The 288358-nt window shown below is 40.6% G+C and overlaps 2 protein-coding genes and 1 non-coding gene across 11 annotated transcripts; 2 read left to right on the forward strand and 1 right to left on the reverse strand.

Annotated features, from left to right (window-relative positions):
- The first annotated feature begins 19986 nt into the window (after positions 1-19986).
- MRTFB (myocardin related transcription factor B) lies at positions 19987-217252 on the forward strand. 9 transcript variants are annotated; one of them, XM_061209928.1, is made up of 18 exons: positions 19987-20008; positions 28069-28133; positions 71037-71080; positions 88767-88983; positions 162477-162542; positions 164639-164694; positions 165829-165904; positions 169890-170051; positions 171392-171570; positions 187701-187835; positions 191289-191539; positions 195995-196127; positions 196912-197895; positions 199312-199449; positions 202076-202234; positions 202498-202635; positions 209140-209200; positions 211672-217252. In XM_061209928.1, the coding sequence occupies exons 4-18, from the start codon at positions 88830-88832 to the stop codon at positions 212205-212207; spliced, it is 3228 nt and encodes a 1075-aa protein (XP_061065911.1). In that variant the 5' UTR covers positions 19987-20008; positions 28069-28133; positions 71037-71080; positions 88767-88829; the 3' UTR covers positions 212208-217252. The 9 variants fall into 9 exon arrangements, with proteins under 9 accessions (XP_061065911.1, XP_061065909.1, XP_061065907.1 ...); XM_061209924.1 differs by lacking the exon at positions 71037-71080 and adding an exon at positions 42688-42722 and having other exon boundaries at positions 19993-20064; XM_061209927.1 differs by having other exon boundaries at positions 19993-20064.
- A 32073-nt stretch (positions 217253-249325) lies between these two features.
- TRNAT-CGU (transfer RNA threonine (anticodon CGU)) lies at positions 249326-249397 on the forward strand. The gene has a single exon. It is a non-coding gene; the product is annotated as a tRNA-Thr (tRNA).
- Positions 249398-280461: 31064 nt separating this feature from the next.
- LOC133103975 (cytochrome c oxidase subunit 7C, mitochondrial-like) lies at positions 280462-280731 on the reverse strand. Its single transcript, XM_061209596.1, has one exon. It carries the CDS (start codon positions 280669-280671, stop codon positions 280480-280482), a length of 192 nt encoding a protein of 63 aa, XP_061065579.1. The 5' UTR covers positions 280672-280731; the 3' UTR covers positions 280462-280479.
- Between the last annotated feature and the right edge of the window lie 7627 nt (positions 280732-288358).

Consider the following 288358-nt stretch of genomic DNA (forward strand, 5'->3'; position numbering starts at 1 on the left):
GGATATATACCCATAAGTGGTACTGCTGGATCTCAGGGTAATTTTATTTTTAATTTTTTGAGGAACCTCCATTCTGTTCTCCATAGTGGGCTACACTATGTTACACTCCCATCAACAGTGCACAAGGGTTCCAATTTATCTACATCTTCACCAACACATGTTATTTTGTTTTTTTTTGATAATGACCAGTCAACATTTTCATTTTACACCTTCCTAAGTTGAGAGAGGTTGGATATTTTACATAATCCCACTTGAGCAATGGAGACATTATGGTTCTGGGAGATTAAGTCACTTGCCCTAAAGCACAGAGCTAGTCAGTGGTGAAGCCAAACCAGAACCCAGGGTTATGAGGTCCATACCCCCATGTTCTTTCCAGTACCTGACCCTGCCTTTAAACTTTCAGTGCTTCTTTAAGAAAAGAAAGGAGATGGGGAGAGCAGCTCCTTGTTTCTGAATTCCTGCCTGATATACCTCTGACGAGTGGGGAGTCTACAGAGCAGTATTGTTCTTGGATCCGCAGGCCAAGTGGCGTTACCTCCACCTAGGAGGAAGTGGTGTCTAAGCTAATACCCTGGACGGGAAATGTGTGCCCAGAAGATTAGCTCCATTGTGTGGGGCTGGACGCTTTCCACCAACTTTGTTTATGGGACAGATTGTTTTTGTGAAGTTGTTTGCTCCGGTGAGTCTCCAAGTGCTTGAGGCCTGCTGGCCATGAAGAAGGCCAGATTTACGGGTAGCCCAGAGTGCAGCCAGGAAAGGCCCACAAAGGCACAGATCCCCTGGGGGACTTCTGGAGTCTGTCTGGGGCTTCCTCGAAAAGCAAAATTGTGGCTCTGTTTTATTTTATTTTATTTTACCTTATTTTATTTTACTTTACTTTTATTTTATTTTAATTTCATTTTACTTTAGCTTTATTTTATTTTAATTTACCTTTATTTTACCTTACTTACTTTATTTTACTTTACCTTACTTTATTCTTTTTAATTTTACTTTACCTTCATTTTATTTTATTTTACTTTACCTTTATTTTTATTTTACTTTATTTTATTTTAAAAATTGGCTGTGTCATGTACCCCAATGTTCATTGCAGCACTATTTACAATAGCCAGGACATGGAAACAACCTAAATGTCCAATGACAGATGAATAGATAAAGAAGATGTGGTACATATATACAATGGAATATTACTCAGCCATAAAAAGGAACGAAGTTGGGTCATTTGTAGAGACGTGGATGGACCTAGAGTCTGTCATACAGAGTGAAGTAAGCCAGAAAGAGAAAAACAAACATCGTATATTAACGCAAATGTGTGGAATCTAGAAAAATGGTACAGATGAACCTATTTCCAGGGCAGGAATAGAGACGCAGATGTAGAGAACGGACATGTGGACACAAGGGTCGAAGGCGAGGGTGGGACAGATTGGGAGATTAGGTTTGACATAAATACACTACCATGTGTAAAATAGATAGCTAGTGGGAACCTGCTGTATAGCACAGGGAGCTCAGCTCGGTGCTCTGTGACGACCTAGATAGGTGGGATGGAGGGGGTGGGAGGGAGGTCCAAGAGGGAGGGGATATATGTATACATATAGCTGATTCACTTCATTGTACAGCAGAAACTAACACAACATTGTAAAGCAATTATACTCCGATTAAAAAAAAAAATTGGCTGTGTAACAGGATGGTGGACTTTTCTTCCCTCTTGGCTCTTGGTTCTGACATTTTCGTGTCACTGCCTACCTTCCATGTCAGCTCACCTCTGCACACTTCCATATGTGTTGGGATTTTGAGGTTGTTGTTTTTTTCCCTAATTATTTCTGCCAGAAGCATCATGCATCTAACAGCACACGTTCCCTTGCACCCATTTGTTCCAAATCAGTGAGCAGATGGCGCTTGTAGGGCACGTGTCTCACACTCCTCGCCGAGGCCACTGGGCAGCTCTCCTCGGGTGGTCTGGGAGGATGCCTGGTGTCTGGCAGGTGGTGCAGATGCCAATTGCTAACATGTGTTCCCTCTTCCTACTCACCCAACCAGCCACCCACCCGGACAGACCGCCCCATCACCCTGAGCTTCCATTCTGTTCCCAGACCTCAAGAATCTAGGCCACGCACTCTGGCAGAGAAGCATGCAGAAATAAAGAAGAGAGAGAAAGCTTCTTAGCTTCTCTGAGCCTCAGCTTTCTTAACCGTACAATGGCATGATAAGGCCATCCGGGCTCCCGAGGTTATTGAGAGTCAAGGACATTGGCAACTAAAGCACGTTAGTGCTTTGTACTAGGAAAGCACTCAATAAATGGTTCCTGTTATTTCCCCAGTGCCCTCCTTGGGTCAGACTCTGTTTTAGGGACACAGGAAGATGAAATGAGCCAGAACCTTGTCTCTAAGAACTCACCTTCAATTGAGAGAAACACAGTGAACAGACCAGTATATATAGTGCAATGAGAGGCAGGAGCACAGAGGAGGCACCTAAACCAGGGTGGGGGTATCAGGGAAGCCTTCCTGGAGGAGGCAACATCTGAACTGAGACTGAAAAGTGACTCCCTCTGCTATTTAGGTGATCCTGCCAAAAGCATGCCAGAGCCTCATATGACATCAGTGGCAATATCCAGTGGAAGTCCTTTCCTATCTGCTCCAGCCCTGGCTGACCTCCTTTCTTGAACCCCCTCAGTTCTGTGCTGGAAAAAGAAATTTACACTTAACTATTTCTTCTCTCCTATAATATGTTTTCAATGCATATGAATGTCTCTAAAGACACCATCTTAAATGTTCCATGACTCCCATATTCTCCAGCAAAGACCTTAATCGTTCATTCACTCATTCATTCACTCAGTTAATCAATCTACTAAGTCTCAGTCAACACCGATTGGTGACAAGATGAGGAAATCAGGTCCAGGTTCATTAAAGTGAAGTCTGTCTGAGGAATGTTTAAAGAAGATGTGGTACATATATACAATGGAATATTACTCAACCATAAGAAGGAATGAAATTGGGTCATTTGTAAAGACGTGGATGGACCTGGAGAGTGTCATACAGAGTGAAGTAAGTCAGAAAAAGAAAAGCAAATATATTATAGCATATATGTGGAATCTAGAAAAATGGTACAGATGAACCAGTTTGCAAGGCAGAAATAGAGACACAGTCGTAGAGAACAAATGTATGGATACCAAGGGGGAAAGGGGTGGGGTGGGAGGAATTGGGAGACTGGGATTGATACATATACATTATTGATACTATGTATAAAATGGACAGCTGATGGGAACATGCTGTATAGCACAGGGAACTCACCTAGTGCACTGTGGTAACCTAAATGGGAAGGAAGTCCAAAAGGGAGGGGATACCTGTATGTGTATGGCTGATTCATTTTGTTGTTCAGTGGAGGCTAACACAACATTGTAAAGCAACCATACTCCAGTAAAAATTAATTTAAAAATAAAATAAAAATAAATAAAAATTTGCATATTAAAAAAAAGAAAAAAAAAGTGAAGTCTGTTCCTTTCCTGTTGCTGAGCTGCCATCTGGGTCCCAGTGGCTCCAGGCATCACTAATGGCAGCATCCATGGCAAGACAGCAGGATAGAAGGGTGGCTGAGTCTTGAACTCCCATGTCTAGTGTGTAACCTTTGTCATGCTCCTTCCTGGCTCTGACCCTCATTTTACGCTCATAATCCTGGGAGGTGGCATCTTTTATTCCCATTTTGCTGGTCACCGTCCCAGCAGGTCATGGTTGGGACAATTGGTGGTCAGCTCAGTCCACTCAAGGCGCCCGGCTGGCCCTACCTCAGCCCTTTCTGGTGCTGAATTTCCCTCTGGGGTCTGGCTGCCATACCCATTTGCCCCTGGTCATCTCTAGTCACTTTGTAACTCTATATCTCAGAGCTACTTTACCCCTCCCATGGCAACTCCTATTAATCTCACCCACAAGAACTGTCAGCTGTTTTCTGTATCCCTCTACAGGGCACATGGAACCTTCTGGATACAAAATTCAAGCCCTCCCTCTGTCTAACCATAGTGTGTACTGATTTTATTGTAATGTGGTCTCTTCTCAGAGTCCCGTGTGGGAAATGATGTAAAATCTTCTCTGCTTTTGGCTTTTCCCACACTCTATCTAACAATCCTCTCCTAGGAGTCCTGCCTAGATGGACATCCCAACACAGCTGACTGCTTCCCGGCCTCTCTCCCCCTTCTACCCTCTCCACTCCACTGGGCTGGAAGGGGGTTACCCTAAGGAGTAGGGAGGAAGGTGGTTCAAGAAAGGAAGCCAGCTGACTGATTAGGAAATGTATGTCAGCAGATACTTGAAAATCTTACCTGTTACACTACCTGCCAAGGGTCTTGGGAGGGTTAAATGGGACATGTATATGCATGCTATCTGTACACATGGGAATAGATTTTTAAAAAATACAGAGTGGATAGATTCTAGAATCAAATTTCTTGGGTTGACATTCTACCCCCACCAGCTAGAAGCTGGATAACCTTTGGCAAAGCACTTAAACTCTCTGAACCTCAGTTTGCTCAACTGTAAAATGGGGACAATATTAACCCCTACCTCACTGACTTATGAGAAGTAAATAAAAGAACGCCCCGTGTTCATTAGGATGTGTGTTTGGGTGCTAATAGTAAAAATTGGGTGCCAATTTTATTTGAGGATATGTGCTCTTTGGTGTTAACCCTGAATAAAAATGAGTTTTTTTGTTAATAGGGAAGAAGAAAGTGGGTGTTGGTAGGTTTCTAGCAAGTGATCTTTGCCATGGTTAGTAAAGTCATCTCAGCATAGTGCCTAGTACTGAAAAATGCTAGTTAGTAGCAGTGATATTGGTCATGAACTATATCCATGGGACCTGAAATTTGGACTGGCAACTACATGGTTACAAGGCAATTAAGGGAAGAAAGGCTGTGGGGTCCTCTGGATTCACCCAGTTGTCATCATTGCAGACAACTCGGTACTCATCATTTCCTTGCCAGATTCCTCTTTGCATGGCAGAGACTAGGTGCTTAATAAGTATTTTGTTGAGTGAACGAATGAATGAACCCCTTTGGTTTACCCTTCCCAACGCATGTTGAATCTGTCCCCACGATCTCCTACTAACCTCTGAGTGGCTTTGGTTGAGCACCAGTGGCAAAGCCCAGCTCTGTACTTCCCACAGTGCACAACAGCAAAATCGCATATTAGATTTCACTTCCAGCATTTCCTGGCCTGAACTTTGGAATGTGCCAGGCTTTATGCACCCTACCCTTTTGTATGCCAGTGTCTGTCTCCCTCGCTACCCCCTAAAGGTGCTAATCCAGCCACTCACTGTAAATGGTGTGAATTTCTTCCAACTGCCTGGGTCATGTTTCTTAATCAATAGCCCGACTTGTCAGCACCAAGTAAACACAGCTTTGATTTGAAGAGGAGGAAGCCAAAGGACACTGCTGCAAAAGCACACAGAGAAGGAACCCTTTCTTCCGTACATTAATTAGTTAAGTCAACAAATAATAGCAATCTTTGAGCGATGATTACGTGCCAGGCACTGCTCTGATTATTATACACGTGTGGACTCAGTTCATCCTTACAATCTTTCAAGGTATTGTGACTGTCCTATTTTATATGTGAGGGAACAGATAGCTTAATAGTTACTGAAATGTATCATGAGTCAGGCACTGTGCCTAGGAGCCGAAGACGTGGTAGTGAATAGGAACAGACATGAATTTCTGTCTCATGGTGCTTAGACTCTAGGAGAAGGACATGGACAACAAGAAAAGAGCAAGGTCAACACACTCATTTCAAACACTGTTTCAGCTGGGATGCTTTTGGCTGCAAGTACCAGATAACCTAATACAGTGGTATAAACCCTAGGGATTTATTTTTCTCCGTGGAAAAGATGGTAAAAGGGTGCTGGTGCTGGTTCTATGGCTCAAGAATCCAATATTTGCCAGGTCTTTCCCTCATGGTCGTGGAATGGCTGAACAGCTCCAGTCATAGCCCCTGTGATTCAGCAGAAAGGTGGAAGATGGGGGAGGGGCAGTGCCTGCATCTCTCATTGGCCAGATCCGGGTCAGATGGCCACCTCCACCTGGATGGTCACTAAGGAGAAGGATGCTGACAGTGGAAGTCAGGTCAGCCAACCAACAGTGTCTGACACAGAATGTGCTATGGAAGAAACCAAACAGGATCGTGGGAGGGAGGGCTCCTGGTTTGGGGAGGGGACATTTGAACAGAAAGCGGATGACTAGGGGCCAGCCCTGCAAAGGTCTGGGGACATAGCAAAGCAAAGAGCCTTATTCAGAAATGAGCGTGGTGAGGTCTTGGGAGAGAGAGAAGTCCGGAGTGGCTGGAGCATGCGAGTCACGGGGAACAAGACAAATGGAGGGTGTGTAGGAAGACAAGAGTTAGATCATGAGGAGTCTCTTAGGTCCTTTAAGGAGCTTGGATCTTACTCTCTGTGTGATGGGAAGTTACTGGAAGCTTTTAATCAGGGGGGTGAAATGACCTGATTCATGTCTTAAAATGAATTATTGGAGCAGAAGAGCTGTTTGAGGGTCACGAGGCTTAAGGAGACTTAATTCTAGGGGATGGTATTGTTTTTCCCAGCTCCTTCTTCTTGGGTTTACTTTTTCTGCCTTTTGGACCTCTTCCATCCCCCCTTTTTATTTCACAGCAGCTGCTGGAGAGCTGGACTGTGTCATCTCTGTGCCCCCAGTACCTAGGTCAAGGCCAGGAACATGGTAACACTTGGTAAACATCACTTGAGCTGAACAGGATGGAGGCAAGCACTTTACTCCAGGGTTCCCAAACTTCTGCCACTCACACCCCACGTTTGTGGGTTTTGGCTAGATCAGTGGCTCTTAACCAAGGGAGTTTGCCTTCCAGGGGGCATTTGGCAATGTCTGGAGATATTTTTGGTTGTCACAACCAGAAGGAGTGCGGCATTTGCTTCTGGCATCTAGGGGGTAGAGACCCGGCATGCCGCTAACCATCCTACACTGAGCGAGTCAGCCCCCGCACTGCAGAATCATCTGGCCCCGAATGCCAGCAGTGCTGAGGCTGAGGAAACTTGGACTAGATCTACATACCTATTCTATTATTTCCTTAATCTTTCCCTTTACATTAGTTCACTTTTTAATTTTAAAAAACATTTAGAGAAACCATTTATCATTGCACAAGAAAGAAACCAGTGTCTTTCAAATATTGATTACATCCTAGCTGGACATTGTTACTAGTCAAGGCTCTGAGTTTTCTTTTGTTAAAAAGGGAGTCTGGGGACTTCCCTGGCCAGGGAACTAGATCCCACATGCATGCCGCAACTAAGAGTTTGCATGCCACAACTCAGAAGCCTGTGTGCAGCAACTAAGACCCGGCACAACTAAATAAATAAATAAATAAATAAATAAATAAAGGGAGTCTGGGGACTTCGCGCATGTCGAGACGTGGCCAAAAAAAGCGGGGGTAGGGGGGAGTTTGGTCAATGTCTTGAAAGACTGAGGAACTGTTTCAGATTAAATGGGAGTTTAGAGAAGGAACAGATAAAGGCATATAATTCTGGACTGGATCCCGGATCCGAAAATCGAAAACTACTGAAGTGACTTTATTGGGACAATTCACAAACTTTGACTATAGACTACATATTAGATACTGGTATAGCATCAATATTAAATTTCCTGAATTTAGTAGCTCTATGGTGGCTATGCAAGGGAATGTTCTTGTTCTTAGGAGATACATGAAATATTTAGGAATAAAAGATCACAGTATTGGCAACTTATTGTCAAATGCTATTTTTGAAAAGTGTGTATATGTGCATGTTTGTGTATATATGTGTATACACACATATATATGTATGTATATATGTGTGTGTCTATTTTGTGTGTATGTACACATACGTATACATAAACACCCACACAGAGAAAGCAAAAATGCCACAAATGGTGAATCCAGGTGAAAAGTATAAGACAGTCTATTGTATTGTTCTTGCAACTTTTCTGTAGGTTTGGCTTTTTGCAGAATAAAAATTAAAAGCAAGAAAACAAATGAAACATCTCTTGAATGTACCTCTAATATGACAAAGTTCTCGAATTTTTTAAAAGCTCGGGAGGGCTTCAATATTAGTTTCTAATGAGTTGAACACTTTGTAATTTACTCCTAAAATAGTTAACAAAAATTAAGATGTCTACCAAATGGAAAAATACCATGTTCCCTGCCATCATATTTATGTTGATAAGATAGGCAAGTTAACTCAAGAATGGGGCTGGAATTGTTTGGGTGGAGGGGGTGTTCTAATGTCATGACAACACTTGTCTGGAGAGGTTAGTTACATAGAACTTTGAGAGTGTGTTCTAGTCAGTGTGCCTGAGGTTGCGATGCTCTTGGTAAGTGTCGATTGATAAATAAAGGAAAAAATTTTCTTTAAAAAAAGGTTAGCAGGCGTCAGCCAGGTGTTAAAGATAAAGGAGCACCAGCAAGAGACTTTCTCAGCAGAAGGACAGCCAGCCAGTTGAAAGAGGGGTGATTTTCTTGCTCTGTGAGTCAGGATTTTCAGCCCAGGGTCAGCCACCCTGAGGCCTCTGGAGGCTCAGCCAGTGGTATTTCTCTTCAGTCCCATGAAAGTACGAGCTGTGAGACTCAGTTTTCTCAGCTGCAAAATGGAGATAACACACCACAAGCCAGGTGCCAATCTGGAGACGGGTGGTCCTGCGATCTGTGGTCTCTTAGCAGTACTGACTTGACTTGCCACACCCACCCACATTCCAAGTCCCGAGGAAATTCCAGTGTCCTTGCAAAGATGTCATCGGATTCCTGGGGCCTGACACTCTCGCTGTCACCGGGGTGGGCCTCGACTGCCTCCTGTCTCAGCCCACTTTTCGTTCTCCCTCTGGGTCTCATGGCAATCATCTCCACTCTGCAGGCGTTCGGTCCCTTGCTGTGATTTCTGGCATACACACAAAGACAAAGACACACACAAACACACCCAGACACAAACACACACAGACACACAGGGACGTACACAAACTCAGAAACAAAGGCACATGAAAACAGACACGCCCAAGCATAGATAGGCACAGCGATACGCACAGACTGAGACAAAAGCATTCACAGACACACACACAGACACACACAGATGCACATCCAGACACACACACTGATATACACAAAGACGGACACATACAGACACACCAGACCTCAGTGTGTGGTAGACTTTACAAGGGACTGGGGGTCTGGAAAGAGTTTTCAATGCAAACAATTGATAAATGTGTACTTGGTATCTTCCATACAAGTCCCCGGAATATCCTTCCCTTCCTCCCTTCTTTTACCCCCACCCCACCCCCAATATTCTTCTCCACTTTTGTTTCTTAAAGGAACAACTCCTTTCTTCTCAACTTCCTAATTTCAAGCTCTGCTCTGGACATCCCCGCGCATGTCTTTTCTCTCACGAACGTGCTCTGCTAAGGAACAGGCCTTCCGGTCTGGCCTCTTCCTCTCATAGCAGGTTCCATGAAGGAAAAGAGCAGCAGAAAGATTGATTTCCTCACTCATATGAATTATGCCACACGCCCTCACACGACCTTAAAATACCGGCATGGTGTCTTAGTCTGTTCTGGCTGCTATAACAAAAATACCATAAATAGGTGGCTCCAAAACATTTATTGCTCGCAGTTCTGGAGGCTGGAAGTCCAAGATCAAGGTGCCGGCAGATTTGGTGCCTGGTGACGGCCCATTTCCAGGTCCACAGACACTGACTTCTCACTGTGTCCTCATATGGTGGAAGGGGTGAGGGAGCACTGTGGGGTCTCTGTTATAAGGGCACTAATCCCATCCATGGCGCTCCACCCTCATGACCTAATCACCTCCCAAAGGTCCCACCTCCTAACACCATCCCAGTGAGTGTTAGGTTTCAACATACGAATTTGGGGTGGGGGAGACACAAATATTTAGAGCACAGCACACGATTACGCTGTCTGGTATTACATTTAGGGAGGGTTTGGCCTGGTGGTGGTGGTGATGGTTTCATTCATTGCTGCCCGGTAGGGTCGCTGGGAGGACCACGTGAAATGCAGTGGTAGTTGTGGTGGTGGTGGACACTGTGGGGTTAGGATTCTTTTCTACGTCGACTTATGGCCTAGTGTTCCTGGTGGTCGGTGCCTCATCTCCTCAAACACACCAGGCCCTCTCCTGGCTCAGGGTTTTGTACATGTTGTCCCCTCTGCTTGGGGTTCTTCTTCTCCATTTTTGACGTGTTTATCTCCTTCTCATTCCTCAGGTCTCAGCCTTGGTGTCATCACCTTAGAAATGTTTTCCCAGACCTCTTTGTTGATTTCCTTCATGCTATTTGTCACGCAAATAGCACAGTTATTTTCATTTTCTTTTGTACTTTATTTCTGGTCTCATCCCCTAGATGGTAAGCTCTCTGAGGACAAGAACCATGCCTCATGTTCACCATCATATCCCCAGAGCCCAGCACAGGACTTAATATGCATTTGAGGTTGAATGAAACACCCCCTCAAATCCCTCCTCCAAGAAATGGATAGCTCTTACGGGCCTTACTTTTTTTTTTTTTTTTTAACATCTTTATTGGAGTATAATTGCTATACAATGGTGTGTTAGTTTCTGCTGTATAAGGAAATGAATCAGCTATACATATACATATATCCCCATATCTCCTCCCTCTTGCATCTCCCTCCCACCCTCCCTATCCTACCTCTCTAGGTGGTCACAAAGCACCAAGCTGATCTCCCTGTGCTATGCAGCTGCTTCCCACTAGCTATCTATTTTACAAGGGCCTTACTTCTTATACGAGTTTTAGAATGGACTATTTCCAGGTTGCTCCCTATCAGCAATAACTAGGTAAATTCAGCACCTAGTTTTTAAAAACTTTTTCTTTCAGACCTACAGAAAAGTTGCAAAAACAGCAGAATATTCGCATATACTCTTCACCCTGCCTCTCGTAATGTTAGCGTCTTTTACAACTGCAGTACAATTGTTGAAACTAAGAAATAAACACGGGCACAATATTATTAACTAACCTATAGACTTTGTTCAGATTTCACCAGTTTTTCCTTCTGACGTCAGTTTTCTGTCCAGGGTCTCACATTGCATTTAGTCCTTGTGTCTCCTTGGTAACCTCCTATCTGTGACAATTCCTCAGTCTTTCCTAGTCTCATGTGAATTTGATATTAAAAAAAAAAATACTGGTCAGGTATTTTGTAGAATACCTTCTTTTTTTTTTTTTTTTTAACGTTTTCTCCTGATGCGACAGGGGTTTGGGGTTCTGAGGAAGTGTACCACCAAGATGAAGTGCGCTTCTCATCGAATCGTATCAGGGATAACTGAAAACATGACTTACTACTAGTGATGTTAAACTTAATTGCTTGGTTAATGTGGTGTCTGTTGGGTTTCTTCACTGTAAATTTACTACTTTTTCCCATTGTAATTAGTAAATATTTGGGGAGAGATACTTTGAGACTATCCTGTTTCTCCTCACAATTTTGACCGCTTAAATTTTAGTATCCATCTGTGGATTTTACCTGAGGCAATTATTACTGTGGTGTTCTGGAGGTGATTTTTCTACTTCCCTTATTCCTTCTACATTTATTAATTGTAATTCTTCTTTAAGGTAAGACTCCCTTTCTTCTTTCCTTCCTTCCATCAATATGGACTCATGGGTATTTATTTTATTCTATGGCTTATAATCCAATCCTGTCATAATTTTCTTGCTCCAATTGTTCCAGCTTTGACCACTGGGAGCTATTTCAGGCTGGTTCATATACCCTTGCAATAAGCCCCCAACCTTTTTTGAGCAATTCCCTATTTTCTGGCGCTACATGGTGTTCAAGGCTCATCTTGTATTTTCCTTGCCCCAACTTTGGAATCAACCACTTTTCCAAGGAGCCCTGCCTCCTTTCATTGAAGAATGGTGTTTAGAAACCAAGATCTTGGTGGCAAGTGTGCTCATTGCTACTGGGGAATCCTTGCTTCTAGGTCCTCTCAGTGTTCGGAGCTTGGAAACATATTATGTATGCTAATCCATGCATACACGCGTCTATATTTATATCTGTATCTATCTGTCTATCTATCTATCTATCTATTTTTTTAAACTTTAGTTCATACTGATACTACTGATTTCAGTTCATCACCATAGGGTCATTCATGCCTCCCTCCTTATTTGTAACTTTCCTGATTTGTAACTTCATTTGTTTTTTAATTGAAGAGATTAATAAATTGTGAAAAATGTTCCCTTCTCATGCCTACCCTCTTCTTTTCTCCCCCGGAAATGATTGACATGAGAATAGGACGTTGAGTGCTAGAGGTTGCTGTCAGAAGCTAGACAAAAGAGAACCCAGTAGATTTCACGGTCCTTCTTAGTGCAAAAAGCACTAATTACACACTTTATACTTTATCAGCAGTGGGGTGCAGGAGGGTCAGCCCAGGCTCTGGAATGTGAGCTCATTGTTCCAGCCAAATGAGTCAGATGGGAATGCAAATTTTATTCGAGCAGTTGTGTATCAGCATGGTTATGGAAAAAAAAATTTGCCTATTTTTTTTCTCTCTGGAGAAAACTCTCACCCAGTGGTCCTCTTACCCTGACCACTGTCCTTGCTCCTGGAAGCACCTTGCCTCTTGCTGCTGCCCTCTTACCTCCTCGTTGATTTCTGCCCTCTGTCCCTCCCAACATGCATGCTGTCCTCTTTCCCTCTGACTTCCCATTTCCATTTTCACAGACTTTGTGAATTTTCACTTAAATGCAGATCCCAGCAGAAACCATTCATGGCTGGGTCTTCAGAACCTTCTCAATCAGAAAAGCCAACTTCATATTTTTAAAAATTTTGTTGTCTGAGGTTTGGTTTTCCTCTTCCGTTCCCTGTTCTTGTAATACTTCGGGTGTGGGGGAATGTTCTGTTTTTCCGTCCTTTCATAACAGCTTGGAGTCGTTCAGCATGAAACCTCAAGGAATTCTTTGCTGAAAACCCATGTTTTGTCCTCCACACTCCGAATATGTGAAAGATAAGTAAGGAAGAGCAAGAGTGGCTCACTCTGATGGCATATGAAGCACTTTTTATTTGAAACTCAAAAGCCTGACTCTTTTAGCTCCCCCACAAAAAATAAAATAAGCCCATTGGAGGTATTATTCCTTTTGGTGTTATCAACAATTCCAGAAGCCCACAGACCTATTTGACTGGTATCCTGTCATTCCCATAGCCAGGGGAGGGGACACCCTCGCAGTGGCCTGGGCTGACCAAAAATGAACCCAGAATGAACCTGGAGGGGGATGATGTAAAGTCAGTGAGAGAGAGCACCTCGGGAGAGCCCATATTTTCTTAGCTGTATCCAGGAAGCCTGGATAGAAAGGTCTTGGCAGCCACAAACTTCCTGAAGAGCCAACTGGGCATCTTCCTAGGGGGTAGCAGGGATGCTAAATCATAGTGGGCACTGAACCATCAATGAGACAATGAAGAACTGCTTTCGAGAATCCCAAGAATACTGTCTATTCTTGGAAGGAATGCTTAGCAAAGTCACTTAGGGCTGGCGGGAAGGGAGGAGGATGTGGTGAGTAATAATATTAACAATGATAGCTATGGGGGCATGCCGAGCCATAGTAATAGTAATAATAAGAAGGAGATGATGACGACAGTGATAACAACGATGAAATCGGCTGGAAATTAATTCAGTTCTGCCTTATGAACTGGGTGGTGTACATAAATTTATTGTACGCATCATATCTCATTGAATTCTCACAACAACTGTGTGAGGCAGGTACTGTCATTAGCCCCATTTTTCATCTAAGAAACTGAGGCTTGCAAGATACTACGTACGGGGCTTGCAGTCCCAAAGCTACAAAGATGGATTAGAATGGATGGCTGGATTAGAATCCTGAACCTGCTTTCTGAAATACTCTGCTGTGTTGTCTTCTTGGGAGGGTCTGTCCTGTAAGCTGTAGGGCCTTGGTTTTGCTGAGCTAGGTATTCGGGTGGTTGTGGCGGATGCATCAGCAGGAGTGCCCACGATGCTAGTCACATGGCCTAGAGAAAGGAAGCGAGGGGCCCTCCCTCCACAGGCTGCAATCTAATGGAGGAGGCATTTGCAGGGCCACATGTAAGACCTACTGTGGGGCATGGTCAACCACGGAGGATGGGTTCATCAAACCATTTATCTAAAGATCTGGCAGCTGTTTGGAGGCAAGGTAGTAGGAAGAGAGGGAAGGCATGCCAGACAGTGGGGCCAGCAGGAGCCAAAGCACAGAGGTGTGAAATGGTAGCGTGGGCGAGAAAGGCAAGCAGTTTGGTGTGGCTAGAAGCTAGGGTTCTAGGTGAAGGGGTAGACAAAGGCTATAGCTGGAGAGACAAGCAGGGGCCTTGTGTGAACCAGCTACACCCAGTATTTCAGAACGTCAGCTCTAGATACAGAAGAACCTGGGTGTGGATTCAAGTTCATCCTTGTACTAGTTGTGTGACCATGGGTGATGTTTTAGAACTTCTCTGAGTTTCAATTTTCATCTTTGGAAAACAGAGAGACAAATAATACCATCTACGTTAGGACGAGGAAATGGAGACCCCAAGTACCCAATCTTGGATCACACCATTGATGAATGGATTTGCCAGGATGCACATCTACTTTCTATTACACATACAACTTTACAGTTCATAAAGCTCCTATATATTCTCACTGAATTTTACAGATTTCAGATCACTAAACTATATTTGCATTGTAATTTTTCTCTCTGTAATTGTCATGCCTAGTCTACGTGGCGCTCAGGGGTAAGCATCCTATCCGACTCTACCATGACATGGTGGGTCAATAGTAATGCAAGGGTCTCAGGTTTGCCAGTGCATCAGAATCACGGGGGAGCCCCAGAAAACTGCAGTGGTCTGGGCCCCATCTCAGCATAACTGCACCAGAACCTTCAGGACTGCTGCTTGAGCTTTCTCTTTTATCCATCTGTGATTTGAACCATAGCAGAAAAGTGTTTCTTGAGTAAGTGAGTAAATGACCGTACTGTATGTATCGATCAGTATAGGCTAGTACATGCTATGACAACCAGCAACCCCAAATAATAAAGGTTTGGTTTTTGCTCACATTATATGTTCATGATGGATTGGCTGGGGGCTCTGCTGCTCAATAGAGCAGCAGCCCAGAAGTGACACATACTCCCTCCATTCATACTCCTTGGCTGGGACTAGTCATGTGACCCCACCCAACTGGCCCAAGAAGTGGGTTCCAGTGTGTGCCCAGAAGGTGGGGAGCCAGAGGTGAGCCACAAGATGACTGCCAGATTCTATGAAGCCAGCTTCATTTTCATTTCAAAATGAGACTTAAGAAGCTTGCTCAAGGCCAGATAGCAAATATGGAGCTGGACTTGAGCTCTTTTTCTGTTTTTCTCCTGGCTCAAGACCATACTTTTTTTTTTTTTTTCAATGGAATGAGGCTGGATGGTGCATGGCATTAAACATAGTGGTTAAAAGCCTGGGATCTGGATTGCCTCCAGACCTTCAGCTCTGCCACTTACCAGATGTGTGAGCTGGGCAAGTGACAGAACCACTTTGTGGCCATCAAAGAGACAGTCAAAGGCTGGGAAGGGCAATGGAAGGATATGTTTTCTGGAATGAAGTGTTTGGGGCCAGGTAGGGCTTACCTGAGTGGGATTGATACTGGGTGGGGATGAAGGAGGTTGGTGTCAAAGGTTCCCAGGACTTGGGGTGGCCCCTGACACACCCAGGAGAGAAGAGTGCCTGTCCCCCATAAGTTGCTTCTTTCCTCCCTGCCCCAGTGGGAATGTCTGGGCTGCAAGGAACAGAGAAGCCAACTCAGGTTGATTTAACCACATGCATTAGCTCAGAGAAGGGGATGTCCAGGGCCTTGTAGGTCTGGGATCAGTCCAGCAGCTTGGTAATATAGTCAAGGACCCAGGATCTTTTGCTTCCTCTGCTCTGCCTTGTAGACTCTACCTTATCCAGCAGTTACGGAAGAAGCCACTGATGGCAACTGAGATTCCATGCCAGGCAGGGAGAGCGAGCTGGCTTCCCGGGGCTCTCTCTTCCAGCAGAGAAATTTCCCTTTGCCACTGCCCCAGCGAGTCTCTCTCCAAGTCTCACTGGCTCCAACCAGCTTCAGCCTATGAGAGGTCAGCGTTCTTGGTGGAAACTCTGGCCGATTTAAGCAGAAAGGGGAATGTAATAAAGGATGTTAGGTAACCCACAGAATCATTGGGAGGGCTGGAGGAAAGAAATTGAGGCTAAGCTTCTAGGAAAAATGCCCCAAACCACACTGCAGGCCCGGCCTGATCAGCTAACCATCACCCTGCCTGAGTTTGCCGTCACTACAACCATCGCTGCCGTCAGCACCCGTGCGGCTTCTCCACTGGGAGCTCGGCCCTGCAACCGCCATCCCCAAAGCTGGTTGCTTTGGCCACTGGTCACATCAACAGAACCGAGGCTCACGACCAGATTCAGCCTCACGTGGTACATCTGGCTGGCAGAGTTTATGTCATATCCCTTGTCCTAGTTGCAAGGGAGGCTGGAGATGTGCAGCCTGATTTCTACTCTAGGGTGGTGGGATGTAAAATGTGAGATCTCCTCAAATACAGATCGGCTGGAGATACAACAGCTGTGTCACGACAGCCTGCCCATCCTTGACAGAGCACTGGTGGGGCAGAGGCGGTAGGAGTCCATAATGAGCTTGGATTGACCAATGGGGAGGGATGGTACGTGGAGACCAATGGCGTTGCCCGGGGCACACATCTGTCTCCAGGTGGGTTCTCTCCTCTCTACTGTCCCCATGTGATCAGGGTGTGTACCTGCCTGAGATGCCTCTTAAGGCCCCAGTCCACCCAGCTCTCCCAGTTACCTACTCTCACCTATTCTTTATGGACCCATCCCTATCTCCGCAATGCTCTCCCCTCTCCTCCTTGCCTAGTTCACGCTAATGCATCCTCCAGAACTCAAGTTCAAGGCAAATTCTTTCCTACCCTTCCATCCAGCCTCTTTTTTTTTCCCTGGTCATTTGCTCTTCTTTTTCATTCTATATATCACATGACATTTCAACATTTATTGGTTCAGTTATTTAATTAACACCTCTCTTCCCTCTAGGCCATCAATATGATGAGAGCATAGGCTGTGTCTTGCTCACAGCTACTAACACAGTAATTGGCACTTAAGTGCTTAAGTTTTTATTGACTGAACTGAGGGTTAAACAAATCCCATTATGGGCATTTATAAAGTTCCTCTTGGATCAAAGACATTTTAATAGCGCTTTTTGGAAACCACAGGTTAAACCCTTAGAGGTATACATATTAGAATCACCCCGATTTTTTTTCTCCATCTATAATGCCCTCCATGGATCCTATTACATCCACCCCTGCCCTGTGAGAATCACTTCCACAGTGAGCCATTGCCATTGATGGGAACATGTGACATGCCTTGTATCAGGGTAGAAACCTAACCTGGGGTACCATGGCCTGAGGGTAGTGGCAGCTTCAGTTCCTATAAAAACTTTCCTCATGATGTCACAGTGATTATATTAACCCCCAACCTCACGAAAATTCTCTTAACAAGTTTCTTTTTGTTTTTGCCAACAACTTAAAAATATTTGGGTGGCTTTTCCTATGTAAGGGGAACCTTTTGTAAAACAGGCTGCCAGTCTCCCAGGAAACTGGGAAGAGAGAGCGCATCAGAGCTTCAGGAGAGCCTGGTCTCTTTCCACCATCAGGAGGAAGGTCGGGGGTAATTCTGTCCACTAAAGAGCAGTAGATTGTTTCCAGTGTGCTAGAAACTAATTTTATTTCCACATCTGAGCATATAAGGTCACACCCTCCAAATTGATTTGGAATTTATATTGGGAGATGGGGAGAGAATAAAATAACTCAGACATGTAATAATAGCTGTAATTTATTGAGTGCTTAATCTGTGCAAGGCACTTTTCTACCTGCTTCACGTACATTAACTGGGTCCTCTTCGCAGCAACCTATTTATATCTTTATTTTAGATCAGCAGTCCTCAACCTTTTTGGCACCAGAGACTGGTTTCATGGAAGACAATTTTTCCACGGACGGGGTTCAGGGGGAGGCGAGTGATGGTTCAGGCGGTGATGCGAGCGATGGGGAGCGATGGGGAGGGGCAGATGAAGCTTCACTCGCTCACCTGCCGCTCACCTCCTGCCGTGTGGCCCGGTTCCTAACAGGCCGCGAATGCAGCCCGGGGGTTGGGGACCCCTGTTTTAGATGAGAATATCAAGGCACAGTCCACCCAGATATGTATGGTATCTTAGATTGGAGTCCTGACCTCAGGGGACTTCTAGCTTTTCAGCTTTATGAAGGCTTTTGGGGTAGGGAGAAACTTGTTGGTCCCTGAGGCCAAAGTTTGCAGGTCTGGGGACAGCCTGACCTGGTGGAACTCCAGCCTTCCCACTTACCACCTGTGTGTATCTTTGGGCTGGGCAACTTCTCTCCCCTCTTAGGCCCTTGGTTTCCTCACCTGCAAAATGGGGACAATAATATCTCCCTCCCGATGGGATTATTGGGAGGACTAAATTAGCTAATGAATGGACAGCACCTGGAGCAGTGCTTGGTACCCTGTAGCTGCCCATCAGATGTGATTTCCCTTCCTCTCTCACTTCCTCCATCAGGTGGGTTGGGTGCTGTTCACACCTGGAGGGCATCTATTACCTCTGGCCTGCAGGAAGTGGCATTATTTCTGGAGGGAGTGAGCAGGCTTGCAGGGTGGGCAGGCCAGAGCTTGCTGAGATGGATGTGAGTGTCAGGTGGCCTGGGCAAGCCCCTGCAGACCCTGATGCAAGGTAAAGGAATAGCTAGAACCTCCAAGGCTTTCGATTTTACAGCAGCTTGTTGGCCCAGACATGCTAGCTCATGGGACTTTAGTGCAAGGCAGTACTGGGTTCTGGATTCAGACCCAGGTTCACACCCTGTCTTACTGTGGAGCCTTAGGCCAATTTCTTCATCTCTCTGAGTCTCCATTTTCCTATGACTTGACTTGGAAGAATATTGGTAGTGACCTTGAAATGACCTCAATAAATGTTAGCCCCTCTTTTTTAGAAACAATTATATGTATAAGGCTAAGATTTTACCCCTAGGAAGAAGTCACACCTTTCTCTGCGCCCCCTGACATCCATGTACATTCTGGTTCTGTGTCCTGTGTCCCATTCTACCGTGCTCTCTACCATCAAAACGCCACCAGTCTAAAGAGGAGACAATCGAATATAGTTTTCAGGGCCCTGTACAGGGTCTGGCACAGGGAGGTTTAGGAAGTTCGTGTAATGGGGGAGAAGCATTTTCCTGACAGCAGCTCCATAAAACCAGAGGGACTGTAGCAACTGCCCTCCTAGGAGCGCCTCCTCTCACCTTGGTGAACCTTGGGAGGGAAGTAAAGAAGGGCTGAGATTTGGCGCCCTCAGCGGAAGGAACAGGGACAGGGTCTGGGGATTGTCACGGAGGCGGGAAAACTGGGCTTTGGCTTGAGCGTCAGACAACCCCGGATGCCCACTCCTAGCTGTGTGACCTAGAGGTAGCAGTTGTTAACCTGGCCAAGCCTCCATTTTATCCTCTCTGGAACGGATAGGATGGTAATACCCACTTCTTGGGGGCTCTTGTGAGGACCCAGGAGGAGTTGTAAAAGTACTCGGCACCCAGGAAGCATTCCAAGACTGGCTGCTGGGATTATTGTTGTCACAGTGGTCAGAGCCTTTGCAAAGTCTCCAAGGTCCGGGGCCCCGGGCGCGCGCATGCGCACGCGCACCCGGTCAACCAGGTGAGAGGGAGGCTGCCGTCCCGCACCTGGCTTTTAACCCTTCACCTTCACGGAGCGGAGGTGGGCGGAACGGATGCAGAGACCGGGACGCGGGGTCGCGAGCCCGGTTAGACCTAACCCCAAGGCGAGGGGTCGGCTCTTTGGGAGCGCGCCTAGCCGGCTACAGGCCGGGGTCCGCGCGCGCCGCGGAGGGGGCGGGGAAGCGCGGAGGGGAGCGAAGTCTCGCGAGATCGCGCGGCGGCTGTAGCGGCGGCGGCGGCGGCGGCGGCGGCGGCGGCCCGGGAGGTGAGCTGCGGACGGCGGCAGCGGCTGCGGCGGCTGCCGTTGGGGCTGAGGAGCGGGTGAGAGCGGCGGAGACCGAGGGCCGGACGGGGGAGCCGGCCGGGCGGGCGGCCCGCGTCCTGGGCGGCCTCCCCAGCCGGCCCTGCGGCTGCAGCGGAGCCGCCGGGTCCGCGCCGTCCCGGGACCCGCGCGGGCGGGGCGGGGCTGCCGGGCCAGGGCCGCGGGACCGCAGGGCCAGTCCCCTCGCAGCCAGTCCCCGCGCGCGGGTGCGACCGCGAGGCGCGCCTCAAGTTTCCCCCGGCGGCGGGTTGGCGCCGTGGACGCGGCGCTGCTGCCCGCGGCAACACCATTTATTGAGCCTTAACCGTCTGCCCGCGCTTACGCGGTTCCACTGCTGGGCTGCACGGAGAGGTGAAGCGCCCTGCCCAGGGTCACGCTGCTGGGACACGGTGGAATCGGGGTTTAAGCCCAGGCACAGCGAGTCCAGCGCCCCGCCCCGTACTTGCCTCCCATCCTTCTCCCCACCCCCACTCGCTGGGTTTTAGGGCTCGAGTTCTACTCCTCCGGTCCCGATTGGGCTGCAGAGGGTGTGTCTGGGGACCCCCTTCCCCCTACTTGAATGCAGCATGGCATATGAGTTTATTGGGTGAGAGTCCTTGGCTTTTGTCGATTTCCCAAAAGGGTCCCTGTTCCCGAAATGGTCAATAACTTTTGTTTGGCCCTGTGTGAGGGTAGAAGTGGGCTTAAAAGCAGCGGTGTGTGCCGGGGGTAGGGCGTCAGATCGAATGGAAGTGCAATATTGGAGCCCAGGGCTTGCTTTAAGCAAAGGAAACTTTTCAAGTTTGTTTTTGGTTAAGCACGTGATTCCACTCTTTGGAGCAGTGGTGCTCAACTTTGTCAGACCAAGGCTCCTCCCCTTTGCAGCAAAAGTTTGTAAAGCCCCCATTACAGCTCTCAAATGAACTTCGTCAGTAATGTAACCTACCTACATACATAATTGAAAATCAGTGTGATGCTCCGATTTAAATGTAAGGGAGAAGTAAAATGAGAACAATATATGACATGCATTGCCATATCACATCCTGCACATACTGCTGTGCTGTACCTGCTTCTAGTGAATAAGCTTGGCTTGAAGAGAGGTAAAAATATCAGGAGCTATCTCATACAAGAAAAGGAAAGATCAGAGAGATAGACACAGGGGTAGGGGACGCCTAAGTGTTGGGATAAACTTTTTATGATAAGAGAGAAACAAGTCCAGGTTGAATTAGGAATAACATGCCAAGATAAAGTACAGACTCTCTCAATCAACATGCAAATACTATTAATATAACCCCTCCATGCACGCCACATTTTCAAACGATATTGTAGGGCAGCTTTTGTGCCCCAAGCTTGGAGGTACTGCTGCTTCGAGGCACCATGCTGGATTCCTGCCGCTTATCACTGATAATAATGAATAAAATATTAGCTAGATTGAAAGGTGTTGTTTGTTTGTTTGTTTTGCTTTGTTTTTGATTCGGTGCCAGTACGTTACTTAGTGTAGGTATGCTCAGTATTGTGACACTCCAATTATATGTTGAGTAATGCATATGGTGTGAGGAAATGGTCACTAATTTTCAGACACTAGTTATTCTTCAATCTCAACTTCTCTCACGTTAGCTACCTTCCCCTGAATTACTGGGGTTTTTCCGTAGTTTCTTGTAAAAACTGTTTAGTATTGTGTTCTAAAGTAACGCCAGTTATGGTGATAAATCTGGCTGGTCCTTGAAAAGATGCTCAGGACCAGGATAAATCTTCATTATGTAGATCTGTCCCATGCATTGTGAGAAGTTCAAGCATCCTGGCTTCCAGACACTAAATGCCAGTGGTGTGCCCCAGTCACTTGATAACTAAACGCGTCTCTTAGAGGACCGTACTAGCTCCCTTGAGATCCACTCTATAGTCGTCGTTGTCTAGTCAGTTATAACAGGGAGGGGGGCAGAATTTAACCAACACTCAAACAGTTTTTATTGGGAACAGTTTTTCCCTGTTCTTTCTTTCTACTTACTAATATCCATATTAGAGAATTTGGTCAATGCATATTGTACAAGGGTGAAAACTAAAATGACCTATAATCACATTGTCCTCAGTCCTCCTAATATGATTCATTAGAAATTCTTTTCATTTGAAACTCTATTAGTCTTGCTGCTATGGGGAAAATGCAAATTGAGTTAAGAAAGTTAATCTCCGACTATTATATAGCTACAGTGTAACATGATGAATTTCTTCAACTTTTGTTAAATCTACAAAGGAAGTTTATTTTTCCTTTTCCTTGGATAGATAAATTGCTTCTTTGCTATAAGATGTTTGTTTATTGTTCATTGCTTGTTACTTTTGAAAGGTGCTGTGGAAACAAGCATGTAAGTAAAGGCTTTTGTCAGAAAAGAAGGATATGTTTTGTACCTGCTTTTTGTATTTGGAGAGAGTATGACTGTTGAACTTGAAACATTTTATCCGGGGGTCTTGGTAGTTTCTGGTGGGATTAATCGGGTGAGAGGGAAGAAGGGAGTTAGGGGGCTCCTTCCTTTCAGAACATGAAGTTTCTCCCACTGCCTCCTCTCCAGAGGTCTCCCAGGTGCCAGACCTAAAGGTTTTTCCTACAGTGATCCTCTGATTATTTTTACTTCCCCTTGACCCATATGTTTTAACAGGACTTTAACAAACTGCACTTATTAAGAAATGTGTTTGCCCTGTTTTGTTTTGTTTTTGTTTTTGTTTTTGTTTTTGTTTTGTTTCAATAAATGACATGGCACCTCCTAGCAGGAAGGAAGCAGGGTTTCAACCCTGAAGTGTTACTGCAGTTGGCCTTTAATTGGGGTGGGGGCCTTTTCAGGTGGACATTATTTACTCACTCATTAAACACTTATTGGGGGGGGAAATAAATAAATAGCCTAGAGATAGCTACATTGAATACTCTTAGATTGGAAAATTATCCAAATTGAGTGATTAATTTGTATTACTTTGTGCAAGCAGTGTCATGTTCCAGGGTAAAAAGAGGTCACTCTTTTTTAATCACTACCTTTTAAAAATATACTCATATGTACAAAAATGAACCAAATAGTATTGCGTGGAAGTTGAAACCGTTCCAGTGTTTAGGCGTGGGACAAATTGTTGTATGGACAAAAATCCATGCCTCTGTGGATGAAAATGCATAATTTATTATATGCATATCTCTGAGATTTATAATTAAGCTATTTCATTGATTTTTTTTAAGATGCATACCTGAGATGGACTAGTATCTTAAAATTGACAAGTCATGGTTTAATTGGCAACTTTTGTTCTTTCTTAGTGGTACATAAAATAATAGTGTGTCTGGAAATGATGGCATCTTATCGATAGATGCAGTAAGATAGGGATATGTAGAAATTTCAGCACATTGATTAATATTTAACACCAAAAACTTTATACAAAGGATGACTTGCAAAATAAAGATACATAACAGTTCCAGGTCCTTTCATCTCAACTAGAATTCTTTACTTGGAAGATGCCTTTAAAGATTTTCCCCCCATGTAAAACAAATGGAGAATCAGTGTTTGTAAATATAAGAACCATTTTCAAAATGTTTAGAAGGAAACAAACTGGTGATTTTTCATGGAGAGCAGATGGTATGGTTAATGTGTTTGAAACAAAGTTAATCAGACAGTATCACCAGGCAGATGTATGAATATGCCTTCTTGGGTTTTATTCCCCCATTCTGGAAGGTTCATAGGTCCACTTATAAATGAAAGTTGTCTCAAACGAGACATCCTTAAATTGAATTTCAACAATTCACTGTTATTTTAATAAGACATATGCTTGAAAATGTATTTATTCCGTGTTAAAGACAGAATTTATATGGGAGGCTACATGATGTCTCCCAGCCTGGAAACCTGTGTATGGGCTCTGCTACTGAGGGCAAATTTCATAGGAAACTCAGCCACGTGAAGACTGTTTGCATACCTTCTTCCCCAGGTGGATTTGAGCTTTTCTTCTCAAGTGCACTCCCCAAACCTGCAGCACATCAGCAGCTTCCTGGAGCTTGTTTGAAATGCTGACTCAGGGACTCACCCCAGACTTACTGAACCAGAATCTGCTTTTTAACAATATCCTCCTCCAGGTGATGCATGAGGATGTGTAAAAAGCATTGGACCAGATCACTGGCTCTCAACCTTGAGTGTGTATTACCAGAATTGCTCCCTACCACTCCCAGAGTTTCTGGTTCAGTAGGTCTGGGCTGGGGCTTGAGAGTTTGCATTTAACAGGTTCTCAGGTAATGCCGATGCTGCTGGTCCAGGGACCATACTTTGAGAACCATTAGGCTAAAGCGTCCTCGTTGCACTTTCCTATTCTCTCTTCTGATTCCTTGCCCCCCAAATAGCGCTTTTATAGATTATTATCATCATGTGCTTTAGCTTGATTAAAGAAAAAAAATCAGGTTGTCTTGTATGATTTTGTGATGGCCACACTAATCTTGCTTGTTAATATCTAATTTCAGAGAAAAATGCTTTTATTTTTATTTATTTACTATTACTTTTTTAGTTGAAGTATAGTTGGTTTACAATGTTGTGTTACTTTCAGGTGCGCAGCAAAGTGATTCAGTTATACATACATACATATATACACACATATATGTATTCTTTTTAGGATTCTTTTCCATTATAGGTTATACAAGGTATTGAATATGGTTCCCTGTGCTATACAGTAGGTCCTTGTTGTTTATCTTTTTTATATATAGTATTGTGTATCTGTTAATGCCAAACTCCTATTTAGGAAAAAATTCTCTTTTAATGCATGTTGGATTTTGACTCTAGGTGATAAGTAGTTCTCTTTCTCTTCGTCCTGTGAGTTATACTTTTAACACTTTAAAATTCTTTTTGTGTATATAAAATGTTCCTGTGGTTCAAAAACTAAAATGGCGTATTTTGAGTAGTCTAATTTCCAACTCTCTCTTGGTCTAATATGCTCTCTTCGGCCACAGATAATTTTTTCTATTTGTTTCCTATAGATGTCTACTGTTTCTTTGTGTAGATACAAGCAGATACCAGTATACTCTATATATCCCCTCCTTTTTATATAAAATGTAAATTATTCTGACCCTGGTTTTTTTTTTTTCGGTTAGTATACCTTTAGTATCTTTCTACATTAGTATATAGAAAACATTTATTTAACAGATGCAGAATATACCATTGTGTGGCCTGTGCCAGAGTTTATTGAAGTAGCCCTCATTGATGGATACTTGAGTGTTTTCCAGTCTCTTGCAGTCATAGCCTGTGGTGAATAACCTTGTGCACATATCATTTCGTATATGTGAGGTGTATCTGTGGGATATCTTTCCAGAAGTGGGATTGCTGGGTCAGTGAGCAGTGCATTTATAATTTTGATAAATGCTGCCCTCTTTCAGGGTTGTACGATTTTGAACTCCTGCAAGTAATGCTTTAGAGTACCTGTCTCCATAGCCTCTCCCAATAGAGTGTTTACCAACCTTTGGATTTGTATCAGTCTGATAGGTGAAAAGTTACTCGTGGTTTTAATGTGCATTACTTTGATTATGAATGAGGCTGAGCATCTTTTCATATGCTTAAAGGCTGTTTCTGTTTCTTTTTCTGTGAACTATCTGTTCATGCCCTTTGCGTGTTTTTCTTTTGGATCGCTTCTTATCAGTTTCTAGGAATTTATAAATTAGAGAGATTAGCCCTTTGTGATGCGAGTTGCAATTTCCTCAAGCTTGTCATTTTAAAAAAATTTACTGTCATGTATTTTGGTATAGAGAAGGCTTTAAAGTTTTTTCTTTAAATTTTAAGTAGTTAATATTTTATGGTGTCTGGATTTTGAGTCACGGAAAGGCCTCCAAGAATTTGGATTTGGCCCATTTTTTTTCTTTCAGTGTTTTTTTCTTTTATGGTTTCATTTTTACACGTAAACTTTTGATCCATTTAGAATTTATTCTGGTGTTCGGGAGTGATATATAGATTCAACTTTTTCCATATGGCTACCAGTTATCTTTACCCATTTGTTTCAGAATACAATACACCTTCATTATATTCTGAACTTCCAGATGTATTGGGGTGCATCTCTGGACTTTCTGTTCTATTCCATTAAGTCTTTCTATTCTTGCACAAGTACACATTATTGGTTTTATAAAATGTCTTAATGCCTTGTAAAACTAGTTTCGCCTGTTGCCCTTCGTTTTCCTGGCAATTCTTGCTTGTTTATTTTTCCATGTGAACTTTAGAATCATTTGTCAGTTCCAGAAAAAAAAAAGCAAATTGAGATCGTGTTAAATTTATAAACTAACATAGGGAGAATTGATATCTTTCGGATATTGAATTTTCCTATCCAAGAACATTGTGTATTTTTTCATTTGTTTGGTTTTACTCCCGAATCCTTCTGGAGCATTTTCAAGTTTTTCTCATATAGGTTTTGCCCATTTCTTTTAAATTTATTGTGTGTGTGTGTGTATATATACATATACATGTGTGTATATATATATATATTGTTTTTGTGAGATCTTCTCTTCCTTTATCTTTTCTAAGTGGTTTTGATTGTTTGTATGAAGGCTGTTTATTTCTGTGTAAGTACAGAAGTTTATATACCCTGAAGTTCTAAAGTAGTTTTTAACAGACGTTAAATTCTGCAGAATCCTTTATACATTTTTGCCTAAGAGAAAAGAAAGCCTTGGGAGTCAGGCTTACAGTTAAATTCTGTGGCTGCATTTATGACATCTGTGGACATCTGGGGATCTATTTGACTACTCTGAGCCTCAGTTTCCTAATCAGTAAAAGGAACATTTCTGGCTTGGTAAGAATGTTGGGAGAATTAAAAAGAGCTTGGGACTCATCACTTAGTGCCACTTCCACCAGCATCACTGCCAGCGGCAACATGGATTGAGGTTGCTGTGCTCTTTTTCTTCTTCCTCTTTCCCCTCTCCCCTTTAAAAGAGAAAAAAAGAAAAGAAGAAAAATAATAAAATGATGCTAGACTTGAAATTAAAAGCAAGTTGTGATTCACTCCGAGCAAGATAATCAGTATACTGAGAAGAGAACCAACTCAGCCCCGTGTTTGAGGCCCCTCCTGCCTGCCTTTCTAGCCTTGCTGCTGCTTGCCCTCTCCGATGCACCCTGACCAGAGGCTGCTTAGCTTTCCCCCAAGGCCCCGTGTTTCCTCTAACGCCATCCCTTCCACCCAGAATGTTCTGCTGCCTAATTCTACCAGTTCAGATATGTGCTGCCCTGCACCCAGTAAAAAACACGATCTGTCTCCATGTGTAGCTTGTCGGTTCTATAGCTGGGCCTTGATAGACTGGAAACTGTGAGGAGGGAAACTATGTCCCTCATGTCCACCAAAATACCTGGCAAAACAGACACTCAGATATTTTAAAATAAGTAAATGAATAATTAACTTTGATCTTTCTTTTGCCTCATATTATGTGTCTGGGTAATTCATCTGTCACCCAGTACATTGTAAACCCCTTGAAGATAAGGCTTATGCCATTTCTCAATAATAATAGTAACAGTAATAATAATGGTGGTGGTGGTGAGAGGCAAATGGATTTATTTTATGTAAGAACATGTAATAATAAAAGTGAAAATTGATGTTCGTTGAACATTTATTATGTTACAGGAACTGTTTTAAAGTCCCCGATGTGGATTATCTCACATAACCCTCAGCAGTCCTGTGAGTTGGATCCTCTTATTATGCACGTGGGGAAACCGAGGCACATGGGTTTATGGACTTGCTCAAGATCAGACAAGCTAGGAAGTGGTAGAGCTGAGACTCAGATGCAGGTGTTCTGAGTCTAGCAACCCAGCTTTTCACCTGCTGCAAGGTTGAATACAGTCATGTGTAGGTCCTCCAACCATTTAGGAAAAGCTATTTACTCCACTTGCACCTGCTCATTTTCCTTCCCAGTCATGCCATTTTAGTAACTTGTATTTTATTCTTTCCGATTCCTCTCAGACTTCATGTTCTCCAGGAGTCTTTCTCTGACCACCCTGCCTGGCATGAGTAGATGTTCAATTAAAAGTAATTTTAACTTTTTTCCCCCCTAGGTTCACAGTAAAGGTGCTAAGAAAGAGAATGTAAGACAGGAAAATAATTAAATATTTTTACTGAGGTAAGTTTTTTATGATTTAATTTTTTTAAAGGAAATGTCTCTTTTTTTTAAAAAAATTCCTCTCCATAGCCTGCTTTCTTAAGATGTAAGAGGGAGATTGTTTTAGGAGTGTTTAAATTCATAGGACCTGAGGTTCTTAAGGTAGATGCCAGGAAATGTGGGCTGTTTGAATAAGGTCATTTGGCTTCCTTACTTCTTTGACTTGAATCTTTAAATTTCCATCATCTCATTGTTTTAAAGCATGGTGCTGAGAAGGAGGTCCCACAGGTGGAAATCCATAAGCTGTTTGGTGATTATATATACTTGCAACATTCAGTGAAAACTTTGATTTTAAAGTAGGGAGTTGAAGGGATTTGAAGCCACTTGGTGAGATTGCAACACTTCATTTTCTTAAACGAAAATGTGTTGTTTATTTTCTTATTATAATAGTGAGAAAAAACCTCCCTCAATGACACCTAATTCCTGCCACCCAGAAATGGCTGCCATTAATATTAATATTTTGGTGAAAATCCTTTTAGAAATTTATCTATGAATATAGAAGTATTTATATACAAATCTTTAAATAAATTGGTTTACACTCTATATGGTGGTCATTTTTAAATGCAACAATATTTTTATATATCTCTACACATGAATTGTAAAAGACATGCATAATCATAAATGATCATTTTACTGACCATGTAATATTCCATTGTTTTAGAGGCACCATACTTTATTGAATCATTCCTTTGATGACCATTTAGATTGTTTCTAGTGGATAATAGTGTGTTGATTAACCCTGTACTTATATCATTGTATACATGTTCATTTATCTTTTTAGAAGTATAACTACCCACACTGAGTTTTGTTCATCTTTTTAATCCTTGCCAGTCCAATAGGAGAAAAAAATGGTATCTTTTTCTTTTTAATTTTATTCCTTTATTTATTTTTGGCTGCATTGGGTCTTCGTTGCTGCGCACGGGCTTTCTCTAGTTGCAGCGATCAGGGGCTACTCTTCATTGCGATGCCCGGGCTTCTCATTGTGGTGGCTTTTCTTGTTGCGGAGCATGGGCTCTGGGCGCGCGGGCTTCAGTAGTTGTGGCACGCGGGCTCAGTACTTGTGGCGCACGGGCTTAGTTGTTCCGTGGCATGTGAGATCTTCCCAGACCAGGGATCGAACCCGTGTCCCCTGCATTGGCAGGCGGATTCTTAACCACTGCATCACCAGGGAAGCCCCAGTATCTTTTTTGAGATAGCAGGGTTTTTGACTGGAGTAAACCTTTTATGTTTTAAAGACCTCTTTCATTTGATAGTCTTGCATAAAGAATTTCCTCATTGAGAACATACCTGTGATTCTCATGTGTAAGTGAGACACTCTCTTGGACTTTAAATGTGATGAAAATGTTAAAATATGTTGAGTTCTTTGTGTTTAGGTCTATTGCCCTGATTAACTCATTATAAATATTTTAAAATTATTGGCAACTAACTAATTGTCTTGGATACTGTAAGTTTTCCTTTATAGAGAGTAATACCTTTGTTTTTTATTCACTTACAGTGGAGCTTAAAGAAGCTTTAAAAACTAACTTCTTAACATCTTTCAAACATGGATACCAATTGTAGAATAGCATACAGAATGTGATTTACAAATTTGCGTGATAACAGAATATTAGTGAGTTATGTGAATATGTATTCACGTGTAAACCTATGAATATTGATGTTGAGTCTCATCTGTCCAAAGGATTTTGCCAGTTTCTGATATGAATGTGAGATCTAATTTTATGTTTGTTTTAGATTTTATTTCAATCAAATAAGGGTTACCTAAGGAAGGTCTCACATGAAACAGATACCAACTTTGTTATTGACCTACTGTTTGTTCTTTGACTTAATAAAAAGCCAGTTAAAATTCATCTCTTTTTCCTTGACATAAAATGCATCTTATAGAATGCCTTTCATGTGGGTGCTTTACTTTTCACTCCAAGTTAACATTGTTGAGGCTGGGACCAAGTGTGTTTTATTCACCATCTTACATCCAGCAACTAATGTGATATCTGGCACGTACATGGCAGACACTCAGATCATTTTTGAAGGAATTAATGATTGGTGAATATCATCATTGTTAAGTTAGAATTAAGATGTAAATGAGAAGTGCCTTAAATTTTAATTAAGAAATTTTATTTCTTGGAGAATAAAACTAGCATCTGTGATTTTTAAATGCATCTGAATCTAGACATGCATAATTGTAGTGACACTTGCTACCGTAAAATTTTGTGATGTTTTGTTTGGACTGTTGATTTGGATTCTGTCCCGTTTCTTTGCAGAATCACATATACTACTGTGTTTTAAATCTGCTTTTTTGTCTGTTTTTTGTTGTTGCTGTTAAGGGCAAAGTAAGTGAAGTAGGTCAGGTACTAGATCTTATTAAAGAACCCATTTGTGTTTCATATTACAGACATGGGAATATCTTTCAGTTATGTTATTTGAAGACAAGGATAAAGTAAATGCCCCCAAATATATTTTAAGTTATAATGGCGAGAAATTGAGTTATATTTTAATTGGGGTTCAGCATTTATTAAAAATAAAAGTAGATAAATAGATTGCTAGCCATTAAGAAGAATGTGTAAATCTTTGTTAAGTATCCTGCCTATTAAGCTTTTCTGACTCATAACCAGTTTTTCACAGCCAAAATAAACAGAGAGAATGGAACAACTATCTAATAGATTAAAGCAATGTTGAGGACTCTTGTTTCATACATTTTGTTTCCACTGGAGTATGGGATTCTAAAGAATGCATGTGCTAGTTTTAATCAGTATTTTAGCAGCAGTTATTGCATGTAAAAAAATTTAACTTATTAAATAATCCCCTAGCAATTTTTATTTGTACTTAAATTTTCTTAGCAACTCCTTCCTTAATAAATAGTCTAAAGTTAAATCTAGGCAGACTTGAAAGGAAATTATTGAGTCTTCATTAGTAGGGTCTAAATTAATTAGATTTCCTGGACTTTACCCTCTGATATCATATTGTGGCTAACGGTTTGATCCAGTATTCGTTTTCTAAAATAACCAAAGTTCTGGGTTCTTATATCTCTTTTCTGCAGTGGTATAGGGATTTGCTTATATTGTAGCTTTCATTTCACTGATGAGTTAATTTCTTTAATTGCATGCTTTAAAACCCCAATTCTAAAAATACTCCTGGAAAGTGAGGCATTACTAGTAGTAGTAAAACTGGAGTCTTAATTAAACTTAAGACTTTATCATTTATTTCTCCTTTTAGCTGCATTTGTAAGAATTTTTATACTGTATTTAAACAGATTTCAAGACATTCTTAAGTATTTAATGGGTTGGATTCTGTGCATTTGCAAGTTTCTTCCTATTTTAGGCATAAAGCTTAAAGTTTAGACTGGCAGTGTAAGTGGTTATTTGATTGGAAAGTTAGAAAGAGGAGAAGTTCTGTCTTCATATACAGGGTTTGTGGTGGTAGAATATTTAGATGAAACTGTTTCATGGTCAGGGTGAGAGTACTGAACTGCAGTAGGAGGGCAAAAAACTTGTTAAGTGCTTATATGCGATATGGATAACCGCTCCCTAGCAAAGCCAGCACTCTGGCCTTACTCTTGTAGTATCTGTAATGAGTTGGTCTCTCACAGAGGTTTTTGTTGTTGTTGTTTGTTTTGGGGTTTTTTTGTTTTGTTTTTTTGTTTTTTTTAAAGGACTGTATTATTTTTCACTTGTGAGATCAATGTTTTATTTTTTATTTATTTTATTTATATTTTATTTTTGGCTGCATTGGGTCTTCATTGCTGGGCGTGGGCTTTCTCTAGTTGCAGCGAGCGGGGGCTGCTCTTCGTGGCGGTGCGCAGGCTTCTCATTGAGGTGGCTTCTCTTGTTGTGGAGCACGGGCTCTAGGCGCACGGGCTTCAGTAGTTATGGCACGTGGGCTCAGTAGTTGTGGCGCACGGGCTTAGTTGCTCTGCGGCATGTGGGATCTTCCCGGACCAGGGCTTGAACCCGCGTCCCCTGCATTGGCAGGTGGATTCTTAACCACTGCGCTACCAGGGAAGCCCCCAGAGAGGTTTTATTAAACTCTGAGTCTTAAGGGGAGAGTTTTGGAAAGAGAGGTAGAGAACAATAGCTTTGGGCCACAAGTTCCGTAATGAACGTGGTGCTTAGTGAAACTCTCCAGGAATAGCTGTCTCCAGCCTCCGAATGTCCCATTGCCCTTGAGACATTTCCCTCCTTGCTAACCCTAGAAACTTTTCCTGGTGTTGTGGTGTGATGGAACATTGTCTGGAGCTGGGCGGAGGGAGTCTGACCGTCTACCACTGCAGAGTCTAGATGCTCTCTTTAAGTAGACTTCCAGCATGGGAGGATGGCATATCCTAGCACTGTGATGACAAATATGGGAAGTCCATACAAGCTTTACCTTCGTTCCAGTTTGTTCAGAGAGGACACCTAGTTCATGGTGAGGGTTATGTTTGTGTCTGCTAAACCCAGTAAGTTTTGTTTTAAGTAGATTTCAGTCTATTCTAATGTAACAAAGTTTTTCAGTCTGAATGTTCTAGCAGCCATCACTCAAACGTTAATTGCTGTCAGTGGGAAGGGATATCCTCCTACATCTTTTCTGGAGCACTTGAAACCATCCCACTTCCTTTTTCTTTTACCTTAAGAACTGATTACTGACACTTGGGAATTATAATCAGATTGCATCAATCTTTATGGAAAGGTTACCAATTATTGCACTGGAAAATAGGCATTTGTCTCTCATAGTAAGTGTTTCTCTTGGTGTGTCTCTCTCAGTTCATTGCTTTTAAATACCTCTTAGGTGAATGAATGCTTTGTGTCGTGCCCTGATTTAATACATTTAAAACAGACTTTATTGATGGCTTTCTTACTTTCAGTTATATGGGAGGGGGAATAATTTATTCAATATGGAATTTTCATAGGATATTTCAGTTGCTTAGATGTCCTTGGGGTAGAAGAGAAAGGTTGATGTCAATTACTTACACTGTGATACAAGCTCCAGAATCAGTATTTGCATTGAAGAGTTGAGAGCAGTGAGGATTTTTATGGTGGGGATGTACACATAGAGCATTGGGCTCTACCGCTTGTGTGTGTTCTCTCATTTTGTTCTCTAATGACTCTCTGAGGCTAGATACAGTCACTCCAGTTTTAGAGAATAGAAGGCCTTGGTTATGAGATTTGTCCTTGGGCACTCAGCTAGTATGCTTAAAACAAAAAACAAAAACAAAGCAATGACTTGAATCCAGATCTCTCTGGCTCTTCTTGTGTACACCAACAGAGAAAAGGGTCTCACAGTTGTTAGAATGTTTCCATTATTGTAGATTAGTGAAATGTTGGGTGGAATGAAGACACAGCTGCTTTATTACCACCATCACCATCATTCTTACCGTCCTTTTTATTTCTAATGTTCTTCAACATTAACTGGTAAAGTTTAGGAGCCTGCCAGGGTATCTGGCTCATTGTGTTCAATACAACATAGGCTTGTTTAATTTAGCAGTGCTCTGAGATGAAAGGTTCATGACGGCCAAGTACAAACAGACCTTCTGTGGGATGTTAATTTTGTTATAGGAGAGAATGCTTGTTTTTCCTTGCTCTGTGCTAATAAAGAAGCTGGCACATTTTCTCATGAGTTAAAAAGGACTTGGACTTGTTTAAATCTGTGTAATCAAAGGGAAGTGAGTGGTTCCGATAAACATTTTTCTTTGTGCAGTCTTTGGTTAATTCCATTTCATACCTGCCAGAGAATTGCAGTGTGCTCTTTCATTCTTTCCTCTTTTTACTTTGGATTTGGTATTATGGTTGGTCATTGTAGGGATTTGGTGGTAGGAAAATAAATCATTTCCTCATTTGAACAGATTGTGTGTTTTTTTGGTTTTTTTTATGACAGGTTATCCTGTAGCAGGCAAAGTGATTCAATCAGACCCCTACACAGAGGTGTCACTATATGATTTTGTGCAGTAATTTTTTTTTTGTAACAGCTCTATTGAGATGTAATTCACATACCATAAAGTTCACCTGTTTAAAGCATAGAATTCGGTGGATTTTAGTATATTCACAGAGTTGTGCACGGATTCCCACTGTCTAATTCCAGAACACTTTCATCACCCCAAAAAGAAACCCAGGCCCAGTAGCAGTCTCTTTCCATTCTTCCCTCTCGTTAGCCCCTGGCAGCCACCATTCTACTTTCTGTGTCTGTGGATTTGCTTATTTAGAGTATGTCATATAAATGGAATCATAAAATATGTGTGACCTTTTGTGTCTGGCTTCTTTCACTTAGCATGTTTTTGAGGTTCATCTGTGTTGTAGCATGTATCAGAACTCATTCTTTTTTGTTGCTAAATAATACTCTATGGCACGAATATATACATTTTGTTTATTCATCCCTTGATGGCCACTTAGGTGGTTTCCATGTTTCGGCTATTATGAATAATGCTGCTGTGAACATTCGTGTACAAGTTTTTTGGGTGGACATCTGCTGTCGTTTCTCATGGATTTATACCTAGGAGTAGGATTGCTGGGTCTCATGGTAATTCTATATTTAACTTTTTGAGGGACTGCCAAACTGTTTTCCAAAGCGGCTGTACTATTTTACGTTCTGATCAGCAATGTTAGAGGATTCCAGTTTCTGCACATCCTTGCCAACACTTGTTGTTTTTTGTTTTGTTTTGTTTTTCATAGTAGCCATTCCGGCGGGTGTGAAGTGGCGTCTCGTAGCTTTGATTTGCGTTTCCCTGATGGCTGATGAGGTCGACATCTTTTCATGTGCTTCTTGTCCAATTGTGTATCTTTTTTAGAGAAATACCTATTCAGATTCTTTTCCCGTTTTTAAAATTGGGTTGTCTTTTTATTGTTGAGTTATAGGATTTCCTTGTATATTCTAGATGCAACCCCCCCCGCATATGTCCTAATCAGATACATGAATTGTAAAAATTTCCTCCCATTCTGTGAATTGTCTTTTCACTTTTTTTTTTCTGTTCTTTGAAGAAGTTTTTAATTTTCATGAACACCAGCTTATCTATTTCTCTTTGGTTGCTTATGTAGTCTTGTCTCTGTTTGAAATTTTCTGTAAGTTAAAAAAATCACACCTTATTTCTGTACATCTCTCGTTTTAAAAACTGGTGCATAATTAAATGGTCAGCTGTTAACTATACCGTGGGTTAGAGGTTTTAAATATCTTTTGTGTTTTTCAAATATTCTCATCTAATTCAAAGTGAGAAGACCAAGTTTCCTAACCTAATACCGAATGTGCCTTTTTCTAAACTAGAAAAATGTCTTTCAGTGTTCTGCCTAGCTCAGAATTCATGCGTCATTCTGTGAACGTTTTTAAGTGTTTTGTATGTACTGAGCACTTGATTGGGCTTGGGGATCCAGAGGTGAGTGAGACATGGCCCTATCCTCATGTGAACAAGAGCTCACATGCCAAGCTAGAAGCATCCACGGAGGACAGTGGAGGTCCACAGAAGGCAGGAAGGAGTAGTCTCCTGTATCTGGGTGAGAATGCCTCACTGAAGAGTGGACACTTACAGCAGCTCTCTTGAGATATAATTCACATACCATGAAGTTCACCCATTTAAAGCATACCACTCAGTGGATTTTAGTATATTCAAAGTGTTGTGCTCAATTCACAAAGGTGGGTAACAATCAGAACTTTTAGTTAGGGTCATTGATTCTCTCCTTCAGTTTCTTGCTACTGTGTATACAATATGTCTGGGACCAGATATCTTATAGTAGCTGTATTTAGCATTCTTAGTGTAATAAAATGTAGGCAAATGTAGGCATAGGTGTGATGACTTTGATGCCTAGAAGTGAGCCTAAAGAAAACCACTTTTCTTTAATTTCTTCAGGTTTTCCACGTTTTCAGAAAGGAAAATATCCTGCTTACCAATCAGTTCAGCATTGATGTGTGTGTGTGTGTGTGTGTGTGTGTGTGTGTGTGTGTGTGTCTAAGCCATAGCCCAAGTATTTCCATATAGTCAGAGCATGAAATGTTGCTTGCCTGGAGAGGAAGATTGATTGTAGAGAGCTGGGTGTGTCCTGTTAAGGAAGTTAGATTTTGCCCGTATTGATGCTGGAGCCACTCTCCAGCAGGGGGAGAGTGATGTGGTCCCTCTGGCTGCTGTATTATGGATGCTAGATGCAAGGGCAGGACTGGGGACAGGAGACCCATTAGGCTGTTGAACTAGTCCAGTAAGAGGTGATGAGGACCGGAACTAAGGTATTCGTGGCAGAGTTGGATAAGACACAGGCTGCAAGTGTTTAGGAGCTATTAGTCAAGAATCCTGGCTACAAGTAACAGAAACCCTCCTCAAACTATCTTAAGTTAAAAGAGGGATTAATTGGAAGGTTCCTGGAGAAGGTTGTAAAAGGTATGAAATGCTGCAGAAACCAGGAAAACCCAGAGACCCTGTGGATTGGAACTGGTCTCATCAACACAGAGATTCTTTCTCCCATCTCTGCTCCCTCGGGCGTCTGCATATGGCAGGGGCCATTGTCATACTCTCCAACCAAGAGGAAGAAAGAGCTCCTTTTTCACAACTTTAGTTTTTAAAATCCCAGGGGCTCTCTTGGCCTTGGGTTTTGTGCCTTCACCTGGCACTGGGATCTTTGGAAGCTGTCTACCACCATCTCATTGGGAGTTCCCAGAAGAAGTGGAAGAAGGTTGTTCTGGGCAGAGCCAACCATGTACGTCTACTCTGGAAATACTGAGATTAAGAAGATCTGAGGAGGAAGGGAGGGCCAAGCATGCCTCCCACATTTGTGACTTTGGTAACCTGTGATGGCACATTTCCATCCGAGAATGAGTTCAGGGAGCAGGCAGACCGGAGTGCAGTGGGTAAACTGAGTTCAGTTTTAGACCAACTTAGACTGGAACATAGAACTAATCACAGTTTGTATGTTACATATTTTTATGATTATTAGACTGGTTTGGCTTTCTTCACAGTTAGAAGCCCCTTGAAGACAGGGACTGTCTTGTTTTCTTCGCTCTGAACCTTCAGAGCCCAGCATACTATACTTGGCACATAATAAGTGTTCAGTAAATATCTTTGTGAATGAATTCAGGAGAACAGGTTCAGCAGGCAGCTGGATGGACGGTCTGGATCTCAGGTGAGGACAGGAAATATGGATTTGGGAGTTATCAGTACAGGGCTACATAGTGGACAAGCTTACCTAGTGGCTAAAGGACTGTTATAAAAGCTCAGATATTGTACAGACCTGTAATTTTCATGTCCAGGTAATGAACTTATGCCTTTTCCTTTTTTTTTTTTTTTCTTTGTCCTGCCGAGTATTTAATGTCAGTAATTATCTACTGACAATTCTGCTAATTATTTTTTAAAATTTTGTGATTAGAATTAGATTTGTGATAGATAGGGAAATGTGATAAAGACAGAGATTCTATTTCCTTTTAAGAATAACTGACTCATAGGATGAAACCTTGGATATGATTTCAGATCACTCCTGTAAACTCTCACAAAAGATGTTTATAAAACACTTGGAACAATACAGATTGTACTAAGAAAATGTGCTTTGATCAACTCTGGAGATACAAAGCAGGGAACTTAATAAATCAAGTCCTATTTGTGAATGGAAAAGACTGGAAGTTCACCTTAAAAGTAAGAACTCAGTTCACGTCAAGACTTACATTTTGTACTCTGAATAGCAGATGTTAATTTAGTTTCATCTTTAATATAAAAATAAAATGAATTGCAGATTTCAGATCTTGGCATCTTGAAATCTGACTCCTGATTCCTATCTCTTAATAGCCATTGGAACTAGTGTAGAAATGGAATTTGACTTTGGTTTTTTACCCTTTAATTTTGAGGTGAGTGTGCTTCCAACTTTGTCTTCCCTCTATATTCAAGAAATCCAAATCACTGGTAGCTTGGATATGGCATAATTTTTATTATTTAAATATTAGAAAAATAGGGCCTTGTTTATCTAAAGTAGTAATATTATGTTGACACTTGGGAACGATGGTTTTTTGGTTTTTGTGCTTTTTGTTTTCATTTTAAGGCGTAAATACAATTGTATTACTTTTGTGGGCTAAACACTCTCGTCCTACTACCTTGCCATATGACAAGATATTCTAGTAAATTGTGTATATTTTAAGTGTCTTTGTTTATTGCCTAGATTCCTTTCTTTCCCCCCTGCAGTAGGGGTGAGCCATATTTATTTATTTATTTAAATTTTCACCAAAGAACTTTCACTAAATTTGCCTGACTCCCAATGCAGGCAAGTGTCTTTTAGCAAGTTAATCTAAAGGAGCATTTCTAAAAACTCAAATTGAGTAGATTATAGCATCCCAGCTTTTTAAATTACTGTAAGGTATATATTTAAAATATAACACAGATAATTTTCTTTTGGTTTATAGATTAATGCTTATTCTTTCAAATGGAGTTTCAACACATATCTAATAGACTAAGACTTCGTGCATTCTGAATTTTACCAAAACTGCTCAAAGACTGGGAAAGAGAATACATTTCAGATTTTAATGATCAAAATTATGGATTTGACTCCTGCATAAATTAGTGAAATAATACACGGAAAAATCTCTGTGCTGAGACCCCAGACCCCAGCAAACTGTATCCCTGTTGAAATCAGTTACAGAGCTGAAATTAAAGAATGTTGATTTTTGGAGGTACCCCTTATCAGCTCCTGGGAAAAAAATAGTTAATATGCCTCAGATAGAGTTTAGCTTATTCTGTATTCTGAAATGATTTTTATTAAGAGGTACTTAGCTTCATTGTTTACTAATTAATTCTTCAGAGGTAGCATCATTCAAACTAGAAAAGTTCACAGCCTAGCTGTCAGAGAAGGAGTCAGCAGCCCTTACAGATGTTGGTGAACAGCGGCCCTGAAGAAAGAGGCCTGAATCCTTTATGCAGCTGGGCTCGGGGTTTGTCAGGGTCACTCTTCTACTGCACCACCTAGAACAACAAGATCGCTTTCACATATGTACTATTTCCTTCCATTAATTTTTGGATTTTTTGATGACTGATAAATACAGTTCAAAAAGGAGCATTAAATTACGGGGGGGTTGGAATCCAAATATTTTATTGCTACTCAGATTTAGTCTAATTAGGGAAAAATTTGTCTGAGTTATGGAAAGTATGTACAATTGAAACGCACCTCTGATTAAGTGTGTGTGGAATTTAGGCTAACGTGTTGCCTAGCAGTTGTAAAGAATCTGGTAAGTGATTCTAAGTAATAAATACGTATTCTGTATGTAAACAGACATTTCTAATGTACTTCAGCTGTGGTTTCTGTAGTTTAAGTAGTGACAGATCTTGATTATGCTCTCACTGAATAGTCTTTCTTACTAGACAGAGAATGCAGAAGGTCTTCAACCAGTTCTTGCTCCTGTGTTCATAACGCTTGGATTTAAGTCAGTTTTATTCTTCGTCTCAGAGATAGCCAAACAGTGTGCAGAAATGCTGTAAGGGTGGAAGCGCGTGGTTTGTAAACTTCTTTACAAGCGTGTTGTCCATGAGACTCTCGTACAGAGAGCAGCTCGTCTTCAGAGGGCAGCGGAAGGCTGGACTGGCGCCCCAAAGGGGCTCCAGGAGCACCACTTGCAACCGCTGTTCAGGCTGTCGTGAATCAAAGGTCAAGCCTGGGGAGGAATGAAGGATAAAGTACTCATTCCTGTATCCTATTTATAACTTTATGCTGTATTATTTACTTATATGAAAAACACGGATACGCTTTTAAATCAGAGTTGTTTTAAATGTTCAGCACCACTTTACACGTGGTCAGAAGTAATAATCACACTTCTAGCTACTCTACCCCATAGCTCTACGGCAGTCTTGTCGTCTTAGAAAAGAGACCTTGCCTGACGACAAGATTACGATAACAAAGCGTGGGAGAGAAATTGTCATATACACGTAGTCCTGTCACGACGTTGTTTCTCTTCCGTGTTAAAACTTACAGTCCGATTAAAGTGAATGAGAGAATAATAACCACACTGAGAAAAAACAAACACCAAGTGCTCACGGTTCCAGCAGTCCACGTTCTCAGACAAGTGTGCTCCCGCTTGAGGCCTGGCTTGGGAGGCTCACTGCCGAGGAGTTCAAGATTTCATCTGTGCTGTTTGTCAAGGGAAATAGCTCTGTGACCTTGGGCAGGTTCTTCAGGTCATTAACACTCTACCAAGCTGTGAGATGCTCCATCACAGAATTGTTGTGTGGGCTCGCGGAAATGCTGCCTCTGAAGTGGTTAGCACAGTGCCTGGCACGTTATAAATTGTCGGTAGATGTTAGGTGACGGAACAATACTTTCCTCCAAAAGGGAATGTTAACAGGGCAGTAATGGACAGTGGAGGTGTTGTGAAGAAACACAGATTTGGTTCTCAGCTTGAGTGGAACTCCAACTGCAACAGGTGTCATTTCACCATTTTAATTAAAGTAAATATTGGAGGAGAGATGGAAAAGTTCCATAATGGGAAGTTTATGTTAACAGCTGTTGAATGTCTCTACTTTTTGGACATATTTCCTACCATTTTACCTAAAACAAAATCATTTTCATTTTTACAAATCTGAAAAACAAAAACCAGAAGTTAAAATGACTGAATACTCTGGTTTGTTTTTCATCTTTTGTTTTAATGGTTATTGCTTCTCTATGGGAATGAAAATATTCACAGACTGTGCTCGCAGAACCTGTGGTCTGGAATGCCGTGGTTACCGAATATTTAGGAGATTAGCAGTGTTTAATGTGGGTATGAATTTGGGTATGATGTGTTTAGAACATGTGACGGAATCATTGTGTCAGTCAAAATTCACTAAAAGCTTATCGTTTGGTAAAATTGTTCCTTTGAGAACAGAAAACATGATAGTTCAAAGGCAGCCTGAAAGATTTAGGAAAGGAGTAACAATGTCTAAGGGAATCTGAAGCACAATGCATCAACAGTTTTCTCTAACAAGGGATAATTATTGATTTTTTTGTCCATTGCATGAGTTCATTGGATTCTTTTATTAAAAAATCCTAAAAGAGAAGTACCACTGGAGGGGAAAAAAGACGGTATAGGTTTTCAAATGGATACCCTTGATAAACTGTAAAATTTTCCTATATATTAGTGGCAAGAGACGTGGACTTACTGAGTTTTATTTATGATGATTAAATAAGCTTATATCTTCCATCAGACGTAATTACCATCCTTGGTCCAAGAGGCATGGAATTCTCTAAACTCTAAACAATAGAGAATGTGCTGTGGTAGAATGTCATCTCTGCTACTAACAGGAAATTTACTTAAAGTTGCCTAGTTGTTATATATAGTTAGTTAGTTAGTTAATTAATTAATTATGGGTCTGTCTACCTGTTTTTCACATCTTTTTATGCTTCCAAGCTGGCAGGAGGTCTTGAAGATGACAAGCTTCACTCTGGCTGTGTATGGAAGTACTTTTTTTAGTATTTGTCCTGAATTCGCTTAGGTTTCAAGATATACCTTTGTTCTGTAATTTTAAGCTGTCAGTGTACAATTCTTTAATCATCTTATCACTGGCATTTATTATTTTAACTTTGACCGTATTAGAAGAATCATCCTATTTCCATTGATATTCTTTAGTTGTGTTATTTAAATGCAATGACTAAAACCTTACAGAATATTCCCAGGCTAGATGCAGAATGGCTTTGTAATTTGGTACTGACCGTGCTGCCTGAAATCTACCATGTACAACAATGCCAGACAGAGTACATGTGCAATAAATGTTTATTTGAATTAATGAATTGCTCTAGGGTGGGTTGTGGTTATAATATTTTCAGAATTAAGTGATCAAGCATTCAGTACCGGTAATTTAGCTAAACATTCAGGCTTTGTTTGAAGCCAATAAACAGACTGCTGTGTAATCCAGGGAGACCAGTCTGTTCACTTTTCCATCCAATAGTAATTTACTTTTACAGTTGTGTTTATATAGAGTAAAGGTCAAAAGAAAAGGTGTTTGAGGCAGTTATCTCAATTGCTTCGCTACAGTGAAAGATTTTCAGTGTGCTAATGAAAAAAGGACAGTTTTAAATGGATATTGTAAAATATAAGCAGTTATTTTCCCCCCAGCTTTATTGAGGCATAATTGACCTGCAATAAATGGCATGTGTTTAAAGTGTACAGTTTAATCTGTTCTGACACACGTATACACCCTTGAAACCATCACCACAGTAAGGGTAATGAAAATATACATCACCTGCAAAAGTTTCTTTGTACCCCTTGGTAATCCTACCCTCACGCCTCTCTGCCCCCACCACCATGCAGCCACTGATCTACTTTCTGTTGCTTAGATTAGTTTGCCTGTTCTGGGGTTTTATATAAGTGGATTCATGTACTCTGTACTCTTTTTTGCCTGGCTTCTTTCACTCAGCATAACTATTTTGAGATTCATCCATGTTGTTGAGTGTATCAATAGTTTTTCCCTTTTTATTCCTGAGAAATATGGGTATTCCACAATTTGTGTATGTATCTGTTCACTGTTGATGGCTATTTGGGTGTTTCCAGTACTGACTATTTTAAATAAAACTGATCTGAAAGTTTATATACAAGTCTTTGTATGGACATATGCTTTCTTTTCTCTTAGGCAGATACCTAGGAGTGGGATGGCTGGATCATATGGTAGGTGTATGTTTAACTTTTTAAAAACTGCCAAATTATTTTTCAAGTTGTTGTGTCCTTTCACATTTCTCACCAGCAGTGCATGAGAGTTCCAGTTGCCCCACAACTCTGTCAGCAGTTGGTATGGTCAGTCTTAATTCTAGCCATTCTAATAAGTGTGTCTTGGTATCATCTCATTGTGCTTTTAATTTGCATTTTCCTAATGACTAATGTGTTGAGCATATTTTCATGTGCTTATTTGCCATTTCTCTGTGAAATATCAGATCTGTTATCCGTGTATTTATTGTATCTTTTGTTTTCTTATTATTGAGTTTTGAGAGTTCTTTATATACTCTGGATATAGATTCTTTATCAGATAAATGATCTGCAAATATTTTCTCCCAAACCGACTTGACTTTTAATTCTCTTAACAGTGTCTTTCAAAGAGCAGAAATTCTTAAGTTTGATGTTCAATTTATCAATTTGTCCTTTTAAGGGTTATGCTTTTGGTATCATATTTAAGAAATCTTTACCTAATCCTAGATCATAGAGATTATCTCCTGTTTTCTTGTAGAAGTTTCACAGTTTGAGGCTTTACATGTAGGCATATGATCCATTCTGACTTGATTTTTGCACATGATACACGGTGTGATCAGAGTTCATATTTTTTGCATATGGATATCTAGTTGTTCCAGCACCGTTTGTTGAAATGACCATTCTCTCTTCACTGAATTGCCTTTGCACCTTAGTCAAAAATCACTTGTGGGTCTAATTTGGAGTCTGTTTTGTTCCATTCATTGTTTGTCTGTCTTTATGCTACTATCACACTGTCTTAATCACTACTGTAGCCTTATATTATACTGAGTCTTAAAATTTGGTAGTGTTAGTCCTCCAACTTTGTTCTTTTTTTTCCAGTTGTTTTGGCTATTCCAGGTCCTTCACATATCCATATGAAGTTTAGAATCAGCTTATCAATTTATACAAAACAGCCTGCTGAGATTTTGTTTGGGATTATATTGAATCTATATGTCAATTTGGAGAGAATTGACTTCTTAAAACAGTGTTGAGTCTTCCAACCCTTGAGCATGTTATTTCTCTCCTTTATTTATGTTTTTAATTTCTCTCAGCAATGTTTTAAAGTACAGATCCTGCACATCTTTTGCCAGATTTAGCCTGTTTCATATTTTTTGGCCTTATTATCAGTGGTATTTTTAAAAATTTCAATAAAAAATTGTTCATTGCAATTCAGAAGTACAATACAATTTATAGAAATACAATTCAGTTTTGTATATAGACCTTATATCCTCCAACTTTGCTAAACTCATTTATTGCAGTAGCTTTTTTGTAGAGTCTGTTGCATTTTCTATGTAAATAATTATGTCATTCCTCATCTTAGAGGGAAATCGTTCAGTCGTTCACCATTAAGTGTGATGTTAGCTGTAGATTTTTTTGTGGATTCCTTTTATCAGATTGAGGAAATTCTCTCCTATATTTAGTTTGCTAAGAGCTTTTTCAGGAATGGATTTTGCTAGATATGTTTTTGCATTTATTGGGATAATTGTATAGTTTTTGTTTGTTTGTTAATATGGTAAAGTACATTGAATATATTTCAAATGGTAAACCAGCCTTGCATTCCTGGGATAAACCCCACTTGGTCATGATATATTATCCTTTTTATATATTGTTGGGTTTGATTTGCTAAAATTTTGTTTGAAATTTTTGCATCTGTGTTCATGAGGGACATAATAGCTTCTTGTAATGTCTGCCTAACTTCAGTGTCTGGTTAATGCTGGCTTCATAGAATAAATTGGGACTTATTTCTTCCTGTTCAATTTTCTGAAAGAATTGGTAGTATTTTTTTCTTTAAATGTTTGTTAGAATTCACTAGCAAGGCCATCTGGATCCAGAGTTTTCTTTGCGGGAGGATTTTTAAACTACAAATTCAATTTTTAAGATAGATGTAGGGCAAAAAAAAAAAAATAGGTCTAGGGCTATTCAGGTTATCTATTTCTTTTTGAGTGGGTTTCAGTATTTTGTATTTTTCTTTTTTTTTAATTAATTCATTTATTTTTGGCTGTGTTGGGTCTTCATTGCTGCACATGGGCTATCTCTGTTGCGGCGAGTGGGGGCTACTCTTCGTTGCGGTGCGCTGGCTTCTCATTGCGGTGGCTTCTCTTGTTGCAGAGTACGGGCTCTAGGGCACGTGGGCTTCAGTAGTTGTGGCTCGTGGGCTCAGTAGTTGCGGCTCGCAGGTTCTAGAGCACAGGCTCAGTAGTTGTGGTGCACAAGCTTAGTTGCTCCGCGGCATGTGGAATCTTCCCGGACCAGGGCTCGAACCCATGTCCCCTGCATTGGCAGGTGGATTCTTAACCACTCTGCCACCAGGGAAGTCCCAGTATTTTGTATTTTTCAAAGATTTTGTCCATTTCATCTAAGTTGTTGAATTTATTGCCATAAAGTTTTTCATTACAGCCCCTTATTATCTTTTTCATATCTGTAGGATGTATAGTGATATCACCTCTGTCATTCCTTATATTGGTTTGTAATTTGTGTCTTTCTTTGTTCCTGATCAGTCCATTTGGAGGTTTATCAAATTTATTTACCTTCTCAAAGAACCAGCTTGTGTTTCCTTTGTTTCTCTTTTTAAAAATTTGGTTTTCTGCTCTGATCCTCATTATTTCCTTTCTTCTCCTTACTCTATGCGTGTGTGTAATTTTAATTATTTTTCTTTTTGCTAAATTTTTCTAATTTTATACAATGTGGTTCTTTAAAGATCTTGATTTAAATTGTTTCCTCCCCAAGGTAAATGAGGGTATTGAGGCTCAGAGCAGTTGAGACAGCAGTTAAAATTCATAGCCTTATGTCCATTTTCTTAGTGTCATAAACGCTATGATAGAGGCAAGTAAAAGTGCAGCGGGACCACATAAGAAGGGGGTGAGACTGTAAAGAGTGCATAACAGGACCTCTTTGGAGAATTGGATGTCTAAGGGATCTTATTTTGTTGAGGTCTAGGATAAATCTATGAGACCAAATCCAGAGTATTAGTTTATTTTACATTGGTTGCAGATCACCCTCTTGGTTGCTGTATTCTGAAAAATGAGTTAGAATATTCCAGGAGTTAACTCTGCATACACCTAATGTTCCCTTGGGTTTAATTGACAGATCTGCTTTTTATTTCTATTAAGACTGTTTGTGGTGGTCGTGGTAACTCTAGCTGTAACAGTGGTGGCAGGTTTTGCTGACAGGAGTATGTTGAATAAGAGGAAAATCTGGGGGTGGAATGTGGGGGGATTGTTATAAAGATTTACATCAGTATCTCACTGCAAACTTAGTCTCACTTAGTAGTGAATATTTCTCTAACAAACTATTCCTTGTTTAACACATTATAACTTTTTTAAAAAGTACTTTTATCATTAAAAAGCCTTAATTCTATAATTATTTTATAAATAGAGTGAAACCAACATGATGTGGTAACATCTCAGGGTCCATGTTACAAGGTTGAGTTCCCCTCCAATCTGAATCAAGGTACTATATTTAGGGATTTTGAATAATACATAACAGATGTTTGCTGGGAGGCACTAGTAGGGCTGGTGGTCAATTGTAGGGAAGAAACAAAAGGGAAAAAAGTAGAGGAGTTACTTTCAAATGGCCATGAGGGCCAAGAATTACGCGTATTATTTTATTTTTTCTTAAAAAAAAAAAAGCAGCAATGTGAACCTGAGCCTTTTTTAAAAAAAATTATGGTTGCGAGAGCAAGCTACTCCTTTAATTGTTTGCTTCTCAAAATTATCAAATTTTCTATCCTTTAAGACTGTAGAGGAGAAAATAAGCAGCGAGTTGTGATGGTGTCAAGACCAGAACCCAGACTCCTGGGTCAGAAAACCTGAGTTCTGACACAACCTCCTTCCTTTGGTCTCTGTGTAACCACGAGTTTAGCTTAATGGTACTTTTCTTCTGGTGTGGTTTAAATGAGAAAATGTGTGAGTTATCACTCAGACGTTTAATACTATTTTGGGTAGGGGACCCATTTTCCTCTTCTCAAGGACTAGAGGAAATAATTAAGAGTAACATGAAGATAAGAAGCTACTTAGAGTTTTTGTTTCCTAAAGTGATTCCACCTCATGCACTCTATCTACTTTTATTTATTTTTTATTAATTTTTTTATCGAAGTATAGTTGATTTAAAATGTGTTAATTTCTGCTGTGCAGCAAAGTGACTCCGTCATACACATAGGTACATTCTTTTTTATCTTCTTTTGCATCATGGTTTATCCCACAATATTGAGTATAGTTCCCAGTAGGACCTTGTTGTTTATCTATTCTATATGTAATAGTTTGCATCTACTAACCTCAGACTCCCAGTCCTTTCCTCCCCCCCCCACCCTCCCCCCCACCCTCCCCCTTGGCAACTACAAGTCTGATCTCTGTGTCCGTGAGTCTGTTTCTGTTACGTAGATAGGTTCATTTGGGCCATATTTTATTTTTTTATAAATTTATTTATTTTTGGCTGAGTTGGGTCTTCGTTGCTGCATGCGGGCTTTCTCTCTCTAGTTGCAGAGAGTGGGGGCTACTCTTTGTTGTGGTGCGCGGGCTTCTCATTGCGGTGGCTTCTCTTGTTGCGGAGCACGGGCTCTAGGCGCGTGGGCTTCAGTAGTTTTGGCTCGTGGGCTCAGTAGTTGTGGCTCGCAGGCTCTAGAGTGCAGGCTTTAGTAGTTGTGGCACACGGGCTTAGTTGTTCCATGGCATGTGGAATCTTCCCGGACCAGGGCTCGAACCCGTGTCCTCTGCATTGGCAGGCGGATTCTTAACCACTGCGCCACCAGGGAAGTCCTGGGCCATATTTTAGATTCCACATATAAGTGATGTCATATGGTATTTGTCTTTCTCTTTCTGACTTTCTTCACTTAGTATGATAATTCTAGTTGCATCCGTGTTGCTGCAAATGGCATTATTTCATTCTTTTTTTAATCTACTTTTAGAATTATAATTTTTTTCTAATTGAACAAACGTAACTGAATGTCCATGCATTGATAATCGCTTTAAAACCATCAAAGGTTAGCTCTTCAGTTTTGTTTGACCTCAAACTTTGTAACGATGTGACCAGCAAACAGTATGTTCTAAAACAAGTGTTGGCGCACGCGCTCTCTCTCTCTCTACAAGTCTTGAAGTTTATATAACATTGTGTGTGGGGGGGCGGGGGGAGGGTGCTCGCCTTTCTCCCTCTCATGATAGGTATTTTGGAATGTGTGTTTTCCTCTAACTGAGGACTTCCCGTTGAGTGGTAAGAAGTCTTGGTGTAGAGAGATCATTTGCAAATCATCTCCCTTTGCGTGGAGTGGCCCTCCTTCCTCACCTTCCTGTCCTTCCCCTGTCTTACTTGTTAGGATTTAGCTCCATTCCTTATTTCCTCTGGGATCCCTTTGCTGATCCTCTTGCCCAGTTGTGTTAAAATGCCTCCCTCCCATGCTCCCATCACACCTCGTCTCATCTAATGTTCTTTACCACACCATGTTGTGATTGTTCTGTTTTCTTGTCTGTCTTCCTAACAAACTTTAAAGTCAGGGAATTGATCATGTCCATATCCCAGCACCCAGCAAAAAGCCTGATTAAAGGTGCTCAGGGAAATTGTGTTTGGAAGGAAGCCTTGAGTTTGGTGCATTACATTCAGAGAATGATAAGAATACACTGTTTATCTAACAAAGGTATTTCTTCTTCCATATTCAAGCCTCATCTCATTTATTTGTTTTTGTTCCTTGTTTTTACTAAGGAAACATTTGAGCTACAAGAATGAGCTCAGGGGTTTTCTTAGTGTCATCAACACCCTTAGTATTACTGACACCCTATTGCTCTGTGCTTTTTAGATCCAGGGACTTTAGTGGAACCCTGGGATACATCCATGAATTCACATTTCCACTTCTTCAGTTAAGAGAACGGAATCTTACAGTAATAGCAAAAAACTATACTTTTGCATTAGGCACATACATAGGCCAGCTGGCTGCAGCTGCAGTCTGCTTATAATACCTTCACAAAGCCAATCCAGCAAAGCTGCAGTGACTTAGGTGCTGAAATTGAAATTGAGATTGAAAGAGTAGCAATTTTAAAGAGGCACTGGTCCCTGCTCCCCTTTTCCATACTATGGAATAGTAAAGAGGATTAAAGTACTGCTGCTGTCAATCAGGTGATACTTAACTTCCCTTGAGAACTTCTGTTCTGTCTAGTTTCTGGATGCTGAGGCATAGAAACCATGATTATTATTGGAAGAAAAAACAATGAAATCACATGATGACGTGACATATGTATTATTTAATTTATAATCTACCTAGTTAATGGATGACAATTTCTTTTCAAAGGGTGTTCTCGAACCAGAATGGGGGAGAAAAACAGAACAGATTACAAATGAATTTTGACATGGTATAGAACAACGAGGTCCTGAACCAAAGTTTAGCCAGAAAGACTAAAGATTGTCTGTTTTTGTTTATTTGGTTGGTGTTTTTGGTCTATTTTTTATTTTATTGAATGAAAGATTCTTTAAATTCTGTAGTGCTTTACAATTTTCAAAAGTTTCACACACATGATGTCATATAATCCCATAATAACCCTTTTTTTAACCCCCTACCACTATGCTGCCCCTCCCCCCTTCCCTCTCCCCACTGGTAACCACTAGTTTGTTCTCTATATCAGTGAGTCTGCTTCTTTTTTGTTTTATTTACCAGTTTGTTGTAGTTTTTAGATTCCACATATAAGTGATATCATATGATACTTGTCTCTCTCTCTGAGTTATTTCACTTAGCATAATGCCCTCCAAGTCCATCCATATTGCTGCAAATGGCAAAATTTCATTCTTTTTTATGGCTGAGTAGAGTCCATTGTGTGTGTGTGTGTGTGTGTGTGTGTGTGTGTGTATACACACCCCCATCTTCTTTATCCATTCATCTGTTGATGGGTACTGAACATTGTCTGTTTATTCAGATCAGGAGGAACCTGTAAAGGCCTAATTTGTTTGAATTATCTGGGCTGAGCATATTTTCTCATTCTTCCCTTTTCACCATTTCTTAGAGATTCTGATAGAGACTTCGCAGAGCTACATGACACAGTCTCCTAACTTATTCCTGAAATTCATGTTCATCAGATGCAGCAGCAACCTGACGAGTGAACATGATGAATGAAGCTCATGGAGTAGACGGATGTCTCTATATTTTTCACTCAGCAGGACAACATAGTGAAGTTCTGTTAGTCTATTCATCTAGCTGAATCTTAGCTCTTAAATGTATCAGTGTTACATGAAGTCTTCATTAACTAAATTGTTGGGCTTTCACCTTACAAACCAAAGAGCATCCCATTTGTCAAAAAGAATCAAAACCAAAAAAATGAAAATTGTTTTTGTTAACACACAATTATTTCCAGTGGTGAAGTTTGAAAAAGACAGGGTTTTAAATGTAAGCTTTGAGAGACTAGTAAATTTCAGATGAGAGCTTTTCCTTTAAGATTTAATTAACTCATGGACTTAGGCACCACAGTCCATTTTCCCTGGGTAGCTGTCCCATTCACTGGACAGCTTTCCTAGTTAGGGTAGGTGATCACTATGTTTTGTGGCTTCCATGCTGCAGAAATTATAGCTGAGTATAGTTGGCCCACCTTTGAGCTGAGGTGTATTTACATTTCTACATTGTTATCCTTTTAAGGACTTAGGGCTGTCAAGGTAGCAGCAGTGCTTTTTGTTGGTCAGATAATTAGGGGTGGAGGTAGTGGCTAGGAGGAAGGAGACCTTGTATTTTTTTTATAAAAGAAAAAATAAGATGTGAATGAATGCCCAGACGTTGAAATTTAATATTATGGAAATCAGCAAACTTTCAGAAAGTAAGCAGCCTAATTAAGAATGAAAAATTGAACCCATTTTTCCTTTCCTTTGAGTTAAAATGACTGAGCTGGTAGAGGCCTTCAGAGGTTGTCTTATTCCACCGCCACCACACCCCATTGCCTCTTTTAGGCCATGTTTTAAATTAGCCCATAGAGGTCTCTCCATAATCTCTTTCTTATATATAGAATTGTCCATGACATATTTTATAAAATGTCCGTTGTCAGAAAGGAGTGGCATTTGTTACTTTAAAAATAAAATGTCACAATTCGTATCTTTTGGTCTGTGGGAGTCTGAAATACAGCTATGGCCTGATTAGGTGTACTGTTCTCGAATAGATATTTTAGATTTATGAAGTAATAAGATTCTGTCCTTTTGTTTATGGAAATTATAGTCTAGTTATGTTTGAAAAATTGTTTTGATTTATTGTTAGTAGTAAAGCTAGAGTGTTCTTAAAGAGAGAGGAAGTTACAGAAAGTTAAATGCTGTCATTCTCTCTCTTCATACTAAGAACAAAAGCAGATGACTATGAAGTATTTCAGTGAGTTGAACCTCAAGTTAGAACTTGCCTTTCCCAGTATTGTAAGAAGTACTTTGCCTAGTTGCTATGGAATCACATTTAAATTATTGAGTTGAAATTTATGATGTAAATCTCTGTACAGATCTGCTGTGAAAGACAGATGTTGCAAACTAAGAATCTTAATGCTACTCATACAACTATTTCAAGAACAAATATTGACCACACACTTGCTGTGTGGAAGGTACTGTGTGGGAGACCCGGGTGCACAGCTGGAAAGACAAGGTTCTCAGCCTTGAGAAGCTCAGATTCTTGTAGGGAAATAGTAAACAGCCACATGGACCAGAGCAGGACCATTGATAGAATGTTGGTGTGTGCAAGGTGCAATGGGAGGGTTGCTGAAGGGAATACCTGAGGTAACTTTAAGGATGTGTGGAATTTCCTGGTAGACAGGGAGGTGGGATGAGGGTTGTGCTCCCACAAAGGAACTGCCTGGATAGGGGCTAAGAGGCGAAGAGTTGTTTGTTTGTTTTTAGTCACTACACGTCTTCTTAGCCATACTGTTAGGAAATATTTGGGGAATCTTAAATTTTTGAATTCATGAGCCAGTTGAATGTAGACTCTGGAGTCAGCCTGCCAGTTGCCCCACTTGACTGTGCAACTCCAAGGTATTTAACCTCTCTAGACCTTGTGAGGATGAAACGAGAGACTGTTTGTGAAGGGCATAGTTCAAAGTCTGACATTTAGTAAGCTCTAGGTAAATGTGAATTGCTGTTTAACAGCATCAACATTATCAATGTTCATTCTAGCCTTCTGGCAGTTTTGAATGCTCTTTGTTACTGAGGGTTCTGTGTCTATGCTTGCTTGTCCGTAGTGTCCCGTTGAGTAGTGACCGAGTGCTCAGCACTGGGCTGGGACTCCATGTGGGGAAGTGTGCATAGCTCCTATCCTCAGGCAGTGTCCAACTAAGCTGAGAATGAAAATGGGAAAATCTGACAAAAAGCGAGTGCACACTGAACTGTACTATATGGCTGTCTGTGCACATGTTCAGTATATTAATTAAAGTACAGGCATCTCTTGTTTTACTGCGCTTCACTTCATTGTACTTTGCAGATATTGCATTTTTTTTTACAAACCGAAGGTTTGTGGCCACCCTGCATCGAGCAAGTCTATTGGTGCAATTTTTCCAACAGCATTTGCTTACTTAGTGTCTGTGTCGCATTTTGGTAATTCTCATAATATTTCACAATTTTTCATTGTTATTATATTTGTTACAGTGGTCTGTGATCAATCATCTTTGATGTTATTATGACTCGCTGAAGGCTGAGATGATGGTTAGCATTTTTTAGCAATAAAATGTTTTTTAATTAAGGTGTGTACTTTTTTTAGACATAATGTTAGTATGTACTTAATAGACTATAGTATAGTATAAACATACGTTTTATATATACTGGGGAACCAAAAGATTCGTGAGGCTTGCTTTCTGGCGATATTCGCTTTACCGTGGTAGTCTGGAACTGAACCTGCAGTATCTCCAAGGTCCGCTTGTGTAGTTGCTTACGTGGCCCAGTTACTCTTCAAGGGGGTATAGGCATAGTTATCAGAGAGCGCACAGAGAGTAGAGATAGTAGTTCGGCAGAACCAAAGTTACCGATGACTCAGAAAAAAAGAAAAAAGGAAAAACTTTTCTGTGTGGTGGACCTGCTGGATGTAAGAGGGAAGCAGTTGCCCCCACGGTGTGATTCCAGAGCTGCCGCCTAGATCCTCTCTCCCATTCACATCTGGGTAATTGAAATTCCCTCATTTTGCAGGGCCACTTAAGAGGTCAACCACATATCTGTCATCTTTCTTTTAGAATGAAATGATTTATTGTATCCTTTGCTGATAGTAGTTTTTGATCAGATATAGGAATGAGTGCTAAGTATAGAATAGGAGGTGGGTGCAGTTGAGGAGGGGGGTGAACATGCCAGAAGTCAGACTTCGTTTTGGTCTGTAACAACTCCCCAACAAAAAGTTCAAGGACAAACTGCCTTGCACCATCTGCTCTGCTAGAAACAAGGGATAAACACAGAGATGAAAAGATGAGAGCTCCTCACCTCAGTGACCTTAGAATCTTACGGGCAGGTGAAAAGACAAAGGTAGACAGGTAAGTGTAGTGCACATGGGGTGCAGTTACTGGAGAGGAAGGTGCAGAAAGGTTAGTGGCGAAGTACACCAAGGAGAGGGCATAGCAGGGGACTTTGGGAACTCTACAAGACACACTTTCCTTTGTTGTCCTCTCCAAGTGTCTGATTCCAGGCAGAGACAGGATGCCCTGAGCTCTCATTCCAAACATCTGCCACCACTGCCTCTCCTCCAGGCACCCCTTTACTTCAGGGGGTCCAGGGCACAGCAGTGAACTGCAGTGCTTCCCGAGTGGGAGCTTACAGTGAGTCCAGCTGCTGTCCACTGGCTTCAGTCTCCTTGACGAGGGCCATATGCTTCTCTGAGCCCTGGATTTGAAATAGCTGCTGACCCTGATGTTGGGTGTTATGAAGGGGTAGGACTGGGGCAGGTTAAAGGATATCCAGGGAACCATAGTATCTATAGCGTCGCATGTCTGTATTGCTCTTTCGTACATAGTCCAAGTGTTTGGAATTCTCTTAACACACTTGAATCTTGAATATTTGAATATGATGAAAGGTTAATATTCAGAAAAGAATACTGTGAGAATGGGAGGTTGAATTTCATTATAAGCTTGAGTTCATTTAACAGCCCTTGATAAAAATTCCTAAATGCATAGTAGTTAACATACTGAATTACGCACAGAGGGAACTTAGAGCTGATGGACTGCGTAAATGGCTTTCTGGCTGTGTACGTTGACTGTTGAAATCCGTGTGAGAGAGATGGCCACGGAAGCAAGGCACCGTGGGTGACTTGGCCACTTCATAGAAGTTTGGGAGACAACATTTAAGGCCTGTACCCTGAAGGGGTTACTTCTGTCTCCCCTGAGATTCAAGATTTTGAATGCATTTATTTTTATTTTTAAAGAGAATACTCAATTATCTCTCATTCAGTTAGAGTCTGAAAAGCTGTGTTTAATAATAAACTTAGTGTGTGTATGTGTGCTTGTGTGTTTCAGTCAAAAGTTTCATAACAACAATAGCAGCAACTACACCAATAAAGAAAAGCTTTGTCCCATCATCTCTACCAAGTACTACGGTAGCTTGATATTTGGGACTTTTAAAGCCAAGAGTCTTAATGTCTGTTATTTACTATAAGAAAATGTGAAGTCCTTATAGTAATCTGAAATATGTATAATCCATTTTAATGGATTATAGAAATATGTACCACATTTCTATTTTATTAGTCTCTTTTTCTGTTCCTGGCTTGATTTAAATATCAAAATTATGGGAAGAAATTGTTTAAAGGATTTGCAGCTTAACTGTCTAAAGGCTTAAATATAATTTCTTCATTGTTTCTTTGCAATTTCTATAAAAATACAATACTATTTTCATACAGGAAGCTGAAAAAGCAGGCTGTTCTAAAGGAAGCTGTTCTGTAGTTCCTTCCTTTCTAAACTTTAAGCTGAGTGCTTTTCCTCACTCCAAGTTCAAGGGCTTAGTTTACGTGCATGAAAATAAACTGAACAGCACCTGCCGCTTAGTCACAAAGGGCATGTCTTGAAGCTGTGAAGCAAACAGATGTACTTAGTTTAAGCTTTTGAGATGCTCAAAGCATGTGGTAAAAAAATAAATTCCAAAATGAATAGTGTGAGGAAATAAAGTCAGAGGAAAGCATAAACAAACCAAGGGGTCAAGTTTGATACCTGAATTGTGTACATTTTAATCCCAATACTGTCATCACTGCAGGGACTAGTACTTTGAAAATCTGTCTTTGAAAACACAGAATTGTCACTATTTTCCCAAAGAAGGATTTGGCGTATTTTATAGTTTTTTAAATTTCTTTTTAAAAATTTTTTCGTTGCACTCTGTGCAATAGCAAGAGGACAAAAATAAACAATACTAAATAATTCTGCTGTAAAATTACTGAGCTTTATCTGTTGACTTCAGTTAGTTCAGGCAGTCCCCTCTGCTTTAGTATGGACAAGTATCTGCTTGCTGAAGTCCGTGGTAGCTTGCTAAAGTTCTTCTTGACACCGATAGAAGAAATGAGATAGCCAACTTGTCTATATTTTTTTAGTAATTGTGCTTGGTTTACATAAAACACTGGAAGCTCTATTCATGTTAACTTCTGTCGAGGCTCAAAGTTCACTAGCAAATTACCTAGAAACTCCTATTTTACTAATTGTCTGGGAAAATATGTAGAAGCCTTGCTAGAAATATTATGGCTACATTTTGTTATCAGCAGAGTTCTATGCACTGACAGTTTGAGGAATAACAAACACAAATTCTGGTCTTTGCCAAAAGGAATCATACAAGATTTCCATCACAGATGAGGCAGACAGCGTCTGAAATTCTGTTACTGAATCAGAATAGGAGGGGAAGAAGGAAACAATAAGGGTCAGTATGGTTTGCCCTTTACTCTGGAAATCATTTTAATGACCCTTAGGGTAGGGCTTGTGTCTTAGTTACTCTGTTGCCCTGAGATTTACTAGAAACTTAAAAACAGTGCCTGAGCTGGGCTCCCCAGGAAAGGACAAGGCAGGCTTATCTTCAGGAAGGTCCTGGATGGAGTCAGTCCAGCAGCTTTGAAGCTCTCGTTGGCTATTTGCAGAGGCCAGAGCCAGGTGGCTAGTTGCATCGTGTAGTTTTTGTCAGTGAAGTGTGGCACCAAGGGTCTCAGTGGGCAGATAGAAAGGTCTGTCGTGGAAGGAGCTCCGAAGGCAGACAGCAGACGGGTCCAGTCCCAACTCTGTCAGCGACTGACTAGTTTTGTGACTTCAGACAAATCACTTCACTTCCTTGGGCCTCTGCTTCCTCATGTGTAAAGTGAGGGAGCTGAATCCCATGATCTCAGAGGTCCTGGCCCCTCCCAGCCTCCAAACCAGCCTCCAAATGCTGTCATTCTAAGAACTTCACCAGTGTAGCACCGTGTCTTCCATCTTGTGATGGTTACACAGCCCCTCTCCTGGAATTTGGGTTGAAATTGTTCCACAGTACGCAGTCAGTCACCAGGTTCTGTTCATTTCTCTTTGAGAAATGTCTTTTTTCTTTTCCTTTCTTCCTTCTCACTACCTCCACATTTGACTAGGCTCTCATCATGCTCGTCAGGATGGTTGCCTCACCCTCTTGCCTTTCGCCCTCCTTTCCTCCAACCCCCATCCTATTTCTGGTCCAAGTGTAAATCCCTCCTTTCCCCTCCCAAACCATCCCAAACCATCCCAAACCATCCCAAACCATCCCAAACCATCCCAACCATCCATCCCATCCCATCCCATCCCATCCCATCCCATCCCATCCCATCCCATCCCATCCCATGCGTGGGTCTTATCTCCCTTAAATCCTACTTTCATCATGAGCATTTTCTTGTTTAGAAATCATCAGCCTGACACTCTGTGGTAAAATACTCTGTAATCTTGTCCCACCCTATCCATCTAACTTTGTTTTCTACCACTTTCCAACACACCCCACTATGTAATAAGACTGGTTTTAGCACTGTTTTCATAAGCATTCCATACTCTTTCCTGCCTGTATAACTTGTTTATTTTGTTTCTTTCATCTGGAATACTTTTTTCTTGTCATAACCTATACATTTAACAAATTCAAGATGCAAGAAAGGTAGGGTAACTGAATAAGGCTCAGTAGCTTGGAGATGGGAGTGGTAGAGAGAGAGGTGGGTTAGCCATAGCACGAAGGAAAGAACATTCAGGAGCCAGGGGGAAGGACAGGTAGAGCTTAAACATGCACAGATTTTCAGTCATAGAGAAAGGAAATTTTAAAGAAGCTCACATACATCAAGTGGCCTTTGCCTTCAGTAAAATAGAAGCCAAGTTCATCTGCTGAGTGATGGGGGCAGGGGTGGGGGGAGTGATGCTAGGGACTTGGAGAAAGTAGAAAACCACCACCTGCCTTGGGCTTTGGGATGGGCCTTACCAGAGGTGAATAAAGTATTTACTGAAAAACATTAAGAATCCAGTTGAAATGAATCATCATGAGTTTGTGATGGACTCATTTCAGTTTTCTGAATTTGTTCAGCAGTGCTTGGTTTTAGGGATCTACATGGGGAAACCCTGACTTGGATATTATAATTGTTGAAGTGGCTCTGTCCCTCTGCTGCCCTCCACCCAGTTCTAGGCTGGATGCAGAGGCAAGTGAGGGCAGAGGGGCTGGTTAACTTAGCAGAGGGAGGAGCTGCAGCCTCAGGGATGTGCCACGTGTGCTCGTTCTCTCACTCTGCTAGTTTCTCCTTTTCTCAGTCCTCTAACACCTCTCTCCTTGCCTCACAATCACTTCATGGCCTCGCTCCCATTCACTGAGAAGCAGCCAGAAGAGAAGGTCCTCAACCTTTTCCTGCCGAACCTGCACCCGTCAGATGTGTGCCCCGCACCCAGCCTTCCCCCACTCACCGTGCGTGCAGTTCTCCACTCACGTCGAAGGCATTCCTTCTGTACAGGATGCCATCCTCTCACCTGCCCAAGGGCGCTGCTCCACTGGCTTTCGGCTTCCCTCCCGCCCATCGCTTTTTCCCTGTTCAGGGGCAAGTGTGGAGTGGGGGTGGCATGGGTTTAAGCAACACTGAGGGTCTGCCGAGCGGGCACAAAGAAGCAGTGGAGCTGAGTGCCCGACCGTGACGTAGAGGAGGGGAGAGACCATCAAGGTACGAGGGGCAGTAAAAAGGTGGTGGGGTCAGTGGCGCGGAGACCCCAGGAGGTGAACGGATTGTTGGATCCAGAATTTGAAAGAAAGTGAGCTGGGAATCTGAGAGGTGGTGGTCAGAGGGTAGGTGCCAGGAATTGTGATGCCAGAGGCTAAGTCCTGGTTTGGCGAATGATCATGGGGATCGGTGGCCCAGGAAAGATGAGTTGTTGGACAGCAGCCACGGTAGTCGCGACAGAGTCTCATGATAGGACATTCAAAGCCGAGAGACTTAGGGAGGAGGGAGAGAATGGTTTGGAAACCACAGGGATGACCAGGGTGATGCCACCTTGCCTCCAGCCCAGTAGCGCCAGGGCTGTGGGAGGGACAACCAGCACCACGTGAAAGAGCCGCGACGAAGCCAGGTGAGAGCCAGGCCCCCTGCTTCTCCTCCCCCTCCCGGGTCTGCTCGCAGCCCAGCAGCCAGAGCTGTGGTTTTACAGGAGAAGCTGGTGTTCTCATCCCCATCTTACTCAGGGCACCCTTTTGTAGCTTGACCCTCACCTCCTTCAGGGCTAGGTCATTCAGCTGTCTCCTTCTTGGGGCATCTCTGACCACCCTGTTTGACACGGTGTCCTCTTGCCAAGCACTCACACCCCCTTCCCTGCCTTTCTGTTTTCCTCTACAGCATTTATCACTACTTGACAGTACATATTATTTACTTATTTGTATATTCCATGATGGCAAAGATTTCTATATGGGTTATTATATTTTAATTTTTAATACTGCTTTTCCCCCTGTACCTAGAACAGAACTTGGCAAAAGGCAGCTATTTAGTGAATAGTAGTTGAATGTAAAATGAATGAATGAATGGATGGATGGATGGATGAAAGGAGGGGTGATGGGACAGGTACAGGAGGCACGAGGAAACAGTGTATTCACAGGAGGTTGTTCCAGAATTCAGGTTCTAAGATGGGTCTAGGATGTGATTGTTCTTGTGGGCGGTTGGAGAGAATGGGAAGGTTCCTGTTGTTGAGGAAATTGAATTACTGGGACAGTGGATAATTAGAGGGAATTCCAACTCCTCTAGCATGATGGCAGAGATTACATAGAAAGAAAAAATACAAATCAGGCCCAGTCACCAAGGAATTTAGGAGTGTCTGGGCGGTCAGTGGATGACCCTAACGGAAATTGGGGAGGAGATGGTTTAAAAAAAAAAGATACCCACAAAGATACTGAGTAACAGTTGTGAGGTATTATTGCCTCCTCTTATATCAAGCTTGATTTTTTTCCCCAAATTCTCCCAGGTGTATTTAGTCAAATGGGAGTGCCTTTGGTTTAGTAAATCTCTTGAATTTTTTTTAGGATAAAAAGTATTACACAGAACGAAAATGTGCTAACACTCGTTTTTATAACTCTGGTACTCGGGCATGGAGTAATGAGTCTGTCAATAAAAATAGCTACTATGGATGGCTAGTTCCTTCGGGTCTTTGGGGTAGAATACAAGCAGTTGCTTTTCAAACTGTCATAGGTTCAAAATATAACATATGACTTATACTGATGTTTTTGTGGTTGGAACCTTTAATGTTGCCAAAGTCTTCTCAATTGACATCTGAATATCTCAATTATGTTTCTGGTAAATTTATTATTTTAAAATACCCTGCCAGACCATAGTGCTTTACAAAGTTGGCAGCATATTGCTGATGACCTAATTTATTATTCAAACTCATTGTAAGTGTTCTAAATGTTTCAATGTACAACTACTCAATTTATCTGTTGGAAGTGCATTTTAGGTGTATTTTATTACATAGAAGGGTTGTTTTCCTTTAGTCTAAATAAGCGTAAAATAAATGTTTAAGTATTTTAAACCCCACTTCCCACATTTATTCTATCTTTAAGTGCAAAGTGCCTTCCAGAACATCAGAAAATGTAGTCCAATTTCCAGTAGGATTTCTTCAGGGTAATAGCTTCTTTCGAGCCTACACTTGAGGCTGCAGTCTCTGAGTTCAGCCATTATTTTCTTCTATTCTCTGGTTTTCTCCAATTTTCTGGTTTGCTTCAGTTCAGTTTCTTACTCTCTTTCTAGTCCCTTTAGATCCCTTTAGATAATTTTAAATTATCCTTTAGGTCTTAGCTTCAATATCACTTGCTCAGAGAGGTCTTTCTAGATTCTTTTCTTCCTACTACATTTGGTCCCTCTGCTGTATATTGTCATCATGCTTTCCCATCATAACTTTTTACACCTGATCGTAATTGTATGCTTCATGTCCGCGTGCCCCTGTAGAATCCATAACCTCTGAGGGGTCTCATGAACGCTGTATCCCCAGCATCTAGAACAAACAGTGCCGGGCACACACAAACCTCTTCACAGACGTGTGTTGAATGAAGGAATGAATGAACGAGAGTGAGTGCCTCCTTGCCCCTGCAGCTGTGGCCTGTGACCACTTGACACAGCTATTCGTATTTGCAGTACTCAGCCCAAGTACAAAGCAGCCAGGTCTCCTTTATCAAGCAAGCGTCAGGCAAGTTACTGATGTGTTTGCGGCTGTGCTAACAGCGATTAGGAAGGCGACCTCAAGTCTCTTTTAACTTCCAACTGGCTTTACTTGGAATTATTCTACTAAAAGGGAGATCTGGTTCTTGCTACTGATTATACCTACTCTTCCTTCTGTGCGGCAATCCCAGGAGGGGGAATTGTGAAGTAAATAAGTTTCTGTGAAATAATTTTTTTAAGTTCTTTCCCCAAATCCCACTACTATGAGTCTGCTAGGATCACATGCCAAATTTCTAGGTTTTTTTAAGGCAAAGTTCCATAAAATGTATGTGTATGTATATATGGGGTATCTGGAAGTTTCATACTGTTTTTAGAAAAATACTTTGAACAAATAATTCAGTAACCTACTTTGCCTAATTTCATGTAGTTTGACAAAAGTTTATTCAGCACCTTGTATAGAGGTCCACAATCCCTTATCTTAAACCCTTGGGTCCAGCTGCATTTTGGAATACAGACTTCTTTGAATTTTAAAAAGTGAATATGCTACCCAGTGAGGTCTGGGGCAGCATCCTGCAGTCAAACATTAATCCTCTGCCTTGAAACATTCACATTAAATAGGATAAATATTCTATAGATAGCTTCAAGTCAGTTCAGGTTCTGGTTTTGCTGCCACATAATTCTGGTTAGGTTGGGCCACAGATGAATTGCAGAAAACTTAGCTTTGGAATTTGAGGGCTCTGGAATGGCTAGTTCAAGAACTGTGATAGGTACACATCACAGCCTGTGTCTGAGCATCCCTGAATGCCTCCCTCCGCCCTCAGAACCACCATGCGGTCAAGCCACGCCTCTGTCACCTGAACCACAGGAGCCCCTCCTACTCAGTTCCCTAGCAATTCATTCTCTGGGGCGATTGTCCTAAAACAAGTTTTGTTCATATCCCTCCTCCGTGTAAATCCTTTCGGTGGCTTCTTATTGCCCTAAAGATAACGTCTGCATTTCTTAACCCGTCACGCAAGCTCAGTATAATCTGCGCCCGTTTATCTCCTCAGCCCTTCCATAGCCACTCCCCATGTTCCCATCAAACGAACATTTTTCTTCTATTCCATAGTCCCTTGCCTACTGGCTGTACCTTCTGTCTGGAAGCTGCTTTATCCTGCTTCTGTCCTTTCATCCCATGCCTAACTCATCTGTTTTTCAGGTTTTGAATTAGACGTCACTTTCAAGGAAATTTTTCTTACCCCTGGTTCTATACTAGATACCACCTCACCTTCGTATGGAACACCTTGTACTCCTGTTGCATTGTGATGTAATAATGCTGCTAATTCTCTGGAGCAGGTTTCTCAACCTCAACACTATTGACATTTTTTAAAAATACGCCTGTCTAACCTCGGCACTATTGACTTCTTTTTTTTTTTTTTTTAACACCTGGTGTTTAATATTCTCCTAGGCCTCTGACACTCGACCTGCTTGGCCTCTGGCCATCGTCCTCTGACATTTGCCCTGCTTTAGCAGTCAACTTATAGACGTGGTTCTAAGTAACCTGTACCAGGTCTCTCTACCTTGGCATTACTGACATTTGGGCCAGATAATTCTTTGTTGTGGAGGGGCTGTCATTGAGCATCATATAGGCTGTTTAGCAGCATCCCTGGACTCTACCCACTGGATTCCAGTAGCACCCCCCTCCCTTCCGCCCCACGTGACCACCAGAAATGTCTCCAGGCATTGTTAAATGTCCCTCGGGGGACACAGTCACCCCCAGTTGATCCACTGGTCTAGAAGGAAAGTTCTTTGAGGCAGAGGCTATGCTTGTGTGGATCTTCATAAACCTAGCTTGGCACACGTAGGTCCACTTAAATGTATTGAATTGAGTAACTAGGGGATGAAGGTACTGGGCAGGGAAGGGGATGGATGGATGGAAGATTGAAGAGAAAGGTTAGCTCTTTCAGGACAGGAAGATGAGAGAATATATGGCAAGTGCTTTTTGAGGAACTGAGCTACCACACAGTGGGCTCAGACTCTGTTCTGCCTCTTTGAACGACTACTTCTTTTGCCTTTTGGGCCATCCCGCAAGGACTTCTTTCTTGCGTTAGAGCTATAGGCACAGAATCTCCTGATTGCTCAGAGGCTTCTTAGAACCAACCAAGAAGCGTTTGTTAAAGCACCATGAGAGTAGTGGGCACAGCTGTGGGTCAGAAGCAACCCCTGCCATCATTGCTTCAGGCTAGTGGGAAAGACACTAGTGGGTTTTGTCTCTGTCTGGAGGCCCTTCCACCCCTCCCTTCCTGGTGTATTGCTATTTCTCCTATCCAATGTAAATTATATTAGGCCTTTCTATTATGTGGTCCCATGGCACCTATTCTTTTCCTTCATAGTATTCCTCACAGTTTTAATTATATATCAGTAGTTTTTTTCTATGTTTAATGTTTCTATTCATTGAGACTATAAACTCTGTGGAGGAAGGAACATCGTATGTTTTGTTCATTTATCTTTCCGTAGCTCCTGGCATGGTATCTGGTGCATTGTAGGCATTCAGTACATAATTTTTGTAAAAATGAGAATGCATGTGATGGGCCCTCCAAGAACCCATATTCCAGAGTAGGAGACAGTGCATACTACAATACCAAGTTCTGTACCAAAAGAGCAAGAAAGTACAGTGTTGGTTTTGGGAGTAAGATGGGAGAATAAATTGGACTAGAAGTATCTGGTTGACTTTATGGGAAGAAAATTAGAAAATACGGAAAACTAAGAAGGAAAGAAGAAAAGTTATGCATAGCCAGAGGCTCAGTATCAGAAGACAACCATTTTGATAAATTTCAGCCTCTGCTTCTTTTTCTCTTTCTTTAAAATACAAGTTACTTCATGCTTTTGAAATATTTCATGAATACAGAACAGTGTAGAGAATAATATAATCTTTAAACAGCTTAGTCAAATTTTAACATTTTGCTACCTTTGCTTTACATTAAAAGCTTAAGATGATATAAAATAAAATATTGCACGTGTATCATATTTGATGCTTCCTGTGTACCCTCCCAGCTGACATTTCCCCATCTTCCTTATGCAGAGAACCATCATCCTGAAATGGGTGTGTGTCATTCCTATGCTTGGCTTTCTACTTACATTACATGCATATGTATTAATAAACAGTGTATGTAGTTTGTGGATCTTGTGTATGTATTTCCGCAACTTGAGTTTTCATTTAACATTATGTATGAGATATATCTGTGTAGAAGTGTGTAGCAGTAATTCTTCCTTTTTGCTCTGTGGTATTCCAGGATTATACTATAGTTTATTCCTTCTCTGTCAGCGCAAGTTTTGGTTACTTTCATGCTTTGCTATTAAACAATGTTACTGTGAACATGTCTTCTTGAGCATATTTAAGACCTTCTCTAGTGTTTGTACCTAGAGGTAGAATTGCTGGTGCATAGGGCATGTGCATCCTTGACTTCACTAGATGTCGCCAGATATTCCCCAGTGTAGCTGTACAAATTTCAGTCCCTAACAGCACTGTCTGAGAGTTCCTGTTGCTCTGTATCCTTGCCAAGCCTTGGTATTGCCAGACTTTCATATTTTTGCTAATTTGAAATAGTGCATTTCCTTGATTTCTGGTGTGTTTGAGCATCATTTCTTATGTTTATTTGGCTGTTTCAGTTGCCTCTTTTGTGACTTTGTGTGTTTCTTTTTTTCTCTTTTGTGACTTGTATATTTTTTTATTGGTTTGCTTTTTTTTCCCCCTTGTATATCTTTAGTACTTTATATATTCTGGCTATTTATCTTAGTTGATATTTTGCGTTTCAAATATGTTCTCCCAGTGGCTTATCTTTCCACTTTCTTTATGGTGTGCTTTGTTGTGTACAAGTTTTACATTTTAATCAAGTCATACTTATTAGTCTGTTCATTTATGGTTGGTACTTTTTATACCATGTTTAATAAATTCCTCTGTACTCTGAGTACTTTGGGGTCATAAAGAGATCCTACCATATTTTCTTCTAAAAGAAGAGTTCTGCTCTTCAGCTTAAGTCTAATCCACATGGAATTTATCTGTGTGTGGGTATGAGATAGGGAACAATTTTCCATGTGAATATAAACTAGTTGCACGGGCCAGCATCTCTGATTGCAGAGCCCGTCTTCTCCCCCACTGGTTTGTTATGCCACTTTGTCTTTTGTATCCAGATTGCTACTATTCACGGGCTCTGCTCCACTGGTCTATAGTGTATCCATGTGTCACTTCTGCACTGTCTTCATTACTGTGGCTTTATATCTTTATATATTATGCATGACCCTGTGGTAAGAACCTTGAATAGATGGTTATGATTGGAATTTAAGGTCTGGTGAGAGACAAGTGGGTGGTTGCATTAGGAAAGTAGGTGGATGTGATCTGTGGAGGGTTTTGAGGAGAACTTTCAGGGCAGAGATTAGATCTGCCGTGGGACCCTGTGGGTTACTGGATGCTGACGGGGATCCCAGCAGGGACTGAGGCTGCGATCTTCCAGCAGCAGTCAGTGGTTTTTCAGAGGGGACTCAGGGTCTCAAAATGGTATTACCTGTGCATTCCCCACAAACTTGTATATGTGCCTTATGTTTTTTTTCTGGAGACCTTTCTATTAACTTTTCTTTAAAATGTTACCTGCTTAAAACCTCACCAGATGCTTCAAACTTCTATTACATGAGAAAGCCCTGAGGAACGAGTTATTATGAACATTCACCACTTGGATGTTACAGCCTTCAGTTGAAAACTGGTTCTTAGCATTGCCATTCTCTTTCTCAGTTAAAGTGGCACTTTTTTTTTTTTTAAGCTTTAGGCTGTGTTTTTTTTTTCTTCTCTACTTTGTACTGAATTGCATCAGAAAAAAAATGAATTCTATTTTTAAGTGCTATTATTCTTTTGAAGAAAACCTTCAATTTAAAATGTTTGTCTAAACTGCAGAGGGTTTCTGTCAACTGTGCTTGCTTCTACTAAGAATGAGTAACATAACCTTTTTTAGATTTTAGAGAACGAGAGCAATGTCACGATGTTCCAAATATATGTCGTTGTCTTCCTTCTTTTGGTGGTATCTGAACTCTTGTTAAGTAGAACTGAATTAGTAAGAATCAAATAACTTGGAGAAAATTGGCAGAATAAAGGTCATTAAGCCCTTATGAAACCTCTGGTGCTTCTGTGGTGTTTGAAAAATAACTATTAAAAGAGATACAGAATGAGGAAAGAAACCCCAAACCTGTTTTTTTTCCCAAAGTGGAAATATCTTTATTTTCTTCGCAGACTAGAAAAGTACAACACACTCACTATAAAAAAATTGACACAACACCAGAGTGTATAGAACAGTGCTACCCAGTAGCGCTTTGTGCAGTGACGGGAACGTTCTGTCTTGTGCTGCCAGTACCGTAGCCATGACTCACGAGTGGCTGCTGAGCACCTGAAATGTGACTGGTGTGACTGCAGAACTGAATTTTTAATTTCATTGAATTTTAATGATTTTAAATTTAAATAGACACATGTGGCTAGTGGCTACTGTATGGGACACTCAGAGCAATAGCCATTTGAGTGTATACTTCCATGTCTGTCCCTGTGCATCACTTGGTCTCTCTTTGCCTCCTGCCCATTTCTTCTCTTTCTTTGTCTCCTGCCCCATCTCTTCTCCTCTCACCTTCTCTGTTTCTTTGGCATTCCGCCTGCCTTACACACACTCTCCCTGCCTGCCCTTGGCTGCAGCCTACATGCCACTCTCCTTACCTGCCCCATTCTTTCTCTTGACTGCTCTGTGTATGTGTTATCTGTACACATAATCCATTCTGTTCAGTAACCACATTTTTCTACTTAATTATATATGTATATCATAGACATTTTCCCTTTTCAGTTCGTATAGCTCTATGTGGTTTTTATTTTCAGTTATAGCATAATTTCAGTGAAATGAATGTACCAATATTTATTTAACCTACTGATGGGCAATAGATTATTTTCAGTTTTTCTCTATAAATATTTTAAAAATAACTACACTTTTCCCCATTTTTTTTTTTCCCCCCTGTGTGTTCTTTGAGTACTTTGCTGGTGTGCATGGGCTTGAGTTGTTCAAAACTGAGAAATCTGCCTTTTGTTTTGTATTTTGGTACTTACTGGAATCCCCTTAGCAGTTCAGATAAAGACCTCTCTAGAATCAGTTACCTGCAGCCTCAAGGACCATTTAAGGTTGACAGTCTTTAACGATGCAGCGTGCTAAGGAGAAAGAGACTGTATGTCGTGCTAACAGGGGTGTCTGCTCACTGCTGTCTACCTCAGATAAGTCGGCGAGGGCAGCTGCCTCTACCTTACCTGGGGGCAGGTGTATGTAACAGCTGTACCTGGCACATCCTCTGCCCGGCCCTTCCAGAAAGGCCATCTTTGCTTCATGGTCAGAATTCCATTGGGGATAAATACTTGGGGTTCCAGGTCTCTCTTGGATTCGAAAGGAAATCTTAATTCCTACCCAAGGTTTAATGGAAATCCTGGCCTGGCGAAGAAAGAATGGTTATGTCAGCCAACAGGGGCAGCTTGGAGGGGGAACCTCAGAGGAGTAGAGGGCAGCAGTAGGGGTGGGTGAGGGTAAGCAGAATCCCTCTCTGGCTAACACCTCAGTTCTCTCCAGATGGCAGGTTTTTTGTTGTTGTTGTTTTGTTTGTTTACCATATCTCCCAGAATTTTCTGAAAATACTCTGTTGCCGCTCATCTGATAAAAACTCTTAAGTCTTTTTCTTCTTAAAATAATTTGATTAATGAAATTCCGTTTAACAGTTGCTTTTCTTATTTGGCAAATGGGTTTTCATGCACTAAATCTGTTTTAGAAGGTTTGTAATGTGCTGAGGTCATTTCCAAGTGATGTTCCAAGTGATGATTAAAGATTTTTAATCTTTATCTGAAAAATATTTTTCTTAAGGACAGTGATATATTTATAGGAAATAATTAAAATAATGCTGCTTGAAAAACAAAGGGCTTGCGGAACACAGAAACCCAAGCTCCTTCCCCTGCATTGGTTTAGTCATTTCCAGTACAAAAATTGTAACCCTAAACAATTACTTTCAAGGACTAAATTCTAAATCCTGAACTTTTCTGGCTACTTTAGGAAACAGCTAAAGAGATAACAGTGTTATAAGGAATAAAAGTACATAGACAGCTTTTATTTTACTGATGGTACTTAAAAAAAAAAAACTCTGGGAAATTCTTGTAATCACCAAGATTAGTTTGGGTACCTAGTTTTGTTTTGTTTTTTCTTTCAGAAAAAAATTGGTGTATATATATATATAGCCATGTTATATTGCCAAGTATCTAGAAATCCAAAGCCTGGTAAATCTCAAATGTTAGAGAAAACAATACAAAATATGAATATTGATTTCAACCTCTGTTACTTTTAGAGCTAGCCTGTATTACGCCTGTGTTAGGGAAATCTAAAAACCCTATTATCATTTATTCATCAGAATGTTTGTGTGTGTATGTGTGTCAGAACAGTTGGTAGGAATAAACTTTTTTTATTTGGAAGTTTGAAGTATAATTAGAAAGTCAAGAGAAGCTAGAAATGAGATTTAGCATGAAGTTTTTATGAAATTCAGATAATAATTGCAATACTTCTTACGTTATTTCACATAGTAGGGAACCAGGAATGTGGTAGACAAAATAATAGTACCAATTGCTAATATTTATTGACTACTTACTATGTGCTCAAAGCTCTGCTCTGCACCTCAACTCCATTCAATTCTCCCTTTAATCCTGTGAAATAAGTACCGTTGCCACCCCCATTTTAAACTAAAGATCCTGTGGCTTTGGAAGTTTAAGTGGTTTGCCCACCAGCTAGAAAATTTCAGAGCTGGAATTTGAACCCAGGCAGCCCAGCAAACAGAAGAAAGCTTCCACCACCACAGGTCTTGTATGACAAGGTCTCTCATGAAATATGGGCTGAATGCTGTGATGGTTAGATGAATGCATCAGCCAGGAAGCAACCATAACTAAAAACGAAGGCAGTGAGCAATTATTGAATGCCTGCTCAGTGCCAAGCACGATTCCAAGCACTTGACATATATTGCCCCATTTAATTTGCACCCCGCAAGGGAGATATCATTTACACCCATTTTACAAAGAAGTTTAGGGAAGTTAAATAACTCGCCCACAGTTGAGCTTCATGCAACTCATGAAGTCGGGATAGTGTGTGGTAATGGATTAATATTAATTTAAGATAGATTTTTATTAGTTTATTGCAAGGACTTCCCTAGTTCTCTTCAATATTTTAATCACTGACTAAGAAGAATATACAAAAGGCGAACAAATTTCAGATGACACAGCGTTGAGAGTATGTATATATTGGAGGATGGAACAATATTCAAAAAATTCTTTCTGTTTTGATTTGTTTCCTTTTTACATTCACATGTTCAAAGATAATAATAAAACAGTACTAAAAATCACTCTCACCTCTGGCAGCAGCTACCACATTGCACACCCCATTCACACTCACTCACATAGTTGAAAACGGCTCTACTGCTTTCTTGTGTCTTCATTCAGAGTTTCTTTTTAGCAAAAATGAATATGTTTATATTCTTCTTTTTCTCTTTTTCTAATTCACTGTTTCACTTACCAATAAATCAGATATCTTTCCATATCAGTATTACCCGGAGAGCTTCTCATTCTTTCTTACAACTGCGTCGTATTATATTGTATGGATGTACAATAATTTATTTAACCCGTTTCCTATTGATCATGACTGGAGTTGTTTCTGATTGGTTGCTATTAAAAATCATGCTGCAATGAATAATCTTATACAACATCACTAAATTTATTTTTAATATACACATATGTCAATGTTTCTGACGTACAGTTCTGATTTTTGACAAATATATAGGGTCGTGTAACCACACCCACAGTCAAGATACAGAACAGTTCCATCCTCCTGAAACTCCCTTGGCTTCCTCTTTGGTATCAGCCCCACTCCTGGCAGCCAGGGATCTGTTCTCTGTACCGGTAGCTTTGGCTTTCTTGCAGCATCCCTGTACTGAAGCCCTCTGAGGGTGGCTTCTTTGACTTAGCATAACGCATCTGAGATTCTGCCTTAATTGTTGCAGTTGTCAGTGGCTCATCCCTGTTACTGCTCAGTGGTGTTCTGTGATACACATGCACCACAGTGTTTTATTCCATTCAAACTGAAGGATGTTTGGGTTGTTTCCAGTTTTTGGCAATTATAAATAAAGCTCCTATAAGCATTCACACACAGATTACAATACTTTTTGAAAGCAGCCTTATTGAGGTATCATTTACATACCATAAGATTCACTCATTTAAAAGTGTAAACTTCAATGGTTTTTGGTAAATTTACAGAGTTGGGCAACCATCACTACAATCTGATTTTACATTTCATCACACCAAAAAGGAGTCTTTAACCATTTACAGTTAATCCCTATTCCCGTCTCCAACCCTGGAAAACCACTGATCTATTTTCTGCCTGTACAGATTTGTTTTTTCTGGAAATTTCATATAAATGGAATCATACAACATGTGTTCTTTGACATCTGGCTTCTTTCACTTAGCATAATGTTTTTTGGTTTTGTTTGTGTTATATCAGTATTTCTTCCCTTTTTTTTGGTGGCCAAATAATATTCCATTGGGATATACCACATTTTGTTAATCCATTCACTAATTAATGGACATTTAAGTTGTTTATAGTTTTGAGCTATTATGAATAATGCCGCTATAAACGTTTGTTTACAAATCTTTGTGTGGATTTTATGTTTTCGTTTCTCTTGGGTAGATAACGAGGAGTGGAATTGCTGGATCATGGTAAAATTATATTTAACACTTTAAGGAAATACCAAATGAAATGGTTTTCCAAAGTAGCTGTATCATTTTACATTCTCACCAGCACTGTGTGAAGGTTCCTGTTTCTCCATCCACATCCTTGCCAACATTTTTTATTGTCTGTCTTTTTTACTGTAGCCATTCTAGTGTCAAGTGGTATCTCATTGTGGTTTTAATTGCATTTTCCCTAGTGACTGATGATACTGAGCATCTTTTCATGTGTTTATCAGGCATTTGTATATCTTTTGTGAAATGCTTATTCAAATATTTTGCCCATTTTTAAATTGGAATTTTTTTGTCTTTTATTTTGAATGTTAAATCCTTTATATTCTGGATGCAATCAGTTCCTTACCAGGTAGATGTGATTTGCAAAATGCCACAGAATATTTTTTTTTAAATGAAGGTTCAGTAGTTTTTTTATTGAATAAATGTTTCTCCGTTTGGTGTATGCCTTTCGTCAATTTCTGGAGTTTTGAAAAGGTTGTTTTTGGCAATTTTGTCTTGTTTTATCATTGCCGTTAGAGACAGGATTTGCTGAGCTCTTTTCTCTGCCATTCTAGAAGTCTCACCTACAGTTTCATTTTGAACATGTAAATTCCCAGACGATAAATTGCTAGGTCAAAGAGTTAGTGCATTTGTAATTTTAATAGATGTTGAAAAATTTTTATCCATAAAGGTTGTACCATTTTATATTCCTCTAATTTACGAAGTAAGGCCCAGTCTTGCCAATCTGTGTTATTAAACTTTCAGAATTTTGCCAATCTAAATGAAATCGGTTTCTTGTAGTAGTTTTAACATTTCTTTCTTCGTGAGGAGGGTTGGGCATCTTGTCATATTTTAAAAGAACATTCCTTTTCTCTGAGCTTTATTCATATCCTTTGCTCATTTAAAAATCTTGATTATCGATCTTTTCCTTTTCTGTTTGTAGGAGCTTATTTCTGTGTATTGTAAGTTGCAAATACAGACTTCCTGGTAAGTCACTTTTCATCTTGTTTATGGTTTTCTTGACATGTAGAAGTTTATATGAATATACATATAAATACATATGCATATATAATTTATCCATCTTTTTTTGTGGCTTCAGGAGTTGGAGTGATGGAAAGGTTTTCCCCACTCCAAGGCTATGGAGGACTTCCCGTATTTTCTTCTATAACCTTTTTCGTCTCATATTTTAACCTTTAAATCTCTGATTCATGAGCCATTTATCCTGCTGAACTATGTTAGGTTTGGTTCTAACTTTTTTTTCCCCCAAATGGCTACTCAGTTATCCCAGTACCTTTCTTCAAAAAGTCCATGTTTTTAACTGTAATTTGCAATTCCAACTTTATTATATACTAAATTTCTATGCATATATGTATCTAATTTTTAGACATTCTCTTCTGTATCATTTGTCTTCCTGTCTCTCACTTCGTATACTAATATCATACTGTTTTAATCATTGAGGCGTTGTAATATATTTTAATATATGCTAGGTCTAGTAGCACGCTCTCCTCTTTTTCATTGGTTTTCCAGACAACTTCTGCTTGTTTTGTTTTGTTTTTGTCTTTTCCATAAGGGCTTTAGAATTAACTTGTCTAGGTTCCCGACCCCACTTCCAAAGGAAAAATAATCTTTTTTGTATTTTTATTTCAATCATTTAAATTTTATAAGTTGAATTAGGCAGAACAGACATCTTTATGATGCTGAGTCTTCCTATCCAATAATATAATACACTCTAGTTCTTCAAGTCTTCTCTGGAGTTCTTCAGTCATGTTTTAACATTTTCCTTATAAAGATTTTGTACATTCCCAGTTACATTTATTTCTAGATATTTTATCTTTTTGTTGCTATTGTTAATGGGGTTTTTTCTTCCACTACATCTTCTATAAACGGTTATTTGTGTAAAAGATCATAAGTGAGTGAAGCAATGGGCTGTATATAATAAGAGCTACTTTAATAGAGCTAAATGTGAGGCCCTGACCTTGGATCAAAACAAACAAAAAATCAGTTCAACAGGAAGAGGATGAGGAACATTGTGATTGGAGAAACCATTATAACAGTAGCTACTTGTGTGCTTACGTTTAACCTTCGTCATAATCCCATGAGTTGGGTACTGTGACCCCAATTTATAAATGAAGAATTAAGCTTTATTGAGGTTATACACTTTACTGAAGGTCATATAGCTTCTTAGTGATAGTGCTGAATTTTGTCACCGTATTTGTCTAACTCCAAAACCTTAACTCTGAACTGATATCCTGTACTATACCATTCCCTGTGGAAAAGGATTTTATTCAAAGTTTATACATATGAACTCACACCAAATTAATAAAAGCCTCACCAGTGAGTGACATAGTCTTCCTGCATTTCTCAACAGTTCATGTATACCGTCATTGGAGGACTGGATATAGTTCTGGGTCTCATAATTAAGAAAATGTAGATAAACTGTCTTTTAACTAATTCAGACTAATATGACCAGAATTGTGAAAAGTGAAACCATGATTTAAAATAAAATTGTCAAATGATGTAATAAGCTCACAGAAGACGGAGACTCAACTATGATTTTTTTTAGTATTTCCAGTATTGAAAAATTAATCGGACTTAGTCTTCATGATCCCAGGTGCAGACTCTGGGATTAAGGAGTACATGTCGCCTAGAGTAAATATTCCAGTTACTATTGTTGTGTAGCACATCACCCCAAAACTTAGTGGCTGAAACCCACAACAGTTACTTATCTTCTATGACCTCTGTGGATCAGGGATTTGAGGAGGGTTCAGCTGGGCAGTTCTGGCTTGGTCTCTGTTTTGGTTGCAGTCAGACAGTGGCTGAAACTGCAACAGCAAGGGAAGGTGGCTGAAGTAGCTGGTGATTGGCTGGGCATCTCTGTCTGTCTCTTCACTTCAGCTTAGTCATGGGCTAGTTTTGGTTTCCTCACCGTATAGCACCCTCAGGGCAGTCAGATGGCTTACATGGCATCTCAGCAGCTCCAAAGATGAATATTCCAAGAGACCTAGGCAGACCTATTATGACCTAATCTTGTAAGTCATGTAACATCCCTTACCCTGTAGCACAGAGTAGCACAAATTCAAGCAGAGGCAGCTTAGTCCCCAGCTTTTGATGAGAAGAATGCCGAAGTCACGTTGTAAGAAGAATATGTAGGGTTGAAGATAGTGTCGTGTCTTCTTTTTGAAACTACAACCTACTGCAGCGATGGTTTCCTTTCAGTGTGGGGAAGGGCATCGTGGTGGAATTCTCTGAGATGAAAAGGACTGCCTGTGGAGGAATGAGACATTTTCATCATTGGGTATGTTCAGAAGGCGGTGAGGTGTGCACAGGGTATGGTGGTTCTGATATCTGAAGCGATTTTCGTCCTCTTATACTCCAGTGTTGTAGAAATGCTTCTGGGAACGTTTAAGCTTAACTAGTTTGAACATAATAATAAGTGCTTTTTGAAATTTATGAATACCACACATTGTAAGGATAATGTGGATACTGTGCATTAAGATGTATATTATATCACTTTGTGAAAAGTTTGGAACTTTAAGAATATCTTTTCCAAAAAACTGAAATCAATAACCTAACTTGCCACCTTAACAAAACCAGAAAAGAAGGACAAACTAAACCCAAGGCAAGCAGAAGGAAGGAAATAAAGAAGATTAGAGCAGAACTAAATATTAAAGAAAATAGAGAAAATCAATGAAACCAAAAGTAGGTTTTTGAATACGTCAAAAAAAGGGGACAAAGCTTTAGTTAGACTAAGAAAAAAAGAGAAAAGATTCAAATTACCAAAATCAGGAATGAAAGTGGGGACATTACTACTAATGTTACAGAAATAAAAAGAATTATAAGGGGATACTATGAACAGCTGCATGTCAACAAATTAGACAACCCAGATGAAATGGACCAATTTCTAGAAAGATGCAAGCTACCAAAACTGACTCAAGAAGAAACAGAAAATCTGAAATAGACCTATAGCAAAGAAATTGAATGAGTAATCTTACAACTTCCCAAAAAGAAAAGCCCAGAACCAGATGGCTCCACCAATTTAAAGAAGAATTAACTCCAATTCTTTGTAAACGCCTCCAAAAAATAGAAGACAAGGAAACATTTAACTCATTCTTTGAGGCCAGTATTACATTGATACCAAAACCAGTTAAAGACAGCACATGAAAAGAAAATTAGACTATATCCCTTGTAAATATAATGTAAAAATCTTCAACAAAACACTAGCAACCCAAATCCAGCAGCTTATAAAAAGGATTATATACCATGGCCAAGTGGGATTTATCACAAGAATGCAAAATTGATTTAACATCTAAAAATCAATTAATGTAATACACTATATAGCAGAATAAAGAGGGGGGAAACCCACAATTATCTCAATGAATACAGAAAAAGCATTTGACAAAATCCAACACCCTTTTGTGATAAAAACACCCAAAACATTAGGAATAAAAGAGAACTTTCCCAGCCTGATAAAGGGCATCTGTGAAACACCTACAGCTAGCATCATACTAATGGTGAAAGACTGAAAGCTTTCCCACTTGGATTAGAAACAAGAAAGGATATCCACTCTTGCCACTTCTATTCAACATTGTACAGAGTGTCTAGCCAGGGAAATAATGCAAGAAGAGAAATAAAAGTCATCCAGATTAGAAAGGAAGTAAAACTATTTAAATGAAATGTCTAGAATAGGCAAATACATAGAGACAAGAAAGTAGGTTAGTGGTACCAAGGGCTGGGAGGGGGTAGTAACTTCCTGGCTGGGAAGTGACTACTAATGGGGGTGGGATTTCTTATAGATATGATGAAATGTTCTGGAATTAGATAGTGACGGTTACATACCTTGTGACTGTACTAAAAATCACTGAATTGTACACATTAAAATGGTGAATTTATGGTATGTGAATTATATCTCAATTAACAACAACAAAAAACACTTATCCACAACTGTTGTTTCACAGCTGATTGAAATTGCTGTTTTATGATGTATGCCAAAGTGTGTTTAATGGAGAGAAGAATTCACAAGTATTTTGAAAGGACTGTGATACACTGAGAATAGATTATTTCGTATTTAACTAACGGCATTAGAAACTTACGTATAATTGTACTATCTGCTAGAGTACTGTTATAAAACTCTGAATATTAACATTTATTTGGTATGTACTCTGACCTGTTATCTCAGAGTACAATATTAACGCATTTTGCATGAAGTTAGACAGTAATGAAATAATATCTATGAAGTAATTTGTATTAACAGACTCCAGAAAACTTAAAAAGATCGTTTCCAATTTGAAGTGCCCTTGGCATCAGCCTCAATTTTAAAATGTTTCGGAGTGGAACCTGTCTTATCCATCCTAAACTTGTTCGGCTTGCGGGATTACCAGCCTTCTCCAACCCCTTTGTCCCAGGACACACTGAATGGGCGTGATGAGGAGGTGACACTGAAGTCTGGTGATGCATTTCTGCTCTCACTAACGAAGTTATGTGCTAACCAGAAGTCAGCTGTATTTATTCCTAAATATGTTTATGCCAGTAGTAGTAGTAATCATAATTATGCAGTTTAACTAAATATTATGTAAACTGATGAACTATGAATGCAAAAATGTTACGTGTCTGGGACCACAAAGCCATGTTACTTAATACTATTGAATTGGGTGTGGGTGAGAAACTAAATAAATTGGGTTCAGAATTGTAAAAATATAGACACATGCTATGCTCAAAATCCTTTAAATTTTTGTTCTACTTTAAAGAAATGGAAACTAGGAGTCATAGATAGTGGTGGTTTATGCCAGAGAGCTGACACATCTGCAAAGAGATGGCCTTGACCCTGTGTTGGAATACTGGCAAACACATGGACATTTCTGCATTCTAACTTAAAAGAAAATGTCTTAAGATTTATGTGTATCAGTTGTAATGACTCCTCTATTAACTGAGTTTTTCAGTTTACCAACTTACTATCTGGCGTGGTTGCCTCAGACAAGAGGGTTTCTCTTCTGATTAATTAGGAACCAAAGAACTAGATTATAAGTTAAGGGGACTCGTACAGAGGAGGACTCATGGTCCCAGCTCTGCTACTTAACTAGTCAAGATAGCTTGGACAAGTAAATTAAACTTCATCTTTCTTCATGTATTTTAGAATACTTTGTTTAATATCTTTGTTTAAATTTAAATTCAGATTTACTGATTTCTAATATCAAGAAGTGTAAAGAGCTAGAAAACAGCAAGAAGAGACTGCCCTCCTTTTAGTGGCCCTTTCTCTTCCCCTTTCTTTCTCTGTTTTTCTCTTTCCTTCTTCCCTTCTTCCTTTTCCCTTCCACCTCCTCTCCCTGCCTTAGAGAACTCAGAAATAGGAGTACAGTATATTTTTTATCTGTTAAGTAAAACATTTGTTTAATCTGTTTATAAATATTTACTTCTTAGCATTTAGATCAAAGGCTAATTTATGGTTCAACAAAACTAGAGTTTGTTTTTAACCCAGTATTTGATAAATATGGAAATCATCTCAGCTTAAAATTAATCCTCCAATCAATTCTTATTCTCTGAGAATCACTCATTTTGAATAAACTTGGAAAATGCAATTGTTCAAGCTAAAAAGACTTGGGTTTTGGGTGTTTTACTTGGGGAACAAATAAAATTTTCTAGTTCTTTGTGTCTTTTTAGATAGTAATTTAAAAGCCACATGTGTTTTAAACTTTTGCTAATTCAAAATTTTATTTATAGATGGATTACAATGAGTATTTCAGAAACATTCTTTACGTAAATGTTACAGTACCTCAGAGTGTCTCACTGTGGAGAGTGTTAGGTATGCATTTTGCTCCATGTTACGTTCGTTTGAAACATGTCTGCAGTAAACAAGTTAAAAAAAAAAAAAATCATCACATTGGCATGTTTAGAGCTATAACAGCCACTTCAGGCACAGAAGAGCAGTTATATAACTTCTTCTATGTAGTGTATTGTCAGTGTTCTGTATATTTATAGTACATTTCGGCTATGTATTTAATGGCTACACGTAAAAATCCAACCGCTACAAATAAAAACCCTGCTTAGAAGTTGTTTATTTGAAAGAATTATAACCTGATGTCAAAAACGTGTCCTGTTTATGTGCAGTACATCTACAATTTTAGATTTCATCTTCTTCCAGTCTGGAGTGTAATTCCAGCTGCACCTTGAGTGTTTGCTCGAGGGGCACAGGAAGAGCAGAGTGTTTTCTTCACGCGCCCCGAAGCGAAGCCGGGGTGGGGGGGGTGCTGCTGCTCCTGTTCAGCCCTGGTCGCCGTAACTGCCTGATCGACAGGGTCTGCACGGAGGCATGAATGAGCCCGCCCTGGGCCTTCAGTGCGTGTGTGAAGGATCGTGCCCACAGAGCCTTCCACAGCCGCCTCTCCCCTCCGCACCACTGCCTCCTACCCTAGTAACATCTGTCTCTCCCAGTTATTTGCTCCAACTCATTTGAGCTTTGGCACATAAATATATTATTTTAGGAGGACTACGGGCTCTGAAGTCGGAATCCCGGTTTTTGCACTAATCTCTCACTTTTGTTTAATCTTTCCAAGCCTTGGTTTTCTCATCTGTAAAATGAGAGTAATACCTGCCCACAGGGAGGTCATTAGGGCAAAGTTAAGGAAAGCATAGAGTAAACTTAGTGCCAAACTGAGTACATAGAAATGTAGTAAATATTCTTCCCTTTTCTTCTTTTCATTTGTCATTTCCATTGTTTTGAATTAGGAAACCAGATCCCTGAGAGGTTAAGTGATTTGCTTCAAACCAAATAGCTGTCCCGTCAGCCACAGCCTTTCTCAGAGCTCCCTCTGAGGGGCCTGTAGTCTCTCACAGTGAACACGCACCTTCCCCACTACTCATCCCTGCCTGCCAGCTTTTCCAGCTGCCCAGGTCAGCCACCTTCAATTCTTTATTCTCCTTTACCTTTCAAATGAGCCAGTCATTCAGCCTTGAAATGTTGTCTCTGAAATATTTTTTGAATTTATTCCCCTTTCTGCATTTCCACTATCTTAACTTAGTCTGTCAGCTTTTCAGCATGAGATTTTTAAAAATGGGGTTGGCCAAAAAACTCATTCGGTTTCTTTTTCCGTTAAGATGGCTCTAGTAGCGCTTAGTTGTCTTTAACTTCATTTGAAACAATTTTGTTAGATTGTATGTGGCAGCTGTCATATCAGCGTGCATTTAAAAAAAACTTATCAAAATTGGTGAGTTTTTGTGTAGCCATTTTAATATTGAAGATGGAAGAAAAACAACGGTTTCGGCATATTATGCTTTATTATTTCAAGAAAGGTAAAAACGCAGCTGAAACGCAAAAAAAGATTTGTGCAGTGTATGGAGAAGGTACTGTGACTGATCGAACGTGTCAAAAGTGGTTTGCGAAGTTTTGTGCTGGAGATTTCTCGCTGGACAATGCTCCATGGTCGAGTAGACCAGTTGAAGTTGACAGCGATCAAATTGAGTCATTAGTTGAGAACAATCAACATTATACCACGTGGGAGATAGCCGACATACTCAAAATACCCAAATTAAGCGTTGAAAATCATTTGCACCAGCTTGGTTACGTGAATCGCTTTGATGTTTGGGTTCCACATAAGTTAAGCGAAAAAAACCTTTACTGTATTTCGGCATGCAATTCTCTGCTGAAACGTAATGAAAACGTTCCGTTTTTAAAACAAATTGTGACGGGCGATGAAAAGTGGATACTGTACAACAATTTGGAACGGAAGAGATCGTGGGGCAAGTGAAATGAACCACCACCAACCACATCAAAGGCTGGTCTTCATCCAAAGAAGGTGATGTTGTGTATAGTGGGGTTGGAAGGGAGCCCTCTATTATGAGCTCCTTCCGGAAAACCAAACGATTAATTCCAACAAGTACTGCTCCCACTTAGACCAACTGAAAGCAGCACTCGACAAAAAGCGTCTGGAATTAGTCAACAGAAAACGCATAATCTTCCATCAGGATAATGCGAGACCGCATGGTTCTTTGATGACCAGGCAAAAACTGTTACAGCTTGGCTGGGAAGTTCTGATTCATCCGCCGTATTCACCAGACACTGCACCTTCGGACTTCCATTTATTTCGGTCTTTACAAAATTCTCTTAATGGAAAAAATTGCAGTTCCCTGGAAGACTGTAAAAGGCACCTGGAACAGTTCTTTGCTCAAAAAGATAAAAAGTTTTGGGAAGATGGAATTACGAAGTTGCCTGAAAAATGGCCGAAGGTAGTGGAACAAAACAGTGAATACGTTTTTCAATAAAGTTCTTGGTGAAAGTGAAAAATGTGTCTTTTATTTTTACTTATAAACCAAAGGAACTTTTTAGCCAACCCAATAACATCTTGGACTAATCAGTAACCATATTTTATTTATTAAATTTGTTATTGAGATATAGTTGATTTACAATATTAGTTTCAGGTGTACAACATAGTGATTCAAAATATTTATAGATTGTACTCCATTTATAGTTATTATAAAATATTGGCTATATTCTCTATGCTGTACAATATATCCTTCTAATTTATTTTATACAGAGTAGTTTGTACCTTTTAATCCCCTACGCCTATCTTTGTCCCTCCCCCTCTTCCTTCTCCCTGCTTGTAACCTGTATCTGTGAGGCTATTTCGGTTTTGTTGTATTCACTTGTTTGTTTTATTTTTTAGATTCCACATATAAGTGATAACATACAGTATTTGTCTCTCTCTGTCTGACTTATTTCACTAAGCATAATACCCTCCAGGTCCATCCGTGTTATTGCAAATGGCATTATTTCATTCTTTTTTGTGGCTGAGTTGTATTCCATTGTGTATATATACTGCATCTTTATCCATTTGTCTGTTGATGGACCCTTAGGTTGCTTCTGTACCGTGGCTATTGTAAATAGTGCCGCTATGAACATTGGGGTGCATGTATCTTTTCAAATAAGTGTTTTTGTTTTCTTCAGATATATACCCAGGAGTGGGATTGCTGGATCATATGGTAGCTCTGTTTTTAGTTTTTTGAGGAACCTCCATACTGTTTTCCATAGTGGCTGCACCAGTTTACATTCCCACCAACAGTGTAGGAGGGTTCCCTTTTCTCCACATCCTTGCCAACATTGGTTATTCAGCATGAGATTTTTATCAGTAACATACCTCTGCCAGAATGATCTTTCTAAAATACAAATCTGATCATATCACTGTTTCTTAACACTTCTTCACAATTGTGCTTTAACTCACTGTACCAGCCTTGTCTTCTGCTTCTCCATGTTATGCTCTTTCTACACTGGCCCCATCAGACTTTTTGCTATTGGATGATAGCTGTTCATGCCACGGTACTTTTACTAATGAGAAAAACTTCTGTGTCTGCAAAGTCCTTTTCATCCTGGGAGACTTTCCTAACTTACCCAAATACAATTAGACATTTAATTCTTTTGGTTTCCACAGCACTTTGTACCTACTTATATTCTGTTGTTTTCACACATGCTATAATAATTTGGTTCTGACCTCTCTTCTCACTCATTGGGCAAATGATTTATCCTCTCTATAAAATAAGGGGGTTCCACTAGGTCAATGATTCTCAGCACTGGCTACACATTAGAATCACTCTTTTCAAGTAACTGTATCAAAATCTGTGGAGAGACTCTCCTTTACCCCTACCCATTAGGAATTTTTTTTTTTTAAAGTTCTTCAAATAATTATCATATTGTGAGGAGGGGTGAGAAGCACCTACTAGGCATAGATTCTAAGATACCTTTCAGCTAAAATGTTGTTATTCTATGAACTTCCATAGTCTTTGAAAATATAAGTGCATTCAAGTAATCAAAACAGGAATTAAATTAGAAAAAATAGGGGGACAAAAATACTTTTCATAATAATAATAGTTAATGAAAACAGTATGTAGTAAAATAATATTTGTGTAGAAACGTGCTTTTAGAACTCTGATTTTCTGGTTCCATCCTAATTGTTAAGAGTGAATATGGACAAATTGGATGAAGTGTTCCTTTTTGTGATTGTTTTTTTTCCCCCAGTTAAAAAACTGGGAGGAGAATGTTACTTATACAAAAATGTAAACAGACTTGATCCTGAATTCCTGATACCATTAAGAAATTTTATTTAGAGCACAATACCAGAAACAGCTGTATAATATTTAGAAAATATCTTTGCATATACAGTTGACAGGAGTTTTGTTCTTATATTCATAAATAAATTTTGAGCTCTAACATTATATGTTTAACAAATTGCCACCAGGAGCTTTGAAGGGAGAATTGATAGAATAAAATAATCAATTAAGGTTGATATCACTAATTTACCCAACCCAATGACAAAAAATTCTGTTTCTCAAAAGTGCATTTGATGTGAAATTTTCAATTTGTTTGATCATGGGACTTAATAGTAAATACTCCTCTAATGCAGAAATTACTTTTTGTGTGTGGTCAGCTTTGTCTTTGAACTTCTTGATCCAAGTTTTATCTTGTTTGAATGTAAATAAATTTTTGCGGGCTGTTAGCCAGGTGTTTCCCTAATATTTGTAATTCAGGGGAACTTTAAGGGCAGGGACAACAGTTTTGCTGTTGCTAAAACATTTCTTGTTGAGTGTATTTGGATATTCTACCTGTCTGCATTTGGCTGATTATATATTAAACTTCTTAAGTTTGATATTGATATTCTTTGAACTCCTTTATTATTTAGCATTTCTTTTATATAGCAATGATTACTACTTTACTTATTAATATTTCACACGAATTAGTCATTACGAGCAGTAAGGTACAGTGGAAAGAGATTTGGCTTTGGACTTCACTTGGTTCAAAACAAACGTTAGCACTGATTTGGGAACTACCTTAGCCCAGCATCTTTTTAAATATAAGATCATTATTGGTGTTATCTTGACTCCATTGAGAAAAAAAGATACGAGTGAATCAATAGATGGACAAATGAAAGTGTGATGCCTCTTGTTTTTTCCTGTGTTATTTTCTCTGTCTCTGGTGTAGTATCTGACAATGAAGTGGTTTATTTTTTGAGAGCAGAAGCCATATCCCAGGTTGATCTTGTACTAGTGTCGTGCTGTGCTTTGACCTAGCGTTGGATAAATGTTGGATTAGTTTCATTTTGGAATGAAGTTATATTATTGGGACGTGTCAGATATTAACTCCATAGTCATTCATTCTGTCAGTTCTAGACAAATTAATATTTTATCACAGTTTGTATTATTAAAGCTGAATGATTGCCTTACTTTCATAACTAGATTATGACCCAATGAAAGAATTCATTCTAATGCCATTTCTTTAACATCTCAATTAGAGACTGTTGGACAGAGAGTGTTTATTTATGTTTGATGTTGAATTTCAATTTCAAAACAAAATTATCAAGCATTTAAGTAGATATTAGATGACAGCTTGCAAATTTGGTAGTAGAATTTCAGAATAGAAAGAGTCTGTACTCCGTTAAAAATGTTCATGAATATTAAGTTAAAAATTTTGAACACTTTTTCTTTTGCTACATTTTGTAAAGATTTTCTTAGCTTATAATGTTCTTAATTTGGAGGGATGTGTGGGAGTTTGAGGTGAGCATAATGTCAAGGAATAATAGGTTGAAAAAAATTCTTCGATATGAAGTGCAGATAATAGTGCATGAAAATATTTTTAAATTGTATGCCTAAAGGATCTTCCAAATCATTAGCGCTAATGTTCAGAGTTTGTACATCTTGCCATTAAAAGGGCATTATGGTACTTGTATCTTAGAATTAATTTGCTATTAACAGATTTTATTTTATATGAATAAATAATTTGAAATGAAAATGCATAATTTTGAAAAAATCTAGGAGTCATATTTTAATATTTCATAGCAAAATAAGTCATTTTACATGCAAATTCACCTACCTAACACATCCTTTTGAGGTCTACTTTGATTGATGTTAATGTAGTCATTCCAGCCTTGCTGGGTATCTTGTTGTGTGACCCGTCTTTTTCTATCTATTTACTTCCATCCTATTTATGTCTTCATATTTAAAGCATGTCACTTATAGACATACATTTTTAGACTCTGAAAAATCCATTCTGTCAATTTTTTTTAAAATTTTATTTATTTATTTATTTATTTTTGGCTGTGTTGGGTCTTCGTTTCTGTGCGAGGGCTTTCTCTAGTTGCGGCGAGTGGGGGCCACTCTTCATGGTGTTGCGCGGGCCTCTCACTATCGCGGCCTCTCTTGTTGCGGAGCACAGGCTCCAGACGCACATGCTCAGTAGTTGTGGCTCACGGACCCAGTTGCTCCGCGGCATGTGGGATCCTCCCAGACCAGGGCTCGAACCCGTGTCCCCTGCATTGGCAGGCAGATTCTCAACCACCGCGCCACCAGGGAAGCCCCAATCTTTCTTTTAATCATAATGTTTAGTCCATTTACATTTAATATCATTATTGATAAGGTTGGATTTAGGTCTACTATTTTACTATTTGCTTTTGTTTGTCCCATCTCTTTTTTGTTTCTCTATTCCTTCTTTTTAAGTTGAATGAGTATTTTTAGAATTCCTTTTTAATACCCCTATTGGCTTTTTAGCTAAAACTATGTCTTTTTTTAAATGGTTGTTCTAGGAATTACAATGTACAACCTTAATTTCTCAGTCTACTTCAAGTTAAAATGGTACAACTTCCTTATAATGTATAGAAGTATTTATAAGAATGTTGTAATACGGTTACCCCTCCCCCATCCTTTATGCTATAATTATCATATATATTACATCTACATACATTATAAACCCCATAACACGGTGCTATAATTTTTACTTGGAGTGGTAATGTTAAAGAAATCAACAGGAAAAACTAGTCTTTGGTATTTATCTACATGTTTACCATTTCTGATGCTTTTCATTACTGAGACCCAAGTAATATGTGGCATTACTTTCCTTCAGCCTGAAGAAATTCTTTTGGCATTTCTTGTAGTGTGTGTCTGCTGGTGACTATTTTGCCTTCATTATTAAAGGGTATTTTTGTTGGATATGGAATTCTGGACGGACAGTTGTGGAGATTCTGGACTCTGTAAGTTTCCCTCTTAGAGTATTATTTTATTTTAGCAGGCAGTTAACTTTGCTGAACTCACCTTTGCAAACTCTGTCTTTCCAATGGTGAGCAGCAGCTGAGATCTCAGTTCTGTTATTTTTGCTTTAGTAAAAGGAGTTGGGAACCTGTCCTGCATGTGCATAGTTTAGGAGTCAGCCAGAGACTTGGGCAGAGTTTATACACAGAATTTAGAGTCTCCTCCTTTGTGGTTCTCTCCTTTCTGGGAACTATATATAGAGTCAATAAATAGATCCACGTATACATGGTCAGCTGGGTTGCAACAGAGGTGCGAAGACAATTTAGTGGAGAAAAGATAACCTTTTCAACAAATGGTGCTGGAACAATCAGATATCTTTATGCAAAAAACAGAAAACTTTGATTCGTATCTCGCAGCAGATACAAAAATTAACTCAAAGTGGATCGTAGACTTAAATGTAAAATATTAAACTATAAAATATCTTTAAAAAACCACAGGAGATCATCTCTGTGACCTTGGGTTAATCAAAGATTTCTTAGCTACAACACTAAAAGCATGATCCATAAAAGAAAAAATTGGTAAATTGGACTTCCTCAAATTAAAAACATCTGCTCTTTACAAAACACTATTAAGAACACAAAAAGGTAAGCCATAGACCGGGAGAAAATCCAGGCATACCTCAAAGATAATTGCAGGTTTGGTTCCAGACCACTGCAGTAAAGCAAATTTCACAGTAAAGCAAGTCACACAAATTTTGGGGTTTCCCAGGGCATATAAAAGTGATGTTTACACCATACTGTAGTCCATTACCTGGGCAATAGCATTATGCCTAAAAAACAATTTATGTATCTTAATTAAAAATACTGCTAAAAAATGCTAACCATCATCTGAGTCTTCAGTGAGTTGTGATCTTTTTGCTGGTGGAGGGTCTTGTCTCAGTGTTCATGGCTGCTGACTGATCAGGATGGGGGTGGCTATGGCAATTTCTTAAAATAAGACAGCAATGAAGTTTGCTGCATTGAGTGACTCTTCCTTTCATGAACAATTTCTCTATAGCACGCATTGCTGTTTGATAACATTTTACTCAGGAAAACTTTCAAAATTGGATTCAGTCCTCTCAAATCCTGCCACTGCTTTACCAACTAAGTTTATGTAAATAAAGTAAATTTTTTGTTGTCATTTCAACAATTTTCACAACATCGTCACCAGGATTAAATTCCATCTCAAGAAACCATTCAAAAGAAGCAACTCCTTTATCATGAGATGGCAGCAGTTCAGTCACATCTTCAGGCTCCACTTCCAATTCTAGTTCTCTTGCTCTTTGCACCACATCTGCAGTTACTTCTTCTGCTGAAGTCTTGAACCCCCTCAAAGTCATCTATGAGTGTTGGAATCAACTTCTTCCACATTCCTTTTAATGTTGATACTTTGACTTCTCATGAATCGCAAATGTTCTTAATGGCATCTAGAATGGTGAATCCTTTCCAGGAGGTTTTCGATTTACTTTTTGTCCAGATCCATTGAAAGAATCACTATGTATGGCAGCTATAGCCTTACAAAATGTTATTTCTTAAATAGTAAGACTTGAAAGTTGAAATTACTTCTTGATCCATGGGCTGCAGAATGGATGTTGTGTTAGCAGGCATGAAAACAACATGAATCTTATTGTAAATCTCCATGAGAGCTCTGAGGTGACCCAGGTGCCCTGTCAATGAGCAGTAATATTTTGAAAGGAATCTTTTTCTGAGCAGTAGGTCTCAACAGTGGGCTTAAAATATTCAATAAACCGTGTTGTAAATAGATATCTATCATCTAGGCCTTTTTGTTCCATTTATAGGGCACAGGCAGAGTAGATTTAGCATCATTCTTAAGGGCCCTAGGATTTTCAGAGTAGTGAATGAGCACTGGCTTCAACTTAAGGTCACCAGCTGTGTTAGTCCCTAACAAGAGAGTCAGCCTGTCCTTTGAAACTTTGAAGCCAGGAGTTTGACTTATTCTCTCTGGCTATGAAAGTCTCTAGCTATGAAAGTATCCTCCCAATATAAGGCTGTTTTGTCTACACTGAAAATCTGTTATTCATTGTAGCCACTTTCATTAATTATCTCAGCTAGATCTTCTGGATAACTTGCTACAGCTTTTACATCAGCACTTGCTGCTTCACCTTGTACTTTTATGTTGTGGAGATGGCTTCTTTCCGTAAATCTCATGAACCAACCTCTACTAGCATCAAACTATTCTTCCGCAGCTTCCTTACCTCTCATAGCCTTCACAGAATTGAAGAGAGTTAGGGCCTTGCTCTGGCTTAGTCTTTGGCTTAAAGACATGTTGTGACTGGTTTGATCTTCTATCCAGACCGCTAAAACTTTTTCCATATCAGCAATAAGGCTGTTTTGCTTTCTTATCATTCATGTGCTCACTGGAGTAGCATTTTTAATTTCCTTCAAGAGCTTTTCCTTTGCTTTCACAACTAAGCTAACTTTGACTAAGAGGCCTCACTTTCAGCCTGTCTCGGCTTTCGGCCTTCCTCACTAAGCTTGATCATATCTAGCTTTTGATTTAAAGTGAGAGACGTGTGACTCTTCCTTTCACTTGTAGGGTTAGGAGCCATCGTAAGGTTATTAATTGGCCTAATTTCAATATTGTTCTGTCCTAGGGAATAGGGAGGCCCAAGGAGAAGGAGGAGACAGGCAATGGCCGGTTGGTGGAGCAGTCAGAACACGCAACATTTATCAATGAAGTTGGTTATCTTATATGGGCATGGTTTATGGCACCCCCAAACAGTTACAACAGTTAACATCAAAGATCACTGATCATAGATCACCATAACAAATTTAGTAATGATGAAAAAGTTTGAAATGTTTCAAGAATTATGCAGAGCCAAGAAATGAGCATATGCTATTGGAAAAATGGTGCCAATAGCCTTGAACAATGCAGGGTTGCCACAAACCTTCAATTTTTAAAAAATGCAGTATCTGCGAAGTGCAATAAAGTGAAGCACAATAAAACAAGGTATGCCTATGTTTACAAATCACATATCTGATAAAGAACTTTTGTCCAGAATATGTAAGGAACTCTCGAAACAATAAGAAAATAAACCACCTATTTTAAAAAATCAACAAAATATTTGATCAGATATTAACTGAAGAAGATATACAAATGGCAAATAAGCACATTAAAACATGCTCAACATCGTTAGGGAAATGCAAATTAAAACCACGAGATATCGGGACTTCCCTGGTGGCGCAGTGGTTGGGAATCCGCCTGCCATTGCAGGGGACGTGGGTTCGAGCCCTGGTCCGGGAAGATCCCACATGCTGCAGAGCAGCTAAGCCCGTGTGCCACAACTACTGAGCCTGCATGCCATAACTACTGAAGCCTGCGCGCCTAGAGCCCATGCTCCACAACAAAGAGAAGCCACTGCGATGAGAGGCCGGCGCACCGCAACGAGGAGTAGCCCCCGCTCGCCACAACTAGAGAAAGTCTGTGCACAGCAACGAGGACCCAACGCAGCCCAAAATAAATAAATACATACATACATACATAAAACCATGAGATATCACTACACACCCATTAAAATAACTAAAATTTTAAAAATTGACCATAATCAAGTGTTGGCAAGGATGTAGAACAAGTAGAATTCTCATTCACTGCGGGTAAGAAAGCACAAGGGCGCAGCCAGTTTAGAGGATAGTTTGTTAGTTTCTTTAAAATTTATGCATGCAGCTGCCAAACAATCCAACCACTTCACTCCTAAGTATTTACCCAAGAGAAGTGGAAGCATATATACATATAAATACTCATACAAGAATGTTCATAGCATCTTTATTTGTAATAGTCAAAAGCTGAAAACAACTCAAATGTCCATCAATAGGTGAATGGATAAACACACTGTGATGTGGGATGCTGCTAAGCAGGTAGCCTATCAGATGCTTTGCCGTCGCATAATACAGACCACCATCCTTTTAGCTTTCAACTTTCCATAACAGTTTTCTTATTGCCCACTGCTCATCCCCACATAAGCCAATGTCACATATTTAGGGTTTTTATTGTGTCTTTGGTACTTCTGTTACCAATTTCTATATCAGTCAGAATGGGCCAGGTTATGCTGTGATAGTAAACAACCCCAAATCTCAGTGGCTTAAAATAAAGTTTTGTCTCTTTGTTGTGAACTGTATGTCCATTGTGGGTTGGCTGAAAGTTTTGTTCTCTGTTCTCACTCTGAGACCGAGGCTGACAGAGGATTCATTATCTGAAACATTGCTGGTTGCTGGGAATGTTGACTTCGTGTAAAGTTGTTTGATTTGTAGGAGTTGAGATAGATTTTTCAAACCAGACTGCTTTTTTATTTTCATCAGCATTAGTTGACTTTTGTCTCATTTTAGGATGCATTAAAATCTTTAAGTAATGACACCGATAACTATAACTTTCTTTGATCCACGGTATAAAAAATTATACAAAATACCTTTCAACTTTTATTTATCTAGTAAGCACTTTTTTAGATGGGAGGTATATTCCTGTGTGTTAGACAAGGAACCTGAATGCAGAGAGGGTAAACGAATGGCAGTTGCCACAGCAGTGAAACTGAACTAGAACCCAGGGTTCCCATTTTAATACTTTCGTGCAGATCAGAGAAAAATAAAAGTACCACCTATTTACACATTCTTTATTTTGACAGTCTCTTCAACAGGCCACATTTAAGAGGCGTCTCATACCCTCTGCTGCCGGTGGCTGGGACACAATGGATCACACAGGGGCACTGGACACCGAGGATGAGTTGGGACCTTTAGCCCATCTTGCTCCAAGTCCTCAAAGTGAAGCCGTTGCCCACGAATTCCAGGAACTCTCCTTGCAGTCCAGTCAGCACCTGCCCCCTCTGAACGAAAGGAAGAATGGTGAGTTCAGCGTGTGTGGTGGGAGCTTACCTCTTTGTGAACTAAACGTATCCCTCTTTGGTAGTAATGTTTTGGTCCATTACATTGGACAGCCTGTCACGAAGGAGAGAACCTCAGGGGGTGCTGGCTGGTTTTGAGGAACAGGCAGAGTTTCACTTTCTATCCAATTCTTTCATTATTTCCGCAGTAAGTATCTCTGGTAGCAAAGTTATCTTTGGAAATAAGCTTTAGGTTCAGCCATTTTAGAACAAGCAGAAGATTTCACGCTAGCATGGTACTGGAAAGCAGCTTCCTATGTTGACTCCAGGGAAAATAGATGGTGGATTTGACTAGATTCTCCTGCCATGTTCCCCATCTCCAATGTGTTGCACCTTAATTTCAGAATTGGCAAAATTTGAGCTATCTTAATGATCACTAAGAAAGCAAGAATTTCTTGTTTGAGTATTTTTTGTATTAATGAGTATAGGATATGGCCATATTCTCAGTCTTCGGCTGGCTCATACTTGTATACAAAATGAATATCTTCTGTTCATTTGTTATCTATTCAGGAAATTCTCCTGATTAATCAGAAGCATCCCAGAGTCTCCAGAAAACACAGTACTGTCAGTTTTTAACAAAAATGAGTAGAGATAGATGATATACGTCTATTTTTAATACTTAAAACATAAAAACTAACAAAGTATTAAAATTTACAAACACACCAAGCATACATATTACAGGGAAAGAATTAAGAATTTCAACTGGATTTGCCATGCTTTCCACAGTTCTGATGAGTCTTACAATCCCAAATGTGTTTTTTTAATTTCAGTTTTAAAAGCCAGAAGAAATAAAACTCTCCCTATAGAGCACTTCCTTACGTATCTTGTTACTTATCTTCTGGGTTCTAAGTGTTTCCTGATCCTTTTCAAATAATGGCCTTATCTTATTCAGGAAAATGGATTGAAGACTTATGCTGCTATTCTCAGTTCTTCAGTGCATGTCTTTGGGGTGTACTTGTTCTCCCTTCCAACAAGATATTTGATACTTGTGTCTGATGCTTGTTGGGCACGACCCTTGTCCAGTGCGATTGGTATAAAGCAACATCTTGCTCGGAGCTGTCAAAGCCTTCAGGAGGCTGTGGTTGGCTGGTGATGGCTTTAGAACCTTCCATCAGTTAGGAGCCTAGCTTTATCTTAGGCAGTGGCTGAGAGAGTATAACCACATTAACTGAAACATGACTAAATTGGTCAGATTTACACAGTATACTTGGACCAGTATAATATTCAAATTATTTCCCTCAAAAAAAAAAGAAGACCAAAATAAGAGTTGAACTGGTATAAAATTGCAATAATATACAGTTGCTCAAGAAAATGGTCATACGTAGCAGAGGAGGGACGTGTAAGGGGAAAGCTTATGCTTTGTGGGGATTTTACTTGATATAGCTTGCCACATTCTCTTGCAAGAATGTTCTTTTGAATATGTATGCCTGAACATAAGGTAAGCCCAAATATGAGGTAGTCTTCCCCTTATATAAACTTTTAGAGGGAGGTAGATGAATGGTAAAAATTAGAATTTATTAATTTAGTTACGTGTACGTAATTAAAACCACATATTATGAAGCAGTGCAATAAAATAAAAGGATTGCTTTATCCACACTTATATTTCATAAAATTATCTTGCCCAAACTCTGCCTGTGTATCTGTGTGGTGTTTTTATCATCAGTAGAAAACCTCTGCATCATCCATCTAGCACTAAAATCCAGGGCGTATCTTCATTTCTGTCTCTCTTGTTTGAGTTACAGCAGTTTTTAGATGCATGCACGATCTGACACTGAAGATTTTATGTCTAAACCACAAGTACCATTCACAAAACGGGCTGTTTTTGGTTTTTTGTGTGTCTTACAGTGTGGTAGTCATAATCACTCATGTTTGATTTGTGATTGGTCATAACATTTTATGAGGCTGTAATTTCTGTTATAGAATTTAATCACCTTTTTTTTTTTTGAACAGGTAATGCATTTATCTGGCTTGAAATGTAGGGGGTACTAATGGGTATATAGTGAAAAGTAGGTCACCCTCCCAGTCTTGTCCCTCAGCTACCCAGTTACTTCTCCAGAATTAACTACTCTTACTTGTGTCCTTTCTGAGAGAACAGTATTTGACTACTTTTTTAGTTTAATTTGTTTTTTGAATTTTTGAATTTTATTTAATTTATTTTTTTATGCAGCAGGTTCTTATTAGTTATCTATTTTATACATATTAGTGTATATATGTCAATCCCACTCTCCCAATTCATCCCACCACCACCATCCCCCCTCCACTTCCCCCCTTGGTGTCCATACGTTTGTTCTCTACATCTGTGTCTCTATTTCTGACCTGCAAACCGGTTCATCTGTACCATTTTTCTAGGTTCCATATATATACGTTAATATATGATATTTATTTTTCTCTTTCTGACTTGCTTCACTCTGTATGACGGTCTCTAGATCCATCCACATCTCTACAAATGACCCAGTTTCATTCCTTTTTATGGCTGAGTAATATTCCATTGTATATATGTACCACATCTTCTTTATCCATTCACCTGTCGATGGGCATTTAGGTTGCTTCCATGACCTGGTTATTGTAAATAGTGCTGCAATGAACATTGGGGTGAATGTGTCTTTTTGAATTATGGTTTTCTCTGGGTATATGCCCAGTAGTAGGATTGCTGGGTCATATGGTAATTCTATTTTTAGTTTTTTAAGGAAATTCTATACTGTTAACCTTATGGGAGTTCCCTTTTATGTTATTTGTCATTTTTCCCTTGTTGCTTTCAATAATTTTTCTTTGTCTTTAATTTTTGTCAATTTGATTACTATGTGTCTCAGTGTGTTTCTCCTTGGGTTTATCCTGCCTGGGACTCTCTGCGCTTCCTGGACTTGGGTGGCTATTTCCTTTCCCACGTTAGGGAAGTTTTCGACTCTAATCTCTTCACATATTTTCTCGGGTCCTTTCTCTCTCTCTTCTCCTTCTGGGACCCCTATAATGCAAATGTTGTTGTGTTTAATGTTGTCCCAGAGGTCTCTTAGGCTGTCTTCATTTCTTTTCATTCTTTTTTCTTTATTCTGTTCCACAGCCGTGAATTCCACCGTTCTGTCTTCCAGGTCACTTATCCGTTCTTCTGCCTCAGTTATTCTGCTATTGATTCCTTCTAGTGTATTTTTCATTTCACTTATTGTATCGTTCATCTCTGTTTGTTTGTTCTTTAATTCTTCTAGGTGTTTGTTCTTTAATTCTTCTAGGTCTTTGTTAAACATTTCTTGCATCTTCTCGATCTTTGCCTCCATTCTATTTCTGAGGTCCTGGATGATCTTCACTATCATTATTCTGAATTCTTTTTCTGGAAGGTTGCCTATCTCCACTTCATTTAGTTGTTTTTCTGGGGTTTTATCTTGTTCCCTCATCTGGTGCAAAGTCCTCTGCCTTTTCATTTTGTCTGTCTTTCTGTGAAGTGGTTTTCCTTCCATAGGCTGCAGAATTGTAGTTCTTCTTGCTTCTGCTATCTGCCCTCTTGACTACTTTTTTAAAAGCAGTGTTTCAAAATCTTCTATGTAACAACATCCAACGCTTTTAATTTTAAGGTTACTATCTGGGAATAATTAATGTGTTGGTTCTTTTCTTCCTTTTTTTTCTCCCCCTTGTTTCTATTAAGACGTTTCTATAAACATCCTAAAACTAGCTTCGAGTGAGGTTGATTTTTAAGCTAATGCATTTTCCTCAAGTACTTTTTTGTTCAATATTAAGTAAACGAAAGAGCATCTCATGATACGAGATACTGTGTAAGGACTCAAATATGAGACAATCTCCTCTTTTCTAATTAGTGACTTCAAGAAGTTAAAAACCTTACCTTATATTCAGGCATATTACACTTTAATTTCAGGCTTATGATATGTTAGCCTAATTTGCGTATACATTCCAAGGCGTAAATGGAATTGTACAGCTATCAGAAATCTAGGTTTTTGATACAAGAATGTGAGCGGAGTAGAAAGAACCACATCAAGCCATCTACAGATGGAAGAACCATAACTTTCTTACCTTAGTGATTTTTTAATGTTTATTCTTCATCTTTTCAGGTTTTCTTAATGCCATGTTTAAATCATATCGTGTACAAGAAGTAGATGTTAGCCTCAAAATTAATTTACGCAAAGTACTGTTTAGATATTATGAAATAATTGAACGTAGATAGTTTCTTGGTGATTGTGTTTTATTGTTGTTGCTAAGCCTTTGAATTTCACTTGTTAGAATTACTTTCTTTTGGGAAGGAAATGAAGATATTTCAATTTGGGATTGGTGTATAGAAGGATTATATCACCAAATAGTTTATAATTAAACTTCACAAGGAAAATGAAGTTGATATTTAAGTACAGTAACAATTCTAGGATCTTCCCTTATTTTTGGTTAATACTTCTATTGGCAGTGGTAGTGGAGTGACAGAATATTCCCACTACTGGAGTAAATATGAAAGATGTTTAGTAAAGATAAGCTAGGGCTTTCCTTTTACCCCTGAACGTGGCCAAAATATTTCTATAGTTAGTGGCACCTCAATAGTAAGGCAACCATTTAGGCAATGGACTCTTCCCAACAAGATAGTCCTTCATAAAGGAAAGTGGGTGTACTTTTACTAAATAATGTACCTTTACTAAAACAATGCATACACAGGAAAATTGAGCTTTGTTTTGACATTTTATGCACATAATAGATCCATTTTCATGTTTCAACATTAACATTTTCAGTATTAACACTGGGAATAAAAGGGAAATCAGTCAAAGGGAGAGTTAGTCCTTTTATTGTTTAAAAAGGAAAAGCTCAGGTGCTATAAGGTGAATATAACTTTATAAAAGTAGGGAAAGGCAAAGTAGATGGAAACAACATACCTGAAAGAGCTACAGCTCTTTGTGCCCATACTTAGATAAGACCATGAGGAAGAAACTTTTCATTCATGAGGTCATTTGCAAGACTGATAATTAAGTATGCTGGTTGGCGAACTTAAGCTTTTAGGTCATTGCCAGCATTATCACAGAGTAAGCCAATAAGTTGACATAGATTCTCTCTTTATGAAACAGTTCGGTATTTTAATACTTTTTTACACATCTCTGAAGATGAGGCTCAGTCATATTAACATGGCCACGGACATACCACAGGCTAGCTGTTAGTAGTATCATGTAGGTGGAAAATGAGTATCTGCCACATTTCTCTTCCTGTATTAGCAGGCTTTTTGAAGCTATATGTATTATGAAATAGTCAGTGTGTTTTAGGCCTCCGTAAAGAGGAGAGACTTGTTATTCATATTTTAAACTTCGGTATCATTGGTTACTGCACTTGTTAGGTTTTTGAGCTTATAGTCCCATCTTGAAAACTTTTTTAAAGATTTTCCATCTGTTAAATGGGTCACTGAACAGTTTTAGACTTCTCTTGTTCTGTTCCAGGTGACCACTTACTAGAGAGAAAATAATATATTCCAAAGTTTGTTGCACACAAGGGAATCAAGGTGGCTCTTTGCATTGGATTCAGTACAGGTATTAATATATTGGCAAACAGTCAGATGAACTTTGCCTAGCCATGGAGCCCAGCCAAAGGAAACTGCTCGCCTTGTACCATAGTAGATAAATTGTATGTGTTTGCAGCTGGTCTTTTTTTGGGGTTTTACTTTGAAAACATTTACCCACACCTCATTAACCTGTTAGACTTAACTGTCAGTCTAGGTGTTGGGAATAGTACAACGGTGTTGAGCATTTGTCTTGAGTAAAACCCTGTTCCTTAGAATGTACACGAGCTAATATGGACTAATAGAGGTTGGTGAGGGAAAGAGAGGATAGTTCTATTTTTCTCTGGAGCAAACAGCCAGACATGGAATTCTCATAGTGTCATAAATGGGAAGGAAATAAATAGATGCTAAATAGCCAAGACGTGGAACTGTGGGATTCTTGCCTTCCCTTTCTGTAACTGAACGTAATAGAAATGAATACTTTTATGTAAAATTGTCTTGTCATTGGCTTTATTATTAACGTATTTAGGTTCTTGAATATTTAAAATAATTCTCAAGGATATTAATAAACATTCTGATACATTTAGACAGTTTCTTTTCCTGCTCTCAGGAGTTACTGAGGAGTACTTAGACTGAGAAGAGAAATATATACTCCTTGACTGTAATTTTCCTTAGTTTCTAATACATTTTTTAAATAAAGCTTTAGGACTTATACTAAACACAATTAAACATTTAAAGTTGGCTATGAATTTCCTGGCAGCTGCAAATGAATTTCTTGATTAATTGTGCCAGCTCTCATACTTTTTGTTTGTGACAGCTTCTTTAACCCTTCAAAATGAAAAGGAAGCCATGTAAGTAGCTTAAGGGTGAGGTACTCTCTTTCTCAGTGGTCTTTGTAAAGTCTCCTGTTAAATAGCATGTTTTGTTTCACAGTGTAAATAAGCACCTGTAACCCTGTCCACGTTCTTTTTTCTACTATCGGTTTCTTATTTCGATAGTTTTGCTGTTACTGAGAATTTCATTTGCTTCAGTGCATTGCTGGACACACCCAGGCAGTGTGTATGTGGACAGAGGGAAGGCGGGGGCTGGGCATGAACTCACAGCCTCTCCCGTTTGTAGCCGGCAGTGTCAGAACAGTAACTTAGGAGTGCTTTAACTTTTGCTGAGGGGGTGCGTGAAGCTTATAACAGTTTCAGAAGTGCATCAGCAAGACCATAGGCCCCAGTTATAGCACCCTTGAAGCCTCATTTTGAGTTATTTATCCAGTCTTTAAATTGTGTCCTCTTGCAAAAATGCCCTTGGAGCGTCAGCAATTAACATTTATTTAAAGTAAGATTCAGAACATAATAGTAATTAGCAGTTTAATCCAGCATGAGACCTCATCATATCAAACTTACAAAAATGTTTACCTAAAATTTTTACAAGACTTTTTTAGAGTTACTAGAGTCATAGAAATACTTTTTTTGGTATAGATTGATGTCGTTTTCATAAAACTAGAGACCACCATGTGATGTATATTTGGCACTGGACCAGTGAATAAACTGAAACTAATTTATTAAGAAACAGTCTTTCCTGTTCCTCAGCAAGCAATTTTTAAAATAACATATGTGATATAAATGCTTAGTTAGTAAATATTACTCAACTATAACCCCTTAGCTACTTAGGCCCTTCAAGGCTATTTGGAATTGAATAGTTAGTTTATAATCAGACCTTGTGCTGGGCCGGGAGACTTTGTAAAATTAAGTCAGGGCTCTTCTTACTTATGTCTGCCTCTAACCCAACTACGGTGACCTCTTCTAGCTACAAAGGAAGAGAAAGGGTTGATATGGGACACCTGCTCTCTACCATAACTCTATAAAAACCTGATAAATACACAGAGTGTACTGAAAAAAAAGTGACCCATGATTTTTTCTTTGTTGTTTTAAAACATCAGTGATAAAGTACTACTGTGACAGAAAGCAAAAGGACAAATAAGTTGGAGTTACAAATGAACTGGAATTTTCTCTTTGGTTTATAGTTAATAATCACCCAAATTAATTAGCAAATACCATACCCAATGTTTTTCTAACTCCTTTAAATTAATCCATACTGCTGGCTACCCTCACCTGCTGCCCTCACTATTATTAACAGGAAGTATAGTCTTTTGGGAGTCAGGACTCCAGTCTCCTCTGCTGACTCAGTCTGTGAGCATGGGTAAGTCTCGAGCTCTCTGTGTCACGGTTATGCCCATTGTAATATATGTATGGTAGCTTTCAGCCCATGTGTCTTTCTCTGGCTGCCCTTTCTCATTACATCATGTGTTCTTATAGATCATTATCACTTTTGCCTGGTACTATTCATTGGGCAGCAGAAACAGAAAGAATGGAAGATAACTTCCATCTCAGTTAATGAATGGAATTTTCCATAGATATGAATTAATGTCGCTGTTTAATACGTTCCTCACAGATGTATTATTAAACATACATGCCAGCTCTCTCAATTAGTCAGACTTTCCCCCCCATATTTAAAAGTAAAAAGAAATTGACTCAATTTGTGTTATCCTCAAAAAAATATATCTAACTTAGAATACGCAATATCTTTCTGTTCGTGGTTTTCAAGGGTTGGCAGGTATGTGTTAACATTTTTATAACAGGATCAGACTCAGTTAAAAGACACTATTTTAACTTTTTTTTTTAATCCTAAATTATTCATGTCCTTTTCTGGTTGTTTATGTTGTTTTCATTAAGAAAATGCTAACAGTTGGGTATCTGTTTCACCAACTTAAATTTTTGATGTGTGACCTCTATGTTTAGTAAAGATAGAACAAGAAAAGCAAAAAGTCTGATTCACAACTTGCCTTTGGTTCTTGTAGGTTAAGTTTAAAAACTGACAAATGTTAGAATTTGTCAGCGCTCTCTGCAGATTTCAGATTCATAGCTACAAAATAGGAGATGCTCTTTGACAATCCCTGTTCCCGACATAGAAGTTAAGAAATATATCGATTAGAGTACTTGATCAGACAGCCATCATGTACTATATAAAAGAAAAGTTTACCATATCAGAATGCTCAGCTTTCCCAAAGTTTTAAAAGAAATCAGTATTTCAAGAGTGGAAATGGGTTTACTTTTTATTATTAGAAAACATTTATTGAATGATCATTGTGTCTCTTACCCTAACTAATTCTTAGATCTTATACCTCTAGTACAGTGTTGGCAGTTCAAAATGTAAGATATTCTCATAAAATTGTTGGATGCATAGATCTTTGAAAGTAATTCTCTCAACTAAAGAAAATTAATTTAGAGATGGTTCTCCCAGATAACTGGGAGGAAGAAGAACCTAATTGTAAAGAAAGTGAGTGCAGAGACAAGCCTAGAACCTGCTCCATGGCACTAGATGTGTGGTGTGAGGCCACACAAGCCTGTGTCTGTCATCTGTAAATAGGGGTCACGCTAGATGTACCTCCTAGGTTATTGGGAGGCTTAAATGAAATAAAGCACTGATGGTAACTACATGTACATGACACAGCGTAAGTACTCAGTACATGCCATAGGCACCCAGCCCTGCATGCTTGATGTAAAATACCATGAAATAGGCAGTGGTTAAGTATGCACAGTGGTTAAGGACACCAACTCTGGAGCCGTCCCATCTGGCTCTACCATTACTAGTTATGTGAACTTAGACAAATTAGTCGTCCTCTCTTTGCCTCAGTTTCCTCCTCTGCAAAATGTGGATCATATAGTACCTGCTTCATGGGGGTTGTTGTGAGGATTAAATGAGTTCATATAAATCAAGTATTTAGAACAATGAGGGCATATAATTAGCACTTTATAATTATTTGTTATATATATTTTGAGAATTCAATATTTAAATTAATACTTAGCGAATATAGTTTTTCAGGGTTCCATCATGGTGTTTTATACCTTAATGTTTCTTTCAATAGTCCCAGTAATTTTTGCCCCCATTTCCACAAGTATTTCTTTTTAAAAACGTCAAAATGATATGCAGTTTTTTAATGTCTCACCATGGACCTACATAACATTTGAAGAGCACTTACCCTATGGGAGCTGAGAGGGCAAATGTAGTAGGCACGGATTTCCCATGAAGTTTGTCTCTCTTGTTGGTACTGCCAGTTCCCACAATCCTAGCATTCCCTGGGCATCAGTCAGTGTCTACAAGGAATGATTTTCAAATATTAAAGCATGTGAAAAGACAAACAGGCCAAAACTCAGAGCTCTCTAGGGACTATGACCTCCAAAACAGACTCTGTTCTGACATTTTCACAGGCCGCTTGAAGGAATTCCAGCAGGGTCATTCCATTTGGTAAACTCCTAAACAAACCCTCTGTCATCAAGGACTGATTTATAGATTTTTCTCCTTATGTACTTGTTCTGAAGAGATTAAGATAGTAGATATGGTTGCTGAGGCTCTTTTAAGGCATCTGATGTATATGATAAGTACTATACAGAAGACTTTTGGTATTTTGAAGTAATAAAATAGTTATTTGTTATGTTTAAAGAGACTTCTTGCTCTGAGTCGTCTTTTAAATTTTTTTCTTTTTCGTTTTGATTCCAGGAAATCTATGCCATAATCACATCTCTAAACTAAAATTCTTTCATTTATGAACCCAATTATTTAACAAATTCATTAAAATCAGAAACGACCTTTTAAAAAACAAATATACATATTAAAATATGTACATGTATATAATGACTTGTTTCACAGTGACCTTTGGAATGTGTGAAAACAGAAACAGATCTAGTGTTGTAGAATATTCTGTGATATCTTGCTGTGATGACAGTTGTTCATATGATGCTTTAAGGTCATGGGGTGGGGGGGCAGATCTATAAATTGATTTTCAATTAATCTGAATTCTCAAAATATTTTGTTTATTATTATACATTTCTTTAAAAAAAGAATATAATGTTAAAAATAAATGAGAAGGGCAGAACCCAGGAGATTTGAAGGCTGGACAACTTAAGGAAATGGGTAATTAGGGTTATTTGGTTTATAGTTGGCCTTAAATGCTGTATAGCCTCATGGTTATCCCAGTCTGAAGTCTTAGTGGCATGTATGACATTCCAGGGATGAGCAGCATTCCACATTTGAAGGATCAGGTTTATTGGGGGATTTTGTATGGTTTAATTCCTTCTGTGCATGTTTCTTTTCAGTGAGTTAATCCTTTGGATGAATGTACAAAGTTTTAACTATTAAATAAAAGAATTGTACACAGTCAAAAATTTCTTATGATTTGATATCTGATTCTGTCATAGGATTGTAATATGTTTTGAACAGATTTTTAATTTTTTAATTTATTTATTTATTTTTGGCTGTGTTGGGTCTTCGTTTCTGTGCGAGGGCTTTCTCTAGTTGCGGCAAGCGGGGGCCACTCTTCATCGCGGTGCACGGGCCTCTCACTGTGGCGGCCTCTCTTGTTGCGGAGCACAGGCTCCAGACACGCAGGCTCAGTAGTTGTGGCGCACGGGCCTAGTTGCTCTGCGGCATGTGGGATCTTCCCAGACCAGGGCTCGAACCCGTGTCCCCTGCATTGGCAGGCAGATTCTCAACCACTGCGCCACCAGGGAAGCCCTGAACAAATTTTAAAATGAAACACAGGAAGTAAATTAATATATGATCTCAACCAAGCCTCTTAAAATTAGTAGTAAAAAGAAAACTTATTTTATTACATTTTAGTAACCTGTCACAAACCCAGGATGTTTAAGAGGTCTCCTTAGTGGGAATTCCCTGATGGTCCAGTGGTTAGGACTCTGCGCTTCCACTGCAGGGGGCCTAGGTTCGATCCCTGGTTGGGGAACTAAGATCCCGCAAGCCACATGGTGTGGCAAAAAAAAAAAAAGAGGTCTTCTTAGTAAAATGGAAATGAAAATGAAATAGAAAGTTGGTTAGTAATTGATCATAAATAGTTATTGAATGTACTAAAGAATTTTGTGGCTCTTGAGGTATAAAATATATACGACGAAAAAGATACGTATGCTTATATTATCATTTTTCTCAAGCCAAGAATTAAAAAGTGATATTTTAACTAGATATGCTCTTAGGAGAACGTAGTACTTTTCTAATACGTTTTTCAAACGTAGATTTTTCTATCGCTCACTATTTCTGTGAAATAGTCTCTTTTTCAAAGAAAGGGAATTTGGTTAAATAACTTGCTAATAAAGTAGTGAAATCTCTAGTTGTGTAATTGTGTGCTTGTTTTGTTTATTTGTGCATAGAAGTGGAGAAGCTGCTTGCTTGACTGCTTTCTCCACCCTCAACAGAAACAAATGCATACACCTTCAAAAATTTGAAGATTTTATTTGGACACCCAAGTATTTTAATTTGGAGGATTTTCCAAAGAAAAGAATTTAAATTTACTCCCATCAGATCAAATTAGGATTGAAAAAATTGAAATTTAAAGAAATCCAAGAACTTAGTCCTAAACTCCGAATTTCAGAGTCCAGGGGCTTTAGACAATACTTTGGTTTTTGTTTTTATCACCTGTTACACTGAAACTATTTAAAGTATACTCTCTCATAAAAATGTATTACATTTCTTAAATGACCGTGAAATTTTATATACCATTGATAGTGGAATGTTATGTAAATTCAATTAGGTCCAGTTGGTTTATAAGGTTGTTCAAGTCTTGTATAACCCTTACTGGTTTTTTTTTTTTTTTTACTTGTTTTATCAACTACTCAGAGAGATATCTCCTGTTGTGGATTTGTTTGTTTCTCCTTTCAGTATTGTTTTTGCTTCATGTATTTTGAGCCTCTCTTATGTGTTCTTGATGAATTGATCCCTTTACATTGTGAAATGTCCTTCCATTCTTGGTAATGACCCACTCCTAAAGTCTACTTTGTTGATATTAATGTAGCCCCTCTAAGTTTCTTATGTTTAGCATTGCATGATATAGTCTTCCCCAGCTTTTACCTTTAACCCATCTGTACCTTTATATTAAAAGTACATTTCTCACGGACAGCATAGAGCTGGATTTTTCTTGTTTTACTCTAGTCTGACAATCTCTGTCTTTCAGTTGCGATGTGTAGATCATTTACATTTAAGGTAATTATTGATATGTCTGGTATATTAGTTACCTATTGCTGTGTAACAAACTACTTCATACCTTAGCAGCTTAACACAGGATGCATTTATCATCTGACAGTTTCTGTGGATCAGGAATTCAGGAGCAACTTAACTTGGTACCTCTGCCTCACAAGCCTGCAAGGCTCAGGTTTCATTTGAAGGTTCAACTGAGGAATGATCCATTTCTAACCTTAGTTAAATTGTTCTTGGCAAGATTCAGTACTTTGAGGGCTGTTGGACTGAGGGCCTCAGTTACTTGCTGGCTGTTGGCTGGAGGCTGCCCTCAGTTCCTTGCCATGTGGGCCTCTCCAACATGGCAGCTTACTTTATCAAAGGCAGTAAGAGAGAAGAATGCTAGCAAGACAAAATTTTTGCAACATTTCCTTAACATTGTCCTATTCTATTGATTAGAAGCAAATTACTCAAGGGGAGAGGATTATTCAAGGCCATAAACATCAGAAGGCTGGGATCACTGGGGAATGTCTTAGAGGCTACCTACCACAATTGAGTTTAAATCTATCATTTTGTTGTATGTCATGTTTGTCCATTCTGTTCTCTGTTCCTTTATTTCTCTCTTCTTGCCTGTTTTGTTTTTTTGTTTTTTCTTTTTTTTAGTATTTCATTATTGTTTTTACATCTCATTAGCTATGCTTCTTTTTTTTCTGGTGTTTACTGATCTTTTCTAATGCAAGTGTAATATGCTGCTAATGCTATCCAATAAAATGTTTATCTTAGATATTTTTATCTCTAGCTCTTTTTGCATTGTCCATTTCTCTTTTCATTATATTTATGTTTTCCTTTAAATACTTGCACATAGTTATAATAGGTGTTAATAGTTCCTTTTTTTCTGTCATTCCTGGGTCTGTTTTTATTGACAAAATGTTTCTACTATTAAAGACATTTTCCTGCCTCTTGACAAGTAGTCTCATATTTTTTTTGTTGGAGATAACATTATGAATGTTACATTGCTGAGTGGCTGGATTTTGTCTTTGTTGTCTTCCTAAGTGTTAGGCTTTGGTTTGGTAAGAGTGCTGGACTTTTGGATCACCCACAAGGCCTTTTTAAAGCTTTGTTAGGAAAAATCTAGGGTCGCTTTCATTGCACAGATGGTACCTTAACTACTAGGGCTTGAACCCCTTTGGAATCTTACTGAATGCCCTACTAGGTGCTCAGGGAGGACTTTTCACTATGGCTGATTGGAGCGCAAACATTTCCAAACCTTGTGTGCACTTTGGGAATCATTCAGTACAGTTTCCTGGTCGTTTCTTGCCCAGCCTTATGAAATTTTACTTTGTAGACTTATAGCTTAGCACTCAGCAAAGACTCAGAGGCACCCTTATGCAGACTGCTGGAGCTCCTTTTCTACACTCAACTTCTAGCTGCCGTAGCCTCCCTAAGCTCTCATCTCTGTCTCAATTCAGCGAGTCTGTTTGAGTTACAGTCTAGATATTGCCTCCAGACAGAAAGCTAGGGCGGTTGTAAGGCTCATCTCATTTGTTTCCCTACTCTTTTTTTTTAAAACATCTTTATTAGAGTATAATTGCTTTACAGTGGTGTGTTAGTTTCTGCTTTATAACAAAGTGAATCAGCTATACATACGCATATATCCCCATATCTCCTCCGTCTTGCGTCTCCCTCCCACCCTCCCTAACCCACCCCTCTAGGTGGTCACAAAGCACCGAGCTGATCTCCCTGTGCTGTGCAGCTGCTTCCCACTAGCTATCTGTTTTACATTTGGTAGTGTATATGTGTCCATGCCACTCTCTCACTTCGTCCCAGCTTACCCTTCCCCCTCCCTGTTTCCCTGCTCTTAAGGGTCACAGTCCTGTGTTACCTGCTTCCCAATGTAGGAAAGCAATTGTTTCGTGTATTTTGTCCAGTTTTCCAGCTTCTTATAGTGACAGGTTAAGAGCAGTCCTGTTATTCCATAACAGCTGAAAACGGGAGTCGGGATTGGGATTTTAACACAAGGCCTGTGCTTTTCCCCTGAAGCATGCTTCCTCTCTGTATACAGGTAACTTAGCTTTCTGACTAGACTACAGCAGCAGTGTCATTTTAACTTTGGGATCCACCTAAATATTCAGACCTTGCTGGGCACACCAAGGTGCTCCTGGCTATTTGATCAGTGAATGAATGAAACCAAATTTTTGGTTAAAGACTAAGGCTGATAGTTATGGTTGGTTCTCGTGGCAAGTAGCTTTCCAGCTTCTGCTCTTGGCACAGAATGGTCAGCAAGATTGTCATAAAAGATAACATGTTAGACCTTAGATCACTTGGAGCCAATGACATAGTTATTCATTTGGTTCAAGAACTTATCTTTTTACATGCACCCCAGGGTTCATAGCAGCATTATTTACGATAGCAAAGATATGAAAGCAACCTAAGTGTCCATCAACAGATGAATGGTTAAAGAAGATGTACACACACACACACACACACACACACAATGAAATACTACTCAGCCACAAAAAAGAATGAAGTTTTGCCATTTGTACAAACATGTATGGACCTGGAGGGTATTATGCTGAGTAAGATAAGTCAGACAGAGAAAGACAAAGACTGTATGTTATCACTTATATGTGGAATCTAACAGATAAACTAGTGAATATAACAAAAAGAAACAGACTCACAGATAGAGAGAAGAAACTAGTGGTTATCAGTGGGGAGAAGGAAGTGGGGAGGGGCAAGATAGGGGTAGGAGAGTAAGGTACAGACTACTACGTGTAAAATAAATAAGCTACAGGGATATACTGGACAGCACAGGGAATATAGCCAATATTTTATGAAAACTATAAATGGAGTATAATCTATAAAAATTTTGAATCACTGTGTTATACACCTGAAAACTAATATAATGTTGTAAATCACCTATACCTCAATTTAAAAAAAGAGTTATTAAAAAAACTTGGAGCCTCAAGGAGAAAAGTTTTCATTGGTTGGCAGAATTCATTCTTCATATTATTTTCTCTTTATAATATTGAAATTAAGAAAAATTCTCTTTTCCTCGGTATTTGAATTTTATCCAACTTGGCAAAATGCTATATAATGGGGAATATCATAGTGATTTGATGGCTCACGATTATATAGATATTGGAGGGGTTCTACTTAGAGCCAAGCAAATGTCAAGTTGAATCTTCACAACACGTCACAGATCCTCATCCTTTGTTGACGAACAGAGCTTCAAATGAGACTTGATGTTGATAAAGAGTTTTATCGTGGTGGTAAATGGTGTAATAGAAATAAAGTAGACTATCACTGAGGTCATCTGGGAATCATAGAAACACAATTTGATGAAACTCTCTGTAGTCCTGCTTCCCGTAGTCCATACTCCCTCCTTTACCCTTGGGCTCAGTGGCTGAAGGCTCCCACCTCGGTTCACAGGGCCACCCTCACTGCCCATCTATGCCCTTGTGTGGCTGGCTGTCTCAGTCACTGGGAAGCCTGAGTGGGTTAGGAGACAGAGAACAGATGGGAGTCGCTGGTAGTGGGTGGAGTGAATGAGGCTGACGTGTCAAAGCTGGCCCCAGAGACCCAGAAGGACAAGGCCTGGAGCAGGTGTGCAGCCCCATTAAAGAGCTGTCAAGGTTGGTTCTCACTCTTATTTGGTCCAGGTGACCTGTTGATTATAACAGATAGAAACCCAATAAATATGATACTACTGAATAACTGAAAAGTAAAAAGACTGATTATTTTTTTGAAAATTAGAATCATCAATATATACTCATATGGTATACTTTAGAATATACTATATTTGGTTTTTTATCAAATGTTTCATATATGCAACTCCATTTTCTTGTCCCAAATGTTTGAAAACATAATTATTTGAATTAATGTGTTAAGTGGTTTAAATATACTAACATAGAACTTTTTCCAATAGAATTTTTATTTTTAAGCTGTACACTTTATATAAAGTACTGTTCCCTACCTTTGCTTTTTTAAGAAATATAATCATGTAAATTAAATACCTAACACTTATAATCTGACCTTCTTAGTACCCTGTGTCTTCTGAGGAAAACAAAACACTTTTTTTCTCACTCCCTTTTATGATATAACCAATCAGCGCATAGTTTTTTAATCTACCTACACCCAGGGCACTGTGTGTGTTCTTCCATGTGTTTCTGCACTTCTCTTCGTTCTTCCCCCTTGCTCACACAGTGGGCCTGGAACCCAAATTGGTAAATAGCCAAGTTAAAGTACTAAATTCTGCCAGTGAAGAGAGGTTTTCTTCCCTGAATAGGTAAAGACATTTTACTTTATGAGGTAGGTTTTAATTGTTCCCATCTTATAGAACCTGTAAACTGAGGGTCAGAGGGATTAAATAATGCAAAGATACGCAGCTGAAAAGGAGTAAAGTTGTAAAGATGGAGTTGGCTCTAAGGCCTAGGGTTATAAAGACCACTATTACAATAGGAAAGATAAGTTTTATTTGGAAGAAAGACAGAAGTATTTTTAAGATAAACTATTGCTTTTAACTTTCATATAAAGAAAATAGTTACAAAAGGTATGCATGTAACCACATATAAAGCTAAAATTTTAAATGTTTAAGATTTTACTTGAACAGAATAGTTTTACCTAAAAAACTTGTTGAAGATTAAGACATTCTACAGTCACCATCAATCTCATTGAATCTGTCAGGATCACCTCCCGTTTCAACTCAACCAGCATGTATAACGGGTGCTGTAGAAAGTTTCTTCATGTGGACGTTCATGCAAATAAAGAAAAACTCAGGCATGTTCAGTATTTCCCTCTCACGTCATATTTCACTTTATACCCGTCTCAGACATTGCCACGTGAGGAAGAATGACTTTAGCAACACACACCTTGATAGTTCAGAACAGAGAACTCTAGTCAATTTTGTGTCTCTCTACATTCTAGCCTAGTACCTTTGAAGGTACTCAGCTAAGTGAATAAGGAAAATTTAAAAATTCCTCTAGTGGAAGATATCCACGTAGTCATTTTGTCCTTTTTAATCTTTTAAATATATTTTTGGATTTGCTAGTAAAATTGAGAACCTAATAATAGATCATCCTGTTAATGGCAATTTATTTCATATTAAAGTATTTGACATTAAAAGACTAAAAGAAAGATCTACTTGCTATAAATCACTTGCTATAAATCACTTGTATCTTTTCTATGGAAAAATATAAATGGACATTTTTTCTCTTCTAGTTTCCTAAATAGGGTAGCAATCTTTTTATGTGTTCTTTTTAACTCCTGAACTTAGAGCAGTTTATTAACTTTTTATTTAAGAACCATTTACTAGTAAGTTGTAGGTGTATTTAAATACGGCAGCATGCATCTTCTAAGAATAAATACATTCTCACTTTGCCAAAATGCAGTTATCACCCTCACAAAAATTAACATTGGTACAAAAGTATATTTACTATATAGCCCATGTTCATACTTCCCCACTTTCCCCAATAATGTTCTTCATTGTTTTTTTTAAAAAACAGGATCTAATCAAGTATCATTTATTGCATTTAGTTGTCATCTCCCTTTAATCTCCTCTAATCTAAAATAGTTCCCCTACTTTTTTTTTAAAAAGACTTTATTTTTTTCAAAGCAGTTTCACATTTGTAACAATTGAGAGGAAGGTGCAGAGATTTCCCGTATACCCATAACCCCCCCACATGCATAGCCTCCCCTAAGTGTACCCAGAGTGGTACATTTTTACCAAGGTTTAACGTATGCTGACATCAAAGTCACCCGAAGTCCATAGTTAACCTTGGGGTTCACTGTTGGTGTTGTATATTCTGTGTGTTTAGACAAATATATGATGACATGTATCCATCATTATAATATCATATAGTTTCACTGCCCTAAAAATCCTCTGTACTGTGCCTGTTCATCTCTTCTTTCTCTGTCCCCCCTCCCCGAACATAGTCTCTATAGTTTTGTCTTTTCCAGAATGCCATGTGATTGGAATCATACAATATTTCACACTGGCTTCTTTCACTTGGTAATATGCATTTAAATTTTCTCCATGTCTTTTCGTGGCTTGATAGCCATTTCTTTTTAGCACTGAATAATATTCCATTGTCTGAACGTACCACAGTTTTCTTTATCCAATCACCTAGTGAAGGACATCTCGGTTGCTTCCAAGTTTTGGCAGTTATGGAGATAGCTGCTATAAACATTTGTGTGTAGGTTTTTGTATAGACACAAGTTTTCAGCTCCTCTGGGTAGATACCAAGGAGCGTGATCGCTGGATTGTATGGTAAGAGTATGTTTAGTTTTGTAAGAAACTATCTTCCAAAGTGGCTGCACCATTTTGTATTCACAACCACTTTCTTTTTTTTTTTTTTTTTTCCCAAATCTTTCGTTTGACATTTTTGGGGAGTCCAGGCCAGTTACTTTGCAAAATGACCCTCAATTTGGATTTGTCTGTTTGGGTCCTTGTGCTCAGTCCAGGTTAAACATTTTGGTGGGAATATTACACAGGTGACATTGTGTACTTGGTGGATCCCATCAGGACGTACGTGACAGTTCCATTATTGGTGATATTCAGTTTGATCACTTGGCTAAGGTAGTGTTCCCCTTCAACTCCTATTTCTATGTAAATATACCCTGTCCTCTTTGTAATTAAGAATTAATTATAAAGTAATGTGTGAGATAGTATTTTGAGACTATCTGACTATTCTGTTTCCCAGCCGTCTTTCATCCATGGTTTTGATGATCATTCTTGCCTAAGTTATTATAAAGATACTTGAAATGGATGTTTCTCTAACATTCCTTCTTTCTATTAGCTGGCATTTTTCTGGAAATACGAACCTTTTTTAAGGGAAGTATCTCTATGGACTTATAGATTTATTTTTTAAAATTGGAAAGGTACTATCCACTACTATCATCATTTTTGATACACAAATTGCCCAAATTTGGCTAAAAAAGAGCCTGTTAAAGGTGGCTTTTGTATCTCTTTGACTTAGCCCCCTTAATTTTTGAGCACTTACCTACTTTCTGGCACAGGATATTTCAGGATCTCCTTATACTTTTCATTGCCTGAAATGAGCCCTTTTTCTAAGATCCCTGGTTCCTTTTAGTGAGGAAATCAAGATCCGAGAGCTAGGCATACTTCTTGTTAACTTGGCTGTCATTGCTTCTAGCCCTTTTCAATAGACAGAGCTAGGAAATTTTTTTAAAATTATGAATCCAGCCAGGAATAGCCATATAGTCTTGAAAAAGATGAATAAAACCAGAGGATTTATATTACCAAATATCAAGGCCTACTATAACACTATAGTATAACAGTTTAGACAGATAAACAGCCTGACGAATAGAACAGAATAGAGAAATCAGACAATATTCTGTCACCTGATTCTTTACAAAGGTGACCTGTACAGGCAGTGAGGGAAAGATGGTCTTTTTAAATAAATGGTTCTGGGTTAGTTAAATACCCAGTGGAAAGAAATTTACCTGCAATTTATACCATAAACAGAAAAAAATCAACTCTGAAAGGTAAAGAAAGCTTTTGGGGGAAAACATCTCCATAACCTTGGGGTGAACAAAAAGTTCTTAAATAGAACACAAATAGCACTGTTCATAAAAGAAAAGCGTGATAGATTGTGCTATATTTCTTTATTTTAAACTTTTTTTTTTTTTTAATTTATTTGTTGGCTGCGTTTGGTCTTCATTACGGCGCGCGGGCTTTCTCTCTAGTTGTGGTGAGCAGGGGCTATTCTTCATTGCGATGCGCCGGCTTCTCATTGCGGTGGCTTCTCTTATTGCGGAGCATGGGCTCTAGGCACATGAGCTCAGTAGTTGCGGCAAGCAGGCCCTAGAGCGCCCAGGTTTCAGTAGTTACGGTGCGTGGGCTCAGTAGTTGTGGCGCACGGGCTTAGTTACTCCACAGTATGTGGTATCTTCCCAGACCACAGATCAAACCCGTGTGCCCAGCATTGGCAGGCGGATTCTTAACCACTGCGCCACCAGAGAAGTCTTGATTGTGCTATATTTAAATGAATTACTCTTGTGCACCTAAAGACATCACTGAGAGAGAAAAGGCAACCCACAGAGTGGGAAGAGATAATTCGTAACACATACGTTTAACAAAAGATTCTTGTCCAGAGTATATAAAGGTCTCCTACAAACCAGTATAAACACATGGACAAAAGCCTTGACACAAACTTCACAAAAGAGAAATCCAAATGGTGTGCATGGATATGGATATATATTCATTAGTCATCAGAGCCGTGCAAATGAAAACCACAGTGACGTATTATGCATAGCAACTAGAATGGCTGCAACAAGAAAGAAAACACCAGTTCATCAAGGATATAGAGCAATTGGTGGATATGTAAACTGGTATAAAACCATTTTAGAAAACGGTTTTGTGTAATTCTAAATATCAGCAATTTCACTTCTAGATTTTACTCAACAGAAATATATACATATGTTCATCAGAAGATGATGTATTAATTTGAATTATATGAAATGCCATTTTTTGTAGGTACTATCAGCAATTTCACATGGTTCAATCTACTGGAATACTCATAGCAGCACTACTTGTTATAGGGAAAGACTGGAAACTCCCCAAATACCCATCTACAGTAGAATGTTATAATAGTGATATGTCACACAGTGGAATATAGCCACGAGAATGAGCAGACTACAGCTACATGTAAGAACATGCATGAATCTCACAAAAATAACATTGAGCAAAGGCAGCTAGTCACAAAAGAGGACATGCTATATGATTCCATTGTATAAAGTACGAAAACAGGCAAAACTAGTCTGTGATGTTAGAAATCAGAGTAGTAGTTATCCTTATCGCAGGAGAAGAGAATAGAAGGGAAGCAGAAATCAGGAGCTCTTAGGGTACGAGAAATATTTGGTTTCCTAATGCTGGTTGCATGGGTGTGTTCAGTTTGTAAACACTCAGCAAATTGTACACTTATGATATGTGCACTTTTTTGTATGGATATTACATTAAAATTAAAAGCTAAAAAATAAAAATCCTAAATCTAATTTCAGTCTAACACCATTGGCTTTTTCCTCTCTTTCCTCCATTTCTTATTTGTATATCTTTTCTCCAAAATGAAAACCTTGATTCCCAAAACATCAATCTATTTACTCATTAGCTCAGTCCTACAATATACAAACTGATTTCAGGATTACACTCCAATACTACTACTGGCAACAAACCCATGAAATTCAAAATTTCTTTGTAGTTTGTTTTTGTCCTTAGACTGTATCCCATTGAGGGTGGACAATCATGACTGTGTTTAAAAGTTTCTTGGATTCTTTTCTTTCTTTTTGTGATATTATCAGTTTGATATATAATTAGGTTCATTTGTTTCTGCTTGTATTCATTTTTAATTTGTTCCCAATTCTTATTGATTTAATTTCATTTTTTAAAATATGTAAAAAATTACCATGATCCAAAGAATTAAGTAAAAAGGGTACTCAGAAAAGACTCGTTCCCTTCTGTTCTTCTCCCCCACTCACACTTATCCTTTTGCTTTTTTTTTCATTATTGTTCCTTGCACATTATTATTTATTGTTGTTGAAATAGGTAATAGATTTCGTAGTGTACCATTTTTTATATTTTTATATCATTTGGATAGATTTTCTTGGGACTCAGTTGGGAGCAAGTCAGGCATGACCATTTTGAAGAGACTTTTTAAAGAGGGGGTTCAACTTCCCAAGGAAGAGAAATATTTTAATTTGCAGGGAAATCAATAGTCATTACAGCCTTGACTTCTGTTTATACATTTCCCAATATTTTAGTATTATCTATCAATTTATTTGAGATCTAAGCCCAAGGTACATTTTAATTTAATGAGGGTGTTGAGAGAGAAAGCCCATGTGAAAACCATTTTCCAAATAGTTCACACATGTTTATGTTGTACTTGAAAAAGCAAACCTTTATTCTCTTTCTCTTAGTTATTTTCACTGGAAACTGTAGGTATGAAGAAGAATGGAACGGGCACCCATGTTTGTTGACGGCTTCTTATAGTGTAGACACTGCTCTGGGTGCTTTTACTTGCATTACCTCATTTAATCCTCCCTGCAATTGTGCAAGATAGGTAAGAGTTATCTTTCCTGTCTTACAAATAGGGAACTTACCTTACCATTACCTTATTATTTGGAAACTTACCCAAAGTTACATGGCTGGAAATGGCAGGTTGGGATTTGTCTGAATCCAGATCTTTATGACTCCAATGCAGATGCTCAGTTATGAGTCAAATCATTTTTAATTGAGATTTAGGATTGGCTCTGTATGAAAAAGAAAAAAACTGAAGACAAAGAAAAACAATATTTCGAATTGTGTCTTCCTTTCTTTTCAAGTTTCAGGATTGAGATTTTAGCACTTCTTTCCAAGCTAAAAAAGATCAAACTGTTGCTTGCTCTCTTGACTTGAAATATAGTTTTCTTGATAATTACTGATCTTTTTGTCCTAATACTGAGTTTCCTTTAAGATAAGGATGTATATAGTATTAGTAGGTTGAAAGTTTAGATAATTTAATTGCTTGATATATTGCTCTGAAATCTAGTCAGCACTACCAGTTGAGGATAGATCCCATGGTTAATAGAAGGATTATCTGAGAAACCATAGGAAAGTGACTTCTGTTCCTCCTCCTCCATCTTTGCTGCCTTGGAAAATTGCAATAAGCTGCTCTGTTCCTCCTCCCAACCACACAGCTGCCAGACTATCTTTCTGCTTCATATATTTAGGTGTGACACCCTTGCCCACTGTGGAGTGACTCCACATTGCCTTTAGGATACAGTACAGACACCTTATGGACTTTTAAGCCCTTTTATGGCCCAAACCTTGCCTAGCTATCCAATCTTTTCTTGTGCCGTTCTGCACGCTGCATTCCAGCCCTGCTGAACCTCTAGCTCTTTCCCGTGCATTATTCACTCTTGGGACTCTATATTTTTGTACATGTTGTTCTGTCTGCCTCTTATACATGTTCTGCCCCTCTCACCCGCACCTTATTCGTGTTGCACCATCTTCCAACACTCCTACTTCTTGCGCTGCACCATAGAACGGCTTTCATCCAACTAGATGATTCAGAGTCAACTGCTGTTAGTCATTCTGTGCAGTGAAACAGTCAACAATCTTTGCCTTGAGTGTTAAACCTGAATTTGGGCGTCTTCTCAGTTCTGGTATACTTTGCTTTATAAAATATTTAGTGTTCCCTGTTTTTTAGGTACTATTTTGTAATTTAACCTTTTCTGACTGTTTTACTTTAAATGACAGGAGGCACAGTTTTTCTGCAACTTTCTTTCTATTTCTCCTTCCCCCATCGTTGAAAGTAAGAAGTAGAGCGTAATAACTTTGAAGGAAGAAATTGTGATATTTGCTATCTGTGCAAAACAGAGTGGCTCTTCCCAAGTGTGCATGTCAATCTTATCATTTAAAAATTAACAAGAATAGGATGACATATTATTCTCTAATTACAGAAATTAAAAGATATCCTGGGTTTTTAATTTATTTTTCGGCCAACATTTTATTTTGAAAAAATTCAACCATACTGAAAAGTTGAAAGAATTATACACAAAATACCCATCTAATAAATACCTACATTCTGTAATTAACATTTTTTCTGTACGACCTCTATTCATTTACCAATCCATCAAATTTTTCATGTACTTCAAAAAAAGTTGTGGTCGTTATTAGTACACTTTAACTCTAAACACTTCAGAATGAGCATCAAAAGTTCAAAAGTGATTTACATTTTCTAAGGCAAAATACATATCATATGTAGGTGTAATGAAATGCACAAATCTAAAGTACACCATTAGATGAGTTTTTGCATATGCATATGTACCCCAAACCCATGTCAGTCAGGATACAGAACATTGCCATCACCCCAAAAAGTTTCTTCATGCCCCTTCCCAATCAGTCTTCACCCCAGCCCCTTGGAGACAACCACTGTTCTGGTTTTGTTCACCACAGGTGAGGTTTGTCTTTTGGGGAGTTGTATATAAATGGAATCATACAATATATACTCTTTTGTGTAAGGTTTCTTGCACTTGGGGTTCATGGTATGTATCAATACTTCATTCTTTTTTATTGCTTAGTAGTATTCCATTGTGTGCCACAAAATTTGTTTATCCATTTTCCTTTTAAAGGACTCCTGAGCTGTTTTCCAGTTTGGGGCTATTATGAATAAAGCTGCTGTGAATATTCTTGTACAGATATTTATTTCTATAGCTATAGATGTGGGAAGAAAATTGCTGGATGTTTGTTTCATTTTCTAAAAAGCTGCAGACCTTTTTCAAAAGTGGCTGTACATTTTGCACCCCCCAAAATGTATGAGAGTTCTGGCTGGGCCACATCCTCACCAACGTTTGGCAAAGTTAGTCTTTTTTATTTTAACCATTCTGGTGGGTATGCAGTGGTGTCTCGTCGTAGTTTTAATTTGCATTTTTATAATATCTAATGATACTGAGCACTTTTTAATGTGCTTATTGGCTGTATGTGTGAAAGATTTTTTCCAAAGCTTTTGTGCATTTTTCCAAGAATTGTACAGTGAGCACTCAAGTATACACCACTCGGGTTCTACCATTAATAGTTCACCATGCTTGTTTTATCTCGTGTGTACTCATGTGTCTCCCTCCAGCCATCAGTCAGTCTTACCTTTTTTTTATATGTTTCAAAATAAATTGCAGGCATCTGTACCTGTCTCCCTAAAGACATCAGCATATATATCATTAATGTAGAGCTCAATCTTTATTTTAAATGCCCTTATTTTGAGAACAAATTATCCATGTTTCTCTGTCCCATTTTCCTTCACCTCAATCTATTGCCTACACTCCCTGCCCAGATGTGCTATGAGATGATAATCAGTCCACCTCAGGCCCGATTCTGAATATTACTTAAAACACAATAGTAGTGCCTGAAGCATGTCTGTTCATTTTTAAACTGGCTGGTTTGTCTTTTTATTATGAGGTTGTTGGAGTTCTTCATATATGCTTTATACTTGTCAAATAATGTGTTTTGCAAATATGTTCTCCCAGTCCGTGGCTTACTTTTTCATTTTCTTAAAGTGTGTTTTGATGAGCAAAAGTGTTAATTTTTGAAAAAGTCTAATTTATCCATTTTTTGATGATTGCTTTCTGCGTCCTGAGAAACCTTTGCCTACCCCCAAGCCATGGAAGTATTCTCCTTTATGCCCTTTTAAAGGCTTTATCATTTTTTATTTTACATTTATGTCCATGATGCACTTCAAATTGACTTTTGTGTCTGGTATGAAGTAGGGGTCAAGGCTCATCTTTTTCCAATGGATTTCTGGTTGTTTCAACAACATTTGTTAAGAAGTCTCCCTTTTCCCATTGGGATGCTTTGGCACCTTTGTTTAAAATCCAGTGATCATTTAAGTGTGGATCTGTTTGTGGGCTCTCCATTCTGTGCCATTGATCTATTTCTTAATCCTTATGCCAGAAACATTGTCCTGATTACTATAGCTTTACAGTCAGTCGTGAAATCAGGTAGGGTAAGTCTTCCAGCTTTGTTCTTCTTTTACAGTATTGCTCTGGATATTCTAGTTCCTTTGCATTTCCATTTCTATTTTAGAATCAGCTTGTTTTAAAAGAAAAAAATACCTAGCAGGAATATGATTGAGATTGTGTTGAGCCTATAGATTAATTTGAGGTTAATTCCAGTCCATCAGTATGATAGCTCTCCATTTATGTACGCCTTCCTTCATTTCTCGCAGCAAAGTTTTCTAGTTTTTAGTGTAGAGGTCTTATACATAAATTTATTTTTAACAATGTTGCCAGTGACATGGTTTCTCAAATTTCATTTTAGATGCTCTGACTTTATGACCTAAACACTGCTTTCTGTTTTGCTTTGCTGATGATTTTGTAGACTTCTGATAACCCTTAACTAATTGTTATTGAGGTGGGAAGTTACATATTAATTTACGTTTCTGTGAAGCATAAGTTGAAAACCCCTTTGAAAGACATTTCATTCTGCATCAATTCAGATTAGGATTTATTTTGCCGAAACTGCTAGAAACCTCTAAAAAGAGTGAGTTTATTGGTGCCTGTATGTTATGGTCACTTAAGTGTGTATAGGTAATGGATATTTAAAAAAAACAATACTAGATAGCTGTCGGTGGATGCATTTTGACCTTACTGGTTTTATGATTATTGTTTATTGACATAGCAGATATTTATTAAGTGTTGGACTTTGTGCTAAATGCCAGGGCTGCAAAGGGGGAAAACTACAATCTCTCCTCTCAAAGAACAATCCAACAGTTTAGTTCATTCCACAGCCATTGGTAAGTGTTATTGGGGTTTGTTTGCTATGGAAACAGATCAACCAGATACAAAGAAACCCAAGAAAGTTGGTTTAATTTTCATCATATATTTTTGAAAATATTCCTTATCTGTTAAAAAGAGGGCTTCTGTGTTATTGCTGAACAGTATACTGTTTGTTTCATTGCTTAAGTATATATATTGCCATTTGTGACTGAAAATTCCTGTCACTGAGCTAGCACATGCTTTAGGAAATCTACTTTTTTTTCCCCGTCTGGCTCACAGAACTAGCACCACACTCTGGAAATGAAAAGTCCCTGCTTGGGCCCTAGAATATATTCAGGTTGTGTGATGCTCATGAAGTTATATGGTATTATGAGTGTTCTGAAGTGGTAATGAGCCTCATTTTGAAAAGAATTGTTGATTGCTGGGAACATTAATATCATTCTGAGCTATATGTATTTAATTATACACAATCTAGTGCTTTACAGATCTCCATGTTCAAGAATTTGCCCTGTTATTTTAAGATTATTTCTAGAATATTCTGGTTTCCCATTCTTTGTTTTCTTGGTTCATTTGAAAATTGTATGTACGTTAATAAAAACAGTAGAGATGTACTTTGTCATGGTATTTCCCAAGGTTTCTTGTCTTTCCTTATTAAATAAATTTACGTATACGTATATATAAAATGTTCATAATACATCTAGTATCCCACTTCTCATTTTTCTCTTAAATTTTTTGGTTATATTTGTATTCTGTGTATAAATAATATCTAACACTGTGACTAAGAAAATGATTCTCCTTGACAGTGCTTTGCCCTGCTATTTCCTATTTTCTTTCCTGTTTATCTTTTCCTTGTTAGAAGTTCTTACCCTTCTCTTTGAAACTTCCTAACTCTTCTTAGGTTAGCATATAAGTAGTGTTCTCTAAGGTTAAAAAAAAATTCATGTTTCCAAAAATAGTATATAGGGGGAAAATTTAAACCACAACAAACATAATACTGGAAAAGAAACCATTGTGATCATCCATAACTAAAAAGCTGATATCAGTTTTTAAGTGTTTTCATTGTCAGTCATTGTTTGCACTTCTCATTCTTGGTTTTGCATTTTCTTTGGTTTGCGTGTGTGTGTGTGTGTGTGCGTGTGTGCATGTGCGCTGCTGAGCTACTTAGCTCTTTTGAAAATAGTTTGATTATTCGTTCTCAAAATGGCAGTGGTATATAGTTATGGTAAATTTGTGAGAAAGAAGAGGAGAAACAAAAAAGTTAATACATATTCCCACTACTCAGATAACACTTAAATTTTTTAGTATCTCCTTAATCTTTTCTGTGTAGGCTATTTTGGTTTCAAAATGTCATTTATATAAATTTGTTTCCTGGGTTTGTTTGTTCATTTTCAATTTCACATACTGTTTTTGGTAATTTTTAATATTTTGTTTTATGAGCATCAGTTTAATCATTTCATATCCACTCAAGTAAGTGCATCAGATAGTAGTTCAGTTAATCAGATCCTCACTCTTGGACACTTAAATTGTTTTTGTTTTTGCTTTTTTTGCCATAGGTTAAAATCTTTGTATACGATAATACACTACCACTTTTGAAATTGTTAAAATACATTTTAATTCCATTTGTTAAGGTATGCCTTATTAGCTCATGTAAAGTCTTCAGATGTATCCTGGCTAAGACCAGGGAATTTGGGCGCAGACAGCTCTGAGGTTAAGAATCCCAGCCAGTTACCTTACCACTGTTTCGGTTTCGTCATCTGTAAATTGGGATGAAAGTAAAATAAACGTCCTTATCTGTTAGGGTTGTTGAGGAAATAAAATGAAATAAAACAAAGTTCTTAGCATAGTCTTTTTTTTTAATTTTTAAAAAATTCTTGTTTATTTATTTACTTATTTATTTTTGGCTGCATTGGGTCTTCATTGCTGCGCGCCTGGCTTTCTCTAGTTGCGGTGAGCGTGGGCTACTCTTTGTTGCGGCGCACGGGTTTCTCATTGCGGTGGCTTCTCTTGTTACGGAGCACGGGCTCTAGGCGCGTGGGCTTCAGTAGTTGTGGCTCGCGGGCTCTAGAGTGCAGGCTCAGTAGTTGTGGCGCACGGGCTTAGTTGCTCCACGGCATGTGGGATCTTCCCGGACCAGGGCTTGAACCCGTGTCCCCTGCATTGGCAGGTGGATTCTTATCCACTGCGCCACCAGGGAAGCCCCCTAGCATAGTGTCTTATATACAGTTAGTTCTCAATAAATGTCTCTAATAATTACTATTATTTAATTGTTTCTATTTTATAGGAATAAAGGAGTTACAGTGAAATTTAGTCTCATTTATATATTATGCCTAGAATGTCATCTGCTCTATTTGAGTGGTTCATCAAAATATGTTTACATGGTAAACAGAATTTCAATTTGTGAGGTGGTAAAAGTCCTCTTGTTGTAAATTAATTTTGTAGCTCAAAATTCTGGAGTGCTTGTTGTTCTTATAGACTCTTCATTAAAATGTTTTTCTCTAGTGAGCATTACTAGACTGCTTTATTGAATTGTGGCTTTGGGGTTGGTAGTATGTCATCTGACTCTCCCTGAGACGCTCAAACTGGGTGCAATCCTCGATAATGTAGAAACTTTTTTTTTTATTTAATCTTTTTAATTCTTTTCAAGTGGCCTCATTCTTAATGTTTTAAAAGAAATGTCAGGCATAACTTATTTGCCAAAAATCATAGAGAATGACGATAGTGTGTAATATATGAGTCATTTCCTAGAACAATATCAGAATCATATGAGGTAAGGAAATACCTATTTTGCAAAGAGTCAGAATATAATGATTTGCTGACAGGTCTGATGAAATAAAATACTCAATTCTTTTTGATTTTAAATCTATAGAAATGCTTTAAAATTGTAATAAGTATTTTCTCAATAGTTGTCTTGCTTCTTTTTATAAAAGTCCATATTTGCTTATCTAGAATTACAATACCTTAAGATTTCTTGAAGTGAATTAACATACAGGCTGTTACTATGAGGAAACAGTTTGGATTACCAATTCAAGATATTTTAATATAAGAAATATCTTGTTAAGGTTTAGTTTTTCCATCATAAATATAGTGCATAATCATTTTAGACCATTTTTAAAATTTGAAGGATACAAAGCAGAGCATGTAAGTAAACTGTAAGTCCTACCACTCAGAGTATTTTGTCCTAATCTTTTCTTTCATTCATATAATTTTTAGAAAAACAAAATGGGGACCATAATGAGCATCCATTTTTATGGCCTCCTTTTCTCCCCTCACCCTCATAGTGCACATTTTTCCATGTTATTAAATATTCCTCTGAAAATGAAATCATTTTTTACTTCTTTGTCTCACTGTAAACATCCAATAATTATTTTTTTATTTTGAAGCCATTATTTCAGTGGCTGTACAATATATCATTATATATTTGCTATAATTTAATCACCCTTTATTGATTAACATTTAAGATCATGTCCTGGACTTCGCTGCTGTGGTTAATGCTAAGATGAATAGCATTGCACGTTAAGTCATTTTATTTCTATATATATTCCAGAATATTTCTTTAAAATAAAGTCATAGATATTGAATTACAGGGTCAAAGAGTTTAGACCTCTTTCTGGGTTCTTTAACATATTTCCAGGAGCTTTCTAGAAACATGATACCAATTTATACTTTTATTGGCAGTGTTTGACAGTATTCACAGCATTCTTATCTATTTGAAAAATGTTTGTCATTAAAATTTTTTAAAGTTGAGGTTATGTTTTGCATACACTGAAATGCACAGCTCTAATATGTACAGTGGGATGGGTTTTTTAAAACTTTATTTTGAAGTAACTTCTGACTTAAGGAAAGTTACAAAAAATAATACAAAGAATTCCTGTATATCCTCCATCCAGATTCCTCAAATGTTAATGTCTTAATTAAATTTGCTTCATCATGCTCTTTCCATATCTATACATAATGTTTTTTCCCTGAACATTTGAGAGTAAGTTGCAGACATGTTGCTTTTTTACCTGTAAACACTTAAGTGCGTGTTTCCTAAAAATAAAGATGTTCTCTTATTTAACCACAGTACAATTATTTAAATCAGAAATTAACGTTGATACAGCATTATTAACCAATCCCAGACCTTATTCAAATCATGCCAATAGTATCCTTTATAGCAAAAGAAATAAAATATGTTTTCCCCGTTTCACAATCCAGTCCAGGATCACATGTTGCATTTAATTGTCTGGTCTCTCAGTCTCCTTTAAAATAGAATCTTTTCTGTAATCTTATACTTTTTCGTTTTTTGTCTTTTATAATGTTTTTGAAGAGTATAGGTCAATTATTATGTGGAATGACATTCAATTTGGGTTCATCTCTTGGCTTCTTGTGATTAGATCAGGTCGTTCCCCTTTGGCAGGAAGACCACAGAAGTGATGCTGTGGCTTCTCAGCTTTCCCTTTGTAATTTTGTAATTAATAAGTATGTTATAAGGAAATATTTTTACATTATGTAAACTCTCTCCTCATCCAACTCTCACCTATACTAAATAGTTTCAGTATCCATTGGTAATTGTTGCCTAAAACAATTATTATGCTGGTAATTGCTAAGTGGTGATTTTCTAATTTCATCATTCCTTACATTTATTAGACAACGTTCTACTTTAAAGACAAGCTTTCTTTTCTGCCGCTTTTATCTGTTAATTTATATCATTGTGGAATCATGGAATCTTATTTTATTCTAATTATTAGTAAATAATAGTATGTATTAAGAGCAGTTCTCTTACTATTATTTATTTTATTGCTCAGATTGTCTTAGATTTGGCCAGTGGGAATTCCTTCAAGCTGGCTTCTATGTCCTTTTTTTTTTTTTTTTAACATCTTTATTGGAGTATAATTGCTTTACAGTGGTGTGTTAGTTTCTGCTGTATCTATGTCCTTTTGACAGGTTCCCTTCATTCTTTGAGAACTTATTTGCTTTCTGGCACAGAAAGATGTTCCAGTCTCAGCTTGTACTTTGCCCTAGCCCTGGAATCAGCCCTTTCTCCTGGGAAGTCTAGTTCATTTTAGTGCAGTATTTATAAACCAAGATCTGGGAGCGAGCTGTATTCATTGCTACTGTTTGTTCTGTTTGTTCATTGCTTCTAGATCCTCTCAGTAGGCAGAAATAGGAAATACATGTGTGTATTCACATTTACACACATACATCTATATCTATTCCTGTATGTCTTTGTCACTGTATATATTAAAAATTAGGCATCCTTACTGATATCTCCAGTTTCAACCCAGCATCACAGGGTTCATTCTACCCTTCCCCCTTTCCATGTTTTTAATGCTCTTCTCTGACAGTGAAGAACTCCTCGTCCCACCATCCACAATATATTTTCTTATGTGTTTAATTCTTGAATCCACATAAAGTAGTTTCAGAATTACTAACCCATACCACTGTGGAAAATCAATTCACAGTGTAAGTTTAAGGTGTTCAGCATAATGATTTGACTTATATACATCATGAAATGATGACCACAGTAAGTTTAGTGAACATCTGTCATCTCATATAGATACAAAATAAAAGAAATAGAAAAAAAATTCTTTCCTCTTGATGAGAACTCTTAGGATTTACTCTCTTAACAACTTTTTTTAAAAAATTAATTTATATATTTATGGTTGCATTGGGTCTTCATTGCTGCGCGTGGGCTTTCTCTAGTTGCGGCGAGCGGGGGCTACTCTTTGCTGCGGTGCATGGGCTTCTCATTGCAGTGGCTTCTCTTGTTGCAGAGCACAGACTCTAGGCGTGTGGGCTTCAGTAGTTGTGGCGTGCGGGCTCTAGAGTGCAGGCTCAGTAGGTGTGGTGCACAGGCTTAGTTGCTCTGCGGCATGTGGGATCTTCCCGGACCAGGGCTCGAAGCCGTGTCCCCTGCATTGGCAGGCGGATTCTTAACCACTGCACCACCAGGGAAGTCCACAACTGTCCTATATAACATAGAGTGTTAATTATATGTATCATGTTGTGCATTACATCCCTAGTACTTATGTATCTTATAAGTCAAAGTTTGTACCTTTAGACGGCTTTCATCCAATTCCCCCTCCCCCACTCCCACTTCTGGTAACCACAAATCTGATCTCTTTTTCTGTGAGTTTGTTTTTGAAGTACAGTTGACCTACAACACTATGTTAGTTCCTGGTGCACAATATAGTGATTCAGTATTTCTATACATTTCAAAATGATCACCACAATAAGTCTAACAACCATCCGTCACCATACAAAGATATTACATAATTATTGACTCCATTCCCTACACTCTACATTTCATACCTGTGACTCATTTATTTTGTAATGGGAAGTTTGTACCTCTTGATCTCCCTTACCTATTTCCCTCATCCCCCACCACTTACGCCTCTGGCAACCACCTGTTTGTTCTCTGTATCTGTGACTGTGTTTCTGTTTTGTTGTGGTTTGTTCATTTGTTTTGATTTTTAGATTCCACATATAATGAAATCATATAGTATTTGTCTTTCTCTGACTTATTTCACTTAGCATAATATCCTGTAGGTCTATCAATGATGTCACAAATGGCAATATTTCATTCTTTCTTACGGCTGAATAATATTCCTGTGTGTGTGTGTGCGCGTGTGCGCCACATCTTGTTTATACAGTCATCTATTGATGGGCACTTAAGTTGCTTCCATATCTTTGTTATTGTAGATAATGCTGTAATGAACTTAGGGGTACATATATCTTTTTGAATTAGCGTTTTCATTTTCTTTGGGTAAATACACAGGAGTGGGATTGCTGGATCATATGGTAGTTCTATTTTTAATTTTTTGAGGAACCGCCATACTGTTTTTCTGCAGTGGTTGCACCAGTTTACATTCCCACCAACAGTGTACAGTACTAGAGTTCCCTTTTCTCCACATCCTAACCAACACTTGTTATTTGTTGTCTTTTTGATAATAGCCATTCTGGACAGATGAGAGGTGATATCTCATTGTGGTTTTGATTTGCATTTCCCTCATGTTCAGTGGTGTTGAGTATCTTTCCATGTGTCTATTGGCCACTATATATGTTCTTTGGCAAAATGTCTACTCAGATCCTCTGCCCATGTTTTACTTGGGTTGTTTGTTTTGATGTTGAATTGTATGAATTATTTGTATATTTTGGATATTAACCCCTTATTAGATATATCATTTGCAAGTATCTTCTCCCATTCCATAGGCAGCCTTTTCATTTTGTTGAAAGTTCCCTGTGTTGTGTAAAAGCTTTTTAGTTTGATGTAATCCTACTTGTTTACATTTGCTCTTGTTGCCCTTGCCTGAGGAGACATGTCCAAAAATATTGCTAAGACCTATGTCAAAGAGCGGACTGCCTATGTTTTCTTCTAGTTTTATGGTTTTGGGTCTTAACATTTAAGTCTTTTGTCCATTTTGAGTTAATTTTTGTATGTGGTGTAAGAAAGTGGTCCAGTTTGATTCTTTTGCATGTACCTGTCCAATTTCCCCAACATCATTTATTGAAGAGGCTGTCTTTTCCCCATTCTACATTCTTGCCTCCTTTGTGGTAGCTTAATTGACCATATAAATGTGAGTTCATTTCTGGGCTCTCTATTCTGTTCCATTGATCTGTGTGTTTGTTTTTGTGCCAGTACCATAATGTTTTGATGACTGTAGCTTTGTAGTACAGTTTGAAATGGGGAGCTTGACACCTCCAGTTTTGTTCTTCTTTCTTAAGATTGCTTTGGCTATTCAGGGTCTTTTGTGTTTCCATACAAATTTTAGAATTATTTGTCCTAGTTCTGTGAAAAATGCCATTGGTATTTTGATAGGGATTGCATGGAATCTGTAGATTGCCTTGGGTAGTATGGTCATTTTAACAGTATTATTTTTTCTAATTCATGAGCACGGTATATCTTTCCATCCATTTGTGTCATCTTTGATTTCTTTCAGTTTCAATTTCTTTATAATTTTCTGAGTACAGGTCTTTTACCTCCTTAGTTAGATTTATTCCTAGGCATTTTATTCTTTTTGATACGATTGTAAATGGGATGGTTTTCTTAATTTCTCTTTCTGATAGCTTGTTGTTAGTATATAGAAACGTGGCCGATTTCCTTGTATGAATTTTGTATCCTGCAACTTTATCATATTCATTGGTGAGCCCTAGTAGTTTTTTGATGGCATTTCTAGGATTTTCTGTATGTAGTGTCATGTCATCTGCAAACAGTGATGGTTTTACTTCTTCCTTTCCAATTTGGATTCCTTTTATTTCTTTTTCTTATCTGATTGCTGTGGCTAGGACTTTGAATACTGTGTTCCATAAAAGCAGTGAGAGTGGGCATCCTTGTCTTATTCCTGATCTTAGAGGAAATGCTTTCAGCATTTCACCCTTGAATATGAGATTAGCTGTGGGCTTGTCAAATATGGCCTTTATGATGTTGATGTATGTTCCCTCTATACCCACTTTGTTGAGAGCTTTTATCATGAATGGATGTTGAATTTTGTCAGAAGCTTTTTCTGCATCTGGTGAGATGATCATATGATTTTTATTCTTCAATTTTTTAATGTGGTGTATCACATTGATTTGTGAATATTGAACTATCCTTGCATCCCTGGAATAAATCCCACTTGATCATGTTGTGTGATCCTTTTAATGTATTGTTAAATTCAGGTTGCTTATATTTTGTTGAGGATTTTTGCATTTGTGTTCATCAGTGATATTGGCCTGTAATTTTGTGTGTGTGTGTGTGTGTGTGTGTGTGTTAGCTTCATCTGGTTTTGGTATTGAGGTGATTCTGGCCTGGTATAGAAGCAGTCTGGTACAAATTGGTACAGAGTTCAGAAGCAATCCTCTGCAATTTTTTTGGAATAGTTTGAGGACAGTAGGTGTTAACTCTTCTTTAAATGTTCGGTGGAATTCACCTGTGAAGCCATCTGTCCTGGACTTTTATTTGTTGGGAGTTTTTATTATTACTGATTCATTTTCATTTCTGGTAATCGGCCTATTTATATTTTCTTTTTCTTCAGTCTTGGGAGATGGTATATTTCTAGGAATTTGTACATACATTCCTTCTAGGATGTACATTTTATTGGCATGTAATTGCTCACAGTAGTCTCTTATGATCCTTTGTATATCTGTGGTGTTGGTTATAATTTTTCCTTTTTCATTTCTGATTTTATTGATTTGGGCCATCTCTCTTTTTTTCTTTATGAGACTGGATAAAGGTTTATCAATTTTGTTTATCTTTTCAAAGAACCAGCTCTTAGTTTCATTGATCTTTTCCTCTTTTTTTTTTGTCTTTTTCATTTATTTCTGCTCTGATCTTTATGATTTCTTTTCTTCTGCTAACTTTGGGTTTTGTTTGTTCTTTTTCTAGTTCTTTTAGGTGTAAGGTTAGGATGTGTATTTGAGATGTTTCTTGTTTCCTGAGGTAGGTTTGTATTGCTATAAGCTTCCCTCTTAGAACTGCTTTTGCTCATCCCATAGATTTTGGATTGTTATGTTTTCATTTTCATTTGTCTTCAACTATTTTTAAATTTCCTCTTTGATTTCTTCAGTGATCCATTGATTGTTTAGTAGCATATTTTTTAGTCTGCATATGTTAGTGGTTTTTTGCAGTTTTTTCTTGTAGTTGATTTCTAGTCTCATGTGTTTGTGGTCGGAAAAGATGCTTAATATGATTTTGGTTTTCTTAAATTTACCAAGGCTTGTTTTGTGGCTTAACATATGAGCTAACCTGGAAAATGTTCCATGTGCACATGAAAAGAATGCATATTCTGTCACTTTTGAATGGAATGTTCTGTACCTATATCTATTAAGTGCATTTGGTCTAATGTGTTTCTTAGGCTAGTGTTTCCTTATTGATATTCTGTCTTTATGATCTGTTCATTGATGTAAGTGGGATGTTAGGTAAAGTCCCCTACTATTAATTGCATTACTGTCACTTTCTCCCTTTATGTCTGTTAATATTTGTCTTATATATTTAGGTGCTCCTATTTTGGGTGCATATATTTTTACAATTGTTATCTATTCTTCTTGGATTGATCCCTTGATCATTATGTAATGTCCTTTTTTGTCTCCTTTTACAGTCTTTGTTTTAAAGTCTGTTTTTTCTGATATAGGTATTGCTACCCCAACTATCTCTTCATTTTCATTTACATGGAACACCATTTCCCATCCCCTCACTGTCAATCTGTGTGTGTCTTTAGATCTGAAGTCTCTTGTAAGCAGCATATATATATACATATATATATATATATATATATATGCATTTTGTTTTTGTATCCATTCAGCCATTCTGTGTCTTTTGATGGGAACATTTAACCCGTTTACATTTAAAGTAATTATTGATGTATGTACTTTTTGCCATTTTTTAAAATTGTTTGGGGTTTGTATTCTTTTTTGTAGTTCTTTTGTGTTCCTCTCTTATTTTGTTCTCTTCCCTTGTGATTTGATGACTGTTTAGTGTTATGTTCAGATTCTTTTCTCTTTGGTGTGTGTATCTATTATAGATTTTTGTTTGTGGTTACCATGAGCTTTATATATATGTATATACACACACACACAATTATTTTAAGTTGCTGTTCTTTAAAGTTCAAACTCATTTTAACAACCCTGCATTTTTATTCCCCCCATCACCACCCACATTTAATGTTTTTGACCTCATATTTTACATCTTTTTGTTTTGTATGTCTCTTAACTACTTACTGAGGATATAGGTGATTTTACTACTTATGTCTTTTAACCTTCCAGCTAGCTTTATTAAGTGGCTAATCTTCTACCTTTATATTTGTCTTTACCAATGAGATTTTTCCTTTTGTAATTTTCATATTTCTAGTTGTGGCCTTTTCTGCTTAGAGAACTCCCTTTCTTGCAAAGCCAGTTTCATGGCTTTGCTTTGCTTGTCTGTAAAACTCTTGATCTCTCCTTCAAATCTGAATGATAGCCATGCCAGGTGGAGTATTCCTGGTTGTAGGTTTTTCCCTTTCATCACTTTAAATATTTCATGCTGCTCCCTCCTTGCCTATAGAGTTTCTGCTGAGAAGTCAGCTGTTAGCCTTCTGGGAGTTCTCTTGTATGTAACTAGTGGCTTTTCCCTTTCTGCTTTTAATATTCTCTTTTCATATTTAATTTTTGCCATTTTAATTACAATGTGTCTTTGAATTGACTTCTTTAGGTTGATCTTATTTGGGATTGTCTGTGTTTCCTGGACCTGGATGTCTGTTTCTTTTCCCAGGTTAGGGAAGTTTTCAGCTGTTACGTCTTCAAGTACATTCTCTTCTCCTTTCTCCCTATTTTCTCTTTCTGGGACTCCTATAATGTGAATGTTAGTACATTTGCTATGTCCCAGAGTTCTCTTAAACTGTTCTCATTTTTTTTTCCTCTTCTCTGTTCAGTTTGCATGATTTCTACTACTCTGTCTTCTAGCTTGTTGATCTTTTCCTCTGTGTCATCTAATCTGTTGATTCCTTCTAGTGTATTTTTTATTTCAGTTATTGTGTTCTTCAGCTCTGTTTGGTTCTTTATATTTTCTAACTCTTCGTTAAACTTCTCATTGTGTTCATCCATTCTTCTCTCGAGTTCTTTGAACATCTTTATGAACATTACCCTGAACTCTTTATCAAATAGGTTGTTTGTCTCCATCTTGCTTAGTTCTTCTGGAGTTTTGTCTCATTCCTTCATTTGTAGCACATTCCTCTGTTGCCTCTTTTTGCCTAATTCTGTATTTATTTCTGTGTATTTGGTAGATTGGTTACATTTTCTGATCTTGGAAAAGTGTCCTTATGTAAGAGACATCCTTTGTGGCTATATGCTCTAGGGATGGCCTCTAAGTGGGCTGCATGGGCCCTTCTGTTGTGCCAGGTCGAACAACTATGGGCATGATGGTAGGGGTGATTGGCCCCTGACCCAGTTGCTTGCCTGGCCCTGCCTTGTATGGAGGCTGCCAGGCACTGATGAGTGGGGCTGGGTCCTGGCATGGCTGGATGCACAGCCCAAGGAGTTCTGGTGCTGGTGGGCAGGTTTGGGTCACAGGGTGGCTGGCTACAGGGCCTAGGCATCCTGGAGGTGGTGTCTTCTGCTTGTGGGCAGTCCTGGGCCCAGGGCTAGTGCTGGCCCAATTTGGATATTCCTTCATCCTTGTAGATTTCATTAATTTATTTTTTGAGTGTGTGATATATTCACAAGGTTCTGAAAGTCAAAACTGTACCAAAAATGATGCTCTCAGAAAAGTGTTGCTGCCTACTTCTCCCTCCCATCCCATTTCCATCCCTTAATTCTTCCACCCTGTTTCCCCACCCAAGGAAGGGGATTAATCTCATTAGTTTCTAGTTTACCCTTCCTTTCCTATTTTTCCTCCTGAAGCAGCTATAAGTATACATTTTATTGTTCTCCCTTCTCTCTTATGCAAGAAGTAACACTGATACTGTTTTGTAGTTTGCTTTTTTTTTTTTTTTTCCACTTAACATATTCTGCAGGTCTCCTGGTATCAGTTCATGGAGATCTTCCTTAGTCCTTTTTACAGCTGTGTAGTATTCTGTGGTGTGGATGTACCATAGTTTATTCAACCATTCTCCTGTGTGTGGGCATTTAAGTTGTTTCCAGTATTTTGCAGTAACAAATTGCTGTAGTAAATAACTTTTGGCATATACCATTTTATAATGTTGGAGGTGTATCCTTCAGGTAACTTCCTAGATGTGGAATTGCTGAGTCAAAAGGTAAACGCATTTGTAGTTTTGTTAGATATTGCTAAATTCCTCTTTCGAGGGGATGTACCAGTTTGCACCCCAATCAGCAATGTGTGAGAAATAAACATTTACCCCACAGCCACACCTACAGAATGTGTTGTCATACTTTTTTGCCATCTGATGTTCTGATGCAACTTTAATTGCACTTCTCTAATTATGAGTAAGGTCGAACATCTTTTCATATCCGTAAGGGCCATTTCAGAATCTTTTTTCGGAGAAGAGTGTGAATTATCTGTTCATTTCTCTGTCAGGTTTTTAAACTCTTTCATTTTTACAGAGTTATTTATGTATTAAGGAGATTAGCCCTTCCTCTTCAGTGTTTTTGTTCTGTTTTTAACGTGGCCAGAATTTATCAGTCTTTTCTTTTTATTGCATTTGGATACGGGGTCATAGAAAACTTTCCCCTATGTCCAGGGATCCCATCAATATTTACTTACAGTACTCATGGTTTGATTTTTTTTTTATTTTAACATTTTCATCCCTGATCTACTTCAAGTTTATTTTTATCTAATCAGACTCGTTCTTCCTCCCCTATGTGACACTTTTTTTTTTCTGTGTTTTCCTGATTTGCCTTGGGTGTTTTTATTTTTTCCATATGAACGTAAGAATCACCTTGTCTAGCTCAATTAAAAAGCCTGTTGCTATTTTTATTGAAATTGCATTAAATGTGTAAATTAACTTAGAGACAACCAACATTTTAATAATGTGGTATTTTATCCTATTCATGAACAAGGATTATCTATGTGTTCAAGCTTAATTTTGTGTTTTTCAGGCGTTTTGTGCATTTCTTGTTAAGTTTACTCCTGAGTTTTTGTCTTTTTGCTATTATTAATGGAGTTTTCTCTACTATTATGCTCTGTAACGGCTTGCTTGTGTATCTGAAGCCTATTGATTTCTGTATGTGCTTGAATTTATCCTACTTGAAAGTTTGCCAGGTTTCTTGAATCTGTAACTTTATGTATTTCATCAAATTTGGGGAGTTTTCAGGCATTATATTTGCAGTTATGTTTTCTGCCTCATTCTCTCTCTGCCCTCCTGGAACGCCAGCTGCGCATGACCTTATGATATCATCCCAAGGGTCTCTAGGACTCTATTCTTTGTTTTTTTAATCTTTTTTCTCTGAGGCACATAGTTTATTTTCATTCTTTCATTTGTACTGATATAATGGTTTATGGATTTGAATTTTTCTCTGCTCACTGCTTTAAATATTTGCCATAGATTCTGATTATACCCCCCAAAACTATCTTTTTTAAAAAAATTCTTTCTTTTCAGTTTGTATTTTTCCTCTTTTCTGTGAGTTAATAGAAGATGTTATTAATTTCCAGGTAGACAAAACTTTTTAGTTTTTTATTTTATTAATAATTTTTAGTGTTATTACATTGACATCAGAGTGTTGTTTATAATATTTTTTGTTTTATGGAATTCACTGGAGTTTTCTTTGTGACCTAATATATGATTGTTTTTTGAATAGTCCATGTTTTTTGAGAAGGTGTCTTCTCTGTCATCAGGGTGTGAAGTTCACTATATAGCAATAAGATCTCCTTATTGATTATGCTGTTTTGGCCTTGTGTATCCTTACTTATTTTTTGTCTACTTCATCTGTCTTGTACTGAGCTTGGGAGATTAAAGTCTCCTGTTATTTGTGTGTTTTTGTCTATGTCACATTGCATCTCCTGTCCTTTTTGTTTTATAACAGTAGTTATGTTGTTTTGTACATAGTCACAGCTGTTATAGCCTCATTGTTGAATCCGGCTTTTAGCATTAAAAGATGTCCTTTGTCATGTAAAATGTTTTTCACTTGAATTTTATGTTTTCTATGTTCAGGATCACTACCCCTTCACCATCCTCACCTGTAACACACATCAGTCCACCCAAATCATGTAGGCCTATCAGTCACAACGCTCCAGGTCACACCACTAGCATGCACATGAGAAATAATGCAGTTATTACACATGGGACTTATTTTATTTTATTTTACTTACTTTAATAGGTTGTTGTTTTTTTGTTTTTGTCTTAAGATTCTTTAGAACAATTCTGCTGCTCAGTTGTTTTCAGAGTTCAGACACCCAGGAAAATAATCTTCTACTGCATTAAAGTTTGTAAATAGTAGAGACTGTTTCAAAGTTATCATATCACATCAAGGAATTTGTCTGTTTCCACAAGTGCCATTGTCTTAAGAAAAACAAATTTATTGAAGTATAATTGACATGCAATAAATTGCACATATTTAAAGTATTCAGCTTGAGGAATTTTGATATCACCATAATCAAGAACATTTTCATCACCCTTAAAAATTTCCTCATGCCCCTTTGTAATCTCATTCTTCTTTCCACCACAGTCTCCAAGCAACCACTGATTTGCTTTCTGTCACTATAGATTATAGTTTGCATTTTCTAGAATTTTTTATAAATGGAATCATGTGCTCTTTTTTTTGTCTGGCTTCATTCCTTCAGCCTAATTATTTTGAGATTTATCCATATTGTTGTTTATTATTCTTTTTTGATGATTAGTATTCTATTGTATGGATACACCAAAATTTATTTATTCATTTACCTATGTATGGATGGTTATTTGCAGTTTCTAGCTATTACAAATAAAGCTGCCAATAAAGTTCTATTGAAGAAACCATAGTTTCAAAAGCTAAGCATATACCTACTATATGACCAAGCCTTTATTCAAAAGAAAGGAGTATAATTATATACACAAAGATTTATACAAAAATGTTCATGACAGAATTATTCATAGTAGCTCAGAACTGAAAAGTACCCAAATGTCCATCAACAGGTGAATGGATAATCAAAATATGGTCTCTCCATACAACAATGAATTATTGCTCAGTAATAGAAAGGAACTAACTACTGATGTATGCAACAACATGGATGACTCTCAGAATCATTATGCTTAGTGAAAGAACTCAAACACAAAAGACTACATACTGTATGATTTCACTTACTTGCAATTCTGGAAAAGGCAAACTATTCCATAATGATAGAGAGCAGATCAGTGATTACCTGAAGCTGGGTGTAGCAGAAGTATGTACTGCAAAGGGGCAAGAAGAAACTTTTGGGAATGATGAAAATGTTCTGTACCTCACATGGGACCATGGTTTCACAGGTGTATACCTCCAGCAAAACTCACCAAATTATACACTTTAAATGGGTGTATCTCATTGTCTTTATACCTCAGTAATCTTGATTTTTTAAATGCCTGTCAGATACAACCAAAAAAATATAACAGGTAGTGTTAGTTGTTAGTTTCCTGTAAGGAAGGTGCTTATCAACTAGCCTGGACTACTGAATGTAAGAATTTACTTAATTAAAGAGAAACATGACCATGTGAACATGATTTAAACACTGGGATGGCTCTCATAGGAGACAAAGATGAATGAGATGCAGTTGCAGCTTTTGAAGATTGTAAGGTTTACTAAGATGAGGAAGGGATATCAGGAATACGAAGAGCATCCAGACACATTGAAAGAAAGCATAGTGAAGCAGTGAAAAGCATCCCCTCCCCCAGAGGAGTGCCCTCTGGGTCCTCCAACCAGAACTGTTTACATGAAGATACTTGCTGTTCGTAAATACACTTGATTGTCAAGGATTAAGACCTATGCAATATTTTTTACTTTTCTAATTGAAAAAAAAAATTGCTAAAACAACTTCTTTTTCAACCAGGGTTCTGTGAGAAAATTAATCCCTATACATGTGATTAGAGTGACTATTTTCTTAATTATCCCAAGGATGACATAGCTAGTACCATTCTAGACACATAGGAGAGAAGTTAATTCATTTTATACAGTGGATACCTTTGGATATTAGGCCTTAATTCTCTCACAGAACCCACTGAGAAAAGCTAGTAGTCTGCATCCATACTGCCTAGGTTACAAATCCATCTTCTACTCCTTAAAAGCTGTGTAGCTGGAAAGTTACTTAACCTCTCAGTACCCCAGTATAAAAAAGAGAGAGTAGTAGATAGAGTTATTGAGAAGAGTAAACTGAGTGGGTATATGTGAAGTGCTTAGCATCATGTATAAATAAAGCACTTCAGTACACAGTAAGTGACACATAAACGTTAGTACCAGCGTCGTCATCATCTTCATTATTATTCACAGAAGGCTGAGTCCTCCCATGACAGGTATCATGAGTGTTCGATCTGACTCTTTGGGGGGTGTTGAGAGACAACCTGAAAAGCTTCTGAAAGAGATTGATACTGGAGCTAGTTCTTGCTTGGGTACAGTTTCCATGGGCAGAAATAGAGAATTTCAGGCAGAAGAAAAAACTTGAGCAGAGATAAGGAAAACTCAGAGTGTATCAGGAGGTAAAAGAAGCTTGATTTAGCTGAAGCATAGGGAACATGTCGGGGGTTAATAACGCTCCTCAGGAAAGTGGGAGACAAAGCATCAGTGGCTTTGAATGCCAAGATAAGAAATGTGGGCAGAATTACATTGGTAGGGAGAGGCCTGGATGAATGTGGGTCAGTTGAGTGACATTCTTTTATTTATCCCGGCACCATTAATTGAGCAGGCAGTGTCCCAGGCACTGGGAGTGTGAGGATGAGTGAGACAGCTTCGGTTTTTAAGTGCATTGTCTGGAGCTGGACCTACCTGAGGTCTAGGCTAAGCCCATTGCTTCCCTTTAAAACAAGCAAACAAACAAACAAAAATCTTTGTTTTCCCAGCAAAGCCTAACTTACAAAATTAGAGATGATTTCGTCCTGAGTAGAACATATAATCTTAACATCAAGGGTATTTTAACTGCAGAAGGAAAACTCATTTAGGAATTGCTGTTTAGAAAGCAAGAAGCTCCTGAATCCAAAGTAGGGCACGTGTGTTTCTGTGTGCAGTGGTGGGTGTTTAGGGTTGACAGTTGATGCCAGTGCAATTTCAGTGGGCACGAGGATCCTCGCGGAGAAGGTTCATTCATTGATCACAATTTTGTAAGTAGGTGGGAGGGAACTACAGTCCTGTCTGGATTCCCCTCTGCAAGAAAAAAGATTGCTTTTTCCTCAAAGACAGGAGGTGGGATGGGAGTGGGAAGGTGGAGTGGAGTTTATGTCTGAAGACCTCAATATTCATAAATCTTAGTATCCCAAGTTACTTGCTGAGAAAGGTATAAGGGTGGTTATGTAGCGTGGCCTTGAGGAAAATGGAGATGCTTTGGAACAGTGGCGCAGGTAATTCAAAGTAGAGTCAATAAGAGATAAAGGAAACATTTTGGAGCAGGGGTGAGGGCATGACATGATTTTATATTGAAATTGCATAGTCCTCTTGCCTCCTTAATTTCTCAAGCCATGCTTGGTGTTATCTCCACCTTTTGTCATGACTCCCAAGATGGCAAAATAGGATCCCCGGTCAGATTAGGTAAACAAAGGCAAATGCTTAATTCTCACCTCAGGAAAATGTTGTGGAAGGTGAGCAGCAGAGTAAACAGGTCCCCTCTCCCCATTTGAGTTACGCGGTAAAGCAGCGGTTCACAAACTTAAGAAATGTACTGACCCTTTAAGAACAGTTAGGAGATGACTTAACGTTTATTAGTGTAATGTTGCGGAATTAGGTACAACTGTAAAAGAAGTATAAACTCCTTGTGCTTAGTAGCACTTACACAACTACAAAACAAGAACACTTTTGTATGTTATTTACAGAAATCTGCAAAGCTAATGAAATTCAAATCGGTGTTAATTTCCTGTGACTCCTGCATTTCTGCATAAATGTGACTGCTGGACACCTGACCGTGGTGCTCACTGCTCTCGCCTAGGCTCAAGCCTGTGCTGCCCCCTGCCACGGTGCCTCGCTTCTCCCACCCCCTTCTCTGTTCAGACCGCTGCAGGCTGCTATCACTTTGCCTTCTCTAGGCCTGAATATGTCATCACCACAAGGTCCAGCTCTCTTTACTTTGCATTCTTATATGGCAACACTTGATTCTTTTTTCAAGGTTAACAAAATGAAAACACGAAATTTAAAAATTTTCCACAAAGAACTCATCCAAGAAAACATCCTTGGATTCCTGAAAGTATGTCCTCGGGTTTGTTCTACCCAGTTCTCAGAGCCCATGGCTGACTACTTGGCTGTGATTAGTCACCTGGGGTGGTTTTTCTATTTCATTATTCCAGTTAAGTGAAAAAGTATCAGCAGGGTTCTCTGCAAGTATAAAAATTTCAAATTTAATCTAATACATGAAATCTCAAGTAGTAGAAAGACACCAGAAGGTGTTAAGTGCCAAACCAAAAAATGATGAACTTTATCTGCACCCCGCTGCAGCCTCAGAGGGTGGGGTTGGAAAACAGAATGTGTGTGGTGTGGTGGTTAGTGTGGTGGTCTGCACTTATGTCTGTGTGTGTATGTCTTGCCGGAGAAACCGCAAGCCTAGCAGACAAGCAGCCATGGGGGAAACAGACAAAGGAGATCATTCCAGAAATGAGCCCCGACAGACTCCACCGTTTGGGGAGTGCCAGTTGTGCCTGTCCTAGGAATTTTATATGCATTTTTTCCTGATTTTTATAATCACAGAAAACAGCTACTGCTGTTGTTATCGTTAATGCACTGCTATAGGTGAGGCAACCATGGCACAAAGATGTTGCCACTTTTCCAAGACCTCATAGATCTCACAACCGAATTATGTTTAACCCTGAAGTTGTGTTCCTTCCACAAAACCATCCTGGCTCTAACCTCCATAAAATCCATCTGTGATCTTATATCCCCCTGAAATTAAATTACCAATTTTTCTTAAATACATGCCTCTGAAAATCACATGTCAGTTTAGTAAACGGGAAAAAAAAAACCCACAGGCTTTTGCTTTTGGTGAAAAGAATGTTGGAGTGAGAAAACCAGGATTAAGGATATGTGTTCACCAGCAGAGCGACTTGAAAACACATCATTTCGTAGCTGAGCTGCACTTTCTTTTTTAACAAAACAAGTATCGATACGTGTTTCTCTCAGAGCTGCTGAGGGTCAGAAAGATCCTCAAGATCCTGCTAAATTTACTTGTGATCTAAAAACCATTATCACAGATGGTGAACATTTGTTATTTTCTTATTGAGGGTTTCCTACATACAGTTCATTCTTATTATTTTTTTCCTCAACAAAATAGGAAATACTGGCTTTCCCTCTTGTAATTTAAGCATTCTCAACAGGAATGAAAATTGGCTCTTGGGGTATAGGCAAAGAAATCTTTTTAATGTATAATGTACAGATATACATAGAGTACATAAATACATACAGTAAATCTGTGATACTAAAATTTCATGGAAAGTGATTTAAAAAATTATATTAAAAAGGGTCAGGAGCTATGATGTAAAAAAGGTCGAGAAACACAATGGTAGTCAGTTTCCTTGTTACAGGTACTGACCTCAGCATCAAACTGGTCGTAACTGGATGATGTGCCTTCCAGTCTTCGCTAGGACTCGATCCTCTTAACTTGTCACTCCTCCCATCTGTGCTAAACCCTCAAAGCTGTAGTCATTTCATTCTCCCTTATAGTCCATAACTCAGAATTCAAGGAAGTCTGCTTTGAAGAAATATAATCTAAGGAAGGCTCTTGGTTGTAAATCTTCCAGCCAGTTGTCTGTATTTATACATTTTAAGTAACTCTCAGGCTTAGAAGTAGAGAAAGGATTTGGATGACTTTCTCAAAGCTGATAAAGTATATCCTCTCGTCTCTTGATTATCCGTACTAAAGATCTGGGGTGGGGGGAAGAAGACAAAGGACACCAGTAACTGAGATGCTGTCAGAATGCTGCGATTGAGTGGTGCCACTGTCACGTGAGGACCCGCCTGAGGAAGAGCTAGGAAACATGTCCTCTGCCTCCCCCACTGGTTGCCCCGCCCCAAAGGAAGTTCTCTCCCCTCAATGTAAGCAGAGGTTAATCAGCAAAGAGGTTAATGGTCCAAATTCAGTCCTGAAAAACCTTGCCAGGGTTGCCGTTCACATCTTCAGGGAGGATAAGGCAAACACAGGAGGGAAGTGCCTCCGTGCCCGTCATGGCTGCATTCTAGGATGAAAGATTATGATAAGCACAGATTACAAACGAAACTATCAGGCTGTTTGGCCCTGTTGTAGTGTTCAGTTATGCTACAATACTTAGTTGCTCAAATCATTGATATTCTTTCAAAATCTTATCTTAGAAGTGTTAGAAAAATGTATCCCTCCTCATGAAACAGTCATTTCCATAATCTCTTTATATCTGCAGTACTATTCAATATCCATGTATTTAAACAGTGGTAAAAATGAAGGACTTTTAAGATATGCTGTCTGATTTCACAGATAGCACTCTGTACTTGTCCTTGTTTGCAAAAAATATTTAAAATTATCAGTATTATCAAATTGGGCTTAATAATTATGAAATTATTGGAATTTACCATTCCATTTAGTAATTGTCTAAAGATATATTTTATAGTGGCATTTGTAATGTTAAAAAGGAGAAAATTAAGGATCAAATATGTATTTTACTGAAAATATGACAGCCTTAGGAAAAAAATTTAGGTGTAACCTGGACTGAAATTTTTTTCCCTAAATGCGTCCAATCTGACTGACTACGACTCCATAAATGTTGTAATACTGTGCTCAGACTGTGTGAAGGAAGCCCCAAAGTGCCGGCATTTTCTTCAGTGGATGGTCACCTGAGGACCTATTCCAAAGCACCAAGAGGTGGAAGGCAAAAAGAAAAGGGCATCTTCCTCAATCCCGAGGTCCAGAATGCTGCAGGAGAAGTACAAACAGTACTTAGTATTTAGCAGTCTCTTTGCATTCTGTTACTAATTATTTTATTCATTACTTTTGAATATTTTTACGTTGGCGGAACATTGCCCAGTTGGTAACATCCTCAGGTTTTTCCTTATTGAAGCACAGCATCATCACAGTGCTGGTCTTTCTTGTCAGCAGTTTTGTAAACGTATGTTGACTCTGCCAGGTTTTTGTGTAGGTCCCTTGAGCCATGTTTGTTTCTGTTCTGATTCCCTGAGGCCTTTCTTGGATTGTTCCTAGTCTCCAAGCCATACAGTTTTTCTCACGCTTATCAAATATCTATGCTTGGGGTAGTGGGAAAATTGACTTGATTTATGGTACTCTCTTTCATACTAAAACAGCTCTTTTGAGTATAGACACAAACACTGTGGAAGCATATTTATCATAGCCAAAGTGAATTTAATCACCTATCATTTGACATTAAATGCCACTCGTGACAATAGAGCCAAGTGCCACTGAAGATGATGTAGCACATTTAGTAAGGAACAAAGGCAGACCTACCGGAAAGCAGTTCACATGATAACTGTGGGCTTCTCCTACCAGGAGAGAAGGCAGGTCTCCTTCCTCCCTCCAGCCCTAATTCAATCCAAGAGACATTATGTGGGGCTGAGCAAGGCAGCTGCCCCGTGGGAGTGGGGGCAGCAGTCCAGTGCCACGCTTCAGAGCCGGTGGGTGAGCAGACATCTGCCTTGGGTTTGGCCACAGCAGTGACAGTAATGAGGTGAACGGGGTATCCATGAGTGGGGTGGCAGAGACCATGGGACAAGATTCTCACTATAGGAGGAGGAGTTTACAAATATAGAAAAGAAAGAAACTGAGAATGACCCTGTGGGGTTGGACTGGAATTGGAGGCATTGGGGTGAACTCATGGTTTTCAATATATATAAATATAGATGTACATACTTAAATATAGGTCTGTATTTACATCTCTTAATAGTGACAGATGTAAATATGTTTGTGTTTACACACACAGAGACATAAACTCACACATATTTCCTACCTCTGACTACAGAAAAGGCCTGGGAACAGTGACACCCAAATAGCATTGAGCACACCTAGCTTGGTTTCTCAACAGAGCAGGAAAAGTAAAAGGTGAGCCTGGAACATCTTATGCCAAAAAGTAAGCTCAAAGTGCTCAGAACAATAAGACGCTGAAGCCAGCTCAAAGGGATTCCCACCGGCCAAATCTGGAATTATTTGAGCATCAAAATAAATAATGATAGGAACATGTTATAACCCATTGAAAGAAGTAGGAGTCGCTGAGTCCATGCTGATATAAATAGATAACATAAACTGAATAAAGAGAATTTTTTTCTTACAGTAGGGTGTGCCACTAATAAATGTAGAAGGAATGATAGAATTTTCAAAATCATCATTTGGAGTCATTCTAGTAATAAATAACTCAGCCCCATGAAATAATTAATTACAAAGAGAAAAATTAACTTTGCAGTGAAGAAACCTGGCCAATACCATTTTAATAAATTAAAATAACATCATCAACTATGAGACAAATTGAATTTGTACACCACCTGATGGGATGCAAAGAACACATTACATTGCTTCTGTGGTATTCCTGCCAAAAATATTCCTGCCACGACTGCTATGTAATCATGAAGACACATCAAACGAACTCAAACTGAGAGTAACTCTACCGAGTAACCAGCCTGTAATCTTCAAAAGTCAAAGAAAGAAATATCAAGAAAGACTGAGGAACTAACTGTTTAAGATGGAAGAAAACGAAAGAGACTTGAAAACTCGATGCCATATGTGATTCTGGTTTGGGTCCTTCTGCTATAAAGGATGTTGTCGGGACAACTGGTGGAACTTGAATGGAGTCTGTGGATTAGGTGGCAGTTATATATCAGTGTTAATTTCATGATATTGATGGTCATATTGCGGTTATGTGGGAGAATAGCCTTGTTTGTAGGAATTATAAACCAGAGCACTTAGGGTAAAGAGGTATCGTGTCAGAGCCTTCTCGCAGATGGTTCAGGGGAAAAAGGCTTTTTGAATGTGAAATTATTTCAGAATTTTTTAAAATAGCAAAATAAATGTTCTTTTAGGCATATTCACCACTAGAGAAATTATTATTCCCTTTCAAAACTACAGAGGCAAGACTTTTAATATAAATCTACAGCCAGAAAGTGTTTCCTTATTGAGATCTTTTATATTTATCAGAAACAAAAATAATAAGACTACAGAGGATCCTTAAAAGAGAATTGTATTACTTTTTAACATACTAAACACACACACACATACACATGGCCAATAAAGAATTTTTAAATGGATGGTATAGCTCTGTATCTACTCAGGTTTCTAAACTTGTGGCCAAAAAATTGGGTACAATTTTATAAACAACATCCTGAAAAGGAGAATGTTGGGGTTTATTGTTTCTGTTGTTCTTATTAAAAATGTAGGCTCTGGAACCAAGCTGCCTGTTTGGAATCCTGGCCACCACTTATAAGATATGTGATCTCTGACAAAATATTTGATTTTCCTGTGCCTCAGTTTTCTCATCTGTAAATTAGGATAACAACATTGAACTCACAGGTCTGTCAACAGAATAAATGAGATAATATATGAAGAGCACTTAGACTACTCTGTGCACTACAACTTTGTTTAGAGCACTAAACAAAGTTGGCTGCTGTTGTTATTATTTCAGGAAAAGTTAAATTGCTTTCATAAAAGCACTCTAGTATGATTATGTTGCCTTCCTTCTCCCTCACCAGGAGTAGGATTACCTGAAGGCAATGAAAGTAATGGTCTCTGCTCTTAAACCTGTCCCAAGATCAAACTAAAGCCTGGAAATGGAGCATGTTTTAGAAGACAGCAGGCATTGCAATGCCATAGAAAAAAGATGTGGGCTTTGGAGAACTAAGATGTTGGTTGAATTCCAGATCTGCTGCTTACAAGCTCTGTGACTTTGGTCTTGGTCTGTAAAATGTCTAGAATGTACAAATAATCATAGTGATCACAAAGGGCTATTAGGGGTTAAATGAGATAAACTTGGCAAAACTTTCTGCAGACCGACCCAAAGAATGTCCGCAGAAAATGATGGGTTTTTTTCTTACTCCTTTAAAGGTGTAGGAACAGTTAATTTAGAAGAATGGAGGCCTTAGGATCAGAAATAGTAGCAGAGCATTTGAGGGCATTTTTTGAGAAGTGTGTTAAGGTCGTCGCAGTTTGTTCCTGCAGGAGTTTAGACTACCAACGATGGACTTAAATTGCCTCAGAAGGAATTTCAGTTGACAAGAAGCATGTCATGTGTTGTGTAATCCCATTCTTGAGAGACGCTGGAGAAGGATAGATAACTATCTTTCTAGAACAGCACAGATTTAGTGCACACCAGCCTTGGAACCAGGGACAAAGGAAAGAATCTTCACCCAGTCCCCATCTCTGTTATATGATGAAGAGAATATTGATTTTTCTGGCTGTAAAAATGTAAGCCTTTCTTTATCCCACAAAAGGATCATGTCACATGCACATTCAAAGTGTACGTGTGTATTTTCTTTTAAAGAGAAAATGTGCTTCCTTTAAAGAACACGTAGCTGTTCATCTAAAAATTAGTGACTCTTGGTCACTGACCTAGGACTTCTTTAGAACTCTGAGTATTATCAAAAGAAGAGCTCTGAGTATTATCTTCTGCTTTCATTCATTCACTTAGTCATGCAACAAGTATTTGATGAGAACTCCCTAATATTGCAGGCACTCTGTTAGATGTTGATTATTTAAAAAGTGAACGAAGCAAAAGCAGATCTCTCATGGAGGAGGATTCAGTCTCCTGCTCTTACAACCTCTGGTGGGTTTTATGGGACCTCTTTGCAAAGGAGCATACTTCAAACCATGCAAATCAGATTCTTTTGGCTACAGCTATAGACAGACAGATGTTTGGTGTGTATGAAAGCAGGCATTTCCACTTTGCCTGGAGTTGCCTTACCTGCAGATTTCCTTCAGGCAGCGTCCCTGTGCCTAGTGGGCGGCAGCCAGTGACCTGGGGAAACGGTGCCCGTTGTTGATAGCTCACGTGAAATTAAACTTGGCTGCTTGCTGGTGGAACCTGTTATGAACTAGAAGCTCTCAGTGTCTGCCTTTAATACAGGGGAGGAGATTTTCTTCCTTAGCACAATCATGGCGATGTTAACTCTCTCGGCCGACTAGTGGCACAAAGGAAAACTGCCGCCCAGGTCTGCATTGGCGAAGGCAGAAAGCTGCAGTTACGGGCATTCCCTGTGACAGAGAGAACCGGCTGTGCCTGGGAGAGCCGGGAACGGCAAAAAGCACACCACGAAAGCAGTGTGGTGGTGACATGCTTCTGTTTTTATCCAGATATGCTAGTAACATGTTTATTCAGTGTGGTGCCTCTGCTGAGATAAGACCCTCTTCCTTCGGGTGCCCTAGACCGCCGTTTGTTTAGCTGGAGAACTTAATGAGTAATGGATGTGCTTGGCTGGCTGATAGAAAGTATTTCCACAGCCTGTGGCTGTGTTTATAGAGAGCCAGAGAGAGACCACAGGCAGCAATTTGTCTTCTTAGGTATCAGCAAAGTCTTCTCTTTTAACAACTAGAGGATTTATTTTTAACTGCTTGAGTCAGTGTTTGTCAGATGACGCGGACCATCAAACTGCAGATTGAAGTCCCCAGTGCGGGGGAAGCTGGGCTGGCTGGGAAAAGGGGTGGGATTTCAGCATCATCGTGCTTCCGTGGCTCTGCCTCCCAACGTGGGAGAGAGTTTCGGGCTTCCAGCAGCAGGAGTCGATTTGCAGGTCCAGCTGGCAACTAAAGGGTGACGGCTCCTTCAGCTGCTTAAAGACATAATTGCCCGGTGATCGGGGTATTGTGAGGAGGCACCCAGGAGCCAGGGACCAGAGGATTCCGAGCGCTGGCCTCTGCTGTTTGGCAGATTGAGCTTTTCTCTTGCTTGATGCTGCCTGTCTCCAGAAGCCTCTCACCATGATCGATAGCTCCAAGAAGCAGCAACAGGGCTTCCCGGAGATTTTAGCTGCTGGCGATTTCGAGCCACTAAAAGAAAAGGAATGCCTTGAAGGGAGCAACCAGAAAAGTCTCAAGGAAGGTCAGTCTGTCTGTGGACAGGGGCAGAACTGCCAAATTCATGCTCTCGTCCACCAGGCTGAGCGTGTGTGTCTGCTTCCCATGCCGTGTGTCTGCTCTCTGTCCACTCACGTACCTTACACGCTCTCAGTTCTTTGAAATGAAAGCTTAAGGCTGTTCTTGGTAGCTCTTTCTGAAGATTCACTAACTGATAGGACTCCAGGGAGGTGGCAGTAATTGATAGAGTAAGGGGACTTATGAAGCCAGTCCTCATTTCGGTGAAATCCTGCCAGGTTCGTTTTGTCGATTTTCTCATGTCCTCTAATTTTTTTGCTTCCCCCCACCCCACTTTAGGAGAGGCCATTTCCTTTCCAGTGTTATGCAGAACCCTGCTTCTTTTACATTGAGGAACACATAGTTCCAGGGAAATGATTTTTTTTTTCCAATTAACATGTTTATGGTTTTTATTGTTTAAAAGCAGGAAGGTAGCTAGCTCTTTCTTAATTGTATCTTTAAACGATTGGTTTAATTGGTTATAATGCATGTTGCACCATCATTTTGTTTTGTTTTTTAGGCACATTGCGTAGTTTTGTGGTTTTTTAACAAAGCAAAGAGTAAGCTTAAGAATGCAGTCAGTGATTGTTAGTGGCCACCACGCAGGTACCTCCCTGACTGATTTAAGAAAATGTCCAAAGTTCTGGGCACTGCTGTCCTGTGTCCTGGTACACTGAAGTGTGGCAAGACCAGTGCCCAGCGTGCTTTACTACAGCAGCTGGAGACCAGGGGCCATGGAGTAAGAAATTCAGAATCTTCAGAGAATAAGTTTTTTCTGAATTTGAGATATGAAAGTCACCCCTCTCGATGCTTGTTTAATTTGAAATTTGATTTTCTAGTGTTCTTTGGGAGGAAAACCCCCCACAGTAACCATCAGCTGCCCCCTCACCTCTCCACTGGCTCTTCCTCATCTTCTGGAGACCCAGACAGTAAATATAGTTATCTGCCCAAGCAGCAGTTTGAGCTTCTTCCAAAATGATACTCCTTCTTTTCTTTTTCATACATTTAGAAAAGGAGAATGTGATGACAGATTGTTGCATATTTAAACAATAAGAAGAAGGAAAGATAGTTGTTTTCTTATTGGAGTTGAACTTCTTTTGGGTACTGGTTGAAAAAAACATGTAGATGGAAACAAAGGACACACAACAAAGTATCAATAGCTGTTGCCAGGAACCAGACGGCGGGGTCGCCCCCGCTTGTGCGCTGCAGATCTTGTAGACTCTCGTAAAATCAACACCGGTAGAGCTTCTAGGGCATGTTCTAGAGACTCACTGAGGGGAACTTAATTTTTTTAAATCATTAACTTAAAAAGGGGATTATCTATGTATCATTTAAGTCAAGTTCTAGTGTTAAGCTCCTATTAACATCATAAATTTTTAACAATTTTTACGCTACTTGAAAAACTGGGAAAAGTGGAGGAAAATGCAATTGGAGAAATAAAAAGATGTTATAACAACAGTATGATAAGCTGTATAGAGAGCAAGAATTAAAAATATAAAAACAGGATAGGAGAATTATCAACAGGAACGGCAAAACTGCCTTGAGATGATTACATAATGTATCGATTCTTTCCCGAACAGTTGTGACCCTGCTTTGAATTTATACATGTGCTGTAGTGTAATGTCACAGAGCAAGAGCATGGACTCTGAAGTGAGATATACTTGGGATCAAATCCCATTTTCTAGCTCTGTGACCCTAGACAAGTTCACTGCTCTGAGCCTTAATTTCCTCCTTTGTACAATGAAGATAAACAATACCTACTTCATAGTGTCTTTATGAGATACCCAGTTTCATGCCAGTTTGCCATCCCTCTTCTTATTTTTTTAACCCTTTGTTACTTTTTCCTTCTATTTAAAATTTAATTTTTAAAATCTCGTGTATATTGACAAAGTAGAGAAGTGTTTATATATCTTACTGTCATCTAAATTCATCGGTATAAAGAGGTGTACAGGGAGAGAACTTTCATATTTTTAAACACTCCACAGAAATGACTGGATGATAAAATTCATCTACCTCACCACAGTTGCACTGAACTAGGCTTCGCTTTCTATCTCAACAGACTGTATTTCTACCTATTTTTTGCTAGCGATAGGGCTGAGGGGGGAAAAAAAATAGAGATATCAAAGGTGATCTGTTACCTCAGAGGTAGTGACACCGAAAGAGGATTAGACCAGAGTTTAATTAGAACAGAAAAAATAGGAGAAATTTTGCAGAAAGCTACTTTTTTTCCTTGGCGTCCTCTGAAAATGACTACGTTCCTTTGCAGGGTTTAACTCCTGGAATTCAGTGTGTCACAGTCACTGCCTGCAGATGAGCACCAGCGGTGACCTTATCAGACTCTTGGGACAGGCCACTGCTGAGCTGCTTCTGCTGCTAGGTCCTGGGTCATATGTCAGTTTTATTCATCTGTGAAAGCTTATTGATATGGCAGCAATGTTCAAATGCTAAAATGCCCCAGAGTCTAATTAGATCCTATGCTGTCTTGTCAAAAGACAAATTTCTGACTATTTAGTCATGTCTATGGTTTATGCCTTGTGTTAAGGGATACTAATTTAAAATACTCTCTTTCACATGAATAATATTTGGCGTTCCACTCATTTGTGGCAGTGTCTGAATCACAGGTTTTCAGGTAATGAAGGAAGGATAGATTTTGGTCCATTCCATTCTAATCGTAGCAACACAGCCGGGTCTCTGGCGTTTGTGATGGTGTCTGCTGCGAGGGGTGGGAGGTCTCCTCTGCTTCTCAAGTAGTTGCTCTAGTTCTTGCTTATTTGGGGACATTTTAGAATTCCTGTTATTGTTGACAGTGCTAATTAGCTGAAATTATTATTAGGGGGAAAAACAGGTTTTGTAAGCAGATAATCATAGGTTTCAAAGTTTATGTGACACCTTAACAAGAGAATTTAGTAATACCTATTGAAAATTTAAGGGGAAAATGTTCCAAGTGTCAACCGCCTGTGAATAGTTGTCACCACATACCAGAGAATTCTTTGGATAATAAAGCATATCTCCTCACAGTTTTGTTAATGCTTATATAAACTTTTTGATAAATACCAACCCACATATATAGTTGGAGAATTTAATTATTTTCTGCTTCAGGTGAGAAATAGCAATAAATATCATGAATTCTGATCAACTTCAAAATAGGACATTTTCCTTAGACTAGTTTCTTTTGTCAAAGCAGCAGTAGGGAATCTCAACTTTTGACTTATCCACAAAAGGTTTAGAACGTTTTTTAATAGCGCTCATCACAGATGAGATTTAAATTTAATTTCTGGTTCTAACAACTAAAGGATATTACAAATCACTGACTTGAAAACTTACAAATTAATAATCATGAAACTTGAGGGAAAAATCAAATAAATTGAGATGTTTAATTCAGATAAGTAGTTTAATATGAAGCGTTATTGAGATGATGAATCATAATGCCAGTGCTACCAGCTAGTTATATCCCGTAGTTATCAAAGACAAAATGTAGCAAATCAATTTAAAGAGGAAAAATTGATGTTCAATATACGGAGCTCTCTAATGGTGAAAATGAAACACCAAAGAAAGAAAACTGGCTTGTGTATTAATGACTTCGACTAAACTACCTGCTCTAACAAACAACCCGCAAACTCAGTGTTTTAACCAATCAAAGCGCATTTCTTGCTCAAAACATAGTCCCAGGTGGGTTGGGCAGCTATCCTAGTCAGCCGTCCTCTAAGAAATGACTCGGGGATCTGGGCTCCTTTTATTGTGTGGCTCAGCCGTGGCTGGTGGGGAGAAGAGCTACTGCTTTGGGGAACCACATTCCCAATTCTGTCATAGACTGGGTAGTAACAGTTGCGATAAAGCATGTGAAAGTTTGTGGCAGACTGCATCATAGACAGTGGAGTGGATTAATGTGGTGCGCTGGGACATGGCTATAGGAGATCTATGTATGGAAAAAATGCACATTTGTCTGAGATATTCTGAGCAGTTCAACCTAGGGAAAATAGACTAAATAAATACCTTTATTAAAGCACCAAAACTTTTCTAAGTGACAGAAATTATCTCTTACATACTCTACCTGCACTGTCCATTAGCCTCATATGGCTGTTCAGATTTACGTTTAAAATCATTAAAAATGAAGTAAAATTTTTAAAAGTTTACCTCCTCAGCCACATTCTCCACATTTCAGTTACTCAGACGCCACACCTGGTTGGTGGCTTCTGTATAGAGCCATGCAGATTATGAACCATTTCCATCACTGCTGGACGTTCTCTTGGAAAGCTGCTCATCCCAGCTTTGCAGGTCCAGAGTCTCTTAAAACCCAATCCCTGTGCCATTTCCTAAAGAAAGTCACCTGATCCTATCAGCTAAAAATAATTTCTTCTCTATCATATACTCCCAGTAACTTGCTCTGCATCTTTTTATGGCATGTCACCTTTTGCTACTGTGGTATGTGTCTGTACTATCTTCACTATTAGACCATAATATTTCTTGGAGATAGTGTCATTGTTTGGATGATTTTTATACCTCACTCCCAGTGTCCTGCATCTCAAAGATACATTACTATTATGCAATAAGTATTTGAAGAATATTATACCCCTCTCTGCCTTCTTAAACAATGTAGTTTGAACTATTACCTTCAGATATAATTTAAAATTCAATTATAAATTAATGGCTAACCTGAAATGTATTGTATGTAATGTATTGGTGCCTTAAGTCATTGTTGAGGTGTATAAAACCGTTTGCCCATGCACAGAATGATCCCTAGATCATTACTAGATTACTAGAATCATTGTTTATTATTTGATTTTTGTCATCTGCCACGTTCGGCTGCTTTTCCCTTTTCTGACTTGCTGCTTCTAATCTTCCAAGTAAGCAACAAATAAACAAAATATAATAGTGGAATCCTGATTCTGTTGTTGATTCAACTAAAATTTATTGAGTCATACTGGGAGAAGCAGACAAATAAGCAGTTAAAATAGAGAATGCTACCCAGCCTTCTTCTATAAGTAAAGCACGTGAACTTTGCAACATCTATTTTTATTTCTTTGGGAATTTCTTCTTTCTTTGTTTTCTGCCAGTGTTCTACATAATTGAAAGTGTTGTACAAGTGAGGTATTGCTAAATTAATGGGTTTTTAAAAAATAAATTTGAAGTGTAAGATACGGTCCTTAAAATAAATTCAAATAACATACAGGTATGAAGGAAAAAGTAGAAGATTCTTTTTCCCAGATGTAATTCAGTGTCTTTTAAAAATGGGTATATGCTGCCTTTGAGATGAAATTATATAATTTAACTTTTTATTGGAAGTCATTTTATTTGGCAGAAATTTGAGTGCTTCTCCACAGCATCACACTAGAAGTTGTAAACCTCTATAAGCAATGGCATTCAAGGAGCTCACAGCCTGGAAAGTGGGAAACTGAATGATAATATAGACGTTAAAATACACACACACATAAAAGAGATAGCAGAAGAAACCTCTATGTGCTCTGGTCCAAATGAGTGAGGATCACCAACTGTGAGCGCCAGGCGCCCCTCTTGTGCTTCAGGCCTGCACGGTCATCTGCATCCCTGACGGCTCCAGTAGGCCCCTTACTTCTTCCCATGAAGCACATTCCTCCAGGGTTTCCTGTCTTTCGGTCAGTGGCACCTCCTTCCCCCCATTAGCTCACGGCAGGAACCCAAAATGGGAGTGATCCCTGACACCTTCCTTGACCTCCTCCTCATAGCCTGTCACCAAATCTGGTTATCGAATCTGTCAATTCTACCCCAAAAATATTTCATTTCTCAACAGCACTGTTTCACCACAGCCCCACCCTTATCCAGGTCCCCTTCCTCAAATAGAATCTCAACAGGAATCTTGACTCAAGTAGAGATAGAGCTGCCCAGCTGATCTCCGCCCACACTCTGGCCGCCTTCAGCAAGTGAGGCCCTTCCTCTGCGCCACTTCTCTCTCCCTCCGCAGCTGTTCTCTCCCAGAAGGCCTCTCCCTGCCCACCCGTCCCCACCACATCCCCACCCCATTGGCCCGAACAACTGCAACTCATCCTTTGATCTGCATCATCAGGCACAGTTGCTCTGACATTAGGATCGCACACAAGTTGTGTCACAAGTTCTCTGTTCTCCTTATGTTTTTGTGGGCAAATTGGCACATGTGTGTGTAGGTATACATATATAACGTTGAACAACGTGGGAGTTAAGGGCGCCGGCCTCCCACCCCCCCACCACCCCCCGCCATGCGCAGTCACAAATCCGAGTACTGCTATCTCTGCCTCAGAAACAAAGGAATTGACAAATGACTCAACCAAGGGCAGGAAACCAAAACAGTTTGGGTAGAATCAGGACTCAGACCCTAATTCTTTTGATTCCACATATGTGATCTCTAATCAAACACAAACTTTTCCCCCCGCTTAGTTAAAGATCTGTAAAATGAAAATACAGGTACTATATTTATTGAAAACAAAGTCCACATGTAAGTGGACCTGTGCAGTTCAAAGCCATGTTGTTCAAGGGTCAACTCTGTGTGTGTGCGTGTGTGTGTGTGTGTGTGTGTGTATGTATGTCCCATTCCTGAATCCACAAAATGGGAAGAAAAACCAAGATATTGAGCCAGGATCAAATGACCTCAAGAGAGTAGCATGTGCTTACTATTCTGGGAAAAACTGGAGGTAAATAATATTCCACTGTTTTCCTGTTTCATTGTTAATTGTCTTTTTATTCAGAGAAACTGCCTTAGGAATTTACACTAAGGCATTTCAGAATCTTTTATACAACGTACATTTTCCCAATTTAGAGGGATTAGGAAAGAGCTTTAAGCTGTCAGCACAACGCAATATATGGAATCTAAAAAAACCGGTACTGATGAACCTAGTGGCAGGGCAGGAATAAAGACACAGACGTAGAGAACAGACTTGAGGACACAGGGGGGAAGGGGAAGCTGGGACAAAGTGAGAGAGTGGCATTGACATATATACGCTACCAAATGTAAAATAGATAGCTAGTAAGAAGCAGCTGCATAGCACAGGGAGATCAGCTCGGTGCTTTGTGACCACCTAGAGGGGTGGGATAGGGACCGTGGGAGGGAGACAGAAGAGGGAGGGGATATGGGGATATATGTATACTTATAGCTGATTCACTTTGTTGTACAACAGAAACTTAACACTGTAAAGCAATTATACTCCAATAAAGATTTAAAAAAAAAAAGCTGTCAGCACCTCTGCCTATAGCTGCACGCTGAAATTCTAATGCAGCAATAAAATGTAGACTTTTTGATTACCCCCAAAATAAGAAAAATAAACATTATCTTCTTTTGGAAACATGGAGGGTTAAGAAATCTAGACATTCAGGTATAGAACCAGCATGGTCCTACAGATTAAAAATTAATTGTCTGAAAAAACAAATCAAGTTTTTTTTAAAGCTCTTTACATTGCTGGTGATCAGGCAATTAAGTGGATGATTTTACTTTTGCAATGCCTATTATTTGTGTTATACTTCCATTTATTCCACTGTGTAATTTATTTCCACTACTTTTTAACCAAGTGAGATTTTTTTAGATGCACATAGGTATGTATAATATCTTTCTGTATGTCTGCCACAGGCTAACGTTGTCCCTGCCATTCTGTACCAGGTCCCCTGGCTTGACATCACGTTGTCATACCATGAGAAGCATACTTAATTCATTCCAACTTTTGACAAAAAGGAGAGGGGAATTTTTGTGAAGGTATGATCAGTTTAAAGAAACATGCCCCATTTTTAGCAGCCTGTTTCCATGGAAACAGAAGCAGCAGCCAACCACAGAGTTATCAAAGTACCTGTAAATTTCCAAGGCTGAGTGTTGAAAACATTGTCTTCCTGACCTCATGGTGCAGATTAATGCAGGAAACCTACAGTGCATTAGCCTGGACTGCTAGCATTTTTAGTTTTTACTTCATTTTTGCTCTTTAATTCCTAATAGAGGGTAAATGTTGCATTCTTGACTGTGACCTCCCTACCAGCAAGGGACAGTGGTTTAGAATTCCACAGTTTGTATCACCTACCTCTTCCCCGACACCCCTCACCCCAGTGGACTTCAAAGGATGCAGTAGACTTTCTGATATTGGATGAAAGGCAGTATTTCCTAGGTAGCCTAAGGCCTAACTTTCAAACACTGATTTGCGCAGTTTTTAAAAAATTAACTTAATGTTGTCTCTCCTTTTCCTAAATGGAAAATAATCATAATATAAAAATTCCTGATCAGAATGCTGTTTGCGCTCGGTAGTATCAGAGGTTTAGATTTATGTGCATACTGTGTTAACTCTGCTTTTGCTTCAGACAGGAGTGTTGACGGGAGTTTGCTTAATCAGTGCAGATAGCATGGCTCTTATAGGACAAACCACCATTTTATTTTTGGCCTCTTTGCATTTCATTATTTTAAATTACTTGAAGAAGAACCTTATTTTATAATTGGCAAATTAGACCCCTGAAAATACAACCCAAAGTCTGTAATCTTCGGTTGCTACTTTTTATCATCTATGAGAGTGCTTAAGTGCTTGTACGCTTCTCTAATGCAGCCTAAATTTCACATTAACTGTAAATGGAGATGAAAAGAAATTACTGTCTACCAGTTTTTCATGCTCTTCTTTACTCCTTTGCCCTTAGTGTTCCCTTTTTCAGTCTTCTTTTACCCTTCAAAACAATATAAATAGATTTTGTCTTCTGTTCTACCACCAACATCAATTCAGAAATATCTGAAGCCTCAAATTCATACAACTAAGCAAGACAAGTGTTGGTTCTGTCCCATGATAATCACTTGCCCATACAAAATCCTCTTGGTGATTTATTCTTAAATTTGGCTAGAATTCTTTTTCCTTAGAAAATAGTAACTCAGTTATATACTTGTAAGTATACCGTGCAAAATTAAGTAAAACATGTTTATTAAAACTTCTATATGGTGAGCATTGTAGAAGGTGCTAGAATATAAGGATGAGACCTAGAAGGGGAATTAGAGGCCCCCAAAAAACCAACAAAACCTAAAATTTGGTGTGACAGGGAATATGATATAATATATAGCTGTTATTGTAGTTATCAAATCCTTAAAAGATGAAGTCACCGTTGGTGGTTAATGGAATTATGATGGTGAGGGGGGCTAGCTAGCGACGGGTGGGAAATAAGAAATTTGATTATTGAGTAATTCGTTTCTTAAAGTCAATTGCTCTGCCAACTGTTCCGTTTTTTCCATTGAGGTAAAATTCACACAACATAAAATTAACCATTTTAAGTGAACGATTCAGGGGCGTTTAATGTATTCACAGTGTTGTGCAAGTACACCTCTATCTAGTTCCAAGACATTTTCATCAGCCCAAGAAAAAACCCTGTAGCCATTAAGCAGTGACTTCCCCCCAGTTCCAGGTAGCCACCAATCTGAGCTCTGTCTCTGTGTATTTACCAATTCTGGATATTTCACTTCTATGGAATCATATAATATATATGACCTTTTGCCATCTGGCTTCTTTCACTTAGCGTAATGTTTTCCAAATTCATCCATGTTGTGGCTTATATAGTACTTCATTTCTTTTTATGGCTGAATAATATTCCACTGTATGGATGGACCAGGATTTGTTTATTCATCTGTTGATGACCTTTGGACTGTTCCCACCTTTTGGCTGTTGTGAATAGTGCCGCCGTGAACATGGGTGTACATGTGTGTGTTTGAGTACCTGTTTTAACTTCTTTTCAGTTCACCTAGAAGTGGAATTGCTGGGCTGCAACTGTTCTTAACTAAAATTTTATATAATGAGCTTGAGAAAGAACTGCCAAATGTTCTAATTTTGTATCTTGTGGTCTTTTTCTCTGATGAAAATGATATTGTTCACAGCCAGTGAGTAACTTGCCGTTTCCTAACTGACTTCTCTCCCCCAAGCTGTTGCCGTTATTAGTTGGAGCATGTCAAGAAAAAATAACCATGTTTCTCTTTTCAACTTGTTCTTCACAGTTTGCAATGATTATTTCAAACCTCCTTCACTAGCCTCAAAACTGACGTTTCCTTCATTCATCTCACTTTGAACAGATGACCTTTCTTCCTCCTTCTCTGAGAAAATAAAAGCCATCATCTGGGAACTCTCTGGACATCCCAGACCACATCTATAAACCTATCTGCAGCTGTATCCAATCCTCATTGCCTTCCTGTCATGATAGAGGAAGTGGCTCTTAACAAGGTTGTTCTTGTTTGCTCTGAATCCCCTCCCCTTCAAGGGATCTGCTACCTCTTATTCTCTCCTTTATTGTCATTCATATTCATTCATTCCCGTTCTCTCCCTCCTCTCCCCTCCCCTTTTCTCTCTTGTCTTCATCGCTTGTAAACCTGTTCAAGTATGTTCCAGCCTGAAGTTACACACCCCTCTAGCTTTCGCCTCTCTCCTACCCTTCCTGGGCAACATCTTGAAAGCATTGCTTCCATTACTATCATTCTTACTCTTACCCCTCCCTAACCTCTTCCAGCCTGATTTCCATCCATCACTCCAAAAAGCAGCTCCTTCATGTATTACAACAGCAGCACTGGATCCAGTTGGTCATGACCCCTTTCTAGAAACACTTTTATACACACTCTCCAGGCTCCTCCTCCTCCTCCTTAGGCAGCTTCCTCTCACTTCCTTTTTTGGACCTTCATCCCCTATCTGACCTATAAAAATGGGCTTTTAATTGTTGGATTTCCTGGGAACTTGGTCCTGTGCTGCTTCTTGCCTCCTCTTTCTATATTCTCTACCTTGGCAAACTCCCATAGCTTCAAATACTACATAAGTGACAACTTCCAAATTTTAGTCTCCTGCCAAGAGCTACCTTCTGAAATCTGGACCCATAGAGCCAGTTGTCACTTTGACATCTCAGCTTCTAATTCAGACATGTCCAAGACTGAACTCCCTAAATGGCCATGATGTATTCTTTATTCAGTCAGTGGTCCACCCACGTGCTTAAGCCAGAAACCCAGGCACCATCTTTATCTTTTCTCCTTCAAACACGACATCCAGTCCCTCAGCACATAGTGTTGATTTTGTTCTGAGTATTTCTCAAATCTGTCTATTACATCTCTCAGCTGTGTTGGAATTGAAGAAAAAAGAACGAGAAGTCTTATGCTTATTAGGTTTCTGTCCTGGAACATGAGAAAAATTCTACCAAATTTATAAATAAATATGTGGTTTACAAGAGAAAGCTTAACCTGAGCTTCTGACAACCACTGTAAATATCTCTGCATTCAGTCAAAAACCCAGCCCCATCACTCTCACTGATTCTTTTGATATCTGTTGGTCCCTTCCTGCTTAATAGTTATTTCAAATTTTACTATTACTTTGGCATAATATTGCTGATAGCCTTAGGTAAGAGTAAGTGATCTTTGTTTCTGAATTTTAAATTACCTTAAAGCATGATGATGTATATTATGGGGAAGGAATGAGCAAAAAGGTCCTCTCTTGCCTTGTAAGTGGGGATATAGATTGGTACAACCACTTGGATTGCAAAGTGTCCCTATCAGAATTTTCAGTGTGTGTGCGTGTGTGTGTGTTTAAGTGTGTGTGTGAGTGTGTATATATATATATATATCTTTAAGTGTTTATATATACACACACACACAAACATACACATGATGACACAAAATGAAGATAATTACTGCAGCATTGTTAATAATAACAATAATAGCAGGAAATCTAGAAACTTAAATGTATATGATTGATACATCCATATGTTAGATACAGCCACTAAGATAGCCAGAAAGAAGAATGAGCTGGATTTCATGGGTGGTTTTTTTTTTTAAGCAAATTATCGAACTATGTGAATGGTATGATCCCTCCCCATGTATTTCCTTTGCATGTTTTATACTTAACATTGCCAGAATATTCACGAAACATTCTCCAGAGCCATAGAAATTTAATAGTGGTTACCTTTATGGAGGAGGGCTGGAGGTCTCTGGTGGGATGGACTGACTTTCATTTTTTTTTTTATTGAAGTATAGTTGATTTGCAATGTTGTGTTAGTTTCAGATGTATAGCAAAGTGATTCAGTCATATATTTTTTCAGATTATTTTCCATTATAGGTTATTATAAGATACTGAATATAGTTCCCTGTGCTATACAGTAAATCCTGTTGCTTATCTTTTTTTATAGTAGTTTGTATCTGTTAATCCTGTATATACCACATCTTCTTAAATCAGTCGTCTTGATTGTCACTTGGGTTGTTTCCGTATCTTGGCTTTGGGGTGCATGTATCTTTTTGGAATAGTGTTTTCATTTTTTCTGGATACATATGCAGGAGTGGAATTGCTGAATCACATGGTTACTCTGTTTTTAGTTTTTTTAAGGAACCTCCATAATGTTTTCCATAGCAACTGTAGCAATTTACATTCCTACCAACATTGTACAAGGGTTCTCTTCTCTCCACACCCTCTACAATTTATTATTTGTAGACTTGTTGTTGTTGTTGTTATTGGCCACAACGTGCAGCTTGTGGGATCTTAGTTCCCTGACCAGGGATTGAACCCTCGGCAGTGAAAGCACAGAGTCCCAACTACTGGACCGCCAGGGAATTCCCTGTAGACTTTCTGATGATAGCCATTCTGACCAGTGTGAGGTCATTGTGGTTTTAATTTGCATTTCTCTAATAATTAGCGATGTTGAACGTCTTTTCATGTGCCTGTTGTCTATCTGTATGTCTTCTTTGGAGAAATGTCTATTTAGGTCTTCTGCCCATTTTCTGATTGGGTTGTTTGATTTTTTTTGATATTGAGTTTTATGAGCTGTTTGTATATTATGGATATTGTTGGTCGCATCATTTGCAAATATTTTCTCCCAGTCCGTAGGTTGTGTTTTCATTGTGTTGATCGTTTGCTTTGCTGTGCAAAAGCTTTTAAGTTTGATTAGGTCCCATGTGTTTATTTTTGCTTTTGTTTCTTTTGCCTAGGGAGACTGATCTAAGAAAATATCTTTCACTTTTTTTTTAATGTCCTTTTTTATGTGCATGTGTCACTTTTATTTTAACAAATAAATTGAAAAAATTTTATAAAATATGGATTTTTTTTAACTTTTTTTTTTTTTTTTGTCTGTGTTGGGTCTTTGTTGCTGCACGCGGGCTTTCTTCAGTTGCACCGAGCCGGGGCTACTCTTCTTTGCGGTGCGCAGGCTTCTCACTGTGGTGGCTTCTCTTGTTACGGAGCACGGGCTCTAGACGTGCGGGCTTCAGTAGTTGTGGCACGCGGGCTCAGTAGTTGTGGCCCACAGGCTTAGTTGCTCCATGGCATGTGGGATCTTCCCGCCTCGAACCCGTGTCCCCTGCCTTGGCAGGTGGATTCTTAACCGCTATGCCACCAAGGAAGCCCAAAACATGGATTTTTAAATATAGGCGTTAGTGGTACACATACTGTATATTTCTGAATCCCAGGCTTAGAAGGAAAGCCTTCAGGATGTGACTGCTTACCCTGTGACTACAAAATACCCATTCACAGCAAAGAACTAAAAATATGGGAATCTTGATGGAGTTAAATTTTTTTAATCCTGTTGATGATGGGGAGGCTCAGTATGTTTGATGGTAGGGGGTGTATGGGAAATCTCTGTACCTCCCTCTTGATTTGGTTGTAAACCTAAAACTGCTCTAAAAAAGTTTTTTTTTTTATCCTTATGGTATTATGTTTGGAAAAAAAAGTGGTTATCTTCACCAATTATCTAAAGTAGTAGTAGTAACAATAATAATAACCACCACTAGCTTTTTAAACATTTACTTTTGAGGAACAGGAAAAGTAGTCCATCAGTCTTTTGCTCTTTTGATACAGATTTTTTCAAGATGTCATTTGCCCCTACCTGATTGAACAGATGCAGTTGTAAACTTTACTGCTGAACTGCTGCTTGATAGAACACTGAAATCAGGGTTGAATGGGGCCCCCAAATGTAACTGTTCTAAGGTATTACTTAGGGGTCAGTTAATCCCTCCTGTATCTAAGTTCAAAAGATAATATGAAGATGCTGGCTTTTCTAAATTGTCTTGTTTTTATAGGACCAGGCCCCTAAATTAGCACTCTTTAAACAATGCATAATAAACTTTTGCCAAAGTACAACTACTTCATTCTCTTAACTACTCAAAACATCTTTAAACAAATTTTTAAAAACTGAAACCAGGGTCTGTTTTTTGCCTAATATTATCTTCAGAGTCAATACATAGTCAATTCTAGAGTATTTTTCAGTTTCCCATCTTTGCTTTTGCCACTCGTTTACCCAGCCTTTACTTGACTGGCTCAGGGTTTTGGGGTGTTTTTTCCTACCCTCATGATTCTGCAGTTTATTCTGTCCAGTGTCCTGTAATTAAATAATATACATTGGATCTTCTCTTTGACTTGCAGGCAGCTGCTCATCCCCACCCCCACGCCCCGTCCCCACTCATCCCACCCTCCTTCATACCCCGTAACTGAAACTAGCTATTTATAAAGAATTTCTAAGACCATGGCTGCCTGCCATACTGCTTCCCAGAAAGTGTCATTTCTGCCTTGTTTTTGTTATATACGTTCCTCAGATGTCCCCTTGCAAATCCCCTGGCCCAAAACTGTGCTTTGTTTTGGCTTGTTCAACTCATGCTAAATTGCTATATGTTATTAAAATGCTGCATAATGTGGGTTTTTTTCTTTAGAGTAAAAAGGCACTTTATGTCATATTATGGAAACATTTCAAACATTCTACTTATAGAAACAAAAGAGAAAAGACATATCTTGGTTCAAAAAGCAGCTAAAAATTTTGAAGGGGGTGTAAATATTATGTGAAAGACATTATTCTATTTTGAGATTTTTTTTTTTTTTTAATATTGGAAACTAATCCTAAAATTTTGCTCTAAAAGCACTTTATTCCATTTAAGATTCAGGGGAAAGGAACTAAGAGATGATACTTTTTAATTCTAAACTATTTCTGATGATGAATAAGAATGGCATTTCCTCTTTGCCATTAGATGAGCTACCTTTCATTTTTCGGAATGGTGGTTAAAATTAAGTTTTTACTTTTCTTGTATTAAAAAAAGAGCAAGTTGAAAACATTTATGTTGACATAATATTGTTTCTGTCTTTTGTAACAAGGCATAACAGTTAAGTAGAATTTTCAAAATTATATGCATTTTTCTCTTTGTTGAAATGTAATCGGAAACCATGAATGTTAGCCCTAAGAAATAACACACATCATCTTGGAAAAATTCAAAAATTAATTAAAATTTTTTCTCTAAATGCAACAGATATAAAGTAGTCTGTATCCATGTTTTCACACGTCTACTATAATTTCAAAGATGATGGTTTGCATACAAATTAGTCCCCTTACTTTATGGCCATGCCTTAAATGGACCACATAGGGATATTCCTCCTTTTGGGAATTAAGGAAATAACTAAAAATAAGGAATAAACTTTATACACAAAAAACCTCACCATAGCATTAGTTATAGTAGTTGCAAAAATTGGAAACAACCTAAGTGATAAATAATAGAGGTATATTTAGTAAACTATGAATGTCCACCCAACAGAGTATTTTACATAGCCATTGAAATAACAGGAATGTTTATCATTGTACAGTGCGATCATAGTATGTAGAAGCAGAGAATCAAAAATTATGCTTAGCTAAGAGACAGAGGAATACACCAGTATGGTAACAGTAGTTGTATGTCTCTCTGGTTGATGATATTATTGGTGATTTTCTTTTTTGGTTTCTTCCTCCTCCTTTTTAAAATTTCCTTTTCTGTAATGAAAATATATCACTCTTTTAATAGGTAAAGAGATTTTTTTTTTTTTAATGAAAAATAAAAACCTTGGACTCAGGCTAGTTAAGAAAGATGTGACACAAAGGGTAAGCAAATGACTCTGTAACCTCATCTCCTTCTGTTAATGGGGGTCCTTTGTGTACCTCTTGTGAGTTTTGTCATCAGGAAACACAGAGCTGTCATAGACTTCTCAGCCTGTGGTAACGGTTTTTGCACAGAGAATACAGTGCTAGCTGTATAATGAGATATGCTGTTAACACCTGTGTGGCACCACCCCCACCCACCTTTTTGAGAAAATGAAACAGATTTAACCCCACCCATTTTAAACGTAAGAACTTCTTAGGTCCATATATCGGATTATTTTCATTTCTACATGTTTCAAAGATAAAGACATTCTTTGAAAATGTTCAAATGCGAGCAGTCGTAACATGAATTCTATTTCAGTGCCATTATTACTGTGTCCTTTGTTTTCTGAAAGGATGTAGCTGCTCACTCACTGAGTGTTTTGAACTTTTTTTTTTATCCTTCCAGAATTCTGTAGATTTACATGTTTTCTTTTCTGGCATGTAATTATTTGTAAGATGGCCATGGAGTTGCTGAAGTTTAGTCAGTTTCCTAATGTGTTGGAAGCTATGATGTCAGCCCAGTAGCACAGTATCAATTCAGCAAGGCACCGGGGGCGAATGCTCTCAGGTCTGTTTTCAGACACAAGGCCATTGCCCAGAGGTTGGCTGCTTAGGCAGCCATACACCACCACCACCCACTGCTGCCACAGGAAAGCAGTGCTGGACCAGCGTCTGGTCTTCTGTCTGTGGCTACAGGAGTGCAGTCTCGTGAACGTGCGCAGAGTATGTCAGGTTTCCAGAGATCAGCCAGCCTACTGGGTTATCCATTGGTCTTAAGAACTGCAACTGTGCAACAGGCCCAGTGGCATTCAGTGATCTGGGCCTTCCTGCCCTCCACACAGACGTGAGTTTGGAGGCTGCAAAGGGAGGAAGATGGTCTCCAAGGTTAACTTGATAAAGCATCTTGAGATGCTCACATGCCCACAACGGTGAACGCCTCTATGATCGTTAAGAGTCAGGCCCTCGGGCTTCCCTGGTGGCGCAGTGGTTAAGAATCCGCCAGCCAATGTGGGGGACATGGGTTCGAGCCCTGGTCCAGGAAGATCCCACATGCTGCAGAGCAACTAAGCCCGTGCCGTCACAACTACTGAGCCTGCGCTCGAGGGCCCGCGAGCCACAACTACTGAGCCCGCATGCCTAGAGCCCGTGCTCCGCAACAAGAGAAGCCACCGCAATGAGAAGGCCACACACCACAACGAAGAGTAGCCCCCGCTCGCCGCAATTAGAGAAAGCCCGTGCGCAGCAACAAAGACCCAACACAGACAAAAATAAATAAATAAAATAAATAAATTTATTTAAAAAAAAAAAAGAAAAGAGTCAGGCCCTCTGTATTCAGGGTCTCTTTCCCCTTCACGGTCTGGATAAGCTCTGCCCAGCTCTGGGCAGCTCTAGCTTTCTAGTGTTGCAGGACAGCTGAGCTGTCTACATCATTCAAGCCTTGTTCTTCCCGGCCTGGGTGGTCTGCCTTTAACGGACAGGTATCGCTTGTCATTTATTGTGTTAACTTTTTTTTTTCCACTCATTTCATGAGTGGAAAAAAGTAAAAGGAAGTTTGCTATTGTCCAAAATTATGAGCCTGTACCTATCGGATAGGTACTTTTTATAACCATTAGTTCTCAGAAGAGCCTCCATCAGGTTGCGAGTGATTGGTTGTATTTGATATGAACAAATACTATAATTGTGTTTTAACATTGACCAAAAGTGGCAGTGTACCCAAGTCTCTCGATAGGGCATAGTGCCTTATATTCAACGTAATGTGTCCCGTGCTGCCCACCTTTTGGTATAGATGAAAACTAAATCAAGCTGGGTAATCTGCAGTCTTAACAACGTGGCTAGTTATTTGCCTCCTCTTCCATTCATGTTCTTCCTAATGTCTTTGCTTAAAAACAGACCTTCTATTCACAGCTGCTGCTGTTCTTTCCCATGTATCCCATGCATGCACCCTGCAGTCACTAACAGACACCTAATAAATAGGCTCTTAATGAATGAACATGCCTGGGGAAGGCTGCCTGCCACACCTGCTTTGAGTAATATTTGTAGTGTGAGGATATTGCTACTTGGGAAAATTAATAGGCAATGAGAGCATTGATTGGGAAGATTATTCTCCTACCTTCAAGCAGTATGAAATAAATAGGATTGATTGTTTTGTCGTGAAGAAAACTGGATGGAAAACACAATGGTTTTGTTTTATTTTAACAATTGGTGGTTGGTGACATGCATTCATTTTGCGTATTACCCTCATGGCAACAGATACCTTCACACAACAGCATGAAAATGCAATTTCTGGTGAAAGATAATACAGCTGACAGGACTGCTATGAAGGCGCATGAGGGCAGCTGACCAGCGTACAGTCAGGAGATGCTTCAAGACTATCAAGCTGTTGTCATCATGTTGTTGCGAATGTATCTCTCATTCCAAGATGCCATTCGCCTAGAAATATGTATTGTGTTTGACACATCTGTCTCACTAGTATGGTGCTTTGTTTGTTTTAAACCAAAAAAGAGGCTGTTGATATTTTCATTACCCTTTCTATTTTACTCCTTTCTTTGAAGACTCCCGTGGGAGAAAGGAAAAATACTACTGCTAGAGATTCTGCAACAGACATGGACCACCGTGTTCCAGAAGTGTCAGCCTTTGAACTAGAGATTGTTCTGACCCTTTTCTCCTCTCAGTATTCCTTTTCTTGGTATTCTGCCTCTTGAATATGACCACCTTGATTTCAGACAAGAATTAACTTCGGCATTCATAGAAGAATGTCGGAGTATGCAGGCATTTGGGTGCTATCAGATCCACAGGTCATCTCCTTGGTTATTTTTGTTCCTAGTAAAGTACAGTGGGAACACACTATTCTCAATAAACTGTAAGTTATCAGGGAAAAGATCTTTGTGTTAGAGCATAATTGATTCAGAGAACCACAAAACATTTTAATGTGAGAAACGTGCATATATTTTTTTGACTCTTAAGTTTTTCTTTTGCTGTGTGTAATAGAATCTTATGTCAATTGCTTCAGTTCTAAATGGGATGTCAGTGAAGCTTTGTGGCCCCCAAAAGAAGCAGATAAAAAAAATTTTCAGTATTAAATAAAGGATAACATTCATATCTAGCAATGAATATGAAAATATATTTAAAATATATCTAAGATTGGGCTCTGCTCTGCAGTCAGCACAAGGGCAAGCAGAAAGCAAAGGATATGAGGGCCACAGGCCCTGCATCTTCAGGTCTTGGGGTTAATTGCAAGTAGGAGCCGTTATGTGCCTTGCATTTGAGCCTGGTCCAAGCCAGCCTCATCACGCCCTTGCTAAAGAATTGTCTTCCTTCCCTACCACTTAAGAAATACACATAGCTAATTTTTTTTTTTTCCTTCATATTGACAACCCTTAGGCGGACCCTTCATAATCCTAACCTTGGTTTTCATCCATGGTTTGAAAGAAAAATTAAAAATGGAAACTTAAAATTGAATGTAATGCAAACCAAGGAAAATATTTTTCAAAGTTACTTCATATATTACTCTTTTTTGAAATCAGCTCACTTTCCAGACAAAAACATAGAGATGCTATGAAAGGAATCTGCTTGAGAAATCTAGGGGAAAAAATATATTTTATTAAATTTGGCAAGCGGGATTTCCACATTTTGTGATGTATACCTTGTTTTCTACAAGTTTAATGATTTATTTACTCTTTTAATTAAAATAATTAGGTACCAATTGATTTGTGGCTTTCTTAGAACTTCTGGAATGAGATGCAGTGTTATGTTTTGCAAAGATTATTAAACTTCAAAGTCTTAATTCAGAAATTTTCCTTTGGGTCATTAGTAATATCTCATAGGTCTAATTTTTATTATGAAGTTGGCTTTCATTAAAGCTATTTAAAATTTGTTCCAGATGGAGTGAGTTCCTCCAAATACATTAATCTTTCCTTAAAATACATTTTTGCTATTAACTTGTTTTTTAAAAAACTAAGGAATGTCAAGGTATCTCACATTTCTATTTTTATTAATAAGAATATATAAGCCAACTATTTTTATTTGCTGAGTACGATGTGATTGTATTTAAACAACAAATACTTAGCTTTAATCATCAACTTAAGATTATCAACTGACTAAACAAAAGATAAGCTGAGAGAACTTCAGAGTTCACCCAAAAGGCAGAAATCACAAACTGATTTTTTTTTTTTTTTGGACAGGTTGAATGGTGCCAGGTAGTATCCTTATTCAATTATGAAATATAAGCTTTTTAAGTAAGCTTAATTGTATCTCCTCTGGAACTTTGTAAGTTGGACCCTACAGTTGCCTGTAAACTCCAATGGTGATTATTTCCTTTTCACAGTGCTCCAGCTGAGGCTGCAACAAAGGAGGACGAGAGAACAACTAGTGGACCAGGGCATCATGCCACGTAAGATTGAAGTGTCACTGTCATTTCTAATGTGATGTAACAAAATGGGCATGTCTAAGAAGAAGCTGTTTCACACTCTACTTTCAGTGGTATCCATTTAATCCATATACAATTTATAAGGAAAAACCAGGCATCAGCATTGCTAACCTAACAGAATCATTTAAAATACATTTTGGAAACCAGATGCAACTTAAAAGATAGACATGAATTTTATATTATCAAAGAATACCTTTAAAGCTCTGTAATTAGGCTAACATCAGTTCTTACTTCAAACTTCAGCATTAGTTTTAGTTTTAAAATAAGTGAAATAATCACTCTAGATAATGAATCCAATGATACTGGCAAAAGTAACATGATAAGTTAATTCAAAACCTGGTTCTACTTTAATTCAAATTAATTATCTTTGATGCTATAGTATAGTCTGTATAATTATGTATCTCAATTACAGGACTAATAAACATTCTATTTATAATTAATAAAATCTTTCTTGCCCAAGTACAGATATTTTCCCAAGTAGCTCTAGGCTTCATTCCTTCATTTTTGAGAGTCTATTAATTTTAGAATATTTGTCCAAGTTGTCTTCTTTACCTTTAATCACCAAATTTGGAGGTGATTTTATATTTTAGAGGAGAAGAGTGGTGGTTTTGTATAGGCTGTTAGCATTATTTTGGGATTTTTGTCTAAAAATTGATTTCTCTAAGAAGTAACTTATTTGGCTTAAAAAACTAGAAAGAAATTACAAAATGCACTTATGCTTCCCAGTCTTCACAGTCACTGCTATTGCCTTTTTTTGGTTTGTGATAAGGAACGATTTTTCTCTGTGATAAGGAGATGTTTTTCCCTGTGAAAACTTTTTTTTCTGAACTACTATTAATTGAGTATCTACATATTTTAAATCTAGCATTGTGATAAAACCAGTTATCAGAAGCTGGTTTGATAATCTGCCAGATTTCTCCACCACTATATTCCTGATATGAACCAATCAAACAGGATCAAAGTGTGGTGCTTTAAATACCGCTGTGAAGCCAGCTGTAGTCTGCTTTTAGGAGCTGGTCCCTGGCCAAACCTGTTTGGGCTGGGCTTCTGTGGGTCTTTGCAATGCTTTAAGTACCAGAATTGAAAAGAATGTTACCAAGAGCTGATTGGCCAATATTGGGAGGTGATAGCCCAGGTTAAGCCTAGTCCTGCATTCCATCCACATTCTCTGACTGCCCATAGTGATAAGTGCAGGGTGTAATCAGACAGCAGTGGACATACACACAGAAGATTTTGCAAAGATAATTGATAGAAATACTGTAGTATGTGATGTTTTAATAAACACTGCCTCTCTCTCTCTGGGACTTTGGAATAAGGTACTAGCAGTTAACATATTAAGGAATCACTGTGTCTTTAGAGTGAGTTGCATTGTGGTACGGTAGAAAGAGCATGAACCTGCCAAATTCAGAATTCTAGATGTAAATCCCGCTTTGACCACCACCTAGCTGTATAACTTCAAGAATTCATTTAACCTCTTTGAGCCTTTCATCTGTACTGGGGCTGATACCTATGTCACAAGGCTGTTGTGCTGATGAGCAGCAATATAACTGCGATGGGCCACAGAGCACGGGGCTCAGTGTGTTGTGGGTTCTCAGTAGGTGGTAACTCTGATCTCTTAGACATGAACTGCAGAGTGTCCTCAAGTTCAAGGCTAGATCACTCCAACGTTAAATGCCCTGAGGACATGTGGGCTTTTCCCAGTAACTTGTAGGGCCATAAGAGCAAAGACCTGTTAAGGAACCATCAAACAGTTCCCTTGGTAATGGTAATTTGCCCCAACTATGGGCTGGAACTAGTCTGACCTGATATATGCATTGTCATTATGTATACAACTCTGTTGTGAATGTTCACTTGTTTTATTTGTGAAACACATAATTTTAATTCTGAAACATTTAAGGTTTCAATTTTGCAGATCTCCTAAAGGAACTAGGAAATAAATGGAACTGTAGAGGCACACTAATCAGATTAAGAGGAAACATCACCATGATACGCTGTAACATTTGACTGAAGTATTAACTCCTCTATTTATACCACGGAAATGATTTCTTTTCCTCTCACAGCCCTGAAGAGCCCAGCGGCATTCCACGAGCAGATAAAAAGCTTGGAACGAGCCAGAGTAAGAAATTTCAGTTTAAAATATTCTGCTTCTCTCTTTTGTATTAAAGTACCTGTGGACAAGTAACAATCTTACTCCTACGTATATCAATAGAGAAAATATAGTGTATTTTCAGGATACATGGCATGTAGAGTAATGTATCCTGGGGTAGTTTTATCTTGGAGGTTTATAGAAAATACAGGACATTCAAGTTTTGTTCTTTTAAAACTAGTAAACTAGTGTTGTACATAAAGGACAAATCACACTTTTTTCTTACTTTTGGAGCATAACAACAGTTTTTAGAATAATGATGGAGTAATTCTGCCATTTGTTACCTCTGCAGACGGATAGCTCAAGTGATGTACTGACACCGGATCCTTCCTTCGTTTCCCTCCTGGGTCTATGTTAGCAGTACATTTGACCAAGGGTGGGAGAATTTGGCTGAATGAGGAATATTGCCATATTCAGCTCTGTTTTATTCTTTGAAATGACTCCATCATAGTTGCACACTAAATTGGTGTTTATTATTTTTCTTTAAAAGTGCCATTATTTTTGTTTTAGAGGAAACTTCTATCATGCAATATGAAAATAAGCATGTTCCAAATATTCCTTAAGAATTTTCCCAGGATGCAATAATGATCTCTTAGAGTCTTATAAAATACAAAACCCATTTTAAAGCCTTATTGTTTAGAATTGAGTACAGTTCTGAATAAGAAAGTATGATTATAGATAGGAATTCATCACAGAAAGTACATTAGGATTTTTAGGAAATGTGTTATCGTAGATGGATTTTTACTTGACCTGAAGTGTAGATTTTATTGATTTTAGATATTTAAATGTTCAAATCCTCTGTTCAAAAGTCATCTTCAAAATTATGAGCCTTTGCCTTTTCCAAGTTTTAAAATAAAAGTTTATAAAGTGCTTACTTTATACCAGCATACACTTCAAATCCCTGTACAACTTTGAAGGCTGCAATTTAAATCATGTATTGGATAATAGTTTTTCAAAGTACTAATTTCTACTCTTCCTCTCAAAATCATGATCAAAAGAGTATACAATTTATTTAAATAGAGTACCTTGAGGAAAAAATGTAAAACTACAATAAATCATAAACAATTTATGGTAAGAATTTTTCTCTCTCTCTCTTTTTTAAAGACTGAAAACTTTTTGAAGCATAAGATTCGGAGTCGACCAGATCGTTCTGAACTTGTCAGGATGCACATTTTAGAAGGTAAAAATTCTATTTCTGCTTCTTCTGCTACATTTTCTCAAGAAAAGAAGTGAGAATTCCACCATTTCTGTTTATTCCCATTTTAATAACTTTTTACCCCACAGGCTGACATCCTCCAAACTGGATAGCAACATGAAGACCCAAAGCTAAAAATGTTATGTTAGATACATGGGGAAGGTTTGATTCTCCAAATAGCCAATTGATGGACTGACTCTTCCCCACCAGCTGGGGGTGCTATAGGTATCTCTACCATACTGTTCTGGAAAAACATTTTCGGTCCAGAGAATTTCTTCATCAGTGAGGGATGTGTGCCTGCTCATTAAGGCATAAGGGGTATGATAGCCACAAGTCTAACCCTAGATTTTCAACGACTTGGACCCTGTTATGTCTACCTGGGGCAAGGCCCATACCTGACATTTTCTCTTTGTTGCTACTTAACCCACAACAATCCAGCTTGATCTGACCATTATCGCAAACTAGCTCCACCTGACCCACCAGATTTTCTCGATGACTGAGCCTCATCTCTTAGGAAGCTAGTAAGGACAGTTCCACTCCATCTTTGGTGAGACATGTGGCTCAGGCCGTGATGTTTTTCTCTCTAAAAACAGAGCAGGGGGCTTCCCTGGTGGCGCAGTGGTTGAGAGTCTGCCTGCCAATGCAGGGGACACGGCTTCGAGCCCTGGTCTGGGAAGATCCCACATGCCGCGGAGCAACTAGGCCCGTGAGCCACAACTACTGAGCCTGCGCGTCTGGAGCCTGTGCCCCGCAACAAGAGAGGCTGCGATAGTGAAAGGCCCGTGCACCGCGATGAAGAGTGGCCCCCACTTGCCACAACTAGAGAAAGCCCTCGCATAGAAACGAAGACCCAACACAGCCAAAAATATAAATAAATAAATAAGGAGAAAAAATTATTGTGAGCATTAAATAATTTCTGTAAAGTACCTACTACGTGCTTGACACATAGTAGGCACTCAATAATCGATAATTCTAAAAAAAACAGAGCATTCTCGAAATCTGGTATCTCCACTGTAAATTCCTGAGTTACATTTTCTTTCATTGTTTTGCTTTACTGACTAATTTGTGGAGCAAGACTGGGAGCTTGACCCTGTGATAATCTTGAGAGGGTTAAACCTGGAGCAGAAACAGAAACTTCTCAAACATTTAGAGACAGTTATTAGGTAGGAGGAAGATTAGATTTGTTTTCTCTGGCCTAATGATAGAGTTAGTATTAGAATTAGGTTGATATTACAGAGTATTAGATTATAGCTCAGCATAAAGGTCGGTCAGATATGTCCAAAATAAAATCTTCAAGAAGTGATACGGTTGCCATTATTAGAGCTGTTAGTTCACTGGCCCGCAAGCTAGACACCAGAGACCCAAGTGAGCCAGATGGATGCCCACCCTCATGGAGCTTACGTTCTAATGGCACAGACAGATAATACACAGGCAAAACAAATAAATTACAGATTGTGAAAAGTGCTCTATAGGGAATAAACAGGCTGCTGTGATAGGGAATAAACACAGGCTGAAACCACATTAAGGATGTTGTAAAGAAGTTCCAACTATCAAGTTGGCCTCTATAACCCCAAGTAGGGTCTCTTCTAATCCAAATAATCTATGATTATGTAACCATCTTCATGTCTGGGATGGGAGGTGAGAGCTCTGTTCCTGTCTCTGCTTTGGGTTGTGAACTTCTCAGAAGTCTCCTGGACTAAAAAAGCTTTTCCAGAACTCCAGTGGTAGGGTAGGAGCAGCTACCAGCTGTCAGGGATAAGTGAATCTTCAGAGAAGCATATTTGCTGGTAAGTAACTTAGTAAATGGCTCCTTCTGTGCCTCAAAGTATCTTGACCTATAAGGAACATTTTAGTAGGAACGATGCTGTCTTGTTTCAACTTGCCTTCTAACTGTAACAGGCTTTATTAATATAATTAAAACTAAGGCAAATACTTTTAACTATCAAAAGGAATCATATCTGCTTTTTCCAAAAAGAGACTACTCAGCATTTAAAAACCTAACTATGTATATGAATGAACCATAAGTGACGTTTTTAGGACATCTCTTCTAAAGTAGAGACTTTTGAAGTAAGAAAGAATGTCTCATCTATAATTTCAAAAATACCTTAAAACCACCCCCAACTTATTATAACATTATCCCAATTTTGATTGAATTGGATGTTTGGCAGGCAAAAGTCTAAATTATTTCCTGAAGTTCAGCAGCCGAAACCCAGCCTCGGCCTCACGGAGGTGATGAAGCAATCAGAGCAGGAACAGAAGCATACCAAAATGCCAGCCTCTGATTATTTACTTTTGGAATATTTTCTTCCCAAACATTCCTGATATCACTTGGATAATGTCAGTGGAAGAGAGGAAAAGGCAGAAGACTCTCCTGCCTAGATCTTAACAAAAGCTTTTAAACATGAACCTAAAAGTGATTTGCACGATCTACTTCCCCCCACCTATCATCTTCCTGTGTGGCTAGAAGGGTTCTGTCTAATAAGATTGGGGCCAAAGTTGTTTATACAGGAAACTTATAAAAATGAGATGGGCATACATGTTATTTTAACTTACAGAAACATGAATTTATTTGCCAGTATTCCAACTTAGGGGTAGGACCTTCACGTGTGGGGAAGGCTTTAACGAACGGAGCTCACATCTTTCTTGTATAAAGCATAGCCATTGTACATCATCTGCAATTTCCATTCATGGTGGAACAAACTCAAAGACGCTTGAAAAGCAATCTGAGTTTAAAAATCCTAGATTTTATCATTTTTCCCCAAATCTTTTACCGTTGTTAGTTGCCCTAAGTAATGTGACAGTGATTTTTTTTTTTAATGGCTTACCTTTATCAAGTCATTCCAAAGCATTTAACTCAGGTTTCCAAGAAATAATCATTTTATTTTTGAAGTTTATGATTTCCCCATAACATCTGGTTAAATTATGTATTGACAATAGCAGTCACAATAGTGGTGAACTATTTTGTAGACAATCAAGATTGATACTTGGTAAGCCCATAACTTAACCGGTAGAAAGACAAGTGATCAGCTGTGCTGGAGGGTAGTTTATTGGCCCTGGGGTCTCAGTGCTCTTTGGGCCTCAGCCAGGCCATCTAACCTACAGAATGAAGGACATCAGATAATCCTGAGGTTACTTACAGGGAATTTCATTAAAAGACCTTATACTGAATAATTTAAGGGGCAAGCAACTTTCAACTCAGTACTGGTTAACACCTCATCATTATCTTTAATCAATCATAAGCATTATTTAGAACAATGTAATAAAATAATGAGAGTTTCCAGAAACACAAGTAATTGACAGAATTATGCTAATGAATGAGTTATGATATTTATAGTAGTTTCACATCTGTTATACAACTTTATGCATCTGTGGGTAGATGAGTTGATGCTTCTATATGACTATTAATTACTGTGTAATTGAATGTCCCAAGGTTATGTATTCAGAAGTAAACCCAAATTCTTAATTATGATGAAGGACTGAGAGGCACATGGATCGATCTAAGGATATGATTTGTAGCTCTTCCCACTGACTCCTGCAGAGAAGCTTATATCCTGAGATAACAGTTTCTCCCCTTCTACGAATTGACTTTCCAATGAAGCCAAATCTAAAACTGCAAACTTCTTGAGCCATGAACCACATCTCTCTTGTTCACCCTCTGTATCCCCAATGCCTAATAAATATGAATTTGACTCTCCTGCCATAAATGAGCAATAGCAGGACCCCATTTTTGGCTTGAGTTCATATTAATTTGAGTCTGAGGACATTCACATTGTATAGACGGTATAAAGCTATCTAGGACTAAAAATGTAAATTGTATACAGGAGCATTCTTAAACAGTCATTGTCTCTCCATAAATATGTTAGGAACACGTAAGTCTGTTTATATGAGTTTAAATTAGTTGGCCTGAAATAACATTATGGAATAGAAACAGTAATTCAAGTAATGGTTAAAACTGTGTTTCCTGTTTTAGAAACATTTGCAGAGCCATCCCTGCAGGCTACTCAGATGAAGTTGAAAAGAGCTCGACTAGCTGATGATCTGAATGAAAAGATTGCTCAAAGACCTGGTCCTATGGAGCTGGTAGAGAAAAACATCCTTCCTGTAGACTCCAGTGTTAAGGAAGCAATTATAGGCAAGACTCTAAAATTTTACTGTTTTCTGGGAGAAAAAGAAACTTGGAAGTTTTAGATAAGAAAAATTTAATTTAAAAAGCCAGCACTAATCATGACTATTGTTTTCTGGATAAATTAGAAATTGATTAACATTTGCACTGATTCCCATTATTACTGTTAGTGTTATTATATTATGTATTATAAGACAAGCATCTCTTACCAGTTAACACAGAGATTCCTCTTGTTACATCTGAGGTTTAAGTCTGTCTTTTTTTTTTAAATTAGGGTATAGTTGCTTTACAATGTTTAAGTCTTTAAGTTCTCATTTTGTTACCATGTTTTCTAAGTTAAACTTATTGTATTATGTTTAGTTTCTGTTGTTTTAAGATTTTTACAGATTTTTCATTATTTTAGTTCAGTTTACTTGTAGGAAAGATAAAAATAGTTTGTTCAGTCTTAGTTCAGCAAGGTGAATAGCAGATGCGTATAGATGTATTCATTAAGAATGGTAGAATCTGCCCATTTTATCCCAGTCTTATCATACTTAGTTACTAATGTTTACCGTTTTTTTCTGGCATAAACTTCAGCAGAAAAAAAATTTTTTCCAGAATAATGCCACTTTTTCAGCAAGCAATTTTGAAGAGTTAATATCCTACTTAAAAAACTATTATAGTTTCCATTACTCAGGGGGACTTCATATTTTGCATTAGTATGAATTTAAATCTTAGGTAGTCTGTAGTCAGTAATTCTAAGTAGTACAATTCACTATGATTCCATTCAATTCCGAAGAAATGGGCCCCAAAAGGTAAGATGTCAGTACAGCAGGGCTGCTCTGTGAAGTGGGACTTATCAACAGATACCCAGTCAGAGCCCCATTTTGCCTTATAATGTTTTTTAACAGTTGGATTCCAAATGTTGGATCCAAGTTGGATCCGAACAAGGTCCACACATTGCCTTTAGCTGATGTATCTCTTAAGTCAGTCTCCTGGGTGGGTCTTCCTCCTCCTTTCTTTCCTTACTTTTTATTTGTTGATGAACAGGCTTTTATCCTCTAGCATTTCCACATTACTAGATTTTTCTGAATGCATTTGCATCCCTAGGTGTCATTAAAAACTTTCTTGTCTCCTGTACTTCCTATAACTAGTATTTGGATCCAAAGACTTGATCTGATTCAGGTTGGGTTTTTTTCCCCAAGTATTCATCTTAGATAGTGGTGTGTTCTTCCATGGGGAAGTACATTATGTTCAGTTTTGTTTTTAACCAGCTTCTTAAGTCCTTATAGTGAATAATATTTCTCCTTTTTCATTTTAACCTTGGTATTCCAAGGCCAAGATAAATTAAGAATCATTTCTTTCTTTAGGTGTTGGGAAGGAGGACTATCCCCAAACTCAGGGCGATTTCTCATTTGATGAAGACAGCAGTGATGCTTTGTCTCCAGACCAGCCAGCCAGCCAGGAGTCGCAGGGGTCAGCCGCGTCCCCAAGTGAGCCAAAAGTTAGTGAATCGCCATCTCCTGTGACTACAAACACTCCAGCCCAGGTATCACCTTTCTTGTTTTTACCCCTCAACAGAGAAAGTGCCTTGTTTTTTACATATCAACGTAATACGTTTTCACCAGAGGAAAAGTCTGAAAGTGAAGAAAAATATAGGTTTGTCACGTGTAATCCAACTACTAACATTTTCAATAGATTCTTACATTATTTCTATTCTATATACATATTTTTATTTTACAGTTTTATAACTCATTTAAAAATTTTTTCATATAACTTTTTTTTGAGATGTAACTCACATATCATAAAATCCACCCTTTTTCTAACCATCTTAACCACTTTAAGTGTACAGTTCTGTAGTGGTACATATATTCACATTGTTGTGCAACAGATCTCCAGAACTTTTTCATCTTACAAAACTGAAACTTAAACCCATTAAACAACAACTCCCCATTCCCCCAGGCCTGCTAACCACCATTCTATTTCTGTCTCGATGAATTTGACTACTTTGAATGTCTCATATAAATGGAATCATACAGTATTTGTCTTTGTGACTGGCTTATATCATTTAACAATGTCCTCAAGGTTCATTCATGTTGTAGCATGTGACAGGATTTCTTTCAGTTTTAAGACTGAATAATATTCCATTTTATGGATATTCCACATTTTATTTATCCATTCATCAGTGGACATTGGGTTGCTTCCATCTCTTGGCTATTGTGAATAATGATGAGTACATGAATGTGGAAATATCTCTTCGAGACCCTGCTTTTAGTGCTTTTGGGCATATATCCAGAAATGGGATTGTTGGATCATATGGTAGTTCTATTTTTAATTTGTAAGGAACCTCCATACTGATTGCAACATTTCACCCTCCCACCAACAGTGCACAAGTGTTCCTATTTCTCCACATCTTCACCAACACTTGTTAATTTCTATTCTTTTGATAGTAGCTATTCTAGTGGTGTGAAGTGATCTCACTGTGTTTTTTTTTTAATTGACGTATAGTTAAGTTACAATGTTGTGTTAGTTTCAAGTGCACAGCAAAATGATTCAGTTATACATATAAATATATATGTGTGTATATATACTTATATATATTTTTTAGATTCTTTTCCATTGTAGTATTACAAGATATTGAGTATGTTCACCTGTGGTTTTGATTTGCATTTCTGTAATCATTAGTGATGTTGAGCATCTTTTCATATGCTTGTTGGCCATTTGTATATCATCTTTGGAGAAATGTCTATTCAGATCTTTTGCCCTCTTTAAAATCAGGTCATTTGTTTTTCTGTTGAGTTGTAGGAGTTCTTTATATGTTCTAGATATTAACCCCTTATCAGATACATAATTTGAAAATACTTTCTCCCATTCCATGTGTCACCTTTTCACTCTGTTGATAGTAACCTTTAATGAACAGAAGTTTTTAAGTTTGATCTACTCCCACTTGTGTATTTTTGGTTTTGTTGCCTGTGCTTTTGGTGTCATACTAAGAAATCACTGCCAAATCCAATGTCATGAATTGGATTGTTTTGGATTGATTGGATCCTGTTTTCTTCTAGGATTTTCATGGATTGGGGTTTTATATTTAGGTCTTTAATTGGTTTTAATTGTTGTAATATGGTATAAGCTAAAGATTCAATTTCATTCTTTTGCATGTGTATATCCAGTTTTCCCAACACCATTTGTTGAAAAGACTGTCCTTTCCCCCACTGAATGGTCTTGGCACTCTTGTCAAAGATCATCTGGTCATATACAAAGGAATTTATTTATGGGCTTTCTATTCTATTGCATTGGCCTATATCTCTGTCTTTATATCAGTACCACACTGTTTTGATTACTGTAGCTTCATAGTAAATTTTGAAATCAGGAAGTGTGAGATCTCCAACTTTTGTTCTTCTTTTTCAAGACTGTTTTGGCTACTTGGGGTCCCTTGAGATTCCGTATTAATGTTAAGATGGATTTTTCTATTTCTGTAAAAAAAAAAAATGGCACTGGGAAAATTCACCCTTTTAAAGTGTACAATTCATTGCTTACTAGTATATTCACAGACTTGTGCAACTCTCACCATTATCTGATTCCAGAACACTTTCATCTTCCCCAAAAGAAGCCCATACCCCTCAGCAGTCACTCCCTGTTATCTCCTCCACTCAGCCCTAAGTAACCAGGAGTCCACTTTCTGTCTCTGGATTTACCTATTCTGGATATTTTATATAAATGGAATCATACAATATCCGGCCTTTTGTGACTGGCTTCTTTCACTTAGTGTAATGCTTTTAAGGTTCATCCATGTTGTAGCATGTATCAGTACATCATCCCTTGTTATGGCTGAGTAATATTCCATTGTGTTGATATACCACATTTTGTTTATTCATCAGCTAGTGAACATTTGCTATTATGAATAATGGTGCTATGAACACTTGTGGACAAGTTTTTATGTGAACATATGTTTTCACTTCTCTTGGGTATATACCTTGGAGTGGAATTGCTGTGTCATATGGTAACTGTATGTGTTCCTTGCTTTTATACCTCAGTATTTAATTGAACCAATACACTGTATCTCTTTTAACCAATTACCTGTTATTGGTTACCTAGAGTTGTTTCCTGTTTTTCATTCTTACACACACAAGTGCCCCTGTTGTATTCTCACATTCTTGCTACATGCTGGTTTTTTAATACATACATTGTTGGGCATTTGTCTAATTATTTCTTTGAATAATTACTAGATAATGACATGGATTTCAGTCTTTTGTTAAGCAAAAGGTAGGCACTCAACTGCCTTCCAGGAAAGTAATACAGTCTTTATTGCACCATCACTATGTCTTTATCACAAGTAGGTAATATCATTACTTTAAACCTTGCACACTGGAGATTTGAATGTTTTAATTGGCCCCTTGATTTTGGTTAGATTGAATTCATTTGTTCAACAAATATTTATCAAGCACCTATAATTTGTCAGAAACTTAGAACCTAGTGCATGCAAAAGATCTAATATTTTTTGATAATTGCATTGGAAATTTACATTTCTTATTTTTCACTGAGTGTTAGTGTTTCTTTTGGTTTTATAAGAACTCTGTGCTGCACGTAATCTGTTGTTTTTTCTCTCTCTTTATGGTGTTTTTACCTTACTGAAATTTTAATAGTATTTAGTTATATTAAAGTCAAAACTATTGAACTACTTAACGGGATTGGTCAAGTTCAGTAGAAAATGTTCTTGTTAAAGCCCAGCATCATAGAATTTTTGAATTGGAAAGGAATTTAGCAATTACCTGCCTTAACCCTTTCATGGGGGGAGGCCTGGGTTCAGAGAAATATGGAAGTTTGGGGATTAAAAATGTTTGCACATTTTCTTATGGCATTTCTTCTCATTCATGAATATCTATTTGTTAGGGACTGTGTCTTTCAGCATTATCTTCTTCATTGCACTTATCACCATGATCTGAAATGGGGGGGGGGGGTATCTTTAACACCTAGCACAGGGCCGGGTACAGAAAGAGTGCTCAATAAATGTTGAATTGCATTCAGCACCATGAGCACTGACGCTGGCTTGTAGCAGCAGTGTTTGTGTTCTCTCATTTGCGAGTAGAGCCTCTCCCTCTTGGAGTCACAAGAGGTAGTGTGGGTAGCTACACTTCATATTCTCCTGTCAGAGTTTACAGGGCAAGTGTGACTGGCCCCTCAGCTTCGCTGGAACCTGGCCTGGAGGAAGGATGAGGGTCAGCGATCAGCCCATGGTCTGAGGTCTAAGCAGGCAGGAACGGAGAGAAGGGAGACCAGCCCCTACTGTTCACTGTATTTGCTGCACCCTGGTTTTGAGCTTTAAAAATAGGGCTAAAAAGAATGTCAAATATGTAAGTACATACCATTAGAAAACAGTTCTACTTATCCATTTGGGTTGTTTGTTCTGTTTCTGTCTGAGTAGGTCAGGACATCAGACAGCTATTAGCATGGCCTTAGCATTTTAGTAATAGAGAATTTTTGTCACCTCAGCCATCTACCTGGTAATGGCTTCATGACAGTTCCACCTGTATAAGAGACTATCATTCTCCTTTTCCCTGCATTGCTTGTACTATTAGGTTCTTACCTTTGGTCTTGAAACTTGGTCTCCAGCTAAGTTTATAAGTGAGAAACTTTAACCGGAGGCTGTCCCACCCAGTGGGCTGACATTCCAGAATTCCTTGAAGGAAAAAAGGAATAGCAGTGTTTCTTGAAGAATAAATACAGCCTATTTATTGCCAGTGCAGCACACACTAAGCCTCAGGTCATCCATGAACTTAAACATTAGTTTTTATAACACTCTTTAGTGTTGCTGCAATGCCACTTCTGCCTGTTACACACAGACCATTAATAGTCTGCTTTTTATCTGTCAATAGTGCCTTTGGGAAAAGACCCACTTTAGAGAATGGTGCACTCCCTACTTACACGTTCAAGTAAAAGAACCTAGAATCAGGGCTGGCTTACTGCACCTTTACCCATTACACATTTCCTGCACCGTATATCTTGAAACCTTCTTAAATTGTGTCCTTTATAAAAATTCCTTTCGATTGTGTTTTAGTATTTATAAGTAAGGACTCTGACAAAGATTCTTAATATTATACTTTTATTTGTGCAATTAAAAAAGCATCTCCATGCAAGAGGGAAGAGATAATGGGAACATATGTATATGTATAACTGATTCACTTTGTTATAAAGCAGAAACTAACACACCATTGTAAAGCAATTATACTCCAATAAAGATGTTTAAAAAATAAATAAATAAAATAAAATAAAAAAGCATCTCCATGTTAACTGCGCTATATTGATGTCAGATCGCAAGTTATGTTGTAGGTATTTGTTTTGTTTCTGTTTGCTTAATCAACTACAGAGGCCAACTTTATGATGCCTGTAAAGTCTTTGGGATTTTTGTGTCTAGAAGTGATAATTAGGTTTTGTTTTGGCAAATTTTATACTTTAATTATATTCACTGTTATCTAGTGTTTGTCCAGGCACCTCACTTGATATATATGTAAAATATATTTATCTCCCTAAATATAATTACTTTCACATATAGAGTTTAAGTGAAAGTACCTGAAAACATTCCTTCTCACTGGACATCAAGTTTACAGAGGGAAGGGACAGCCCCTCATTTTAAAAGAGCAACATAAACATCTTGTGTTTTGGGTGTTCTTTGATATTCTTAGTTTTTAATCTTTAAAATGGAAACTCAGTATACGAGTTTGATGGTGAATTTAGTTACTGTAGACCAGTGGTCCTCAAACTGCCTGTAGTGAAGGAATAATATGTTTGTTTTGTTTTGTTTTGTTTTGTTTAAATCACCCGTAACTCCTCTTACAAACTTTCCTAAGTATACATATATTCCTTTTATTTTTACAATTTGAAATTCTGCTGTAAACACTACTAAACTGTATTCTCAACATATCGTGAACTTGGCTGTATGTTAATCATATTCTTAAATCATTTTCTTTTTTTTTTAAATTTATTTATTTTTGGCTGCGTTGGGTCTTTGTTGCTGCATGCAGGCTTTCTCTAGTTGTGGCGAGCGGGGTCTACTCTTCATTGCGGTGCACGGGCTTCTCATTGCGGTGGCTTCTCTTGTTGCGGAGCACGGGCTCTAGGCACGCAGGCTTCAGTAGTTGTGGCACACGGGCTCAGTAGTTGGTGGCTCGCGGGCTCTAGAGCACAGGCTCAGTAGTTGTGGCACACGGGCTTAGTTGCTCTGTGGCCTGTGGGATCTTCCCGGACCAGGGATAGAACTCGTGTCCCCTGCATTGGCAGGCGGATTCTTAACCACTGTGCCGCCAGGGAAGTCCCAATATGTTTGTTTTTTATATAGTTTAATTTCCAATGCATTGTGGACTGATCCTCTTGTAAAATAAAATAAAAAGTAGTGGGATGACATCAACTTTCCTAAGACTTCCTGTCCTTGTCACTGGCAGGTAACAAAGGTCCACAGACCACACTTTTGAGTGGCTCTGACATAAATTTCACTTTGCTTCTTGTTTACCTGAACCAAGTTTTTTCATATGGTGATTAATCATCATTTCATGCTGCGCATTTAATCCTATGGCTTAAACACATTTTTCTAATTTTCCTGTTCAATTATTTTCATACTTGGCCTACTGTAATGTTCAAGACCAATTCAGGGAATTTCTTCTAGGTTCTTTAAAAGTTATACTTACAGATAATTAGTTGGGAGAAAATTAGGCTCAAGATTTCCATATGCCTTGCTTTATTCCAAAATGTCTTATGACATATAGTCTCCTTAATTCTTTTTCAGAACACACGGATAGATACCAGAAGTTTAAGTCCTACAGGAAAGTGTTCAAATAAAAGAAACATTCCCTACCAAAAATAAAAATTTTAACACATAATATCTAGGCAAAAAACAGATTTTTCAGGCACTTGTTTTACAATCCCAGTGCTAAAAAGCTAATGACCTCACAACGTGAACAGTGTAATACACAACCACGACCTTCCTTCAAAATGTAAATTCTTTGAAATATCTATTATTTCTTTGTGGTCTGTAAGAGACTAAAACTGCTTTTCCTTGGACTTTCCTCTCGTCTTTTCAATTCTGATCAAAGTACAGCTGGAAAGGAATTTGCCAAAATATTAATGAAACACACATCACATATTGGAGCTCAATTTATTTTTATGCTGAAGCAACTCTTGAACAATGGAAAGCTGTAGAAAATTAAGACCAGCAAGCCACACATGGGTACCACAAGCTGTGACACTGGTCCTTTTAATCTGAGGACTTTTTTTCTCTCAATGATTTCTTAAGTCATTTAATTAATCATTTATTGTAAACACCCAGATGCTTAACTGTAAGTATGATCTGACAGGATCTGTGTTCATTTTCAAATTCAAAGTAGTACTGAAAGGAACCTTCTTGGACACTTACTCTGTGTATTTTCAGGAAGACAAGCTTAGGAGAATTTGGCAAACTATTTTTTACCATTGTTTCAAGTAACTTACAGGTAGATGACCTTTTGCCAAATAATAGAGAAATTTTAGGTTTAAGCTAACAAAGAGAATGAGCAAGGTCTAGTATGTAAGCCATGTACATATATACTAAATAATCAAAATTAGACTTTTATTGCAAACACTTATCAGTAAAGGCCTGAATAGGACATCAAAGATATTGACTGTAATTCCTATGATTACCCCTTCAGTTATGCTTTTTATAACTTATATATCAAGAGGAGTCTGCCACTATTAATAGATTTTTGAGCTGGTTTTCAACATTAACTGTGAAGCTGTGTTCCATCCCAATTCTTAACTCAGTTCTCCTGTGACCAACAGAAAAGTGCCTAAAATGGTGCATTATGCAGAATAGGCCTTTCCTATTTATTTATTAATAAATAAATCTTTATTGACTATAACTGAGATGATGATAAATAATGGCCAACATCTGCTGGCCATTACACTTACTTCAGTGTTGTTCAGGCACTGAACGACTTACTTTATATATATTATCTGGGGGCAGATATCATGAAAAAGCATCTCTCTGGCCTGCAGGGGATTTGAACTAATGACTTTGTTCTTATTAGGCTAACAGTGTGAGAGTCTTCTTAAGACTATTTTCCAGCACATCATCCTGTTTCATCCTGTTATGACTCATAGTGACAACTGGTATTTGTATTACCCAAGAAATAACATACATAACATTTTTTTCTCTACTATATAGTCTACTCAAGTAACATCATTCACTTACCAAAAATGAATAACAGTAATTTTAATATTTATTATGCGTCGACATTCTGGCCCCTAATGGTCACTTTAACTAACTTGTGAATCACCAACATGCTCATACAAAGGTTGTAATAGACATTCTACATGATTCTGGAGAATATAATAAATAATACGTGACAACTTTATAAAGAGGACTGTATTTAAATAAGGTGGACATTGGCTCTAGGTTTTCCAAAGTTGATCCTAAAGTATTAATGAAATTTTTATGTTATGAAGTTACCACCAAAAGTAACAAATTCATTAATGATTAGTTGGTGATACTCTGACTAATCACCCTTCTGCTGTGTGGAATTATTTTAATAGTTGTAGTATTGGTTATAATTGAACTACTAAAAATTAGAAGTACTAAATAAATAGGCTCACATTGAGATTTTTGTGCATGTATTTGCATACTTAACACTGTCTCACTATAAAAGATTCTGCACATCAACAATACAGCAGAATAGGAAGGTCCAGGCCCTCATTCTCTCACAGAAGCATTAAATAAACTACAGACTGACTAAAATAACTTTATAAGAGCTCTGAAAACCAGTCAGATATCTACACCAACCAAACACCCAGTCAAGAAAAAGCCACATTCAAAAATGTAGAAAATGTCATGGTGTTTTCACTCACCCTTGCCCACACCCTTCCCAGCATGGCATAGTCAGAGGAAGTGGCCCAATACCCAGTTCCCTCCCTCAGGATGGAAGGAGTAGAGCAGAATTTGTTTGCAGTATTCTGGCCTGTTGTGGGCTGGCCAAGGGACTAGTTTCTGACTTGTTTGACTCAGAACTCAGACGGGGGAAAGTGAACAGTTTGGATCTCAGGCTAGCAGAAGCTGTAGAAGGTAGTGGCAGGAGCCACATCATGTGAAAATTGTAGAGGAATTGCAGACCCAGACACCTGAGGGCAGTAGATTGCAGGCCAAAGAATGCAGCAGAACTCTTTAAGGCCCTGAGAAGAAGCTAGGGTGAGACTCTGGGAAATTAAGACATTTAAAAGCAGCCATGCATGAGGGGAAATTTTTAAATTTAATAGACAGAACCAAGCAAAAAAAAAAAGAACTTAGGCCCAGACAGGACACATGCTCAGAAAAGACTTGACAAAACCTTAAGCCTCCACCCAGAGTTAATCCCAAGGCCCAGAGGCCCATAAAATTAGTGAAGGTCTTCAACAACAGTCTGCAAAGATTGGGAGAGGTGGATGTTTCTTCACATGCCCAATTTTAAACCAAAGATACAACGCCCCCCCACCACCAAAAAACAAAAAGGCATACAAAAAACAGGGAAATACGGCCCATTCAAAGCAACAAAATAATCTTCAGAAACTATCCCTGAAGAAACACACACATCAGACTTCCTAAACAAAGACTTTAACTGTCTTAAATATGCTGAAAAAGCTAAAGGAAAACACAAGCAATGAACTAAAGGAAATCAGGGAAACAATATATGAACAAAATGAGAATATCAACAGAAATTATTTTTTTTTAATTATGGAGCTGAAAAATACACTAACTGAATTGAAAAATCCATCAGAGGGCTTCAGCAGCAGACTCAGACAGCAAAAAATATCAGCAAAGTTGAAGACAGGTCATTTGAAATTATTGAGTCTGAGGACAAAAAGAATGAAGAAAAGTGAACAGAGCCTAAGAGACTTATGGGATGCCATCAAGCAGATCAATATGGGCATTATGGGAGTCCGAGAGGAGGAGAGAGAGAAAGGGCAGAGAAATTAATTGAAGAAATAATGACCCAAAGTTCTGCAAATTTGGGGCAAGACATGGATATACAAATCCAAGAAGCTCAATGAATGCCAAAGAGAATAAACTCAAAGAGATCCACACTGAGACACATAAAAATCAAATTGTCAAAAGTCAAAGACAGAGAGAATCTTGAAAGCAGCAAGGAAAGTCATTTATCACATATAAGAGGAAATCTCCCAGTAAGAATATCAGTGGATTTCTCCATATTGGACATATTGTGATGATATATCTAAGTGCTCAAAGAAAAAACTGTCAACCAAGAATTCTATATCTAGCAGAACTGTCCTTCAAAAATGAGGGAGAAATTAAAGCAACAAAGCCAGACAAACAAAAATCAAAGGAGTTCATTATCATTAGACCTGCCCTATAAGAAATGCTAGAGAGCCCTTAAGTTGAAATGAAAGGATGCTAAACAATAACTCAAAGCCATTCAGAAATATAAAGTCCTCTGGTAAAGGTAAATACATGGACAAATATAAGGAATGGTATTATTGTAATTTTGGTGTATAACTCCACTTTTTATTTTCTTCAGGATTTAAGTAACAAATGCACAAAAATTATAAATCTATGTTAATGGCTACATAATATATAATGATGTAATTAGTGGGGAGACATGGCTGTAAAGTAGTTCTTGTAAATAACTGAAGCTGGTGTCAATATAAGTTAGATGTCATAGCTTTAGGATGTTATGTGTAATCCCCATGGTGACAACAAAGAAAATATCTATAGAATGTACACAAAGGAAATGAGAAAGGAATCACTACAAAAAATCAACCAAACACATAAATGGAAAGACATCTCACACTCATGGATTAGAAGACTTAATATCGTGGTGATGTCAGTACTACCCAAAAGCAATATACAGATTAGGTACAAATTCCTATCAAAATCCCAAGGACAATTTTTTGCAGAAGTGGAAAAATTTATTCTAAAATTCATATGGAATCTCAAGAGACCCCAAATAAGTCAAAACAGTCTTGAAAAAGAATAAAGTTGGAGGTCTCATACTTCCTGATTTCAAACTTACTACAAAGCTACAGCAATCAAAACAGTGTGGTTCTGGCATGAAGACAGACATATAGACCAATGGAATAGAATAAAGAACCCAGAAATAAATCTTCACATATATGGTCAAATGATTTTAGACACAGTGTCAAGGTTACTCAGTAGAAACAGGACAGTCTTTTCAACAAATGGTGTTAAGAAAATTGGATGTCCACAGCCAAAAGAATGAAGTTGGATCCTTACCTAACACCATATATGAAGATTAACTCAAAATGGACAAAGACCTAAACATAAGAGTTAGAACTATAAAACTCTTAGGGAAAAAACATAGGGGAAATCCTCATGACATTGGATTTGGCAATGCTCTCTTAGATATGACACCAGGAAACAAAAGAAAAATAGATAATTAGGCTTCATCAAAATTAAAAACTGTGCAGGACTTCCCTGGTGGCACAGTGGTTAAGAATCCACCTGCCAATGCAGGGGACACAGGTTCGAGCCCTGGTCTGGGAAGATCCCACATGCCACGGAGCATCTAAGCCCATGTGCCACAACTACTGAGCCTATGCTCTAGAGCCCATGAGCCACAACAACTGAGCCCGTGTGCTGCAACTACTGAAGCCCGCGTGCCTAGAGCCCGTGCTCCGCAACAAGAGAAGCCACTGCAATAAGAAGGCTGTGCACCGCAACAAAGAGCAGCCCCTGCTTGCCGCAGCTAGAGAAAGCCTGCACCCAGCAACGAAGACCCAACGCAGCCAAAAATAAATAAATAAATAATTAATTAAAAACTGTGCATCAAAGCACACTATCAACTGAGTGAAAAGCAACCCACAGAATGGGAGAAAATATTTGCAAATCATGTATCTGATAAGGGGCTAATATCCAGAATATATAAAGAACTCCCACAAATCAACAACAAAAACTATAAATAACCTGATTTTAAAATGGGCTAAGGGCTTTAACAGACATTTCTTCAAAGAGGATATAAAAAGACCAACAAGCATATGAAATGATGCTCAACATCACTAATCACTAGAGAAATGCAAATCAAAGCCACAATGAGATATCACCTCATACCGTGAGAATATCAAAAAGAACAGAAATTAAGTTCTCAGCAAGGATCTGGAAAAATTGGAACCCCTGTGCACTGTTGGTGGAATTGTGAAATAAATGGTGCAAACCGCTATAGAAAATGGTATGGCAGTTCCTCAAAAAGTTAAAAATAGAATTACCATATGATCCAACAATTCCACTTCTGGGTTTATGGCCAGAAGAACTGAAAGCAGGGACTTGAACAGCAATTTGTACACCCATGCTCATAGCAGCATTATTTACTATTTGGCTATTATTTAATAGCCAAAAGGTAGAAGTAACCCATGTGTCCATTGACAAATGAATGGAGAAACAAAGTGTGGTTCACATGCAGCAGAGTATTATTCAGCCTTAAAAAGAAGGGAATTCTGACACAAGCTACAACATGGATGAACCTTGAGGACATTATGCTAAGTGAAATAAGCCAGTCACAGAAAGAAAAATATATGATTCCACTTATATTAGGTACCTAGAGTAGTTAAATTCATAGATACAGAAAGTAGATGGTGGTTGTCAGGGGCTGCAGGGAGGGGAGAATGGAATATTGTTGTTTAGTGAGCACAGAGTTTCGGTTTGGGGTGATGAAGAAGTTCTGGAAATGGATAGTGGTAATGGTTGCAGAACAACGTGGATGTACGTAATGACATACAGTTATACACTTTAAAATGGTTTGATTGGTAAATTTTATGTTATGTACATTTTGCCACAATTTTTAAAAATAATCGATTTTTTAAAATGAGGGATACATGAAGATCCTCAGTACTAATCAGGTATTCAAGTACCAACTAAAAGTCCACTAGCTATTGTGCCAGTGGTGCTGCGCGGCATGTGGAACTTCCCTGACCAGGGATCGAACCTGTACCCCCTGCATTGGAAGCGCAGTCTTTTTTTTTTTTTTTAACTTTTTAATTTATATTGGAGTACAGCCGATAAACAATGTTGTGATAGTTTCAGGTGCATAGCAAAATGACTCAGCCATACATATACATGTATACATTCTCCCCCAGACTCCCCTCCTATCCAGGCTGCCACGTAACATTGAGCAGAGTTCCCTGTGCTATACAGTAGGTCCTTGTTGGTTATCCTTTTTAAATATAGCAGTGTGTACATGTCAATCCCAAACTCCCTAACTATCCCTTCCCTTCACCCTTCCCCCCCGGTAACCTTAAGTTCATTCTCTAAGTTTGTGAGTCCATTTCTCTTTTGTAAATGCGTTCATTTGTATCATTTCTTTTTAGATTCCCCATATAAGTGATATCATATGGTATTTGTCTTTCTCTGTCTGACTTACTTCACCCAGTATGACAATCTCTAGGTCCATCCATGTTGCTGTAAATGGCATTATTTCATTCCTTTTTTTATGGCTGAGTAATATTCCATTGTATATGTATACTACATCTTTTTTATCCATTCCTCTGTTGATGGGAAGTGCAGAGTCTTAACCACTGGACCACAGGGAAGTCCGTGCCGGTAGATTTTAATGTTCAGCTACTTGTTCTATAAATGAAACACTTAAACTTATAACTGTATATTACAGAAACAAGGGGTAATGCTAGGTGATATGTTTTAACAAAGCTAGAATTTTACATAAAATATCCATCCACTAAATATACAAAGCATATGTTTTTGATTTGTATTCAACTCATTCATTTTATTTGAGGATTGGAATATGGAAATATTTAAAGAATAACTGCATCTTGAATTTCTAATTTGCATACTGCCATCTTAATTAAGATCTCTGCTACATCCTAAATTAAAAACACATTTATTGTAGATTTGAAATCTACAGTACAAAAAAGTTTTGTTTTTAAATATCTAGTTTCTATCCCTCTAGACTGCGTAAAGAAATTCTAATAAAAAAGGAACTTACCAGAGAAGAATGGTTGGTCTTTGGCAAATGTATCATCTTTTCAGAAGGAGCCAGTGCAGATACCTGAAATATTATAAAACTCTAATCAGCCTAAACATTTGCTCTTTTTTCTTTTGTAGCAGAACTTTTCCATAGTAATTTCTAATAAGAGAAAGATCAGTCTGTAAAATTTGAAGTGCTTTCTTTTGAGTTTTATTTAAAGCATAAATATCCACTGGTAAACAACAATGTTTTCCTGACATTTCCTTTCATGGTGTTATGATGACAAAGAACTGTTGTCGTGAGACGAAGTTATGATGAGAACAGTGTATCAGATCCAGTAAAACAAAGCACAGTTTGAAGCTTTTTTGTTTCTTTGGAGAAAAGATCATTTTGAGATTAAATTTCGATAGTCCATAAGGTGAATTTAGATCTTGGTGTCAATTTAAACATATTTAAAGGACTCTTAAGATTTTAACATATTGCTCAACTTACTGTGGAACAAAATAAGTGTAGTATCCTCTATGCCTTGGATATTCTTGCAGTCCTTTTTGGAATACTATCATTTCAAAAATATTAATATTTAGACTTTGGGGGTAATTCTAGCCACTAGAATTCTAACATTTAGATATGATCTAAGATTGGGGCGGGGGCAGGGGACGGTCCTTTCTAAGGCACATAAAAAAGACCAGCAAAATGTAAAGAAGCATTTAGATATTTCTCCCTTTTTAACCAGAATTTATCTTCAGATTAGGTAAAGTTAACAGTCAATGTATCTCAGTTGAGCTATTCTTGTATTATGCTGAAGTCTGTGGTTTTCTGGGTAGCAGAGTCACACTAAAATACCAAAGAAGCTAATAAGATGGGAGTATTAGTAATCAAGGATGAAGTCAGTTAGGCAAAGTCTAGAAATATAGGCCAAACGTTTTCATAAATATTACAACTGATACATTCACGTACCTGGGTTATTTTTCAGATTATTAAGACTGCTCTCCAATAAATCATTACTATCATTATCAGTCAGCAGGGGCTGGGCTGGTAAAAATAGCTTGCCAGGTTAGAATTTATTTGCAAGGAAATATATACATATATATATTTCAGAATTCAAATATCTGGTTCTACTTCACATGCCAACTATTTAATAGCCAAAGAATGTTCTTCCCCTGCGTGAAAACTGACCCAGAGATAAGTATCCTCGTTTCCAAAAAAAGTACAAAGTGAAAGGAAAACAAATAACATAAAACCATATCCCTTAAAGCAGGGATCAGCTGGCCGTCATCGTTCACTGCACATCTCAGAGGTTCACTGGGGAGCCGGCTGTCTCGGGGCTGTTTGGGGACAGAAGTCACCTTGGAACATAGGTGTCAAGACTCGTGGAGGAGCTCCTTCATTTCTGTTTGAAAATGAAATTGAGTGTGGCCATCTTTAAAAAGTCAAGTCTTTTATACCATCAACACTTACTAACAGTTACTTAAAAACTGAAATCAGTGGCAAAATGAAAACAAAGCTCAGGGAGAGAGGCGACATGGGCATGGACAGTCAACTGCACCCACACACATCTCCCAGGCTCAGCAGGGCTGGAGGGCGTGACCCAGTGTGAGTAACGCCACCAGGAATTTCCATTCACCCATTAAACAAATATTTATTGAGTAACTAGTATGTGCCAAGCATCATATTTCTTGCTGCTAATAGCCCTCTGAGTTTTCAGGTCATTTATTTTAAGGAGGGAAAATACAGTTTGCTATTTTTTAAACCCAGATACTTCAACAAGAGAACCGATTTTGATTATTATAATGAATTGGACAGTTGTTCGGGGAAGTGGAAATGATAAAGCCATTCTCCTTTAAGATAAGGCTGTTGGGTCCAAGTAGCAATCAGTGCAACGTTTAACTGATTTATTACAATAGTACTATCTCTTTCCAGTAAGTGAATACTTAAAATCTACTTAAAGAAGATTGCTAGTGGGAATAGTCTGTTGGGTTGTTGATGCTTCCTTTATTAATATATGACCCCACATTGAGATTCAGTAATTGCTTATTTTGGCCTAGGCAACGAATTCACTTCTTGCTTTAAGTGTGAGGGGACTGTCAATGCACAGGTCAATCCTATCAGAATATATTCTTCAGGTTTTCTCCTGCTGCAAGAAATGGGAGGGGCGGAGGGCGATGGGATGGTTGACAAGAGTGCTGGTCAGGTTTGGAGATGGGAACAGAAGCTGTAAAGCACATTGAAGGACACATGCGTGGAGTGGGCCTCCAGGAAGTGGAAGCTTTCTTACCAGAGGCTTCCTGATGGTGGATCTGGGGTGTGGTCGAGGGGATTCATAGACTAAATATCATATCTGAATTAGCCCAGATTAGTGTGACCTTTAGGGCAAGAAAACCTTTCAAGTACCATGTACTGTTTTGATCATTTTTACAGGAGTCTTGGACTTTTTTTCTGCCAAAAAAGGGCAGTTCTGGCCATATTTCTGAGAAAACACTAGAGTTTGTCAATCTAGCCTTATTTAGCTTTAGCTTTTCATTGCTATCGGGGCAAAGACTAAATCATTGGCTCGACAGACGTAAAGCATGTTATTCCACCATCTGGGTCTCAGACATAATACTATATTTTTCTTTTGTTTCTTTTCTAGTGGACTTTTTAAAAAATGAGGTCATTCCCTTATAATTTTGGTTTTTCTCTTTTCACCGTCATTGATTTCACAGACTTGTCCCCTTTCTGCCTTTTCCACCAGTTTACTTCAGTGTCCCCAGCAGTTCCTGAATTCTTGAAAACGCCTACTGCAGACCAGCCCCCAACACGGTCCACAGCACCTGTCCTCCCTACCAACACCGTGTCTTCAGCAAAGCCTGGGCCAGCACTGGTGAAGGTGGGTACCCTGCATGCACGCCGCTTTGAGCGTCTTTACCTTCAACTGTGGTGTGTAGCCCTGAGCACAGAGGACAAAGGCTGTGTCCACATTGCCCGGCCTGCCTTTTAGCCTGAAGCCTTGAAAACAAAACCACAGAAGGACTTGCTCACCCAGGCCTTCATAACTGAAACCACCGCCACTTTCTACAAATGACCTCTCGTTCGATGGTCACAGAAGAACAGCACAAAATTCAGTCTGTATAAAATGACTGCAGCAGTGCAGAAAGACTTTAGGAATCATTTTATCAGCAGTTCCCAATTCTGCTTCCACCCAGGCCACTAAGATGAAACAAACAAGGGAGAGAGAGAGAGAGAGAGAGAGGGTCTATAGCACTTGGGATTTATGAATCTCACAAGCAAATGCCTGTAATGGTAACGTGATTTTGGGCTTTATACACAAGGTCAAACTCAGTGGTACTGCAGATATGTGACAGGTTAAAGGTTTTTGAGAAGCAAATACATTTTTTTGATTTAGCAGTTTGGCCTGATACAGCTTGATTTGTTCTTCAGATAAGCTGCAGATTTGTGGCCCTGTTCCATGCATTTTCCTTGGTCAAAATAATTCAGTTAGAAGTTCCGAGGAAGATTAAAATTTTCAATATATAACACATTTTTTTTTTTCTTTTTTTTTTTTTTTTTGCGAGGGCTTTCTCTAGTTGTGGCAAGTGGGGGCCACTCTTCATCACGGTGCGCAGGCCTCTCACCATCGCGGCCTCTCTTGTTGCAGAGCACAGGCTCCAGACGCGCAGGCTCAGTAGTTGTGGCTCACGGGCCTAGTTGCTCTGCGGCATGTGGGATCTTCCCAGACCAGGGCTCGAACCCGTGTCCCCTGCATTGGCAGACAGACTCTCAACCACTGTACCACCAGGGAAGCCCAACACATTTTTTAAGTTTTTTAACGTGTATTTAGAACTGGTAAATAAAGGGGGGGGGTTATAAACTGAGGAATAGTTTAACCATTTCCGATGTGACTTTTGCCAAAACTAGCAGAACACAGATCTCAAACTTTTAGAACTAAAAAAGGACCTCAGAGGGCTAGCTAAGCCTCTCAGTGCCTTTCAGAGGAGGAGACTGAGGCCCAAAGAAGTGAGGCAGTGACGAGGCCAGAAGGACCCTGTCTCCGAATCCCAGTCTGGCCTTCATCCTTCCTTCCCAGCTAGCCGTTGCAGCACTCCTGGAAGGCAGCTAGCCTGGGGCGTGTTCCTCACTCCCCTTGTCCCCAGGACCTGTGCTTGTCCTGACCTCCCTGGAGAGAAGGCGCTTTCGTTCATCCGTGTGCCCAGGTGTCCATGCCTTCAGGGCACATACCAGTGTATTTCACCGTCTTCACCAGAAATCCCAAAGGGTGGCAAGTGTGACTGTGCCAATAAAATCAGCTCTTAACCTCCTCTTCCCATGACCCCCAGCATGTCCCACCAGTAGCACAAAGGGGGTTCGAATGCCAACCCGTCTTTCCCTGCAGATACTGAGAATTTGTTCGCTGCCTCTCCTGGTCTCTGAATTTCTGCTCCTCACTAGTGTCTGTCTTTAAGGAGGGCTTTAGTTCTAGAGCAAAAGGCATTGTTTAAGAATGTGAGACTGAGGGGTTGAGTAGACTGCCCTGGGAACTCTGCCAGTAGAGGAAAGGATAGGTACACATTAGGAAACAGACCACAATTCTTTGGGGTTTTTCCATGAGGAAAGCTATTTCCCATCCTCAGTCCTAAGAGAACAGACATGTGCAGGCTAACAGGTAACAGCCGATTTAGTCTGAGGAATGCTGGTTATTATATTTCTGTCCCCTTCCTGACTGTGTCTGGATCCGTTTTATTACATAACAATTATAGTCAACCCTTCTTAACCCACACCCCATTCATTTTATGATCAGTCTGAAAAGATTAGAAATAAAATTTATTATTGATAAAATAAGCAGATGACAGTGAATTGATTACTATTGTGAGATTGCAGCAGGAGGCTGTTTAGCGACAAGAATATTTTCTCACATTGTGGTGTATTTTAAGTGCCTGTAATTCAAGTGGTTTCTAATTAGCATACACATCTATCATTCATTAATTCAGCAGATATTTACCGAGCACCTTCTGTGTGCACCAGAAGGTGCCAGCCGGGTGCTGTTCTGGGTACGAGGAGTAGATAAAGCAGTGAAGAAAACATCACAGTACCTCCGCCTTGGTTACGAGCTGGCGGTGAACAGACGTAAAACACAGAGTGTGCCGGGTGGTGAAGAATAAAGCCAAGATCGGGGATGGAGGCAAGGGGAGACGTTTCTGTTTTAAATAGAGTGCTCTGGTCAAATAAGCAGATGACATTTGGGCAGAGATCTAAAGGGGGTGAGGGAGTAGCTGTGAGGACATCTGTGGGCAGAAAATTGAACGTCACTGAACAAGGAAGCCAGTTCAACTGAAGAGAGATGGCCAAGCAGTAAAAAGTAAATATTAATAGTGACGATTTCTGATATACAGAATATGGTGACTTTTCTTTTCTTCTTTATTTCTGTTTTCTGGGTTTTTTTGCAATTTCCTAATTCTTTGAATGTGAACTTATATAACATGATCACACGGATAGCTATATTTAATTTAGTACTTCTCAAAGTCTTCTTACTAAGTTGAGTAATTTACCTAAAGCATCTTAGAAATAATTTTCTATATACCTTGTTGTTTTGTGCTGTCTTGTTTTGTTGGTGGACTTTTTTTTCAGATGAAGTTATCTTACAATTTGAATACTAAAAAGTAGAAAGTGATCTGATAACTTATAAATGGAGGAGGTAAAAAGAAAAGTCATCTGATTCTTAATCATAAGACAGGGTCTCACACCCCATTTTCAAAATAAAAATGTAATATTTTTGAAAAATTTTTAAAAATTCATATTCACATTACTCCGTATTCTTTTTTCTGCATATTTGCCATAGAAATTCATGGCTTTATATTCTGCTTTATTCTCATTAGAAGCATTTTTCTGCTTTTACATATTCACCATAGTTTTTTTTTTTAATGACCATAAAATATGACATAGTTATGGTGAAGTATACTTAACCTTTTCCCTATTGTATATTTAGTGTGAGACCTGTTTTTCACTAGGAGATAGTATATGTAAGTACTAGGCAGTATCTACACAGGAGACCCAAAGTAAATGTTTGTTGAAATTGAATAGATAATGCTGAGCTGAGCACCTTGCCCTTAGTCTAAGGGACCAATGCATCAGGAGAAGTAAGTCCTTAGGAGCAAGGTTTTTGGTCACAGGGAGTGCACGAACGCTCTCACAGCTCTTGAAATGTATTTAGTATATTGCTCTCCAGAGCAGCGACACCGATTTCCAAGGTGCGTTGCGTTGCGTTTTCTCTTCAAATCAGTCAGGCACACAGTACAATGGATTGCATTCTCTTAGAATTTTCTTACTGTCTTTTTCTCGAAAATAGCAAAGCCATCCCAAGAATCCAAATGACAAGCACCGTAGCAAGAAGTGCAAGGACCCGAAGCCCCGGGTGAAGAAGCTGAAGTACCACCAGTACATCCCGCCAGATCAGAAGGGGGAGAAGAGCGAGCCGCCCATGGACTCCAACTACGCCCGGCTGCTCCAGCAGCAGCAGCTCTTCCTGCAGCTGCAGATCCTCAGCCAGCAGCAGCAGCAGCACTACAACTACCAGACCATCCTGCCCGCGCCGCTCAAGTACGGGCTGCGCTCGGGCCGGCTCCGCGAAGCGGGGTGGGCGTGGTTGTCACGAGGGGCCATTAGGTGCTAAAGGTTGGATGTTGTGATTTACTGGTGCTCCGTGATTCTTTTCATTTTATTACCATCAAAGCTCACACCGTGTCTGTCTGAAGTCAGCACAGTGAGAATAGCCTCCCTTCCAGTCCATTTTTTGTCCTCCAGAACAGGTTCTGAACTTTTCAAGTTAGAAATGACTTTTCACAGTTATTCATCCAGGAAAGATCTGCCTGTTCTGTACCTGAATAGTATTAGATGCTATGAGAAAAGCATAAAAAGTGTAAACCTGGTATAAACAGTTAAAAAAAAAAAAGACGGATGAGCACAAAAGCTGGAGGCTGCAGTGGTCAGGGAAAGCTTTACATGGGAAAGGGCCTGAAACTTGGGAAGGAGCCTTCCAAGCAAAGAGGAGTGATCTGAGTGCAAGTACAGAGGAAGTTAGAGTAAACAATGCCTGTTTATTACATGGTGAGGAAACAAGGCCTGAATAAAGAATGTGGTTAGTTTTTAAGAAAAGTGGAAGACAGATTTGAGTAGAGCCAATGTCTAGAGGAACATGAAGTTGGGACGACTTTAATCCTGATACAGTGGATGTTTCAGAGGGCCGCAGTGACATGGTAAAATCAAAATGCATGAAAGAACAGTTTGACACCAATATTGGAGGGGAGCCTGGACATAGGAAAACCAGTTAGAAACTCTGCGATAAAGTAGATGCAAGAAGTTGAAAGGGCACTGATGATGGGAAGGCAGGAACAGGTGACAGATGTTTCAAAAGACAGTAAAAGGTCTTGGTGAGCAATAACGGTGAAGAAGGAACGTGTTTCCAAAGTTTGAGCCCCAATCAGGAGGGACAGAAGGGAGTAAGTTCTGACGACTTCTGAGACTGAATTCATAGCAGGACATGCACAGCTAATTTTAATTATGTACTAGAGGAAATCTCTAGATACAAATCCTCAGTACACTTTTCTGGGAAACAGATAAAAATGCAAGGACTCTTGTCCTTCATTTCATTCACTTTTCAGGAAAAAGGAATATTTACAGTCAACTCGAGAAAAGGAACTCTAGAAACTAAAGATCCAAAATCTCATGACAGGGAAGAGTGATACTCTGTGATCCATGCACTCAGTTTATGATTACATGATCTGTAGAAGCTTTACTTCTGTTTTCTACACGTAGGCTGAGCACTCCTCCATGGAGAGCCCCTATTTTCTAGGAGTGGAAAAGGATGAAAACTTACTAAAAAGCTTCTCTTTAAGAAATATCTCCTCATATGCTAATAATTATCAATTCACTTTTTTCTTTTAAGATACAAATATCTTGAGGAAGATTAGACCTATTAGTCATTCAGACCTTCCTGTGAAGTACTTAAATCGAAAACATCAGGGCACAGAGATGAAGGAAGAAAGAATTTTTGTAGCATGTTATTATTTTAAGAGCAAGCAGGCCTGAGAGAGCTGTTGACATTGGAAGGGACCCAGGGAAGGCCAGAGAACTGGACGAGTATCAAAGACAAACCACCGCTGCTTTACAGCTTCGTCCAGGACCCAGGGAGGCGGCCCCCACCGTCCCCACCGCTGGGCACCAGTGAGGATAACGGCAGCGATGGCTCACACGTCGGTGCCACTCTCGGTGCCTGACCGTGTGCTCGGCATCCTCCTCCTCACAGGGACTCTCGGAGGAGATGATATTATTACTGACCCCGTTCCCAGATGAGGAAACTTAACTGAAAATCCCATGAAAGGTGGTGTCTGTCCATGAAACAGTCTTTTCTGTAATGCAAGAAGTTGTCTGCATGGGGCCAGCTTTGTCGATGGGAAGAAAACATCTGAGGTGTGAGGTACCTGAACTCTGAAGTCCTTTGTCTTTCCGTAAAGGCTTCAGTCCCCCTCTCCTCCTCAGACATTCCTGCCATTGAAGTAACCAAGCCTCTTGCCCCAGGAAGGCATCATCCAAAAAGCTCCAAGAACTAGGAGGAAGAAGGAGCCCTCATTTTTGTGTCTTATTGCACCAGCCAAAGATGGGATGCCAGTTTTGTTTAATTTCCAGGTCCTAAAAATGGAGATGTTATTTTCTGACACAGTGTTTCTTTTTACCAAAATTCCATACAAGAAACTGAATGTGGCAGTTCTCTAGTGCCCGCAGTGGTGGAATTTTACTGATAACACAGCCCTTTGGTATCTTGGAAGAAGCAAGAGCCTGAAGACATGGGGCTCTAGTCCCGGAGTGGCCACACGCTGACGGAAAGGAAGGGTCCTGGAGGGTCCCTGGACCTCAGGATCCTCAGCTACACAGTGACCACATTCATCAGGCATCCATCCCCCTTTTTTCCCTCCGGTTGATTTGGGAAAAAAATAGACCAACTTATTTCACTTATTTTAAAAGTTGAATTCAACACTGTACTGTTAATCATAGTAACAAGTTGAGTATTGTAGACTCTCAACCAAAAAGACAGCGTGAATAGAATAATTAATCTAAATCGTGCATTCTCAAGGAGAGCCTATCATTCGCAAAGGAGCAAAAGTTCCTTGGGGGGAATTTTACACTTTTTATTTAATAAAATAAATTTTTTGTGTGACAATTTTTGTCACATACATAGTACGCGGACAAAAATGCAGGACATCTACGGTATTAAAATTTCATAGGGAGAGTGATTAGGGAAAAAATGTCTAAAAAGGCTTCTTGGGGGGACAATAATGAACATAAGGCTGAGAAACAATGATTAAAATAAAATGTTTTCATAATTCTAAAATAAGATTTAAAAGTTGAATTTTTAGAAAGAATAGTGATACATTTTCAAATATTTGTCATTTCCTCCAAACTTCAAGAAACTTCATTTCGAATACTTCAAGTATTTAATTTCAGCAAAATGCAGGCAGGTTTAAAAAGACTCAAATGTATGTCAAGAATTAGCTGTTGACAAGGCCAGAACTGGCTTCAAACACAGGCTTCCTAAAACCCATTTGAGAAAGCTCATCCAGCCATGGACCTCGCCCCATAGGCACCATGACCTAGATCCCTATTTCAGAACATGGAATTCCAGGTCTCTTTGGCTTCAGTACCAAAGCTTATATTGACAGTAAAGCCTGAGGCTGCACTGGAATTGGCTGTACAGTATCAACCACCATGTGCACCTTTCTTTGATGAATATCAACCAGCCAGAAAAGGAAATGCCATTGTTGCCAGGAGTATTACAGTCGGAAGGAGTTGGGAGGACCTGGCTTTGACATGGAAAGGAGTTTCGGGAAATTAGTGCAACAGATTCACCAATATTTTTTAAATAAGCTTTTAAAAATGTTAGAATATGGTAGAGAAGTCCGTAAATCATAAGTGAAAATTGATGCCAAAGTAAGCACACTCCTGTAACCACCTAACTCAAGAAATGGAGCACTGTCAGTTCCATTACCATTACCTTGCATCCCCCCTCAGTGACTGTCCTGATTTCTATCCCATAGATTAGTTCTGGTCAACATTGTGTTTGTGAGATGCATCTCTCCTGATGCAGAGAGCAGCAGTTAATTTTTATTGTTGTCTATTCTGTAATTCATACCTAATGAGGTTAAGCACTTGTTCACATATTTATCGACCATTTGGATATACTTTCTTGTGATATGCTTGTTCACGATTTTCCCAATTTCCCATTGGGCTTTTCTTTTTCTTACTAATTTGCAAGACTTCTGTGTGTATTCTAGATGAGGCTTTTGTCAGAAATACGTATTACAAAATCTTCTCCTGGGGCTTGACTTTTCACCCTCTGAAAGATATCCTTTTTAGTGAGTACTTTTTGTGTCCTGTCTAAGAAATCTTTGCTTATCAAAGGCTATGAAGCTATTATCCTAAGTTTTCTTCTCAAAGTTTGTTTTCCAATTCACATTTAGGTTTTGGGATGGTGTGAGGGTAGGGGTTGATCAGAAGCCCTGTTCTGCTCTGTGTGAATATCCAATTTAGCCTAGTACCATTTATGGGAAGAACCACCCTTTCTCCACCACACTGCAGTGTCGCCTTTGTGATGACTTGAGGGTCCTTGTACTTGGGGGTCTGTTTCTGGATTCTCTAATCTCTCCCATTTGTCTGTTGTTCTGTCCTTGCATCAGCATTACCATAAATTTTGATATCTGGTGGTATGATGCTTCCAGCTTTGCTTTTTTACTTCAACGATGTCATGGCCGTTCTTGGTCCTTTGCATTTCCATATAAAGCTTTGAATCACCTTCTAAATTTCTACCAAGCAAGCAAACAACACACAAAACCTGCAGGGAGTTTGACTGGGGTCTAATTTGACTGACGTCTTTACCATATTGAGTCTGCCAATCCATGACCAGGTATTTTTCTCTTCGTAAGTTAACAGATTGTTAGCAGGAGCAATGTCAACCCCAGAAATTATTTTATTGGAAACTCTAACTTTCTTTTTCTTTTGAAGGCCACTCAATGACAAGAATAACAACAGTGGGAATCCAGCTTTGAACAACACCACATCTAACACACCAAGACAGAATACATCTGCTCCTATGAGAAAGCCAGGGCCTCTGCCTTCTAGCTTGGATGACTTAAAGGTGATCATTGCAAGTGGGGTTTATTCACCCATAAGTACCACAAAAATGTAAATGATTTGCCTAGCAGGTGTAGGTAGTTCCTAATAGATATTCAACTTTACCACCAATAGGATAACCTTTATAGAGGTGCTTTCTTTTTATGTCCATTAAGTTTCCTTTAAAATGACCAGGAATAAATCTCCATCTATTGAGCAAATGCCATGTGCAAGCACCACCCCACTCCTAACTCCAGAAGCAGATCTTTTTCTTCCCTATTCGTTGCCAAGTTTGGGAGAAGCAGGAAAATGTAACAGTTGAGAACATGATCTCCAGGGCCATCCTTCCTGGGTTCTACCCCCGCTCAGCCTGCTGTTATCTGCGGTAGCTTGCATCAGTGATGCACCCTCTCCCCATCTGTAAAACGGGAATAATAATACCTGCACCTCATGTGAAGATTAACTGAAAGAATAAAGCACTTCTGGCAGTGTCTGGCACGTGGTAATTAACTCAATAAATGTAACTGTTAGCATCATCATTTCTGGTAATAAATCTTTTGATATAGTAAAGGAATTACCCTCTAATAACCCTTGCTTTATCACTGGCCTTTCAAGTCCTTTAGGTCTACAGCTCTGTGTGTTTTTGTGTGTTAAAAAAAAAAAAGAAAAAGGAACTGTCCCACTTTCATATATGTAGTAATACGGAGATGTCTGACAGATGGAGTCACCTTTTCCATCTCAAAAGTGCACTGAAGATTTGTGAGAAGGTCATAATATGAAAAAAGAGATCTTATTTGTTTGTACTTCAGGTGTCGGAGCTGAAGACAGAACTGAAGTTACGGGGTCTTCCAGTGTCAGGCACCAAACTGGACCTCATTGAACGCCTGAAACCCTACCAGGAAATGAACAGCGGTGGTGCTGCTACCGGTGGCATCGTGGCCCTGTCGACATCTGCCATCATCCCCAGTAACCCAGAAGTTACCCTGGCCCTGCCAGTGACAACACTGCAGAACTCTGTGACCAGCTCAGGCTCCACTTTCAAGGGAGAGCTGCCATCCGCTGGAACCGGCCACACCGCCCACGTGGACAGCGCTGCCTCCCCGCTGCCCATCTCGCCCGCTCCCTCTGAACAGTCCAGCCTCGGCGCCGAGGACGCGAGCGTGGCGGACACGCTCACCGAGATCATGACCATGATGTCCCCGACGCAGTTCCTGTGCTCGTCGCCTCTGCGAGCCATGAGCACCGAGGACAGCCTCAGCCCCGCCAGCAGCACGCTGTCCACCCTGGAGCTCGACGCGGCCGAGAAGGACCGCAAGCTCCAGGAGAAGGAGAAGCAGATCGAGGAGCTGAAGCGGAAGCTGGAGCAAGAGCAGAAGCTCGTGGAAGTTCTGAAGATGCAGCTGGAGGTGGAGAAACGAGGGCAGCAGCAGCCGCAGCGGCCCCTGGAGCCCCCGCCCGGCACCCCGGCCCCTCCGGTCCCCAAGTCAGACCAGGCTCGGGGCGGCACCGCTCCCGCCGCCAAGGACGAGGCCCTGGTCCCCGACGGCCCCAGCCTCGTGGCCGGCCAGACCCTCGTTGCCAAAAAGGCCATAGTGATCAAGCAAGAGGCCCCCGTGGCCCCGGCCGAGCCGCCCAGCCTCGTCCCGCAGTTTTACGTGAGTTCCCAGGGCCAGCCGCCCGCCGGGGTGGCCCAGCCACAGGCTTTACTGACCACGCAGCTGCTGCTCCCCGTGTCCATCCAGGGCTCCGGTGTCACCTCAGTGCAGCTCCCAGTAGGCAGCCTCAGACTCCAGGTGTGAAGTGTGTCTTCTAACTCCTTTGCCTTACAGTTTGCATGGGCCAGAAATTGCTTATGGAGATTTCAGACCTGAGCTGCTTCATGAGTGCAGCCAAGTCTGGCTTCACAGTTGCAGGAAACGTGTGCACGTGTTGGGGGGTTATTCGCAAACGCGAACAGCTAGCACTGTTTTTATATAGTAAAAACAAACAAGGGGTGCTTTTCCCTTTCTGCTGCCTTTCAGCCTTAGCACAGTATTATTATGTGTAGACATTTTAAAATACCAGTGGCATTCTCATAATGATGACAGCCACTGTCCTGAGTGCTTTTTGTGTTCTAGGCACAGCATCAGATACTTTAGATGGCATGCTTCATTTAATCCTCCCTTCTCCCAGAAGACCCAAGTGAGAAAGTCCCCTTCTAGAAAGGAAACCGAGGCCTTCAGAGGTTTAATAAGTTGTCCAAGGTCAGAGGTGGCATTCAAGCCGAGGCCTCTGACTGCAGAGCTCTTGCTCTCACGCCCACTCCTGTGCTCTGCCTCCTAAATGTAGTTCTTAAAAGCCACCACTGAGGTAAAGACGCCTAAACTAAGAATGCGACCACAGATTCAGGAGTGAGGCTGGTATTGAGAAACGATGAAACACTGGTGAGCATGAAGTTTACTTTTATGCCAACATTGCCTGCAGCCGTTTCTGTGCAACTCGATTTTGGAAGGTTTTTTTAAACAAAATGTGGGCCACAGTACACAGAAACCATTTGGAGTCCTGCTCCTGTACCTTGACCACCCAGAGGGAAGCAGTCTTATACCCCCGGGGTTAGGAGGCATGACCCAAGGGCCCTTGGCATGTTCTGAAGTCCTAACTCCCCTGTTTCATCTTTGGAGTGTCTGAAACTGAAAGTCTGCTCTGTGATACAGCTTTCCTAAACATTTGTTTTCCTGTCCAGCTCTTCCATTAGAGTTGATGTTCGAGGGACAGGAATTGCGTTTTATTCTGGGCCTGTGAGCGCCCGGCCCGTGGCTGGCTCTCCCATAGGGAGCACATACTGCAGCTTAAAAGCAGGAATTTGCACAGTCAGGCCTCACAAATTTCCTTACTGCTATTAAAATTATTATTATAACACCTGACCTATTTATTATGTGTAGAGCTGCTGTAGGTTCTTTTGACTTCCGTCTTCTATTTTCCCCAAATTTTCAAATGAAAATCTTAGCCACTTACGAAACATGGAAATAACTGGTCTGGTGTTTAATTCTCTGGTTTCAAACGAAGGTTCAGATTTATGTGCCAGTGAATTGAAGTGTGTATCTCTAAACATTTTATCTTATTTTTTCTTCAGATGTGATCCCCAAGTGACCAGTTATTCCACATCTAAACTCTTCATTCTACCCTTGATTTTGACAATTCATTTGATTTTTTTTTTTTTCCCCTCCTAGACTCCACCACAAACAGGCATCCAGACTCAGCCTCAGATAGCAACTGCCACCTTGTCCTCAGGCCTGGCCCAGGCTGCACCTCAGAAACAAGACACCTTCACGCCACATGTGCTCAGTCAACCTCAGCAAGTCAGAAAGGTTGGTGAATGCTAATAAGTGACAGACTGTTGCTGATTTTTATACTATCGTCCGCTGAACATTCAACAAGCGTCTTTATAGGAGCCTCCTCCGTGGGAAGCTCCTGTTTGTTCTTTTCTGTGATTCATCTCCCACCGGGCGAGCTTTGGGTCAGATGCCATTTGGCTGCAGAAAGAGTTCTTTATTACTAAAAGATGGCTCATCTTAACAGTTAAGCCCCTTTTCCAAGAAAAGTTTCAAAACTATTTTTTCAATCCTCATATATAGAATTTTCTAGGTTTTAAAATTTCTTTTCAAAGTAATCATTTTGTGGGGGAAAAAAAAGTGCCCTGGGAAAAGGTATTTGAAGGTGAAAAAGACACTTGTTGAAATGTTTATCTTGAGTGAGATCTTTATATATTTTTAAGAGTTTGCCTTCTCAGGGATTAAGAGCCAGGCGGCCTAGGTCTGGCTGTCATTCTGGCTCACCACTTCCTCTGTGTTGTGCCTTATGCAGGATTCATGTACCGTCTGAGTGTCATTTTCCCCATCTTTAAAATGATGGTGCTGATCTAGGGCTCAGTGTCCTCTACAGGACTTCTACTAAGAGTTCTGCTGAAGAGCCCCAAAAGTCACCCAGACTCCCTCTTATCCAGTAGGTGGAGCTATGTGCCCATCTCCTCGCCAGAAAAATCTTAAGGCCTCAAAAGTAGGTCTTACTATTTTAAACCTTGAGAATGATTAATCCCAGAGTTTTAATCTTCAGTGTAAAAGAACCTCGATAATTAGGTGTACCTGTAGATATGCCCCAGGCTGGTGTGAACTCTCTGGGCTAAGACAACTTGAGGAACAGACGGAAATGACCTCCTGGGACAGCGACAGTCATGTTAACACACATGCTGTCTTGGAATCTCCTCTGAGGAGCGCAGTGAGCACGGAGTTAGAGGTGGGCCCAAAATAACAGTTCAGTAAGAAACTTAGTGAATATTCAAATGGTAAGACAGTTTTCTTTGAGGGAGAAGAGAGAAAAACAATATATAGATGGATAAATAAGAAGAATATAGTTATAGAACTCATCACCCAGAGAAGTTGTACTGTTTGGAGGGATACACACACACACACACACACACACATATATTTTCATGCTTAAGGAATACTTACACACATTTATAATAAAAATATATAGGTTAAGTTTTTCTCTTTCAGAATACTAGTAGTATAAAGTATTTTAAAATTTTTATGAGCAAACCAGTTCTGTGAAATACAGTTGCAAAATCAACATTATGGCCATACATTTGCAACAGGCCCTAAAACCTTTGGCTCTTGATGGGAGCTAAACAACACACTTCGTAATTCCACAGGAAGAAGTTCTCACCTCTGCCTGACAAAGCAGAAAACAGCTTCTCAGAAGGGGGCGGATTTTAAATGAGGCCTTGCAAGGATTTGGAGAAATTTTCAGAACAGTGGAAAATTGTGTGTGGCCACAGCACGTGTGGCCTTTCAGTTAGGATGGAAAAGGGGCCAGGTAGTGAGAAGGTTGACATGCCAGCCGAAGATGAGGATTTTACCCCAAAAAAAGAAGAGCCAGTGAGTGAGTATAGGAGGGCCTCGATTGCAGCTCTGTGTGTCTGTGTGTGTGTGTCTGTGTGTGTGTGTGTGTGTGTGTGTGTGTGTGGAGACTGTCATCATGGCAGAGGGTTGACAGGCAGGTAGGCACAGGTAGACAGCAGTGGCAGTTTTCCAGTGATGGATAGTGAGGACCCGGATCAGGACAGCAGACCACAGGTCCCGACCCAGGAGGTGTGTCTGAGATGTGTGAGCGCTGAGGGCTCCCTTTACCTAAGTTTCAAAAATAAATTAAGGCAAAACCAAGAATTATTTTTGCCCAGAGGCTGGGGGCAGTGGGAAGAAAGGGGAAAGTTTAATTTGGAACATATTAAATTTGAGATGTCCCAAATGTATGTTTGTAAATGTTATAAGTGTGGCTTTGGCACTTGGGAGCAAGGCTGGAAGAGAGAGGTGGGCTTGGCAGCTATGAGCTAAAGAGCCATGAGAGCAGATGAGGAGAATCATACTGAGCTTTCCCACAGCGCACTGCCCCCGCTGCTGTCCAAGACAGAGACTGCTGATGCTGGGGAATCGTGGCCTGTGGGCCACACCCAGCCCCACCCTTGTCTGTAGGTGGAGCTGTCCTGAGCCACCCACGCTCGCTCACTCTCATCCAGGCTGCGTCAGGGCCGCAGGGCAGGGGCAAGCAGTTACAGCAGGTGCTGCACAGCACCCAACCCCTAAACAACTATACACTCCGTGGCTTTCACAGAAAAGATTTGCCAACCCCTGTTCTATTTTTTTTTTTTTGGCTGCACTTGGGCTCAGTAGTTGGGCTCTAGAGTGCAGGCTTCAGTAGTTGTGGCTCGCGGGCTCTAGAGCACAGGTTCAGTAGTTGTGGCGCATGGGCTTAGTTGCTCCGCGGCATGTAGCATCTTCCCGGACCACGGCTCGAACCCGTGTCCCCTGTATTGGCAGGCGGATTCTTAACCACTGCACCACCAGGGAAGTCCCGAACCCCTGTTCTAAAATGTGGTTTTCTTTATTAGGAAGAGCAAAAGAACAAATTGATGGGCAAATAAATATTTATTCATTACAGGTTTTCACAAACTCAGTATCCAATACAGTTGTTCCGTATCAGAGACCATCCGCTCCAGCGGTGCAGCAGCCCTTTATCAACAAGACAAACAACAGCATCCTTCAACCCAGAAGCACACCACTTCCGTCCCTGCAGAACGGCCCCAACCCTCCCAACAAGGTAACCCAGCCCACGGGGCAGCTGTGCCAGCACGTACAGGGTGCAGGTTCATCCCAGAGCCCCAGGCTTCGGGCCTGGACGGCCGAGTGTCAGCATTAACGGGGGGAAACAGACGAAAGTCCCGGGATGGTACTTGTTCCGGGGCAGCTTAGCCATCAGCACAGTGAGAGTGGCCCGGCCCGCCGGCACCTCAGCCTCACCGCCCAGGATCCCCGGGAGGCCAGCCTGCTGCCGGGCTGACTCTCCTCCTCTGTCTGCCGCAGCCCGGCTCGCCCCCTCCGCCCCAGCAGTTTGCGGTCCAGCACTCTCTGTTTGGGAGCCCGGTCCCCAAGACGAAAGACCCTCCCCGCTATGAGGAAGCCATCAAGCAGACGCGCAGTGCCCAGTCTTCCCTTCCAGAGGTAAGGAGGCCGCAGCTCTGATGTGGTGGGTCCTCTTCAGCTTGAAGCCCTGGTCTAAGATGGACTTGCCTCAAGAGAGAGACAAGTTTCATGACTAGGAGCCTTGCTTGCCTTTTCAATGCTATTTAAAATCAAAATATCATTCACTTTGGAGACTCCCAGCGGTTTTCAGCAGCCATATAACCTGCAGTTCCTATTTACTCAGAATTTCAGTGTTGGTTTGTCTTTAACTTCTCCTGGGGGCCAGAGGCGGGTTGTGTTAGGGATAGATGTGTGTATGTGTGACCAGGGCACGTATTTTATACAGGTCCCTTTTCTAAAGCCACCATTTGTCAGGCCAGCATCAAACTGACCCTGTCCTGCCCGGATGGCCTTCCAGACTGCCCAGCACCCTCTGCTCCAGCAGGCAGGCTCACGCGAGCAGCTCTGCGCATGTTTTGAGCAGATGCACTTCGGAAGGGACAGACTGAGGCCCTCCCGGCCCCGCCGTGTACTGATTCCCGCCTGGTAACCGTGCGTCCCTCTCCTCTGAGCCTGCCTTGTTGCTTTGAGGAAATAGGAGGAGCCACACCTATTCCAGAGGTGGAAAGAGGTAGAGCTCCTGCTTGTGAAAGCATCTGGCCTCCTGTGGGTGCCGAGAAACGACAGCCTCGTCAGACCTTACCCTGAACGCTCCTCCTGGGCTCGCTGCCTATTTAAAGCTTAAAACTCAACTCACTTTCAAGAAAGAACCCCGGCCTCACAAGAGGATGCAGGGGGTGAACGTGACGCCACCGCATGGGTGCTGACTGACAGTGGAGGGAGAGGTGTGCTGATCAGAGGCAGACCTGCTCGCACAGCCACAGCAGGCGCACCGGCAGAGTCGTGCTGCTTCCCTCGCTCCCACAGTCCCCATGCAACTCCCTGGGGCCTCCTCGTGCAGGGGGGTGTGCGGGGCCAAGGACTCAGCACTTCCTGCGCAAGCGGCAGCCGTGCCGTGGCCACCTTGACCACGTGGTCGCCCCAGCGAGCAGCTGCAGACACTGCTCCATAGCGGCCGGAGCGCCCGGCCTGGCACACTCACACAGGGCACGCAGGGAGCCCGGGCAGACTGCCTCCTCGAGGAAGCAGACAGTTTCCACGTGCTTCTTCGCGTCCACTTACTGCCGAAGGAAGGTGACTGATTGTAAAATGTTCCTTTAGTTCCAGACTCAGCCGGGGCCCCTATATGTGAGGAAAAGCCACATTTCAGAACTAGGTTTAGATATTTGCAAAAAGAATTGAAACAAATGGTGCTGGCCTAGGCTGTGCTCCCCTTGGTCCACCCAGAAGGAACATATCTTCAAGAAAATCCTTCCAAATCTGGCTCTCACGTATAGGTTACTCTGTACCATTTACTTCACCAGTGTGACGACAACAAAGAATCATCCTCTCACCTTAAACCTAAGAGAGCTGATTGGAATCCGGGCCCTTTGTCTGTCTCTGGTTCATGCATATAGACTGAGGGAGTCAAGTTCTGTTCAGATGAGGAGCTAGCTGAGCATCAAAGTCCAGGGATTCTGAGGTTTTTAAAATACATTTACTCGGACTTCCAATTCCACTATTGGCTAATAAGTAAGGCCCTACCAGTTCAGTCTTCCCACAGATAACAGCTATAAAGCCTGGTCATAAGACAAAAAGCAATTCTATGAAGTCATTGAAGAGTGACTAGAAAGAGTCATATTCTGATGAGGGGTCTGCACTGAGAGGAAGGGAGTTAGATGGCATGAGTTCCCTCTTTTTGCTGCTTTTACTCTGGGGTCAAGCTAAGTGGTGAGGTTACTGGTAGAAAAACCACAGCCTTTATGCCTTGGGAAGCCAGAGGACTGGTTCTTTCCCTTCTGGGTTGCTCTCAACTGAGAGAGGTGATGCCCAGATTCTGTCTGCCCACATCTCTGGCTGACCCCTAAGCCACATAGGTATGGAGTAGAGTCATAGCAGATCAGCTAAAGACAAAAGATCTGACCTGAGATTGGAACTTCTGCCCAAGAAGCATTTTGAGGTTCAAGTCCAACCCAAGTTAACCGCCTACTAAAACAAAAGAAACCATTCATCTGAGAAAAATGACAGAATACAGTCTCTACGATTTGATATCCATGACAGCCATTCATAACTCGGCAATATACAAAGAATCAAGAAAATGTGACCCTTTCTCAAGGGAAAAAGGCAATCAGCTAAGACCAACCCCCAGCTGATCTGAATGTTAGAATTCGCACACAAAGATTTTGAAACAACTATTATAACTATCCTCAATAATGTAAAAGAAAATATACCTGTAATGAAGGAAAAGATAAAGAATGTAAGCAGATATAGAAATGCTTTTTCTTAATGAATGGAAATTCTAAAACTGAAAATTACAGTGTCTGAAATGAAAAAAATTATAGATGATCTTAGCAGAATGGAGATGGCAGAGGTAAAAAAGCGAACTTGAAGAAAGATCAATAGAATTTATCCAATCTGAATAACAGAGGAAGAAAAAAAAGATTTTAACTCATTATTGACCATGGGATTTTTGCAGAAATTAATGCCTGTGGCTGGCAATTTTTATTCTGGCCGGCCAAAAATTAATTCTGTTATTTCACTAACACTTTGTGGGTTATTACATTCAGTATTTACACCTGACACACCTGTAAAGTCTTCTAATTTTCATGAAATGTTGTCTTCAATCCACTCTTCTGTAGAAGCAAAGGAGCATTCTCCAGCACCGTGAGTTTCATTTTCACTTTCCATATCAGTATCAATCACTAAGGTTTCTTGTCTTTTTGTTGGTCTAATAGTCACATCATCTGAATCAGAACTATATTCTGAAGTACTATCAGAACTTCTGAGACACTAGTATATATGTCGCTCAGACAATCAGAAGTATCTGCATAAAATTCACTGAAAAATTCTTCACTCAAAATTTCACGATGCGTCATTTTTGAAAATTTTACGTTTATAGTAGACACAAGGTTGGAACAAAAACCTAACAGAGGAAATGTGAATGATAAGGACAATCGTAAGTTGTATAATGAACCCTTGATCAATTTTAAGCTCTAACAACTTCACACAGTGATATTAATTGTATCACTCTCTAAAAATGTATTAATACATCTCCAGTCAATAATGTTCAGGTAACAAAAGACGTATTAATACATCTCCGGTCAATAATGTGTTAAAAATGGTGAACAGAGCCTCAGAGACCTGTTATTTAACATCAAACAGTCTAACATGGGTATGATAGGAGTCCCAGGAGAGGAGAGAAAGGAATGAGGCAGGTAAAATATTTTAAGAAATACTGGTCAGATTTTTTACAAATATGATGAAAGACAAGTTTACAGCTTTGAGATGCTCAATGAACACCAAATGGGATAAACAGAAGGCCTCATCATATCCCAGTCAAATTGCTGGAAGCCAAATTTAAAAACCAAATCTTGAAAGCATCAAGAGCAAAGCAGTACAATACACACAGGGTAACAACTACCGTTGACCCTTTAACAACCACCTTTGACCCTTGAACAACACGGGTTTAAACTGCACAGGTCCATTATACACTGATTTGTTTCAATAAATACATAGTACAGTACTATACAATCCGTGGTTGGCTGGAACCATGGATATGGAGGGCCAACTATAAAGTTACACATGGGGCTTCCCTGGTGGCGCAGTGGTTAAGAATCCTCCTGCCAATGCAGGGGACACGGGTTCGAGCCCTGGTCCGGGAAGATCCCACATGCCACGGAGCAACTAAGCCTGTGCACCACAACTACTGAGCCTGCGCTCTAGAGCCTGCGTGCTGCAACTACTGAAGCCCGTGTACCGCAACTACTGAAGCCCGCGCACCTAGAACCCATGCTCCGCAACAAGAGAAGCCACCCCGCAGTGAGAAGCCCGCGCACCGCAACGAAGAGTAGCCCTCACTCGCCACAACTAGAGAAAGCCCACGCGCAGCAACGAAGACCCAACACAGCCAAAAATAAATTTTAAAAAATAAATTTAAAAAAATTAAGTTATACATGGATTTTCAACTGCTTGAGGGTGGTGGGCAGTGTCCCTAACCCTCATGTTGTTCAAGGGTCAACTGTATTTGATTTATGGCTGACTTTCCATCAGAAACTATGGAAGCATGAAAAGAATGGAACATCTTTAAAGTTCTTGTGGGGGGCTGGGGGTGGGGCCACTGTCAACCCACAATTCTATATCAAGTAAAAAATATCCTTTAAGAATGAAAGTGAACTAGAGAGAATTTCAGGTAAGGAAAAATTAAGAATTCATTACTAGAAAACATGCATTATAAGAAATGACACTGTCTTGAGGAGCTTATAAAATATATAGCTATAATACTTAAAATAACTAATAAAGGATGGAGGAAATAAATGGATCTTTATGTTTACCAGGGTTTTATATTTTATATGGAATGGTACATTAAGTAGCCTATGAAAAATTTAGGGTGTATATTGTATACCTACAGTAATAACTAAAGAAGTATCACTTTTTAAAAATAGAAAAATTAAGTTAGAATTCCAAAAAAAAAAAAAATCAATCTTTTTAAAGGCCAAGAAAGGAGGAACAAAACACAGAACAAATAGAAACAAATAATAAAATGGTAAATCCAAACTTAACCGTATCAGTGATTATACAAGACATACTAGTGAAGTAAACAATACAATTAAAATGCAGAAATTATCAGAATGGATAAAAAAATAGACCCAACTGTATGCTGTGAGGTGGTTTTAAGATACATCTGCAAATTCTTTGACATCCCTCCCTGGGCTGAACTTAGTGACTTGCTTCTAACATATAGAATTGGCAGAAGAGATGGTGTGTGGCTTCTGAAACTAGGTCATAAAAGCCACCCCGCTTGCGCTCTCTTGGACTGCTGGCTGTGGGGACCATGCCGTGTGGACCGTCCAGCAGTGCTCTGCAGAGGCCCGTGTGAAGAGGAACTGAGGCCTCCCATCAACCACCACCACCTTGTCAGTCATGAAGTGAGTCACCTTTACAAGGACATTCTCCAGCCTTGAGATGGCTGTAGCCCAGCCAGCATCTTGACTACCACATCCTATAAGACCCCACGCCAGAACTACCCATCTAAACCATTTCTAAATTCCTGACCCTCAAACTGTGAGAGAAAATCACTGTTTAGTGTTTTAAGCCACTAAGTTTTTTTGGACTAATTTGTAATACAGCAATAGATAACTAATATATGCATCTACAAGAGGCATACTTTAAATACAAAGACACAGGTTGAAAGTAAGTGATTGGAAAAAGATATACCATGCAAACAGTATGCATGAGAATTTCTGGAGTAAGCAGAAGATTGGAACAGACATTTCACCAAAGAAGATACACAGATGACAAGTAAGCACATGAAAAGATGCTCAACATCATTAGTCATTAGGGAAATGTATATTAAAACCACAATGCAATACCACTACTCACCTGTCAGATGTCTAAAATTAAAATGACTGACCATACCAAGTGTTGACGAGAATGGAGAACAACTGGAAATATCCATTGCTGTGGAAATATAAAACAATATGATCACTTTGGAAAACAGCCATCTCTTAGAAAGTTGAACATACACCTGCCCTATGATTCTGGCATCCCACTCCTGAATGTTTACCCAAGAGAAAAGAAAGCGTGTGTCTATACAAAGACTTGTACACAAATGTTCACAACACCTTTATTTGTAATAGCCAAAAAATGCCAACAATCCAAACAAACTGTGATATTTCCATACGATGGAATACTTCTCAGCAATAAAAAGGAATGAACTATTCTTCAGCTGTACTCTACAACATGGTTAAATCTCAAATTTATTATGTTGAATGCAAGAAGCCTCCTCTACCCTCCCCCTGCTAAAGAAAGTACATACTGTATGACTCCATTTATATAAAACTCTAGAAAACGTAAATTCATCTATAATCAAGGAAAGCAGATCACTGGGTTGCCTGGGGATGAAAGGAGCATTGCAAAAGAGCATGAGGAAACTTTAGGGGAAACGGATATGTTCATTATCTTGATTGTGTTGATAGTTTTGTCGATGTATACATATGTCAAAACTTATCAAATTGTATACTTTATGTAAGTGTAGTTTTTTGTATGTCAGGTAACTCTCAATAAAGCTGAAAAAATATAGTATGAACACCTTTATACATACCTTATATTTTTACATAAATGCAAATAAATAAAGACATTTTTAAAAGAAAGTGTCAGAGGCCTCTCAAAATGCAACCAGTGATAGAAAATAAGTGTATAAGTCAGCTGAGCTGGGTAAAAGAAAAAATCTTAGATTTTTACAATTTTTTCACCCCATTCTCAGTCAACTTACCAGCTGTGACACATTGGGAAAATGGCGTAATGTCTCAGGTGACCTCAGTGTTTTCAAAATTATCAAATGAGAGATTAGCCTAGATGTTCTTATAAGGTCCGTAGTGCTCCCAGCTGTCTAATGCTTCCAGGTTTGTACGAAAGAAAGCTAACGTATATTCTCCTTTGTTGTAGATTTCCAATGCACACAGTCAGCAGATGGACGACCTCTTTGACATCCTCATTAAAAGCGGAGGTGGGTCAAAGTCACATCAGACCCCATAGGGGTCTTATCACAAGTTCATGAAAGTTTTCCTCTAGAGCTCACAGCGTTATCTGAGTAGTGAGAAACATATTCTTCTAATTCTACCTCAGTTTACTCTTTTAAATCTGTTAAATTTAGGCGATTAAAATGAAGGGAAAGCCATTGTTTCACTGTAACACAATAATTTAATAGATTTAGCAGTAGATGTATGCCTGCTGAAAAAGATAGACTACCTCAAAATAGCACAGGAGAGCCAGATAGCACAGGAGAGCCAGATTTTTTTTTTTTTTTTTTATGTCTGAAACATTTATATTAACATATTTCCATACAAATAATCCAATGAAAGTTTAGTATTAGTTGGTTTGTTTGTTTGTTTATACTGCAGGTTCTTATTAGTCATCAATTTTATACACATCAGTGTATACATGTCAATTCCCATCGCCCAATTCAGCACACCACCATCCCCACCCCACTGCTGTTTTTCCCCCTTGGTGTCCATATGTCTGTTCTCTACATCTGTGTCTCAACTTCTGCCCTGCAAACCGAGGAGAGCCAGATTTAAAGTCCACATTGAAAAACTTCAAAACCTGCTCCATGTAAATGTTGTTGTGATGGGATAAAAATTCATTGTGCATTAATTTCATTAAACCTAGTTACCTAGCTTGGGCTCTAGTAACTTTATTAAAATTCAAAGGCAAGCACTTTCTACATATGATTGAAAATCTTAGATTTTTACAATTTGTCATCTTAAAAAGGGATAAGGGACATTAACCACAAAAAAAAAAATCAAGGATCTCTGCCTTAGCTTACATAGCTTCAAAAATAAGTGTAAAATCAGTATTTCAAAACTTCAAATGCTATTTTGGAATATTTTTAAAGTATTCTCAAATTACCTTGGTGAAAGAGTTTTATTCAGGTTTTTAAAGTGATCAAAATTTCTCCATTCATAGAAGGTTCTATTTGATTTTGAGGTTAATGATTTTGTCGTAATGTTTGACAAACATAGAAAATTCTTCATATTTGACTATAGATCTACATGTGCAAAGAGCATTTTCTCGCTAAGAACTATGTTGGCCTTGCAAAATAATTTAAACTCATGATGTATATCTAAACTATGGAAATTAAAGAAATAGATATACCACGGCCTGAATTTAAGGTTAAAAAAATAATAAAATGCTTTTTGCCAAATCTGGTGAAAATACTTTTTGAAATGATTAAAAAGAATAATGTTTACAGCCTAAACTTGGAAATTAAAATATGACAAAGTCATAGTAACAAAATAACAATTGAGTTATTTTCTAAAAGGGATGGTTTTGTATGGCAGAGTATCCAATGAGTGTATTATTTTATCTTATTGTATACTAATACCAGTAATAATGAGAACAGAAATTTAAATAGTTGATTGTAAAACTAATTATTTAGACTGCACTTTCAGCTTTCAAAACAATTCTAGAGATGACAACAGAAAACGAAGAGCAGCGTAACTGTCCTAAAACACAGGCAGTGCACAGCCTGCAGTTCACGTACAGCAATCAGATTGCAGGTTCTTTCTCTTACCTATTTATGTATCCCAGTCACTGAATTGTGAGAGCGATTATTAAATACATGTTTCCTAGTGTATCTGCATATAAATGAAACCAGTCAGATACTCATAAGAAAGTGAAAAAGATACTTTATTCAAATATATGTAGCTCAGTGAACACTGGTATCTATAGCAGATGGTCCATTAATTTGCTACTTGATCTGGCAAGGAATAACACGTAATTAATACTTATTAAGACATTTACCAAATCCTCAAGATTTTATATGAACTCAGAAAATGAGACAAAGAAAAGAAAAATAAGGTAATCCACCTCATCTTGGAAAAGATGTGTTAGCTTTAACTCAGAAATGACATAAGAGAACATGGTATCTTTTAAGGACTTTATATAGAATGTAAATGGCTAAATTCAGCACACAGTTCAACTATAATGATAAAAAAAGAATATAATTAGAGCTTTCATAATATTAGGGATGTTCTTCATGCCTGCACAAACTCAGGGTATCCACTTTGACATTCACTGTAAGGGTGGTGTGCTGCTGTAATAGCAGATTCAAGGTAGAGGGTAAGACAGGAGCCTGTCTTCAGCCTGGAATGACTGAGGATAAGAACCCAAGGATCAAATAATCTAAAACCATCGATTCCCACCTGGTGGTAGAGACTGCTTTTAATGCTTACTCTTACTAAAAAGAATTGAAAGCATATCAGAATGTTATCAGCTTAAATGTTTTATCTATTTAACTAAAATATCCATCATCCTAAAGGTTACCCAGGACTGTACCTGACCAACAGCATCCTCTTCCTAACTCTAAGGTGCACTGTGTATAAGTCATCACAAAAATACAAAATAATTGCCCTGGTAATTAATAAAAAACGTTTAAATAGTACTAAATCATTATTAATTACTTCAATTATTTTGCAGAGATTTCCCTCCCTATAAAAGAAGAACCTTCTCCTATTTCCAAAATGAGACCAGTGACAGCCAGCATCACCACAATGCCAGTCAGCACAGTGGTGTCCCGGCCACCACCCCAAGTCCAAATGGCACCACCCATATCCTTAGAACCTATGAGCAGTTTATCCGCCAGCTTAGAGAACCAACTAGAAGCTTTCTTGGATGGAACTTTGCCTTCAGCCAGTGAAATTGCTCCCCTGCAAAGCAGCAGCGAGGACAGGGAGCCCTTCTCCCTGATAGAGGATCTCCAGAACGACCTGCTGAGTCACTCAGGCGTGCTGGACCACTCACACTCACCCATGGAAACTTCCGAGGCCCAGTTTGCCGCGAGTACTCCCTGCCTGTCCCTTGACCTTTCTGACTCGAACCTGGACAACATGGAGTGGTTAGACATTACCATGCCCGGCACGTCCTCGGGACTCACTCCTCTCAGCGCCACTGCTCCGAGCATGTTCTCTGCCGACTTCCTAGACCCACAGGACCTACCACTGCCATGGGACTAACGGCACAGATTTCTCATCCCAGATTCCATGAGGGTCAAGAAGATGAAGATGATTGGAGAAGGTCAGTTTTTAGAGACAGATCCATAGTTGCATCATTGCAATTATAATATGTTGTCACAGAAAGAATGGAGGGATGGTCAGAGGCTGGAAACCAAGTGTGAAAACATTTCATTGCATCCAGCAGTGAATGTCTACGATTTAATATAGCACAGAGCCTTCTGAAAAAACACTACTCCAAGAAGACTTATCTATTTCTCCAGACTTCAGTAAAGAATGAAAGGTACCTTTAGATAAAAACATGAAGCAGAGTAATGTGTGCAGGGCGGTGATACCAGGGCCTCTGGTCATCAGCTACATTTAAACCTCTGTGGTCACTTTGAGACCCTAAATAAAAGGCAAACGGCTTCACTCAAAAAGAAGGGAGGTGAGAGACCACTGCACAGGGTATTTCCTAGAAATGGCCTGAGCCCAGCCCAAGATGCAGCAGGGGTCAAGGGCGGTGGTCAGCACCAGCCAGTTCAGTGACAGCTTCCCACTGAAGACTTGTTGGTTCCATTCAGAAACCAATGTAATTTTTTTGTGTGTTATATTTTGTGATTTTGGGGAATCTTACTTTAGATCTCCAAATTTAAATTGAAATGGAAGATCTTCCACCATAACCAGACAGTGTCTACAAAATACTGTCATAAACAATCCACTGTAAGAAGTCAGGTGTACTGATAACACTGAAAATTCTACTCGCAGCCCTCTGGGTTGATTAGGTTGATTTTAATGTGTATCTTAGACATCTGTATGTGTGCTCTGACATTGTGATGTGTACAGCCTACACTGGAGTAAGGCATTAGGTACCCAGTGGTCCTACTTCTTGTAATAACTCGAATATTTCTGGAGTACTTGAGCCACATGTATTTCCGTATTTAAAGAATTGCTGACTAACTTTCAGGTAACCAGACCCATCTCAAAGAACCAAGAAAAGGCTTTAGCATAAAATACCTTTCTGAGCTGGTGAGTTGCAAAGAGAAGGCAAGGGAGAAGTCTGTCATCAACCTAGGACATTCCTACAACGGTTACAGGTGAGACAGTGTCGCCAGGTTGGCCAGGGGACCCAGCCCTGACCGTCCTCTTCTCTGTCGCTTATCCCTGGTTACTGTTTTACAGGCTTGTAACTGGATGTCATACCTGAGCTCTCACTATATCATCAAGCTGAAGATTGAAAAACTGGAGGTTTTATTAGTAGTTTTTTATATAGAAAAAAGTTTTATTTGTTGAGTAGTTTCATAATTTTCTAAAATGCCAACTATCACAGGATTTCCAAGATTATTTCAATCAAGCTAGTCATTTAAGTAAGTATATGATAAAATATAAATACCTGAAAACCCCACCTGAAATCTACCCCAAAGTGTGGAGGTTTTTATTAAATAACATCACTGTGCTCTCCCCCTCACCTGTGTAAACCCTACGTGTGGTCAGGTTTCTTCTCTGGGTTGTTAAATGGTGAAAGTTGCCTCTTGCAAGTCACTGTGGGAACCTGACCCACTACTTGGAAAGAGTCTGTGAATCATTTCTGGGTTTGTGTTTTGCCTAAGAACTGATCTTACTGTATATTTTTATTTCAGTTTGTAAATTTTACTACATGTAAGAAAAGTCCATTTTCCCAGTATTCAGTTGCCCACAGCCCTCGAGCCCTCAGCTGAAAGCCCTCCCAACTGGAAAGTGCTTCTGGATGATTCACGCAGAGGCAGTCATGCACAGTGTGGTCTGCAGTAGGTACTTCGAGTGTTTAGCAATTGGTAATCCAACATGTGGGAGCCAGGAACCGTTAACCAGAGCGCCGCCATCTGACCAAGCCCAATGGGACAGTTAACGTCCTGGGCATGACGTGCATCTCGAGTCAGTTCCTTTCAGAGGGCCTGTGGCCAGAGGCAGGGCTATTGACCCGGGAAGGTACTTTTCTTAGGGGAAGTCTGGGTTTTTGTCTGGGGCTTAGATGGTCCACACTTAGACTCTAAGCATCATCTTCATTCAGATTTAAATGGCTTATTAAATTAGCACCAAATATCAGTGAGTCAGCAGGAGGCAACTGAACAGCTAGTGGTGCTGGCTCTTGTTGAGTAACTTTCTGTTTCCATCATCCCGAGTTGTGTACATAGATTGTTCTCTAGCCTTCAGCTCCCCTTATTGCTTTTTTTAAAATAGATTTGAAACATGCCACAGGAAGGTTGCTCTCCAAAAATACACCCTGCATTGCAAAGAATGCCATCTCATGAGCCTGCTCTCTCGACTACAAATTGCTGAAGTGCCCACTTCACATGTGTGTTCAGACCTTCACGTACCAGCATTTCCTTTAAAGGCAGGCCAGGGGCCTCTAGTACTGACCCTACCAGCCACCCACTCGCAGCATTCCACCCGGCCCTCCCGTCCTGGCTTGAGCAGCCAGCTGGGCCTCTGTGACACCACTGCTGCTCACCAGGGTCTCAGCTAATGTCCCAGGTTAGCGTGAGGACACAGACCGTGCGAAGCGTGCAACGTGACCAAAGGTGACATTCTGTGATCACAGCCCCTCTGCCCTAACTCAGTGAACGTGACGGTAAGCACAATGGGAACGGCGTGTGTTTACCAAAGAGGACGGTTTTGGGTTTGAGGTGAGCTTCACAGCCCTTTAAACAGAGGGCAGAAGCGCTGGTTGGATTTTCAAGTGTTCATGTGTGTGGTTTAGAAGTGGTGCTGTTGTGCACCATCCTGTAGAATAGCATACTGCCAAGCAGGAAACCAGCTCCTAGAAACATTATCTCATATCCAGTCTTATTTCCTAAATATTCCTGAAACCCAGTAGTATCAAGCTTACCCTGCTAGTATATATAGGTATCAGGTCTTGTCATTAAGGATGGGATGAACAGAAAGTCACACCGAAGCTTCAGGCATATGTGGTCATCTTGTACATTTCAGCAAAGCATGTACTAGGAAACCTCTTAGGACAGTGTGAGTGCTTCACGTTCTAGTGTTTTTCCTGAAATGTGCAATCTACTGTATAGTATCTGCCACATATTTGTACATAGATGTAGTCTGAATTCATGGAACTTCTTACTCAGACACTATTTGTGTTCGTTTTATATGAATATTTTTATGGCACTAAGGAGATCTTACTTAAAATTTCCTTTTTACAAACTGCACGGTTGTGTGATCCATGGAAGTGCCGTTTCAGAATCGTGGCAAAGGCAGTGTGGTGTTGCCCCCCAAGCTGCCACCTGTAGAGGGCACCGTCACAAGCTGTGCAGTTGGTGGACCCCGAGTGATGATGGATCAGGAGTGTTACCCATTTTGTCACCAAAGCTGACTCAGGCTTCCTCTACCCCAGATCAACCCCAGATCATTCCAGGCCACACAGCTTTCTCCAGAGTCCTTTCGGAATTCCCAAGCTGAAACTAGCCACAACAGTGCCGGGACCGTCCCTTTACTGTCTGCAAACAGCCTTTGGCTGGGTTTGCGCTACACCCTCACGCTGTTTCTGGGGCCCATCTGGTGGCTCCTGCCATGAGCCAGGTAGAGGGTGGCAGCCAGGGGCTGTTTCAAGAACTTCCAAGAGACTAGCTGTCAGTGTCCACCAGCAGAGCCACCCGGGGCTCCACAGCAGGTTCGCAAGTAGCCCTCTGCGTGTCGCCATCCGTCACCACCACATCAGTCCCGACCACTGGCACTGGAGCAGGACACCAGGCAAAGTGTCCCCTGCCTGGAGACCACAAAATTAGCTCACACTCTCAAAGAACACTAACTGGAAGGTCAGGGTTATCAAGGAACACAGCTCACAAGTGCAGAAATGTGTATTTGGAGAGCATCCTAACTGCATTTCAGCGCATCTTTTAAGTGGTTTCAGTCAAAACTGGAAAATAATTAATACGTAGTCATTCTTCTTCCTGGTTCAAACCTTTGATAACTTGCTCATTCAGCGATGTTTCTGAGCTACGTTTTTACTTGTGAAGTGACTGCATGGCAATAAGCAGGTCTGTGTTTGTCCCCATTCACCCTTTCTTGCAGTATTTGAGGAAATGCATCATTGCAAAGGGTTTCTACCTGAAATCTCTGATTTGAGGCCTGTAATTCAAAAAGCTGCACATGTTTACAAAAGAGCTCTTCCCCTCCATGCAAACACGTTGCTCTGTGAATCATTGGAAAATGTCACGATTCTGTGACAAGAGGATGGCAATCTCGGATCTGCAAGGTGCTGTCTGGAATCAAATAAAACATGTCATTGGCGATCTCAACATAGCTGTCGTGTTCAACAGAGCTTTGTGCCAACTACTAAGACAAAGCTTTAACCAAGTTCACAGAATCACCGAGACTCATAACGATTACCTCTCCACATTATGCTGTAAGGAAACTTGCTGATTTAGGAGGAGGAGGAAGCATTTAGGAAAGGGTTTAGTTGCTACCAAAAGCACTTAACCTCGAATAACTAATAGTAATGCAAACTTGCTTCAATGGAACCAAAGGCATTGCCAAGTATTTGCCAAAAGGAGGCACTTTTTATTTAAAATTTGAGACTAATGAGATCTCAAAAATCAGTCCCAAAAAGGTATTATCCATTTAAGGTTATAATTTTCACAAAGATGTAGATATTTCTCTATTGTTTTCATGTAAAATAGTATAGATTTGTTTTGTTGGGTTAAGAATAATAGGTATTTAGTAGTAATACAGAGTTTTTCCTTTCTACAAATTAGTTTTCTTCTCTTGCTTGCAATAGAAATGCGATGTGATAGGTGTTTCTCTTCTTATTTTCATTGTCACATTATGTCTTAGCATCTCACTTTATGAAAAAAAGGAGAAAGATACCAATCTGCAGAGCCCTGCTTATCAAAGCACTAGTTTAATAAACAAAAAATTATGGCAATCGGGGGTCCATTCATGTATTGCCTTTATGTTGTTTTTTAAAAGAAAAACCATGATGCCTTTGTATTTGCTGTTTGCACCCCTGAAATCAATTCCATATCATGTTTGAATGCCATACATTTTGCACATGTACTGTACATAGGTAATGCATACTGTATTTTTATATGTGTGCACATTTATCATCAGATCTTTTGTACATAGTGGCCGTATTGTAGCTGATCGGGAAATGTTTGATATCTCAGCAATTTTGCATTTTTGTGTCTCAAATAAAAACATTTTGATGTACTATGATTCTTGCTATGCAGAGGAAAGACCACATGCGATGGGTCAGGAGAGCTGAGGGGGGCGGGCGGGGAGGAGACACTGCCTTCAGAGCAAGCCTTACGGCAGTCACCAGACACAACAAGCGGGCGTGCTGAGGCAGGTTTTGTGAGTCACACATCCAGTGCACACATCCCCTTCCCCAGGTCCAGGATCGTGGGATACAAAATAGAAACAGGTAACTAGCTGAACTTGACCATGACGAGATTTGACACCAAAACAGTGTGCATTCTCCCACAATCATAAGGAAACCCCGAATGAGAGACGTGGCGAAGGCCTTGGTCCTCCAGGGGTGGGTGTGTACACACATGCCTGGGGAAAACTGGCTCACGCTTTGACAGTAATAAATGAGCCACCAACAAGATTCCCAGAAGACCCGGGTAATCCTTCAGTTCAGCCACATTTCAGAAGAAACTATTTATATGAGGTGCTTTTATAGACCAAAAGAAATGGTCTTTAGAATTCAGTTTATTTTAGTAAGATGGCATTTGATTTTCAACCCAGAAGCCCATGGTTAAAATAGAGTTTTGATGACATAAAATGGTGACGGGTAAACCTGACTAACAGCCAAAACTTTCATATCAATATCTGACTATGAAAGTGGGTATCGTATCACCCTCAGAGAGGGAGAAAAGAAAGATCACTGGTTACTTAACTACAACAAAGTGTGCATTATCCACTACCTTTAGGGACCAAGGGAGCAGCCTCAACAGACCAGTAAGTAGATGATGCTTCCAAGGGACTAAGACATTTGTAACGTCACATGTTACCAGCCAAGATCCTTCCCTCAGGGAGAGAAAATCATGTCCGAGGTAACAGAGAAAGTGCCCCAGGCAGTCCCAGGAATGAGCAAGGGACAGAGCTGGGAGCTTTAGGGAAGGTGCTGGAAGAGATGTGTTAGGACATGTAAAGGACACTCCAAACAGAGAAAACCACTTGGGTGAGGTCAGAGTAAAGAAGAGATTTTGGCTGAGGCCCTGCTCTGTGCCAGGCCGAGGGCTAGATGCCGGAGTTGGGCTGAAGGACAGAATCTGGCCAAGAAGTGCTGGGAAACAAAGTCCGGAAGGGTCGACAGCAGAGCATTTAAGGATCCCAGACCTCAAAGGGCTTAAGACTTCTGGAGATGATTCTGTTTTCTTTGGGTAATACAGGCCTTCGAAAGCCTTTTAGATAGTGGACACAGTCATCATTTAGCACCTTTGTAATCCTCTGCAGCATACTTGCTCTAGAATCGACAGGACTACAAAAGCACTTGTAAACACAGACACACCCACACACTTCGTGATGGCTGGAAATGAATGACACTTAGAAAAGACCAGCTTCAGGACAGATGTAAACTACATGTCACCAACAATTTTATGTGCCACATAACCCTCTTGAAGATTTCCCAAGTCACCCAACGACCATTCCTTTGCCCCTCAAATAGCTTAGCTTCCCTTTCTGATGGATATTAAGTTTCAGAAAGAAACCCTATTTGGACATCCTGGCTATCTCTTCTGCTAATTTTTATGACAAGTTATTAAAACTAAACCCACAATGTATACTTAGACAAAAAACGAGGCCACTAATCAACTGTCTGACTGCCCCTCGTGGATATGACCGTGTGACAGATCATTCCAGGAGGAAGCTGCTGACATGGCCCTGTGGGCGGTAACCAAAGTGCGTACTCACCCTTCTCCCCACGTCCCTGGTACACAGCGCCAAGGCGCAGGAATGCAAGTGGAGACAGGTTAATAGAAACAGCAGCAAATGTAGTAAATGCTGCTAAATGCCAGGCCCTGTGCCAAACACTTTATGTTTAAAACCCTCGTTTAATAAGTCTACGAGCAAGGAACTCTTCCTATCCCCATTTAATAGATGTGGCAACTAAGGAGGACAGAGAACGGAAATGTCTTGCCCGAAATTACAAAGAAAGCAGAGTGTGGATTTGAGACCAAGCTTCTGACATCCCAGAACCCAGATCATTTCTGTAGACTCGGTACATTCACTCCAACGTCTTTGTTCAGATACATGACAAAACTAATTGATTATAGCAGACTTAGTTCATGTCAATCATGAGGTTCACCCCAACTGGGCGTCGCTCAGGTCTCCTCAATCTCACACATTTTACAAAGTAGCTATTCACATGGATGGTTAACAGCATCCACAGTACGGCTTGTACTAGGTTAACTCCAACCAGAACCTGGGTTACAAGACTGGGGCATCTTAAGTGAAGCCCACAGGTGGGGCCACACACAATGACTCACAAAACTGCCTACCTGGGCTGGGTACCTGGAGACACTTGAGCCCACCCAAAAACCCAGCATTCATAGAGCAATTTTACAATATCTAGTAAAGTTGGAGATACAAACTCTGCAACTCAACTATTTTGATATTCATCCTTGAGAAACATGCCCACAGGCAATCACGTGCAAGAATTAACACGAAAGCATAGTTTACAAAGCAAACACTGAAAACGACCTGTATGCCTTTCATTTTGCGAACATTTAAACATAGCAATTTACACAAATGAACTAAATCTAATGTGCCAATGTAAATCAATCTCAAAATAAAACGCTGAGGGAAAGAAAAGTGCAGAATGAAGCCTACATAATTCAAGTAACATTTTAAATCAACAATGCTGTTCACTTTTTTATATAAAATATAAAAATATGGGTGGTAAGGACTCATGTCAATACCAAGATTCAAGATACTTGTGGAAAGAAAAGGAATTAGATTGCAGAGAATGTAAAGTAGGCTTCAATTAATATTGAATGTTTTATTTATTTTTTCTATATTTTATTTCTTTAGTAATTCTATAGCCATCTAGCAAAATATTAACACTTGTTTACTGGCAGTTGATTTCTTTATTCTCCCTATTCTTTTCTGTGAGTTGGAAATAGTTCCTATTTGAAAAAAAAAGGACTTCCCTGGCAGTCCAGTGGTTAAGACTCTGCACTTCCACTCTAGGGGGTGCAGTTTCAAACCCTGGTCAGGGAACAAGGATCCTGCATGCCATACGGTGCGGCCAAAAAAAAAAAAAAAAAAAGATAACCTTAAAAAGAAAATTACACAGGAATACATTGAACAACTGCATGCCAATAAATTAGTTAACTTAGGTAAAATACACAAATTCCTAGATAGACACAAACTACCAAAAATTGACTCAAGAAGAAAGAAAAGCTGAGAGCTTTTCCTTTAAGATGAGGAACAAGACAAGGATGCCCACTCTTACCACTTATTCAACATAGCATTGGAAGTCCTAGCCAGAGAAATTAGGCAAGAAAAAGAAATAAAAGTCATCTAAATTGGAAAGGAAGAAGTACAACTGTCACTATTTGCAGATGACATGTTATTATATAGAGAATACCCTACAGAGTCCACCAAAAAGTGTTAGAGCTAATAAATTCAGTAAAGTTGCAGGATATAAAATTAATATACAAAAATACGTTGCGTTTCTATACACCAATAATGAACTATGAGAAAGAGAATTAAGAAAATAATCCTGTTTAGAATTTCATGAAAAAGAATAAAATAATGGGTTGGCCAAAAAGTTCGTTCCATAAGGTGTTACGGAAAAACCCGAACGAACTTTTTGGCCAGCCTAATACTTTGCAATAAATTTAACCAAGGAGGACTTCCCTGGTGGTGCAATGGTTAAGAATACGCCTGCCAATGCAGGGGACACAGGTTTGATCCCTGGTCCGGGAAGATCCCACATGCCACAGAGCAACTAAGCCCATGCGCCACAACTACTGAGCCTGCGTGCTGCAACTACTGAAGTCCATGTGCCTAAAGCCCGTGCTCCACAACAAGAGAAGCCACCACAATGAGAAGCCCGCACACAGCAACAAAGAGTAGCCCACGCTCGCCACAACTAGAGAAAGCCCATGCGCAGCAACAAAGACCCAACGCAGCCAAAAATAAATAAAATTTTTAAAATAAATAAATTTAACCAAGGAGGTGAAAGACCTGCATACTGAAAACCATAAGACACTGATGAAAGAAACTGAAGACACAAATAAATGGAAACATATTCCGTGCTCATGGACTTGAAGAATTAATATTGTTAAAATGTCCATACTACCCAAAGCAATCTACAGGTACAATTCCGATCAAAATTCCAATGGCATTTTTCATGCAAATAGAACAAACGATCCTCATATTTGTATGGAACCACAAAAGACCTCCAAATAGCCAAAGCAATTTTGAGAGAGAAGAACAAATCTGGAGGCACATCACATTTCCTGTTTTCAAACTATACTCCAAAGCTATAGTAATCCAAACAGTATGCTATTGGCATAGAAACAGATACATAGGGGAGTTCCTAGTGGCCTAGTGGTTAGAATTATGGGCTTTCACTGCCACAGCCCTGGTTCAATCCCTGGTCAGGGAACTGAGATCCCACAAGCTGTGCAACACAGCCAAAAAACAACAACAACAACAAAACACAGACACACAGATCAATGGAACACAACAGAAAGCCCAGAAATAAACCCACACATATATGGTCAACTAATCTATGACAAAAGAGCCAAGAATATACAGTGGGGGGAAAGACAGTGTCTTCAATAAATGTTACTGGAAAAACTCAATATCCACATGCAAAAGAATGAAATTGGACCCTCACCTCATCTGGCACCATACACAAAAATTAACTCAAAATGGATTAAAGCCTTAAATGTAAGTCCTGAAACCATAAAACTCCAAGAAGAAAACAGAGGAAAAGCTCCTTGACATGGGTCTTGGCAATGACTTTTTAGATATACCAAAAGCACAGGAAACAAAAGCAAAAATAAACAAGTGGAACTCAATCAAACTAAAAAGCTTCTGCACAGCAAAGGAAACAATCAAAAAAATGAAGAGACAACCTACAGAATAGAAAATATTTACAACCCATATATCTGATAAGGGGTTAATATGTAAATCATACAACGCAATAGCAAAACCAAAAACAAATAACCCATCTAAAAATGGGCAAAGGATATGAATAGACATTTTTTCCAAAGAAGACATACAGGCATACTTTGTTTTACTGTGCTTTGCTTTGTTGCACTTCACAGATACTGCATTTTTTACAAATTGAATATCTGTGGCAACCCTATGTCAAGCAAATCTACGGGTACCATTTTTCCAACAGCATTTGCTCATTTCATGTCTGTATGTCACATTTTGGTAATTCTCAAAATATTTCAAACTTTTTCATTATTACTGTATTTGTTACAGTGATCTGTGATCAGCAATCTTTGACTTTACTACTACAGCTCACTGAAGGTTGAGATAATGGTTAGCATTTTTAGCAATAAGTATTTTTAAGGTATGTACATTGTTTTCAAGTGTACATAATGCTATTGTACACTTAATAGACGACAGTATAGTGTAAACATAACTTTTATATGCACTAGGAAACCAAAACATTCACGTGACTCGTTTTACTTACTTTGCAGTGGTCTGCAACTGAACCTGCAATACCTTTAAGGTATACCTGTACAAATGGCCAATGGGTATATGAAAAGCTGCTCAACATCACTAATCATCAGGGAAATGCAAATGAAAACCACAATGGGATATTAACTCACACCTGTTAGGATAGCTCTTATCAAAAAGACAAGAGATAACAAGTGTTGATGAGGATGTGGAGAAAAGGGAACCACTGTGTACTGTTGGTGGAAATGTAAATTAGTACAGTCTTTATGGAAAATAGTATGGAGGTTCCTCAAAAAATTAAATATAGAACTACCATATGGTCTGGCCATCCCACTTCTGGGTATATATCCAGAGGAAATGAAATCAGGATCTCAAAGAGATATCTTCACTTCCATGTTCATTGCAGCATTATTTACAATAGCCAAGATACAGAAACAACCTAAGTGTCCATCAACAGATGAATGGATAAAGAAAATGTGATACACACACATGCAAGAATATCTGTGACAACATGGATAAAACCCAAAAGCATTATACTAAGTGAATAAGTCAAACAGAAAAAGACAAATACTGTACATGATCTCACTTATATGTGGACTCTAAAAAGGCCAAACTCGCAGAAACAGAGAGTAGAGTGGTGACTATCAGGGGCAGGGGTAGGGGAAGGAATGGCGAGATATTGGTCAAAGGGAACAAACTTCCAGTTATAACATGAATAACCTCTGGGGACCTAATGTACAGTATGGTGAAAACAGCTAACAATACTGTATTGTATTGTATTGAAATTTGCTAAGAGAGTAGATCTTAAGTATTTTAATCACACACCAAAAAAAAATTGGTAACTATGTGAGGTAATAGATGTGATAATTAGCTTGTCTATGGTTATCCTTTCACAGTGTGTAGGTATATCAAAATATACCTTACATATATACAGTTGATTATACCTGAATAAAGCTGGAGGGGAAAAATGAAAAAGTGCTGAATGAAAAAAACTGTCAACCAAAAATTCTATATACAACAAAGTGTCCTTCAAAAGTGAGGAAAAAATTAATACATTCCCAGATAAAAGCTAAAGGAGTTATCACCACTAGACCTGCCCTGCAAGAAATGCTAAAGGGACTCCTTCAAGTTGAAATGAAAGGATGCTAGACAGTAACTCAAAGTCCTATGAAAAATAAGGTTCTCTGGTAAAGGTAAATATATGGACAAGTAAAAACCTGTATTATTGTCACTTTGGATCTTAACTCCACTTTTTATTCTTTCATAGGATTTAAAAGAGAAAAGCATAAACATAATTCTAAAACTATATTAGTGGGTACATAACATGTAATGATGTAATTTGTGACATCAATAACAAAGGTGGGTGTAGAGGAGCTGTAAAGAAGTAGAATTTTTGTATGTGAGCAAAGTTAAATAGTTATCAGTTTAAATAGATTGTTATAACTTTAGGATGTTAAATGTAACCACTACAAACAAAATACATGGAGAATATACACAAAAGAAAATGAGAAGGGAGGAGATTGGTTCAAGATGGAGGAGTAGAAGGACGTGCTCTCACTCCCTCTTGTGAGAGCACAGAAATCACAACTAACTGCTGAACAATCATCGACAGGAAGACACTGGAACTCACCAAAAAAGATACCCCACATCCAAAGACAAAGGAGAAGCCACAGTGAGACGGTAGGAGGGGCACAATCACAATAAAATCAAATCCCATAACTGCTGGGTGGGTGACTCACAAACTGGAGAACACTTATACCACAGAAGTCCACCCACTGGAGTGAAGGTTCTGAGCCCCACGTCAGCCTTCCCAACCTGGGGGTCTGGCAACAGGAGGAGGAACTCCTAGACAATCAGACTTTGAAGGCTAGCGGGATTTGATTACAGGACTTCAACAGGACTGGGGGAAACAGAGACTCCACTCTTGGAGGGCACACACAAAGTAGCGTGTGCATCGGGACCCAGGGGAAGGAGCAGTGACCCCATAGGAAACTGAACCAGACCTACCAGCTAGTGTTGGAGGATCTCCTGCAGAGGCAGGGGTGGCTGTGTCTCATTGTGAGGACAAGGACACTGGCAGCAGAAGTTCTGGGAAGCACTCCTTGGCGTCAGCCCTCCCAGAGTCCATTAGCCCCACCAACGAGCCCGGGTAGGCTCCAGTGTTGGGTCGCCTCAGGCCAAACAACCAACAGGGAGGGAACCCAGCCCCACCCATCAGCAGACAAGCGGATTAAAGTTTTACTGAGCTCTGCCCACCAAAGCAACAGCCAGCTCTACCCACCACCAGCCCCTCCCATCAGGAAACTTGTACAAGCCTCTTAGATAGCCTAATCCACCAGAGGGCAGACAGCAGAAGCAAGAAGAACTACAATCCTGCAGCCTGTGGAACAAAAATCACATTCACAGAGAGACAATATGAAAAGGCAGAGGGCTATGTACCAGATGAAGGAACAAGATAAAACCCCAGAAAAACAACTAAATGAAGTGGAGATAGGCAACCTTCCAGAAAAAGAATTCAGAATAATGATAGCGAAGATGATCCAGGACCTTGGAAAAAGAATGGAGGCAAAGATTGAGAAGATGCAAGAAATGTTTAACAAAGACCTAGAAGAATTAAAGAACAAACAAACAGAGATGAACAATACAATAAGTGAAATGAAAAATACACTAAAAGGAATCAATAGCAGAATAACTGAGGCAGAAGAACGGATAAGTGACCTGGAAGACAGAATGGTGAAATCTACTGCCACGGAACAGAATAAAGAAAAAAGAATGAAAAGAAATGAAGACGGCCTAAGAGACCTCTGGGACAACATTAAACACAACAACATTCGCATTACAGGGGTCCCAGAAGGAGAAGAGAGAGAGAAAGAACCTGAGAAAATATATGAAGAGATTAGAGTCGAAAACTTCCCTAACGTGGGAAAGGAAATAGCCACCCAGGTCCAGGAAGCGCAGAATCCCATACAGGATAAACCCAAGGAGAAACACACCGAGACACATAGTAATCAAACTGGCAAAAATTAAAGACAAAGAAAAATTATTGAAAGCAGCAAGGGAAAAACGACAAATAACATACAAGGGAACTCCCATAAGGTTAACAGCTGATTTCTCACAGAAACTCTACAAGCCAGGAGGGAGTGGCATGATATACTTAAAGTGATGAAAGGGAAGAACCTACAACCAAGATTACTCTACCCAGCAAGGATCTCATTTAGATTTGATGGAGCAATCAAAAGCTTTACAGACAAGCAAAAGCTAAGAGAATTCAGCACCACCAAACCAGCTCTACAACAAATGCTAAAGGAACTTCTCTAAGTGGGAAACACAAGAGAAGAAAAGGACCTACAAAAACAAACCCAAAACACTTAACAAACTGGTAATAGAAACATACATATTGATAATTACCTTAAACGTGAATGGATTAAATGCTCCAACCAAAAGAAACAGGCTCGCTGAATGGATACAAAAACAAAATCCATATATATGCTGCCTACAAGAGACCCATTTCAGCCCTAGGGACACATACAGACTGAAAGTGAGGGGATGGAAAAAGAATTCCATGCAAATGGAAATCAAAAGAAAGCTGGAGTAGCAATACTCATATCAGATAAAATAGACTTTAAAAAAAGAATGTTACAAGAGACAAGGAAGGACACTACATAATGATCAAGGGATTGATCCAAGAAGAAGATATAACAATTATAAATATATATGCACCCAACATAGGAGCACCTCAATACGTAAGGCAACTGCTAACAGCTATAAAAGAGGAAATTGACAGTAACACAATAATAGTGGGGGACTTTAACACCTCACTTACACCAATGAACAGATCATCCAAACAGAAAGTTAATAAGGAAACACAAGCTTTAAATGACACAATAGGCCAGATAGATTTAATTGATATTTATAGGACATTCCATCCAAAAATAGCAGATTACACTTTCTTCTCAAGTGCACACAGAACATTCTCCAGGATAGATCACATCTTGGGTCACAAATCAAGCCTCAGTAAATTTAAGACAACTGAAATCATATCAAGCATCTTTTCTGACCACAACACTATGAGATTAGATATAAATTACAGGGAAAAAAACGTAAAAAACACAAACACATGGAGGCTAAACAATATGTTACTAAATAACCAAGAGATCACTGAAGAAATCAAAGAGGAAATCAAAAAATACCTAGAGACAAATGACAATGAAAACACGATGATCCAAAACCTATGGGACGCAGCAAAAGCAGTTCTAAGAGGGAAATTTATACCAATACAATCCTACCTCAAGAAACAACAAACATCTCAAATAAACAATCTAACCTTACACCTAAAAGAACTAGAGAAAGAAGAACAAACACAACCTAAAGTTAGTAGAAGGAAAGAAATCATAAAGATCAGAGCAGAAATAAATGAAATAGAAACAAAGAAAACAATAGCAAAGATCAATAAAACTAAAAGCTGTTCTTTGAGAAGATAAACAAAATTGATAAACCATTAGCCAGACTCATCAAGAAAAAGAGGGAGAGGACTCAAATCATTAAAATTAGAAATGAAAAAGGAGAAGTTACAACAGACACCACAGAAATACAAAGCATCCTAAGAGACTACTAGAAGCAACTCTATGGCAATAAAATGGACAACCTGGAAGAAATGGACAAAATCTTAGAAAGGTGTAAACTTCCAAGACTGAACCAGGAAGAAATAGAAAATATGAACAGACCAATCACAAGTAATGAAATTGAAACTGTGATTAAAAATATTCCAACAAACAAAAGTCCAGGACCAGATGGCTCCACAGGTGAATTCTATCAAACATTTAGAGGAGAGCTAACACCCATCCTTCTCAAACTTACAAAAAATTGCAGAGGAAGGAACACTCCCAAACTCATTCTATGAGGTCACCATCACCCTGATACCAAAACCAGACAAAGATACTACAAAAAAAGAAAATTACAGACCAATATCACTGATGAATACAGACGCAAAAATCCTCAACAATATACTAGCAAACAGAATCCAACAACACACTGAAAGGATCAAACACCATGATCAAGTGGGATTTATCCCAGGGATGCAAGGATTCTTCAATATAAGCAAATCAATCAATGTGATACACCATATTAACAAATTGAAGAATAAAAACCATATGATCATCTCAATAGAGGCAGAAAAAGCTTTTGACAAAATTCAACACCCATTTATGATAAAAAACTCTCCAGAAAGTGGGCATAGAGGGAACCTACCTCAACATAATAGAGCCCATATACAACAAACCCACAGCAAACATCATTCTCAATGGTGAAAAATTAAAAGCATTTCCTCTAAGATCAGGAACAAGACAAGGATGTCCACTCTCAACACTATTATTCAACATAGTTTTGGAAGTCCTAGCCACGGCAATCAGAGAAGAAAAAGAAATAAAAGGAATACAAATCAGAAAAGAAGAAGTAAAGCTGACACTGTTTTCAGATGACATGATACTATACATAGAGAATCCTAAAGATGCCACCAGAAAACTACTAGAACTAATCAATGAATTTGGTAAAGCTGCAGGATACAAAATTAATGCACAGAAATCTCTTGCATTCCTATACACTAATGATGAAAAACCTGAAAGATAAATTAAGGAAACACTCCCATTTACCATTGCAACAAAAAGAATAAAATACCTAGGAATAAACCTACCTAGAGAGAAAAAAGACCTGTATGCAGAAAACTATAAGACACTGATGAAAGAAATTAAAGATGATACAAGGGGCTTCCCTGGTGGCACAGTGGTTAAGAAACCGCCTGGCAGTGCAGGGGACACGGGTTCGAGCCCTGGTCCAGGAAGATCCCACGTGCCGCAGAGCAACTAAGCCCGTGTGCCACAACTACTGAGCCTGCACTCTAGAGCCTGCGAGCCAGAACTACTGAGCCCGTGTGCCACAACTACTGAAGCCCGCACACCTAGAGCCCAAGCTCTGCAACAAGAGAAGCCACCGCAATGAGAAGCCCGTGCACTGCAACGATAAGTAGCCCCCACTCGCCACAACTAGAGAAAGCCCACGCGCAGCAACAAACACCCAACGCAGCCAAAAATAAATAAATAAATAAATAAAATAATTTTTTAAAAAAATGATACAAACAGATGGAGAGATATACCATGTCCTTGGATTGGAAGAATCAATACTGTGAAAACAAATATACTACCCAAAGCAATCTACAGATTCAGTGCAATCCCTATCAAATTACCAATGGCATTTTTTACAGAACTAGAACAAAAAAATCTTAAAATCTGTATGGAGACACAAAAGGCCACGAATAGCCAAAGCAATCTTGAGGGAAAAAAACGGAGCTCAAGGAATCAGGCTCCCGGACTTCAGACTATACTACAAAGCTAGAGTAATCAAGAAATATGGTACTGGCACAAAAACAGAAATACAGATCAATGGAACAGGATAGAAAGCCCAGATATAAACCCACGCACCTATGGTCACCTAATCTATGACAAAGGAGGCAAGGATATACAATGGAGAAAAGACAGTCTCTTCAATAAGTGGTGCTGGGAAAACTGGACAACTACATGTAAAAGAATGAAATTAGAACACTCCCTGACACCATATACAAAAATAAACTCAAAATGGATTAGAAACCTAAATATAAGACCGGACACTATAAAACCCTTAGAGGAAAACACAGGAAGAACATTCTCTGACATAAATCACAGCAAGATCTTTTTTGACCCACCTCCTAGAGTAATGGAAATAAAAACAAAATTAAACAAATGGGACCTAATGAAACTTAAAAGTTTTTGTACAGCAAAGGAAACTACAAACAAAATGAAAAGACAACCCTCAGAATGGGAGAAAATATTTGCAAACGAATCAACGGACAAAGGATTAATATCCAAAATATATAAACAGCTCATGCAGCTCAATATTAAAAAACAAACAACCCAATCCAAAAATGGGCAGAAGACCTAAATAGACGTTTCTCTAAAGAAGACATACAGATGGCCAAGAAGCACATGAAAAGCTGCTCAACATCACTAATTATTAGAGAAATGTAAATCAAAACTACAATGAGGTATCACCTCACACCAGTTAGAAGGGGCATCATAAGAAAATCTACAAACAACAAATGCTGGAGAGGGTGTGGTGAAAAGGGAACCCTCTTGCACTGTTGGTGGGAATGTAAATTGATACAGCCACTATAGAGAACAGTACGGAGGTTCCTTAAAAAACTAAAAATAGAATTACCATATGACCCAGCAATCCCACTACTGGGCATATACCCAGAGAAAACCATAATTCAAAAAGACACATGCGCCCCAATGTTCACTGCAGCACTATTTACAATAGCCAGGACATGGAAGCAACCTAAATGCCCATCGACAGATAAATGGATGAAGAAGATGTGGTACATATATACAATGGAATATTACTCAGCCATAAAAAGGAACGAAATTGGGTAATTTGTAGAGACGTGGATGGATCTAGAAACTGTCATACAGAGTGAAATAAGTCAGAAAGAGAAAAACAAATATCATATATTAACACATATATGTGGAACCTAGAAAAATGGTACAGATGAACCGGTTTGCAGGGCAGAAATTGAGACACAGATGCAGAGAACAAATGTATGGACACCAAGGGGGGAAAGTGGCGGGGGGGTGGTGGTGGTGTGATGAATTGCGAGAATGGGATTGACATATATACACTAATATGTATAAAATGAATAACTAATAAGAACCTGCTGTATAAAAAAAAATTCAAAAAAAAGAAAAATAGAAGCAATCTGAAAGATTAGATTAAGTTGGTAATCTACTTTCCTTCTTGTCCCAAATTTCTTTTTTTAATAAATAAATTTATTTATTTATTAAAAAAAAAGAAAAAGGAAATGAGAAGGGAATAGAAACATGTCACTACTAAAAAAATTCATCTAAACACAAAGGAAGGCAGTATGGAAGGAAGGGACAAAAAAGGTATAAGACATACAGAAAAGAAATAAAATGGCAATTCCCTATCAGTAATTAAATGTAAAAGGATTAAATTCCCCCAATTAAAAGACACAGATTGGCAGAACGAATTAAAAAAGAAATCCAACTAGATGCTGTCTATGAGAGACTCACTTTAGAGCTAAGAACCTGCATAGATTTAAAGCAAAAGGATGGAAAAAGTTATTCTGTGCAAATAGTAACCACAGGAGAACAGGAGTAGCTATACTAATATCAGACAAAATAGACTTTAAATTTAAAAAACTATTACAAAAGATAAAGAAGGACATTATATAATGATAAAAGGGTCAATTCACCAAGAATATAATTACAAACATATGCAAACATCAGACCCTAAATATATAAAGCAAACATTGACAGAATATATCAAGAATTCCTGCAACTCAACAACAAAAGACAAAAACAACCCAATTTAAAGATGGACAAACAACTTAAACAGACATTTCTCCAAAGAAGGTATACTAATGGTCAATAAGCACATGAAAAGATGCTCAACATCATTAATGATTAGGGAAATGCAAATCAAAATCAAATGTGATATCATCTTACACCCATTAGGATGGATACGCTTTCAAAAAAACAAAATAACAGGTATTGGTGAAGATTTGGAGAAATTGGGATCCTTGTGCAATCATTGGTGGGAGCGTAAAATGGTGCAGCTGCTATGGAAAACAATATGGCAGTTCCTCAAAAAAAAAATTAAACATAGAATTACCATGTGATCCAGCAATTCCACTCTGGGTATATACCCAAAAGGATTGAAAGCAGTGTCTTGAAGAGATATTTATATACTCCTGTGCATAGCAGAATTATTCACAATAGCCAAAAGGTGGCAGCAACCCAAGTGTCCACTGATGAATGGATAAACAAAATGTGGTATATACATACAATGGAATATTATTCGCCCCTACTAAAAAGGAAATTCCAGCACATTGTACATGGATGAACATTGAGGACCTTATGCTAAGTGAAATAAGTCACAAAAATATACATACTGTATAATTCCAACACATTCTTTTCAAGTGCACATGAAACATTCTCCAGGATAGATCACATGCTAGGACACAAAACAAGCCTTGGTAAATTTAAGAAATTTTAAATCATATTAAGCATCTTTTCCGAACACAATGCTATGAGACTAGAAATCAACTACAAGAAAAAACTGCAAAGACCCCTAACACGTGGAGGCTAAACAATATGCTACTAAACAACCAATGGATCACTGAAGAAATCGAAGAGGAAATTTAAAAATACCTGGAGACAAATGAAAATGAAAACATAACAATCCAAAATCTATGGTATGCAGCAAAAGCAGTTCTAAGAGGGAAGTTCAAAGGGATACAAGCTTACCTCAGGAAACAAGAAAAATATCAAATACACATCCTAACCTTACACCTAAAGGAACTAGAAAAAGAAGAACAAAACCCAAAGTTAGTAGAAGGACAGAAATCATAAAGATAAGAGCAGAAATACATAGAGACTAAAGAAACAATAGAAAAGATCAGTGAAACTAAGAATTGATTCTTTGAAAAGATAAACAAAATTGATAAACCTTTAGCCAGACTCATCAAGAAAAAGAGAGGGCCCAAATCAATAAAATCAGAAATGAAAAACGAGAAGTTACAACCAACATCACAGAAATACAAAAGATTATAAGAGACTACTATGAAAAACTATATGCCAATAAAATGGACAGCCTAGAAGAAATGGACAAATTCCTGGAAATATACAATCTCTCAACACTGAACGAGGAAGAAATAGAAAATATGAACAAACCAATTACCAGTAATGAAATTGAATCAGTAATTTTAAAACTCCCAACAAATAAAAATCCAGGACCAGATGGCTTCCCAGGTGAATGTTACCAAACATTTAAAGAAGAGTTAACACCTATCCTTCTCAAACTACTCCAAATACTGCAGAGGAAGGAACACTTCCAAACTCATTCTATGAGGCCAGCATCAACCTGACACCCAAACCAGACAAAGATATAAAAAAAAGAAACAAAATTAGAGGCCAATATCACTGATGAACATACATGCAAAATCCTCAACAAAATGTTAGCAAACCAAATCCAGCAATACATTAAAAGGATCATATACTATGATCAAGTGGGATTTACCCCAGGGATGCAAGGATTTTTCAATATCCACAAATCAATCGATATGATACACCGCAATAACAAACTGAAGAATAAAAATCATATGATCATCTCAATAGATGCAGAAAAAGCTTCTGACAAAATTCAACGTCCATTTATGATAAAATCTCTCCAGAAAGTGGGCATAGAGGAAGCATACCTCAACATAATAGAGGTGATATATGACAAGCCCACAGCTAACATCATACTCAGTGATGAAAAGTTGAAAGCATTTCCTCTAAGATCAGGAACAAGACAAGGATACCCACTCTCACTACTTTTATTCAACATAGTATTGGAAGTCCTAGCCACAGCAATCACATATGAAAAAGAAATAAAACGAATCCAAATTGGAAAGAAGTAAAACTATCAAAGTTTGTAGATGATATGATACTATACATAGAAAATCCTAAAGACACCACCAGAAAACTACTAGAACTCATCAATGAATCTGATGAAGTCGCAGGATACAAAATTAATGTACAGAAATCTGTTGCACGTCTATACACTAACGATGAGCTATCAGAAAGAGAAATTAAGAAAACAAGCCCACTTACCATTGCATCAAAAAGAATAAAATACCTAGGAATAAACCTACCTAAGGAGGTAAAAGACCTCAACTCAGAGAATTATAAGACACTGATGAAAGAAACTGAAGATGACAAACAGATCAAAAGATATGCCATGGGGACTTCCGTGGTGGTTCAGTGGCTAAGACTCTGTGCTCCCAATGCAGGGGGCCCGAGTTTAATCCCTGGTCTGGGAACTAGATCCCACATGCATGCCACAACTAAGAGTTCCCATGCCACAGCTAAGGAGCCTGTGAGCCACAACTAAGGAACCCGTGAGCTGCAACTAAGGAGCCAACACAACCAAATAAATAAGTAAAATAAAATAAAATAAAAGTAATTTTTTAAAAAAGACATACTATGTTCATGGATTGGAAAAATCAGTATTGTTAAAATGACCATACTACCCAAGGCAATTGACAGATTCCCTATCAAAATACCAAGGGCATTTTTATGGAAACAGAAGTCCCAAAATAGCCAAAACAATCTTGAAGAACAGAGCTGGAGGAATCATGCTCTCTGACTTCAGTCTATACTACAAAACTACAATAATCAAAACAGTATGGTACTGGCACAATCACAGACACATAGATCAATGGAATAGAATAGAGAGCCCAGAAATAAACCCACATGCTTATGGTCAATTAATCTATGACAAGGGAGACAAGAATATACAATGGAGAAAAGACATTCCCTTCAATAAGTGGTGCTGGGAAAACTGGACAGCTACACATAAAAGAATGAAATTAGAACATTTCCTCACACCATATACAAAAATAAATTTGAAATGTATTAAAGACCTAAATGTAAGATCAGAAACCATAAAAATCCTAGAAGAAAACATAGGCAGAAAACTCTTCAACATAAATCAAACCAATATTTTTTTGGATCTGTCTCCTAAAGCAAAGGAAATAAAAATAAACAAATGGGACCTAAGGAGACTTAAAAGCTTTTGCGCAGCAAAGAAAACCATTGACAAAATAAAAAGACAACCTATTGAATAGGAGAAAATATTTGCTAATGTTATGACCAATAAGGGGTTAATATCTGTAATATATAAACAGCTCATACAACTCAATATCAAAAAAACAAACAACCCAATTAAAAAATGGGCAGAAGACCTGAATAGACATTTTTCCAAGGAAGACATACAGATGGCCCAGGCACAGGAAAAGATGCTCAACATCGTTAATCATCAGAGAAATGCAAATTAAAACCACAGTGAGATATCACTTCACACCTGTCAGAAAGGCTATCATTAAAAAGACCACAAATAACGAATGTTGGCGAGGACGTGGAGAAAAGGGAACCCTTGTGTACTGTTGATGGGAATGTAAATTGGTGCAGCCACTGTGTAAAACAGTATAGCAGTTTCTCAAAAAACTAAAAACAGAACTACCATATGATCCAGCAATTCCACTACTGGGTATATATCCAAAAACATGCCGCGGAGCAACTAAGCCCGTGCGCCACAACTACTGAGCCTACGCTCTAGAGCCTGTGAGCCACAGCTACTGAGCCTGAGTGCCACAACTACTGAAGCCCACACTCCTAGAGCCTGTGCTCTGCAACAAGAAGCCTCCACAATGAGAAGCCCACACACTGCAACGAAGATAGCCCCTGCTCGCCACAACTAGAGAAAGCCCACGCGCAGCAACAAAGACCCAACGCAGCCATAAATTAATTAATTAATTTTTTAAAAAGATGTGGTGTATGTATACAATGGAATACTACTTAGTCATAAAAAAGAATGCTATTTTGCCATTTGCAACAACATGGATGGACTTGGAGGCACTAAGTGAAATAAGTCAGACAAAGACAAATACTGTATGATATCACTTACGTATGGAATATGAAAAATAAAACAAACTAGTAAATATAACAAAAAGGAAATAGACTCACAGATACAGAGAACAAACTAGTGGTTACCAGTGGTGAGAGTGAAGAGGGAAGGGGCAAGACATGGGTAGGAGAACAAGAGGTACAAACTATTATATATAAAATAAATAAACTATAAGGATATATTATAAGACACAGGGAATATAACTAATATCTTATAATAACTATAAATGGAGTATAACCTTTAAAAATTGTGAATCACTATGTTGTACATTTGAAACTTGTATAATGTTGTACATCAACTATACCTCAATTTTAAAAAGTATTTTTAAAATACTGTATGCTTCCACTCATATGAGATACCTAGAGTAATCAAATTCACACACAGAGAGTAGAATGGTTGTTACCAGGGATTGCTGTAGGGGAAAATAGAGAGTTACTGTTTAGTGAGTACAGAGTTGCAGTTTTCCAAGATGCAAATAGTTCTGGAGATGAATAATGATGATGGTTACACAATGTGAATTTCTTAATGCCACTGAATTGTACACTTAAAAATGGTTACAATGGTAAAATTTATGTTATGTGTATTTTATCACCATTAAATATGTTTTTAAAAAGCAGACAGGGAAAAGACACATTATAAATAATAGAGCAAAGATAAGGATGATGGCAGATTTGTTGGAAATAATACAGGGTAGTGGAGTACCATCTTTAAAATTCTGAAAGAAATCTGTCAACCTAGAGTTCTATAACATGCAAAAGTATCTTTCAAAAATGAAGGCAGGGGCTTTCTTAGTGGCACAGGGGTTAAGAATCCGCCTGCCAATACGGGGGACACGGGTTTGAGCCCTGGTCCGGGAAGATCCCACATGCCATGGAGCAACTAAGCCCGTGCGCCACAACTACTGAGCCTACGCTCTAGAGCCACGTGCCACAACTACTGAGTCCGCGTGCCTAGAGCCCGTGCTCCGCAACAAAGAGAAGCCACCACAATGAGAAGCCTGTGCACCACAACGAAGACTAGCCCCCGCTCACCGCAACTAGAGAAAGCCCACACGCAGCAACAAGGACCCAACACAGCCAAAAATAAATAAAAATAAAAAATAAATTTATGAAAAAAAAATGAAGGCAAGACTTTCTCAGACATACAAAAGCTGCAACAATTCACTGTCTTCAGATTCTTATAAGAAGAAATGTTAAAGGAAGACTTCAGGCAGAAGGAAAACAGTGCCAGATGGAAGTCTGGATATACACAAAGAAATGAAGAACACCAGAAATGGTAACTATGTAATAAGTATATGACAGTTTTTTTTAGTATTTAAATCTCCTAAAGGTTAACTGACTATTTAAACAAAATTAACAACAAATGTTGTATGGGCTTTATAACATATGTAAAAGTAAAATATATGAAAACAAAAACATAAAGGTCAGGTAGAGAGAATGGGAGCATATTATTGTAAAATGTTTACGTTATATGTTAAGTGGTATAATATCACTTAATGGTAGACAGTGATAAGTTAAAGATATATATAATGAATCCTACAGCAAACACTAAATTAAAAACAAAAACCAAAAAACAGAGTGATAGCTAATAAATCAAACAAGGTGATAAATGGAACTATAAAAACTAACAAGATCAAAGCTGTATAAAAAGAGAGAAAAGGGAAGGAAAAACAGATGGGACAAATAGAAAACAAGTAGCAAGATGATAAATTTAAACTTACTCATATCAATTGTCTCACTAAATGTAAATGGTCTAAATAATTCAATTAAAAGGCAGAGATTTTCAGAATGGCTATAAAAGCAAAACTCAACTCTATACTGCCTATGAGAAACACGCCTTAAATATAAAAACACAGATATAGGTTAAAAGGAAGCACATAGAAAAAGGTATACCATGCTAATACTAATCAATTATTGGAATGGCTATATTTATATAAGACAAAATTTCAGAGATTTCAGGACAAAGAATATTACTAAAGAAGGTCATTTCATAATGATAAATTCATTAAGAAGTCAAAAGAATGCTAAAAGTTTATGCACCTAATAACAAATTCAAACTACATGAAACAAAAAAATTACAGAAATTCAGGGAGGGACAGACAAATCCATAATTATAGCCAAAGATGTCAATACCCTCTCTCAGTAATTGACTGAACAAGTCAACAGAAAATCAGTAAGGATTTTAAAAAAAACCAAAAAAACAAAAAAAAGATACTAGCAGCCAACTTGACCTTATTGACATTTATACAACACTTCACCCAACAACAGAATACACATTCTTTTCAACAGCACATGTTCCCCAACCACAGTGAAGTTAAAGTAGGAATTAATAAAAGGAAGATCCTTTTGAAAATCCCCAAATATTTAGAAACTAACACACTTTTGTGTAACCTGTGGGACAAAAAAATAAGCCAAAGGAGAAAATAAGTATTTTGAACTGAATGAAAATAAAAACACAATATATCAAGTGGTGTGATAACCTGCTAAAGCGGTATCTGAAGAGAACTTTTATAGCACTAAATGCCTTTATTAGAAAAAAAAAAAAAGTTCTCAAATCAATGGCCTCAGTGTCCACCCTAAAAAAAAAAAAAAACTAGAAAAAGAAAAGCAAATTAAACCTAAAATAGAAGAAAGTAAATAATAAAGGCCAGAGCAGAAGTCAATGAAATAAACAGAAAAGCAATACAGAAAAATCAACAGAACTAGAAACTGGTCCCTGGAGATCAGTAAAATTGATAAACCTCCACCAGACAGATCAGGAAAACAGAGCAAGAGGACACAAATTACCAATATCAGGAATGAGAGAGGTGACATCACTACAGATTCTACAAATATGAAATGGATAACAAGGCAATATTATGAAAAACTTTATGTCAATAAATTCAACGACTTAGATGAAACAATTCCTTGAAAGTCAAACCATGAAGTTCACTTAAGAAATAAATAACCTGATTAACCCTATATCTATTTTTTAAAAAGTTAAATTAATAGTGGAAAACCTTTTCATAAGGGAAACCACAGGCCCAGATGGCTTTCCTGGTGAATTCTACCAATCATTTAAGGAATAAACAATACCAGTTATATGCAAACTCTTCTAGAAAACTGAAAAGGAGGCAATACCTCCCAACTTATTCTATGATGCCAGTATTACCCTGACACCAAAGCCAGACAAAGACATTACTAGAAAAGTAAATTACTGACCAATATCCTTCAGGAACATAGAACATTTCTAAACAAATTTTAGAAAATTGAATCCAACAATATATAAAAAGGATAATATATCCTAACCAAGTGGAGTTTGTCCAAGGAATGTAAGGATGGTTTAATGTTTGAATAATCAATCAGTGTAATTTATCATATTAACAAACTAAAAAAATGTAAAACCATGATCATCTTAATAGACACAGAAGAAGCATTTGAAAAAAGCTGACATTCATTCCTGATTTTTTTAAAAATCCCTCACCAATTAGGAATAAAAGGGAACTTCCTAACCTGATAAAGGCCATCTATGACAAACCCACAGGGAACACCATGCCTAATATTGAAAGACTGAATGCTTTCTCCTTAAGATCAGAAATAAACTAAGAATGTCCTCTCTCACCACTTCTACTCAACATTATACTGGAAGTTCTAGACAATAAGGCAAGAAAAATAAATAAAAACGATTCAGATTGGAAAGGAAGAAGTAAAACTGTCACTATTCACAGATTACACGATTGCCTATACAGAAATCTGAAGGAATCTACCAAAAGACTACTAATAAGTGAGTTTAACAAGGTGGCAGAATAGCAGGCCAATATAAAAAATTCAAGTGCATTTCCATCTACCAGTAATGAACAATCAGGACTTGAAATTTTAAAATAATATCATTTATAATATACTCCAAAATATGAAAAATAAATCTGACAAAATATGTGAAAGGTGTGTACACTGGGAATGACAAAAACACTGCTGAGAGAAATTAAAGAAGACCTAAATAAATCAAGAGATATATCACATCCAGGGACTGGAGGACTCGGTTGTGTCAATATGCCAGTTCTCTCCAAACTGACCTAAAGATTTAATGCAATCCCAATAGGCTTCTTGTATAAATTGTTACCAGATTCTAAAATTCACATGGAAATATAAAGGAACTAGAATAGTCAAAAGGAAGGACAAAGTTGGAATACTAACACTACCTGATTTCAAGACTTATTATAAACCTGCATTAATTAAGATAGTGTGGAACTGGTGTAAAAATAGACAAATAGATCAATGGAACAAAATAGAGCCCAGAAATAGACCCACACATATGTGGACAACTTATTTTCAACAAAGGTGCAAAGGCAATTCAGTGGAGAAAGGATGGTCTTTTCAACAAAAGACACTGGAACAATTTGATATCTATATACAAAAAAGCGAACTTCCATTCATAACCCACAATATACACAAATTTAACTATAAATGGGTCATCGACCTAAATGTAAAAACTCAAATTATAAAACTTCTAGAGGAAAACATAGGAAAAAACCATTGTTACTTTGAGTTAGGCAAAGTTTCTTAGATACAACAAGAAAAGGATGCAAAGGAGAACAAATAGATAAATCGGATTTTATCAAAATTTAAAACTTCTGCTCTTAAAAAAACACTATTAAGAGAAGGAAAAGAGCCACACAGGGGAGAAAATATTTGGAAATCATATATCTGATAAAGGATTTGTATCCAGAATATATCAAGAACTTTCAAAATTCAATAATGAGGGGGCTTCCCTGGCGGTCCAGTGGTTAAGACTCTGCACTTCCTTGGGACTTCCCTGGTGGCGCAGTGGTTAAGAATCCGCCTACCAATGCAGGGGACACGGGTTGGAGCGCTGGTTGAGGAAGATCCCACATGCTGCGGAGCAACTAAGCCTGTGCACCACAACTACTGAGCCGGCGTGCCACAACTACTGAGCCCGTGCACCTAGAGCCCGTGTTCCACAAAGAGAGAAGCCACCGCAATGAGAAGCCCACACACCACAACGAAGAGTAGCCCCCACTTGCCGCAACTAGAGAAAGCCCACGCGCGGCAACGAAGACCAACGCAGCCAAAAATAAATAAATAAATAAATAAATTAAAAAAAAAAAAAGACTCCGCACTTCTACTGCAGGGGGCATGGGTTCGATCCCTGGTCGGGGAAATAAGAGCCCACAAGCCGCGTGTCACGGCCAAAAAAAACAGAACAAAAAACAACCCAATAAAAAATGCGTAAGGCGTATGAACACTTCTCCAAAGAAGACAGATGAATAGTAGACAAACACATGAAAAAATGCTCAATTTCATTAGTCATTAGAGAAATGCAAACTAAAACAATGAAATAGCACTGCCCACCTGTTAGAATGGCTAAATTAAATTAAAAAGACTAACCCTACCATGTGTTGATGAGGATGTGGAGGAACTGGAACTCTCCTACACTGCCAGTGGGGATGCAAAATGGCACAACCACTCTGGAAAACAGTCAGTTTCCTAAAAATATAAACATCTGATCCAGGCATTCCACTCCTATGTATTCACCCAAAAGGAGGGAAAGCTTTTTAATGTCCTTTCAAAGGTTGGTACACAAATGTTCATAGTAGCTTTATTTGTAATAGCCCCGAACTGCAAACAACTCAAATGTCCATACCACTCATAAGTAACAAGGAACGAACTCTTGGTTCACAATAATGTACAACATGGATGGGTCTTGAAATAATTACACTGAATGAAAGAAGCCAGGAAAAGAATACATAAAACAACAAGTTCCTACTATATAGCACAGAGAATTATATTCAATATCCTATGATAAACCACAATGGAAAAGAATATTTTTTTAAAAAGAATGTACGTGTGTGTGTATATATATATAACTGAATCACTTTGCTGTACAGCAGTAATTAACACAACACTGTAAATTAACTATACTTCAATTTTACATATATATTGTTTTGGCTGCACCACGCAGCACGTGGGATCTTAGTTCTCCGACTAGGTATCCAAACTGTGCCCCCCTGCATTGGAAGCATGGTGTCTCAACCACTGCACTGCCAGGGAAGTCCTCAATTTTTAAAAAAAGAAAAAGAATACACACTGTTTCGAGTCCATTTATATAAAATTCTAGGATATGCAACTAACAGATAGTGACAGAAAGCAGAATGGTTGTTGGAGGGTGGGGGAGACGGATTACAAAAGGACAGGAAGAAACAACCAAAAACCAAAAACCAAAACCCCAATTCAAAAGAAAAAAGCCACCCTGGATTTCTACAGGTGTTTTTACCTGAATGGAACTAGTGGCTTTTATTTGAGATAAGCTGAGATCTGGATGTAGTGTTTAAACTTTCTCTAAATATTTCCCATCGTGTTATTTTTAGAGCTAGCATGGGATTAAATAGCACTCACTAATATACCGTGACAACTGGCAAACACACAGAGGTAAACGCCAGAGGAACCGTTCACACTTCCAAGGCCTCTAGTTGGTCCAACGAGCAGTTACAGAGACAGAAAGCATCACAAGAAAACACAGTGACAGCTTTTTAAGAACCATGAAAGGAGAGAGAAGAACAGCAAAATGTTTCCAATAAAATCTTACTCATGTTTCCAGAAAAGCAATTCTAACTTGTCCATAATGGAACAAGGAAAAAGCGAAAAGGTCGTCTTTCATGTTCAACATTTTTCTACCTAAGTTTTACGTGTATATGTACAGTTTTACAGCACTAAAGTGAAACCACGAGGGGAAAATGCAAAAGGTAGGTTCTGCTCTGTAAGTAAATTTATCATCACATTTGCTCTCGTTTCCTTCCACCCATTTATCTTTTCAAGTTGCCAAGAACATCCCTGGGAATAATAACCTCCTACGTCAAAAGCTGGGGATAGGATAATTGGCATCTGATAATGGGAGATGACATCTTTAAATAGTCACTTTTAACTTCATAACATATATTTCATCTTTAACCATGTATATACTGCTTCAACTCCTAGCTTTAAAAGGTGGGGGGGGGGGTGTATATTGGAAGATGCCCCAATAACAAGCATAAATTCTCCAAAACTTTGCAATGGCTAAAAAAAAATTTCTGAAACCCATTAGATCAAGTGTCACTTATGTAACAATGATCTTAAAATACAAGGCCTAGGAAAAGGTCAACATCCATCCTATCTATCTATCTGTCTGTCTGTCTATCTATCAGAATGACTTCCTGGTTAATGAGTAAAGGTTTGAGTTTTTGAAATATCATATACTATGAATAAACCTAAAGGAAAATAAATGATTCTTTGCGGTACTAATAAACACACGCCATGTATCATTCATGTGAGATGCTGGTACTACTTTATACAAAGTGGCAACATATGTGAAGGAACCCATTTGGGACATTCACATAATGTTACTTACAAGCTCATAATACTGGAAACCAAAGGAATTTGTTCGGTTTGATACCAACACACTCACACCCATAACACGTCTCCACCACATTGGGTGGACCTCGGCTAAGACATCACACAAAGTGTGTGGCTGATTGTTTCTACCTCGTCCAAACCAACTCCGCACAAAGTTGAAAATGAGAGCCTCAAGCAAGAGCAAATGCAACTCCCGTAGCCCAGTAGCACTGATGGCCGGCTCACTCACCAGCAAGCAGATGCTTGCAGCACTGTTTGCTTAAGGCTGCTACAGTACGGCAGAAAGTTATCTTAGGAAAGCAATGACCCTGACATCTATGCTAAAGAACCTTCCACATGTGTGCACTGGGAGCCACGTGCAAAGATGCAAGAGCAGCTCTGCTTGTAATGAAGAAAACTTGGAAACAACCTAGGTGGCCAGCAATAGGGGATTTATTAAAACTGTGCTACAGTCCCCCGAGCAGACTGGAACACAGCAGTTAAAAGGAATGAGCTAGAGCCATAGGGAATGACATGGTTAGATCTCTGATGCTTTGTAGAGTTAAAATCAAAAAGAAGACATGTTTACAATATATGCACAATATGTACCATTTGTTGGGGAGAACATCCCCCCCAAAACACTACGTTTCCTATGTATAAACACATATCAACAGAAAAAGATGTGGGAAAATCCAAAAAAAACTCCTAAGAGTGGTCACCTCGAAAAGGAGGAGGAGAGAGAGGAGGGAATTGAGAGCTGAGAGGGTGGGAGTCCTCCACCTAATGCAGGACAAGTAATAGGAGAAATAGCGATTTATCCTGTTACTGTCGACTGCTTTTTATATCCATAAAACCGTCACCAACTCTGCACACTAATGTTTGTGCCTCAGATAATCTGGTTGACCTTTTCAGAGTGTATCTGAAAAGAAAAAAAAAAAGGGGGGGGGGGAAAGAGAAAGAACAAAACTTTTTATTGTTCGTAGCTGCCAACTTGATCTTATTCTGGTTCTGGAATGAACCAATTTAAACTTAATTTTCCAGGGTTAGAGGTTCTAAGATTGACTTGATGAGGTGATATCAGGGCATTCTATACAGCTGTAATTTTTCTGCAGAATTCATCTTTGTACCATTTTCTGTCTGGTTGGCATTATTTGTGAAAGGGAGTTGAAAAAACTACTGCCTCTCTTTCCAAGCTGGGAGACCTTCAGTTTTTCAGAGGTTACACAGGCAACACATCCTGCTTCAGTCCTCACCTTGCTATGTTCTGCAGGGGCCTGCACACTGCCTCTATGTGGCAGGGACTCCTGCTTGGATGGAGTGCCAAAAGAAGGTAAACACAGGTACCACGAACTTTCTAGCTGCTCCTCCACTGAAAATCACAGAAATCTCACATGATGAAATGCCAACGAAATGAATTTAGAATCCAAGACTCATAAGCACCAGCAACAAACAACTGAAATATTCATAGATGGGGGGACTCAATAGTGTTAAGACATTAATTTCCCCCAAATTCAATTACAGTTTCACTACAATCCCAATCAAAATCCAAGCAGGCATTTTGTAGAAACTGATGAGCTGATTCTAAAAAGTATACAGAAAATCATATGGAAACAAAGAACTAGAACAGGCAAAACAGTTTTGTAAAAGAAGAACAAATTTGGAGGATTTACAACACATGATTTCCATACTCTCCATAAAATACAATCAAAGACTGTGTGGTAATTGGCATACAGATAGATATAGAGATCAATGGAACACAAACCACAGGAACAGACCACACGTACATGGTCAAGTGAATTTTAACAAAGGTACCATGGCAGTTGCATGGAGAGAGGATAATCGTTTCAACAAGTGGTGCTGGATATGGGAAAAAATGGACATCAAGCCCAACCTCACACCATACACAAAAATTAACTCAAAATGGATCCTAGACCTAAATGTAAAAGCTAAAATGATAAAAATTCTTGGAGAAAACCTTTGTGACCTAGGTAGACAAACCTTTCTTAGGACACAAAAAAGCATAAAAGAAAAACATTGATAAATTGGACTTCATCAAAATTAAAAACTTCTGCACTTTGAGAGACCCCACTGAGAACATGCAAAGGCAAGCCACCAAGTAGGAGAAAATACTAACAATAAGTATATCTGAAAAAAGACTTGTGTCCAGAACATACAACGAACTCTGATGATTCAAAAATAGGAAGGTGGGCTTCCCTGGTGGTGCAGTGGTTAATAATCCACCTGCCAACGCAGGGGACACGGGTTCGAGCCCTAGTCCAGGAAGATGCCACATGCCGTGGAGCAACTAAGCCTGTGTGCCACAACTACTGAGCTTGCACTCTAGAGCCCGTGAGCCACAACTACTGAGCCCGCGTGCCACAACTGCTGAAGCCCGCACACCTAGAGCCCGTGCTCCACAACAAGAGAAGCCACCGCAATGAGAAGCCCGTGCACGGCAATGAAGAGTAGCCCCCGCTCGCCGCAACTAGCGAAAGCCCACACGCAGCAATAAAGACCCAACACAGCCAAAAATAAAACAAAAAAATTTATTTAAAAAAAAAAAAAAAGAACTGGGTTTAAAAAAAATAGGAAGGCAAACAAGCTATAAAAATGGGCAAAAGATTTGAGCAGACACTTCACAAAAGATGTAACAGGGACTTCCCTGGTGGTCCAGTGGTTAAGAATCTGCCTTTCAATGCAGGGGACGCAGGTTGGATCCCTGGTCAGGGAACTAAGATTCCCACACACCGCAGGACAACTAAGCCCATGCACTGCAACTACTGACACGTGCACATCAACTAGAGAGCCCACATCCCACAATGAAAGATCTTGCATGCCGCAACTAAGACCCGATGCAGCCAAAAATAAATAGATAAATAAAAAAGACGATGTAACAAATGGCCAATGAGCGCATGAAAAAGTGCTTAACATCATTAGTCATCAGGGAAATGCAAATTAAAATGAGGTACCACCACATACCCACTAGAGTAGCTAAAATAAAAAAGACAAATGGACCCAGAGATTATCATACTAAGCGAAGTAAGACAAAGACAAATATTATATATCATTTATATGTGGAATCTAAAAAAAATGACACAAATGAGCTTATTTACAAAACAGAAATAGACGCACAGACATAGAAAACAAACTTATGGTTACCAAAGGGGAAAGGGGTGGGAAGGGATAAACAAGGATTTTGGGATTAAGAGATACACACTACTATATATAAAACAGATAACCAACAAGGACCTATTGTATAGACAGGGAACTATATTCAGTATCTTGTAATAACCTATAATGGAAGAGAATCTGAAAAAGAAATATATATATATAAAATTAATCACTTTGCTATACACCTGAAACTAACACAACACTGTAAACCAACTATACTTCAATAAAAATAATAATAAAAAAATAAAAGACAGGAATTGAAAGATGTGACCCAACTGGAACGCATGGATTTCTGGCGGGAATGTACAATGGCACCACATCACGTGGTCCTCGGCCCCTTATTCCATGTGTCCTCCACGCATTCAATTCACAGGTTCATATAACCTGCTTGGCCCCATCAAGCCTGCTCTAAAACCCTGAATTTATGAGATAAAGCAATGACAGGGGGCTGTGGCCTCTGGCTCTGGCCCTCGGTTCTAAACTGTCCGTCACCGACAGTGCAGTCGCAGGGATGCTGTGAGTAGCTAAGTGAGCCTTCTTCAGGCAAAGTCTTGATTTAGGTTATCAGAGAAAAACCTGCTGTCGTCACCTCAGGCGACCTAAATATCCAAGCCTGAGGGGTTTTTCTTCCCTCCTCTGCAAGAAAATTAATTTCTGCAAGAACACTTTAAAGCAGTGGTTCTCAAAGCGAGGGCCCGGACCAGCAACACCAGCACAGCCTGGGAGGTTGTGAGAAAGGCAGAACCTCAGCCCCGCCACAGGGTCCATCTGCATCTTCCCAAGATGGGCAGGTTCAAGTGCCGAGCGTGCTAGGCCACAACCAAGGCTCCATGGAGCTAACGCAGGTGAAAGCCCTTCACACACTGTGAAGTGCTGCTAAAATGGATGCAGCCCTTGCTGGGGAGGGGCGGAGGGGCGGGGAGGCGGGGAGGCGGGCTGCAAACAGGGGTGAGGGTGTTGAGGGCGGCCCCGACAGAGGAGCCGGTGGCCGCAGGAGTCCTGCCTGGAAGGAGACAGTGTCTCCAAGACACCTTCATTTTTTCAAGCAACCTCAACTGTGGTTAATCACTTTTAGACCCACTGCATTTCAGTGGGGTTCGGGTGAATCATTTCAGAGGAGTGAGGGAGTAAAAAGGCTTGAAGGTTTCTAGGACCCTCAGCAAGCCTTTCTGAAAACCTGATAAAAACTGTGACATCCCTTTCCCAGAAACACACACATACACACACATTTTACATAACTTTTGGTGAATTCACAGATTTCTTAGTCTTGAGTGCAATGGGCACCAGATTAAAAATCTCGGGGAAGGGCTTATCTAGGAAGTTCAGCGCCAGGATTCTGCTGGCACCGTAGCTGGAGGGGCACTGGTCAAGGAGGTTCTCCAGAACCACAAGGAGGACCACACTGAAAGGAATCGCACGCTAACTTCCTCTATAATACTTTTTGAAGACCTACCTGTGCAGGTACCTCTCTAAGATGCTGGGGCCAGGAAAGACAGATCCTCCATCCAGGTGTCCAAGATTTGTGGCTTCTCAGGGCTCCTTACACCTGTGAGATAAGTAGGATCAGACCTGTGTTCTCTACTTTAGGGCTCACAGAAGGTCACAGGGCCAGCCTCCCTCAGGACACCCCAGACCCCGCGTACCTCAGGCATCCCACCTGCCCATCAAGATACAGATGCACCTCTATCATTCAATCCCCTCCGTCCCCTCAGAAGACAAAGCTGAAAAAAGCACCTGTTAGAATCTCATTTCCATTCCACCTGCCAGTTGGTTCTGGGCTCAGCTTACATGTGATGTTCTCTCATTTGCTAATCTCTTTTCACTTTTTATAAGCCTTATCACTTCTGCACAATAATTCCAACAACTCAGTGAACACCAAAAAATGGAGGGGGACAATGGAACCAATTTTATCATCAACCATTCAAAGGCAATGCTCAGTAATACATTTTAATTCTGAAAATGTTCAATTTTTTTTTTTTTTTTTTAAATTAAGGAGCTGCAGGGAGATTTGCACATAGATCTCAAGCACTCCGGGAGCAGTATCTCAGAGTTCCTGTCTGAGGGTAAATGTCAGGGCCTTTTCCAGTCACCTGCCCAAACCGTGACATTTAAAGCAACTTGGTGAACACAACTTCCTGGCATGTATAGGTTTCCCATTTGCCTATACACTTGCACAGTGGGCTGTGGACATTCTTAATTTATGTCTCCTTATACCCTGCGAGCATCACTGGTACCAGGCGGCAAAGGTGCATGTAGCAGAATGTTCTGTGCAGCTAAAAAGCTGCAGACAACCCAAGGCCTTACTCCCAGAAATTGATTAAATCAACTGTGATAGAGCCACTGGATGGGAAACCGTGCAGCTATTAAAGAGAATAAGGTATCCCATCCATGCATTATATTATAGTATATAATGCAGTATATATAATTTACGATGCATTATTGTAATAGTACACATCACATTAATGTATAAGAGAAACTGTTCATTTTAAAAATAACATATGCTGTCACTTAGTACTACAAGCCACTGTATTAGTTAACACATCCATACATTAATTAATGGAGAATCAAAGTGCACTTTAAAGTCAGTCCATTTGAATAAAAATAAAAGGGCACGTTTGAATACATAAATGTGAATATGCGTATCAATTGTCTAGAGCATTGGGGCTCAGCCTTTCCCGCGCAGCGGCATCACCTGGAGGAGAGCCTGTTAAAGCCCAGATTGCCCGGCTCCCCCAGCAGGTCTAATTGGGCAGGTCTGGGGTGAGCCAGAGAAGTTGCATTTCTAACCAGCTCCCAAGTGATGCTGCTGGTCCCGGGGCCAGGCACACACCCAGGGCTCAACCGTGGCAATCTGGGGGAAGAGGAGCTTTGGGGCTTTTTATTTCAGAAAACTTACACATTCATTCAACAACCCTCGTTGAGCGTCAGCTCCATGCAGGGCAGCCGTGGACCGCCCGAGGGGTCGGGCTAGTAAAGGAACCACAACCTTTTCCTCCGCCTCCTGGGTGCCTCACCCTAGAGGGGAAACTGAGGCCCCGAGACCGGTTGTCCAAAGTCGCGGAGTCTCTCTGGTGGAGCTGGGATTCGAACCCCAGGCTCTGAAATGCCTGCGAGTGTCCTGAGCGCTCCCGAGCTCCAAACGAGTTCCTCCCGCCGAGCCTGTGGGGACTCTGGGGACTCCGGAGACGAGGTTCCCGGCCCCACTCGGACACGCAGGGGCGGATAGACCTCCCTGCCCACACTACTTCCCTGAGTCCGCGTCGAGCGGCCGGCGCGCGCACGCTTGAGCCCCGCCCCGCCGGCCACTGCGAAGGGGCGGGGCCGGGCGGGTGCGCTGGGGCCCGCGCTCGTGCCCGTGGGGCGAGCGCACGGGAGTGGCGCCAGAATAGAGGCTCGCCGAGCCGCCATTCTAACGCAGGCGCGGTGGCCAAGTGGTAAGGCGTCGGTCTCGTAAACCGAAGATCACGGGTTCGAACCCCGTCCGTGCCTAGCGTCCTCCTTTCCCTACAAGGGGCGACTTTTTAGGGGTGGGACCACTTTTCGAGAGTAATCATCGACGTTCTACCCTTTCTGGATCCCGTATTGATCAACAGATCTTCGCCCCTGGGTGCCGACGGAGCCAACTGTTTTCACTCAGTTTAAATTCAGGCTCTCTCCGGCCCGCGCAGGTCAAAGTCCGGGTGGTCCGGCCTCTGCACTGCTGTGCCGCCAACTTGACCCGCGGGGCGTTTGGCTCCCTGCAGACAGTACCCCCTGCAGTCCCCGGACGCCTCGTCCTGTGCGGGATGGAGGAGGGCTCCGGGTGGGCGGGGGTCTTAAACTCCAACGCCCCGGAGGTCACGTGAAAACCGTGGCCCGAGCAATGATTTTAGCGCAGAAAAACCTACAGCGGATGGCCCTTGGTTCAAGAGCCACTAAGCATTTTTCTGAACATTAAAGTCCAATTGTTTCCACACTAATGAGAGAACTGCCGTTGCCTGACACTGAGCCCACACCCAGAGTCAGCTGGTGTCTGGCTTGCTATTTTTAAAAGGAAATCCATTGTAGGCACTGCGTTAGAGAGGAAATCCTGCCCAGACTTGGAGCTGGTCCGATATGAAAATCTAAAGCCCTCTCCTCTCTCTCTCTCTCGGAGCCTCCGTTTGCCCCCCAGTAAAATGGATCTCTGGTCAGCGCTGGCGTTTGTAAAGCAGCTGCGCAGAGACTGGCTGTAGAGGCGGCTTCGGTAAACGGAGCTACCGTCGTATGGCACCTGTTTTCTTTGCATCACCACGGGGCTGCTCGAATGCATTTAAAGATGTTATGCAATTACCTCAACGTCCAGGAGCTGGCATATTGTATAATCTGGAAACCAGCTTGACCTATATTGGGGAAACCTGTATCAGCGCGAGATTCCTACTGGAAGAAAGCATTAATGGAACTCTCGGTGTGTGCCTAGTGGAGCTGGAGTCTGGGGCAACCTCGGTGAACAAGGGTGGGTTGACTCAGAGAGAGGGGGAGATGGATGCGAAGGGGATCGGAGCGGCGGGGGGTAAAGGTCCTCCTCTGCACCAGAGCGCTCGCACATGTGAGCAGTTCATCAGCATCCCCTGGAGGCGTAGTTAAAATGCCGAGCGCTGGGCCCCACCCCCTAGAGCGTCTGCATTCTGTGAGTTAGCGGTGGGGCTTGACATTTGCATTTCTAACAAGCTCCCAGGTGATGCTGACGGTGTTAGTTCCGGGACCACCCATTGAGAACCACTCCGCTAAAGAGAGCTATATTCTAAAGCCACATTCTAAACCCAGGAGCACGTGTGTATGCATGTACACAAACATGTGAGTTAATGCATATAAAAACAGTGAGCACCAGTGCTTCTCACACTTCAGCCTGAGGATCATGTTAAAATTTAGGTCTGACTGTGCGTCTGAGGTGGAGCCGGAAAATCTGCATTTCTAATTGGTGTTTTAGTGATGCTGATGCCGCCCACACCTCGCTGAGTGTGGGGGGGAGGGGGGAAAGAAGGATGCACACAAAAATAATGTAACGGAGCAGGACCCTATGGGGCCTTCCCGGGGCAGCCTTCCCCCACATCCTCTGCTTTAGCTCCTCTCTGAAGTACCTAGGTAAGTGTTTGATGTGAAAGTGTTTCACAGATGTGAAAACCCCCCACCAAATGGAAGATATTAACTACTTGATGACCATGAGCACGTAGCCCCCAGGCCTCCTGGAGCCTAAGGACTAATAAAGTTAACTCCTGTGCCACTGCCCTGTTACCTCACCATCAACCAATCAGAGACCCGTACAGGAGCTGGTCCCGTACCCTGCGGCCCCCTTCCCTCACTTGGCCTTTAAAAACGCTTTGCTGAAACCCTTCAGGGAGTTTGGGAGTTTGGGGGACACGAGCCACCTGTCTCCTTGCATGGCCCTGCGATAAACCTTTCTCTGCTCTAAACTCTGACGTTTCTGTTTGTTTGACCTCACTGTACATCTGGCACATGAACTTGGGGTTGCTAACAATAACTGTTGTTGCCTCTCTGGAGGGAAGTAGGATGGGGTAGCTGTTGAAAGGATTCCTTCACTTCTTACCCTGTGAACTTTCACATGGTTTGGATTTTCTACCAGATGATTGTATTACGTGTGTAATTTTTTTCCCCCAGAATCACCTCCAAAACCCACAAAGGCAAAGAGAACCTATTAGAACACAGGCAAATTATAACGATCCAGAATTAAGTCATATAAATGCTTGAGTGTTCTCTGCTCTCCACTGGAGTGTTTCATCGTTTCTTTTTTAAGTGACACAGAAGTACACTTATGTTCCTCCCTATTAAAAATATCCCCAGGGCTTCCCTGGTGGCGCAGCGATTGAGAATCTGCCTGCCAATGTAGGGCACACGGGTTCGAGCCCTGGTCTGGGAAGATCCCACATGCCACAGAGCAACTAGGCCCGTGAGCCACAACTACTGCGCCTGCGTGTCCGGAGCTTGTGCTCTGCAACAAGAGAGGCCGCGACAGTGAGAGGCCCGCGCACCGCGATGAAAAGTGGCCCCCGCTTGCCACAACTAGAGAAAGCCCTCGCACAGAAACGAACACCCACCACAACCAAAAATAAATATAAATAAATAAAAATTAAAAAAAAAAAACCAACCAATAATTTAAAAAAAAAAAAAATCCCCAAATAGTCCTCCCCATTAAAAATAAAAAGACCACACTGCCCCCGACAGGCGGGCCAGTATCTGTGGAGCTGGTTAGCTGTCCACACAGATTTTCCTGTCCTTCCCTCCAGAAAATGAAGCAACACTCCTCTGGGACACCATCCCAAGAAAGAGCCCATTCTCATCCACCCCCACCGCTCCCCACACCCCACCCCACCCTACAGGGTGCTCCTCTCTCTGCCCCAGGTGAAGAATGGACTTTAGAAAATTTATATAAGGTGCTGTAGGTTTCCATTTACACACACAAAAAAAATTGCATAAAATATCTAAGGGTATATATTCATGTATTGCTGTTTTATTTGTTTTTTGTTTTTAAGCCTGGAAGATTACACTTGAATCTCAAAACCATCACTGCTGGTTGAAATCTGGGGATGCCACGGAGCTGTAGGACCAATGTGGCACAGGCTGCAGGATCAGAAACTAGTGAGCAAAATTCTGAATTCAGGTCCTGTTTACACTTAAATGGGTAAAGCTGATTGTGTGTCTGAATAAGTAAGACATTTTGTGTTGATTTAAACTGCTTGTGTTCATGAATATATAAAGCCGTGTTTGCATCTCTGTAACTTCTGTATGAATTTCATGTCTGAAAGTCACCTTGAAGTCAGAGGTCTTTGTTCTATAATCACACCCTAGTCTCCCTTAGAAACGTAAAGAGAAGAGAAGGCCCCTGATGCTGGGGTTAGGAGGAAAGAGAGGTGGGTGTCACTGAGCCTAGAGGGACCCTCTGAGACCTCACTGTGCAAACTTGACCATTGGGGAGAAGGTGGATTTGCATAAGGAGACCAGGGCTTTCTGGGAAAGAAGAAATTAAACTCTTCCAACCCACCTTCCTGTTATCCAAAGTTAGAGAGAACTGTAGGACAGATCTTGATAGTCAGTGGCAGAAAAAGGTTTAATAGGACTTTTTTTCTTTTTTTTTTTTTTGGCTGCGTTGGGTGTTCATTGCTGCACGCAGGCTTTCTCTAGTTGCGGTGAGCGGGGGCTACTCTTCATTGCGGTGTGTGGGCTTCTTATTGCTGTGGCTTCATCTTGTTGTGGAGCACGGGCTCCAGTAGTTGCGGCACGCAGGCTCAGTAGTTGCGGCACACAGGTTCAGTAGTTGCGGCACGCAGGTTTAGTTGCTCCGCAGCATGTGGGTTTAGTTGCTCCGCGGCATGTGGGATCTTCCCAGACCAGGGCTCGAACCTGTGTCCCCTGCATTGGCAGGCAGATTCTTAACCACTGCGCCACCAGGGAAGCCCCTAACAGGACTTTTGAAGTCAAAGAGGGAGCTACAATCCTAGTGTTAGCAAAGAAGGGCTGTTTGTCAACAGAGGCTGCGCAGGAGAGAGCTTCAACTGTGACACCATGTGGCAGCAGGAAGCAAGAGCAGCACTAGAATGACTTCTCTGCCCCACATCTACGAGAACCAGTGGGAGACATGACCAAGCCACAAAACCTCTCTGCGCCTTGGTTTCTCCATAAAATTGGAGTGACACACATTCACTGGCTTCCACTCTCATGGAGTTCGTCTGATGACAATATTGTAAACATCCACCAGCCAGGATGGTTCAGTAAATGGAGAGCCATCCCTCATGCCATCATGGGCAGCCATTGAAAGAAATGATCGGGACTTCCCTGGTGGCGCAGTGGTTAAGAATCCGCCTCCCCATCCAGGGGACACGGGTTCGAGCCCTGGTCCGGGAAGATACCACGTGCCGCGGAGCAACTAAGCCACTGCGCCACAATTACTGAGCCTGCGCTCTAGAGCCAGTGAGCCACAACTACTGAAGCCCAAGCACCTAGAGTCCGTGCTCTGCAACAAGAGAAGCCACCATTATGAGAAGCCCGTGCACCACAACAAAGAGTAGCCACCGCTCGCCGCAACTAGAGAAAGCCCGCGCGCAGCAACGAAGACCGAAGCCAAATAAAGAAATTTAATTAAATTATCAAAAAAAAAGAAAGGAATGATTGATTTATTGATCTGAAGGGGTGATAATGAGATACAGCTAATTGAGAAAAGCTGACATCCTGTGTTTTGGATTTTGTCTTACAGCTTTATTGAGGTATAACTGATTAACAAAAAATGGCACATATATATCCAACTTGATGAATTTGGACATATGCATACACCTGGGATACATCCCCACATTCAAGGTAACAGATATATCCATCACCTTCAAGTTTCCTGCATCCCTTTGCTTTTTTGTGTATGTGATAAGAACATTTAACCTGAGATCTACCCTCTTAACAAATTTGTAAGTATACCGTACAGTACCGTTACCTATAGGCACTATGTTGTACAAGACATCTCTAGAACTTATTAATATTTTTATCTTTTTATTTTTTAAATTTATTTTGTATTGAAGTATAATTGATTTACTATGTCGTACTCATTCATCTTGTATAACTAACTCTAACTGATGTCCTGTTTTTGTAAAAATAAATAAGCATAACTACTGTATATAAAATAGGTAAACAGCAAGGACCTACAGTATAGCACAGGGAACTATACTCGATATCTTGTAATAAACCATAATGGAAAAGAATCTGAAAAAGAATATATATATGTGTATGAATATATACACATATATATATCTGAATCACTTTGCTGTACACTTGAAGTTAACACAACATTGTAAATTAACTATACTTCAATAAAACTTTTTTAAAACATATATAAGATGTAATAAATAAATAAATAAGCATATTTATCCATACACGTAGTGGTGTGTATATTGCTTTTTGGAGTGTGAAGGATGCCCATACCCCAGGCACAAGGCTCCACGTCATGCTACTGACAATGAATACCTCCAGGTGGGGCAAGAGGTGGAGAGGAATTGCAGGAAAAATTACTAATTTTTTCTCCTAATATTGTGGCATTGGAAAGAAAAACTGTGTTACTTTGGATTCACTATTTTTTTTTTTTTTTTTCTAAAGAGATATGCTCCCTGTACATTCACAGTAATTATTTTGGAATCTAGTCTTTGTTTTCAGATTCCTGGGGGATATTTTTCTTTCTTTTTTTTTTTTTTAAATTTTTATTTATTTATTTATTTATGGCTGCATTGGGTCTTCGTTTCTGTGCGAGGGCCTTCTCCAGTTGCGGCAAGCGGGGGCCACTCCTCATCACGGTGCGCGGGCCTCTCACTATTGTGGCCTCTCCCGTTGCGGAGCACAGGCTCCAGACGCACAGGCTCAGCAATTGTGGCTCACGGGCTCAGCTGCTCCGCGGCACGTGGGATCCTCCCAGACCAGGGCCCGAACCCGCGTCCCCTGCATTGGCAGGCAGACTCTCAACCACTGCGCCACCAGGGAAACCCTGGATTCACTATTAACAACAGAAAAAAGAGAAAATGTAAAGAGGAAAGAGATGGCAGACTCTGGACAGCACAGCTGTTAACACAGAGCTGGCACCACATCCACGAGATGCTGAGCGTCCAGTGGAAAGGCTCGCTCTTGTCCTCCACTCCAACCCTCTCCAAGGGGAGCCTCCCCTCCACTGCCCTGGCACGTCTCCCGTCTGGGCTGACATCATGCGCTTAGTAAACCTACATTAAAGAATAAAAAACGGGACGCTTCATAAAGGAGAGAGTGGTTTGTAGCCGAGCATGAGCTGAGAACCACATTTCAAAACCAGAAGCGTATTTCAGGCGTGAGTAGCACTTAAAAGAAAATATTGTGGCAGGCCCCTGGAAGCAACAGACGTTGTTTATGTCACATCGACTTGAGTTTTGCTTAGCAAATCACCAGGCTGGCACGTGACGCAGATTTCCTGAGACTGTGTTCCCTTCTGCCCCTGCCCTGCCCATCTAACTCAGGTGAGCTGAGCTGATTTTTACTTACTGAGGGGTCAAAAAGAACCCCTGAACCTGAGGCCCCACTGGATGAAAAAATCTGTAATAATTCTTGAAATAGGCCCTGATAAGAAAGCCCATATGTCCCTTTGAGAAGTGTTGGTGAATGGACTCTAAGGAACTCATTACCCTTGCCTTCTAGGATTCATGCCCTTGTGTAATCCCTTCCTCTTAAGTGTGAGTGGGGCTGTGACCTGTTTCCAACCAACAGAATACAGTAGAGGTGGCATGATGTCACATCTCTGATGGTCACATAAGATGGCAATACCCATCTTGCTAGCAGACTCTCTCTTCTTGCTGATGTGATAAAACAATTGGTGGTGTTAGGGAGGCCCATGTGACAAGGAACAGAGGGCATCATCTAGCCAAAACCAGGAAAAAACTAAGGCCCTCAGTCCAACAGGCTGCAAGGAACTAAATTCAGTCAACAGCCACAAGAATGTGAAAGCCAAGTCCGTCCCTGGGTGCCGTGGACTGAATGTTTGCATTGCCCCCAAATTCATGTATTGAAGCCCTAATCCCCAATGTGATGGAATTTGGAGGTGAGGCCTTTGGGAGGTGATTAGGGGTAGATTAGGTCATGAGGGTGGGACCCTCATGGAATAATTAACTCCTTATCAGAAGCTCTCTCTGGGCTGTGTGAGGACTCAGCGAGAAGGCAACTGTCTGTAAGCTGGGACGAGAGCCCTCACTAGACACCAAATTTGCCAACACCTTGAGCTTGGAGTCCCCAGACTCCAGAATTGTGAGAAATAAATCTTTGTTGTTTAAGCCACCCAGTTTGTAGTATTTTGTAATATTGAACCAACAAGGACACTGGCTGGGCATTGAGAACTCAGCCCCGGCCAACACCTTAATTGCAGCCTTGCAGAGGACCCAGCTAAGCCGTGCCTGGACTCTGACCCCAAAAACTGGGAGATTATGCACGTGTGTTGTCGTAAGCTGCTAAGTTAGTGGTAATACTATTATGCAGGAAGAGTCCGATAGAGAACACCAAAATCTGATCGTCGGAGTCCCCACGCGGTTCACGGTGACATCTACACAGTAGCCCAGCAAGAAACCTGGGAGTCATCCTTGTGTTCATTTTCTCCTCCTGCTGTGCTAAGTTCCCACAGCCTTAACGGCTTAAAAGAGCACAGTTTCTGTAGGTCAGAGCTCACGTTAGCTTGGCTGGTTAATCTGCTTGGGGGTTTCACAAAATCAGGGTGTTGACCGGATGGGCTACTATCAGGTTTATCCAGGTTGTTGGCCAAATTCAGTTTTCTTGCACTTGTAGAATGGAGTCCTCTGTTTCCTTGGCTCTACAGGCCTCTCTGCAGTCAATGCACATGGGGTCCCTACACCTGGGCCAAATCCTTCTCATATTTCAAACCTCTCTGACTTCCCTTTCTGCATCGTTCTCATGTGAGCCAAAGAAAGTTCTCTGCTTTTAGAGCTCGTGGATTTAGATTGGGCCCACCTGGATAATACAGACTCATCACTCTATTTAAGTCGAAAAACCTTAATTACATCTGCAAAATCCCTTCTGCCATGAAACATAACACATAGGTTCCAGGGATTTGGGTGTGGACAATATTTGGAAGACCATTATTCTGCCTACCCCAACCCGCGACTCACCCCTCCTCCCCATCTGCTCATGTCATTGGTCACTGCCCAAACCTCTCTCCAAACTGTCACCTCCTCTGTGTTGCCTCCCTGTCCCATTTCTCCTTTGATGTCTGGGGTCTGGACTATTGCAGTAGACTCCTAATTAGTCCCCCTTGCTTTCAGCCTCGTTCCTCTTCCATCTCCTCCCACTGTCACCTGACCTCTGTCAAACACAGCAGTGAACATGTCACTCGCATCCTTTGGTCCTTCACGAGAGGCCCACCACCGCCACCAGGATAAATCTCAACTCCATTCTGGGCCCCAAGCGTCCCTCCTACCATTCTCCCCCTTGCTCTTGCCACACCAGCCTTTGTTATTCCTTCAAGTCAGCTTCATTTGTGCCTGTGCATATGCTGTTCCCTTGGCCTACAATGCCTTTCCTCCACCCCCATCTTGGAAAACTCCTACTCATGCCTCAAAACCTTGCCTAACTGTTACTAACTTAACTATGATTTTGAATCATTCCTCAACCTCTTAGTTGGAGTTAGTTGCTATTTCCTCTGTGTACCACCAGCACCTTGGGTGTATCATTTTGATAGCACCTATCACAAGATGTTACAGTTACTTGCTCACATGCCCATGTATCTCCCAAGAGCCCAGAAGCTGAAAGCCCAAATGCTCACAGGAGCCAGACAGATCATGTGAACATTGAAGCTGCTTGGGTACAAGAAAACAGGGACTAGTGGAGACAGAGGAAAACTTGAGAGGACATGCCAGGTGAAAGGCCACCACAAAAAAAAACACTTAGGGGCTTCCCTGGTGGCGCAGTGGTTGGGAGTCCGTCTGCCAATGCAGGGGACACGGGTTCGAGCCCTGGTCCGGGAGGATCCCACATGCCGTGGAGCAGCTGGGCCCATGCGCCACAACTACTGAGCCTGAGTTCTAGAGCCCATGAGCCACAACTGCTGAAGCCCGTGTGCCACAACTACTGAAGCCTGTGCGTCTAGAGCCTGTGCTCCACACGGGGAGAGGTCACTGCAATGAGAAGCCCTCGCACCGCAACAAAGAGTAGCCCCCGCTCTCCGCAGCTAGAGAAAGCCCGCGCACAGCAACAAAGACCCAACGCAGACAATAAATAAATAAATAAAATTCCCATGAAGACAAGACCCAGGAATCCTACTCTGAGATGTAAACCGTGTGGAAATTCTCATTGTATCCACCAGGCTGCTCGGAGAAACATTGCTGGGAAGAGCTAAGTGTCCATCAAGGGGAGTGGAAGAATAAACCATGGTGGGTCCACAGGGTGGAATCAAGTTCAGCAGTTCAAATGCATAAACTGTAACTCCATTGCACGAGGTAGATAAAACTCACAAAAAGAGGAGCAAAAAAAGGCAGGCATAGAAAGATGATACACCATGATACCATTTATACAGAATTAACGTTACGCAAACAATACCTTTTTTGTTGTTTCTGGCTACATAGGTAGTAAAAGCATAGAAACATGCCCGAGAGTGATGAAGTCTAGACTCAGGACAGTGTCATCCGTGGGGATGTCAGAAGATGGGCTGAGACAGAGAAAGGGCACACGAGGGTCTTAGTTGAATCTGGATGTGATTTATGTATTAATTCAGCAGGGTGGTAGGCACACGGGTGTTTGTTAACTTATTTCCCATCCTTTCCAGTTGACCTGAAATAGCTCATAATTGAAAACAAAAACAAACCAAAATAAAAGTGGGTCAAGTGTGGTCTAACCCACATCTCACCATCTAGCTCAGAGCCTGGCACAGAGATGATGAGGGAAATACTGCTTCCACTTTACAGATGGGGTAATTGAGGGAAAGAGAGAGGAGGTACTCACCCCGGGCCCCGGAGGAATTATTGGCGTTGGGTACCAGGCTGGAGAAGCGTGGGCAGATGCAGGAGTGGTTCATCCCTGGGCAGCTTCCGAGGACTCCCCTGGAACTAGCCCTCCTTGGGTCAGATTTACTCTGATTTTTGCAGAATGTGACATTTAGAGGCAATACCCGTCCAATATCGGAAAGGAACTGACCAGCTTTTTTGGCCGCACTAGGCAGCATGCAGCATCTTAGTTCCCCGACCAGGAATGGAACCCTTGCCCCCAGCAGTGGAAGCGCGGAGTCCTAACCACTGGACCGCCAGGGAAGTCTGTGACCAGCCATTTCAACCTTCACTGTGGGCTGCCGGAAGGTATCAGAGGGGATGGGGGTGGGGAGCGCTCCACTAATAACACAGCTCGATGGCTTTGAAAAGACCCCCGCCTTTCTCCACAGCCCGCCCATCCCATTAGGAAGCTGCCTCTGGCCTCTCCCCAGACTCTACATCAACCCAGCCGGGCTGACTCCCCTCCGTCTGACCAGCTCCACACTTGTCACACACACCATCTATTCTCTTCCTCAGACTCTGTCTCTTCCCAGTGTATCTCCAACCTGTCTAGGTTCCTTTTGACCCGTCCCCTCACCTATTATCCAGGAAACCTTGCTCCCAAGGCTAAGGTAGAATTCTTCTGAGTCTTTGGGGAGAGGCTGTGGGTATTGAAGAAATACTACTTTCTTTCTTTTCACAAGGATGACCACTCTCATTGACCTGAACCAGCAACTCTCTGGCTCCTCCCAAATCCCCAGTCCAGGACAGCCAGGGGGACCCACCATCCCCATTCGCCTGGGACTGTTACTGTTTTATCACTGAAAGTCCAGTGACCTGGGAAACCCCCCAGTCCTGGGCAAACCAGGATGCTGGGTCTCCCTACTTTCCTTCCTTCCTCCCTTCCAAAGGAATTCAGTTTGAATGTCATCTCAGGGACTCTCTTAAGAGGCCTGGGCACAGGCTGCCACAGCTCTCGTCACTCCTGTTAGGAATGACCGCCAGCCTCTGACCACCCGGAAAGGCCCTGCTCCTGCTGGACCCCCAGCCCCCATGGTTTTCCCTGATAAGGCCCCAAGCTCGAGTCTTTCACAGCCCACCTTCTTGATTTCCGCCATACCTTGTACCTCCTGCATTGTATTCCACTAATATTTTTATTTAACTTAACTCACCTGGATAACCTGGACAATTTTATCTCAAAAGAAAAATGTTATCTCACTTCCTCAAATGGAAAAAGAGCACCATCTGCCATAAATGGATGATAATTACTTTAAAATGCAATGAAAACAAAATGATCTTTGTACATTGCATAGCGATACTGCTACGATGAAATGTTCTGAGCCAGAAGCCTGCGCCCCCTTCCAGGGGGCTTAGTAAGTGTTAGGAAGGTGTTAAACATAGAGCAGCACCCAACTGAGATTTTCTCCTTCACAAGATCAGAAAGCGTATATATAAGAAAAGTGAAAGGGGAATACATTTCTACTAGGTTATTCAGAGCTATCTAATGCCTACTCCGCGGAGGATCTAAAATCAACCTTGCTCTACAATATGGGCCTTGTACTTTAGGGCTACGTCTCCCCAGTGAGCCAATAGTTGGAGCAAACCATCTGATCATTCAGTGGATCTCAGCAGCCGGGCAGTGACCACGCCACCAGCCAACATCTACTGTGAACCCTCTGGGTGCTGAGCCTGGGAGAAGAGCCTTTACATGTCAAGTCATCGAATCGTCCAGCAATGCTCACAGCAATCAGAAACTGAAGCTCAGAGAGGTTCACTGGCTTGTCTAAGTTCACCCAGCTAAGAAGTGATGGAGCCCGGGCTCAAATCCATATCTGCTCATCTTGTGGTTGGTGTCACGCATGGATTGCTGCATCCCCGAGGTGCGGGTGGAGACAAAGACCCTGGATGGGCCCACGTTGTCCCAGGAAGCACTGATAATTGCATGTTGCATCCTTAAGTGCTAGATGCTTAAGGCCGTGAAGATCAGCTGGCTGATTGACCTCAGCTCTGATTGGAAAAAAAAAGCATTTTAGGTCAAGAGGCCAAAACTCAAATACATACATGGCCAGGCAGGTTACCTAAGTGAATCTAGCCAGGCAGCGATCTTAGTTTGAATACTTTATTCTACAAGGAACAGGAATTCCCTGGCTCAAACTGGCTTAAACAATAAGATAATTTATTATGCATTTCTCAGGAAGTCTAGAAGTAGGGTAGGTTTCTGGATTAGTTGTTTGAGCAGCTCCATCAGGCCACCGGAGACACGGGTTCCTTCCATCTCTCTTTTCTGCCATCACTGTGTTGGTTTCACCACAAGACTGGTCCCCAAATGGCTGCTGCTGTTCCAGGCATCATATCCAAATCCATCTTGTCTCATTGGTTGGGATTGTATCACATGACCATTCTCCAACCAATGACAGAAAGTTTCCCCTGAGCCAAATGGCTGAGCTGGGGAGAGGTGAGGAAGAACAATGGGAAGAACAGAACTTCCATGACCAAGTGGAGAAAGCATGTAGGGCAGCCACTTGAAACAGAGATGCTGCTGCTTATAAGCTGCTGTGTTCTCCTCTTCCTCCTGGGCCCTGAGCTAGGCACCACATTTCACAGCCCCCTTGGGTCCCTGTTGGGCCTCATGACTGGTTCTCACCAATGTGGGACACTTCCCAGCTGATACAGTTAAAAGCTGGTCTGCTTTCCCACCACCTCCTTCACCATCCTCCAGCTCAATGTAGAAAGAATGAATCCCTTGAAGATGTCAGAGCCATGAAGTGGAAGACATCTGTTTCCCTAAATAATGTGTGGACACCCCCACCCCCCACTTCTTGGACTGTGATATTGTAATAAGGAAGAAACTTTGTATTCTATTACAAGTTAATCACTAAAGGGATGTTGTCTATAAGCTTAAATTATACATAATGGCCCATCTCTGGGAACCCTGCATCTCAGGTAACGAGCATTAAGCTAAAATACCTTTGTTTAGCTCACATGAAACATCCTGACCAGGCCCACCTGTGAATGACTACAGGAAGGAAGAAATTAACACATCCCCTCCAGAGGCTGAATGGAACCAGGAAATGTTTGACTTTACTCCCTCCCCTTTTACTATAAAAGAAGGCTGAACCCTAACTCAGGCAAGATGGTTCTTTGGGACATGAGTCCGCCATCTTCTTGTCTGCTGGCTTTCCAAATGAAGTCGCTATTTCTTGCCCCAACGACTCGTCTTTCGATTTACTGGCCTGACAGTGAGCAGTACAAGCTTAGACTTGGTAACAATATGAGCAAGAAATGAACTTGTATTGTGGTAAGCCACTGAAAGCTTGGGATGTTCGTTACAGCAGCTAGCCTTCACTGACTAATATATCCTGTTATCCACTATTCTGCTCCAACCAACTGTTGCTCTGCAGGAAGACAGGCCCACAGCTGCCAAATCTTTTTTTTTTTTTGATGGGTGGGATTGCGTTTCTGTCTTACTGGTTGTTTGGCCTGAGGCTTCCAACACTGGAGTTTGTAGGCTGTTGGGTAGAGCTGGGTCTTGGTGCTGAAATGAGGACCTCTGGGAGACCTCACTCTGATGAATATTCCCTGGGGTCTGAGGTTCTGTGTTAGTCCAGTGGTTCACACTCAGAGCTCCCACCGCAGGAGCTTTGGCCTGACCCCCGGCGACTCACTTGGGGGTTCCTCCCATCTCCTTGGGCATCGAGGTCCCCCACCAGTATCCGGCAGGCACCCTAGTTGTGGGGAGATGTGAACTCCTCATCTTCCCGTGCCGCCATCTTGACTCTGCCCCCTGCCAAATCTTTTGATCACCTGATTTTTTTAAGAGACACCAGAAATCTGGATTATTTAAATATGAATTTCCTGATTTAAAAATGTTGACCACCAAATCAAATTTATTTTTATTATTTTAAAGGCTCTGTAGGCCAAATGAAACACATCTGTGGGCCCTGCTCAGCCTGTGGATTGCCAGTTGCAACCTCTCATCAAAAAAAACTCCAAATCCAACAGCATTTATTTTAAAGTTTGTATTGGTCTGAGAGGTGGTGATGGGTCCAGTCATGTGGGTTCCAGAGAAGAATTCTATGCTGATGGAGATGTTGATCAACTCTTTCATTTCCACCTGGGCTGGATGTGGAGCATTCTACTAGTTTCGTGACACAATTTGGCCACCCTGTTGAAATTCCAAGAAGCCAACTCTGGGTGACACTCTTTCTGGGTGACCAGGTCCAGCTCAGCTGAGCTGGCCCACCCACCCAGGCCCTGGTGCTGCTTCCACTTTGGTTTCCCTGGGCTGAGGGGTGAGGATGAAACTGGTGCTAGGGACACCAACCACATCTTAAAGGAGAAGCCCTCGCACTTGTAAATCTATTCCTACATCCCAGGCACGGCCGGTTCAAGACCGCCATTGAATAGCTAACAATAATCCCTACAATTTATTGAGCACTTGCTATGTGCCAGACCCAGACAAGCACTTCATGCAAATCATGAAATTTAATGCTTTTAACATCCCTATTGTTGTCAATGAGGAAACAAATTCAGGAGGACTAAGGATTCTGGGGTCATGACCCCCTTAGCAGGTGAGGACCTTGTTCCCAGCCCACCAGGAACCACAGACCCCTTGGTCTCACCGATGGCAGTTTGTCTTTCTGTCTACTCAGGGCCTGGAGTTCTTCGCCTCCTGGGAAATTACATCCCAGGCTCACCCCCTCTCTTCCAGTACTTTTCCTTCCTTCTTATTCATTTTCTAAAAAATCTTTAATTTGCCCGACCATGTGCCAGACAAGGCAGGGTAGCAAGGCTACAGGTCCTGAGCGAGTAGGTCGCCCCCGTGTTTTTCCGTTTCGTAAAAGAACACGAGGCTCCAGGCCCACAGGGACCTGTGGCTCTGGGTGGCCTTAAGAAAACCCAGGCAGGCCAGGGGCTGTCTCCACCTGACATCACAGAGCCCGAGGGGCAGGGCCATGGAAACTGCTTTCCCTTTCATCCTCTTTGCTCCCAGTTCCTGTTGTTCCCTATGGGGCACAGGTACCACTGTGGCAGGTGGGCAGGGCCAGGTGAAAGGCCCTGGAGTTGCTCCTGCCACTCAGCATGCTGTCGAGGGTCCGAGGCCAGGGTAGGATGAGGGTGGGGCGACCTCTGGCTTTCAGGGAGCTTTGGACCTAACTTGTAAGGACCACTGGGCCTAAGTCCTGGTGTTCAGGAAGATTTTTTAGGCTAGATTCTTAACATTGTCTCCAGCAGATATCACCAGGGTGGTCACAGACACGTCCTGATGGGGTTGAGGGAGGAACACAACCATCACGCCACTTCAGACTCATGTCCCACGAACCTCGGTGGACGCACGTAAGAAATTATTTTCCGTAAATCCTGATTCTGTGCCATATCTAGCATAACTACATTGCTATGATTGCATTCCTGTTTGTGTGTACCTGTTTTTTAAGTCCACATCTGTTCGATGCAAATGTTTAAAACCTATTGCACAATAATTTTTATATGCTTGCTTTGGAAGTTTTTCATTTTTGATATTCTAGGAGTCTTGGGAGATGGCAGTGACCGGGCGTTGGCATCCTCCTCTGGTCTCCCTCCTGTACACCCTGAGGAAAACCTACAGTGAGGCAGGGTAAAGCCTGCTCTCTCTCTCTCTGTCTCTCTGGGCCTGCGAGCCAGGAGTCCAGGCCTTTCTGGGAGGCTCCCTCTTCCTGGTGTGGCCTCCCTGCACTTCTGGCCTAGGCCTTGGCATCCTCCCTGGGCCAGAAACCTGGAGGCGGGTGGGGCTTCTTCCTGGGAGAAGGCCAGAGTGGGCCTCTGGGGCTTCCGGCCGAAGAGCGGGTTGTTTTCCGGAGTCTGGCAGCGCTTCCGGTACTTAACTGGATTTCAGGCCCGCCACTAGCTTGAGTCATGGGAAGCTGAGCCAGAATGGGCAAGGGCAGGCCTCAAAGGGATCGGGGGCATCTTTTAAAGTGCAAGGTAAAGGCAGGGCCCTCGCTGCCTTTGGTGGGACCTTGCCCATGGGCCTGCCTTCTGCATCCAGCTCTTAGGGTCTGAACTGGGGGTGATAAGGTGAGCTTCCAGAATCCTGGGGCTCAGCACACAGATGTGGGCGGGGGCGTCCTACAGGACCTTGAACCAGGCTACTGTGGCTCCAGGGAGCTACTTCAGCTCCCCAGAAGGGCCGGCTTTGCACGTGCTACACCTGTGGCCTGGACTCCACCCCTCTCGCTGGCCCAGTTTTTTTCCTCTTTCCAGTCTCAGCGCAGACATCCCCTCCTCCAGGTAGTAACACAAAGCACAACCAACTGTCTGGTGAATGTACTCAGAGGCCCTTCTCGATCAAATGTTAAGATTCTAAGAGAAATCCAGTTCTCAATTTTGAACTACATATGAATTTGGCAAACTGGTTTCCTCCCACAAAAATGAGAGCAAAAAGAGAAGAAATCTGAAATATAACTCTGAAGCTGCAGGAAGATCAGAGCAAAGAGAAAAAAGAAGCATAGGGACACTTACTCAACAGAAACATCTTTAGACGAAGGTACAGAACAGTATGTCAGCAGGATCTCAGAGTGACCATTTCTGATGTTTGTCAGGATTGCATTCAGAAACTGAGGGATTTTCTACTTTGGGTATAGATGGTAAAGAACTGAAACGCCCCCCTATTTAGACTGATTTGGAAATGTTAGTGTTTGGATAAAAGTCATATCAATTAAAGCAACCGTATGCCAATAAAAATTTTAAAAATAAATAAAAGTCATATCACTAATTTCCAATGGAGTATGTATTAAGTAAATGTCTAAATATGTTAATGAGGCCAATTTTTCCAGCAATGTTTTTTTTCCACTTCTTAGGAAGCTTTTGTTATGTATGTTCTGTCAATATACTTAAAACTGCAGCTTCTAAACATAAAATAAAAAGAAAATATTTACAAGAGAAACAAATTTTTTGATTGCCAAATTCTCCTACATGGACTTTGTCTCATTTAATCCCCCTACAAATCCTATAAGGCGGGTATTATAACTCCTGTTTTACAGATGAGGAAACTGAGACCCAGAGAGGCTAAACCAGGCCCAGGGACTTGCAGCCAGTCCTGGCAGGGGGCAAGAAGTGGGAGGGGGCGCAAAGCCTCTCTCTCTGGCTCTACCCCACAAGAGGGGACTGACCCAGAGGACAACGCAGCCTTGATGGAGGCAGCACTGAGTGGGACAGTAGGGAGGCCCAGGAGGGACGTCCCAGCCCAGCCTCAGTATCTCATGGTGCCCTGACCCCAGACAGCTGGGCTCCAGCACTCATGCCCTGGACCACGAGGGCAGCATGGTAATCCCTTGCTGAGGTGGGTCTCTCCCTGAGATGATGAGTTCCAGAGGGCAGCGCCTGTTCTGTTTGCCACTGTGGCCCCAGCATCAGCAGAGGGCAAGCAAGCATTAGTTCAATGAACAACTGACCTCTGAGCCTCAGTCTTCTTGTCTGACTGCCGTAAGGTAATGCGGTGAGTTTGGTAAGACAGTATATTCCATGTGCTCGGCACATAGTAGGTCCTCAGGAGGAAATGGGGATTGATGATTATCAGTGATCAGTCCTCTGCCTTAAGAGGGGTCTGACCTATCCCCCCTTTTTCTCACCGCCCCTCCAAGCTGCTATTGGAGAAACCATCCCCTGGGGGTCCCCCAGCCCAGAGTGAGCCCAGAGGGCCCCACCGCAGACTTCCTTGCCTCCCCGTGATCACAGCCCTCCGGACTTCTGGAATGGGGATCCAACGAGAGAGAAGGGACATGAGCCACAAGGCCAGTGGGTCAAAGTCCAGGGCAGTGGCTGCAAGCCAGGACCGCCCCCTCCCCCCGCAGGAGGTGGGGGCAGGGTAGGACTGCAGCTGAGGCAGGAGGAGAGGAGGGGGCTGTGTGGCTCACTTCCTCTGACTGGGGCCCCCGGGACCCCCCCTGATGGCATCAGGAGCGCCCACTGGGTTGGGTGATGTGTTTTCTGAGTGTGACACCCATCGGCCAACAGAGGACAGCAAATACATTTTTTATGATCCTGGGAGGCTCATTCCAGTCACGTTTACTTGAAAAGAGGCTGGGCAGTCGAAGGGGACAAGTCATGTCTCAGTTATGTGGATCCTCTTTGGGCAAGAGGGGACACTTGTGGAATGATGTGGGGTTCTGGGAAAGGGATGCGGGGTGGGGGGGCAGATTTCAGGAAGGGGGCGGGCTGTAGGGGGTTCCCCCTTACTGTTGGAACCTCATGTACTTTATGGAGGGGGAGGAGCTTATGGGGGGAACGGGTGTCAGCACAAGAGGCCAGATCTTTGCCAGGTGGAGAGGGTACCCTCATGCCCCACCCCCCAATTTCCAGCCTATCTCCCAGAGCCTGGGACCATGAAAGCAGCAACAGAGGCACTTTGGAATGGGGAAGGGGAAGCACAACTTTCTGTTTTGGCCTGAAGGTGGGTTGGTATTTTGGGGAGTTCTTGGGAACAGAGCATGTCCATCCAATTTCAGACCCGGGGCTTCTGAGGGACTCCAGTCATCCCAGAGGAGGTTAGGGGCCGCCAAGGGGTGAGCGGCCAGGTGTGGAAGCCAGACTTGGTGCAGCTCCAACTTCTACTGTTTGTTCATAGGGGGTAGGGAGGAGTGAGAAAAATCGGAGGAAGGGCTAAAAGCGCCGGCTGGCACTGTCACTGAGTGTTCCGAAAGTGGGGGGGGGGCGGATCTGGGGGCGAGTCGGAATCTTAAGTAGATGCGTCCCCATTCAGACACCCCCGGCTGAGGGATCCCTGGAGCGCATGTGGAGGAATCCTGTCCGCCCCCCAGGAGGGAGGCCCAGCCTAGGCTCCCTCCTCCGGGCCACCGGGGTATTGGAAGTGGGGAATCTCCCCTCTTCCCCGTCCCCGCCGCCCCCCCCCGAGTTTGGAGAACCCCAGGCTCTGCCCCCATAGGTCGAGGCTGACGTCGCCGCCGCATTTCTAGGAATGCCCCTATCCGCTGACTATATTTGGCGAGGGTTTCTAGGAAGCCCCCCCGCCCCGCCTGGCCCCGCCGCAGCCCCCGCCCCGGGCAGGCGGGCGCGCTCGGCTTCTAGGCTCTCACCCTCTCTCCCCGGCCGGGGAGGAGCCGCCCCGCCGCTTGAGCCGCCGCTGCCGCCTCCCCAGCGCGGCCAACCCCGGGCCGGCCCAGCCCCCGCCCCGGGCCGGCCATAGGGCGTGGGGGGGTGGGGAGCGGGGGAGGGTGGGGGCCGGGCCGGGGTTGGGGGGAGCGGGGGCGCGGCTTTGTGGCGGCAGCGGACCGTGGAGGCCGGGTGCAGCCCCGTCGGCTCCGCGCTCTCGGCAGAAAAGGCTTTTATACGCCCCCTGCCCATCACTTGGATCTGATCTGGGTAAGGGGGGGATTTTTTTCTGGAAGTACCCCCCCCCACCCACGGTGAAGGATTTGAGGCTGGGCTCCAATCGAGGAGGAGGCTGCAGGGCCCGCGGGGCGCCCCCCACCCCGAGCACGCCTCCCGGGAGCCCTGGAAGGCGCAGCCCCGGGGGGCCCCCTGCACCCCCGGAGGAGGCAGCGGCGGTGAGTCTCCCCCTTTTTCCTGCACGGCACCCCTCCCCCGGGCCAGGGGGCCGCGGCAGGTGGGTGCCCAGGCCCCCGGGACAGAAGGGGGTGCGGGGTGGCTGCCTGGGGGGTGGGTGGCGACACGAGCCGGGAGGGAGGTGGCGGCGGGGGGGAAACGCGCGGCTCTCCCGGGACCCGGCGCTAGACGCTTGCCTGGGAGGGAAGCCGCCGCCGCTGCCGCCCCCCCAGAGGCAGCGGGGCTGGGCTCCTTCCCCCCCTCACCCCTCCCTGGCTCCCGAGAGGGGCGTGTTAGGCATGGAGGTGGGATGGGGGCGAGGCAGCCCCCCACCTCCCTAATGCCGGGGCTTGGAAATTAACGAGGCGGGTTGAAAGCCTACCACCCCGCCCCCACCCCGGAAAGCCGGTTCGGGAAACTGACTCGCTGCGTGACCCCGATATCAGTGCCGCGCGGAGAGCAGGCCGCCCTGCTCGCGCGTCCGCGCCCGCCGCACCTCGTCGTCACTCCACGTGCGCCCGGGGCCGCGCTGGCACGGGCAGGGGGGCCAGCGCCAGCCTCCGGGGGCCGGGCCCTGGGGACGTCCGGAACAGCCGGGAGCACAGTCCCCAGAGAGTTACCACCTCCCCGAAGTAAAGTTGGCTGCCCCCTCCCTCCGAGGAGTAGGCGGCCATAGCACGTTGGCTGTAGCTTTCGCTGGACAGGAGTAAAAAAAAAAAAAAAAAAAAATCTAGGTTCCGGGGTGCGGATCGGGGTGTCAGGGCCCGAGACCACACCAAGTTGCTCTGGCAAAAGTTAGGAGAAAAAAAGGAAAAGGCATTTTTGATTTGGGGCTGGGGGGGAGTGGCGTTTCTGGTTTCTCCTGCTTCCAAGCCCCACCGTGGGGAGCGTTGGAATGTGCCGCTCAGATCCTCTGAGGACACATCCATATTTATAATTTATTTTTAGGAGAAGTTGTGAAAAAGGGAGGGGGTTTAAAATGGGGAGAAAAGGTGTGTGTATCGGGGTGGCCTTTCCAGAACCCAGAGGCTAATTGAGCTATTAAGATGGAAATCACTTCCTCCAGTCTGGGCAAGCTGCAAATTTGACTTTAATAAGACAATTAAGTGCACAAGTAACTAAACTTTAGCTGGATTTGGGAAGGGGTGGGGGTGGGGCACTGCAGGAGTCCCCCCAGGCACTCCTTTTGCGCTCCCCTAAGGGCCATTTTGGACGCTCAGCGTCTTCCCTGGGACGATGTCAGGCCCAGCTATGGGTCTGGGGGCAAGGGAGGGAAAAGATACCCCCATGGGGAAGGCAAATACGCCCTCCGTCCCCACCATGCAACCCTGGCTTTTGGATGAGATGAACTGTCATCCCATCATTCCTGCAGGAAAACCCAGTAATGATTACTTTAATTATCCAGGATTCTCCAAAATCCTGCCTCAAAGGCAGCCTGCCCCAGTGCTGTGAGCTGAGAAGGGGGACACCCTTCTGGAGAAAGGAGGTTTTGGAGGCTGTGGTCCCAGAATCGGGGTTTTGAGGGCGAGATGAGTTTATGTTTTATCCAACTGGCCCACAAAGTCCCGCTTTTGGGGTCATTATAAACGGCGAGGGATTCAGGCCCCAGCAGTCCCTGGAGGGAGGGGGCAGAGAGCTAGCTGCACTCCGAAGGTCGGTCGGAGGAAAGGGGGGAGGTTTGCTTCTTTTGGTAAAACTGAAAAGCCGTCTGGGGGATATTCTTATATATGTGTGTGTATGTGTTCTCAGTCTGTTGAACCTGCTGTTTTCAAGGGCCTTTCTTTGGGAGGCCAAGAAGGTATGAGAAGGCAAAAGTACTTTCCCCTCCCACCCCCCAGTGGTTTAATGAGATGTTTTAAACAGGATTTTAAGGGAATGAGTGACATATGGGTCGTGTCAAACCATTTGACACCCTCAAAAACCAAACATCACTGACATCGTGAATTGCAGTTACATTAGATTTGCTTGCTTGCTCCCACGTGCAATCGCAGTAGTTCTTTGCAGTTCTTTGCTACGCTGATCTTAGTCATTTTATAAGAAACGCTGGATAATCTGTCGTCAGGGAATTCTCTAAGGCAAGGGTGGCGGGGGGGTACATATGCCCCTCCCATTAACCTTATTAAGTTCTGTTAATTTACACACACACACACACACACACACACACACACCCCTACCCTCCAGTTGTAACCTATATAGACATCCACATACCTTAAGTTTATTTATTTGCAAACCTGGATGTCAATCAAGTGTTCACGGCAGGGCATAGAGAAAAGTGAGCTGTACCTGAAAAACTCTGGAACACCAAGTCCCTGATAGAAGATTCGTGTTGAATAGACATGGCACATAGACACACTGGTGACATTCACGTTCCCGGGACCTTGGCAAAAAACAGTTCTTTACTTTTCAGAGTTCTTTCCCTTTGTTATGGGACATGATGAAACAGCACAATTTTCAGGAGTCCACAATCCCAGCGTGGCTGGGCGATGGGAAATTGTCACGTTGTGAATTGCTGAATCGTCACCCCCATCGTAGCGCCAGAGAGCTGACTGCCAGGTCCTATTTGCTTTGCTAAATAAGGACATCTCACCAAATTAGCCTCTAATGATACTTCTACAAATAGGGTGTTTTACGTGAATTAACGAGACCGGAACACCAAATGTCGCACCAAGATACTGAGCTATAATCGTGGCGATGAAGCAGCATGTTAAAATTACTGAATTGTCAAGTGTGGAAAATCAGAATTTAGTGCTGAATGTGAACCGGGGGCTGCTTTAATTCGAGCATTCAAAACAGCACAGCCCCTGCTTACACTCAGCCCTCCGCAAGGGTGCATGTAATTATGAATACATTTAGCAAACTCCCCCTGCCCCTGAGTCTGGAAAACAGGCAAAGTAGTATGGTGAAGAGATTGTAAGTCAGTACTTTGCAGTGAGAAGTGGTCACTAATTCAGCAAAGAATCACAGCTTCTTTTCATATTCTGACCACTGCTCTCCCCCACCCCCCCCCACCCCCACCCCCGACCCTAACCAATAAGAAAAAAAAAAAGCTCAGCTGTGGAACTGCTGAATACATTTTGGCTTTTCTCCTTTTGCCCCTCTGTGTGAAATTTCACGAAGCAGTTGCTACTTTTCCCTCCAAGGAAGTGTGGATGGATTTCTAAAGAAAAAAAAAAGCAACTTTGAATGTCGGTCTTAGCAGTACACAAGCCATAGCCGACTCTCACAGGGAAAAAAATGTTTCAACAGAAAGAATACGGAATAGCTGGGGGGGTAAAATATTTAGGAGAGGGGCTGCAATGAAACTCCTACTTAAAAATAAAACATGCGTTTCTGACCCAAACCAATGAAAGTTGGAAAAGTCCCTAAGGGAGCACTCCCTCTATTTCTTGCTTCCCAGCCTCCCACCCACTTATATTAAGAGCAGAAAGACGATTTTTGCCAGATAAACTTAACAGCTACCTTATAGTAGAGCAACTCAGCCTCTTGTAATTGTGATATTGTAAATACGGCTATTTTAGGCATGAGGATAGAAATGGGTCTGATGAAAGTGAAGGCAAACTTGGTCCTTAGAAGAACCACTTGCCAGAAAGGGCATACCCAAACAAAATAATCCATTTTCTTTCTTGCCCAGCATCCCAAACTTCGGAAAATGTAAAGTCCTTTTTGCTTCTTATATTTGGAACAAGGTGAAAGTAAACGCTGAAGAAAAACACCGACGCGAACATGATATAAAACGATCACAGACTTTAGGCCTAGTAGCCATGCAGGCTTTTCAGGCAAAAGGGTACATGTTAAAGAGAGTTTGGAAGGAGGGGACTTTGGGGTCCCTGTCACCCCAAGCCCCCCACACCTCCTCGGGGTCTCTTTCCAAAGCACCCAGTTCTCAGAGACTGCTTTCCCAGCGTCCTCCGTTGTACGGGGGGTGGGGGGGAGCGTGTGCAGATATTTACAAAGCTTTCAAGTCTCCGATTTTACATCATCTTCCTTATATAAAACATTCAAGTTGAAGGAACCACAAAGCAAACTCCTTCTCAGTGTCTCCGGAAAGGCTGCACCACTAGCATGAAAGGGAAACACACCTAGAAAATGAAAACTGATGTTGGTGTCCCAAGAAAGCCATTGTCAAAAGGGACTGGGACGAGGGAGGCAAATTTAGCCTTTGCTGGAGGATTTGGCCCAGGCGGGGAAAGGAGCCTTAAGGTAGCTGTGCAGTGTGGTGTGAAAGTTTTCTGAGAGACGTGCAGAAAACCAGGCTCTCTTGTTGGAATCATGCGTGAGATCAGTGCCCGGGTCTGTTGGCATCTCTGCCCAAAACAGCCTGGACCGCTGCCAGCCCAGGCCTGAACGTGGCCTTGGAGCCACCACCAGAGCCCAAACAAGCCCCAGACAGGTGCTGGGGTGGGGTGGTGGGGTCTTTCCTCCTGGGGCCCTCGGGGCCCGCAGCATTTCTTGGCTAAAAGCAGGGAGCGGGGTGGGGGGGGGTGTTAGGCTCCCGAGAGCAGCCTCCCCAGAGACTCTTGACTGTCCCGGTTACCACGTGGCCTCCGGTGAGGGCAGAACCCAACTTTGCTAAGACCAGGCTAGCAGGTTCCAGGGCAGAGCTGTGCTTTTGCAGCCCGGGCTGAAGCTCTCTCCGCCCTCCAGCAACAGGGCTGCTATCCTGCCATTTGGGGTGGGGCGAGGGGGTGTGGCACGGGGCCAGCCACAGAGCAGGGACACATCTAAGCTACTGTGCAATCTACCCCCTGCAGGTGTGTGTGTGTGTGTGTGTGTGTGTGTTTTCGCCTGCCTTCTCCAGCCAGCGGCCTCCCGTCCACCTGGGGAGCTGAGCCCTCTTCTTTCAATCAGGGTGCAAGGAAAACCCGGGCCAGGGGGGAAGGGCTGCAGCCTGGAAGTAGGGAGAAGGCTTTGGCAGGCCATCAGAGGGCCTGGAGGGAAGGCCAGGGAGGTGGATGAGGGGACCTACATCTAGGCCACCCTGGGGGCCGGCAGAGAAAGAGAACCATGTGGGCATTCCGGAATAAAACATGCAGGAAAGAAGCCTGCTCAGCCTTGGCACCAGGACGCATCCTCTGGGGGAAGTTGCACCCAGCCCAGAGTCAGCCAAGCCCACGGGCCTCCCGTTTGGCCTCAGTAACTGGACTCCAGGCCACCAAAAGGCCCCATGGGTTCCTGATTGTATCTTCGAGTGGCATTAAAAGGTCCAGACCAGGCACTCGTAGGCCAGGCCATATTTAGCCTTAGGTTCACCCGGAGTATATTTTAGGTGCTGCTTGAAAGGCGAGATCTAGGCCCGGTTGCCGGCTGTCACATGGCAAGTGTAGAATCGCTCCCTCGCAGGTCTGGCCGAGGTGGCCGGGTGCTCACCACCACAGATGCCCGGAGTCCCTGCCAGAGCTTCGGGGCCACGCGACAGGTGCCGAGGAGCCAGCGAGCGCCCAGGTCGCGGGTTCTGTGTTGGGAAGGCTTTTTGCCCCGTTTTTCACTCTGATGGCGATAAGGCCGCTTCCATTCACAGAACTCACAGAGGCTGTTTTCAGCCCCTCTCTTCCGCGATGGCCCAGTGTGATATGCCAGCTTGCTGAGTGAGCAGCCTTCTCCTCGGGTGTCAGCATTGGTGGAGGTGTTAACCCTTTCAAGGCGGGCGGGAGGGTGCTGGCTGGCTTGGGGGAGGGTCTTGTCTGCAGAGACCTTGAAGGCCACACACCCTGGGGAGCCCCTGCCCTTGACTCCTTAATCCTCAGTCGTTAGTGGCTGGACCTGAGAGTCGGCACCCTGGACCTTAGCTGTGATTTTCCCCCTTTGGCCCCGTCAGTGATAACCGCCAGGCTCCCCGACCCAAGCTCTCGCCCTTCACTTGTTCATACAGCCCTGGAAACAGCTGCTTGCTTTCCAGATATTTTCATCCGGGTTTCCAAGTTGATAACTTTCCCACATTCCAGAGGAAGGAGGGATTGAAGGATCTGTGATTCACTTGGGTTATTAACAAGGGTTTGGAATAATCATTCGGGGTCTTGGGGAGATGGCACTGGCCCTTGAGAGTCACCTGGCCTTAGGGACTAATCCTCATCACCTGCTCTGGGATTCCAGATCCTGGTTTTCTGGGCACAGAGGAGGCGCATCTATATTGAAGCCACTGTGTGGAGACACATTTAGCCAATTATCAGCCTTTCGGGAGCCTGGGTGGAGCCACCGCCTGTGCACCAGGAAAGCGTCGGCTTGTTTAAAGTTTGCTCTAACTTTGTACATTTTTTCCCTTTTAGTTTTGGCTCTTGGAGTTCCGAGAGCCACCACTTCCTGCCCAGCTGGTTCATTACCGCAGGGAAAATGAGGGACTTTTGGGGGCAGATGTGTTTCCATTCCGCTATCATAATGCCCCTAAAAATCCTTATTGCTCTTGCAGTATTCCTCGGGGGTCCCTGGGCCAGCCGTGGCAGCTGAGTTTCTCCAGCAACTAAAAGAAGAGACAAAGATGTTCCCCCAAACCTTCCCTTCTGGTCCCTGGTAGAGCTCCCCTCAACCGTGCTCAGAACTGGTGATCACCATGAAAAATAAAAAGATGCCATCCGCAGACACCAGTTCCGAAACATGCTTTTTGCCCTCCAGGGGCTGAATGTTGGAGATCAGGCTTGGGAAACAGGGCAGCTGAGGCTGCTGTCAGCGTTTGCTCTGGGGGTTCATGGTGGGGGAGGTGGGGAAAGTGGGGAAGAAACAAGTGTTACCTGTTTGACGAGGCGATTCACATTCAGCCTGGGCCTTCCAGCAGGGCCTCTGGGATCCTCACCTTGGCAGGGGCTCTGGACAGTCCTGATTGCCTCACCAGCTCCCTGAGTCAGACCACTTCCCCACTCTCTGCCTCGGTTTCCTTCTCTGGCAAGGGAGGGGCAACACCCCATGCTCTGTTCTGAAAGGGTTCTCACCCGTACCGAGAGCGTTATCATGAGTTCAAGTGATAGACAAGCTCAGAAGGTGCTTTGAAAGTGGGGATGCCAAAGCATGAAACATGGAAGGTGTTAGTGCTGATACTTACTAACACACACTTCGTATGCTAAGACAGCTCGGACGGGAGCAGAGACTACAGCCTAGCAGTAAGCACAGGTCTCTAGAATCATGGAATCAGGCAGCCCCAGCCCTGTGACTCTTTCGCAGCGTCACCCCCAGGCAAGTGACTCAACCTCTCTGGGCCTCCATTTCCTCACGTAGGAAATCTATGTTTTGGAATAGAAGTTTCCCAAGTCTGATATGCACATGATTTTAAGTGGTACCTGGCTAGAGACATAAATTATTCTAACCGGTATTTCTTTGTACAGCAGATTTCTACTTATGGCAAGCAGTTGGCTTTCAGTTTAGGGTAGGGGTAGAAGGGCTCTTTTTTTACATCAATTTATGTAAGATAAAGAGGGTGAGTTGCTTGAAAGAAAAATATTAAGTAGAGTACGGGTGGCCTGAGGATGGGGCAGAACTCAAGATGATACTTTCTAAAGTTTCAAAATCTACCTCTTTTTTTTTTTTTTTTTTTTTCTTTTTGGCCGCGTGGCATGGCTTTTGGGATCTTAGTTCCCCGACCAGGGATTGAACCCAGCCCTCGGCAGTGAGACGCGGAGTCCTAACCACTGGATAGCCAGGGAATTCCCCATAGGCCATCTCTTAAGAATTCTTGTTTGTCTTAGGGATTTTCTGCACCCATGGAGTTGGTGTGGGGAGGGGTAGGTTGCCAATTCCAATCTGCAGGGGGCTCGACCTGTGACAACCTGGGGGTCATGTGTCTTCTCCTCCCCGCCCCAACTCCTGCCCTGCTCGCCAACACCACTGAGACCCCTTGGATCTCTGCCCCTATGCCCACCCATAGCTCTGATTTGTCTTTTATTTTAAGATCCTGCTGCCCCAGCACCCTCCTTCCTGGCCGAGGCACCTCTCTGAGCCTCAGTTTTCTCAGTGAAATGGGGAGAATAATTAACCCCCTGTCTCAGAGCAGTGTTAAGATCAGGGGTTAATGGGACTCAACTGAGCAGCTATGATGGTTCACAAACAGGGCATGGCTCAGAAGGCAGTGGGCACCGGAGGCCCTGGGATGGGCAGGGGGCACAGCGGCACCCTTGGCCTGGAGGGGTATTCCTTGGACAGGCCACCAGGTGCCAGGCCTGGGCATCAGCTCCCCACCCACCCCCCTGGGATGGGGCAACAGCAAACACTGGGTCCCAGCCAGCAGGGGCGGGCTCTGGTTTCACTTTCTGCTGTGTCATGGGGTGGGGGGTGGCATCAGGGCCCAGCTGGCCAGCTGGGGCAGGCACCGAGAGGCTGGCAGACAGCTGTGGCCCAGCTGCCAGAGCACAACCCGTGCCCTCGCCCTGCAGCCTGCCAGGATGGGGGCTGGGCCCTAGGGCACCCCTTAAATGCCTCTCACCCCCTTGCCTTGCACAGTGAGAGGACCCCAAGTGAGAAAAGCCAGGAGGGGATGAAATGGTTCCTCTAGCCACGAGATCGCCCCCAAACAAGTTCTTAAGGCTGCAGTCTTGAGGTTCTAGGAACTGCGTCTGTTGATTCTGGATCAGAGCGCTCTGGCTGGATGCCTGCTTCCCACCTGCCTTCACTGGCACATGTCTATTGAGGGCCTACTGCGTGCTCAGCACAGTGCCAGGTGCCAGAGGTACAGCAGGAAGCAAGACCGTGCCTGCCCTCATGGGGCTCCAAGTTGAGTCGCAGGGGACAGACAAAAGAGCAAGTAAAGAGAGAAAAAGGGACTTCCCTGGTGGCGCAGTGGTAAGAATCCACCTGCCAATGCAGGGGACAGGGGTTCAATCCCTGGTCTGGGAAGATCCCACATGCCGCGGAGCAACTGAGCCTGTGCGCCACAACTACTAAGCCCATGCGCCACAACTACTGAAGCCTGTGCACCTAGAGCCTGTGCTCCGCAACGAGAGAAGCCACCGCAATGAGAAGCCCACGCACCGCAACGAAGAGTAGCCCCCACTCACCGCAACTAGAGAAAGCCCACGTGCCGCAACGAAGACCCAACGCAGCCGAAAAATTAATTAATTAATTAATTTTTTAAAAAAGAGAGAGAAAGAATCCCATCTTATGGGGACAATTCCACACTGTACGCTTCGTGGTAGCATCTCAGAGAAGGTACGTGTGTACATGCGTGTGTATGCAAGTGTGCGTGTCAGGGATGTGTCGACTCCTGGGACATGTAGTAGGTTGAGAACACAGACCCAGGGACCAGATGTCCCATGTTTGAATCTGGATTTTTCCACTGACTGGTGTGAGATCACAGGCAAGTTCCCTCTCCTTTTTGGGCCTCAATTTCCCCATCTCTACATGATAGGGTTGTAATGAGGATGAAATGAACATCCGTAAAGAACTTAAGACAGTGTCTGGCATCAACCATCTGCTGTCTAAGTCTTAGCTATTATCTAAGAATCATAAATGCGCGCTCTTCTCATAGGATGAAATGCAGCTGTCACTGCAGGCTGAGAACAGCAGTGATATTGCTGAGCCTGCCCTCCCTGCTCAGCGCTGTACCTGCCTCATCTCACTTACTAGCCACAACCAGGCCTCACATTGGCCTTAGCATCTCTTTGGTCACATGGGGAAATGGAGGCTCAGACAGGTGAAGAGATGTGTCCAATGGTACCCAGCTGGAAAGCAGTTTGACCCCAGGGGCAGGGCCAGCCTCACAGTGTGCACCCTGCATAGTTCCGTGCTCTGCTGTTGTCATCCTGAAATTTTGAATAATTTTCGAACAAGGTGCCCACGTTTTCATTTAGCAAATTACAGAGCCAGTCCTGCCCAGATCTGACTTACTCCAAAGCTGGCACTCTTAACTCCTACCATCCATCTATCATACAGCTGGCCCAGAGTGGTTTTCCAATTCATTGGTACAGTATTTAGTGTGGGACTGAAATCCTGGGGAGAATACAGGACTTATTATGGGGCCAAATTGCCCAGATGCCTATTTGATTGTCAGTTGCCCCCGTCAGAAGGAAGGGGGGCAGTTGCCAAGGGCAGGGGGTGAATCATTCATTGCTGTATCCCTAGGGCCTGGCATGTATTAGCTGCTCAGTTAATCACTGTGAAACAAAGCAAATGAATGGGAGGCTGCCGTATCTTCCGAACTAAACCCGATTTAAATAACACCGTCCAGGAAAGCAGGTCATCAATGGTGGCTACCCTCAGCTGGCTTCTGGACAATCCCCTGAAGGGTGTGGAGACAAAGGTCTCTTCCCTCCCCTGGCTGCAAACCCAGGCCGCAAACCTGCATGCCAATACCTCGTAGCAGATTACTGTTTAAACAGGTTCTGGTGGGGACCTCAGAGGCAACACAAGTGTTTAAAGACATGCAGGCCTGGATTCCTGAGCACCTGTTATTGGCGAAGATGCCGAGCTCAGCCAAAAGAGTACTTGAGTTCTGGGCAGGTTCAAGTCCCAGCTGAGGATCAGGGGGTGCAGTTTCCTGGACTGCTAAATGAGAGAGTTTGGATTTGGGGGTTAAGGGTCCTCTTTTCCTCTGAAATTAGAGTTTTTCTACACTCTCACAGTTCCAAATTTGCTCCCCCAAAAAAGTTACTTAGCTTTACTAAGAAGCAAAGAATCCTCTCAAAAGCCTTTAAGATATTTATAACAATAATAAACGTGTTTTTGGCCAACTGTTTTCACAGGCTTGATCTCCATCGCTTCACATAACTACCATACGAGGTAGGAGTTACTGCCCTCATTTTCTAAATAACATCGTAACCACCGACATATATTGAGTGTTTTATACGAAGTAAGCACTTTACAGGTATGAAGTCATTTTCATTGCACAAGCAACATACAAGGGAGGCACTGTTACTGCCTCTGGTTTTCTGATGAGGAAACAAGCTTAAAGAGAGGAACTGACTTGTCCAAGGTCACACACCCAGCATGTGATGAGCTGGAGTTCAAGCCTGGATCTTCCATGTCAGGGGTCAGCAAACCTTTTCTGGAAAGGGCCAGATACTAAATATTTTTAGACTTTGCAGACCATACAGTCCCTGTCACAGCTACTCCACTCTGCTGTTGTAACAAGAAGCCAACCAGAGACATTAAGTAAATGAATGGTGTGGCTGTGTGTTCCAATAAAACTTTATTTACAAAATCAGGAAGTGGGCTGATTTTGGCCCACAGGCTGTAGTTTGCCCACCCTGTTCCAGACCCCAAAACCTGCAAGAACCTGGCCCTGGCAGCCATCTTCCTCACCCTCTCTCCCCACCTGTGAGGTGACTCAGTTACGTTTCAGAACAGAGACCAGTGGGGCTTGGGAGAAGTTGAGTTGGCCCCGCTTTCCTTGGGATTATGAAGCTCTTGGAATTTACAACTATTAGGACTTGTTAGTGACTGCCATGATAGATCACCATGGGGACTTTAAAATCGTAATTTTAATAGCTGTCAAGTGAGTAACTTTTTTATGCCATAAGTTTATTTACAAACATATCTAGGATGCTGAGTTCAAGAGTTTGATCCTTTTTCAAAGAGACTGCACACTTAAAATGCTCCTCTTCGTATCTGTCTCATGGATTATTTTTTAAGCAGTTGGTGTCTTACTATATAGAAAGGTGCAGCAAATCCAGACCCAAAGTACAAAGTCATCACAGCTAGTAACCACCACTTGTTTTCCACTGAAAATGGTAAATTCTTCCCTGGACCCTCCTCACAGTGGCTCCTACAGACCACAGAGGTTGTGAACCTCTGGATGCTTTGTCCCAACATAGCGCTGTTGGAAGCCCTGTGAAAGGCGCAGAAACCGAAGGCGGAAGAAGTGGAGGCAGCACACCTCGTGCTCCTTTCCTCACGACCTTGTTCCCCTGCGTGCAAGGACCGAAAGGGAAGTGAGTAACTTTTAAAGAGCAAAGTGTTTAGGAAAATACCTCTATGGGGCACTTTGGCTGTGGAAGGAACTTCTCTTTGGGGAAGGCACTTCTCTGTAGTTGGTGGGAATGGCAATAGAGTGAAAAATGTCTTAAGGCAGAAGAAGGTAACGGGAAGGGGAGATGGAAAGTGTGTGTGTGTGTGTGTGTGCACACGCACACACATGCAGAGAGAGGGTGGAGGAGAGAGAGATTTCCCAAAGGCAGGAGGCTGGAGCCTAAGGATTCCTGGCAGGAGAAGGGGGTTGGGGGGAGGACATGACTTTTTCCCCCAACAGTTTTATTGAGATATAATTCATTTACCATGTAATTCACCCATTTCAAGTGCACAACTCAATGGCTTTGAGTATATTCACAGAGTTGTGCGACCATCATCACAATCAATTTTAAAACATTTCTATCCCCTCAGAAAGAAACCCCCATACCCTTTAACAGTCACCCCCCCCACCCCAATCTTCCAGTCCCTCCCCCAGTCCCCACCCCTAAACAATCACTAATCTACTTTCTGTCTCTGTAGATTTGCCTGTTGTGCATATTTCCTACCAATGGAATCATACAGTATGTGATCCTTTGTTACTGGCTTCTTTCACTCAGCATTTGTGTCCTCAAGCTTCATCCATGCTGGGCTTCCCTGGGCACAGTGGTTAAGAATCTGCCTGACAATGCAGGGGACATGGGTTCGAGCCCTGGTCCGGGAAGATCCCACGTGCCACGGAGCAACTAAGCCTGTCACCACAGCTACTGAGCTTGCGCTCTCGAGCCAGCCAACCACAACTACTGAGCCCGCACGTCACAACTACTGAAGCTCACGCGCCTAGAGCCTGTGCTCCGCAACAAGAGAAGGCACCGCAAGGAAGAGTAGCCCCCGCTCGCCACAACTAGAGAAAGCCCGCGCTCAGCAACAAAGACCCAACGCAGCCAAAAATAAATAAATTTAAAAAAAAATTTTTTTTAAGTTTCATCCATGCTGTAGCCCATATCAGAACTTCATTCCTTTTTATGACAAATAACATCCATATTTTATTTATCCAGTTGTCAGTTGATAGACATTTGGCAGTTATGCATAATTCAGCTATGAATATTCATGTGTTTTTGTGTGGACGTATGTTTTCATTTCTTTGGGGTAATATATCTAGAGTAGAATTGCTGGGTCATATGGCAACTCCATTTTAACATTTTGAGGACCTGCCGGAGGCACATCATATAGTGCCTTTTTCAACTTTGTATTATGGAAGTTTCCTACCATACTGAAACTGAGAAAGCACCGTGTACCCATCATCCAGGTTCAACAACAATCAACCTTTTGCCAGTCTTGTTTCACCTGCCTTCCCTCCTCCACCGTTGTTTCCCACTGAGTAGTTTGAAGCCAGTTCATACACTGCACTTTATGCCATTAACTTGGCTGAGAGGTCAACATTTCCTTTCATCCCAAACCTTCAGGCCAAGTCTCCTATACCCATATCCTTGTGTGGATGGAATTTGGGGACAGTGGAGGAATTGGGGCATAGTCTAGAGTGAGCCAGCGTGGGGTGGGAAGGGAACGCTCCTGAGTGAAGCAAGTCTAGCTACAGGATTTGCAAAATGAAAATGTGGAGCGCTTTGTTCAGAAATTACTAAGAAGTTCAAGATAACAACAGTAGAACGTCAAACTTAACGTAGACCCTGTACAACAGCACAAGTCATGTGCCCATGAGGCCAGCAAAAGGGCGCCCAAGCAGAACTGAGAACTGATTCATTGGCTGCAGGAATTTCGAGGTTTGGGTGCCTAGGAGAGACACAAGCATCCCTCACCCCCAATCTCTGGAGAGTTGGGTCTCTCATGGCATGTGGGACAGCGTTTAAGTCCGTTCCATTGGAATCTCCAAAAATAAGATGACCCCAGCTGACATGTGGGTTATAAGTACTTTTTAAAAATAGCCATTTGTCTTAAGCCTTCTTCCCTAAGAACCTGCGGTTGTTTTATTTGGCCACACCATTTTGTCCTGGACTCTGAGTGTACTGGGATATCACGGCAAATGACAGGGCTGCAGGACAGAGGTCTGCTGGTGAGCAAACAATCCAGAGCAGCAGCAGGACCAGGGATGCCCATTAGAGGCAGGTGGCCATGGCAGACACTGGCAACCATCATGGCACCCAATCCCTCCCAGCTCAGACAGAGCTCCATTACCCTTCTCAAAGGATAGCCTCCACCAAGCAAATGAAACTTATTTCTCGTGCTTATCTAGACTTTCAACCCAAGAATTCACCTAGAGATTCAGAGCCTGCAGTTTGTGTTGGGATGACACTGCAAGGATGCACTTATACTAACGGAACCTTGTCATGAAGGGGAACGCAACACGACTGAGAAGGAGGGAGAGAGTGGAAGAGAGGGACTCACTGAAGAGAGCAGATAAGGACCTTGCAGCGCCTTCTGTTCTCTGTGGCATGTTCAATGAATGAGTGAACATTCATTCATTCGTCCAATTATTTGAGGACTTACACATAAGAGACTACCGGGCATGAGCAATATAGTAGTCAACAAGACAGACACAGTTCCTACCCTTAGGGGCAGGAGAGGCAATCATAAACCAAAGAGGAAGAAAACATTTTACATGGGATTAAAATAATATAACAACAATGGCAAAAAAAAACCACAACAGGTCTGAGTAAATTCGGCTGGCAGCTTTGGGGTTTATAGACAGTGGATCTTAAAGCAAAGCCCAACTCAGGATTTTGGCAATTCTCAGCAGAATGAATGTGGAAGCAGCACAACCAGGAGAAGGCTCCGGAGGAGGTAGATGGCTCAGGGTTTTATTTTTGTTTTTTTATCTGCCAGCATTTCCTCCCCCCACTTCTGTTAACAGACACGATGCCCAGTGGGAATATGGCCAAAGATGGCTGCTTACAGCACCCAAGCCTCAGTTATAGTAATTGGTCCAGGCACAGACACGTGACTCAAATACGACCAATCACAGCAGCCCACTTCTGAGCTGGGCTGCAGTGATTGGTCCAGGTGTGGTCATGTGACCCAAGCAGGGCCAATCCAGGATTACCCTGACTAGAGCTGGTGAGAAGGCTGCTTTTCCCACCCCGTCTCCAGCATCCAGAGCTATCTGTGACCACAGAGACTGAGGCCAGTATGGAGAAAGGGAGAAATGAGGATTGGGATGGGGGTATGGGGTGGAGAGAGAGACTGGCACTGCGTTCTGTCCCTGGATCCAAGAGCAACTCAGCCTCTTTTGTTCTTCATCATAGCTACCTGAGTAATGAATCTCCCATCTTCCTCAGTCATGTCAGCTCTGGTTTCTGTATGGTCCAAAGCATCCCAATTCAGGACTTGGGAACTGTTTTTCCCTCTTCATGGATTGTGTGAATCTAAAAGGGGTAGGTTATCCTCAGAGCTCATTCTCCCCTAGGTTTGCCTGCTGTACTTGGGAATGAGAGATTCCCCAGACACATCTCCATGCTCCCCCGCTCCAATTAATTTACCACTGAATCAGAGCTAAACACTTATTCTTGGACTTCAAGTCCTGCCCTCTTCCTGCTTGCTTGCTTCTCCCCGACCTCATTCCCAACATACACCCACCTCCCCTCCCCACCCTGCTCTCCACCAAGGATGGAGCCTGCAGCTTGCCCTGGCCTCTGCTCCAATGCCCACCACATTATATTTGCAATGATTTACTTATGACTGTTACCCCCCATGACCTTGAGCTTGGGGACCCGTGTCTCACTCATCTTTGCACCCCCAGCAGCTGGCACACAGCAGGTGGGCAGCAAATGCGGGAGGGAGGGAGGGAAAGGAGGATGAGGGGAGAAAGGGTCACTCCTTCCTACTGAGTCTGGTCAACAGATGGATCACTCAGAGGGTCAAGTTCTATACTTGTTTCCTCCGCCAGATACTCTTCCCTCAGGTAGACACACAGCTCGTGGTCCCAACCCCTTCAGGCCTCTACTTCAATGTCACCTGGGAACTGCATTCTCCCAGTCCTCTTCTTGACCCCTGCCCCTCTTCCATGCTTTCTTGTTCTCTTTCTTGTTCCCTTCCACCACCATCAGTCTTTCTCCATGTTCTATTTATTTTATCTCCTCTCTCTCTCCCCCTCTCTCTCCCTCTCTCTCTCACTGAAATGTCAGCTCCAGGTGGGCAACCATCTTTGATTTGTTCCCTGCTGTATCCTCAGCAACTAGTGGATGCTCAATAAATATCTGTGGAATGAATGAACCAAAAACCACAGTCTTGCCAAATTTGTTTCTCCCTATGCACTTCATGTGTTTTACAGGTGTCAGGTGATGTATTAGGTTCCTAGGGCAGCCATAACAAATTACTACAAACCAAGGGGCTTAAAACCATAGAAATCTATTATTTCAAAGTTCTGGAGGCTAGAAGTCCAAACTCTGGCAGGGCTACACTCCTCCCAGGTGCTCCAGAGGAAAATCCATGCCTTGCCTCTTCCAGCTTCTGGTGGCTCCAGTGTTCCTTGACTTGTGGCTGCATCACTCTAATCTCTGCTTTCATCTTCCTACGTTCTTCTCTCTGTCTGTCTCTGCTTCTCTCATACAAGGATGCATGTAACTGCATTTAGTGCCCATCCGAATAATCCAGGGTAAACTCCACCTCTCAAGACCCTTAACTTAATCACATCTTTTTCCATATAAGGTAACCTGTGAAGGTTCTGGGAGAGAAGTGGACATAGCTTTTCTCTCTCTGGGGGTCACCATTCAGTCCACTGTATGATTGGCATAAAGACCAGAAAAGCAAAGATTTCCACCACCACTCCACTGGCCTGACAGATATGTAATGAAAAAGAGTATTATTGTTGTATTACATTGCCCTGGTCAGAGAAAATAGGGGAAATAAAGGAGCCCCTTTGCATTTTTTCTCTAACTCCAGTTTCACTTTTTAATTAATTAATTAATTTATTTATTATATTTATAGCTGTGTTGGATCTTCGTTTCTGTGCAAGGGCTTTCTCTAGTTGCGGCAAGTGGGGGCCAATCTTCATCACGGTGCGCGGGCCTCTCACTATCGCGGCCTCTCTTGTTGCGGAGCACAGGCTCCAGACGCGCAGGCTCAGTAGTTGTGGGTCACGGGCCTAGTTGCTCTGTGGCATGTGGGATCTTCCCAGACCAGGGCTTGAACCCATGTCCCCTGCATTGGCAGGCAGATTCTCAACCACTGCGCCACCAGGGAAGCCCCCAGTTTCACTTTTTAAATGTAACCACTGTATGCAGTCCGCATAATCTTCATAAATTTTCTAACCATATGCGAGAGCATATACTTTTTTGGCTCCTAACATTAAGAAAATTGGAGGGGGTGGGCGTTATAACATATCCTGAAGACATGACAGCCCTCTGACCCACCACAATCTTTCTAATGACTTCTAGCAATGCACCATACTTAACCTGTCCCCCACTGGCCAGCATTTCAGTTAACTCCAGGATTTTGCCGTTGTAACATATATACTCTCTGGCATGTGTCCCAGTATCCTCATCAGATACATTCCTAGAAGTGGAATTTCTAGGTCAGAGGATATGTGCATTTTTAAATTTCTACAGCTATTGCCCAGTGCCCTTCACCAAGGTGGCATCATTCACATGCCCATCAACAATGCACAAGTGAGGGTGTCTGTTTGCAACACCCTTGCCCACCTTGGCAAGGATGCAGCATGTCAGGAGGAAGCAAATCTCAAACTCAGGTAAGTGGACTTTCCATGTGGACCTGGGCGAGGGTGGACACGGCCTCCAAGGTTGTCCCTGTGGCTTTCGGAGGTGCTAAGCCATTCACAGTTCTCGTCTGGGTTTTATAAACAAAGGCAGGGTTTGGGGAGGTGGGCCAGAACCCTGCAGCGGATGCATTGTGCGACTCAGTATTTATTTATTTAGTGCGGTCAGAACTTAAATATGGTCAAAACACATTCTCCTTTTAATTTACACAAACAAATATGTTCCCGGGCTGACACCTCCAGTGCCAAGCTTCTAGGGGAAATGAAATTCTACTGTGAGAGGATAAACCACTAGAGAGAAGATGAGGGTGGAAAAGTCGCCACCGTTTGCTTTGCACATCCGAACTGGGCTGCTGAGAGGTGTTTCAGAACTGGGCTCTTGCCTCTTGGTCTCTTTCTGTCTTTGCTGCAGATAAACTTGCCAGTAATTTCAGCGAATGAAACATGGAACGTGTCGAGGCCAGAGGATGGCAAACACTCCGGTTTTGATAAAAGGAGGTCTGCTCGGCTTGGAATCCTCCATCCTGCTAGTCAGCAGACGCAAAGACTTATCCAGAGAGGGGCTGATGAATTGAGAAAACAGAAATGAGGCCAATGTGAGTTGCCTTTCAAGAGCTGTGCTAATATAAAACCAAGCAACTTGAATTTGTTCCAAGAGGGGATTAAAGCAACATGTTATTTTGAGTGATTGCTTAATTTATTGAGCTGTGGCTAGATCTGTAATGAAATACAGCCCTTGCAACTGATAACCTCCTGCTGTAATTGAACTTCTACAATTAAGGAGTATTTTCTGAGAGTTTCTCTGGAACAGCTCAGAATTTTTAGTCTCTGTGGTGGGGTGCTTTTGAGCACTCATTTTCCAGGCAAGCTTTTTGTTTTTTTTCTTTAAGGAGTGACAGGCTGATGTTAATAAGGAAAATAAGCAGCATTTTATTGAATGTCTTATGTGCACCAGGCACTTAATATACATTATCTCTAATCCTGACAACAGCCCAAGGAAGTCACTCTTAGTTGTCCTTATTTTACAGAGATGAGGCTCCTAGATGTTAAGTAATTCTGCAGAGTGGCGCTGTCCAAGATGGTAGCTACTAGCCACTTGTGGCTATTTCTGTGTAAGTTAGTTAAAATTTTTAAAATCTAAAAATTCACTTCCTAGGTTGCACTAATAACCATATGGGGCTAGTGGCTACCACGTTGGATGGTGCAGATACAGACCATTTTGGTTACTGCAGAAGGCTCTACTGCTCAGTGCCATTCCAGATATTTCACAGGTAGAAAGTGGCAGTGCTAGATTTCAATCCCAAGCTAATGGGCTTTGAAGGCAGCATCTGCCATACCCCTCATTTCCTTCTCTTCCTTTGGCTGAGAAGCAAGGTCTAGAGTAGTGATTCTAAACCCTGGCTGCACATTAAAATTACCTGGACTGCCTTAAAAAACAATAGTGATGTTAGGGTCCCAGGCCCAGAGATTCTGACTTAATTGTGATTGAGAGGGGTTTTTATAATTCCCCATGTGACTCAAGTGTGCAGCCAGGATTAAGAGCAGTTAGATGAGAGGATCCACACGCAGGATGGTGGAAGGAGCTGGTTCGTCTGCCATGAGAATGTGGTCCCTTGTGGATCCTGACATGGGCTTCTCTCACAGCCACTTCTAAGCCTCCTCATCAGAGACCTCAGGTTCCCTTCTGAGGGAAAGACTTAAGTGCTTTCTCATATGCTTCCTGCTTGGTGGGGGACGCAATGGGGAGCTCTGCTTTTAGAAACAGGCTTTGTCACACTGTCATGGAAGAAAGGAGATGCGGATGTAAGATCACAGAGATGAAGTGAA

This window comes from Eubalaena glacialis, chromosome 13 (genome assembly GCF_028564815.1).
Source record: "Eubalaena glacialis isolate mEubGla1 chromosome 13, mEubGla1.1.hap2.+ XY, whole genome shotgun sequence".
Classification (NCBI taxonomy): Eukaryota; Metazoa; Chordata; class Mammalia; order Artiodactyla; family Balaenidae; genus Eubalaena; species Eubalaena glacialis.

Bases quoted from the DNA above. Each gene is read 5' to 3' on its own strand.
- MRTFB (XM_061209924.1), top strand. The intron at 170,052-171,391 runs GCAAGACTCTAA...TTCTTTCTTTAG, and splicing joins TGTTAAGGAAGCAATTATAG to GTGTTGGGAAGGAGGACTAT. The intron at 187,836-191,288 runs GTGGGTACCCTG...TCTCGAAAATAG, and splicing joins CTGGGCCAGCACTGGTGAAG to CAAAGCCATCCCAAGAATCC.
- LOC133103975 (XM_061209596.1), bottom strand. From the start codon at position 280,671: ATGTTGGGACAAAGCATCCAGAGGTTCACAACCTCTGTGGTCTGTAGG.